Genomic DNA, 288358 nt, shown 5'->3' with positions numbered 1-288358 from the left:
ACTTGTGATCAGAGAGAAGATGGATCAAAGCAGTCAATAGCTGTGTGAATGACACGGATGTTGATAGAGGAAAGAATGTAGCACTCAGGGATGCTTTTGAATCAACGAGGCTGTACACTACTGCTGTGACTTTGGCAGGAGAATATTCTCTTCTAAACTTATAAGGACTTTCCTCCTATAGTAGTCCATGTCTCCAAATAAGCATCAGCTGCTTTCTAACAGGCACTTTCTCTTATGCCTGATCTTTCTTGTTTTATCCACGTGGAAGAAACAGAAGAGGATTGGACTACTACCCACTGGTTGGTACATCTGTATGATTCTACTGGTTTGTGCTGATCTCTAATATTTTACAGTCAGTCACTTCCCTGTGGCAGATTTCATAGATCCCTGTTCCTGATTTCACATTTAGTTATCTTCCTATAGCCCAGAGTACCTCGTGAGGGCAGAAGATTATTTTTAAATGTAATTACCTTTGAAAGGGTGATGGGGCAAAGGGTCTTGGATCCAGGCTTGCTCAGCTGTTTGAGCTCTTGCTGTTTATGGATAGATCAATAATAATCAGAAGGACACTGCATGTAAAATATAATCATCTTTGTGATTATATCTTTTATATCCCTCTTGAAATCTAGGCAAAAGGCAGCCTCTTAACTGTGCTCAGTGCTTTCTACAACTCCATGACGGACCAGAAAATAGCACCAAAATGTGGTGTGTCAAATGCAGCTCCCTTGGGAGGGTCAGTGTGACTACTCCATTATGTGCCCTGACCTTCATTGCCTGAAGGACGAGGAGTTTTGTTCTTGAATCTGTTTCTTTCAACCCCTGCCTTCCTATTTTGATATACAAGTTCCATAAACATCTGTTTAAATAACTAGCATGTATTGTTTTATTGCACTTGCTGTGATGTGCAGGGAGAAGATACATCTTTAACACATCATTAGAAGTACATGAATTAAACTATAGCCCTTCAAGGTAAGAAATATGGTTTGATGAATAATATCTTCAGATTTAGAAAAATTGGAATCCAATTCCAAGTTTGCCATAGATTTTATGTGTAATATTAGGATGAACCACTTAACAGTTAAGACTTCACCTGATAAAATGGTGGTATGAGTTAAGTTGATGCTCCCAAACTGCTTGGGAATGCACACAGCATGTTGCCTCTATGTGAAGTAGCCCTGACTGAAAAACTTCCACCCCAAAATCTACAGAGGCACATTGTTTACTGTGCCACAGTGCCAGTACTGTGAGCTTTTCCATGTTGGACCTTACTTTTGGGAACGTGTAGCATTAGTTCAACGAGGCAGTGGACCATAAAGAAAGTAGGTCACAGCTACTGGGATGGATAACAGGGATACTTCTTGGAGTCCAAGTTTCTGAGCTGGGTGTCTAAAGCCTTGAGGGTTTTAAACAAGTTTGTAGCCAAAGAAATTCCACATATGCACTGGGGTTGTTTTCACTGCAGTACCCCAGACTGGCATGCAAAAACAGTGTCAATTCATGCTTACAGGTTTACTGAATTACTGTCTTTATTCAAAGTGTTCTCTTCTAGCCTTTAGCCTCTTCTCATTTTTCTTCTCTTCTGTTTTCACCTCAGTTTATATGTGCTCTATTTTCCTTCCCTTTCTCCTTTTCCTTTCACTGGTCTCTAAGTAGGAGATGGAACAGGTTAGGTTGTTTAGATTTGGACCAATTTTTTAATAGCTGATGTTCAGTTCTATTAAAGTAGGCAAAACTTATTACAACTGAGAAGCTGAAGCATCTTTAAATCAGCTGACACACAGGTTATTGTTATAAGAACTGCATCTGTGGTTGATATCCTGCTAAGTGATGCAATTATTCCACATGACGTTGCTGGGAAAATTGGAGTGCAAAGCACACCCACCATAAGGCATTGTGCAGTATAGAACCATTTTGAAATATGTACCACACTAAAAGTCTAACATCTAAAGAGAAAAAGAGATTCAGTCCATGGAGTCCAAATGAGAGGAAAGTCTCCATAAGAAAATTGTAAAAAAAAGTAGTAAGTGTGAAGCAAATAAAATATTTTTTTGGTTGTGACCCTTATAAGAAACCATCATGCTTACTGCATTACAATTGAATAAAATGAGAAGCTGGGTTATTGTCTGAATGATAAATCTTTTGTGAGGCGTTGAAGTTCACTGCAGATTATTCCTGTGTTTTCCCTCACATAACTGTGCTATGATTTTATGAGTTGCAAGCAAAATGTGCACCTCAAGTCACGCACTCTTAAAAAAACCAGCAATATAATCTATTTAGAGAAGGCCTGAAGCATTTTCAGAACAAGTGCATCATTTTTAAAGTTTTTCCATGGGGAATTACTTCTAAAAATATGTATCTTTTGGGATTTGTACCAGGATATTTCTTAATTAATGCTGACATGCCCCCTATAACACCATAAGCTCCCTCAAAGGGCAGGAAAAGAGAATCGGTCTCCCTTAATCACCAAGTATAAACCAAATAAATTTAGCAGCTACCTCATGCTATTGAGGCAACAAATTGATACATTCAGAGTTCCCTAATGACTTAAATGCATAAAAACTAACAGGAAAAAATAGTGCTGCATGTTGTCAGGATGAAACCTCAACTTTTTCTTTTGGGGCGCTTTTTAGAGCTACCTACTGGCTCAGGAAGCTGCAAATGGAGAGTAATCAAAGGTTGCCTAGTCAGTCAGTGGGATCATTCGTGTCACAGAAGCAGCTAAAGTGACTTTCAGGTGTAGTGAAGGAGGCCTTCAAGGAATCAGGATAGGGGGCAAGTCCTGCATGTATTTAATATTTACAATAGCGTTTTAAAAGCATGAGTTACCTTGCTCTTTTGGACATTTTAAAAATAATGACTAAAACCCAAGGACTTCCACAAGGAATTGATGTAGAGTACCCATCCAGGGTGCTATAAGTCATCTTCAACTTTGCCCAACTCCCCTGAACAGCCAATCTCTGTTAAATCAAGTATAACATGCAATTTTGGTCTATATTAGTATTTTTCTTCTTTTTATCCCCATCCATTGATTTGTGTTGAGTTCTTCAGGTATGAATAAACTCACTACTTAAAAGAAGTTTCCTAGCATGATTCTATATTTTTATACACTGGTAGTATGACAGCTTTGTAGAGTCCCAGTGGGCACTGAGGTTACATTGCGCTATTTGCTTTATAAATTTTTAAAAGAGAAAAAGCCACTCCAGATTGTCCCTTGCTATTAAAACTGTACTTGGCTATGAGAGGGATGAAACATAACCATGTGCTTTACACGTAATATATCAAAGCTATCCATCAACACCAGCTCACTTGAATCTTGTCTAAGTTTGAAGTCTTGTGTTTTGCAGAAAAGGGCTTGAAACCAGATGAGTTTTATGACAAATGTTTCTCACAATGTGAGATGCAATCCTTGTGGATTTATTTATATTTTTATCCTGGAGAACGTTTAGATTCTTACAGGAATGGGAACTCATTTCCAACTGACTTTATTTAAAATTATGAGGCCTGTATCTGCGTAGGGTTCAATGACCCTTGCACCAGGGTTTTAGTACAGAAAGAGACACTTAAAATCACTGTTAAATTACACACAGGCCTTCACACTTGCACATGCTAGAAGAAAAGAAATTTGTTTTGTGCTTTTACTTTTGTGATTATTTTCTAGTGGAAATAATGAAAATTTAAAGTAATAAAAGAATTGATGTTCTTTATCTATACAGAGACACATAAATTTTTTTTAAATCAGTGTGGCTATATTCATCCAAGATTTAATCTAGTGATTTGAGCTAAACAATGTATTTTAAAATTTTAGTTATCCAGTGCTTCAGCAAAGAGATAAGGGGGGATGAACAAGAGCCTTGTTCTGCTGCAATCTCTAACTTTTGCAGTTCAAATTTATCAATCTGTTATATTGTTATAAGTACAGACTCCGACACCATAATCTTCCTCTGTACACATTTGATTCTTCGACTTTTGTCTTACCAGCCTTTAGGAGTTGTCTAAATAGCAGAGTTTTTTTCAGGTGCATTTAAACTTACTTTGGAACAGACTTGAAAGACATTTAATGCTTTATCCACAGGAAAAATTCTATCTAATTTATGGTTTCCGTTTCAAAACTCTTCTAAATCCCTGTTTAGTTTTCTGCTCACCCTAGAGCCAGCTAAGGTTCACAGCTGCTAGATTGTTGCCCAATAAAGTTCCTAAATATGTATTGTTAAAAAGTATTTAAGTAAGATTGCACAATAGGTTGATTTCATGTCTGGGGCTTGAATTTTGGAAGTTTGACTTCTAGTTTTCTTATTCAACCACTGTGTCTACTGTTTCACGTATAAATATTTTATATATATGTGAGGGAACAATACATAATAAAGACAGACCAAAAGAGTATTTTAAAGTTCTTTACCAAAAAAGAACCCTTCTCAACACTGAAAAAGATCTTTTGTTGCTTTCTTGCTCTGAAGAGGAAACAACTTGATTTTTTTTAAAAAAATTGTTCCTTATATAAAGATAACATACAGATCTTCTTACTCAAGATTTTTAGGAACTTTTAAAACTTTCTCAAAATATTGTTATGACAGACATCCCTGATGTCAAAAGCTGCACCATCACCAGAGTAATTTGAATAAAAACAACTGATATCACTGAATGCATACTTTTGTAGTATATATATAAAGGCTCCTGGGCTCTGATTAAACAGCAGCTGCTCTACAACAGACCCAAAATCAGCTGGATCACCTTTACAATCATATCTTGACTTGTTTTAGCAGACAAGTACAACAATCCCCCACAAAAACAGTGCAGCAAGATAAATGAACCATGCTTGCAAAACACCTACATCTAATATTATGCTTAAAAGTTCTTCAGGTAGGACAGAATAGTTAGTGCTATTCACTATTTATGGGCTTATTTACAAGTTATCCAGTCTAACAAACTCAGTTGCTTATTTTTCTGGAGTCTCCCTGCATGATCTTCAGAGCTATGATTGTCTAATCATTTTGTATATTCACTTTCCTAAAAATTTAATCTCATACTCTATACTTTTATTTCATAAACTCTGTGTTCACTGCAGTTATATCTCATTTTTCATTTGAGTACATATATTTTTTGACTGAACAACCTTGTTACCTGATATCACCAAACAGACCAAACTCTCCCCAAGAGGGAAGAGTGTCTCTGTTCTGGGAATTGCAAGCAGCAGTCTTAGTCAGGAATTCCCATTTCTTTAAGGGTTTTTATTCTTTTTAATTTTTCCCTTTTTTTTTTTTTTTTAATTTAAGAAAACCCTATGTAAATGCACTTCAGTAAACAAATAATCTTACAATCCCCCAAAAGTCCCAGGGTTTATGCTACTGTTTCATATCACACGAGGGTGTTAGGCCTACTGCCAGTGTTAATCCATTCCATATTAGAAACCTAAAACCTCTCAGATGTATTAGGCAGCCTACCAACACTCAGCCGTTGTGTGCTGGAATTTGGCTTAATTCCTGATTTCATCCCTTTGCACTTCTTCAGTGGGGAGAAGTCTGGGGTTCTTAAGAACTTGTCATTGGTACCTGCTGAGATTTTTGGTGACAGTGGAGTTTCACTAAAGCTGTTACTGGAGCCATATTCTTTGCCATCCAAACTGTAGCGGTCACTACTGAAAAACTGAAGGTCTCATGCCACAGAGTCAGAACATGCTATATATGCCAGCATATACCACAGTTATTTCCTTTCCTAAGCCTGTGGAAATAGACACAAATGATAATTGTTAGCAAATGTTGTATGCTGTCCTATTTCCAGAGAGGTTTGCATAATTAATGAGCAGTCCAGCACCTGTTTGCTTTTTTTAATCAATCTATCTTTATGAGGCTTTGAAAATGATGTTGCAACGCCACAAACATACAAAGCAAGCAATGATTTTTGTTTTCTGGATTTCAGAGACTCCAGGGGAAAAGTAGTGTCTACTGATTTATATAGATGAAGAGAACATCCCATTTTAAAATGGGTGATAACAAACAAACATTAGCCAGTCCCTAGCCTGATAACCCTGTTTACCATGTTCCTGCTTTAAATTGTATCATGATATCATGGTCCTAAATTGTGAGGACACAAAAAGAATCCATTCCAATGGCTAGATGCAATTTCGGGGCTTTTTTTCCCCTTAAATTCTCTTCACGCCAGAGGTGAATATAAGCTAACAAAATTACTTCACCCTCTACATCATCAGCCAAACAACTTGAAGAGCAGTTGCCATTTTTAGATAATTAATACTCTAAGTCAATTCATGTTTGTTTTTATCTGGGTGTCCATTACGCAGTCTGTTGCTGTTATCCAACACAACAGCTGGGTATAATTTATTTCTGGCTTATCTGGCAGCTTACAGGCATAGATTTTAAACTTACATATTCTTCAAATGTGTTGAAAAAGAGTTACCATGAAAGTACCCCCTTTCAGCAGAGAGTTCTGTTTTGTCTGAGTTGTGTTGGACATTTCACCCCTTTTCTTATTCAATCTAAATGCCTGTATAATTTGTAGGACAGCAAAATTCCATCAGATGATATTCCCAGTATTTACCCAGCTAGCAGTTTAATAGGATAGAGCTGAGATTTTGGGAACACGAATAAGTGTGCTTAAGAAAGGGATTTGGCTGACACAGGTGTAGACCCGTAAACCACAAAGTCACAAGTGTGACTTTAGTTAGGTCAACATGAGGAAACACCGTCAGATGCTGTTCTGCTCAGAGGAATTAAAGATTGGGCTGAGAAGTGGCAAACGGGGAGCTGACTGGGGAATAGATATCAAAGTCTGCTAAGACCTTCTGCAAATCTGTTCTGAAGATGTTGTGCTATAAGTGGAAGGCACAGCAAAGCTCTTGGACAGCCTTGACAGCGGCGCCACTTGAAGAGGAGCGTGTCAGGAGTGATGAAAAGCAAGTGCTTCATATTTGTGGTCATACACCTTATCCCACGTGAGTGTGCTCCAAGTTTCTGTACATCCTACCAGTGACCAATGGCATAGATCCATCTGCATGATGCCATTAACAGCTTCAAAACACATGGAATCCAACATCCTCTTCTGGTTGGCCCATCCGTGTCTGACAGGATGTGCAGCACTGCTGGCCAGAAAGCCTGATTGACATTTGATGATTTGGGGGCCAAGGCTCAAAAGGCAAAGAGGAAGACTGGCCCAAAATTTCTACTCAGGAATGCCAAAAAGATCTGTCTCAGTCAAGAGAAAAGTTAATTTGAAATAAATACTGTGTATTTATGAATATTATTAAACAAATATACCAAACTATTAGTAAAGCTCATTTTTCAAAAGAAACTTATGTGCATGGAATGCAAAATGTTTGTATTTAAAAGTTGCTGTAGAAGATTTTTGTTTTGTAAAACACATTTCTTAAAGAAAAGAACATGGCATATAAACACAAACATACATACACACACATCTGCACACACATACTTCCCAAACCCATGAGATGTCTGTTTGAAAGATGTCAGTTCTTTCAGTGACTTAAAGTTTCTTCAAGGCAGAAAACTATGGAAGATACAGCATAGCTGAACATCTGTCTTGTCATGTAGGCAGATATTAGGATTAAATTAACTAGAAATGAATAGAATGATATATGACAGGGTGCAGATGTCCCAGCCACAGTGTGATAATTTCATTGCAAAACTATGTAATGAATTCCATACATTACAGAAACACAAATATACCACTTTAGGTAATTGTGATGAAAAGGTATAATATGGAATGGATAAACAGATGGTGTACCCAAAGGCATTTTTCCTTTACTGTTGCTCTCTAGTCATTTTGAAATTACTTTATTTGGTTTACTGTACATCTATTATTACATCCTTTTTCTTCTTTCTATTTTTTTTGCTTCTTAGCTCTCCTGAATCTGGATTCCATGAGGAGCTTTAAGGACCATTTTGCATGTCTGCTCTTGATAGATTGGTTAGCTCCTATTTTCTTCTGTAAACTGTACATAACTGTGCTGCATCTAAAGCCAACATTTCCGTGACTTCAGCACAAATTGGATTGATTCTGGTAGCCTTTTAGCTTCACATATTTTCTAAATTGGCACATGCTGCATCTGTGCTACTTGAATTAGCAGTACAGTTCATATTTTACCCCAGATTATTGGCAAATTTTCCTTTATTACCTGCAAATGGGTACTTTGGATAGTGTGAGAGATTCAGTTGAGGCCTAAACATTTCCAACTGGTATATTAAAATGTGATTACATGAAGATATATTTTATGATATGATTATTTGACCATCCCGAAAAATAAAACCTCTTTTTACATCTGTCAACAGGTGCTTTTAAGTGCTACAAATAGTTAAATCTGCAGCATGGCTTTCAATCACTGGCCTCATTTGGAGCATATAGCCAGCTCTTGAGTTTTTTAATGTTCAAAGATGAACTTCAGGGAGATCAGTAACTGAGGTGCTCAGTGTAGAAACTTAAAATCTATTAACTGCACCCATATTTGCCTGTGCTTGTAGGCTGGACTGAGGCCCATTTGAAAACACAAAATTTTAGTTCTGCTGTTAACTGCAGATTAATTAGCTCATGGCTCATCAACCCAAAAAGTAATATAAAAATATTTTCAAATGCAGTTGAGGTTAGGAAAAAACCCATCTGAAATAAATTATTATATCTTTGTTGCTTTTATCATCTTGATTCATATTCCAGTATCACAGCAATAGTATCTGAAGCATTGGTGTTCACCTGCAATAAAGAGATTTTGAGGTTATCAACAGCTTCAGTTTCAATTCAGCATTTAATCACCTGCCAAGGATGTTTATTGCCACATATTCTCCAATCCCATGGATTTTCTCTCTTAATTATTAACCATGTCTCTAATTTTAGATCTATATTTTAAGAGAAAAATCTTTAGTAATTGAAACAAAACAGGCAAGTGTTGTCAGCTGATTTCTATCTTAAAGCAAATCAGTAACTAAATATGGCATCATTTTTATTACCACCAGTACAAACACATGCAAGCACCCTACATATTTCAATCATTTCTGCAGTGGTTGGTTTTATTGCTGGGTTTAATCGCTTTAATTCAATGCAGTTTATATAGTGGTTTGATGGAGGTGCTAGTACCAAGTTCCAGTTCCAGTACATTAAAATGTTAACACACTGGTTACTAAATTTTTACTTCATACCTGCTTGTTTCAGTTTCAGATTCAATGTTACTATTTTCTATTTCTTAAACTTTCAAAGGAAGGGAATCTATTTAGAAGCATATGTTTTTAAATATGGAGATAGCACAGTTCATTTTCTCATGATGAAAGCATATTTTAGATAATCATTTTTTCCAAACAGATGCCCAGTTTATCTCACTTAAATCAACTGTTTCTGACTGGACCAGTTCCTGGATGAGTTAATTGAGCATGGCTAAGCCCAAAATGCTGGACTAATCCAAGGAAATAGGAAGAGGTGATGACTATGAAGATTCTCAGCTTTCAGTAAAGGTGTTTAGTTGTTTACTTATATTCTCACAACAGAAGGAATGTAACAAACTCAGCCCACTGGAAATAATTCTGGATAATCTCACTCCATTACTTTCAGTGAAATTGAGTCTGCTCACTCTACCCTTGTGAACCAACATATCAGGGAAAAAAGAAGGTAATAGCTCATTCAGGCAGTACAAAATAAGTGACAGAAGGAAAGGCAGACTGAAAGCTGTATGTCTTTAGTTTTTAATTTATATTAGTAGTCCACCATTAATATATTAGCTTCTCAATAGCTACACTGAGCACAGGAAATCAGTGTAATGCTGTCAGTGTTGTTGGCAACGTTGTTCATTAGTAACAGGCTGTCTTGCACACATCACAGCTGTTCATTCATGCTCACTTTTCAGACTTGGAAATTGTAGTTTGGTGAATACTGACATCTTGTTTGATCCCCCCCCCCCCCTCCAACCCCTGCACCTCCCATGGAATCCTATTCTGAGAAACACATACTAAAAGAAAATCAGATTCTTGAATGTCTTTGCTATAAAGAGGCTAACTTTCTATTCTAGGTGCTTTGTATAAACTTACTTATCATTTTCTGTAATACAGTTCATAGGCAGACAGCCCATGGGACCAGGCACAGAAACCTATCATCACTGTAGCATGAAGCTGAATATCAGGAAAAAGGTTCCTCGCCCAAAAGGTGGTTGGACACTGAAACAGGGTCCCCAGGGAAGTGGTCACAGCACCAGCCTGACAGAGTTTAAGTGTTTGGACAATGCTCTCAGGCACCTGGTGTGACTCTTGGGATGTCCTGTGCAGGGCCATGAGCTGACTCCATGATCCTGATGGGTCCCATCCAGCTGAGCATATTCTATGATTCTATGATAAAAAATTATCAAGATGGCCTCTAGATCCAAGGGTCAGAATTTTATGGGTCAGAAACATCATTATGAATATTTTGTCTAATTATTAATTTTGAATTTGTATAGTTATACTAATTTTGATAAGTATAACTGAGATGATAATAACTGAGGCAGTTACCAGTTGTTCAGTGTTTCTGAAGTCTTTCTTCACATCAATTTGGCCTTAACCTGAAACCATGGCAAAATGTTTCTTGTTCCAGATCTTTTGCCAGATTATCACTTACCAGAATCCTGAACAGCTATTCACCTTCAAACTGATAATCTCAGGTGAAATTACCTAGTGTCATTACTGATGTGGCATAATGATGCAGCTGTAATTAATTGGCACAGCATCAGGGAAGAATTTGGTTCCTCTCTCTAATGCAACAACCAGGTAAAGACTTTTGCATCCATTCTGATGCCAGTGAACAAAATGGGATGATGACAAACTGCTAGCTGTTTTAACAGATTCAAACACATTTATGACCTTTGAATGGATCCTTTTGCTCTCCTGACAGAGGGCACAGTATCTGCTAGATGGCATGTAATGTTCTTCCTAGGCCTCTTCCCTATTGGCTTTGGATTTGAAGCACAGTCATGGAGAGATTTGCCTGAAAAGTTCACACCTTTTCTGTGCAGTAGCAGGCCAGTGGTCAAAAACTTCACTTAGGCTATGGGAACCAAGAAATGTGCTCAAGGAACCTGATAGCTACTATAGGTACAACTTAATATACCTGAAGTTATAATTCTACCTCTCTCTCATTTTTCCATCTGTCGAAGGGTGAGCATTCCAACCCTTTGAAATGTTAATTTTCAGTTCAAAACAACTCCAGCAAACCTTGGATTTTTCTTCTAGAAAATAAAAATTACTTAAAGGATACCAGTCTACTACTTGTAGGCAAGTTTTAAGAGGCAATGAGGTTTGTTTGCTTAGAACAGAATTTCTCAAAACCTTTCACATATATTTCACAGGCCTACTACAGAGTGAGTGCTTCCACTGTGGAATGGTTCTGCTGATAAAAATGTATTGCCTGTAGCAAACACTCCTTGCAGGATGGCTTTGAATTTCACAGAAATGGTATTCTTCTTTCTACTAACCTCCGTTTGTAATTTCTTACATTTCAACAGGTTCTTTTTTCCAAACCACTGTTGATAAGTGCTTATTAGAAAAGCAGAAACAAAAATCCTTAACACCTCAATCTGACCCCAAGCCGTCCCCCTCAGCAAAAAAATTAACCCTACAATCATTTTCCAGTACTTTGTTAAGCAGATGTGCAAGTAATAGGCTTACAGTTGACACAGTCTGTTTTTTTAAACAAGGCAGCTCTACTGGAGAAGGAATCAGGAAATCACTGGCATAGAGGAGGAAGAAAAAAAAATAGCCAGGGAGTCATTCTGTGATGGCTTCTTGGGTCATATGAGGTTATCAACCAAACAAGTTAAGGGGATCATACCCTGCATGAAAAACAGACAAGAGTATGCTTAAGAATAAGCAAATGCAAACCCCATTTTTTTCCTGTTTGTTATTGTTTGTGAACACTGAAACACTTGAGCAGACTTCTGAGGCTATTAATAAAAATCTAGAAGAAATCTAGAGATTTTGGGTTTTAATTTTACCTATTTCCCATGTGGCTATTTGCTGTCAGTACTTACTTTTCTGATGATAATTAACATGAGCTGCAAAGTGGATTTGTGACCATGAATGAGACTGGCACAGCTAGGCCTTTAAAAGTGAACTTCTTTCTGACTATTCATAAATATGTTATGTTAGCTTTTCTGTCTATTTATTCTTGTTGTGGATGTCTTAAACAAGGGTCTTCACCCTAATAACCATTTTGACTTATAAATTCAAAAAAACTGGGCAGCAACCACCAAAATCATGGAATATTTCGTTTTTATCATAGTGAGGTGTGTTCAAGAATCAAGACCCAGGACATACACTACTGACTGCAATATATTATGACTGATTACAGAAGAACACAAAATCTTTTTGCTATTCTGAGGCAAATGGAGTACTACTTACCACATTTCTTAATTTCTTCTCTCTCTTTCCTCCTCCCTCACCACTTCTAGAAAGCCAGCAATAGACATTTCAGTGAAAATGTGAGATATCTTTCATGAATTTTAACCTGAAAGCTGGGTTTCAATGCATCTACAGTCACCAGGGCCTGTTAGCTGAAGCAAGGCTATACAAAGTGCTAATGTCTAATATTTGTAAGCTCTGTTGAGTTTGTGTCTCATCTGAGGCATTGTTGCATAAAATGCATTTTGTGTTTTGAAAAAAAAAGAGAAGATGACTACAGTCTTTTTAATGCAGATGAGGGGGACCATAGGGAATATTGTGATTTCCTAGATTTCTGATAAGAATTCTTCTCAACATATGTGCTGGAATACATTTCTATAAGTCTTTATTCATTTATTTATCATGCTGCAATTCTCTATAATGGAAAATACTTATTCTATAGTGACATCACTGCTCATATGGAGAACTAATCACAGATTAAATTTAAATAATTTATATGTAAAATTAATTTTCCTAATGGTATAGGAGTTCAATTAGCTATACAGCAGCTTTACTGCTTTTCTGAAGCCCTTACTCTGCTGAAAAAAACCCGGAAAAACAAATGCAAAACAGCAGTGAACACAATCTGAGCTTTGGGTAAGGACATTTTCCACATTCAGGATATGCTCTTGGTGTAGGAGCCCTAGTTTGGAGTGCAGAATTGTGTTGCAGTAGGTGTGTTTTATCTTTTCTGGGTACCGAGCCTGACAGAGGCATAAAAGATCAGAAGCTCATGCATTAGGTAATTAGGCCTGATCCACACTGGTGTTCTCAAAAATAGTCCTTCAGCTCAGTTTTGGGAGACATGGATGAGGATATTAGGATCAGAATCTGAGCTATGTGTGTACAGCAGCCTTCATGTTGTGTCTTTGGTGAAAGGCCTGGCATGCTTCTGGGCACTTCAGAAATAGTAATCTGTGCTGAGATGTGTCAGCTGAGAGAGTGCCTGTGTGCACTCAGAGTTTGTGTGTGGCTGAATAAAGTGGGAAGAATGGCTGGTGCCAAAGGACAGCAATTCCTAGAGGACAAGGGAGGAACTGGAGGAAAGCCGTTCCCAAACTTGTGCTACTCCTCTCTTCTGAGTGTGGCACTTGACAGCACTGCCTGCTGGGATTTCAGCCTGGAAACCTTGATGTCAGTGATGAACTCCGTAAAATGTGCAGGCTTTAATGAATGAAAGAGTGGGTTGGACTAGTGGGGTTATCATAGGTTCAGTGATCAAAATATTACTGTAAAAATATTGATATCCTATTGCTGTTAAATTTAACCTCTCTCTGAGATTAAATGAAGGTCTTTGTTAATTGTGCAAACTGGTATTCACAGTTTACTGAAAAAAAATCGATGAGGTCCAACATGCTAGGAGATGGATTTCTTTTAAAACACTGTGTTGGAAACAAAAGCTTTTTTACTGTAGTGAATTATATGTATCTAATAAACCACCACTGCTTTTGTAACTTAGGAATATAGCTGCCCTTCCTGGGACATGGCTACTTTTATTGGAGAGTCCACTTGAATTCTTCACCTTTTTTGACCTTCAGCTTAAAAAGTTGAAACAACTACTTCTCCCAGAAATCATAAAATCCCTACAAATACATTAGGGAATGGGATAATGATTAAATTGAAAGTAGAACTCTAGACTTTGGGGGTAGCAAATGAGTACTTATAGAAAAAACAACCTACAAAAAATGCCCCCTCCAAACCCCACGGTCTTGAAAAGGTGTAGATTTGCATACCATTCTTTTCTCTTTAATGTTGTGGCACAATCTTACTGTAATGATTCTGTGGAATGAAGACAGGGAAGAGATGACATAAAGGCTCTTCTCCCTGTATTAGAAGTCCAGTGCTTAGCCATTCATATTATATTACCAGGACAGAATAGGAACCCCCCCTAACCTTTAACTTTTTTTTTCTTTTTTTTTAGCTCAGTGGGGCTGAGATTTTTTTCTGAAAGTACAAAATCTTTACATCAACAGGCCGTTGACTTGCAGGTGGCTGAGCAGAAATTCTTCTCTAAGTAAAGGACAAAAATGGAGGGTATAGTGGGACAACAGCACAGTTACCATGAACTTGAGATGTCCTTTTCATATTACACTAATATTCTTAAAATATGGTTTGTTCTGTTTGCCTTTCTCCATAATCAGGGACTGATGAAATCTGATCAAACCTTCATACTGCTCCATCAACACACATTCCCAGGCTAAGGGAATGAAGGGAACAGCCTACCTTGTACACCTTCACATTTCCCTCACTTAGTCAGAATCAGCTATATAGGAACTTTTCGACTCTTGAAAGATAAGGAGACAACAGAAGCCCAGACATAATTAGATGATACATTAAATTAGATAATAATTTACAATAAGAGGAAAAGGAAATAGATGAAAGGAACACAATGCTTTTCTGCAGGAAGATGGCAATAAAGAACAAAAAGGTAATACAAACAGTAACATCCAGAAGGTAAATGTGGTAGTCAGTAAAACGTCCCCTTTAGAGCAATGAAACTGAGAAGAAAGAAAATGTCAAAAACCCCTGTAGGAGTGGAGCATGGAAGCTGGACAGAGAGGAACAGTGCAAAGAGAGGTTGTGTAGATTAACTCTCCAGTGATCCTGTAAATTCTGAACATGGGAATGAGTTACCTGGTTCCCTCCTTTCTGTTTTTTTTTTTTTTTTTCCTCTTTTTTTTCTCTGAACAGATTTTAGGTTAGCAGAATTTTTACAGAGACATGAAGGCAAGACTCACCCTGTTTCCAACGTCCCCTGAGTCCCCAAGAAAATCTGTGTTTCTACATTTCCAATTTGCAGGCTCTTTTTGGCTCTGCAGATCTATTCCTGTGCAGCAGGAGCTGGCTATAAGCTCTCTCCAGGGCATCAGGAACTGGAAGCCCTTGCTGCTCTTACACGACCCTATCAGGATCCTGCTCAGGCTTCAAAGAACCACCATCACCACTGCTAGCTTTTCTCCTGAGAGCAAAGAAAGGAATCCAGGAATAGAGGCCTAAAAATCAGCTTAAGAAGGTGTCACCTTGTCCACCCTACCAGGGACAACAGTTTTCCCATGCCAACCCTGGAAGTGAAGAGGGCAGTAGAGATAAGAAAACTACCAAAAATAAAAGAATAAAAGGTTCTCTTTTTTTTTTTTTTTTTTTTTTTTTTTTGCGTGTGTGTGTGTGTGTGTGTTTGTGATGGATTATATTAGGGAAGGTGAGAAAAAGACTGTATTAATTATGATGAAAACAACAATATAATGTACTGCAGTACACCGAAGTACATGCATGAAGCAGTGAGGAAAAACATTCATTTTATTCCATAAATACCCTAAAATATTTCCTGCATTGAGATGAGGTGCTTCTTTTTCCACCAAAAGTTATGTAAAATCATGCAACCTGTTGCAGATGACTTTCTTCTGCCCTTGGGCTAAGTCACACACTTTCTCTTTGAACAGCATTCAGATCTCATTCCCTAGAATGTGCATAATGTGCAAACAAGCTGAGGCAAAGGCTGTTCTGGTTTTGGCTCATTATAGGCGTGTGTGGATGTATAAATATATACATTTTATATTAGACACATAAAGACATACAGTAGTGCAAACACCAATGTTGGAAGGCACAATAAGAAAGTTTTTAAGGGGGGCAGGGAGGGATTCTAAGAAGCACGTTGTTAATGCAGGTGTCATTCAACAGGTCACTGCAAACCACCTAGCATGCAAATAAAAGATGGTGATTTGGTACATAATCCTGTTTGCCTGGCAAAATGTCAGTTTGTGACACAGCACCATAAAAATGAGGAATGAAATTAAATGCAATGTTGAGAATTTTGTTGTTAAAAGAATAGTAACAACAGCTTTAAAGTAAGTGAGGTGTTTTTTTTATTTTCCCCACTGTGCATGACAAAATTCATTTCAGGAATAATTCTGATATCAATTATTTCACTAGGAAAACTCAGAAGCAGCATCAGCTTCTGCAGAATAAAAGTAAGCTAGATCCTTAACTAAAAGAATGCAGATGACCAAAGTATAATTTTTATATGAACATGTATGAGTGCATGGGTATAAAAAAGAAATACATGTACATAGCCTATAGTCAGGGAGAGTCACAGACACACACAAACATCCCATGTGCATGCAATATGTAAGTGAACCTGTCAGGTAGCACACACTCATTAGCCATGTTTAAACATAAATGACATTTCCTATGAGACATTTCACTAACTGCAAGTATACTCATTTTTTAAATGTCCATCTATTATATTACACTAGCCATGAGGATTCTGCTAAAAGTTGTAGACAGACCATTGCAAGGTAAAATGTTCTTCATGTTGCCTCCATTACAAATGTCTTTGTTCCTGGAAGAGCTGCCAAGATATTAGACAAGCCCAAAGGAAATTGCTCAGATGTGATCTTTAGATAGGGACATACAGAGTTCCTATGTTATGTTTCTTTAAAAAAAAAAAAAGAAACCATTTTAGATTCCACACTTTGAAAATTCATAACCCATTTAGGAGATTGTGGAATAAAAAAATATATACATATCAGAAAAAAATTTGTATTTGGATACTGGTCTTCACTGGGATTTGGTTTACTTTTACTCTGTGTTTCCTGGTGGATAAGTAAGAGAAAAACACTAGCAGCCCAGAAGCACCAGCAGCTGCAGCAACAAAAAGGTCATGAAAAGTAAGTGCTATGCAAATAAAGGAAATAAAACAAACAGATCATTTAAAGCATAAAGGAAATAAAAGAAACAGCCATAAATCAACATGCTTGAGAAAGAAAATTAAAATAAAGGGCAGTTTGAAACAAATCAAAATGTCATCAAAATAAAAAATGGCAAAACTATAAAGAACTAATAAAATAAACAGTAATTGGAAGAAATTGCAAATAAAAATAAAATCGAACTAACAGGAGCAACAGGTGGCTGCTCATGTTACACTAAAGACTGAGTGAATGCAAAAGCTTTAGGATTTCTCCAAAAGCTAGGAATGGTGTTGGACCAGTGGGCCTAGCTTGTGAGACCATAAGAAGTAATCATCCCATCTTAAAGTTTCATTCCAAACATGTTTGAATTTTCTGACTGGATGCAAAGTTGATTCCTGTTTCCCCCACTTCTTGATAGGCCACACAATTAAAAAGAAGCAAATCAATCCCCCCACATCCCTCAATCCCAAAGCCAAAAGTATTGAGTCAAACACCTCAGAAGCCAACAAGAAGCTAAAGTTCTACGTCTGTCTTTTGTGAGTGAAGTTGGATTTCAAGTCTGGACACAAACTGGGCTGCTGGAGTTGCCCTGCTCATGCTATCGAGTGCGATCAAGGAGTTGAGTTTAGTTCAGCTGCTTCTATGAAGCTGTGGAGGGCAAGATGGGACACGGAGAGCAGATAGGATGAGACAGCCCCAAGATGAGAACATAACCACCAGGAGGTGTGCATGCACAGAAGAAAATAACCAACTAATAAATGACTGAATAGGTCACTTCTAACTAGACCTCCTAAAGGAGAAAATCAACAAATTAATGTGCTATGTCTCTTTTATTAGTTGTGTCAAATGAATGACATAGAAGCAGTTGTGGTCAAAGTGTTTGAAATAAGTTTAAATTGATAATAGGCCAAAGAAAGGGCCTTATCTGTGCAGGACAAAGGTGGAGCAGAGGAGATGCTGGTGTGATATATTCCTCTGTAATAGCCTAAATCAAAGGGCAGCCTTCCCAAAACTTGTGGAGTTGGGATTGATGTCCTGTCACCACCAGTGTGAGCAGCTGCGCTCTGCCTGCCCAGAGTTTCCCTGGCACCTCGCTCCAGCTGGGCCTGCTGCCACGGCCACCTCTCGTGCCTGGCAGGCTGCAGGGCTGTATTTGTGGTGGTGAGGGACTCTGAGAGGTGCATCCTGCACTGATGTTTGTCACCCACTTCCATGGGCCGTGCGACACCTGCTCTGAGAGCTGAGCAGGCAGTCCAACCCCTCCGTGCTACTGTAAAGAATCAAGCAAAAGAGGCTCAGGACTGCAGTTGCAAGAAGCTGTAGATAAGGAGTAATTTCCTAACCACAGTAATAGATGAATAAAGTAGCTGAACAGTATACGTTCATCAAGCCTACTAGAAACCTAACACCATGCTTCAGTGGTTTATTTTGCCTTTTTTTTTTTTTTGGTTCTAATATATCTGTTCTTAAATGGCCCCTAAACCCACGCTGTGCAGTAATTTATACAAATATTCACAGGCAACTCTACACTCAGTATATATAATTTTATTGTTTTGACTTAAAAGTCACAGGACTGAATTAAAAATGCATGGGTGGCACTTTGCCATACTGCACCTAGAGAACAAGAGGCTGTCAGCCTGAGCTCTGTGCCAACAGGTTGCTGTGTACTAGACTAAACTGAACAGCAATAAGTCTACACAGCAGAGCTTTGCTGAAAGATGTGATCACACCTCCTAATGTGACTCCATGGCTCTGTTACTTACAGCTAAATTACATTATTATGACTTCATTGTTGAATCCCAATTCTCCTAATTATAGCCTAGAGATCTATTATTTGATTTTGTAACACCAAGTGCTTCTTTTCTAAATCATGTAATCTCTTGTAGCTTATTAATGTCAGGTTTGTGCACACGCAGGGACTTGGTTGTTTGCCAGGGAGAATCAAATTTTCAAATTTTCACTGTGTTATGTTGCAGGGGTTTGCTTGTTACAATCTAATTATATTGGCACTGAAAGCAAATTTATATTATAAAGCACTTTAACTCTTTCACGGAAACGTATTTGCATATGTAAGTGTCTCGCCATTGGTTTATTAGCTTTTTCATTGGGAAATTTTTATGGGATTGTGTGGAAAAGAATAATAATTCTGAAACCATTAACTATTTATTTTCCTTTGAAAATGTGAAGGTTTTAATTTAAAGTGATGCTCATTGTAATGAACCTGTGAGTGAAATGCGAGTAGGTGCCACACATGGAACTGGCTTTAAGATCTGTAATGACAAAAGCGGAAAAATTGAAATTTATTGTTTTATTAAATTGCATAAATTCTAAAATGCCATTTTAAATTGAGACTGTATTTCCCCAGTACAAAACTCTCTGACAGGTGGCTTGTATTTTAATTACATAATTCCCAATAATGATATTTGGTTACAGGTAGACTATTTGATAGTAAGAGTAAGCTTTAAATCTTTTAAGTCCCAATAATATGCCTGTCATTAGATTCTGCTGAATTCAATGGAAGTTTAAGTGACTCATGATCTTCCAGACTCAGGGAGTGAACAAGAGTGAAATAAAAGACTGCAATTCTCAGTGACTATGCTCCCCTTGTACAAGAGTTGGGGCCATGAGCGGATTTTAAAGCTCTGTTTAAATGACCTGGTTTTGTAATGCTTTTTCAGGACTGTGAGGGCTGTGCCCTGCTCTGCTGCTTCCATAACATAAAAAAAAGGCTGCTGGCTCGCTTTCCACCTCTTCTGGTGTAGCTGTGAGTAGCTCCTGAGAGGAATGGGTCTGCACCACCCCACTTGTCTGGCTGCTGCCAGCCAACAGACTTCCACTTCTCTTGCATGAGGTCAAATAACTCTGGCTGCAACATAAGTCATACAACTGCCAGCTTGGTCATTTTTATTGTTTTTTTTTTTTTTTTTATTTCCCCCTGCCCTCCTCCCATCACTTTCAATTAGATCACTCATTTGGAGTGAATTGCTGGGCAGTCAGGCTGTGCAGCTTAGTCCAATACAAGAGAACAGGCAGAGCCTGCAGCTGGGGCAGATGGAGAGAGGCAAGAGCAGGGCTGCTGCTCCCAGCAAGAGCTACACTGGGTTAGGTAGAATATGGAACTGTACCCCAACCTGTACTCTGTCTGCCTGTCTCTTCCAGCTAGCTACCCTATAATGCCCAGCCTCCCTTCCCTGCTTCTGACACTCAGCATTTGGCTGGTTCTGCATTAAATTTCCACAATACAGGGCAAAATGTTCTGCAGGGAATAATTCTGCCTAGTATGTGATATCTCTATCTCTGCCATCAGAGAAGAAAGAGAAAGGATCAGCATTCAGGAACAAGCCTAGGACGAAGCAGCTTGGGGAAGATTTTGTCATTCAGCATATAAGAGGCTTAATAGAATGGGGCACAACCTCTGCTGCTGCAGTCAGGCAGAGGTTCGCATACTGATATGGATATGGGATTATGATGGAGAAAACATATGTAGACACAGTTGCCAGTAGAAGTAAATGGATTGCACATTTTGCTGCCAACCTAACAAACTCTGCCCCTGTTGTCCAATGTATAGGTAGGCCTAGAGGTTTAGTCCACAGATTTCAATAGAACTTTTCCCACTGGCTTCAGTGGGCTCTGTTTCTGCTCCAGGTAGCTAATGAGTGTGGCAACCTACAGAGCATTCTTTGATGAATATCAGTACATACTGACTATAGTATGTGAAATAGGGATGATATGTTTCTCAGAGAATACTGCATAAATGTTCTGTTTCTCTTGTACAGGGAAAAGGCCACCCTCCATTTTCTTTTTTCCAGATGCACATTGAAAGATACTGAGCTGAAAACTTTGCTAACAAGCTCATCCTCCTGTCATTTGAAGAAGATCCCTGTCTTTACTTCTGTGCTCCTTGTTAGATTTTCCATTTATTTCTCCAGTCCACGGCCACCAGACCAAATAGCAGTTGACATCTGTTTATGCAGTTAGTGCTCCTTACTGAATCAAGTCCAATGTCAGTTCTACTCAGTGAATAATAAAGTGTAGCTTTCAATGCCTATTAAAACCACCCCATTGGTGGGCTTCCCTGCTGAAGAAATGTGTAAACTCTACAGCCAGATTTAATGGGTTGGTTTATATGTGGATCCCCTTACACTGCATGTCAGTATTTTTAATATTTACAAGGATTATCATCTCCATTATAAGCAAGCATTTGGAAAGAGAAGGGCAGGAACAACAACCATTCCTGTATAGTTAAGGTGGCTTTTCTCTATATTTTGATTCTGCAAAAACGTCCAGGATCACCAGCAAAATTGGTACCAGTCAGGTGAATAGTAAGAATAAAAAGACATTTCCATGAGACAGTAAGATTCCAAAGGGAAAACAGTTATCAAGACACAGTGGAACAAATGGGTGTCTGATGCATTTAAATTCAAGTGTTAAATTTGATACAGTTTCAAGAACTTTAATCTCTTTGAGCTGTTCCCTGTAAAATTCAGGCCTCACGTAAAAGTTCATCTTTAAATGAAAATTGCAATTAGAATTGCAATTCAAGTGACATAGACATCTTTTGAGTTTCCCCACACAGCAAGTTTATGCATATACACAGACCCATATTACTAAGCAATATAAGCACTATAAAATTTAAAAGAGCAACTCTTGTGTCTTCTGTGGTGCAAGTATCAGATATTGGACCAAGGAAAGCGTCAGTCCAAGATAAAGAAGCGATGAAAAGCAATTACACAGCAAATTAACCTTCCATATGGTTTAGTAAGAAATACTGATATGTAACGCAATTTGCAGCAAATCATTGATCAAATGTATGGATACATCTCAGGGTCCCTCTTACTGTGCTATTAAAGCAGCATATTTAATAGCTTTATTTAGCTGTCTAACAAGAAGGTGAACTTCTGACTCAAAAGAAGCCTCAGAGCTTACATTTTCCTTGTGGTAGATCCATAGAATTATGATCAAATAATGGATTGTGGTATTTCTTGATTACACAGTTAGGGAGCAATCACCTGCCATGTTTGCTTATCTAGTTTATTTTCCCAATCAAGCCACACTGTAATTGAAGACTTTCTTTCAAAGTCAGTGCAACTGCTGGAGAAATTGCCACGACAATTTTGATTCTGAACTTTATATCAATCTCACTAGCTGCTCCCGTGGCAGTTTTCTTTTGCTACAAATACTAATGTATATTCTTCTTTTGGATTTTGTTTCATTGCAGTTGATACTGTAGAGCTTTGTACTTGGTCTTGCACTTCTTTTTTTTGGCGAGCTGTGTATGTACATCCTGGCCTAAACACATACACTGATACACTTCATTTTATTGGAAGCAGCACAGATAGATGATACAACTTGCTGGTGAATCTGCAGATGTTTGACAAACTTTGGAATAGAAGCAAGGTCTCCTAAGCCCTAAAACTGGGGTTTCACTGTTGCCCTTCTTACCATTTATAAATATGTAGTTAATTTCTATCCATTAGTATTTTGTCCCAAAACTGTGCTGTTTCAGCTGGAATTAATGCATGTGTACTTGCGTATTTTTTTTTCCTGTGAATATATTTAATACATAATCAATTATTAAATAAGGGGGGTGTGAAGAAATTGAACCAAAAGGAGTCACCCATACAAATACAATTTTTGTTGGCTGCATGACTCATTAGTGAACCTTACTCAGTGCTCCTATTGTGCTGAGTGCCTTATAATGAAACACACAGGGTTAATGGCTGCAGTGCAGTGGGTTTAAGTGAAACCACAGCAGGTGTGTGCCTTAACGAGGTGTTAATGGGGAGACAGGTGCATGTAAATACAGAGCAGGAGGGCACAGGAACGGCCAGGAGAGAGGGCAGAGCAGTGTGACCACAAAGTGCTCCGAGAGCAGTTACAGAGTTAAGCACTAATTGTCCCAGGGTCTTTGATACTGGCAAGTCACACTTAAAAGACTTCATATCTGTAGTAAAACATTCTGTGTTGTCACCCCTTCCATGGAAGAGGCTGGCACTAGGAAAACTCCAAAGACAACTCTTGTTTCTTTATGCGTTTGGCTAAATGACCTTTCCTAGGAAATACTGTGGAAAGTTTTCCCCAGATTAATCACTGGTCCCTAATGTGGTGCATGGGCTTGGCACACAGGCATGCATAAGGGGGGTCATATCTCCACCTGCCTTGTACAGAAAACATTTCATTACATTCCCTTCTAGGAAAAAAACCAGATATTGATAGCAAGGGCCCCAAACTGATGGGTGAAGTACCAATAAGAAAGGCTAAAACTAAGCAGATAAACTACAGGTCTTAAAGTAAGAACTGTTTCACATGTTCTCAAATGATAAGAAACAGCATTTTTGGAGTGGATAACAGTTGAAAATGTAGGCAGTAATTGTCAGGGGTGGCCATACTCCAAGCATCCCCAGTGGGCACATCCCAGAAAAGCACTTGCCTGAACTTAAAATGTTGAAACCCTCATTCCGCAAATTGAATTGTTAGTCTTTGCTTCTAAAACTGTCTGTGACCTCAGTTATTCCTACCCTGGGAGACAAGCCTCCTTTTATCTTTTTATTTGACTTTGCAAACAATAGTAAAACAAGGTTACTGTTGATGGTATCTGACATGTTACCAACTAAAGGAGGAATAATTCACATGTCAAAATCCTCTGAGCTGACACTGCCACAGAGATCAGTATTTTTCTCTTGGCTAACTTCTAATGGTGGAGTCTATTATTAAACCCCTTTTTCAACCCTGAAGATAGAAGCTTCTTTTTCAACAACAAAACAAAAAGTAGAGACCTGATTCTGGGAACTAACAGTCCCAAGAAGTATGTTTTCTTAATACTGTGAAATGTCATCTTGTTGCCTGTTATACTCTGTTTGTGGTAGACATTAGCAATGTTTGGGAGAAATCAAAATAAATTCCTTTGGAGGATTCACAATGAACATAATCCTTAGCAAGAAAATGTTTTTATTAGGACTTAACTTACTGTTTGTTACTTTTTGACAGTTTCATCTCCCTCTTAGCTGTGAAACAGGAGTATAGGATAAGTCAGCTCCAAATGTCATACTCATGGTATTTCTTTAGGCTCCTGACATAAGCAGCATTGGCTCAGATTACTCAATTACCTGCTGGCACTCTGAAGGTGCCTAAAGAAATAGTGTGAATATATTGCTAGAATTTGCATTAAATGTGAATGGGTAGTAAAAAAAATCTGGATTCTTTGACCTCTTTGTGGTTTGTATTAAAAAAAATCTAACTAGGATCTCTTGTGCTAGAACAGCTGCATGCTTTAAAAATGCTCCTAAAATTTATTTACTTTCTAAAATGCCTTTATTTATAACTTTTCATGGTTGAAAATTAAAATAGTCTATTTCTATTAAATTACACTGAAAAAATTAAACAAGAGAAACAGAAAGTTTAAGGACACTGCTTGAGTCTCATGGAAGAAGGAAAAATATGCTAACCTCTGAAGATTGCTTGTTACTCTTTAAGGTAATCTTTTGAGCTGTCCATTTTTTTCAGTTTGTAAGGCAAGCTGACAGGCACTTTGGACAACTTATCATGACACTGTGAGCCATAAATGTGATGCAGTGCTTCATAAATGTGACAAAATACTTCCAAAACAACTGTTGACTTTTAAAGGCATCCTACTTCTCTAAAAAGAGGATATTTACTCTAAGTGCAGTTTGTCGGGATTCTCAGCTAATTTGATACCTACACATCTTTAATATGTTTGTGAATTCAGAATATATTCATAATTGTAAGTATCTATGAGATTACTGTATTTTAAACCAGGCTTGACAGCACAATAGAATCCAATAAAAGAAAGCATTGGTTGTACAAGGGATGCTTGAAAAGAAAGACAACTTGAATGCAAATAAGACACAAACATAATTGACAAAGAAACTGAAACTGCATGTGTATTTCTGTACTTCATCCTCTCTACGTCATCATCACAGGAACCAAACATAAAAATACTACTGTTATAATAAGAGGGGTTCTAATGAAAACTGAGGCGTAGAGGAGTTAAGGTAGAACAAAGAGGCTTCTCATCAGAGGGATACATTAATAATCTATAAAAGATGATACATACTTAAATTTTCCTAACTGCTTAAAACTCTACCCCACTGTTGGTGTTACATAAAGAAATTTTGTTGAAATAAAATACACTTTCAGCTTGATGGTCATCTGTAAATTCAGAGTGTGTTTCTCAGCAGATTGAAAAAAATTTCAGCTGTGTCCAGCTTTACACTGGAAGAGATTAAGTGATATTTACAAGATTTAAATCCAAACAACCTAATGGCCTCAACAAAACCTTCCCACTGTTATGGTCATGATATACCAGATGACCCACAGGTAATATTAGTACATGAAACTTTTTAATGTGAGAACAAGTTAAAGCCAAATTAAACTGTGCCTGATTATAGAAATGTATTCACCACTACAGCTAAAACCAAAAGTGTACCCACAACCTTATATATATATATATATATATGTTTTCCAGGTCCAGTCCAAAGTAAGACTTTGCACCTTGTTAAAACCCTTGGCAGGTGGAAAGGGCAGTTACACTGTACATTAGATTGGTTCACTTCTATGTATCTTCAGCTACCATCACAGGGAGAATTCAGGAATGGCAATACCTGCCTCTTGAAGCACTACTGAAAGTTGGTTTATGGATAATTTTTAGCCAAGCTTGGTTAAGAAGTTGTCGTTCCCCTCTCCACTCCATGTTTCCTCACCACATTACTGTGGTACTGTGTCTGAGGCAGCTGAACCAGAGCAGCCTGAACTTATCCATCTTCATAAAACCTTTGGTTCTTCCAGTGATTTCCAGAAGCAACCATCAGAACAAGCAGAGAAAGAGATTAAGGCCTTAAGCCACACTCCATATCAATGCCAGGGCTTTTACCTTTGACAACAACTCTGTTCCCGAAACTGTCTGCCATGACAATCCAGGAAATTCATCCGAACACGTTGATTTGTCAGTCTAGCTAGGAACTTTTCAAACAAGGCTTGAAATAAGGTGATGATAAAAACCCATCTTTTGCTAAAAACATGATCCTGGAGGTCAATGGAATTACAAAAGATACAAAAAGGGCTATAGTAGTAGGGAAGGCAAAAGGGAGTGGAGATGAGTTTGATTACCCAGCCATCCGTGGCAAAAAGGCAAGGCAGAAGCAGGTCACTTTGGCATGTAGTATAGACATCAGAAAGCGGAGAGAAAAGTTCCAGATGTGACAGAAAACCAAAAGAGTTCATGGCATGCAAGAAAACAGGTGGTGGGAATAACGGGAGCTGGACAGTCAACCACCTGAGGGATCTGGTAGATAGATTCTTATAAATTGTATGAAAAATAGGATTTTGGAGAAAGTGGCGGTTACGCCACTGAATATTAAAGGCACACTTGCCACCTGTCTCAATTGAGAGAAAAAAAGAAATTTAAAAAAGCAATATAAAAGCTTCAAGATCTTCATGGTATAAGTCAAAAGAAAGTAAAAGACTAACAAAATAGAAACAGGGTTGACTAAAGATGTGTACAAAGAAATAGACTGACATGTAAGGTTTAGATAAAAAAAGTTGGAGCACAAAATGACTTGTAAGTATCAAAACAAATAAGAGGTGATTAGGATAGAAAATGTTGACTCATGATTAATGAAGATAGAAAAAAGGAAATATCCAATACTGAACAAAAAAAAAAAGGAAATTAGGTGTCATAGAATAGACTAAGGTGTTTTCTGCCCTTTTAAATTCATTCTTCCTCAAAAAGTTTAGCTGCAAAGCTAGATTTTTCATTTTACTATATAGAGATGTGTAGTCTGCAATGTGAAACATGTGAGTTAACAAGTGTTCAGAGGAGTTAGATGCATTGCAGGCCCTGATGGAACATTCACATTAAAGTTATTCTAAAGCAAGTCAGGGTAATCTCTAAACCAGAAATTACTGTTTTCAAGAATTTGGAAAGCTGGGGGAAGTCCCTCATAACTGGAGAAATGGAAACCATCTTTAAAAGAGAGGGGAAAAGGACTTTTGAGCAGACTAGCTTTCAGAAAGGCACCTGTCTCAAAAGGCCAGGAAAACAAAACATTTCCTAAGGTAAATACACAGAAATCAATGTTCGGTTCTGAAAGTCGCCCTTTGACATTACTGGATAGACAACAATTTTCTCTTGGTACTTTCACAGATGCAATTGGATTGGCATGGTAGCATTTGCAAGACTGGTGACCAGAAGGATTGAAGAAACTTGAGGTGTATTCCACTATTGCAGGATTGAGTCTTCAGCTTGAAGAGCTTGGTCATGGGGGCAGATCTAGGAGTTTGGGATTACAGTACGGGAATGTCTTTTCATTGGGGGATCTGATTCAAGCTGGCACACCACAATTAACTGCAAGTCTCAGATGGTTTTTATTTTTACATATTTATTTTTCCCTGCCACAAGATACAAACTAGAATGTTTAGTTAGAAAAACATGTTTAATTGTACTCTGCATAAACTCCCATTTAGAAAGAAAATGTTTTTCAAATAAAGTTCTTTAAATGTTTTGTGCAACATCTGGATTTTTTTCTGTATAAAGGATCTGAAAGGAATTTAGAATCCCAGACTCCTTGTGGTTCTCACATCTTCATAAAAAGGCAGATACTAGAATGTGCTTGCTGCTGGGAACTGACACTTCACAGTTAATAAGGAAGGAAAACCTCTCCTACTAAGTACAGGTTTGATCCTGTAGTGCCTAGGAGTTTTGCCTGAGGGTCTTTCTGAAGAGGACTGGGAATTGTATGCAAGATGAGGAAGAGAGTTTTAAAAGATTGTTTCCTCCTGTTATCCCCTGGTGCAGGGGCTGAGCCCCTTCGTCCTGGCATGGCCTGTGTCACAATGTGCACATAGAACATCCCCACTGGGTGGTGGAGACAGGAGGGTGTCCTCCTGCAGTCACCATCCAGACAGGTGCAGCACAGAGGAGAAGCTCATACACACAACAATAATGCAGATTGTGTTCTCCAGACTATTTAGATATATGCAGTATGATTTAGTCTCCTAATTTTATCACAGCTCCTAAAATTTATTTATTGCTTCCCTGGAAGATCTGGAAGGCATATGATGATATAAAATCTTAACCTTTGTTAAAAAAAAAAGGGAAAGTATGTTCTAAACTCTTAGACTTCCAAAGAAGATATGTAAAGCGCAAACTCTAAGGGTTCAAAAAAAAAGGCAAGAACTAATAGTTTTTGTTATTTCTTCTAGTACTTTGGAGTTAACCTCACCCTTTTTATGGGCTAGATCAACTAGAATATTGTCTTGGGCTTTCAATCTGTGCTCTACTCTTATTCTCTGTGGTTTAAAAATCACAGTTGCTTTGAAGATATATGAATTCTAGTCCAGGGCTACAGAAGAATATAGTTTCAACAGTTTTCAGGAATACCTAAAAATGTAGGTGCCTATATCCCTTAGAATATCAGTGGTAGCCAAGCATTTAACTCTTCTAAGCTCTTTTGCAAATCTTACCTGAAATCTCTGTTATAGTTAAGTGTTTTGCCTGTTGAGCTGAAGGACTAGAATCGGCTCTTGCACAGTATGTTTCTTATAATTACTCACAATGGGAGACTGCACTGACAGCCAACTCTGGGAGGTATTTCTGAGTCTCTGATTTCTAACATTCTTCACTTTCTCACCCTATGGTATGAACAGACTGCCTTATATTGCTGACAATTTATGTTTTCCTTCTATCACCCACCTACATAACATCTATGTTGAGCATTTACGTTTACACTAATAGCCCCTGAGAATCAATTACCATAAGAAGATCTGTTTCTTTACACTTCAACTGATGAATCAGTCATAGGTTAGAACAAGAGGAGGTAAAAAGCCAGCATGTCTGCACAGATTTTCGAAAAACCCTTTACTTAAAAATACTCTGGATACAGAATTTTTTTTTCCTTGTCATGTGCATGCTCAATATTATTTTACCAGCCTTAAAATCTGCTTTCATAAATGAATTGAACAAAAAAGCACTCAGGATTAAGTGTATATTTTATACACTCCACTACTGTATAGTATCCCCATGCAGCAGAACTCAGGCTGTTTAGTTGGCACTCCCTGGTGGAAGGAAGCATGATAGCAAACCGAGCTTAACTTCAGGCCTGATCTTGTAAATATGGCACTACGAGGAGGACAGGAAAAAACCTTCTGATATCCCACCCACCTGTGGCTACTTACCAGCCCCGGATAGAGTTCTTCCATGGAGATTTTGTCTGTTCCTCACACATACAGAGGGATTTGAGGGTCTGTTTATAACTTTCCACCTCTTTCTAAAAAGCTCTTAGTGACAAAGCTCTGCAACAATGAGTCCTTTCTACATTTCCCAAAGTTTTTTCTGAAGTGTGGCACCATCACCTGTAAGAGAATGTGATGTCTGTCCAGATTTGTCTCTCACAGACCAAGGTAAAATGGCTTAAAGGACCTTACTCAGATTTCTAGAATAGATCTCAGATGGCCAAAATTGCCCAAAAACTGAACATTTTTTTTTCCTTTTCAAATGTTGTTTAGAAATGCCTTCTCTTTCTCATTGCTGACCAAACTGTCAGCAATACTCATTATTAGAAGATGCAATTATATCCCATCAGGTTCCTGGCATTTGTGCACATTTCCAGAATTATCCATACTCTGGCCATAACAGTCTGAGTTGCAAAGCAGTCTAAACACAGAAATCTCAGGGGGAACCTCCTGGCCACAGGCACCTGCCCAGTGGCCTTTCTCTACTACATTTAATTTCCTACAACAAAGGCAATCCAAGCCCCAGGTTTTGTCACCTAAGTGATACCTTCCCACAAGAAAATGTACAGATGTACACATCACATCCTCCTGGGAGCAAATAGCCTTCATTCAGAAAGTAATGAGAGGAACCTGGATATTCATTGACAGTGTGACCCTTTTAACCAAATACTGCCTTTCTAATCTGTGATTGTATAGGTACAATGGCAAAAGAGGCTCTGGATGAACAAACATAGATGCCAGGAAATACTGGCAAAATGCTTCCCAAGCACAGGCAAAATTAGCAAAAATCATATGTTAATGCAATTTAAATGCCAATCTCAAAGCTCTCAAGATCTTCCTAATTCTGAAGTTCACAGTGAGGAATTTATAAAACTATCAAAGGAATCCCTTTTTTTGGATCAAATCCATTTCAATTTCATTAAATATCCTGAAAAAAAAATATTTTGCAAAAGACAAATATTTTTAAAGTTAATGCAAGGCAATGCAATTGATATGTATAATTTCCATCTGAGAAGTATAAAAACCATATGACTGCTGTTCATAGTTACGGTCTCACAGCAATTTCCCAATTATAGCTCCTTGTTTAAGAAGTGAAAAGACTTTATTTTCAAACCACTTGTCTCTTATACATTAGTATCAGTATTAAAAATGTAAAAGAAAAGTTTCATGGTCAACTTTTAGCCTCAGTTTCATGGCCAACTTTTAGCCTTAGTTTCATGTATACAAGCCTCATATACTGACAATGTATAGAAGACATATAAATCAAACCTCCCTTTGCAATGCAACCACAGTTAAAAAGAATTTGAGAAATATCTGAGTCACCAAAGTCCGTAACATCTTTGACTTAAAGCACTTGCAAGGCACATCTGCTAAGAGAGGAGATTGCCTTTTTACATAAACACTTTTTTTGGAGTGGAACCATGATGCAAATAACTCCAAATAAAGCAGGGAGACAACCTAACATGAATTAATGTCTTGCAGAGCCAAAAGTTTACGACAGCAGGACCCAAACTACAACTATAAGCAGGGTTTCAGGCAGCACCATGCACAACACGGAGGCAGTGGGGTGTGGCTGGTTTGTTACTTAAGAGCCTGCAATGCACAGAGTCATCTCCGCTTCCTGCCAGCTTTCTGGTATTGATGGAGTGTTCTGGGCAGCAGGACTGGGATTCTGCTTAGGTACTCCTGGGAAAGGTACATCTCTGCAGTTGTCATGCCCCATTAAGGGAACTCTATTTTATTCCTAAATCAGTCAGAAGAGGTGGAATGCTGGGGTCCCATACTGTGATTTAGCAAGATGTTATCCTTCTCTTTACTGCTAAGTAGAACTGCATTTCAGCTGCAAACACTCAAAGAAACCCCTATTGTCTTTTTGCCTGTTAACTCAATTTTCAAGAGAAAAAGCTTTCAATATTTGTGTTTTCACAACAAGCAAACAATTATATACCTGCCTTTGTCTGGTACTAACGACAGTCTTAATTAATTCCAGGCAAATATCAGCTATGTCTCCCTTGTAAGGATTTTGGCCTCCACAAGTGGCTGTTTTCTCTTACATTTCATGGGCAAGGTCCAAAGTGCATAGAGTCAATTGGACTTGGTCAAGTGTGTTTTGGCTGGGGTCCTGCACACACAGGTTATTTGGCATTCATTGTTAGGAAAATAACACCTCTGCTGTCATTCCTGTAATCCATCTCCCCTCCATAAAATTATACATTAATCTTTCCAGTGCTAATTTGCAGGAACCTTCCACCTTTTTCTTATGGTGCATGGAATTAGCCTCCCATTTACGTTTGCTTAGTGCTCACACATGGCCATGGTTCAGTTTACATCCTCCTGGTAACATGTTTCACTGGGGTAACCTGAACGAGCATCTGAGCCTTGACTTTTCTCATTCCTGTGCAGTTTGATCTCCCCAAAATTGTGCTTTGTTATGATGATATATTTGCAGTGCAGGTTTACTTTCCTTTGCTCACAACACCCAAACATGTCTCAGGTAAACCAACAAAATTTAGTCCTCAGGGTTGCTAATTCCACAGTTTTTCACAAACTGCAGGAAATTTCACATTGGTCCTCTTGTTACTTCTTCACCATTTTGTCGATAACCATGCTTGAAGTAATGCAGGATATTTTAAAGTAATATAAACAAATGGGAAAATGACACTACATCAGTCTAAATGCTGTTCAGGAATGGTACAGAACAAATAGGGAAAATATCATATATGTAAATCATTTGTGAAATCAAGTTAAAATTAATGACAAACAAAATTGAGTTCCCTTTGTGGTTGATTTCCATTTAGCTGCACCCAACAATAAAATAGTTATCAAAGAAAGCTACCAAATTAGATTTTAATTCAAAACATTTCCAGAAAACAGTTCCCAAATCTCAATTGATATCTCTCCAACAACCTCCTAATTGCAGCAAGTTGGTGGTAAAGGGAAAAAAAAAAAACCTGCTTTAAATGAAAAAGATGTATTCCGTCTGCTGGAGCATGCAGTATCCTTTCCTTAATTATTCCCAGGATTTCCCCTATACATGAGCTTCCTCTGCAGATTGTATATAGAGAGATAGATATGCCTGTGTTGTCTGTGTGTGTGCACACATGCACACGGATGTGTGCTGAGGGAAAGAGACAGGAAACATTGTTTCAAAATCTGAGGAATTTATCCAGTGTTCTACTGGTTTTTTTCATGAAGTGTGCTATTGGGCAAAGACCACAGCGTTCAGAGCTGGGGAATTCCTTCCGTTTAGTTTTATCTAGTGGTGTGCCTTCTTGAAAGGATCTTTAGAATAACCAGGAATTTGGAATCACCTATAATGAGACTCTCCAGAGCCTGTCTGATCTTTCCCTATCCTAACACAGAGTAAAATACGTCACCTTACCCAGGAAGTGAAGCAAAAGTTCATTCTTCCTCTCTTTACTTGCCTGACATAGACAGACCCATCCCATGATTCTGCCTCCATCTAACATGAGGCCATATTCTTCTGAAACCCCTCAGTCTGGTCCTTGCCGTTTTGCTCTTTGCACAATTGAAACCTGTTGACAGCCCTCTGCAAAGTCCTAAAAACTGAGAAAGATGACACTGAGACATCTAAAGCCTGACCTGCCTGGCAAGAATATCCTCCATGGGACAAGAGATGGAAAAACTTTATAATATTCTTTATGCTTTAAGCAGAAACTTCCAAGCAGATGATTAGTGATGTCTCTGAGACATGCAAAATCAACACTACAGCATCTGGGAAGAACTAGAGATATCTGGTCACCTTCCACACTGAAAGGTCAGAGTGCCTTTTTTTATTACAGGTCAATGAGCAACAGACAATATCTTACCTCGCTTGCCTGCTTGGAAACCACGGAACCCTCTAAAAATATTGAACCCTTCTGAGCTGGAGTTTTAAACATCATCTAGGATTTGGAAATATGGTTATAGTCCACAGTCCAGTCCTCATAGCATACTGGCATTGCACTGCTAGGGAAGATGGATAAGCAAACTGAGGATGAGGCAAAGGTAAGAGGACAGTTCCGAGCATCCTTTGCAAGGAAGGACTAGATGAAACAATCAGCATGCAAGGAGCATAACAGATATTTATTAGCTGATGATGTCATAAAAGCAGATTTTTTCACGCAGTCCGTGAATGCTTTCAAACGTAATCTCAATAGTACAAGGTAATGTACCTCCTGAAATTCCTTTCACAATGAAATTTTAAATCTGATAGTAGCCCTAGAGGAAATGGTGCCATTTATGTTCTTGGAGATGAAGGTCTAGGAGATGAAGGTCTCATTGGTTCCCCCCAAGCTGTTAGGGTTAAAAGACAAGCATATTGGGGTAGATTACGATCTAAAAGATCTTGTTTTAGGATGGGGCATATTCAAGGCTCTTCTCACAGGCAGCTAGCAATGGCACATGAACGAGCTTCACCAGAGGAGGTTCAGGTTGAAGATCAGGAAGAATTCCTGCATGGAAAGGGTAGTTAAGCAGTGGAATTGGCTGCCCAGGGAGGTGGTGGCATCACCAACCCTGGAAGTGTTCAAGAAACAGCTAGATGTGACACTTAGTGCCATGGTCTATTTGACAAGGTGGTGATTGACCAAAAGTTGGACTTGATGATCTTTGAGGTCTTTTCCAATCGTAATGATCCTGTGATCCCGTGTTTGGTGTATAAGTGGGTTTCAAGGATCCTACTGTGATTGGTTGCTACATAACACATCTGAAAGAACAGCTGAGGGACATCTGAGGTACTATGCATCTGTAGATGAAAGAATTACCTGAAAACTATAGCAGTAAAAAACCAAACTTGGGACATGTTCTCTTTATCACAATATACCTGCTCTACCTTCATAATAAACTCAACCAGTGTGAAAATACCTTGATTTTCTCAAAAAAGCATTCATGAAGAGTCTGGCACCCTCAGTACACTTTACATTAACTCTTGCAATTTTGAAAAACTCAGTTTTGGTATAAATGCTTGTGTCTGTAAGATGCCATCTCTGGTTTTTTTTTTGCTTGCTTTGCCAATTTAATTTTATTTTCCCTGTTTAGGAAATGTCTCTTTAAATACAGAACAATTTCTGATAATGTGAAAGGAATTTTTATAGACTGTTTTTTCATTTGTTTAGTGGGCAGAAAAAAAAGAAAAAAAAAAAAGAAAAAAGACAGGAAAGAAGATACTCGGTGTCTCCAGCAGAGTAATGGAATGTAATCAAAAATTGTCAGCGTAATCTCTGGCACATCCAATTTAATCATTATATCCATTTAAAGAAGTACTAACACGGTTTTGTGTTATGTCCCTGACTTTTTGCAACCTTTACTTGGTCAAATCCACCCACAAAAAAGCATGGATGACTTCCCTTCCATGTAAAGATAAGTTGAGCAAGCATCAAAGCAATGCCTTTTAACTACAAAGGCTGTTTTAACAAGGAATCCTACTTTCCCCCCATTCTAGAGCTAAGGCCAGCAATATTTGGTTATAGATTCAAATATTCATGCAGTTCTAGATTATTTGACTTCAAGTGTTTTGATCAGAAGTGCCTTTGGTGTTCCAATGAATGTGATAAATAAGGAGCCCTGCTCAAGTGTTAATTCTCAGCAGAAACTAAACTTGCCAGCTATTGTCACAGCCACACATAAAACAAATGAGAGGTGGAGCTGCCTCTAATAAATATTTTCTGTCTTTCATCAGAGAAGTGTGGTCTGAATAATAGCTCTGACAAAGACCAGCATGTCTAAGATCAAAACTGCAACACATACCAACAGGCCAGAGGGGAAAATATCTCATCTAAAGACCAAACAGAAAAATCCCTTGTAGCTGTGATTATCAGACAGCCAGAGAACTGCTCTCTGGAAGGTTATTGAGGCTCATTGTCCCACCCCCCTACTATTACACTCTCTCTACAAGAAAGACACGGAAGTCACACACCAGTACCCACAGACATCCGCAAATATTGACTTCATTAAAATCATATTGTGCTTTTTTTCTCTCCATTTTTTTATCTGTAGGAAAGTGTCCTCTCCGGATGTTTTCTTCCCCTATTTCCCTTTTTAAGATGCTGAGGACTCTGCCTCATTCTTCCTGTGGGTAACTGAAAAAAAAAACCCACAAAAAAGGTCATCATTCGATCCCCGCTTTGTCTCTTACTATAATAAAATGATCTTCCTCTATATCACATATTTATATGCTTGACATCTATGCTTGACATTTAGTAATAAAACTGAAGTCATAATCTGCTTTCAGTTAAAAGAGTCATCTTGAAACCCTTTGGTATTCTTGTCAAAAATAATAATTGCTCATTGTCAACATTAACCTCCTTGAGCCTGCAGATCCATCATTCCCATTGCTCGACTTAACAAGCATTACTGCCTTCAAAAATCTGCTGCTGAGGTAATGGATGGAACACTGTGGCTGTTACATCTTACTAGATGTTCTTATAGTAGTACTTCATGGTAACATTATCTGGGAATAGTTCAAAACAAGTTACAGTAAAAAAATAGGGGTTTTGATAGAATTATAATAATTCACAAAAATCCACATTTATTAGGCAGTGCCACACATTTTATTAATAATAAAACCCACGCAGGTTTGTTCTCTTAATTTTTTTTTAACCAAAAAGTGAACTTGTTGTACCAGATAAAGTATTTATGCCAAATAGGATAGCACTTGAGATAATAATTTCAGTGTTTTCCACAAAACTTTTCTTGTTCAGTATGCTTTAGGTAATAATCTCTCCACCTGAATATTTTAGGATGGCCAAGCTAAGCAAGGAAAGTTGGAGACAGTATGAAATTATTAAAATCAGTTTAGAAGTAAAAAATACTTAAATTAACCCCAAATTTTCTAAGCTAATCGAAATCTAGCTAGATGCCAATTTGAATAAGTAAGAAAGTAGAATACTCCTCAAGGCCAAAATTCTGCCCATTTAAAGAAAAACCCAAAGAGTTGTGAATGCTTTCTCTACAAAACAATCCAAAAAGACAGTAATTCTGTGGGGAAAAAGACCCAAAAACCCCAAAGAAACAAACAATAAAAACCCCCAACCCCTGACTAATATTGCTTATCAAATTTCAATCCAAGAATTACAGTACAACTAATTATCTTCTTCTTGACTCCATTTCCTCTGTACTGAGTAAAGTGAAGGGAAAATTTCCTACTTCTGTCCAGGCATTTTCTTTAGGACCTAAGAAGTAACTGACTATAAGAAAAATGCTTTTCTTATAATCGTTTAAGACTCTGTGACTTGCCTTGCTACCTATTTCAAACACAGTTTGAAACATAGTCCTAGTTATATTAGCAGAACTACGTGTAAAAACAGTTATCAGGGCTGTGTAAGATAAGAGATCACAATGTAACTGGTACCACATAATACTAATCCTAAATGCATTTTTAATTCTATAGTGTAATTAGTCTAAAAATATTTTTGCTTAGAACAGACATATGAAATTCATAATGAAAATCACAATACTCATCGATAGTTGCTGACCCATAGTAAATGTTAAAGTATGAGAATTTGATAGGGATGAACATGTGAAAGGAAAGACTGTGTGTAATGATGCTAATAGTGCTTCTGGTGTTATAAAATATCACTTTAGACTTGTTTTTTTTCTAATGGAGAGGTGCCAGGGCAGTGAAATTGTAATTTTTGTTGATGACAGTGGCGAAAACTTGAAGACATCCCGAATGTATCAATACTGGTCAAAGACATGGTCTGAGATTTTATTCAGTCACTGAATGCAACAATAACTTTTTAACAATATCTGGTGGCTTTACCACACAATTGTCATTTCACTAATTTTCAGTCTGTTTGAAAATGAAAGGGAAATGTCCCTAATAAGGTCTCTCCATAAAAATGAACCACCATGAAGCCAATATTGCAAAGGCAACCATCTAATGTCAGTTGTGTTGTTACAACTAAAGGCATCAGCTAGCCAAAAAAATTATATTAAAATAATATGTGAAGGGAATCAGTTCAGTTTGACAACTGACACCCAAGTATACAGTTTTAGTCTCGCTTTACTAGAAGTCTAACATATTCACTAAAAGAGGTTGTTTGGTCAAAAGAAATCAGGCATAAATTTATGCTGATTGAGAAAGAAAGGGCCACATCTGTTAGATTCTCCTCCTCCTCCCAATGTCCTGCCCTCTTAACACTGGTTGGGATGTCAAACTTTTCCATTTCACATACAGCAGAGCCATGCAGATGTACAGCACATCCATTTACAGGCACAACTCCCCAAGGTGTTGACCCTCCTATGTTCCTTTTTTTTGATGTGGAAGACAACCAGAAGTGTTGACAGCCTGGACACACTCATCAGGGGTTGCTACTGCTGAGAGGAATGCTGCTCAGTGTGCATGTTCCTGTTATTCTAGATCTCAAATGCCACCTCCTATGCTGCACTGGAGGAATCAGTGTAGTGCAGAGGGTATGTGATCACAAAGTACCACTGTCTCTAAAGTCAGTTTACAGCCTAAAATGGCTTCAGAGACCTTTGTGGAAGGTCAGTTATGATTTTTTCATTTTTTTGAGGAAGGAAAATGCTTATCTCGTTAAACTCACATTCACATTCCAAACATCACAGAAAGGCAATTGCAGCGGCCAGGTCCATGTAAACTTTTCTCTGTTTCAGAGGTGGGCTACATAAATGGTTTTAATGTAGTGTGCCCTGTTTTTTTAATGTTCTGTTTGCTTAGAAGTGGACAGACTAGACACTGTCTTCAAAGGGAACTTCAGAATCACAAAATACCCTGGCAAAAATCAAGACTTGTGCTCAGTCTAGCCAACGGCAATGTGCCCCCAAAAAAACTCAAAGAAAGCTGTATTCAGCTACAAAAAACACATTCAATTCACTTCACAGAGCGTTTAGTGTTGATTTGGTTAGTGCAAATGTGATATTTGCGTCAGATTCTTGTGTCTTTAGAGTAGGTAAGAAAAAGGTCAGCCAGGAATGATTTCCTTACTTTTTTTTAAGAGGGGCTGTCTGTATGCAGAGCATCGCTTGTAAAAATAACAGACAAAAATGTTGGCTGATGAGATGATATAAAGACTATCCAAATATATTCTCTCTCATGTTAAATCTTCAGTAATTGCATTAGCAATGAACACCTTCTGTTTCCACACCAACTTACTTCAGCTCCAAAATGGTGCCCATGTAATAACTTGTGTCTGAATCTGGTAAGGCTTTCTCCTGAATTCTGATCCAAAACCCCATAGAACCGTGGAGTCTCACTCTCTCCAACCACCATGGCATATGAATACGGTCTCACGTTTTTCCTGCTGTTGCTGTGCACTATCTGTCATGCCTGCTCCTTCCCACTCTCCAAACCCCTGTGAAAGGTTCATTCCTTTGCTCAAGAGAATCCTTTGTATTGAACTTGCTCTGAACTTTGTTAAAGTGACTGAGTGAGGTTTTTGAGGTGTGCTGCTGTGCTACAATCTCCTTTTGTTTTATTCCCCTATTGTCCTTGCATTTTCTTTTAAGTACTGAAAGACTTGTGCTGGGAGCAGAATTGAACAAAAGCCTAAGTTTTATTATATTTCCTCTCTCTTTTCCAAGTTACTAATAGGTGAGATTGGAGAGGCACTAAACATGAAACTGCTCATTACTCTCACAATGATGGCTTTGCAGCTCACCTCTGTGCTGGTTTTGGCTGGGGCAGAGTTAATTTTCCTCATTGTAGCTAGTACAGGGCTGTTTCAGATTTGCACTGAAAACAGGGTTTATAATATGAAGTTTTCATTCTTGCTGAGCATCATTTACACAGATGCAAAATATTTTTTGCCTCTCATACCACCATCCCACCAGCGAGGAGGTTGAGGGTACACAAGAAATTGGGAAGAGACAGAGCTGGGACAGCTGACGGAGGGATATCCCATAGCACATGGCATCATGCTCAGCACGTAAAGCTGGGGGAAGAAGGATGAAGGGAGGATGTTCAGAGTGATGTTGTTTGTCTTCCCAAGTCACTGTTACATGTGATGGGGCCCTGCTTTCCTGGAGATGGCTGAACACCTGCCTGCCCATGGGACGTGGTGAGTTAATTCCTTCTTTTGCTTTGCTAGAGTGTGCAGTTTTTCTTTACATATTAAACTGTCTTTATGTCAACCCACAATTTTTGTAGCTTTTACCCTTCCAATTCTCTCCACCATCCCACTGAGGGAGTGGCTGCATGGGGCTCAGTTGCCAGCTGGGGTTAGGTCATGATGTGTCATCAGAAAGACTGAATTACAAGTGGCTTAAAATGGGAGCCCACCAGTCCAAATAACAGATTCACTTATTACCTACTTAATACTGGGCTAATCTTGCAGGTATTTGACAAAACATGATCACAAACAGGTCTGCATATGTGAAGAGGCCAAAAACACCCAAGGACCAAGACACCAGTAATAAGAATTTGTTGCAAACATTGCCAATTTATATACCTGCATCATAAGTTATCAGTTTTCACCCAAAGTTAACACACACTGAAGGGTTTTATAAATGCTACAGATATCTATCTTTACCAAAGACGTTCCTGGTGTTAAAATAATTCTCGTAAACTCTACAAAGTGTCTGATTCCAATGACATTTAGAGGAATTATAAAAACATTTTTACTTTGCTGATATTTGAGAGTTTCACATTAACTTGTTAATTTTAAAACTTCATCTACGACCACTGGCTACATTACATATTGCAAAAGCCACTTTATATCAGTCAGATCCATTATCCAATGGGGTTCTGATTTTATTAGTTTATCCTTCACCTGTGACAAAAACCTTATGCTTTGATTTGGTAAAAAGAATGTAATTCCAGTAAAGAAAAAATGTCTTCCTTACTAAGAAACTTCTGAACACAGAGAAAAAGAACTATCAGAAGGACAGGTATCTATAATTATTCCTGGCTATCAAAAATGAGGAGTGTCTGAGTAGTGCGATCATAGATTTGCAAATCTTCCTACTTCCAAAATACTACTTTATATTATATCTTTGCAGTACTGTGCTTTCTTATTCAAGTTCCACAGGTTTAACTGAGGACAAGTTAACATACATCATTACCTGCATGAGGAAACTATAGATGAAGAGTTTTGTGCACTGACTACTTCCACAGCTTATGCAGGTCACTGAGGAGTATCAGACTAATCACAAAAGTAATTTCACTGGTGATAGCTTACACATGCAAGAAGACTTGAGGCTCAGAGATGCAGTTTTTTGCCCTGCTGAGTTACCAAGCATCAATAAAAAACCTACGCAAATTACCTGGTTTTACTTTGCTACAAGCTAAAGTATGCATTCTACTGTGAGGTATTTAGTTAAACTGCAGCACCTTGGTTGTCTCTGGATGTATTTACCTTAGCAACTTGTAGGTTAAAAGTAGTTTATAGAAGTTTATAAGACAACTGGTGAGAAATACTTAATCAAACTTATTTTAAATAGGAAAAAATAGCTTTTTTTTTGCAATATCATTACTAGAATACAAGTTTCTCAAGACACTTCAGGGAAGAGCTATGAAATATTTAGCAATATTTATAACAAATAAAAATTATTTGTTAATTGCAACCATCTTCTCCAATATTTTAGGGATTTTTTTTTTTCCAAGCAAAATGACTACCAAGATTTTACCAATTTGGTTTTTTTTTAAAAAACAAATCTTTCCACAGACAGAGGATGTTCCCTATCTATTTTAGCTCTCATCACAGAAGACAGTAGACAACTCCATACCATTTCTTCTTTGCCTTTCACAGCTTGAAGCTTTATATTTAAGGCAGAGAATTAGATTGAACTCAGCTGTCACAAGGCTGTTCTCTGATTGTGGCTGGAAGAGGACCTAGTTGTGTCTTTGGGGGGAGTTAGGGTAGGGGATCACACAGCACAGGGGCAAATCTCTAGCTGGCATTAACTGATGTCATTCCACTGAAGTCCCTGCTTCTGTGCTGATCCAGGATGTCTGTGGCTCTGAGCTAGTGCCCAGAAAGATGTGCTCCAGTCTCTGTCACTACTGGGCAACTCTTCCTGAAATTTAGGACTGGAAATAACTATGGCAATTTGGATTCCACTTTGTGAGAGCTGTTGGCACATGCCAACTTTCTAATGGCAGAGGAAGAAAGAAGCACCATCAGCACACTCTGCTCATGCTGCTTCTGTTTGTGATGCTGACACTTGATGTCCTAAAAGCTGTTGCCATCGTGCCCTTCCCTGTTGATGCCACTGCACATCCTTAGGATAAAAGCCAAACAACACTTTGTACTCTCCTGCTGAGATAATTTTAACCCCTATACTCCCTCAAAATACAGAAACACTGATTCAGGCTGAGACACAATTTCTGTAGAACTTCCAGCTTACTTAAAACAATCACTCTAAAGGCATGGAAAGGATTCACACGATATCATAGGATGAGTAGTCATATTAATTCACAGTATATTAGCTGAAAAGCTCTTGTTCTGTAGTGACAAAAACATTGATTTTCAATTAAGTTGTTGAATGTATTATCTCATCTTCTCAAAATACTTCCTTTTTTGTGTTGCCTGCCTTGTTTCCTGACTTTCTAGTTACAACAGTATATTCACCTGCTTGCACTAGACATAACAGTACTTTCCATACTACAGGCTTTTTCTTTTTTAAAATTTTTTTTTTTAGAGGAAATAAACTGAAAAAGTCAAGGGTTTGGCTTTGTAAAACCTCATCAATAGGATTTTGGGGTTTTCCAAACAAAGCTGGAACACAGAATTCATGCTGAGGTGCTTTTTCTGATTGACTCACTGAAACTGGGACTAGTGGGTGTAATTGTAATGTTCATCTTCTGACCATCTCCAATATTTCTCAATACACAGCATTTGTGCATCTTTCAGCCTCTCTGTATATTTTAACCACCTCTGTTTGTTACTTTGTTTTCCCTATGACTATTTCTTATTTTTCCCTGTGTTGTCTTTTATCTTCCCAAAAGATTTAAATGAAGCTTCATAATATTTTCTAAGTTTAAAAAATATCTGTTTGGCCATAACAACAGGAGATATAATTTTTTCAAGACCTTATTTTCTCAACTAGGAGCTTTGGAAGAAAACAGGTTAGGCTTTGAGTTTGCTTGGAGACCTTGAAGTGGAAATAGAGTATCTGAAGACTCTGAATCTACTTTGAAATTTCTTTTTTGAAATAAGCCATCTTATCATGTTAGGGGACCTCTGTGAATAGATCACAAAAGTACTGTCAAAAGGTTTAGTGGACAAATGCAGTTCTAAAATATGGGCGTAAGCATGGCCATTCAGTTAAAATTATTTTGATATTTGGGTTGGGTTTTGATTGGCTGGTTGTGTTTGTTTGTTTGGGTTTTCCACGTTTGTTTTTTTTTCCCCTCATTCTTAAAACATGAAGTAATTGTTTTTCCATAAGATGCATCATCTTTGAAACACTGACTTACAACTTGTTTCTCATTACACTGGTCAGTAAACATCAGGATAAACTCAGTATATTTTTCATGAAGTAAATATTTCTAAACTGCAGTTCATTATTAGTGTATAATCTTTGTCAGTACAAAAAAAAGAGTAAATATTCTTTTGGTTGATGTGTTTTTCAGACAAATTCTTAAAGTGCTGCTTTTGAAACATGCTACACTGGCCTATGAACGCCAATATAGAGATTTGAAACCAATGAAATTAATAGCAAGAACAGGATTTGGTCTGAGTCCCATCCATACTAGAATCGAAACACTGAGGAAAGTGTACTTTTAAAAAGCTCAGTTATTTTAATTATTGAAACATTTCAGCAAAAGCATTGAACAGATACTTTGAATATGTAATTGAACTTAATGCCCCAAATAAAAAAGAAAGGCACTGGGGCTGTTAACATCAAAGCTTGCACTCACAATCTAGGCCTTGCAACTGATAAGCTCCTTCTGGAAGAAAAAAAAAGAAAAAAAGGAAAAAAAAGGGGGGAAAAAGGGAAAAAATCTGCATATTTCAGTGTCACTTCAGTAAAACTGACATGATAAAAGCAAATATGTGAAGAAAGAAAAAGCAAAGTGGGGTCAGGTTCCAGCTTCCAGCAATACTGTAGCATAAAAAGTCTTAAGTAATGAACTTCATTAAAAAGTAAATTAAGTGTTTCTTAGGCAGCTACAAATGAGACTTTTTTTCTATAGATTCTACTGAAATGTTGATACCACAGTATCAAAGCAAATAAGCAACAGATACATAGAAAGCAATTCTGTTCAGATAGATGTTTCTATGCTGCTGCAAAGCACTGATGGTTAATGTAAAAGCCATTTTTTTCCTGGAAGATGATGTACATTGATTTTGGGGTTAATAAAAGAATTAATTTTCATGATAATCCACAGAGGGACTCTACTAGCCAAGTGATATGTTAAGAATGACTAAAAAGTATTACCTTAAAAATCAGTAATGTAACTAGAAAAATTTTGAGAGCAATTTTTATATTAGACATATGAGGCAAATCTTCCAGGCCCTAAACTCTTTCCAGAGATGCTGAGGGCTTTCCCATTCCTAATATTTCTGTGGAAGGAAATAGTACTTGTCTTCCAACATAAAACTTTTCATATAAGTACAAGCATATGTTATAAACTACAGGCAAACACATACACATTTCCTCTTAAATATTTTCAATACACAGCTAGATGGATTCATCAACCTTGGATATGACCTGCATTCAAAATATTGTTACTAGCTCAAGTAAACTTAACTAAAAGACACATACACATCCAGGATAAAGGAAAATTCTCGTCTTACTTCAGTAGAGCAGCAAAAAACATTCTCAAACCAGACTTCTAAATAATAATTCCCTCTCAAACTATTGGCTTGGCATTATAGGACTTGCTGCTGCTTTGCAAAATCCCAGATAAAGAAATGAGCAGGAATTATTTTACTTTTTAAAATGAAAGAGAAAAATTGAAAGATATATATACTAAAATACACATATTTCAGTAAATATCTGCTCACCTGAGTCAACCTTGAGAGCACAAACCAGAGTACTTTAGTGAGATTTTTTTTACATAAAAATTAATAAAGTCTGATTATTTGCCTTTTTTTTCAAAATTATCTTTTTAATTCTTTCAAGATGACTTTTTTCCTTTTCAAGCCATTTCAATCCTGTTTATAGGACTAGAAGTCAAGAATACAAAAAGCATGCAACTTTCTGAAATAGGGATATATATATATACACAGAGAAAACCAGTTTTCATTCCTTCAATAACACCCATTACCCACAAAATGAACAATTGCCAAGGTATACAAATATCTCTAAAAGGTTGACTTCGTGTGGTCAAAGAACCATGTATTCTTTCAGGGGGTAGGATCTGAAGAATCCTATTAATAAATCATGAATACACAACCTCCTTTATCCTTATTTCTGAAAAAAAGTCAGCTTAACACATGACCACAGTGTCTGGATGACTGTACTGAATTTCACTTCCACTTGCTCCAAATGCAGCAACTATTCTAATATATTTCTTCATGGAAAGCACACAGACAATAATGTGCTTTTTCACAGTTCCAGTTATGACATAAACATTGCATTTATCTTTTAATTTCTGATAGTCTATGCTAATATATCTCAAATTAGCTAAAATAATTATTTAATGGATATTGTATTTTTAGATGTATTTAATATATTTAACAGAAGTAAGTCTCTGTACCTTGGCTTGACCAGTAGCATTGACAGCAACATCAGTATGTAATGTGTTTAAAATAATACTATATAATTACTAAGTAATATTGATTACTAATTTTTTTCAAAAATAAAAGACCACATTTCTATTCTTTCTCAGAATGAGAAAAAATAAAAAAAAATCCCCCCAAAAACTGAATCTAATTTCTTTCTAAAAAGGCAGTTTCTAGGTTTGCAGATAGTTTAATTGCAATTCAACCCTTACCAAGAAACAACTTGCTGTTCATCCACAGTAGTAATTCTCTACATAGTACTTCACACAGCAATATACTAGAACATCTACCTAACTTAAGTACATGCTTAATCAATTTTCTGGGCAAGACACAGGTCTGTTCACATGTTGCATTTAACTGAAATTCATTGCTTAGCAAGTGTATTTCATTCTCCATCATTTTGTGGAGGTCTAAGGTTATCCTTGACAGTAAATACTCTTTTATTTCTTACAAGTTATTAATTGATCATAGAATCGACATTACTTGAGCTGTGAGCTAGTCTGAGGACAAATACACAATCTCTTTGTATATATACACACACTACATATATATGTTATTATATTATACATTATTATTGAAGGCTTCAGAGTGACCTAATTGCAGCCTTCCAATACCTGAAGGGAGCCTATAAGAAGAAGGGAAAGAGACTGTTTACAAGAGCAGGCAGTGACAGTGCAAAGGAGATGGCTTCAAACTGAAAGAGGGCAGGGGTTTGGATTAGATATTAGGAAAAAATTCTTTACTGTGAGGGTGGTGAGGCACTGGAACAAGTTGCTCAGAGAAGCTGTGGATGCCTCATCCCTGGCAGTGCTCAAGGCCAGGCTGGATGGGGCTCTGAGAAGCCTGGTCTAGTGGAAGGTGTTCCTGCCTATGGCAGAGGTGTTGGAACTGGATGATTTTTAAGGTTCCTTCCAACTCAGGCCATTCTACGATGATGATTCTATGATTTACACTTATTTACATTTTATACATTTAGTACATGCTTTATATATCAGATGAAAGTATAATCATGCTCCATTCCAGTCAAAGTTTTGCCAAAGACTACAGGAGTGTCATGGCAGTGATGAAGCAAGTTCCCTATGTTTAAAATGAACTTCTGAATATACCAGATATACATAACTTTTTTTTTTAAAAAGGACTCATTCAATTGATAGTACAGTCAATCCCCATTACTGATTCAAAAGCAGTTTCAAGTGTATTATATCTATGTCTGAATGTTTGTGCCAGGTTCTTTGAACTTTCAATCATAATTCACATATCCTATAAACACTTTTCAAAGTCTTTGTATTCTCTCATGTCGTGTGAAAGACCTTGTGAAACAGAGAAAATAACTATTTCTCACAATATACAGTAGATTACAGGAAGCACATTGGGGAAAATTTAAAAAAATAATCATTTTGAGTATACAATCTTTTTTCAGATAGATTTTTTCTTTTGGAAGTAGATCAAAGTAAACAAGAAAATTCTACAGCTTTCTAAATTTAGATTCTTAGTATACCATAAATCTTTTCCAATTCACCAATACATAAATATGGTTGAAATCCAATTATTTTTAATGTTTGTGCCAACTGGCATATGACAAAAACGTTCATGATCAGAACCTGATCCAATTTTTATGAACTTCACAGAGGGCTGGAGTACTTTCTACATATGTAGTGCAGAAAAAAGAATATAATTTTAGGCATAAATGCCTACCTATTAGAAAATATGTAGCAGCTTGTAATAATCCAACTGTCTAAATATGTAATGTAGCAGATGTGTACACTTCATGCTACAAACCAGACATGCAGCATACACACAGGTGGAAAAGGCATGGTGTGGCTGTGCTGGTGACCAGGGAAGAGTGATCCCAAAGGGTTCTGCAACAACAGCACTGACCAGACATTCAAAAGATCCTATGCATTTGTAGAGGCAGTAATGGCAATGAAGCATTATTGTCTGGAATGCTGAAAAAGAGAAAATGGACAAGGCTCAGCCTTATAGGCGGGTCTGACCTGCAGTATCCTTGCACTGCAGAGGGGCAGAACCCTTCTGCAAGGTCAGATATTCATGCTCTTGTTTCCAGGCCAGAGACACCTTCCCTCCAAGTGGCACTGCTCTGGGTTATGTCAGCTGAGCACAGAAGCACAGGTGAAACCCTCAGCAAAGCTACAAAAGCTCCCTGAGACCAGGCATTTCACATCTCCTGCAGAGCCAGTCCACCCACAGCTCCCCTCTAAGTGTTCTTACAATTAAGGCACAATAAAAGATGCTGACATGCTGTGTAAGCATTGTTCCTGACTCTAGTTATCCCAATTATTTTTTATGTTTTCCTCTTAAATGAGAAAGACATCAGGTGGTAACTCAAACACTGAGATAGCTATTTATGTTTTAGAACAAACAGTTTAAACAGTATTATATACAGATGTCTAAATATTTTGAAAGTATCTGTTTATGGAAGTAAAATGGAACTACCTGTTTAAATTTAGAGAATTTTATTTAAAATCTGCATGTAGAACTGAAATTGCTTGTTAGTTGATATACAGTGGCAAATGAGGCTTATTTGCAGAGTATATGAAGTGCTTGGATTTCTGTTTGAATCGGGAAAAGCAATACATTTGAATTTTCATTAGACTGCTCCATTTTTACAAAAATGATTCATTGTATAAAAACAGTAGTAAGTGGCTTACTCTCTGTCTTTGTCAACAGACAACTGGCAAATTGCTGGCTGCATAATATTTCTGTTAGACTACTTGTGTATGGAAATCTGACTGCTTTGCAAGCAATTTAATCAGCAGTGTAAATAACCTGTGTAAAATAACCAACAGCACAAATGCCTTTAAATAATCAAGGCTCTTTAATGTACATAAAATAGGCTTTTGTACCTACAATAGACTCGATCTTTATAACCATAGATCGTTCTCACCTATTTTACCACATTGTGCTCTGCAGTAATCAATGTATATAGAACCTTGATTCTCAAACCTGCTCTTTAGTAGGTGGAATTTTTCACCCGCAGAGAATTGTGTCCACAATCTCACACTACTAATAAATTGCCAGAAGAAAATAAGATAGGATTGCAGATGTAAAAGCTGGGAGCTTGGACTGAAAATTGGACTGTATGACTGCATAAATAAAAATCTATCTACAATAACAAAAAAAACCCGGGCAATTTGCTAATGTTCTTGGGAGACATCTCCCATTTTTCTTGGGCAATGAAAGTTCCCTGGGCTTTACAACGTGATAGAAGTTGTTCAGATGTTTTATGCAGTATAATGTATTTCCAAGTTTTCCTATTTTAATGTCTATCTATATACAAATGCTGAATATGAGCATGATTTGCTTAATTACACAAACACATGAGTATTTCTCTATGTTCCCTGCCAGATGACATCACACAGCGAGAGGAAAAAGAGCTGGAAGACAGTAGTAGGCAGGTAGGAAAAACCCCTTAGGATACAATGTTAACATAAAACTACAGCAAGATACCAAATTAAAATGGGTGCAAATATAATTATTACCCACTTAGGGGTATCTTCAGACTCTCAGAATAATCTTATATCTGAAAATCAAGCTGTTGTGCTCATTTTGCTTTAAACTTTCCTTACCTGCACATTTCTATCATGTGCATTTTAAGATATCTTTTCAAATTTAAGAAAAAGTATTTTTATCTTTTAATTTTTTAACACAACAAAAATGGTATGCAAGGATAACCTTATTCAGTCTTGCACTTTGCAAAGAGTCAGAAACAGCTTTTGTTAAAAAGGAAATAATTGAAGGTCAATGGGTTTAACAGAAGAAGCTTGCAAGGAAATTAACCTCAGTTTTAGGCAACCTGAGCAATAGAATATATTAAGATGTATGAAGGAGCTAAAAATATTTATGACCAGTTATATGAAGTTAAAAGTTAGGCATTACATGAGACTAAAAGTGTTTACAAAACAGCTTAACATCCTAATGTATAACATGGTCAAGTACGTATTTTCAAAATGTTGAAATACACCATTTCATCTTTAACCAACCTACTTCTTGTACCTTTTCATTCTATCTTCATCACACTTTCTCTTTCCAAGCACCTGCAATAAGTAGTCTGTACCCAAGTCAGGAGCCAGACATCAGTCAGATATAAATTTGGGGAGCAGCTGAAGTTCTTTCAAAGGCAGTATTTTGGAAATGGAGATTCATTAAAGATACTGACTGATAAGATCATCCCATTGCATTTCTCTTTTTCCAGTAGTTTTGATGTTTCGTCTGTTCTACACACACAGACAAACAGGAATTTAATGCCTTAATTCTCTGAGGAGAGTGAGGTCCTCAGATGAACTGGAATTCATCTTATCTCTTCTCAGATGTCCTTTGGACACGCCCATTCCTCCACTAAACTGTCTGGATTGTGCCTATATCAGCAGAGAGATATCGGCCATCCAAGGGTAGAGATCACCTCACCTATTTTCAGTGTTCCCTTGGATGAAATTAATCACTCCCTGGAAGGACTCGTTTTTCTCCACAGACTAAAGAATGCATCAGAACACATGCAAATATCCGATGGATGACAGATGTTAGGATGTTGTAATATCTTAAAATTAGATTAGATTTTTATCCATGTTACATGACCATCCTCTGCAACCTGTAGTGGAAACTGCACCAGTGGTAACCCTCGGAAAACAAATCAGTGTAGCCATAAAGGATTAATGTGTCATCCCCTCACACTGGACACTGTCTCCTTTCACAAGTAGCTCCTTTATGGAAATGGAAATTCTCTAAGTGTCACACACTATTGCAGTGGGAAAAGGGTAGTGTTTCAGTTGGCCTCAGAAAGAAATGATGTAAACAAGAGACAAAGTGTCTTTTATTTTTTTAAGACCTCTGTTCTTGCTTAAAAACCCCCACATTTAACCTGAAATGACTATATAAGAAAGGCTTATTTGATTTTTGAATCTGTGCTAGATTATTTGGCTTGAATACATATTTTACTACAATCGTTACTGGTGCAGCACTTGGAAAGGGTTACTATTTAAACACAAGCAGGTAATTTGGAACTCTGTGCTTAATATGTAGTAGTTATCACTTTTACTACTTTCCAAAATTTACAGCTTCAACCTAAGCCCAGGAAAAAAGTAGTGAAGGAAAAGGTTGCTTTAAATTGACTCTATCTGAGAGTAACATTGGAGTTCCTTTGTTTTCCTGGTGATGTGGCCTGATTTATGTGGTCTTTCAACATAAAAAGAGCCTGCTGTTGAGAAATATGGCAGTTTAAAAAACTGTTAATTTTGTGTTACATTTTAGGTAGCTGCATCCCCTTCTGACATTTCTACTAAAAGCTCTAATTAGTGACAAATTCCTGTGTATCCTACTGAAACTTCTGCAGGGTTCAGAGATATGAAGTTCATTGTGATGTTTGTTTAAAAACCCAAACCACTGAAAAGTTTACAGGTGGAGCTTACCAAGCTGCAGCAGAAGGTATGTGTATTCTAAATAAAACAGAATCTTCTCCTGTGTGTCAGCTGAGGCCTAGCATCAGGCTTATCCTACCTAGTCTGCAAGAGATGAGGACCTTGCTGAGAATACCCAATGTGATATGTGTTGTTTGCATGCTTAAAAAGACTAGAGAGGATGGTGGAAGAGAGCCTTAGATTGGTTAAGAGGATGAAATAAATCTGATCTTTTCCTTCACAAATTCTTCCAAGAAAGAATGAGATTTACCCTTATTCCACCACAAAGTTTCTGTTCAGCCTCTATTCCACGCCTATCCCTTGCATAAATATTTTCAGTGGATAAACAATTTAGGCAGCAATCTACTACTGAAGGGTCGAGAGTGCACAGCAGCTACATTTTTTTCTGACCAGTGACAAATAATTTAGAGCTCAGTTAAGAGTAATAAAATTCCTCTTAAGATGAGTTGTTCTGTTTTTTGCCCATTATTGGAGAATGGTAAAAGCTATGCCTTATTGCTTTGCAGGTTTCATGGGTTTGCATAATAAAACACAATATTACAATAAAACATAGAAATAAACAACATTTAAAACACAGTCTACACCCCAGTGTAACAGACTGCTCCTGACTGCAACAGGAGTATTTTTTTATCATTATTAATATTTGAATTTTACCTGAATACTAGGCTAAAAACATTTTGATTTGAAAAACTAGATATCAGCTTCCTGAATTTAATAAACCATATTGTATCCATATTTTTTTTTCAAATCCTTCCTACAAGACTTTTACTAGAACTGGACAGTTTATTTTTTTCACATCTCATATTAACTGCTTATGACAGCTTATTTACAGCTGTTTTCTCCATCAACTCAGTTCTTCACAGACCAAATTTAAAGCCTGTTTTACTTTTAATTTTGATGTTTTCTGGGTTTGTCTCCTCTCCACCTCTCAAAAGTTGAATAACAGGCTTAAAAGTTTTCACTATAGAATCAGAGAATATTTCGAGTTGAAAGGGATCTATGAGGATCATCAAGTTCAACTCCCTGCTCCTCACAGGACTACCTAAAATTAAACCACATGACCAAGAGGATTATCCATGCACTCCTTGGACTCTGGCTGGCTTGGGGTCATGACCCCTCCCTGGGGATCCTGCTCCAGTGACTGACCACCTTCTTAGTGAAGAGGCTTTTTCTAATGTCCAGTGTGAACTTCCCCTGATGCAGCTTCATACCAAACTTCATACCAAGGGTTTGGAGTATCTAATTATTGAAATAAGGATATCTGGAAAAATCTGCATGTGGTGAGAGAAGCTAGGCAGTCTTTTTGAACAGAGCTTTAGCTATTACTCTCTTTATATATGAGCAGAAGAAATAGGTAAAGGGTTTTTTATGAGATCTGCAAAAGCTGTTCTAATCCAGGGTCATTTAGGACTTCTCCCGATTTCCAGCTACCAGGGAGTTTTATGAGGCGATCTGGCGATCTGCATCAAACATCTGTTCAGGCAGTTTCACTGTGCAGAATAAGCAGATCCTATGCAGAACACATGTCATGAGTAGCTTTTTTGACTCATGTCAGTAAGGAGAAGATTTGTTTAAGAAGGAAGAAACTAATATTTTCACGTCGTCTCAAATCTTGTTGAGAGAAAAAAGAGGATACGTCTGTTTCAGAACTGGAGATAACCACAAAAAAATTCTGATGGAGAAGACTGGGATCATGATGTCATCAGACCATCAGCCTCTTGTCTCCCTCATGACCTCATTCAGAATGGAGAACATATAAACTAAAATGGCATAAATATGGTGTGTTTCCAGTGACTTGTAAATAAACCCAAACATTGTGAGGTACCTCAAAGGGTGAGGATTACGTGGTTTTGGGAATCCTGAATAAACTGAACATGAATGCATGTGTCCTTACTACACTCCATTTTTAAAGATGCTCCAGATAGAATAGGATCTGTATGTGACATATGGCTCTCTGACTGCTTTCCAATTCTTTCTATTCAGCCTTTGGGCAAAATATTAAAAGGGGTACCAGAAGTCTTCCACACCAGCAGACAGTGTACTGTAGTCAACAGTCAGTAGGAACGACTGTCCTTGTTCTCATTGTTTCAGGCTTCAACATCTGGTTTAAATATTAGAAAAGGTACCAAATGACTGCCATAAGTTTTGTGAAGTATCCTAAAAATTCAACTGTAAAGCAGCTGTGAAAGTCAGATGCTACATTTACTTAACTGAGTAGCCTGGACAACGCCATAATTTGACAAAGGCTTTGTGACAGTGGTTATGGAACTGAAATGCTTTCACAGGCAGAACAAAGTCTTTTCAAGTGTGTTTTCTGGCCTCCATCTTTACAAGAGTCTACACATATTTCAAAGCAAATGAATGCATCCTCAGATCAGACAGACTGAGCATCTTGTGTACAAGTACAGCTGAAAAGGTTGGTCTAGTCAAGTGATTTTTCTCAGCTTTGGAGTTCCACCAGTTTTCATAGGGCCACAAATCCCTAGAGAGCAAACAGACACCTGAGAATATGCTCATTTTTTTCTCAGGGATCTCCCCAGGATAGCTGACAGTGTCCAGAGACCGCTCCTCTCTCTGCTGGTAACCTCCAATGTGAACAAATACCTGCCAAAGTGCAAGATTACCCAGAGCTATATTATACCCTAATAACTTCTAAATGAATGTAAGTGGAGTTGAGTTGTAGAAAAAGCACCACTTGGTACACAGACTCATACTAATGTAGTATGTGTGCATACACAGAACTGTGAATTCAATTGGCAATTGAGACTTTTAGATGGAAAAAAACAAGATTCTGAAATATATCATTCTTCCTCTACAAGAATATACAAAAACAAACCAGTAATATCTACAGAAAGAGCAGAAGAGATAAGTGTAGCAACATACAGTACATAAAATGGGTGTATAGTTTGCTATGGTGCATTAGGATACCCCAAAACCAAATTTTAGATATTCCATATGTGGGAAGGGGGGAAACAATTAAAAAAAAAAAATTGCCACAATTGTATTACAATTGAAGTCAATACTTCTTACCAACTGAAAAACAGATGCAGTATTCCATCTCACAGACTTTAAATTGCATTTTTCATGTCTGATTATCAAGAAACTTGAATAGCAGCAAAATAGTACAGTATACCTAGTCTGGGTTTGTTGGTTTTTTTTCCTCTCAAGCTCTACAGAGGGTCAGGTACACACATCACTAATGTAGCAAGAACATCTAAATAACCAGATAACTGAGGCAGTATGGAGAGCAGCTCTCCATCCTTTCATCCCTGTAGACAGTATTTGTCCCTTTGATCCCTGAGCAGATCAAACAAAACCCACTAATCAATTATTTCCTTTTTTGTCTTTCAGATGCTGCCACAGGCCTTCAAATACTGATGGCTAAGTACTTCAGGAATATTTTATTTGTTTACTTTTATAAAACAAATATTTACCACAAAGGAATATTTTTTTCATCTTATTATTTTTCCCACCATCCAAAGCCATAAATGAAAACATTCATATGAAAATATTTTTGAAAGCTTTTTAGTATTAATTTTTCTAAATATAAATTTTGGAAACATATTGGAAACTTGTGAGAAAGCGGATTTCTCACACTGAAATTTTTCAAAACCGGTGATGTTTGGACTTGACAGCAACTTCACTCTCACTAGCAAATGTCTAGAGGGTTAGGCTTGAATGGACTATTTGAGGGGCAGCAGAGGAGAAAACATGCTTCTGTAACACAAATGTTTAACAAGAGCATGTGGAATAGCTATTTGCCTTCATGAAAATGAGAATAAAAATTAGTGACTTCATCTGCCCACTTTTCTGTGGCCTTTAAAGATTCTAAGGGGCTGACTGAGGGGACAGTCCATCACATGGCTGCTGTCTATGCTGTGGTTTCTTACACATGCTATGAGTCCACCTCAGTGCATCAGTCCTCTTCAGATACTGACACTGCAGTACAGCTCCTCAGCCTAATCTACACCACCTTACTAAAACTCAGATATGTCTATTACAATTCTTACTGCCTCATGTTTGTTTGTTTTTGATTGGTGCTGCAGCTATACCAACAAAACAAAGGTTACTCTTCAACTACTAAATCAGAAAATGCTGACCTGAAATGTTCAGTCCTGAGAAGTCCCATATGACTTTTAGCACTGCCAATATCTCAGTAACCTTAAGCTTAAAAGCTTTATTGGTAATTAAAGATAATAAATGCTTAAAACTTGACATAACATCCCATTTTGTTCTGTTGGAAGTTTGTGAGAATAGAAAACATAATTTCTTTAGCCTTTGAATAACAGAGATCACAAAGAAAGAAGAAAACTCGATTAAGGAGGAAGAGCAGCTGAGTTACTGCCTTGTAGTTTTCAGAGTGAAAAAGGATGGGAGAGGTCTGGCCAAAGGGGAGGAACTCCAAGCTGGAAGTACAACAGTGGACCTGGGATGACAATGACCTGATAGCTAAAGAGGTTACTCACCACGTGAATGATGAGAGAAGGTTGGAAGTTGTTGTAGGTGGGTGTCACGGAAACACTAATTAAAGATGAAAGGGAAAAGGTACACAACAAAATGTATCAAGCTCAAAAAACATATGAGGGGAAATGGTGACTTTTAAAATGGTGGAAGGAAGAAGAAAAGAGATGGGATGCACTGGAATAGCAGAATGAAAAAAGAAATGTAGACGCACAGTATATTTTTAGCAAAGATGCTTTTATCCCACAAGAATGGGGATTACTGTTATTACCTAACACATCTTTGGAAAATTTTCCATTAGGCTTCTAATTTTTCGATTTCTTTGAAACACTTTTAAAGTGTGAGTAGATTATTTAGCAAGTAATTTTTACCCTAATAAATCCAATCTCAGCTATTTTCCATAGACATATTTCTAAAAATTCTGCCCACATCGATATGATAACAAGGGAATAGCAAAAACAATTATTCATTGTGAATAGGGTAACTAAACTTTTCAAAGCAAGCACAGAAGAGGACCTGCAGATATCATTGTTTAACTCCTAGGTTTTTGAATTATCAAAGAATGGAAAGTAAGTACCAGGGTGGAATTAATTGAACTGTAAAATTCTTTAGGTTAAGAAGGCCCTATGGAGGCCATCTAGTCTAATCACCTGCTCAAGGGAGGGTTGAGTTCAAAGGTAAATCAGATTTCTCAGGACTCTTGAAGCCAAGTTTTGAAAAATTCCATTTCAATCAATCTATGAGTAATACAGAATAGTGCAAAGGCCCCAATATAAGAGGAATCTTGTGATGCATGGTAGTGACAGCTCCATGCATGAGAACAAGCCAGCACCTGGAAGGAAATTATGAGAAATTGGGAAATGATTTGATTATGTCTTTTCTAATGAGGGAGAAAGGGATTGCATAAATTAGACAGAATTGTATCACATGGAGATTAAAGGAATTAAGAATTTAAGAAAACTCAGATGAGACACTGAGTGCATTGCCCTGACACTATGCTACAACTTTATAATTTCATATGAGTAAAGAGAGAGGCAGCAATATAGGTCATGGACATAGCTGTCTATCTGGCTAGTGCAGAAATTCCTGCCATTAGAAAAAGAGCCCAACTAATCCTTTGATGAAGAACTACTGGGTCTACTTGGACCAGCAGTTTCCTGATTCATTTGGACTAAGCTCTTCAAAATGTCTGCAGGCTTCAGTAGGCACCTCTCACTCTGATAAAGGTTTTTGCCTAAAACACATTTTGATATCATGGTGTCATCACACAGCTCCCAGAGCCAGAATCCACGCTGAGATATCCATGTCCTGCGAGGGTGTAGGCTAATTAGTTAGAGCCAGAGTTGTGAAGATAGTGAACAGTTTGACTGGGTGAAGGGAGAAATAAATTCTCTTGGTGGAACATAGGGAAGAAGGCATACTGCTTCTAATAGGAAGGCAGGAGATTTTCAGTGGCAAGGAAAAAACCCCAACAAACAGACTACAGAATTTCCACACATTTCAATTAAAGAAGCACTTAATCTCATCTATTGACATTTGTCCATTAAATTGCAACATAGGTATTGTGTATTTTCACTTTCCAGACAGATGGGCTGAATCTAAAAGACAAATAAAAGTGAGAATAAAAAAAAAAATGAGGGAGATACAAGACTCTAGTGAAATATTTGGATGATTATCGTGTCTTATTGTATTAGTAATTGATCATATTTCCTTCTGTGTTTTAAAAATTCAGCTGTCATCCCTATAGGGGCAAGAAGTACCTTTAACTGTGCGTTTGTGGCAGGATTTTGTCACCAAACACATGAAAATATTGCATATTCTCAGCATTGCTGCTCTTCTGTCTAAACCAAACCCAATTTCTGCTGTAAACATGTGACATTTATGAGAGTTCTTAGTTATTAGCTATGTCTTTAACAAATACTTCCTATAAAATAATTCCATCATATCATCTACCTGAAAGATTAATAAACTTCACAATGCTTGGGAGCATTTGCTGTTTTCCACATTGTTTATATATATTCTCAATCTCTCTCTATGAATCAGAAAAGTAAATCTTTTCTTCTTCTTCTTCCCTTGCTTCTCTCCCTGCAGTTATTTAGAAGTCCAGTTCATATATTGTGTCCTACTTTGATGAGAAAGAAATACTATTGATATTTTTTATTTCAGTTTGATAAAAAGCATGTTTGTTTTCGCTCATAGATTTAAAGCCCCAAAATGGACCAGTACCGTAAATAAAACATGCAATCTCATTTTAAAAATTTATTACAAGGAATTTTGTTTATGATTTCATGTTCTCCAGTAATAATTAATTGGAGGTCTTCACTGGTCCCCACAGACTAACTATCATTCAAAATGCACTAAAGGATGATCAACACACAGCAGCATATCTTCAGCAGTGAAAGTAACCATATGTATTTTTACCAGTTTAACATAAATTCAAAAACAAGTCATTTTACAATGTGTGTTTGGCAAACACTGTCCAAAAAATAGAAAATTTTCCATTTTCAAGAGTTTGAAGATTTTTTACTGATGTTACAAGGATTACTAAATACTTGAATGAGAATGCTTTGCACTTTTACATGACTTTCAGCGGAGCCTTTGGAAAAGCTTTAAAACTGAGTTGATTAATTAACAATAATTATGCTCAATGACATATTGAAAGGAATTCGTTTGTTACTCTACATGATTTTGACTACATTTAAAGCAACAATACAATAAATGCAAAACCAGCAACACAGCAATTTTATGTCCACTGAACAAAGAAGAAATTTATCCAGAAAATGTATGGCCACCATGTTCTTCATCCCTCGCATGAAATCTCAAATTCTTAGGGCAAGGATGGACTTGGTAGCACATGCCAATGAAAGAAAAATGCTCTTCTAATGCAGGGAGACCTTATTACCCTCTCTTACTGCAGAACAGTTCCTGCATGAAAGTTAGGAAGCCTAAAACACACACTGAGGACTATTCTGCACTTACAAATCAGACCTCACTTCGATTTTCACATATTCCAGATGTGGTTTTTACTAACAATTTGAATATACTAGAGAAAAATAGAACACAAAAGGTATCTTAGCATCCTGAGTCTCTCTTTTCCAAAGTGAATTATTTATTGATGGAAACAATCCTTTCATCAACCTGTATTTCTAGCTTTTCATAGCTCCTCTTTATGCAAATTCTTGAATTTTCCTAATCAATTGTATATTTCCCTACATGTTTTTTACATCTTAAATATTTTCTTTGTTATCTGGTCTAAAACTTATTTTGGAAATGTTAATTTTTTTGGTTTTGTTGTTGTTGAAATTTCTGTGTTCTCTTTCATAGTCTTTCTGAAGTTTTCCTCATTTTTCAGTTTATGTTGAAGTGCATGAACCAGTCACAGCATGCCTGGTCAGCTTGTCCCACCAAGAATATATTGGAATGAAGAAATGTTAAGTATTATTCTCTCTTCTTCACTGCTAAAGCTGAACTTATATTTATGTTTTAAAATATTCAAACCCTTAGGCAGACCAGTGCTTTAACAAAATAAAATTCTTCCTAATCAATTCTATTTTCACTAATTTCACAGATGTACATTCTGACTGAAGACTCAAGAACAGTGGAGGTGGGAAGGCACCTCCATATTCATCCTGCTCAGAGCAGGTCAATTCTTTTTTGAACATCTCCATGGACAGAGACCCCACAACCCCTCTGGGTAACCTGTGCAGGTGTGTGACCAATCTCATAGCTCAAAACAAAAAATTCCAACTAACTCTGGTCAACCAAACAAAAGTCTTGTGTTGAATTTCCTCTGTTTCAGGAAAGATGAACAAAGGAAAACATATCCCACCTTTTTTTTTTTCCTCCTTTGCCTCTGATGAGGAACATTTGCTGCACACTAGTCCTTAATGTTATGCCAATTCCTATATAAAGCAAGAAGAATATTTCAGCAACATCGTTCTCTGCCTAGTGCTACTGAGATTGAGTCATGACCTAAAGAACTACAAAGAGAACATATGATTATATCAAACAGAGTCATCTGAGTGTGAAGTATTTGTATTTTCATAGTACATACTGTGTATTTCACTAAAGGGTCAGAGAGTTCTTGCAACAATTAAATGGTGTATTCTTAAGATCAGCGTTTCACTTCTGTAACTAGTTTGTATGACTGACTAAAGCAAAGGTTCAGCACTTCACTAGGATAAGGATTTGACCTGCTGACAAGAAAGAAAATGAGATGAAAAATAACAAAACATAGGACACCAGTCTAAAAAGCTCTTTGAAATAGCCTTAATTAGCTCACTGAAGCCTGTGCTGTACACCATAGAGCTCTTAATGACTGCCTTGTGGAGCAAACTCCTACAATTTATTCAGGTTAGCCACAGTTTTAAACACATGGTATTTATTTAGCTAAGATTAACTGTATTTTGCAGAAGTGCCAACATTAGGAAAATGTATTTTTCCTGATGAAATAATCTATGATCCCATTCCTGTTTTGTTGCTGCTTATTCAACCTTGTTTTCAACAATAGAAAGAAGCTTCCATTATTGGTTGGCTTAACCCCGCAAGGTACGTAACCCTAAGTGTTTTTAAGGGTGGGAGCTGCTCAGTGATTCTAATGAGACAGCTGCTTAGTTCAGTACTATGGAATTTAATCCAAGAGCAGAAATGTAAATTTCTAGCAGTGTCTTGAATATGCAGCAGCCTTGACCTCCTCTCTCAGGGCATCATGTTCCATTCCTTCCTTACCCTTTACATTTATATAGTTTTAAAGGTAAGCTTTTGGTTGCTAGTGCTAATTGAGAAATTAGCCTCTGCTCATCAGTATTATCCCTCTAGAGCAAGATGCAGTATAATGTATTTGTATATCCTATGGCTGTTACACATCCATGTTGTTCCTGCAGGACCTGTGTAGCATGAATTCGAGCTGTGGGTTTATGAGCAAAGCTGTCATCTTCACGTGCCAGGCCTGTCATTTTCAAATTTATCAATCCCTTTTAATATCAAACCTTTTCTCACCATGCTTCTAAACCATGCTGCTCATTAAACAGAAGCAGAAAACTGAGTCATTGACAAATCTATAATTTATTATAAAAAAAATTAAATATTTGATATGTTATGTAACTTACTAGCTAATTTAGTGATTATCTTACAAGATATACAACAGTTGATTTTTACCACACATATACATTTAGAAATTAAACCAAATCCTGTAAAACTGAAGGAGGGTCTGCATGGAGTATATCAACTCTGCACAGCAACAGATTTTGCTCATTAATGACTAATTACACTCCATTTTAAGAACTGGAATAATTTAATTATTTAAGAATCTTGCAATACATTCACTACAAAGCAGTGATATTCGTAATTCCAATTTTGTATTATCTTTGAAGTTTATGCAGTTAGAAAAAAAAGATATTACAGTGAAATAAATGAAAATATGTTGGTAAGAAGACTCCACTCACCCTAATCTTGCCTCTAACCCTTCCTTTCCCCCATCCTAAAAGCATTTTCTTTCATTAATTTTATTTAGCCCCTTGCTGCCTGACAAGCAGTGAATGTCCAACAAGAAGCTCTGGGAATGTAGACATACATCATGTAGTCTGTTTATTCACAGGGAATTAATAGAATGCTCTATAAAGTTCATTTAAAAATGCATGCAAGACAATGTGAACACTCTTCAGTTTTGCTGTGCAAATGTAGGCAAACCCAGTTTTATTAGTCACATTTGCCTTTTTAAATTTATGATCTTTGTCTTTTAAGCTTGCCATGGATTTTCAGAATCTTTCTATTTCTTGTTTGTACGTATCTTACCTGATAAATGATACAGCATTCAAGTGTCAGGCAAGCTGGCTGAAGACCTCTGTAGGCTATTTTGTGGTCAGAAAAAAGCCATATTATTCTGGAACATCAGATGTCCAAAATGCACTGTTCTGGAGACTGACAATGTGGCTAGCATTTTATACAATATTAATCTAAAAGTATTGACAGAGCGGCAGCCATTCATTTACATTTCAAAATGTTAACCACATAATTGTACAGGAGGGACTCCTAAGGGCATCTTTCCATTTAAGAGTGTTGCTGGATTTTGATGCTTCTAATGGAAGTCATGCAGGTCACAAACCCATAAAATATGGTTTGGTGTTTTTTAAGTTCAGAGGTAGGTCCACACACTGCAGAGCAGGTTAGCTGCACATTGCTCCCAGTTCAATAGAAATTTCACTAACTATAGAGCAGAGGTCTACATACTTTTAACCTAAGCATCCATTTTTATGATTTTTTAGTCAGAGATGCTTTTGCTGGTATCTTCAAAAAGCCCTGACCAGCAACTACCAGACACTAGACATGAAAATTTGCCTGCATTCCTAATTGATTTTTACCTGTCTTGCCAGAATTTTTTCCTTTCCTAGAAAGGTCACCAGATATAAGGGCAAAATACAGTTCCATACTGATTTTCCTACTTAGCCACCTTTCCCACAGCAGAACTGCTACTGACATATAGCATCACTTGGTCACTAACACCTTTGGCCATATACACCAGCAGTGGCACATTGAGCCCTTTTTTAACTTTCATTGGTCATGACAGCTGCTATAAGAACAAAGAAATGCTATTTCATTCTGAAGGACAGCCAGCATGAATATGCTGTGGCAATAGTTACCTTCTTACCATATAGGCTTCACAAAGCCATATGCTCTTTTTAAACCCAGGTAGCTCCACTGATTATGTGGGCTCTTACTAAAGTCACAGCCAAAACTTTCTGCAATTTGAATTCGAAAACAAAATAGACAAGCACAGACTGGGTGATAGAGATGAAAATGTTTTAGTGATTTGCCAGTGATGATGGCCATAAAGGTGTTCAGAAATCAAATGCAATAAGTAAACAGATCTCTGTAAAAAAGGCCTGTCAATTCTGCTTTTCCACATGTGCCTCTTCTTGCTTCTCATTCCCATATTGAAACAAAATACCCTCTTAGATCTTTTACTCCTTTTCTTAGGTCCTTTACGCTCTGTTTTTAAATGACCCTTCTCTAAAATAATGTCTATTATAAAAAACTTTAAATACTGTCTTTTTAAGTTATATCACTTAAATACCTTTAAAAAGAAAATACTTACTGCACTTTACAGATACATTCGGCTTTTCTGCCAATCCCTTACTATCAAATCCTTTTACAGTTCTTTATTGTGAAACCAACTATAGTGTTACATTGTCTGTCCTTACACACATTACTGCTGGATAAAGCCCTTGGTTCCCCAGACTAAATCTGTGCTGTTCCCTGCCCTGTTTTCTCAATGCTATCTCATTGCAGCAGCTCACATTGAAAGCGTGCTATTCCCACACCCACCAACACAGCTCTTGGGACAAGAACTGCACCATTGATACAGTGTGCATTCTTTTCCATAGGTTCCCACCAGCATGTTGCTAACAATTTCCTGGGCCTTATCAAAAAAAAAAAAAAAAGAAAAAAAAGAAAAAAAAAGAAGGAAAGAAGCAGAAAAAAGCCTTTGAAAAGTGAAAACAAAGAATCAGACTCTATTGTTGTTCTACTTTCACTGCCCTAATCTGTTTTCCATCATACTACATGTAGAGACTACAAACGTCACCTGACACAGATACCCCAATCAACAATTTACCATGGACAGTCATTGTTTGGTATCTGTAATCTTTCAACCCAGTATTTGTGGTTTTCAAATCGTTCTTTTCAGTCCCTTTCAGCAACCTGAATTGAGTTGAACCTCATCCCCCTGGCTCCCCCAAAAGAACCTTTTGCCTGTCAGCAGGAGTAACAACTGAGTCAGTTGCAAACTTTGGACTTGATTCATGCAGGCGCAACATACAGATCACATGGGTTTGCTACGGAAATGACTCTGAAACAAAGTGTGGAGCATGCCACTTTGATTAAGTGTACAACTGGGATCCCTTACTTCTCAGTGTGAGCCCTTTCCCCTGAGCAAAACTAAGGGCTTTTCAATCACACAAGAAAAATACTTGTAAATGGGCGGGGGAGTGGGAGGAGGAAGTAGGATGGGGGAAAGGATGGTGTTGGCTCTATTGCAGAAAATTATTATTTTTTTTAAAAGTGGGGATCTTTCTTCTCTTTTCCTCTGCCCCCCTCCATCCCTGAAAAAATCCCTGTTAAAAGCAAGCTCACCCCAGGGGATATTTTGTGGTTCAGCCATCCTTCACAAGCCTTAATTTCATTATTCAGTACATCAGACAACTCAGATCAGAAATGATATAAGGCAGTAATAACATGCACAATAGTGCCTCAAGAAACACTGGTCTTTTTTTCTGTAAAAAAAGTGGCAGGTAATGTGCTTAAGACCAAGGACCCTCCAGTTCAATTCCTGAGACTGACACAGACATGCTATGCAAAGAGCAAATTTAACTGCACTCCCTCAGCCTACATGTATTCATCCACAAAGCTAACAACACATAACAACTTGTTTATCCTTTTTTTATGATGGTTATCTAATATCTCACTGCTGTGAGACAAAGCCACTGTGATAATGTGCTTATCCCTAAACAGACTGAAGGGAAAGATGAAAAGTTTAGATGAGGATGCTCAGAGTTTCAAACTTCATCATTGAAATTCTAGATGCTGTAACTCTCAACATTTTTAACAGAACTGCATCTATATAATAGGGAAAAAAACCCCCAAAACCTTCTGTTAATTTTAGTTTTACAATTAAAACTAAAATGTTATTGAATTATAGGGTTTTTTCTAACAGCAATGGAATTTGGGAATACATGAATTCTAGTACAAGCCATATACTTTTCTTCCTTGGATTGTGTGGGGAAATCTTCCTCAGGAAATTTTTGAAGACAGAAAAGATTAAAAACTGAGTGTCTATTAACAAGTCAGTTTTGTCATATTTTGGGTGTTTTTCCACTCAAATACAGGTGTGTGCCCACACAGCCTGAAAAGCATGAATAACACTTGAACCATCATTTTACAGGAGGTTTGCTTAATCTATTTGCTGCTCATTGTTAATGCTTTTTAATGTTTTTAAACAATCACTGAAGTTATGGATTTGTTTTTAAGAGAATTTGTTCTCTTTGTTCAGAAGGATGAAATATTTGGGAAAGATGCTTAAGCTCCCACTGCCAACTTATTAACTTTGTCTTTATTTTCCCTCTCTTTGACAGCATTCAAATTTCTGGGAAGGAATTTTACATCTGAAGGTCAAACAGCACCACTGTCAAAAGGGAATGGAAGATAGGGTAAATGGGGGGAAGCACGGGAAATTAAGTCTCTTTAGCCCTCTCCCCATTAAACACTAAACTTTCAAGAAAGAGAAGAGAAAACAGAAATGACATATGCAGCTATGGACTGCTTTTGCCATAGAGACTAAAAGGTGATAAAAGAAAAATATTTATATTTCTGTGGCAGAAATCTTATCAGAGAATTGTAAAAGTATTAAGTAGGCATATAAAACATGGCATTATTATACTAGTAATATAAGGCTTGTAAGAAGCCTTCTACAGTACTTTTATATCCCATTGCCAGTAACTGAATCATATAAGTCAGTTGATCAAAAAGCCAAAAATTTAATCTGACAGTATTTTCTTGTGCAATTTTTTCCCTCCCTTAATTATTTTCACCAGAGGAGATACAATACTTTAAATTTTAATCTAAATATGTGATTCATAAAAAAGGCAAAAAAATGGCACGCTTGGCAGTTCACATAACAGTTGTGCACATCCGTGTGCTAAGCCACAGTTAAGGGTGCTTGTGTGTGTGTGCATTTATGTGTGAGCTGGAGCAAGTGACAGGAGAGGGCTTTGTGGGCTAAGGCTCTTGGGGAAGAAACCCTTTTGCCAGGCTTTGTTCTGTGTGCCTCCTAAGCAAGACATCTCTCCGAGTGGCAGAGCACTGACACCTGTGTCTTGCTGCTGGGCCTCACGTGCCCTGTGCCCCTGAGCAGCCCTGGCCCAGAGACTCTGCAGGTGTGCAGAATTCTGCAAAGTGTTCAAGCAGAGCCCCCTGAGACCTTCCAAAGGGAGGAGTGCAAGCCAGAGGCCAGCTGAGTGATGCTCACCCTAAGAGGATGGGACCTGCTATGCCTGTTTGACAGCCAAATGCTGAGATGCTGCTGACTGCTTTTGCCAGGTTGATTTGACATTTTTCTGCTTCCAGTGCTTTCTGAGCTTTTTGTGAAACTACTTTCTGTTTCTGCGCTTTCTCTAATGCCACAATTTCTTTCTGGAAGAATTTTTAAAATCCACCTCTTCAGTACTACTTGCTGATCCTGCTCCTGTTTGAGATGCAACTTTCAGCTTGCATGTTTCTTTTAGTCAGTTCTGTGAATACCATTTGTTAGGTGAATCTTTCTCTTTACAGATAGAGTTATTTTCCTTCCAACACTGGAGAATACAATGGGGGGAAAGATCTTATTTCTTGTAACAAAGTATTTTTAGAAAAAACCTCCAGTTTAAGAAATGGTAAAGACTTACTACTAAACAAATATTTTTAATATTCCAGACTATCTGAATAGAGAAAAAAGCAAACCACACTCAGTTATGAAGAATGCTAACTGTCCTCTATGCCATATTTGACTGATACTATAGTTTAAAAGTAAAACCTAGATCCAAATAACTTAAAAACATTTCAGATTACTTAACTGAAGGCTAGAAAATAGACATACAGTGTAAACATATTAAAAGGCTAAGAGAAACTGAAGTGCAAAGGATTACAACTGAATGCAAAGTTAAGTTCTTGCATTGAAAATGCAAATAAAAAAGTGTGTATTACAGTTCCTGCACTTAAGGTGACATGTGACAAGACTATACATCTACAACAGGTACTTTGAGCCCATGAGTTAAACTACTTTAGAAATTACTGCAGCATGCCTCTCAGCTTCCAGTTGTTTTATGTGAAGAGAATACCCTTTCTCAGTGCTCCACCTGGTATGGCACATAGCCCTGGAATACCAGGCAAAGATACTTGTCGCTCCTTGACTCCCTGTACCTGTGTTTTCACAAGTAGCTGTATCAGCCCCAGAGGCTCTACTCTCACTTCCACACAGGCAGGTTTGGGTTTAAGATGCACATAACCAAAACTGTCACTCAAAACCCTGTATGCAAACATTGCTATGGTCGCCAAGGCGGGCAACTCAGAGAGCAGAAAGTAGAAACTGGGACCAGCGCTGTGTAATTAATTCATCAGTGACACAGATGGGACTGAGTGTGCTCAGCAAATTTACAGAGGACTCCAGGCTGAGCAGCTGACACACCTGAGGGAGAGGACGTCATTCAGAGGCACCTGAACAACGTCAGGAAGTGAACCCTTGGGAACCTCATGAGGTTCAAAAATAGCCAAGTAAAAGGTCTGGCACCTGGGTCAGGACAATCCTTGGTATCAAGACAAGCTGAGAGCAGCCCTGCAGAGAAGGACTTGGGATACTGGTGGATGAAAAGCTGGACATCCGTTGGCAAAGTGCACTCATAGCCCAAAAAGCCAAGTGTGTCCTGGGCTGCATCCAGAGCACCGTGGGCAGCAGGGGAGGGAGGGAATTCTGCCCCTCTGCTCTGCTCTGGTGAGACCCCACCTGCAGTGCTGCATCCAGCTCTGGGGTCCCAGCACAGGAAGGGCATGGAGCTGTTGGGGTGAGTCCAGAGGAGGCCACCAAGATGATGCAGCATCTCTCATCTGAAGAAAGGCAGAGAGTGTTGGGATTGTTCAGCCTGAAGACGTAAGAGCTCCGAGGTGACCTTATTGTGGTCTCCCAGTTCCTGAAGAGGACTTATAAGAAATATGGGGACAGACTTTTGGGTAGGGCCTGTTGTGACAGGACGGGGTTAGCAGTTTTAAACTGAAAGACGGAAGATTCAGGTAAGATACAAGGAAGAAATGTTTTACTCTGAGTATCGTGTAAAAAGGAAACAGGTTGTCCAGAGAAATGGTAGATGCCTCATCTCTGGAAACATTCAAGGCCGGGTTGGACCTCAGATGGGACTCTGGGCAACCTGCTCTATTTGAAAATGATTCTCATCTTGCGGGGTTTGGACTAGAAGACGTTTAAAGCTCCCTTGCAACCCAAACTATCTGTGATTCTGTGAAAGGTGTTGAATGAATGCACCCTTTTCCACACATGCTATGTCATTAGCTCACAACCATCATCATTCACTTTCTATTTTCTTGTCTCCTTTTAACCAGCATCCCTCATCTTTTTTACCCCTTTCCCCTCCTAATTTTTTTCTTTTTTTGAGAATCTCTGTTTTCTAGATAAGGCAAATAAAAGTGGGAGGGAGATTAGGTTTTTATTAAAAAAATATTTTTTCTCAACACTAAAGAATTCCTTAGATACTAAAGTACTAGATTTATGGTAAATAATGATACATCAATTTAAGTGTTCTATAAATTGATGAAATGGCACGACACTGAACTTTCTGGTTCAAGTTCATCTCTGGTATAACTCTACTTGATCCAAAATAGAGTTTCCAGAATGAAAATGACACTCTAAGCTTGATTAATTTTAAGCACCGTGTGCTTAAACAGATACATTTTTGTTTCATAAGCCTTTTCTGAACAGAATTCTTTAGCAGACTCTGAGAAGCTTAAATACGAGCAAGATGACAACTTTTTATGTCTAACAGCAGTAGCTATAGCAGGACATCAACTTCTGTACAGAGGAGGAATTTAAAAATTAAAATACATTGGTATTTGTTACTGTCATAAATGCTGTTGAACTACCCAGTATTTAAATTAATAATTTAAGTGTTTGCCTAATGAACTGGACTTGATTACATTAAGACATTCTCAATTTATTCTGACAGATCATCTTCTGAATTAGAATACAGAACCAAAATGGTTTATGGATTCCTGGCCAAAGTGTTTACTGACTGAATATTTCTTCAACAATTAAAAATAGCCCTGTTCTATAGCAAAAATGCTTAAAAGGCAATGAGTGAGAGAGTCAGAAAAAATAGAACAAAATAGGAAGCAAGGGTAGCAAATCCTCCTCTTAGCCATCCTGTCAGCTGGAAATTGGCAACTACAGTAAGTAGAAACTAGAAGTAACAAGTAGTGGAAGAGACATGCTACCTCTGGCAACTATTAAAAGTGAGTTAAGAGGTTAGAATTGTTCGATATATAAGCTGCTATAATATCAGTCAGGAAGACAACTGGAAGTTTTGAAGAAAGACAAAAGAATAAGCCACAGACCTCTGTCAGATTACAGGAAATCAATGCACAATTTTGCCTCAAACCAACAATTTAGTAAGACGTATTGAGCCTCAGAACTACAGACAGTTTAAAAAAAAAAATTACTGTGCTAGCTCGACCTGTTATTCTCTGCACTGGATCAGGCTTTTGAGGTGCTTTAAGTATTGGACTGGACCTCTGAGATTTCGTTTCACTTCAGAGCAGTTTAGTGACCTCGTTTGGGTCTTTGATTTTATGAGCAATTAAAAACTTCCACTAGTCCGAGTTAAATTTTCATACCATATGTTAACGCTTCTTTCTATCTCCTTCTCTTATTCGCGCCACAGTTTATTTTTGGGCACTCTCTGTTCTTTGGACAATCAAATTACTCTTTTTGATTTACCCAGTTAAACATCAAATGTGTATAACAGAATTGAGTTGAGGAACTATTACAAGAAAAGAGACAATTACTCATCAGTCGTATCAGTGTCAGGAATGAGCAAGCCACAGCCATGATGGTAGCTAACAAGATAAGTGTACACAGTTTTGATTTTCTTGAAAATTGTTTTTTAAATTATTTTCTATTTGTTCTAGATTCAGGAAGGGGAGTTAGAGATGTTTTATGGAAAAACAAAACAGTGCATAGAGAAAATAATTACATTACTAGAAGACACTTTCATCTCCTTGATTTAATATTATCCTTTTACCAAGCTTAAAATTTAAGAACTGTCTTTCAGAGGGAGCAGAGTCCTTATACCTCTGTTCAGTATTTCACAAAAGTGTGTTACTCTTTATATTATGTCAATAAGGTGAATCCTCATTAATTTTCATTGTCCTTTGTCTAATTTTGGGGAGGAGGAAAAGAAAGAAAAAACAAAAATTACACCCCTACCTTATTCTTCAAGAATTTTTAGAAGAAAGGGAAAACTGGTGCTAATATTAAGCCACAACTGCCTTTCCAGTACCAGACAAGTAGCCATGTATTCACATACACATTTAAAAACTGAGATCGCGTAGGGAGGTGGGGAAGTATGCTGGAGAACTTTCTGTTCAAGAACATGCCACCTCCTACTCACATTTTCTACATCATTCATCATGCCCAACTCCAAGCTTATTGAAGGTTTGCAAAAAAATGAAGCTGTTCTCATAGTTAATAATTTTCTCAGATATTTTCCTCTGCAGATTTCCACTGCGATGGAATTCAGTCAGAGCACTTCTCTGTCAATGCCATGCTGTTAATGTGGATAACTATCTATCAGCATCTGCTAAACCAGCCTTGGCAACTCATCTCCTAAAGCTGACGTGTTTCACTACTGAGAGTCACACTAACAGCCAGTTCATGGAGAAAGTGATTAGGCCAAATTCAGCCATGGTCTCATTTTATCTCACCAGGGAACCTGACACATGGCGTCTTATCTCTGGCAGACCAAGAAAGAACAGCAGAGAGGCTTTGAGAGAGATATTTGGGTACTCAGAATTCTGTGGAGAATTCTACACATGTCAGAGTAGAAGAGCTTCAAAGCATAAAAGGTGCAATATGTTTGTGACTTGCAGGAGGCCAGTTCAGAACTTTTAGCCTCTAGGCACTCCCTTACCACTGCTAGGACATTCTCAGACTTTAACTCTTTCTGCTTGTTTGTTTGGGCACAGGCAAATTAAGTCATACCTGGCCTTCAAGTGCAATCTGGACCGGATGTACACCTAATGCTCACTGACACAACAAGCAAAATTCATGTGTCCTGAAGAGTTTTTATCTGCACTCTTCTGTACAAGCATAAAGGTGCTGGCAGGTTAGCAATGAATAGAACAAAAAAATCCCAGTTCCCTAGTTTATTTGTTTACCTTAATCTACTAAAAATATGTATAAATCAATTGCATTTTTTTTTTTTCAAAATAACTAAACCACATTGTATTCGAGAACATTGCTTTTTCCCCCCTATTTTTCTCATTTTTTTAATATCTGAATTTCGTCCTTGATTCCTTGACTTATAGTCAAAAGTACTATACTGTTCCTTCTATATTCCCCCCTATATTATAAAAATTTGGAGATATTTGTGGCATTGCCCGTGAAAGATTGAGGAACTCCCAGACACCTAAACATAGTAACTTCCCGATTTCAAAAAGTTATAAACAATTAGTTACAGCAAGAATATTCATTGAAGGATTTATAATGCAGAAACACTGGTCGTTAAATCATATGGATAGAAATTAAATGTACAATACTGAAAGGTAAACAATTATACAAAGAAGAGGAACACCAAATTTGATCAGACAACAAGAATTCAATATTTCTGAAAGAATAAGAAAAGCCATAAACATCAACACAGAAAATGGAAAATCTGGATATATTTCAAAGAGAACTTTGACATATCTTGGGAAATACTCTTCAAGATTTATCACAACTGTTATTCAGTTTCCTAGAGAGCAGCACAATATATGATGGATCTTAACACAAAACAATATCAAAGAACAGGACATAACATATAAAAGCAATCAAAGTTATCAATGCATGATTTCAAGCTTAAAGTAACCAAATTTCATTGGCAGTATTCACATTGCTAGCATAAAACTAGATAATGCAGAAGTAAATCAAGAAATTATTCAACCATGGCTTAACAGGGGCTGTAATTTCCTTTTAGTTTTAATGCGAAATGGGTCTTTTTGTGAAGTTATTGATACTTGGGGTCTAACTTTGGAACTTTAACTAAAGGCACAATGAAGTGTGTCTATTTCTTGCATCTTTTCAAAATGGTAATTTTTTTTTTAACACTCTGTAAGCATTTCATCATTATCAGCTTTGTCAAAGCACGACTCTTATTTTTAATTTTACTGAAATTTAGCTGATGGGTAGCATGATGAGATTACAATAATTTTACTGCTACCGAGCCAATGGCAAAACTCCTACTAACTTTGAGTCATCATTTTTCCTCTGTTTCTGTGGATTTGCTTATATTATTTTTTTGTATAAACTATGAACTCACACAAAAGATAATATCCATTAATGGATTATGTTTATGATTAGAAAGTTAACATTAAACACAACCATATAACTTAACTTAATGTTCTCTTACTACTTAACCTTGTGAAGCATTGGGAGGCAGACTTTGGCCACAAAATCATACACAGTTTCAGAGGGAGTTTTACTTCAGCTAGTCCAGGTCCAGCAATATGCATGACCAGGGTTTTCAAAACACTGGGCACTCAACAGCTTCCAGCTGCATGGTTTGAAAACTTGGAGATTAAAACAGGAAACAAATTAAAACAAGAACTCCTAATTATTGGTCACTTCAAAGTATCTGAGATGTGAATTAGTGGATGCCTTGCACTTCTAAAAGTCTTGGTTGGTCTACTTGGAGCACAAAATACAGTGGTGAAAATGTGAAAATTGGCAGTGCTGACCAAGCACTTTCTATATAAATCTGCTAAGCCAGGTTTTCAGATAAGCAAGAAACAGGAATCAATAATAAATGAGACTTAGAATGTTCTTCTTGGACAGACTTTTTCATCCAATTTCACATTCTGTATACCTTCAAGCTCCCATATTTCAGGTGTGCAAAGAATGTAAAATCAGATCTCTGTTGTAAACTTCACAAGTCATCCTCCCACACAATCAACCTATTGATACCCTGTTAATATTCCACACTAGCAACATTGTGCCCAAATCCTCTCCCATCCCACTGTTTTCCATTTCATTAATTACAAAGCTATTTTCAAGAGCCAGTGCAATATTGAAAATTAATATAAACAATTTCCAAAGGAATACAGATAAAACTGAACTGGCAGTCTTCTTTTTCTTTTTGTAAATGGTGTTCACCACATTATCCTAACTTGCAGAGCTGCCCTGCAGAACCTTCTCCTGAGTTTAAACCTTCAGTACAGTTTTCTTACGTAGACTCAGCTTCACACTTATTTACAGGAAAGTGTGCTGTATTTCCATCTTCATTTGACTCCATTATCAGTTTAATTTATTTTCATAATGCTTTGCCAAAGCTACTATTTAAACACGACAATTTAGAAATTCTGTTTGACAGTTCCTTTCTGTTTGATATATGCATAACTCAAAAGCATAAAAGGCTTGGCCATTTTTAAGCTTCCCTTAAAAATGTGATGACATCTAGACTGTATATTCTTGTATATTCTCCACTACCCACTGCCACCTACTGCAGAATTAGGAGCAATGCAAATAGACCTACTTTTGAAAAACTCTGAAGTTGAATTGTAAATATAAACTTAAATGCTTAGCGTATAATCTATGCAGATATATGCAGCGATATATATGCATTATGGACTATTTTAGACCTGAACTCAGTAGAATAGTTAGAATAACAAATGGTTAAGCTGTGTTAGCTTAAATCTAAAAGCTAAATTGTTTGTCTGAACAGGTGTCACTTTTTTCCACACATGATTAGTTGTACTGTTTCTAAAACATTTGTGTAAATCATTGGGTTTTGTTTTATGTTTATTTTTCAATTTAAAAATCCTTTGAAGTAGTCGACCTTTTTGTGCTTCTTTGGGGTTTAATGCATTTGATCTCTAAAATGCAATTGCAAATATGAAACCATCCCAGCTAAGATAGAGGGCTTGTAAAACTGCTTCAGCCCCATCTTTTCATCACGTGAATTACTTCCTAGGACTTAATGCCAAATGCCATAGGTTATGTAAGCATATATGTCATTTTAGGCTTATTTTTCATATCAAAGAAACAAAAATCAAATTTACTGAGCGTTAAACAGACAGCAATTTAAAATGCAATTTTTCTTTGTCAATATTCCAATGATAAGCTTTTAGAAGCATAGCAATGAATTTTAACACATTTATCTGTGGTAGTAATGTAAGCTTATTTTCCTTGTAAATTTTTTTTTTGAATACATTATATTAAATTGGAATTATGTGGCAAAATGGATCTCCCTCGTCCTCAAACCTACAAGTTGTGCTACACACTGCGATTTTTTACTCTTCAAAACCATGAAAAATTAATTGATTTCCCAGTCAGTGATTTTCTATAAGGGGTGGGTTTTTCCAGGTACAAAGACACAACAGAGTACTTTTCCATTTCTGGTCTTCATGTTGGAATACACATCAGTTCTGTGTTTCTGCAAAATTGTTTTTTGTTTTTAACTACTTTTCCAGTGTAAAAATTTTAAGGGAGATTTTATCTTGCACATTTAAGAAAATTATATGCTCAGACATAACACTGGCAGAGTAATTGTCAATCACATAAAGAATATCTGCATTAAAGCTGCTGCTTCTGTTTAACGCCTACATGACTACATCACCAGTACCTTGGGTAAGAAATAACTGTAGACCAAAAATTCTTAACTATAAATTGGTACTAAAAATTCATTTAACATAGAAGAAAAAATATTTGTTTGCGTCCAGAACCTAATAGATTTTTAAATACTGCTTGAAGGAACGAAAGGAGATATGTTATAAAAACCTTTCTTAAGGCAATTTCATATTTGCTATTATTATAGATTCCTGTAGGTTAAAAAGTAATAAAAAAATTTAATATATTATTATCTATAATTTTTTAAAGATTTTAAACCCAATATCTATTGATTCTTGTTGCAGTTTCCTCTTGGTCAAAATTTTTATTTGAAAAGAAGGAAAAGAGGTGGCTCTAAACATAAAATTTTCTTTTATTCAACAGTACAGAACTAGTAAAGACTACTTAATAGATTTGAGCAGTGTTAGACTACACTAACTTGAAAGAAACAAGAACATGTACACTAAATCTTAATCCCACTGGGCTCAATGAAAACTTTCCTCTTAACATCAAAGAAATCAGGATTTGGCCTTTATGTCAACATTAACCCCTGTACCTCAGCTCTCCCACTGGACTTGGCACAAAGCAATACATCTGCTGAATGCATGTGGTAACACTATATGTTTTTGTGCTTCACACATCAGAAAACTGTAAGGATTATGCATGAGGATGGATTATTTTGTTTTTACTGAATGCATCAAATAGGTTTTTTTAATATTTTTGACTATTAGTTTATTGTAATTTTCACAAAACTTCATGTGAAGCAACATGAACACAATACTGAGTCTAAATTTACAGAAATACGTGAGCACCATTCTCATGGGGCATCCACAACTTCCCTGGGCAACCTGTTCCAGTGCTTCACCACCCTCACTGTAAAGAATTTCTTCCTGACACCTAATCTAATCTAATTCCACCACTCTTTTCATGAAATGTGACCCAAATGGCCAGAATTTAAGACTGTCTTCCTCCTTTTCCCCTTTCCATTCCTTCAGACATTTGTCTCAATCCAGAAGCTAAGATTTAATCTCTGGAGACTTTGGCCTGTTCCCACCCACCTGTCAGGCTTTTAATTGCATCCATTTGATTCTATTACACAGCACTTTGGTAACTAAATAACTTCAATATGAGGACTTTTGTAGGGGCAGATGAGGGAAGAATTCTTACCCTCACCCTGTGAATGGGTACCTTCCTTCCTGTGGATCACTTTCTGCCTGGTTACCCTCAGTAAAACCTGACATGACTAATTTTTTTTCCCAGTTGTTGCCATAGACTATACCCAGTATTTTATGCATCCTGAGTAGTCAGAATTAGTAGTTGTGAAGAACAGAAAACTAAAGAACACCTTTATAAATGGGGATCAAGGGCTCTTTCTCCCTTTCTTTTTAAAGCTGCACATTCCAGTACCTAAATGGGGCCTACTGGAAAGGCAGGGAGAGACCCTTTATAAGGGAGTGCAGCAATAGAACAAGGACTAATGGTTTTAAACTGAAAGAGGGTAATTTGGGTTAAAATTTAGGCAGAAACTTTTTATTGTGAGGGTGCTGAGGCACCAGCACAGGTTGCCCAGGGAAGCTGTGTGTGTCCCGTCCCTGGAAGTGTTCAAAGACAGGTTGGATGAAACTCTGAGCAACCTGGTTTAGTGAAAGGTGTCCCTGCCTGTTACAGGGGGATTGGAATGAGATGAGCTGCAACACTGTTCTTTTGAGGGCCTCTTTTTCAATTCACAAAAGTTATAATCCCAGTTTATCTTCTAACATGGAGTTTTCAGAAAAGGAAAACCACACAGTAGTCAATGCCTTCCTTCTCCCCTATGCTTGTCTTGTGTACTTGCCTATCTGGGACTCACACAAAATAAAAGCTGCCCTGCCCTTTGGGGTTAGATAACATCTCGCATCTCACTGAATGGTAAACTGAGTAGCTAAATTCAGGTGCTCTTGATTGGCAAATGGAGTTTAAGATTGGGTTGTCCTCAGTTTCCACAAAGCTTCCAGAAAGACAAACAACAGTTTCATCAAAAAGCTGCGGGGTTCTGTTTTCTCTTCTACCCTTGTAAAAAAATAAAACATTTTATTGAACAGTAATACTTGAAAATATATATGTGTATATACATAGTAAATGTCCTATATTTTGCAGTGCTATTTTTGATGAAAAAAGCTTTAGTAGTCCTAGTTTTTAACTTCAGATATCTTATTTTGAAAATCTCATTTTACAATGTATCCTTTCTTTGGTTTGTTTTTTTTCTCCTCTGCAGGCTACTGTAACCCAGAAAATACAATTTAAAGAGGCGACATTTTTTCATATTGTGCAATTAAGAAATTATATTTTAAAAGTATACACCACATAATTATAAAATGCATTGGTAGGAAACAGACACTCCTCATTTTTTTGTGTTTCACTTATTTAAAGATTGACTGTAGCATGGTTGGCTGTATTATTACACATGTGTTTAGACTTTCTAGTGCTGCCATAATTTTCTTCTGACTTTCCACAAACCCATGTAACCGTATTGATCACTGGGGATCACATTTCAGCTCTGTCCTTTCTTCTCTGTACACCTCCACCACAGACTTAATCAGAGTAACTGAATTGAACAGATAACAACTTGGTTTCAGAAAGTGCAAACTGAACACAGTATTTCAGATTCCTCATGCCCAGATCATATCCCAGGGAAAATATCAAGAACAACTCTGAGTCAAGGTAGAAATAGTAACAGCAGTCTGTTACAACCTGGCCAATCCTCTGTGATAAGGATAAAGATTTCTCAGGAGCTAAATAGAAGAATCTTTTTTCCTACTGGTTATTAATTGCCTTCTTCAAGCAATATAGGAAGCTTTCTATATGACATCCTATCCTTTTTTTAATCAATGAAGAGAAAATTTTTATGCATAAGTTACTTTTCCAGTGTGTAGTTGAATATCAGATACAGACTGGAAACAAGGTTAGAAAAAGACAATTAATATGACCATGGAAGGTGAGAGCTATAAGAAAATAAAAAATACAAAGCAAACCACAAAACCCCTTAATCACACCTGAGTTTGACTTCTGTCCTAGTCTCTGCCATGCTGCTGTGGATCTAAACTGCATATATTTTCAGACTTAATCTAATTGTCTACAAAAATTCTAATATTACATCCTGGAGTTCTGCTTTTTTAAAAGAAGATTTTCTCAACAGCCCATGTTAATAATACAGCTTACTTTTTCCCCTGTGCAATACTTGAGTTTATCAGATAAAATCAAAACCGTTGACTATGGAAATACTGAAAGATGCATTTCATAACCTAGCAACAATTTATTCCCACTAACATCTCTCAGCAAGTAAACGTGAAGTTGAATGTAGCAGCTTGGCAAAAAAAAGATCAGAGGCATTAAAAAGGCATAAGCATACAGCTTAGTTGAGAAAAATCAGAAAATTTCTAAAAACTCTTGTATCTGCTTTTCATTCTCCAGTGAACAGAGAAACACATACATGCACGGAAGATCATCTTTACTCCCAGGTCTCCTGCCTCTCCTACAATCCATAATCCTAGTCACCTGCTCACCAAGTACTTAAAATGTAGGTATTCAGGATATATCAGTGAGCATCCTGGCTGGATCACGAATCCTGAATGTGTGCATTGCTGAGACCTGAGTTCATGCAAAGTATTTCTAATCTCAGATGGACTCATCAGGTGATAATCTTTTAACAGATGTGAGGCTATTTCCCTCAGCTAAAGAAAGATAAATCTAGATTTATCTAGTTGTGGTGGACAGCTCTAAAAGGAGATAGCTATAGAATTAACAACAGCAGCAATCAAAACTTGCAACTGTTCTAGCCTTTCCTTTGCATATATATTTACTAGAAGACATACCTGAAGGACATGGAATGTTTTTTAAAAAAAAAACAACTTGTCCTCTCAGGTGAAAGAGAGAGAGAACTGAAACCAGTTCATGGCTTGCAATCATCATTCATCCTGGAATAAAAATGCATGTTTTCTGGTTGGCAGTACTTTGTAGTTCAAAATTCAAGAATACTATAGATAGAGCTGACAATGAAGTAAATGTTTTATGACAACTGGAATCTACAATACTTAAAGTGTATATATGGTTGCAACTTACTGAAAAAGTGCATTACATTAAAAACCTTACACAGTTCATAGTAAAACACATAATCAGATGGTCCAGCAAATAACATGGATCTCATCAACAAGGATATTGTGCACTTGGCTTGCCAATTGATCTTTCCTAGAGGCAGGTTCAAGCAAACTTGCTTGATTTCACATTGTTAGTCTTAATTACAACCTGAAATGCAGGACACAGTTAAGGGGGGAAATGAGTGGGGGGGGTTGAGGGGAGAACAGGACTCATATCTTCAGTGTTTGGATTGATTTGTAGTGCAAAGATACAAATCTCTTGGTACCTTTGCAAAGGATTTTTTGCCACTTTCAATCTTGTAGCATGCATATCAGGAGACTCTGAGAAGCCAGCCAGCAGGATGAGGTTCTGGGGTAATTACAGGTCAGGAATCTGTGGCAGCCCTAACAGCTGGCTGTTGATTAAAGATGAAACTCAAGCCCTGTACAGAGGGCCTGAAAAAAGAACTGTACAAGACTTCAAACAGTGCTTGAGCCTTGAACAATGTAACTGCACATTTGTAAAGCCAAGGACTACAACAGCAGTCTCTTGTAGAGCAAACCAATCATTCCTTGCACTTCTTGCACTTATGGGCAACTAAAGGTCTGAACTTGATCATGACACTCAAATTCTCTTTTTGTTTAGTAAATGCAAAATAAAAAATATTTTCTAAGACAGAATGTTTGATCAAATGATGAATTTGAGATGATGTTTTGCAGAAATTTTCCAACAGAGAAATAAGAAATTTACTGTGTTTTTTCTCCCCTCACCCTGTGTTAATATTACAGCACTTAGCTATCTTGGCATCTAGATAGAAGAACCTAGCACCCTGTTTTCTAATCTGTTCATCCAGGTGTCATTTTCTCTTTGAAATATATGTTCAAGTTCTTCAATGCAGAAAAAGAAGAAGAAAAAATGTAAACACTTCCTACTACTTTCAGATAGTACAGCAGGAGCTGGAAGTGATAAATGATACCCAGAGTATGGAGTGCTGTACATGCAGGTACCATGATGAGCAACTCACAGCCTTTACAAACATCATTCACAAAGGGCAATAACTCACTGACAATAAAAAAGTAAATCCACAAAAGAGACAGAAGTAGGTTTTCTACTCTACTCTACTGCCTTTTCTGTGAGGTCATCGTGCCTCTTTATGTATCTGCCCACAGGCAACAATGGAATTGAAAGAGGATACAAAAATTATGGATTACATGTAGTGATGATCTCCATCTGCAAATCAAAGTACCGGTTCCTTTGTAACAGCTTTCAGAAAGGACCTTTCCAGTAAGGTTTTATATTCTATCAAACCAGATGAGAACCAACCAGAAATACAGTATAAGTGACAGTATGTACTGAAGCATATTCTATACACTGATTTTAGAATACATACAGGAGACATTTTAATTTGCATGCTCTTTTGTAACAGATTTGGGAATCACTGTACATACACAGTAACAGCAAGGTATGGAGGCACTTCACTGGCCCAGGGATAAAACCATGCATTTGTAACTGATGGACACAAGAACATTCTGCTGAAAACTATATATATTAATGTTTTATGTGCATGGAGTCTGAGAAAGAGGGATAAAACACTACATTAGTGCTATAGATTAGCTTGACAAGACAGATGATCCCATTGTGCTCACATTAAGTGAATATGAAGTTCACTGAATGTTAACACAAGAGAAGGAATTATTTTCTGTAGAGACTGCACAGATAAATCCTGGTCAAAGTATTATTACCCATGCATGTGAAAGCAATCTCTTGAAATGATATGCAAGTTGTATTTTCAATTTTCTTTATTTTTTTTTTCTGACATTGATCTTATTAACTAGTGTTTAAAGTCTACTTTTAAAGGCATTTTTGTAGTAGCACAGTAAGTAAGTAAGACCAGGGCAGTGACTGTCCTCCTGTACTCTCCACTGGTGAGGCCACACCTCAAGTGCTGTGTCCAGTTTTGGGCCTCTCACTATAGGAAAGACATTGAGAGGCTGGAGCAAGTCAAGAGAAGGGCAATGGAGCTGGTGAAGGGTTTGGAGAGTGAGTCAATGAGAAGCAGCTGAGGGAGCTGGGGGTGTTTGCTCCAGAAAAAAGGAGTTCCAGGGGTGACCTTATCACTCTCTACAGCTGCCTGAAAGGAGGATGAAGCAAGGTGTGGCTTGGAAGTGTGGCTTATTGTCATCCCCTTTGGATACTGAGAACTCTTCAGCCATGTATGCTTATTTTTAATTTTTCTAGTGCACACAATCCAGTGAAATTACACATGATTGTGGAGCTAGGAATGAGCTATTTTTGTGGTCATATATCTACTCTTTACTAATACTTTCTTTTGGTATTTTAATAACACAACATGGAAAGTAATTACCACATAACCTTAGAAACAACAAGTATTTCAAAAGAAAATAACATTCTTCCTGAAATAGTCTTCCCATTATTCTAACTAGAAGCTAGCATAAAATGCTTCAGACTTAGATGGTAAAGCTGTATAGGAAAAGAATCATAACTTTTCAGTGTTTTGGCTAACTTGATAACCAAAACAAACCAAACAAAAACCCAAACAACCCTGAACTTGTTCAAGACCTGTCACTCCAGCTGGATGCATAAATTTATGGACCCCAATGGGATTCATCCCAGAGGACTGAAAGAGCTGGCAGATGTCCTTGTGTGACCTGTCTCCATTAATTTTCACCAGTCTTGGGAGTCTGAAGTCATCCCAGTCAACTGGAAGCTGGATAATGTTTTCCCAGTTTTCAGTAAGATTAAGAAGGAAGACCTTGATAATTGCAGGCCTGTCTGTGCCTGGTAAAATTTTGGAGAAAGTTATTCCAGGAGTTATGTGAGAGACAATGCAGTCAATGATGAAAGCCAACATGTTCATGAGGGGAAAGTCCTGCTTAATCAAATTAATTTCCTTTTATGACCAGGTCATCCATCTAGTTGACCAAGGGAAGTCAGTAGATGTGGTGGGTTTGGATTTCAATAAAGCTTTTGATGCTGTGTCTCAGAGTAACCTTCTGGACAAAATGTCTAGCACTCAGCTAGGCAACTCCAAAATATGTTGGGTGAACGATTGTCTGACACGTCAGACTCAAAATGTTTTAGTAAGTAGGATTATGTCAGGCTGGCAGATAGTCAGTGGGATTCCCCCAGGCTCAATTTCAGGGCTAGGGATCTTGAATGCTTTAATAAGTGGTCCGGACGCAGGAACTGAACTGTACATAAGTGAGTACAGCAACGACACAAAGCAGGAGAAGCTGTGTCTCAACCCCTGAGAGCAGAAAGAGGCCTCACAAAGAGATCTGGATAGAGAGCTGGGCAATCACTAACCATAAGAAATTTAACCAGGGCAAGATCTAGATTCTCTACCCAAGGTTGTAAAGACACAGCCAGGCTCTTTTGTGTGGTGTCTAGCGACAGGGCAAGAGGCAAAGGGCACCCACTGAAGCATAAGAGCTTCCATCTGAACATCACAAAACAATTCTTTACTGTGAGGATGACTGAGCACCAGAACAAGTTTTCAGTAGAGATTGTGGAGTCTCCACCCCTGGAGATATTAGAAAACCATCTGTACACAGTCCTGGGCAGAGTGCTCTAGGTGGGCCTGTTTGAGCAGCGGGGTTGGACAAGGAAAACTCCAGAAGTCCCTTTCAACCTCAACCATTCTGTGATTCTGTGACTGAGTGAGAACAGAAATGGAAACTACTGTTGTCGTTCTAGTAGAATTATACAGTGAAAATTAAAATCACCAAGCTCATAAAAATGCACAGATTTTTCTTTGAGGTATTATAGTGAAAATATAATGCAAGGTCCAATGAAAAACTTAAGTGTATAATCAAAGATGATCTCTGAGATGAAGAATAAGTCTGTTCAGATCTTCAGCAACATGTTATAGATGTGATATTGGGAAAAACACTTAATATTTTAATCTCTTCTTGCTGTTTCTTATGGGCAAAATATAGACCAGTCATTGAGAGCAATTAGAATCGATTTTGCATTAGTAAATACTTATACTACATATACTTGGAGTATTTAAACAGAAATAGTGTAATATCCCTTTTGACAATTTTGAAACAAAGTTAAAATTAATATATATGAAATTATCAAGTAGTACAGTGAAGAACACCACCAAAAAGCTAGAGACAGGTCAGAGTAAAGTGCATTTCTCCTTGTACACTGGAATATACTACTCATTTTATGTTTAGTTTAGGTTCAGAGTGTAGCATCACAGTTGGCTGTACTGGTATAAAAGGAAAATAAATAGAACAAGTGGTTGATAATGGAAGTTGCTTAAACTGTGACTCTTGACAAAGAAGCTGTGTTCAAGAAACTACAGCTCAAGGTCTGAATCACTGTCTGGTAGTACCTAATTCTCTTCTTTGACTGTGCTTACATCAAATATGATTAAACTCTTAAACTATATGTAGTTTAACACTTAAAGTAGTCATGGCTTAGGTTCTTAGTGCTTTCATTAAGAATAAGCTAAGTGGTACTTGATGAAGTTCTAGGGTTTGTCTGGAACAGCATTCTGTGGGCTGTGTCTGCTCATGTTTCTCTAGCAGAAACACGTACCATTCAGGACAGAAAGCAGGAAAGCTGTGACATTCTTTCATATCTCCAGATGTCTGCTACGTGTATCAGAAAGGCTTATTTCTATGGATAATTCAGGTACAATGGATACTAAATATTAGCTAACAAAAATTAATATTGCTTAAAGGGGAAATGCCACTCAGATTACTAGAAGAGCTTTCCAAGAACCTTAGTCACAAACATGAGCAATTCCTCCAGAAAATGGGGCTGGAGACCCTTCTCCTTGCTTGTGTCATGTAACCAGGATGAAAATGTGATGCATGCCTGTAACTCCCTTCCTTGGATATGACTTAACAAGCCATGCAAAGACAAACCAGGCAGAAGCTAAAACGGTTTCAGAACAGAGGGGAAGGAAATCAGCTGCCATAACCTTTTTATCTACAGCTATTTCTCATGCTCCCCAGCAGCTATGGGAAGGGAGCAGACAAGGTCTTAAGTTTCACATGGGTCAGTTGCATTTTCCATAACAAAATCTTCAGAATAATAAAAAAAAAATCGTGGAAAATAACAGATAAATAGTACCTAACTTGATATATGAAAGTATATGCAAATGAACAGATTATAGATTTATACTGGACAAAGGCTAAAAAAGGGAAAGATAAATGATCTGACCATCGTAATTGCTATATACAAGGAGAAAAGAGGATATTGTGCAAACAAAATCATGCCTGTGATTGAGACTTTCATTTATTTATGAAAAAATATCACTACAATATGGTTTTAAAATAAATTCATCTTTTTAAGTCAACTGCTTGAAATTAATTGATGTCTGCAATTCAAAAGTTATCTAATCCCGCCTGCATTCTGTAGGAGATAGCCTTATTTCAGTGATGGAATCTGATTTATGTGACAGGTTCAAATGCAGCCCTGATACCTCAGCCCTTAACCTGACCCTGCTGTTGCTTTGTCAGGGAGGCACTGCTTAACACTTCATAAGGGAGCTTTGTCCACCTGAGATAGTTTATCAGCCCAAAAAAAAGCTCACATACTTACCTGGAAACACACCTTATTCTTTCACAGGCATGTCAACATCTGTGCTGAAGAGGTGACAACCTAGCTACCCTCTAATTCCCTGACTGCTCCACAGAACAGAATACCTAGTGTTTGTCACAATTGCCTGCTGTCATTCCTGGCATTACACAAAATTTAAGGGAAAATTAAATGTATAGATAACCTAAGAAATTGATGCTTAACACTTTAGTGACAATAAGAAGTGCAGATTACCAGCAGACGTACTATGAAGTGAGACAAGGCTGAGATAGTGTATTTGTATCAGGAGTTCCTGTTGTATTTCATATTAAGAAAAGGAAATGTATCTTAATCCAAATAATCCCTCTTAGAACTGTAGGCTGCTGCATTTCCTCTGTTGTATGGCAGGGAGGCTCTCTGCAACAAAAGATCCGAGTGACAACCCAACATTGAGAACTCCCTGTTGCTGTATTAATACAGAATTTTCCTCCACAGTTCAGCTAAGCAAAGTTCAGTCTTTCCTTTCCAATACGTTTTGAGAGTGCCTGTAGAAATATTCTGTTATCAATTCAGCTCAATTAAGTTGAATTTGCACAGGGTCCAAAGATTTGCTGTTGTCCCATAACTATTAATCCAGTTGTGTTAGCAGTAATGCTTTCAGAGGATGCTGCCATCGTGCCCCTATGCAGTAGTGCAACAAGAAATTATACTGGCAGGTGATCCAAAGCCATTTTCATAAAATGACCAAAAATTCCAAAAGCACTTCAATGACCTGGGTAATATCTGCAGTGCTACTCTATGAGATATGTTAGGCCTTGTTGAAATCTGCCTCAACGAGACTCCAATCTGTAATGATAGAAATGATAGCCTAGAGCTAGGTCATTATTCCCACTGTATCAAACAGTGCCTGCTTAAATATGTAGTCACAAAGTATGTTTTTATGTCATTTAGAGTCCAAACTATCTTCAGTCTCTAGATGTAGTTAAAGACCTAATGGACTGGATCCTTTCAGGATCTAGTCATTCCATTAAATGCCCAGTGACAATTAGGCACATAGAGATAAGAAGTAGAAAGATAAGAATTGAGTGTTTGGAGCTATCCGATAGAAAATAGAACTGCATAGAGCACTTTTTCCTAACTTTCTCTGTTTTCTAGGATTTCAGTATCAAACTCAGAGACTGATACCTATATTCAGAAATTAGATTACTCCTGTTGATAAAGAGGTGGTTGGGTTAGTTTCCCTAATTCATAGTAATTCTACTGTGTGTTTGTGTTGTGGGTTTTGTTGTTGTTGTTTAGTTTTGGGGTTAAGAGAGTTATTATTCAACGTGAATTACAGAAGTAATTTACAGACAGAGGGCTGGAATTGCAGTCACCTATCTCTCACCCCTTGCATTAGTCTCTGAACTATGATGCCTTTCTGCCCTTCCTCTCTTTCCCACTGAATTAAGAGTTCATTCCTGCAAAGCGATTCTTGTCCATAAGGAAAGGAAAATGCTGCCATCCACAAACTGCCCTGACATAAGAAGTAGGAGACGAAGTCTCAAAGAGCTTCTGTTAGAAAAGAGAATTGTTGCCCACTTTCTGAGCAAGTATTCTAAACATTAAGCACTGCTGTAAAAAAGGAGGGCAACATCAGCATCACTGCATTCACTTTAAAAGGAAGGAGCAAGATTGGATCAATTCACTGAAAGAATGCCTGGAGTCACCTATTTTCAGCAAAGATGAAGTCTGTGATTCCCAAGGGAACAGAGATCGGCTGTAAGCCCGACTTGGGTCTTAAAAAGTACATTTTATTTGACATTCCCCATTTAGACTCCATAGTTATAATTTATACCATTAGTTGTTTCTTAATCCATGGGATATAATTTATAACATAGGTTGTTTCTTTATTCATGTGTTTCCATCATGATATGCCAGCCTTTCTCATCCAGTGTGGGAATACAAGCAAACTGCTATTCTCAACACATATTTGTGACTTTGGTCAAAGTCAGGGTATTTTGTTTCCTTTAAGATGCCATCAGTAATCAGTCTTAAAAAAAGTTAAAACAAAAATTTCCATGGCTTTCAGTATTAATGTTAAAACAACAACTGAGGATAAAGAAGCAGCAGCTTTTAAAATTAAAATATAAAAGTCATCTGCATAAATAGGGACAGTTGATGCTGCTGTGAGAATCCACTGATTCTGGTGGAGACACCTGAAAAAAAAATAGGTGCAAAACGTTCATCTTATCTGAATTATGTTTCATTAAACACCAAACCTATTTCAACCTTCCCGGTCACTCTGGTAGAGAATTGATGATGGTCTGTGCTTAATTACAGAATATTGTCTGACATAAACTGAAATCAAACCTTTGTATGTCTCTGTTAACTAATGAGATAGAGCAGATACATTTACTTCCCTCTCTTGATTTTAGTCAGATGTTGGAATGAATTTTTAAAGCAACCGCTAAAGTAAATAAAAGTGAAGAGTTGACTGATAAGGCCAACACTGAAAGAATCCTCTGGGAATACCAGCAACAGAGTGGGTGGAACATCACTTACAATTCTGACCCATATTTGGTATAATAGCTAATCTTTTTCCTCTGAAAAACTCAGCTCTCATCCGTCTACCATGAATTTAATTGAGAAAGGAAAGGAATTGGGTACAAATAACCTTATGAAATAGAGATCTCCAGATAGAGACACTCACCTGTCAGTTCTGGCAGGGGTTACTTTAGTGTCTATTAGTGATTGCTTTTTCTAATTGCAAATTGTTTCAAATATGTCTTGAGATAAAGAAGTGCTAGAACACAAGCATGTGTCATGTGTCAAAGCTGCTGTGCTCTGTCTGAAATTCACTGAAATTAACTCGTGGCTTAACTGCTTCATAATACCAGCATTTCCCTCTTTCTGAGCAAAAGTGAATGCTCTGCACAGCAGAACATACTCTCCTATTATGAGCTTTCTTTTATACTCTGAGGTTTATGTCACTGCTTAAGATTTGAGCACTCTGCACCTTTCCCTATCTTTATCCAACAGAAGTTAATAGAAACAACTCTGTTACAAAGTTTTGAAGGCTTAAAGAAACGCTGCAGGAAACAAGTATTTTATGAAAAAAAGAAACTGGCGACAGTTTTCTTTCCAAAAACATCTGATAGAAAACGTGTTTATCAGCCCTAGTGTGTATTTATAAGCTAAAATAATTAAAATACAATATCAATTAAAGAAACAGATGTAGATGTGGGAAAGGACTGTGGCATATGTTTAGAATCATGTGAGCATGTTCCTATTTGTGAAAGATACTCTGTCAACATTTTTTCAAATGTAAAGCCAGCATTTCAACCACAATTATTAAATGTGGCTACAGTCAGAAAAAGTTACTAGGCAAAAGTCTTATTCAGTAGATCTGTTCTCCATTTGTAGTCAGTCCAAATGTACTCACTTAAGTGATAAAAATAGTTACCATTTTTTACTCCTGTTAGTTCTGTACAGCCAAATACAGCTAAAAGGAAGTGAGCTGTATTCTATTTTAACTCCTGCACCACCACCAGATGATATAGATGTCGGATCTGTATTATTGATGATGCCATACAAGCCAGAAAGCACACAGCTTGACTGTGCAGGAAGACATGATGCAGAGGATGTGGTTTAATTAGGCAATGGCTTTATTAACTCATCTGGCAGCATTACCCAGCAATATGTCATACAGAGTAGGTCATCGCTCTTTCACTGATTGTTCCAACCTATTTTGAAGGTTGCTGTCAACTTTCCCTCCTTCCAGACTAATTCCAGCTGTTGCTGGGGCCTCATCATCTCCTCATCTGTACCCTCAAGGGTGCTACCTGCGTGGCCCACTGTGACCTTTAAACAGGTACACAGAGCTTCCAAACCACTGGTCTTGATCCAGGTGTGTTAAGGAGTAAGGTTTGTTTTTTCTTGCCCCTAGACCTCATGGGAAGCAGCAAACAGCACATCACATACAAAAGGTCACAGAAAGGAAACCCTCAGTAATTCTCTATCTCAAGAACTAAATATGCTTTCCCACTGGTAGCATGTTGGAAATGTCCTTACCCATAGATTTCAAACAACGCTTTTAGATTTCACTTTGCAAAGGGGCACTATGAAATAGGTTTAGTTTCTCTATGTGAAGGTGAATGAACATTAGCACAGGTTGCCAGGGAGGCTGTGAAGTCTCCATCCTTGGGGATATGCAAAAGTTGTCTGGATATGATTGGAGCAGAGGGTAGGGCAAGATGACCTTCAGATTTCTCTTCCAGCCTCAATTCCTCTGTAATTCTGAGTGCAAACATGAATTGGGCGTTAAGTGGCAAAATATATACATTGCCTCACAGACAAGCTGCCATTCCCAATTTCAATTTTAGGCTTTCCCCAGCATCTGAGAAACTCAAAATTCACACATTATCATAGCAGTTAGAATTCCTGAGGAATTATCAACCTTTTGGATGGATAATGAAATGCAATTGGCAACGGCATGAGAATCTTTAGGTACAATAACCAGCTGGATGGAAGTAATTTGATGGATTAAGAAAAAACAAGCAAACATTCACACAGAAAATCAGAAATCAGATTTTATGACAACCAACTTTATGTCTTAACCTCATCTATTATGCCTGGAAATTTTTTTCTCCCTCTCTACTGACTATTTGTATATATGTGTGTGTGTGTGTGTGTGTGTGTGTGTGTGTGTGTGTGTATATATATGTATATAAATAGTTCAGTCCATTTTTTGATATCCATAGGAAAATATTGCAGGCACTATGGTTTTGGTATTTGAAACTGGTATTTAGAAGCCAGCTTCATATGCAGCACTGCTGCTTCCCTCATGACACATAAAAAAACCACAGTAACTACAATATGTTTCCACATGCTTAGATGGTTTGTGTTTAACTTGCTGTATTTTCAATGAGGTACATTTAAAAGAAGAGGATGCCTGGCACCCCATGCATAATTTTGATGAATAGACAAAACATTTTCATCTGAAGTATGCTCACTTTATTAAAAAGAGTAATCTAATCTTAGCCTTTATTCTGTTAAATCAGTCATGTGTGACCCATTACTAACCCACTAACATGGAATGTAACTCGAGAGCCAAAGAATTATTCCCACCATATTGCTTATCAGAGAACTGAAAAATAGGTATATACTATATTTTCTTGTTTAATCATTCCCATTGGTGATTTATTGGCAAAGACACTACATTTGTGCATCTCAGCCTCACTCTTCATCTGTTAATTCTAATTATCTTCTATGTTTGCATCTTTCACATGCCCTGTTTGTGTACATACACACAAAGCCAGCACACCACCAAAGAAGTATAAAAAATTATTTAGTGACTACCCAAGCAAAAAAGTCTGACACTGGAGAAATGCCTGGCACTGTTTTCAGGAACAAATATGAGAATCAAACACACCTTTTTTTCTTTTCCAGTCAATTATCTTGAATTACTGGACAATTTTCCTGAGGTCCACTGAAGTTCCTAGAAGGGCTTGAAAATGGGTGCCAGATTTCTGAGTTTATGTTCCAAGAGGAAAAAAAAAATCCTACTCTTGCTGAAGACAGCAGTCACACTCACTTCTTTGCAGTTTAGAAAGTGCTTTGAGACAGCCTTAGAAGAGATGTATAGGAACAGCTTATTACACTTACAACAGGGAACTGTATGGTTTAGATCTCTGGAAATCATAAAACTGCTACTGTATATCAGGCTTTCTCCAGGGAATTTATTGACCTAATATCTGGCAAAAGGGCAAAAATATTTTCCATGAGACAAATATTCAAAACTAGCATTTTGGAATGTGCTTTTAAGACAGTAGAAGAGTGATGTTCTAAAGAACAGCTAGAACAAAACTGAGTGAAAGGTACAAGCTGCTGTCGGGGTCTTGGCTTTTTCTTTTCTTTTTTAAATTTCAAAACATAATTTAGACATTTACCACTGCTTCCTTCACCTTCTCCTTCTCTCAAACAGAAAAATCTGAAATTTTGGTTGCTTCAGGAATGACCTTAGAAGTTGCTTTTGAACAGAGAGACGTAGGAATCTTCATACAATATAAAATTTAGGTCAAATTACTCTATGGGTTTCTGATGAAGAGATACCATAGATCTTTTTCTCAAAAAGAAAAAAAAATTCAAACAAAAAACCTCCAATACAACAACAAAACCAAGCTGTAAAAATGCTCATTTTAATACTAAGTATCCAACTCACATGAAGGAAAAAAAGACAGTAAGACAATAAAAATTATTTTACTAAACAATGAATATGAATAGAAAATATTTTCCAAATGCAACAGAAATGCTTCTGCCTGAATGAGATTGCTTTAAAAGACTAGCTAGAGAAATGTTATTCCAACTCAGTAAAGCTTAAGCTATGCAAGAACCTAAGGTAGCAATCATGCATCTCTAAGAATGCCACTACACAGTAGAAGTAAAATAAACAGGATGAACAGGTTTCCAGGGTTCTTATAAAGAGAGGTGCATTACAACTTGTAGTGGAATCTTTTTAGCTGTTCTAATCATTAGAGCTATAAGAGACCCTGCTATTTATTCAAAACAACTTAAAGCAACTCTAAAGGTCCCAGGGTGATGTTTTCACTTCTAATTTTCATAAAATGTTGATAAGAGTGGAATCAAACTAGTTAGTTATCAGTCTTGATGTTGGCATAATGTGACTGGAAATGTACAATTTGTAATTACTTGAAAGGAAACAAATTACCTTTAAGAGGAAAACCATAGGTAGAAATTGCAGAAATTAGATGTGTTAGGCTGCTCTTAAAAAAAAAAGAAAGAGTACCTGTTATTTAACTTGCATTCTGTGAGAAAGAATATGTATGCAAACCAAGGACAAGTATGTACTAGTAGAAGCATGGAGTTGATGGCTGAGCAGACACTTTTTATCTGTCATTTCCATGAAATACGCTACCAGCAAGTGACTTTTATTCACACGATTTATTCCATGTCTGGGTTCTTAGAAACATAATAGCAGATGGAAGAATTGCCTAATGTTAAAATTTCCTTTAAAACCCTTCAAAAATCAGAACTTTGGAGTTTAGACTTTTAAATAAAGCTCATACAAACATCTCATGCAAAACCTGAGGTCACAGATAATTAAGCAGATGCTTAATTTTAAGCATATTTTCAGTCCCACCTAATCAGTACAGTTAACTTTTAAAGACACATTCTGATGGGTTTGAGATCCTATGCAAGCACTAGGCTAAGTGGAAATGGATACTAAGGAAGATCACAAATCTCCAACTGTAGCTGGACTTAAATTTGTCATGAAAACAGACAAGCATTTTTCTGGTTCAGGAGAAACACAGAATTTTGTACAATGGTTGTTGGAAAAGCAAATTTTGTTCTTGGTTGTTGGAAAAGCAAGTTTTCCTTAATTTTCTCTTCTACCACTACTGTCTGCCTAGCAGTCTTAAGATGGGCACTTAGAGTATGTTTCTTGAAGGGAATCATCCTGGTTATTGTGTTTTATGTTAGCAGAGAACCTAAACAAGGAATCACTTAAAGTAGATTCGTCAGTCACTGTACATCTCTAGACTCCCAAATCCAGAAAGAACCACACTGATTGTTTCCTCTGAAATTTTTATAAATAAACCATAGAATTTTCCCCAGATGTGGAATTAAAGCAAATAATTCTAAAAATGTAAACAAAAGAGTCAGAAGAGATGAAATCTAATCATCCTGAGCCAGGATTTTTTTAATAACTGCTCATCTTTCCCAAGGAACACATTATTAAGAGCAGTAAAATTATGGCTGGAGGACAATTCCTCTGTAAAGTATGGTGGCTGCAAATGGAACTGAACATGTTGAGGAGACTGTGCAACAACAAGATCACTTCATGAATTTTTACTGGATGATAAAAGGGAGGGACTGTTCCAAAACACAGCAGTTGTGTTCTAGCCATAACCACCCCAGTCCAGCCTCACGCTGCTGAGCACAGACACTTTTCACAGTGTGGAATAGGATGGAAATTATGTCACATTGCTCACCTCCCTGTGACAGACTCCTCGCTATGATACTCTGTTTTCCATCAGACATTTCATCTTTTAAATGCGAAATATGGCCCTTTGCTTTCCCTAAGCCAAAGACTATGACTCAAGAGTAATTTGAACTGCGAAACCACCTCCTTTCCATCTCATTCTTTGCTTATTGATTGGAAAACTAGGTAACTTCAAATCTAAAAAATTAATTAAAAAAATAACCACAGCAACATCATAACCCCAGGACACCTAACAGCAGTCCTTTTTCAGTCTAAAAACACAACTGTCCTACCTTTTATCTCTCTGAGTGACAAAGGGACAAAAATACTGCATTACACTTCCCTTCTTGGTGCCTATATTTCTTCTGTATATGAGGTCTGACCCCAGACTTCCTCACAATGGCATTGAGTGAAATAAAGCACCACTGATCTTGCAATCTCAAAAGCCAAAATTCTAACGAGTGATCATCACCAAGCAATATAATGTTCTGAGACAGGAAATCTGAAGCTAAATTTCCTTAACCCATGGCCTGTACCTAAACTACAGGGAAATCCTCCTTATCAAGACATAAAAAGGTTTAGTTAGGCGATAATAATGGCCTACTCACAGCAAAACTCATTTGCCTGTGCAATATGTCACTGAAATGATCTCATGATGGAGCAGAAATTCTTGCTGCTTATACTTATTCCACAGATAAATCTTGACTACCAGGGTAAAAACCCCTTCAGACACAAATTCAAATCCTTAAAATATCACAGTCCCACTTCAATATCTTCACAATGAAACATACATACACTAAATACTTATATTTACAGGTGGAATGAATTCTACTGATGGAAAAAAGACAAAGAAAATACCTTTCACCAATACCAGACTTGTCCATTAGATTTTGTCAGCCTTCAAGATAGATCTCTTTTTAGGAAAATGGCTGCTGCTATGTGAAGTTGCTGAAGTGAATTTTCTATCTAGTCTGGGTGATACCAAGCTATTTATTTTTCCTACTTTCTCATGACAAGGCAGGTTCCTCTGTAATGACCATGACAAGATTAGCCCCACTTTAACCACTTCCTATTGTTTCTGAATATGGGAATGTTTAACAACTCATAGACTCTGTTGACTGAAAATTGGCACAGGGGAAACAATGTTGTAACCCATCAAATGTAATCAGCTGCTAATTGAAAGGAAGTGGAACTCTAAAATTGTATATCACCTTCCACTGAGTCAGTATAACAAAGGCTATTTATGGGTTCTGTGACCCAGAAGCACTTCACAGACTCCAAGCTGTCCTCAAGGGTGGACATCAGTAGCTGTTTGGTAGCAGAGGATACCACAAGTATTTCTGGAAGAAGCATATAGTTTTACTTGGCAAATAATTTTACCTTCTGAGAAGAACAATCACAGGAAACAGACATATCAGAATGGATGCAATTGTCCTGAACTCCAGACAAAAAGAATAGGCCTAATAGGTCTTAATAAGAAAATGTCACTATAACTTAAGTTTCCAAAAGTTATTCTCTATGTCCAAAATAATTTCTCTTAGTAGAAGATCAACCTTAATATTCTTAATATCAAGAGACAGGACAGCTTCAGAGCACTCCATCAGCTCCACTTCTCCATTGTTTGCGCATATACTGAAAGCTGTCTCCAGTCAATATGTGAAAACCATACTGCATGCCAATAGCTGGAGCAATATATAATTTGTTTTTTTCTTAAACTACTCTGCTTTCTTTAGTTAGATTTGAAGAAACACACTTCTCAGAAATCTCTGAAAAACTCTTTTATGACAATCATGTACCTTTAACATTCATCACCCTAAGTACCAAAAGACAGTAGTAACATCTGAACCATTGGATCCTTTTTCTTCATTTTTCACTTGATTCATGGCTGTTTATGTAGACCAACTTCCATTCACAAGTGAAATGTTACCAGCCATCATGTTAAAAACAACAAATTTTCATGAAGCAATATAGTCTGTTCCTCAGTTTATGAAGAACATTATCATTTCTATTTTTTACAAGGAAAAAAACAGAAAAAAAAACCCCTAATTCAGAGAGTCCTTCGGTCTGTATTTCTCTACTTAGAATAAATATGACATGTAGAAATAGCAACAATGATGCTATTGCAGATGTTCTGTCCTATATCAGGTCTTGGAACCAGAGACACTTTGTGTGGAATATGTGCATGTTGCTATGTGTATGTGCTAAACACATATGACGTCCTCAGACGAGAATGTGATGTGAAAACTGTTGTGGGAACAAAACCAAAACTTTATGCAATTAAGCTGCAATGAAAACTACAATAAATTATAGCCTGAATTAGAGGAATTACTCATGGTGTCTTAGTATTAAAAGTAACAAAAACATTTCCAACTTTGAAGAAAGAGTAGATTTTGAAAAGGCTGTTGTATCAACTCTAGAATGCAGGGATGCTGCTGGTTTGACGAGAAAGTTTTATGTGGCAAGTAAGGAAAGGGATCCTCAGACACCCCAACCTACTCAAGCACCTTTCTACTTTAACTTAATTAAATATTTTCAAAAAGTGTTCAGGAGATTTATTTTCACTCCTTCAAAGAACATATGTGTAGAAACTTCAGAGGTTGCCACAAAATTAGATTTTCATCCTTTGGTCAGATCAACCCATAATTTCTTGCCTGAATCCTTTTCGGTGGTAATTGAAAACAAAAATGCTAATGATTACATGCAAATGTCTTTTTTTACACTGTTGGCAGTTTAAAGGAAGAAAAGTTAGGGGTGTATTGCTGCTAACCAAAATTCATATGCTGTGTTAACTTTTACTGCTTGACTTCCTGAATTTTTTAGCAGGGGAAACTTCTTGAGACAGTGCCCATAACCACACCATTTCTGAATGAGTGAGATTCATATATGAGTAGCTTTCTTGAGTGAAAATGAAGGCTGGCATTTTGAAAAAAGAGCTGCTGTCTTTGTGAACAAGAGAAGACACAGATAAATATTCAGAACTGGATTTCATAGGTATTTCAGTAGAAGAAGGATCCATGCAAAGTTGAATCTATAGAGAGGTGAACAGTAGTGTGGCCTTCTCTCTGATGAACACAATAAAATTTACATCATGGTTTGATGACAGGGAGTTCAGTAGCAATGCTGGTTTAAAACCTCGAGGCTTTTTTCCTGCCTCTTGGCAAAGTTTTCTGTCAGTCGCATTGTGTTGACAACTCATGGAGCTGTGCTGTGAATATTTCATAGAACCTGAAAAAACCACCCTTTCCCTCTTTCTTTTTTCCCCAGATTTTTTTTTAGCTCATAAGTTATGCACTCTGACTTCCTGCAGGAGACAGAAAATGGGAAGTCTTCACTGTAGTATCCTCAATCCCCAATGGACTTTTAGTTATGAGACTGACACAGACAACATCCCCTCTGCCATTTCATACAATGTCAGCCTGAAGAAACAGGATGATAATAGCAGACTACATCTCAGGAAGCACAATCCTGAGAGCAGGCATTGCCACACCTCCAAGCAAAACATGACACCTACTTTAGCAAGCACATATTGCCCCATAGTCTGTCCACAGAAGATACTATGGCCAGACTTTTCCATCTCCTGCAACTCTTTCAAAGCAGGAGGGAAAGAATACTTTCAGCCAACCCCAGACAACAAAAGGGGATGGAATGAGATGAACCACCTAAGGAACATCAGGAACTCCTTTGAAGAGTCCACTAGAACAGGAGAAGGTAAAGATTCAAACAACACTACAAGTTTCTGACAGAAGAGGTATAAAGGCCCTGGTTGCACTCTTAAATCTTACCAGCACCACCTCTCTTATTGCATGTACTCATCTGTAAGCAGTTCTTGAGGAAGTTGTTTTGCCATATGTACAACAATTTTTGCGAGCAACAGGTGAGAGGGGACCCTCTCAGACCTAAGTGTTCTAGGAAAACATATCCCTTTAGGTTTACATCAGAAAGTGAAATGTAAGAGAGGGCTGTGTGAAGAATAAGGGTAGAATTGTACTGCATTCTAGTGATTCAAGTAGGAACCTTTTTGACCTTGTTATCAAGATCATTCCCAGGAACAGTGTCTTAACCCAACCAAAACACAGATACAACTGTATAAATTACCTTGATTATGATTTAAATTATAATGGAAGATTAATGGTAATTTAAGTGGGGGTCTCTGCACAGGGTGCTAAAAAAGTGTATTCTGGCCTGAAAAAATGGAAGTATCATGCTGTTGGAAGACTGTTTAAATAAGCAATGAATCTTCAAAGCAGTAAAAATAAAGCATTTATAGACCTTTAATGAAGATGATTGTGGTAGACTTACAAAACTGTTATATTAGAGATTGATATAAATCTGTTCCATTCTTCTCTACAGCTTCTGTATGAAATAGTCATATAAGAATGATCCATAAGTATTCGCAGCTAAACGATCAGATGAGGTTAACCTTAAGCGTGCACTCCCCTTTTGTGTTTGCTTCCCTTTTCCTCAGAGGGTCAATAGAAAGCGGAATAAAGATTTCTAAACTGTCAGAACCACCAACTCTTGGGCTACTGGCTGCAGTTTTACTTGAAAAAAAAAATGGAAGCCACTTTGCAAGAGAGCATCATCGCTATAGAAAGTTTTCTTTTAATTAAAAGGGACTGGTAGCAACTTTGAAGGACAGCTAAGGACAAAATTTTCCATCAGGAAAACACTACTTATTGGCATGCACTGGCAAAACAAAAATGCCCATGTACTGATGCCATGAAGATTTTTTGCCTTTTCTTTTATACCCCTGTTATACCTTTTTTGCAACTTCTGTATTCTTAGTGTTTTTTGCATACATTCTTGGACTTGTTTGTCAAGCTGAGAGATTAAACATTTTAGAAACTTCACAGTTAGGGATCAGTGTGCCCCAGACCCCAAGGTCCTCTCCAGAACACATTCTGTAAACCAAGATAGAACCATCCAGGGGAAGGCTCCTTGGGGAGAGGGGCTCACTTGAGCCTCTCATTGGGGAATCTTTGATAGATCTGCTAATTAGTAACACCTATAATGTTATACCCAATCTTTTGGGGTGGGCATTTCAGCGGAGTGCATCTCGGTGCATACGACCTGGATGTGTGCACCTAAGGATCCTTAAAATAAATACCAAGGTAAAATCCCTTTTCCCCTTCTAACTGTGTTTGACTCTTGATTTTAAGACCAGGAAAAAGCATCAGTACAAAGAGGGGCAATTATTACATATTTCAGAGGGAGGGGTTAATTTTATTTCCATGTTTAAGATACAAGAAATTTTTACTTTAAAAGTGTGAACCAAAACATCCATTTACTGAGAACACAACAGAAAGGTCTAAAAAAGTACAAAAAAGGATCAATTTCTAATTTAATTTGTAGTAATTAATACTATATCTTTTACACCACAAATCCATTGTTCTATAATCAGGAAGAGAACACTAATTATGTTGTAGATATTCTTCTTCATATCTAAAAGACAGGAGCTTTGCCTTTAAATTAAAAAGTCAGCTCACTGATAAGGGAACAGTGAGCAGGACTTCCCAGATATAGCTGAATGAAGTCATATTGAAGGAGGAACAAAAAGAAACAGTCTACTTCATAGGACCATTTGCAGGAAATAACGTGATATATTCTAGGAGATTTATTGCTTATGCAAAAAGACACATTTGTTAAATATGAATATGTTAATCTTAATAGCTTCCATTTTTCTTAGGCTCTCCTATTTTCAAAAGATTCTGACTAAGAAAAGGACGGAAGATTTGTTATAATGAAAGTGGCCTAGCTCATAAATGCCTTAATTAAAGGAATATGATCAACTTAGAACAGTTTGTACATAGATATATAATAGATTATTTTATCTGTTATCCTAAGCAGCATTTTTGTAAATATAAATTAAAGGTTTTCATGGGAAACCACAGTGTATGTATTTTGTTTACTTTGTACATTTGACAGCTGTTTGGTTTAAACTAATTTCACCAGATACTCTCTGTGTAGCACTGCACAAGTGTGCTCTCCATTTCTCATCTTTTGGTAGAGCTTTCAGAAAGTAACAATGAGAGAACCTTTTTTTCACTAGAAAAATTACCATAAATCAGCAAAAAGTGCCACACAGGCTAAAAGGAAGAGAGAGTACCTGCAAGTTCTTTTAACAAAGTTGACAGTATTCTTTTCATGTCACAGTAAATTTCAACTGAGATAATTAAACTGTTATTTTTAATGCTTCCAGCCAGTGTATGAGAAAAATACCGACTAGACTGCTAGCCTGAAGAATAGTGTCCAGAAGCATTTTGTTACCCTTGACCTTGTCTGAAAGCTCGGTTTCCAGAGACCCCTTGTCCTCTGAGAACTTCCTAGTAAAAATGCATTAACAATGAGTTCTGCTCTGTATCATCCTGCAACACCACTAGTCTTGCACAGAAATGAAAACAAAAATGCTTACTTGCATAAACCACAATGCCATTTTCTTTTTGTTCCCATGGTCTTTGGTCTTGGTTTAATACTCTTATCAAAAGAACATTGGAATGTTACCAGTTTTTCTTGAAATAAGCAATATGGCCTCTTAAAAGGAAATGAAAGGCTGTCCACTTCTCCCTTGATTTAGCAATTTATTCAAAATCTCCTTTTTTTTCTTTTTTTTTTTTTAATATTGAGTAGCCTACTAAAATCATAACTGACAAATCAAAAAGGTAGGGCTGAGGGTATTAGTGATAGTTCACCACAGGTAAATTTGGCCCAAGCACTTCTCTCCTGTTCTGGTATTTGCAAGAATACATTCCAAATAAAAGCTCTCTGCAGCCTTGTGCATAAACTACAATCATTTCCACTTATCTACGAGTCTGATCCAGAGCATCTGCTTTGCTGCCATGTGGGCCTCTCCCCGCGTTAATGCCATTTGTGTGACTTGATCAATATTGAGAGACAGAAGATCATTCTTTCCCTGCATCCATGTCTGTGAAGTCTAACTGGAACTATTCTGGATTCTGCTGTCATGGAAGTTGAGGATATAGTTGGACTTTTCCCTGCCCTCAGAGGCCATTGCAGTGTAGCACTTACACCATACTGTCTGATAGGGCAGGTTTTTCTGACCTATATTTTAGCAGTAAGACATGACAGGTAGTGCATTTTCTGAGGATTATTATGTGCCTTGGGTAGTGTGCTGACGCAAGAAGCTGAAGACTTTCCTTTAAGTGTCTTTTTGTTATTATGAAATGGAATTTTTAAATCAAAAGGGAGAGAAAGGCCATTATTGACATGGCCATGGCATCATTGACTGCCAGTCAGGAAGCTCTGACTATGTTCAGACTTCTAAAGCCATTCCATAAACACAACCAGAGGAGAATTTCACCTTAAACTTTGTATGAATACTGTAGTGAGAATTGGCAATGGACTCTATGCCCAATTTTTCTTCAAATATTTTCAATGAATCTGGATACAACTACAGCAAGGCTTTAATAACTTTTCCTTTAATAGTGTGAAGCGGTCAGAGTTTTAGTATGATTAAGAAAGAGCTACCTCTGCATGCAAAGCTTGATCTTTAATCCCCAGGAGAGCTAGTACTAAATACAGGATAATGGGAAGAAGAGAATTTGAATGTAACAAATTCACTAATCAAATTGGAACCTGGAATACAATAATACTAATTACTTTCTCAGATCTCTGCCCAGGGGACACAATAGCCTAAATTTACCCTAAAATACTGGAGTTTTTTAAATGTCATTTTCTTATTTTGTTAGGTTTTCTTATTTGCAGTGTGAAATTAGACAGAATTTAGAATACAAAATTCCCTCCAATTGGGTTTTCAAGCTAATATATACCCCCCTGCACATCTCCTGTCACTCCCCAATCCTTTATTATGAAAGGTCAAACAAAACTTCTCCCTCTGGTTTACGACATATAATTTTACCATCAAGATAACCTAAAATTAAGCTTGTAGTCTGCAACCTCATTTAACCAAAATAAATTATCCTACAGTGAGCTAGCATTTCCATCAGAGTTCTACAGCCACTCTGCAGGATTTGGCCCACCACAGAGTGAGGTCACCATGACCGCTGGCCACAAACATTCCAGGAGTTCAGCATCCACAGAAACCAGCTTCACTGGGGGAGAAAAATGCTGTTTTCTTACAGTTGGTAGCACTGGCTTTCATTTGAAACTTTCCATGAAACCTGCCCAGAGGATGGATGTGTGACATCCTGCCACCAAACTCAGGTTAGAACAGCTTTACCAAAGGAGGGCTTTCATTTCCTACAATGTGTGATCAAGGAGTGCTCTCCTAAAAGTGCTGTAGAATGTGAGAACGGAGAACAAGTTGGAACCCTTCAACCAGGTGCACACTTTCCTCGAGGAGTACTGCTCTACAAAGAAAGTCAGCAAGTACAGTGCTGCCAGTAAAGCATGAATAAGAGAGCGAGAGAAAGGGCTGAAATTCTAGTAACATCTTTCGAAATACAATTTCTGTTTATCTGTAGATAGGCCAGAATTCCTGGTAATTTTCAGCTGTCAGGGTTTAGGACAGAAATTGTTTCTTAATCTCTCATAACAACATCCCAACATTCTCTGGAGTCTTAGGAGTTTTTGTTTGGTTTTGTTTTCAAAAGAAGGAAATTGAAGTGAAAAAGAATATCTGGATTTCTATATGGATCTAAAATACATTTATCATTTCTGAAGTTTTGTCATTAAATGAACTTACAACAATCAAAACAAAAAACTAAGCAAGTTGAACATGGACTCTGGTATTACTTGCAGCATATTCACATATTTGCAGTGCTCCAACAGACTTCTATTATGCTGTTATATCTTAAATAAAATTGATTACAACAGAGCTTTCAAACTAAAGTTATGTCACACCAGAAGTTATGTCTTATCTTTTTCTTAACCTCCTTAGATCTGCCTCTGTTGACTGTCTTATTGAACTGAAGCTTGCACATGAACCTAAGATGATTCATCTTAAAACAAAGAGTTGCAGGACTAATTATAGGTCTACAAGTATTTTAAGCGAAGAAATAGCAGATATCATGAGAATTTGTGTGAGATGAAGAAAGCAACATGAAATAACCAGTAAAAAATGGTAACACATAAGCAAGAAAAATATTAGGTGGTATACAAGGAGAGTTTTCTGGGCTTCTCATTTCTTCCTACAGAAAAGTACAAAATTCCCAGGGCCCAGAAGGATCACATTCATAGTATTTTATTTTCCATCCATCTTTGATCAGATATTGTCAAGTTTAGTTTGCTCTTTGCAAACCAAAGGGAGCAATCAAAAATATTCTCCTCTCCCTGTTTTGTGGAGAATAGTGGGTTTCAGGTTCAGTCTAAGCTGCCAAACACCAGGCCTTGGCATTTTAGCTCCAGACACACAATGCACAGTGTTGAGCATCTATTAACATGAGTTACCATTCATCCATGTAAGGATTTACTTTACAGAAGTAAATTTTACATATTTTCAAAACAAAATTTCTTCAGCTTGAATAGAGATTTAAAGGCATTACCATAACACATATTACTCATACAAAGTAAGAGCCTTAATAGTTTTCAGTGCAACACCCACACTGCTTCAGAATTCAGTAACAAATGGGTTTTAATCTAATTTTTTAATGGTCCATTAATGACGGAGGCATCTTTTATCTAAATTTTGTTCCTTAAGAGAATATATTACCTTTAGATAAGACAATGTGATGAAGAATCTATTTTTCAGGCTTTTTACTTGGATGGGAACCAGTGTGTTCCTATAGAAGAGTGTTGAATAATCATGTGCAAAATAGGACCACCCAACATCTGTCTATGTTCACTTGGAAGTCAGTTTTATATTCCTCTGCTAAAGGACTCGCAGGAAATTTATACTGAATACATGGGTGGGGTGGGATAGAATCCTTCCTCTTTGCTTAATCACATTCAGGGAAAAGCGATGATCCATTTTGTCTGGTTCGCTCCATTACTCTTTCTAAAATTAACTCACATCTGACATTATAACATATGTTAAATATTATGTAAGTGGTCTGTTCTATATTTGGTTTATTCAGTCATAAATCCTGGCATGCACGCACACACACACAAAATAGTGTTGTGAAAAAAAAAAAAGAAAGAACCCACACCAAAAACCCCCACAACCTTGTGCAGACAAAATGAAATTGGTAAAAGTTGGATTATTCCTCCCAAGTTCATCAAGGAGCTGTAATAAACCACTGACAGGAAAACTCACAAGACATTATCCAGCAGGGAAAACATTTTGCAGGTGGATATGTTCTTTTACCTCGTAGAAATGGAATTTTCACAGTCCAAGAGAGCTTAAGAGCTACAGTTATTGATGCTGAAATAGGCTCCAGTCTGGCAAGACCAAGGTGTGTCTGTGAGCATGTAAAGGCCAACACATAATGGCCACAACAACGAGTTAGGAGCTCCCTCCTCGCCTTTTTTACTGTTGTTATTTTCTACTGGTTTGCCAAGAGTATAAAGATATCTCTATAACTGGAAAAGTAAGGGTTTGGCTGGTAGTAAACTTTGGTTTTCTGAACCAGTCTTTCAGCTTTCCCAGCACATTTCCCTGAAAGTTGTGCACAGTTAATATAAAATTTCCAGCACGGTCTTATATCAGTATTACTAGTTTCATTTGATTTAGCATGGCTTAAATAAAATAGAGACACTAAATTATACATAGGACACCATTTGTGTTCCAAGGCCATTGACTTTTCCTTCTAACCAGTGTTTTGAACTATTTAAGAGCTGGAGGATTTCATGCCACAAATGCCTGAAAAGCTGTAATGAACTTAGTGTCAGCTACAGAAATGCTTTGACAGAAAGAGGTAACACAAAAAGTCCATCTTCCCTTCTGCTCCTTAAATACCATTTTCTGAAAATAGCTCGAAAGAACAGGCTTACAGGGGTGGCCCTCGAAGGGCAGACACAGACAGCTACAGCAGAGCTGGCAGCAACACACAGGTTAAGGTTGTACAGAAACTTCCATCAGCTGACAGCAAGGTGCCTAAATATCTTCAGCAGAGGACTTAGATTGTCCAGTTCCTTTGTTTCAGGAGTTGCCAGGGGCAAGAACAACTCAGAAAGTGAGACATTGTCTAGCACTCAGCTCTGAACCAAGTGCCAATTACACAGGACCACCTGCTATCCAGCTCTTCTCCCAGCAGCCCCAAAAGCCTTTCTCGGGAAGGTGTGCCTGGCATCTCCTCATAAAGCTCCAGAAAACAGTGCAGTCTTTCTTTGATATGGGTGCCAGCTCATATGGCTCCAGATTCAAGTACTTTTCCTGTGCTTTCTGATGGTATGGAGGACTGATCTAACTCCTTCCAACTCAGGAAAACATTGTCTGGACATTTCAGCAACCAGGACAGAATATACAGAACTGTCAAAGAAACTTTAGCAAGTAATTAACAAGCTGTGAATCACCAGGAAGGATATTTCTGTAATTAATTAGTTCCTCCTATCACAAGCTCTGAACTGAAAGAGCTGTTCTTAAAATGTGAACAAAACCACAGGTAAATAAGTTTTTTATGTAGTGAAAGTTATCCAAATCTACATTTTCATCTCCCTTATATCAAATTATTTCATAGCTATAATTATCTCCTAATTACATGTTTATTTTTGAATAGAAGTAAGTCCAAGCCACATATAATTACTTCTCCTCTTGGTCACTGGTGCTGCAAAAAACAACTTTATAGCATTTAAAGCCACAAAGAAATTTTCATATGCCAAGGTTCACAGTGAGAGACACCAAAGCACAGTTGCAAAAGAGCACCAAAAGACTTACTCTGACCCACATAACAAAGCAGGACATTGTGAGAGCCTGATTATATTCAGCACCAATTCAGGACTGAATGGATGGTTCATATTCTAAAGTGATTCTATCATGTTGAACTACTGGAAAAATATTGGCAAACAGTGCCACCATTGTTTGGAATGAGAAATATTTTGCTTTTTTCTTACTTCAATATGACAGACAATGGCCTAACATGACAGCCCTGAGCAGCAGAGATCACATTTTAGCCAGCAAAGGCTGCAGGAATGAGAATTAAGCACGTAGTAGCCTGGTTTATCTTTCTTGACAGGCAGTTGTGCCTTCTAGAAATGTTAGTCCCTCACTAATATATGAGACACTTCAGATACAGTGTGTGTAGAGCTCCCAATTCTGGTGTAGCTGTTTTTTATGAATTGACATTACCTAAGCTATCATACAAGAGGAAAAGCTACTCTTTAATCCCTGCTAAAAGATAGTTTTCCATTATCTTGTTACCCAAAATCAGCCAGAGCCTCTTGCACGGGCCTGTTTTCTTGAGTATGTGGAAAGCTGACAATTATTATTAACTGACCTAATACTAATACTCTGTTGCTGCCTAGTGGGCTGAGTCACACAGAAGGGAGCTAATTATCATAGGAGAGAGAAGAGAGATTAAAGAGATAATATTGAAAAAACAACCTTGAAGAGCCATAGCCTGAAAGAACAAGATAGGTAAATACCTAGAGAAAGACAAAAGTAATGGAGAATTCTGCTTTGACTTAAAAATAAGATTGTTACCATTAAGCAATCTGCTATAGCATCTTATGAACAAATTTCATAATATCAAAGAGGCTCTACATTCCAGCTTCACATATAAAAATATCTGTTACAGCAACATAGCTCACTGTGGAAGAAAAAAAAAGAGCAAAACCCTCATAAACTTGTAAATTAAAATGACAGAGTAAATTATTTCTTTCAAATCCCTGCAAAGTATATTTAATGCACAATTTGAAATCACAGGAGGCATAAAAAAATGAATATTTGCGGTATGGAACAAGTGAAAGGAACAAAATTAAGCCTGGGTGGGTAGCCTAAGTAGGGTGGAGTGACAATGATGAAGAATTATACAAGGAAGAAGGGACCTCACTAGGTCCCTAAATAGTTCACATCCAGATGCTTCAATATTTACATTTATTTCAAATGTATAGAAGGTTTTTAAGGAAAATGTAGTTTTTATTGAAGGAGTGGGATGGAGAGAGCAGGAAAAGGAGTAGAAGCAGTCATTGGGTGGATGCCACCTCAACCAAGCATTTAGACTTTGTTCCGTTTCATTGCAATTACCCCTCTCCACCCTGGCCCCAGCTGACAGACACACATGAACACACAGACAACATACAACACGCACAGGAGGCTGTAAAAAAGCTGCTGGCACAGGTGTCATTCCAAAACATGCAGAAGGACCTTACTAACAGCACTGTGAGCAAGCCAGCTGTGCTGAGGAGTAAAATCACCTTTTTGCCAGCTGTTAAATCAACAAAGCTTCTCTAGCCCAAGCAAAATGAAATCACAATCAAAAAATAAAACCAAAAAGCAGCATTACAGATTAATCTGCTCCAGGGTTTCAGCTAAACCATCCTTCTACTGTTTTCAGTCAATTTCTCATTTATCAGCTACTTACTTTAAGACACGGTGTGCCTTGAAGCTCTTTGTTTAAGGCTTTGGCTACACAAAAACTGTATTCCCTATTGATTCTGATGTAACAAAAAGGTGTAAACCCCTTCTTCCTCAATGTATAGACACACTTCCTCTGCACATATACTTTTATCAGTCTAGCTTCATGCCAAATAGGAACAAATGCCTGTCAGTGACATATCTACATTCTTAGACATGAATTATTACATTTGGTATCACCAAAACGAATCAAACCTGAAACATCCTACTGTAACCCTAACTAGCTATACCAGAATACAATGTATACAGACCACCTTAAAGCAGATAAAATTATGTGTATGAAGATATGTATCCTAAAACCAACAAAGTGTCATTTTCCAGGAAATGTTTAGTTAAAAATGAGGAAATAATGAATTTCTGCTAGAAAATAATACAGGAAAACAGTAACACCCTTTGTAACAAGTCTTTTTACAGAACTCTCCTTCAAAGGAATAATTTAATAATAAAAAGTTAAAACACAGCTCTAGAGACCAATAATCACACTGGTAATGAAATACTCAGGAAGAGGTAAATTTCACAGACCCACACCCAGAAGAAGAAATTATCCAACATTAGCAATGTGCTACTTGTATACCATGTCCCTCAAAAGTCTAATCTCCTGAATAGATGCAATTGACTGACAACAGCTCAATGCTACCTTCAGATGAAGTCCATCAGTTCAGGAATATATGCAAGCCACATTTTTCTATTTCTCAGTAATAATTTCTAAGTAATTATGATGTTCTTGGCAGATTTCATTTTTTTACTTACATTGGATTCTTGGAGTATTGGATTCCTATAGCACAGTACAGCACAAAAATCTGTTCACGTTTGATCTCCCGTTCACTTGTACAGCAGAGGTTTGCTGAAAGCAGGATCAAAGATTACTCAACTTTTTTTCTTTTCCTGTTTTCCCTGATGACAATTCCACACCAGCCTGTTTTTTTTGGGTTTTTTTGGGTTTTTTTTGTTGGGCAGCAAATTATTTTGTACTAGTCAACACCTGATCTGAATTTGTGAAGCTAATTAGCAAAATGTCTACAGGTGTAGAGCAAACTAAGCAACACACGTTTTAATTTTCCAAGAATGTTAAAATTCAGGTAAACTCCCAAGAAATGAAGCTCTCAAAGGCAAATGAATGCTATTAATCTGAATTCCACTGTTTTGTGTTGGTTTAATTAAAAAAGGCTTCATCTGACGTGGCTATAGTTTGCACTAGTTGTGCACTGTTTTTCCCTACTAATATGCAAAATACGTAGGTTAAATGAAGTTAGTGAATAAGCAGTCACTTTACTGTGATATAGTCTTTACTTTTACATGCTTGTTCACTCATAATTAAAGTGCAGAAAAATGGATTTATTGTTTCAATACAAAACAAAATATTGAAAACTGATTTGGTTTTGGTTCTCTTGCAACAAAATCTGGTGATTAGAGATGGCCATTAGGTGAGAAAGCAGCTTTTACAGATATAATGCAAGTATAAACAAGTACTGAAAACAGACTCAGGAAATCTGTACTGTAGATGGATCTAAGAATACATTTCTAAAAGGAAATAGCTAGTAAAGCAAAATAAATTTTATTGTCTCTTTCAAGTTTAATACCTACAGATCCTTACTAAGCTTTAAAATTGTGACATTTGGTAGCTTGCATTTTTGATATGTTCCAGTGAATGGTACAGTCTTGTAACAGGAGCATATCTTGTTCAATTCTACTACTACAATATGATATGTTAAAATGGAAGAGAGATGGGGGAAAAAAAAGTGGATAAAATGTAAATTACATAAAATAATAAATCAAAGACCTAAAGTCTGACATTTAGATTTCTGGTGGTCCATATGTTTTACATATTATGAAACCATCCCCATAAACAATTCTTGCTAAAGAATACAATTCACATTCTTCCTAAACCATCCTATCTCATTTGTTTACAGTTTTCTTCTCAACAGCTTCATTAAATTGAAGACAGCATGAGCAAGTTGAAACAATTCATAAAGAAAAAAAGATCTCTATTAAATAGTGTCAACATCAAAGGCAACAATAAGTAATCTCCTGCAAAGGGAAGGCTGTGAAAGCATCTTTTGAGCTGGTTAAAAACTGGCAATTATCAATTTCATTTTGACATGAATGAGAGGGAGGAATGTTCTGTACATGCTTTAATCTTCTAACATATATTTTATAACAAAAAAAATTCAAAACACCTTAAGATATATTTGGTGAATATTTAACTAAGTCGGTACTAGCACAAACAAGTTTGCACCACTGAAAGCATTATGCCTAATGCCTTTGCTTTATCCTTTAGTTTTTATAGGGTGCTATTGGTTTTGTTAGCAGAAAATGGTCTAGTATGTATTTAGAAAAAAATACGTCAGTTGGGAAGAGGCTATTCCTGCATGAAAATAATACAGCATGCAGCTTTCTCCAGAGCTGGGTCTGAGGGGCTGCTGCAAAAGACAGTGACAGGGAAGAGAAGCATCTATGCTCTGCCAGTGGCAGACTCCTTTCAGAGGAGCTCCAGCAATCAAGGAAAATGGAATGAGATAAAGAAGACGAGGAAGTCTTCACTGGGGGTTCAGGAGAGCAGCACTTGGGTCCCTTGGCCCTTCAAAGAGTGAAAGCACCATTTCAGAAAGCAGCAGCCTTTTGCACAAGTGCAGGTTTATCACAGTGTGCACGGCCAAGGGGCTGGTTCACATCACAAAGAGAAAACACTCTTGTACCACCTTTCCCAGTCACTGTAAGGCCCACTGCTCTACAGAGTTTAATAAAATAGTCATGAAATTTCTGATATAACTGTAACTTATACTCCATCATTCACAGGATATTATTGAGGCAGATCTATCCCGCCCACAAACCAGCTGATCCAAATTTTTGTCATCTTCTAATCTTTGACAATTATAATAGTATGAAAGACACAGGGAAATACAAATGACTTTCTTTTTTTTTTCACTTAGTTCTAATCTCTATTTTATAATCATATTCTATTTTCTTTTCATTTTTTTCTTATTTACAGAAGAAGAACATTCCAAAACAAATATGTTGACTGTAGTTATCTAGAGGACTTTCGTATTTCAAGAATGTTATATTAAAATTGTGGTCAAATAAGTTAAATGTTTGTAAATTTAATACCGAACAAAATAACTGTAAATAACAAAACTATTTCTTTCCAATTGGAAGGTGTTAAAGACTCCAGTATGCATTGTTCATCTTTTCCAAGTTTAACATATGTTTTGCCTGCTTTCTAATCATCTTAAGGGAGATTAATAGTAATGGTACCAGTGTGATTCTATTTCCTCTGCAGATTCGTGTTCATACAATACAGAAGGCTTTCCTAGCAAAAGTGTTTCAGTAAAGCTGATGGGATGGGATGAAAAAATCAAAAAATACCTTAGACAAATTTAGCCTATTGGAAGTTTAAGAGGAGAGAATCTACTGTGGAAGTGAAAAAAACATGGTGGTCAGCTCTCAGTCAGATCTGGAAAGATTCATTTAGAACAACCCTTTTGAAGAGCTTGTGTGTCTAAAAGGTGCTCTCTTATCTTCAGGCTTTCTCAGGTAATTTAATAAAGGGTATTTTCTTTTCCCACAAGCCTCATTAAGGAAGGCTGCCACATAAGCCTTGCACCCCAGTCATGGCCTACGCAGAAATATCCTAAACCTCACCACGATTTTCATCTGACATTAAAAATGGATAGGATTACTTCAGTTAGAAAACACAATTGGCACAGCAGAGCTCCTTGCAGAGAATAGCCACCTTTTTATTTTTTAAATATAAATATATAAATGATATTGCTTTTCAAAAACCTCAGAATTTTGACTTTATTATGCTACATTCATATAGGACTAAAATAGTTTAGATGCTCTTTGATTAGTGATGTGAAGTTTGCAAGGATCCTTACAACAACTGAGAAGATCCTCTCCATTTCTTTTTCTGAATCTGGAAAGCCATGCTCGTAGAAGAAAAAGCACAAAACAGCCACTTAGCTAAGCTATTTTCAGAAAGGCAGCTTATGTTCTCATAATTTGTGTGTATACATCCCACACATTGTATTGGGAGGTCAATCTGAGTCAAAAGTTGCTCCATTATATGAACTTAATTTGCATTAAAAAAGTGATTTTATTCGAGTCAAATTTGTGATCACTGTGTGATCTAGGTCAAGAATCAGTAGCCACTCAAAATTTTCTTATAAACACATTAACTTTTCAACCATTTTGTCTTTAACTCCCTCTATATAATTACCTCCTCCTTATTTCTATGCACACTAATTGATTCTCTAAGGATCCACATTTCTATTTTATCACATAGGCAGGATAAAATAGAAAAATACAACAAATCCTTAGTTTTTCCTAGATCTCTCTTTGCTTCCTACAGTATTCAGGGCTACTGTTTTCACAGCACAAAGTACCATTTGTAGATATTATTATTACTACCATTTATGGATCTGTAAATGTAGGCCTTCTGTTCTCCAAGTTTAGCTGCTTGTCTATCAGGAGTGAATTGTTTTAGGAAAAATGTTAAAGAAAGTAAAAATGTGCAGCAGTAGTCACAACATATGGTGGAAATAACAAAAGTTGGCAGGCTCAAAGTAAATAGTGATTTTTTTTTTTTTGAGTGGTAGCTACCAGACTGAGAGAGGTATTGCCTTTGTAGATTTCTCATTAAAAAATTGGATCCTATATGTAACAAACTTTATCAGTGCCCTCTACCACTCGTTACAAACTCGACACTAAAGTCACTTTCTACACCTCATCACTTTCCTTTGTAATCATTTAAGGAAGTGTAGAGCTTTCTATCCCAGTTATACTGATGCAGATGCTTAGGGTAGGTGGCTGTAAAGTTGTGGAAAATACTTTTTTCACTGTCACCTGACCTGTTCCAGACTACAAGGGAAAAATGGGTTCAAATGAGAAAAAGATGAGAATATAGCTCTAAATACCCTTAGTTTGAATAAAAAGCCATTCAAAGATGGAGGAAACCCTGTTGCAGTATTTCTGTTTAGTACAGTACAGCAGAAGCACTGCAGACTCTTCCATGCTGCCTGGCCAACATGTCTGTTTCTCACTTAGGAGACTAGGAAAGTTCCATCTCTTGGGCTATTTAATCCTCAGCGTCTTTGCCAAGATCGCCAGCAAAGATATCAATTATCACATCACAAAAAGAGAGTGAACAACCATCCTGCAGAAGCTGGCATAAAACCATCAACTCTTTTCACATACCTCTTCATAGCTATCAGATGGTAGTAGGTTTGAGTTGATACTGAATAAAATATTTCAAGAGCTCAATTTTTGAAGAAAAAGAAACGAAAACTTAGTTAACAATGATGTCACAAGGTCTTACTAGAAGTCCATTCCATGACATTATGCAAAGCTCTGATGGCTCCCATATTTAGACATATCAGTTTCTCTTCTCAGTGCAGTATCCCAGTCCTTCCCATTAATTTCTAGGTGGGAGCCCAGTGGGTCAGTGCCAGGAAGCACGCTAATGCTTGTTCACCGGAATCCAGAGTGCTGGCGAACATTTCGCTGAAACTCTACTTAAGGGTCTCAAGTGTATTTCAGCACACTCAGGGTATTAGAGCTTTATATCATTTGAAAGAATCCTTTATTTTTAGTGCTAAATCAACAAAGCTGTTAGTGTCATTTTCAGTCAGACTGTCATCTACTGGGAATTCAAAATTACACTCAGCTGCAAACTATTGACACTCCTCTTAACAAAAAAATGTTTTTAATAAATCTTTACATTAGCCTATGAGATAAAAAAATCTTTACCATGAAATATACAAGTGTATAAGTGTTTTATGAAAGTTTTATTAACTTTACAAAAGAAGAATTGGCAGTGAACCATGAACATCCTGTACTCCTAACACGTGGTTATAAATTACATGTTCTTTCCAATAACATCTGAAAAAGAGACTGTAATTTAAATTTCAAAACCACTTGGCATACCTACTATATAGTGCTGACATGAAGTAAAGGGAGGATCTGGAGAGACTCAAACAAAGAGTGAAAATATAAAGACATCCTTAGCTAAAAAGCTGCTGATGAATACAATTCCTTTCCAGCTGGACAGGGATCAAGTACTTGCTTGTCATATCATTCAATGCACTGTTCAATCAGGGATTCTTCCTTTCAACAAAAAGAAAACTTAAGTGCTGCTAATCATCCCTTGTAGAACTTTATCTTGCAGATACCTTCTTTATGTCAGGATTTCTCAATGACCATTGCCAACAGTAGAAGGATCAAAGTTGTTATTAAACAAAAATGCCTTCACTGATGGGGAAAAGCTATCTTCTGTTCTCACACACAAGATTTTCAGCTACTAGCAGCTTAATGATATTTGGTGTGAAGTAAAAAAATCCGTATGAAGACTCTGAGGAAAATCTATAGAAAACATTTTACTTCCCATTTCCAGATGACAACTGCTCAATATAACCTATTTATTTTGATTTCCTGTAGGAAGATATATTCCACTACATCCGTTTCAGGATGTACTTTAAAATGATAACACATTCAAACCTGACTTTTTTGGATAGACCTACAGTTTGTCTTGCCACATAGCAAACCATTCTCTCATATGGTATGCCATTTTTAAGTCCTAGAAATGCATTTAATAACAGACAATGCATATGCTTACAAGAAATGTAAATTTTTTTGCAAGCAGGCTGTATAAGTAATTTCATGCAACTCATCCTCACAGTGCTGTCTGGATAAAACTGGTTTTTCTGCCTCCCAGCAGTACATGAAAAGCCAGAGAGAAGCTCACTGCCAGTTGGTTTAGTGGCTTGAATGGAACGCAAGCCTAGAGAGAGAAAGCCAAGCCGCAAATAATCATGTAACATCAAGATTCCTTAAGACCAGTCCTTAGCACAAAGCAAACACAAGAGCACTCTTGAGAAGAGCAAGAGATAAATTAAAAAGCCCAAAGGGAAAAAAAAATTAAATAAGTTTAAGATTTAAAAAAAAACCCACCCCACTACTGCCAAGATCACCAACATTTTCTAACAGCATACTCACCAATTCTGCTGAAATATTGGTAATTCCCAGTTACAGATTTACTTTTGTTAGAGAAGGGTAAAAACGTCAAAACAGTGAGAAAAAGGACTTCATTTAAAAACCTTTAAACAGATTGGGCAGGCAACTCTAACTTACTGCAGCCCCATCAGTACAGTGATGTAGTATGTTCTTAGAACCATGAAACATCCAGTCTGACATATGAGAAAGTACCAGACCACAGGACAAGTTATTGGATAATTTGGGTCAGGTAGAAAAAAAATTACAGAAAGAAAATTAGTATTACCTCTGAAGACTGTGTTGCAAAAAGTGATCAGTAAGTAGTAAAACCAGTACAACTTTCTATGGTAGATCAAAAACATTATGCTGGGAGCTGTAACAAAATTCTAATTCATAGCAAAGATTCACAACAATCAAGATAGCAGCTACAGAAAAAGCCTGGACAGCAACTGAAAATACAGGGAAATTTTTTCAAATTCTATATGAGAGACCTGACGTTTTGAGTCCTGAAAGTAGTCGATGTTTATATGCATCACTTATTTTAAAGAAGAAAAAAAATAGCTCAATTTCAAACCACAGTTTTAGAAATGTGTGTTAATCAAAGAGTTGAGGAAGGCAGCATTTTGGTCATTAATGTTTTGTTCAACATTAGGACTGGAGCAGTTTTGCAAAGCTATCAAGATGGCAGATTTTCATTTGTGCAAAAATGCTTGGGAAAGTGGGCTCCTCTCAGATCACTCACATTAAAGGATGGCTTAGGGGACAAATATTAAGATGTTATTCACAAAAAATGATTTAGTAACAGAAACAGTTTCTCTGACGCCTTAACTGAATTATAGGGCCAACAGAAACAAATGGGATGTTAATGCCATTTTGATATAATACAGTGACATGAATTGGAACAATAACTGAAATAATATATGCAGATATTAGTCAAATAAAATACTTTGTAATTCAGGAACACTTCAAATACCTAGCTAAAAGAGGAGAAAAATGTTGCAATTTTCTCAGAATACAATTCCTCTACCTTGCTGGCTGCAGTAGTACTGCATTTTCCACCAGAGCACCCAGTCATTTTGCTTGTTAAGTATTGGTTTTTTCCTAGACCACGTATGCTTCTGTGTTGAGCATTCATTGCAAGCTTAATTTTGAATTACTGTTAGAATAATGTATTTTATTAATGTTAGACGGCCTATTCATACAGCACTGGAACAATGATGTAAGATTTTAAAAAATATTTCCTAATTTATCTAATTTATATTAAAATGACACTCAATCTCTATTAAAAAAGTGATATTTCTTGATTTCCTAAAAAGATCAGTCCTATATTTCTCTCATTCCCAATACATCCAATTAATTTAATATTTTCTTATATAGTCATCATGCCTGAGGACATGGTTTGATGATGCAAACCTGATGGAAACAATACCAGCTGAAATGGTTCCTATGCAGCAGTTTTATGCAACCATTCCACTTCTGAGCTGTGGTGCTTAAACTCTTTTTGGAACTGTTCTGAGGTAGATCAGTTAGAGTCAGGTTACAAAAAGAAGAAAAAACAAAGGGCTGTGGTAACTGAGGAGAAAGAGGAACTACTCAAGCTAGAAGATTGAATCATGGCTTTGCCATGACTACCATTGTGCCTTTCCCTTTTTAAATCTGTCAAGAACTGCACTGAAACAATCAACATGGACACACTAGTGAGTGTGTCAAGCTTCCATTAGAGAGCTTCCATATTTAGTCTCTACTAGGCTTCAAGGGAACAATTTGCAATTGCTTTAAGATGACAGAACATGTTGAGCTTAATCTTTATTACTGTTATGTTTAATATTTTATTTACTCTCTGTTAATTTATGAAAGAAACAGGAAAATGCTAAATACATAAATAAAAGGGAACAAATAATAAAAATAATCCAATACTTTAAATCTTTGCAACAAAAGGGTTGGGATATTAGGAAATTATCTGGCCTTGATTGAAGACCTTGGAACCTTCGACCAAATAAATTAATTTTTTCCAGTTCTGAATAAGTGATGCTTGCTACAAAGTAGAACTTGCCCTTCTATGAAATGTGTTAAAGGAAAATATCATGCATATAGCAAGAATGTTGGATTTCAAGGCCATGATGTTAATCATAGCAGATCACAGTGCTATGGCAGAGACAAAAATAAAAGCAGCATAGACAAGGAGAAACATGTACTGTGATTTAAAATAGAACTCCCACGCTTACAACAGGATGAGACTGATGTATTAGACACAAAGAACTTCTGGTAAGTGACCTCTAACACTTATTATATAAAGCACTGTATACAGACTGTTAAAATATGTATCAACTTAATATGAGAAACAGTCCCTTTTTAAAAATCTGTAGCAGAATGACTAACAATAGCTCAAAAATATTCATGATACTGTGAACAAGTTACAACCAGGAAAGGGAAAGCAGAGAAGCATTACCCATGACTTAGCAGCCTGACTAATCATTCTAGAACTGAAAAATTGCAATAATAAAAAATAAATGATTGCAATATCTTTATTAAATTTTAATTTAGGTGTACTTTGAAAGATATAGACTATAACTACTTCTACAAGTGATAAATAAACTAAATCTCTGCTTGGTCACATGAAAATTACCTTGCAAAACAAAATGAGAAAAGTAAAACTAGTTGTAATTTTTTTAAAAAAAAGGAATTATATGGAAAATGAAGGGTGAAAAAATGCAAACACTAGAAGGTCTCTATGATCTTTGGTTTCAAATTCCTTGTCTTCACAAGGAATAGCACAGCTCCTCTTAGCTATTCTACCAGAAAAAATAATAAGTAAATGACAATGGTTTAATAGTTCTACTTATGAAAAAGGGGTTATTACAAAGTTTAGAACTAAGATGAGCTAGACATTTTCTTCCTCTGAAAATAATCCTGTCAGCATATCAGATTTATGACTCCTCCCTTCCTTAGGCTCAGCTATTTCACATGTGAGCAGAAAGAATGAAAATTATGTGAGACACACAAGAATCCCTTTCCTGTCTTGATCAGATTATTTAAAATGACTGCAAATCTGAAGGAGAAGAAAACATGGCACAGCATATCCATGGATACAGAAAACACAAAGGATTTACAGTACCACAAGTTAACTTCCTAAAAATGGCTAATTAATATTTTTGAGCAATAGCTAAGACCCCTGGTTGAAAATTCCTCTTCACCCAAACTCTCAGCAAAATTATTGCTATAACTTAATGGAAATCTTCAAGGTGAGATTCTTTCTGATCTCCTACTTTGATTTTTAAATATTTCTTTCTATCTCCCTTCAGAGCAAATGTGTCCTGGACTTCACTATACAAATGGCAGCAATCATACACTAAATAATTTAAATTTGTTATAATTTTTTTTTAATGGATTCTAATAGTATAACTATTTTGGACTTGAAAACTTTACGACTGTGGCCATTTGCCAAGCTGTAACAAAGTACTGACTTGTGGAAAATCATTGTTTCCAAATCTTTCAAGGAAAGATGAAAAATAACTTGATAGTTTAAAACTTGGCAACATCAGTGTTCCAAAAGGAAAGTAGGTAATGAGGAGAGGAAAAAAAAAAGCAGCTACAGCTGTTCTAGGTGGCCTGAAAAAGCTGCTGCATAAAAATGCAATCAAATGTTCTGGAAACTGTTCACAATTGTTCTGCAAGGAAGTTAATGATGCTTTCCTAAACCCCTGCCTTCTCTCTCAGTGTAAGATGACAGTAGAGCTCATAACAATTCCTTGTAGGAAACTGGTCAGCACATCCTGTATCAGTGAATACTTTATAGCCCTCTGTGATATTACTGATACAAGAACCTGTCCTATTTCCATCTGCTTCTTATCACTAAATATGAACATTTTAATAAAAATTATTACCTCTCTTCCTAAATGGATTCAGATTTGAACATCTATGAGCTGAATAAAAAAAGAATATATTAAGAGAAGGCTTTCTTATGATAGGTACTCAAGAGTCTGTGCCCAAAACCTTTAAAACACCTTTCATATTCACCTTTGCCTGTCAATAAGTGCTGGGTGATCTCTTTGAGGACATTACAATAGCAACAAATATCACCAACCAATAGTAACAACATCACCAGCCAAGGCTCTACTACCAGAGTAAATTGCAGAACTGAAGATTTGCCACTCCCGACCATTGCAACATGAAATAATCAAAATTACTTTCAGGAGTTCAGTTTTGCCTCCAAGGTACTTTTTATTTATGATGACAGAGTCACACACAAAAATTTCTAACATCTATTAAACATCTGACTTTTATTAAATACTTTCAAACAAATATGAGATTTGATAAAGTTTTGAATAAACAAGAATTTTTTTTCCAAACATTAAGTGAGAATAGTTTTTAATTTAGAAAGAAAACAGTAATATGGCAATTGAAACCTCCTCTGAGCAGTCAACAGTTTCAGGCTTTTTTTGTCTACTTTACAATCTATCAAAACAGCCCCTTTTACTATTTTTTTTCCACATCTCTCCAGCTGTACCTAGCAAAGTTAGTGCTCCTTATGAACTTCAACATTCATGGCAGCTGTCAGGTTATTTCTTCCCTGTTCTTTCCATTTTTATGCATTTTCTGGAAAGATACTACTTTCCAGAACATCAGCATTTGATATTATTTATTTTTATAACCTTCTACCTCACCCTTATTTTCTCTCTCTGTTTATTCAAATCTCCCCACCTATTCTTTCCTGAGTGTCTCTTCATATGTGAGAGAGGACACTGATTCCAGCGCTGTGTAAATATGTTTTTATTTACACAGTGGGAGTGCACAGGCCCTAGACACCTGTCATATCAAAGGAGCAGCATTTGTCAGCAATAAACGAAAACTTTCACATAATTCCACTCTTTTCCTTGCAGAAGAGGACAAAGGCAGTGGGGAAATGAGGTAAAAAACCCTACCCTAGACAAAACGTAACTGATATAGCTGACTTCAAAAGTAGTGTGAGAATATTTTAAAGCATTACAAAATATTCTGGAAGCGTATAGGTAGTTGAGAATGTTAGTGAGAACACAGTAATCTTGGAATAAAATTCTGTTCTCCCACATTCTGACTGGAGTAATTTTATCTCAGATGTGTTTTGCATAAGATGTGGAGTATGTTTTAATCAGCAAAGTATTTTTTCTGGGTTTTTTTTTAATCATAAAAAATAAAATACAAAAATTAAATATTCTCTACTGTAAAACAACTAGAAGTATATATGAATAACAGTATCAGTTACTCTTCTCCTTAAATTCCGTTACTTTAACAACTTTATGCCATTTAATCAAGAACATCACACAACTACTTAATTTTATTCTAGATCGCATTAATGCAGTTGATTTTGCCATCGCCTTAATTTATGAGTCATTTTAACCACATCAGCAGACCCATGCTGTGAATCATAATTTGTAACCTTTATTCTGGTTCCAGTTACAAACAGCAGAAAAACAGCCAGTAGCTTTCATATGAGTTACTTACTAGTAGAGTGGAACTTCTATTTTTGGAGAAAAAATGTCCAGTTAGAAAAACATTTCTTCCAAGGAAAAATATTTGCTATTAAAAGGCCTGGAATGGAAACAAAAATGTTTCATCTTGCTTCCCATTATTATCTGGATACATACTAAGTTCAGAGCCTAGATAACACTGCCGGTGATTTAAGCTAGGGAAAATTAATGTTCTTCATCTTGTTTATGTCTCCTGCTAGCACAACACTGTTCTGCACTTGGCAGTGTCATAAGAGGCAAATATGCAGGGCAAGATGAGTCTAAAGTCCAGCTATTACTACTGCAAGACCAGGACACAGAGAGGAGAAGGTTCAAAAATAGAGAGAACAGTGAATCAAAGCTAAGGAGAATTTTATGTAAGATGTAGTAAATAATTAGCATTTACAGCTGCATAAGGAGTCTGGTACTAGTAGATATTAATAAAATGAAACATTCTGGTTTTATATTAATTTCTCCTTGTAAATGTCTGTTCTTTTTTCGTAACATGGTTGCATTGTTTAGGTGGTTTTGATTAAACATTTTCTCTCTATGTATAAAATAATTCCTCTTTTTTTTTAATTTCAATATACAAAAGCAATATATTTGCATGTGGTCGAATTTTGAAGATGTATCGTGTTTCAATAAAATCACAAGTTTGAATACAGCTGATCATGTATGAATATTTACTGAAGATAAAGAATTTTGAATAGAATGATTCAGCAAGGTAAAACTGAATAGGCAAACCAATACCTTAAAAATATAAGAGATATTTTAAAATAAAAATAAACCAAGTTTAGATATGCAAACATACCAGCATGAAAAATGTTTTATGCATTCAGTAGTGTGAAATTAACATTTTGTTTGTGACAAATTACATTTATAATTTAAAGCCACTTGCTTAGAAACCACAAGGAATACTGACAGTTCAATAGAGTGGCCACTGTTACCAATCTGCATCCACCAAGTGCTGCTGCTTCTCCTTTTCTTGCAAAAAAAAATTTTTCATTTCCTTTTGCTAACTTACTAATGCATTTCCCTAACAAGGCAGAGTTACATGGTTAGGAAGAAAAAATCAAGGTACACAAATATAATATTTTTTCCCATGTTTTTATGACGATTGCAGCAGAATCCTTGAGGGGAATAGAAAAGGAGAGAAGGGTAATATGTAAAATAAATATTGCAATGAATGACAGGACTTCACTATTTCATGTAGCAAGAGAACCTCCATATGCTTCTGAGTATTTTCTAGGGAAGCCTACAGTATATCCTCCTGATAAAAACTCATTTCTTCAGCAAGTTAAACAGAAACTCTCAAATTCTTCTGGAAGTCTGCTCTAGTGGCCTCTAGGAAAAATGCTCTCCTCAATTTTCCTCAGCTACAATACAGGACTTTCACCAGCTCCATAAGAAGAAAAGACTATTTTTCTGAATACTTTGATTATGGTATTTTCTAAGAGAAAAGTAAAAATTTAAGATGAAAATACAGGATGAGAAGAAACTCCTTTTCTTCACCCTAACTAGAAACCAGGTCTCCAGTGGTGAAAAATCACCTTCTGTTTCCCTCCCAGTATTTCAAACTTACAAGCAACCCAGTTGAGGAATGCAGGGAGGTAAAAGAAGACATAAAAATGTTGAAAGCAAAACACACACTTTTACTTCTGTTGCAAGCTTTAATTCCTATAGATAGTATTTCCAAAGCCTGCTGGCCATGGAAGTTGACATATGCTGTGTTCTGCAGATGTAGCTGCAGTAACACAGCTGGATATAATGCTCTGTGCATCTGGTGCACAGATGTTTGATTGTGTCCTTGGTAGTTAGCCAGATTTTGAAGGATCCATTTAGTTCTTGGAGAGAAATTGAAAGAACAAGAGAACAGTCCACTGGTAGTAATAATACTCAACATTTCTCTTAACTGCCTTAGCCACTCTCACTTTCCCTATTAAGCTGAGTCATGGTAGTTTTCTATTACCTTTTCTGAATTCAGGATCTAGAAGCGAAAAATTAGTTGGAATTGAGCAGGCAAAAAAATCAAAACTCCACTTGAAGTTCTTTGCTACCCCAGAACTCTTACATTCAGCCTATTTTCAGGAAGAACTCCATCCAAACCTCCTTGGAGACAATAGGGGGAAAAACAATTAATGAGCTTTGGAATCCTCCTGAAAAAGTGGAAAATGACTACTTAATCTGAGCAGTTTCAGCGCTATTATCACTGCTCGGTTCTGTCAGAAAGAATTTATCCTTCTTTAAATTACATGCTCATTTTACCCTGCATAAATTACCTACATTTTACCAATGTTGTCTTCAAGATGTTTCAGACTTTGGTTTTGTGTTGGTTTTGGCTGCAGATGATCCTTGAGCTTTTCAGTGAGCTATATGCAGCATTCCAGAAATATGTATAGCAGCATTAGGATATAAGGTACATGTTTGCTCCTGCTAATAAAATCTCTGATTCTCTTCCTCTCACCAGAACTGAGGATCATGTAAAAATGTAACAAATCAGGAATTAAAACACAGACTTTAAAAAGACACACCTGACTTTCTGGGAACACTTTTTGTGCTTTGGATCATCCATTTTTCAACAAGACCCCTTTATCCATGTGATGACGTTGCCACCGCAATAGCAACCACAAGTTCAATTATTAAATAGTTACAATGGCAATTGACAGAATGGCATAATTGTGTGAATATAAGCTTAAAAAAATTATGAGCAGTGATGTGAAATGAGGTGTAAAATCAAAACAAAGTATTTTCATCAGGAAAAAGAAACCAACAATTACTTACTTGGACTTTTCATACTAATAATATTGGCAGAACTAAGATATTTCTCTTTTAGGAAATTTTTGTTTCAATAAAAATATAATTTTGGATGAAAAATTATCAGAAGAAACATTTTAAACTAGCTTTTATTAATGTAACTGATCCCATAAGCAATATTAGGATCATTAAGAACATAACAATTACCTTGCTCTTACCAAATTTCTTCAAGCTTCTGCCAGCTCCCTGTCTCACACTTCATGGTGTCGACCTAGAAAGACAGTAAAAAAAAATTCCCATTGCATAACAAGTGTCACTGGGAATTCCATGCCTTCGTTGCCCATCCTGGAAGCTGTTTCCATTGCTGGCTACTGAGCTACATTAGCTGCAAGAAGGGGAGAAATTTTGTGTTTGGAGCAGTACAGCTCGTATACCCAACCTGTCCTTTTCCTACTTCCTGACCTGTCTGCTGAGACAGAAACCAGATAGCTGAGTGGGAGAAGGTTTGTTGAGAAATGAATCCTGAGTTAAAAATTGTGACTTGGCACTCAGGCACGTGAAATGTATAATTTTTGAAATTCATTCAGCCCTCAGACTTTAAGAGCAGCTGAAGAACATTGCAGTGGTGGCTTTTGTCCATAAATAAAGTTACACATTTAACAGTTGGGAAAGCATGCTAAGTGAATGCTAAACATTCAAGGGGAGAGGGAATTTTTACAGAGGGGAATCTTTTACCTTCTTTCCTGAGAACATAAGACTCTGGTCAGAAGCTTAGAATTTATTAGAGTATTATCTGAAACCTGAAGCTATATATTCTGACAAGAACTCTTCTCTTTTCACAACAAAATCAATACAAAAATTCAACTTTTTCTTCTCTGAAGTTCCATGCTTAGATTGCATCATCTAATTCAAAGTATCTACAGTCCAAACCAAGAAATACAACAGATAAATCTGAGTGATGACAAGAAAGCAGCAGTAGCACATCAGCAACTTAAACATTGCCCAAATTTTACTCAATGCATTTGAAATGCTGGAAACTGAAATGTTTTATATATTTCCCATTTATTTATTTCCCAGAGTGAGATCTGGTCCCATTGAAGCCAATTTGAAACACAGCATTGTTTTAACTGGAAAAAAAAAATTCCCTGCATTAGAAATATAATTCAGTTCCCTCATGGCATAAAATTCCAGAAAATTTGGATTTGTTTACACATTTGTCTCTTTTTTTCTTTTATTTTTTAAAATTCATGTAAATAATTTCAGGAATAAGGAAATAAATTACCTTTCAAAAATTTAAAAAAAGTTCCACAGGTGAGTGAAAAGTAGGAAAATGGAAGCTGGGAGAGTCTTTCCTTTTTTGCTCCCCTCATTTTCTCATTTTTCTTCTAAATTCTTATTTTAAAGAACTAACTAAAAATAGACATAGATGCATAGAAAATTGAAGATTCTGTAGAAACAGGAGGTCACTAAGGTTGTCAACAGGACAGATTAAAACAGTTTCTCTACTATATAAGAGTATAAATAATTTCTCAGTTTGAAAAAGAGACGAGAAAGTTTTATAGAAACAAGAATTAAGAGGAGAAAGTGAAGAGGGAACAATTATCTTCTCTTTCACAAAATACAAGAATGAAGGAACAACCCAGAAAGTAACCAAGTGGCAGATTTAAAATAAGTCAGGGTACATTTCCATGTGGTACATTAGCATGCTGCAAAACTCATTGCCATGGCATGTTATCGAGATCAAAAGGATAAACACATGTAAAAAAGAGATTGGAGAAGTTCATGGAGGATAATTCTGCTGATAAATCAGGCAGGAATTGTTGGTCAGGGCATTCCTGTATCACTGCTTGCTGCAGCTGAGATGCTATAGCAACAAAAGGATGCCTCCACAGTGGCCCTTTATCTTAAATATTTTGTAGGTGTCTACTATTGACCATGCTTAGACACTTAAGAATAATGGTTACCCAGACATGAACCTAATCTCTTAAACCAGCAGATTATGGGCATATTTTTATTATTGCTGTTTCCTCAAATAGATGGAAAAGAGAGCCTCTGCTTTTAGCCATAGCAAATTAATACAAGGATGGCAATCCAAAATGAAAGGAGATGCCACTTGGAGTATTTATTCCATTTATATGCATACATCTATAGAACACAACATATATAAAACTTTAAGTAAGTTTTTCTCCCTCCAAAATCTGTTCAATTACACTAAAATGAGAAACAGCACGCTCCTCTTTTGAGCCTTTGGAGCCCTCCAAATCATTTGAGAGCTGTTCTTTTAAAGATATGGGAAACCTACCAAAATACCAGATGTTTAATCAATACTCTTAACATTTTGGAAGTCTAGAGTGTGGAAAGGAAATGTCAATTGAATCGCTCTGGAAAATCGGATCTTTTGATTTTCACAGTCTGCAATGCACAATATTGACAGTGAGAAAAAGTTGGCTTCTTTTTCAAAAATACAAATCTGTGAGCAAAACTTTCTCCATCTTCATTCCATAAATATATTTGCTTTAAAAAACCCAACACAATAAACAAACAAGATCTTGAGGAGTTTCTTTGGAGATTTTGCCTGCATCTTATAAAATTTGAAATACTCAATCTCTTATTTCTTAGGTGGACACTTGCTTAAAAAGGAATGTATTTTCAACTTCTGAGGGTTAACAACCTTGACTTTTTGGACTTATATATCTTTACAGAAATATAAAAATATCTGTAGAGAATTATGCAAAATATAAATCATGGCAGATAATTTTATATATATATACATATATATATGAAAATGTTTTTTAAATTAAGTTCAAGAAATCTCATTTTATGTTAATGCATAAACCAGATATGTAGTTAATACTAAACAGCAGTCTCATTTAACCATTAGCATTGCAATTTTTTATGTTGAAGACAAGAGGATTCTATCTCACAGATTTTAATTTTAATTAAAAATGCTTTAATTTTTTTTTTTTTTATGATGGACTTTATCTCCAGGACATCCTCTTATGCTTACTAATAAATGCCAAATAGCAGTTTCTGACTTCAAATAGGTCAGAATATGTCTTTTGCTATTTCAGAGTATGCTTTTTACAGAAACATCTCTATATCAAGAATTTAATTCAAGTGTTTCTCCACTCTCTAAAAAAGAGCCCTGTCATGAGCATATGTATTCTTCTACCTAATACTGAAGCATCATTACTTCAGTCATTTGATATTTTCTTCTTCCATTGACAGCATGCCAAATGATATCATGCTAGACTTGCATGAAGCACTAGAAATATCTTTGTTACATCTACATTTAATGAATGTAGAATGGGAAGGAGAAAATCTTATTCAACACATCAAACAAACGGCCAGAAACTGAGATAGAAATGGAGAGAACAGGTTCAATGTGTTGCCTTGTTGCGCCTTTTTAACTTGTTTGATACTCTGGTTGACTCATCTTTTCAATGCATAATCACAGTTTGAAGACCTCTCCATAATTACCTTAACAGGATAAAAGCTAGCAATGTTGGTACTGGGGTTCTTTGCTAGCATCCCCTAAACAACCTGACAGCTGTCTCAAATTTCCTGTTTTTATTAGAAGCATGTTTGGTAGAATCCCTAGAGGCTGATACAAGTCTAACACAAAAAAGTATGACAACTCTTTACTTATATATTTCATGTTTGCTTAAGAAAGAAAACCAGACCCACCAAAAAAAAAAATATTTTCTCCAGTAATTTTAAGCTGTATTGTGGTTCTTACTATTTATTTGGTTGTTTTTTTTTTTCTTTAAGAAACAAACCTTGACATTGTTTAAAACATCAGCTTAATCTAGAACTAGAGGGATTTCATCCAGAGGGACCTGGATGACCTCAAGAAATGGGCCCATGAGAATCTCATGAGGTTTAACAAGACCAAGTGCAAGGTATGCAATCTTACAGTCCAAATCACAGGAGGTTTCTCAAGCTATGAAGATATAGATTACATGACATGATTAATAGGCAAAAGAAAGTACACTCCATGGTCCTCTGATTAGAAAGGTCATACTGTAAGGCAGGGGAAGCAGTACAGTTCCTGCTCCCCAAAATATCTGAGTATTTCATACTAACCATTATGGAAACAACAGGTGGACATTCATCCACCTTATATTCCAGAGTATTATCCCAACTGCCAGATCATAAATTTCATTCTTGTTTACTTTTTCTCTTGAATGAACATTTAATTATTTCATGGTAGCAGAACATATTCCTGCCTTATAAACTGCTACTTAGAACTCTCACATGGGAGAGACAAAAGTGAAGGAGCCAAACTCCATCAGGAAGTAGTGTATGCATCACTGCACCACACACACCTTGTGTTGTTAGTGCCTGTACAACCGAGTGCTTCCCAAAATTAAAAATGAGCTATTCACAGGTATTAATGCTGGACTAAAGGGAAAAAATAAAGAAAGAAATAACATCATTGCTATAATACTTTCTCTCTAAGATATATCATCCCTAAAATGGGAAACTTTAAGAAACCACTTCTAAAAGAAACATCAAGAATAGACTGAGTCACAGCCATCTCAGGTAGAATCTGCAGATCTAACAGAAATCAGGAGAAACCGTACACTAAAAGTTCAAGTTTTCTGAAACTAAACTGGCAGCTCCACTTGAAAACATATACTTCTTTATATATAATTATCATCAGAAATACGAGATTTCAGATTCATGACAGATGGTCTTAGTTTTTGTCTGTCAGCATGATCAAAATCATTAATGGTAAAGTTTTCACCACCTTAGATTTTGCTCAAGCCCAGACCTGAAAATAACCTTTTCTTGGAACAGAATGATGGGAAATCATCTACCTTAACTATAACTTGATTCTCTACAGAAACTACAGTCCTAGGCCTACTCAAAGGTGAAGAACACACTCATAATGTCCAATTAGGAGAAGAAAATAAAGAAGATAGAATACTGAAAAATGCTGACACCCAATCTCAGTTTATGTTAGATGTACTGACTGAAATCAACTAAAATCCATGAATATCAAATATAAGCTCATGAACCTTAAGCTTGATTTTAGAACTGCAGGTCTGTAAATCCTGGTACTATTTTTTAATTCTTGTCCCTGATTTAACATTATTAGTCCTTTAAAAAGAAAAAAAACCCAAACCACATGAAAAACAAAATACAGCAATCATTCTAAACAACACCACTCCAACATTAGCCACCTCTAAAGAATAGAAAACCTTGTTGCTTTATCGAGGGGCTATTTAGACCTGCAGGAAACTACACAGGGCTTTGTTTGAAACAGCCCCATTCCCAGTCATTATCCTGTCCCCCAACCACAATTCCAGACATGACGGATGTAAGATTAGAGTGAAAAGCAAGAACAGAATCTTGATGTTTACTGTGGACTTTAGCTTCAGTCTCCTTGCTTGAATTAAAACAGGTGTCAATCCACACCTCAACCTCTGCTTGCTCCAACCTTAACTATATTCCAAGCCTAAACTTAGTGGAGGAAACCCACTACTTCCAGAAAAAGTACTGGCTTCTCTTACAAGACCTTCTGAATTTTACTATGAATCTCGGTTCTGTGCCCTTGCTCTGCTTGTCTAAGATCCTAACCCTAACGGAAAGATGCTCCCTGAATACAAAATAGGCACCCACAAATGCCTGAAAAATAAGCACAGCTACACAGGGTATCACTCACTTTACAGCATCTTCCAAAATTCAACTACAGTTCCAGCTGGAAGACTCTTGGGGTCCAGAAGGCCAAATCTCATCATTAATCTTAGCATTTCCCAAGAGAATTCTGCTCAGAACTCGCATTAGCCACTCCAAGCTCATGAGAAAGTTTTTGCCTGAAATCAACAGCAGACTGTGCTTTGTATCCTGAGTTTGCCTCACTCTAGCACAGGCTACAGCAGAACCCCAAGAGGGAAAAGGCACTGTTCACATCTACTGACAACTGCTCTCAGTTCTCTTCAGCAGAGCTGCCAAACTACACAAATTACATTGGTTCTACAGCCTTTCCTCTCTTAAAACCAGACTTCCCTAAAGAGTGTGAACACCATGATGCCTGCAACTTAAAAAATGGGGTTTCATATCAATTGATAACCATTTGCACTTTATGGTTCTGGATGTTGCTGAAGTCATCAACAGTACACACGGGACACAAACTTGCTGAGATCCAAAGCCACGCTTGACTGAAAAACCTACGGGTTCCAGGCTTTGAAAACTAAAGGAGAAAAGTTATATCAGTTGATGCAACTACCTCAGTTTGATTTTAAAAAATGAGAAATATGCCTCCCTACATTCCTGACTCTCCCCACTCTCATGGTCATCCCCTAGCCCCCAAAGATATAAAGCTCTTTGAATTCATCACTGCATGGTAATTAAGAATCAGACATGCATATCTGTCAATGTCAAGGCCTCAGTTTAAATCACAGAACCCTTCAAATTACTGTAGTAATCCAGAGGTGTGATCATTCTGCTAACATAAAGTCTGCCCAGAATAACAGTCCAGGGGACCGAAAATGTTAAAATAAGTTATCCCAGTCTTGCTACCTGCACGGAGTCATCCTCAAGGACTGCTGAAGTGAGGAATGAGCCCATGTTCTGCACTTCCAAAACTGCTTCACAATAATCCTTACTCTTAGCTGCAGTAGTCACATACTTAGTCGATGTATCCCTCTTCTTAATTAGACATTCAAACCCACTCCAATCACCTTCAGTACAATTTGCCACTTTCTCTGGAATAGAACCCCAAATCCCATCCTCAATTACAAAGATGTGATAGAGGGATATCTTTGGCACTTAATGTTCAGGAGATGCTGAGTCTTAAAAGATCAGAAACACCATTAGAAAGGAATGAACTGAATTTTATGAATATTTTCAAGGGCATGTTTACCCTGACCTCTTTGTTTCTTGGGAAGAGAGCCTATTCTGACCTCTTGCCAGTTTTTTTCAAGGATACTTGACACTTTACATTTGTATTAGAGAACTGTAAATGTATTTCACATTTATTAGAGAATCCAGGGGTTTTAGGCCCTTTTGCCAAAGGACTATGAGTTTGCCCAGAAGAAAACTCATAATCAGTTTTTACAATTGATTATAAAGATGTTTCAGTTAATTGGCATGTCTGAAAAAATTCTTGTATCATGCAAATTTGTTCAGCCCTTCCCACTGTGCAGCTACTACAGCCAAGACTAAAGAGAATCAAAGCAGTCTACCAGAATGAGCTGTGTGTTCTGATACCAAAATTCAACATATTATGATACTACTTTAATAACCCAACACAGACAATCTAATAAGTCAAGACTGGCAGAAATACACAACAAAAACTTCCCCACAGTGACACTGACATCCCTAGGTTTAAACAGACTCATCAGACACAGGATGACAAAAGTGTTATGCAAGATTTACAGACGGAATGTGTAAACGCAGAAAGAGGCTTATTCAGGTCCATGTACTAAGTTAGCGGCCAAATCTGAAAGTAAATACAAATTTCTTCCCTCTATGTTTATAGGATATCTAATCTAATTTGACTTAAATAATCTAATGTCCTTTTGTTTTCAAAGTCAGATTTGGGTGCCTATAAGTTGAGTGAGGCTGTAGCTAATATGGGAACTTGGAATTATGAGTGAAAATTTCTCCTTTTATTTTTCTTTATTGGGAGTCAAATTCTGCTAGCATTGAGCAGAGAGAGTTCAGAAAACACTCCTCAGCTCCTACTGGGCTTTGCCTCACCATAATGGAGGGGAGGAGGCAAACCATAGTTCTATTCTCCGAGGGGACATTGTAGCTGTCATCTGGAACTTCATAACCGAAACTGAGCACAGACACAGGACTGCATTCCTCCCTTATGCTTCTGGGAGGCCATGGCTAACAGCATCCCTTCCCCAGAGGAGGTGGGAATTTGCCACTTCGGCAATGAAGAAAAGGAGATATGTGTGCTTGGCTTTGCTTTCAGCAGAGAAGTGGCACCTGATGGCTCAGAGGCAATTAAGAACCTCTCTCAAACGTGACTCTTGGCTGCAACTCAGCAGCTGTTCAAAGAGTAGAACAGAGCTGAATGAAGTGGACAAACTTACCTCTCACCATGGGAGCCATGCAGGTAAAAGCTGTAACGAGAGCTTAGGTAATCTGAATACTTGATAAGTTAGAGTACAAACTCTGGCTCTCTGCTGGGTTTAGCAGAGGACATAAAGTTTAAATCTCAGATCAGTACCCTAACCAAAACACCTGTTTCCTGTGGCAGCAATACTTTGTTTTATGGTACCCTGACAACCAATCCTCACGAGAACTCAACATGCCAACTTCATTGTAAACTTGATGAATCAAAGATGTTCAGCACCCTACAGGACCTATGATTGGTAAGAAAGATTTAGACTGTCTTCTTGTTATCATGACAGACAAGACACGACAAAAATCACAAGGAGAAAACAGACTCTCAGTCATCCAGTAATTATATAGCAACTGCAAGGCCATTTAGTTACTGTGGGATAAGCAATAGAATGCTTAATAATTTAACCAATTACCATTCATTATAATAGCCAGGTTGGCATTTGATGATCCACCGGGGTCTTACCTGCCTCTCCACATACCCAGCATTTAGTGTTGCCATAGTAATGTTGGTCACACCTCTCCAGTTCAACTTCTGTCAGTCTTCAGTATAAGTTCCTATTTCTAGAATGATCAAGAAGAGTATTACAAAAGAAGTACAAATTATAGAAAGCACTGCTGAAGGCCATTTTTATGGCACCTTTGAATTCTGACAGGTGTGCTATTGCCTCATCCATGGGTCCAAAATTTGTTTCCAACGTGCTATGCTTATTTGACTGATATATTTAAGACATAAATGTGAAGGTACAGCTCCACTGGCCACAAGACTGAAATCTACAGCACTTACACAGTGGTGCATTAAAATGACAGAACAAAGTCTTCATCACATTTTTTACTGGCTAACCTAAGCATAATGATAGTTTTCCTTTTTTTTTTTTTTTCTAGTGGTTGTGTTTTTTTCTAGTGATTACAGTCACATCTGGTGGATAAATACCTACTGCTGTTCTCCTATAGAAAACAGCAGTTAAATAACATTCAGAAATCTTAGAGTGCATCTGTTAAACCTAAAACAATATGGCAGTGTCTTGCTTTGGACTTATTGGGTTTTGGTTTTTTGCTCTTTTTTTATTTGTGTTGGGGTTTTTTGTTATCTGTTTGTTGGTTTGGTTTTTCTAATTATTTTTAGGTATACAAGCACAAAAAAAAAGGAAACATGAAGTATTTATACCCAGATTCACTGAGTCTTTCCATTGTCTTTGATAGACTTAGTGTGGCATTTTCACTCAAGAAGAGGCTTGTAAGAGATAGAAATTATTTCACTGCTCTAACTTCTTATTAAAAAAGGGAAAGGCTGCCCATCCTTCCTTATAATCCTATTTACATTCTCAAATCTAGTTTTCAGTCTCATCCCTTCTGTTGTAATCATTTGAGCTTAAAAAGCCTGAAATCCTGGACAACATTACCTCGGGAAAATTTGTGTCTGGTCACTGACTTAGTTATCCTGGCTCAGTTGTAGTTCAAGGTCTGTTACAAACCTGAAACCCAGGGCAAATGCATGAAAAAAATGTACAGAGGCTGAGTTGACCTGGTCCTAACTTTATCAAAGAAGTTGATTCAGGGCTTTTATTCAAGCCATGTGAAAGGTGTGAAAATAAAGGAATTCATTCTTTCATTTCACTTTAACATTTTAGGTAAAGTTTAAAGAAAATGGGAGTCTCTGAATCCACAGAAAATGAAACTAAAATAAGCAACCAGAAAATAAAATCACTAACATGACATGTTAAAGAGTATATTTTACTCTTTTAGTCATTCTAAAGAATACCTTTTCAGATTATTCCCTAGACCATGGTGTTGCAAGAGTCAGAAGGGACAACAAAATTCTGTTAACATGTCAAGGTGAAACAAGAAGCCTGCTACATTAAGTTCATGCAATCCCTCTGGTTTTTATGCATTGCATAGAATCCTGCCTACAAAATTTAGAGCAGCAACTAGTGTGGAAACTCAGGACTGATAATACATAAAGAGCTAAATCTGGGAAAAAAAGGCAATTTAAAAAGGGATTAGGGAATGTGAAAAGAGAGATGGGAAATAAAATGTTTAAAATATAGACAAGTGCAGGATCTCTCTCCCACAAACTTCTTTTGGCTTAAGAGATGCTAGCAGGTGGCAGATATGTGACTGTGTGGTTGTCAGTCAGACCAGAACTTTTCCTAGAGTTCCTTAAATGAAGCATCTCTCGGAGGAACCATACAAAGTAATTATGGTAGGTACTTAAGCAAATGGACTGTTAATAACTAGATAGAGGTGATAAGCCTCCCAGGCCAGCTGGAGACCTGTTAGTGAAAAAGAGAAAGGAAATGAAGAGTAGAATCTGTTTTATTAGGGGAAAGGATTCTGTAAAATATTATCTGATCTAATTTGTACAAAAATAAAATTAAAAAAAAAAAAACCACTAAAAAACACCAGCAACTTGTCATCAACAAATGATATCATTGATGCTGAAATCTGCTGCCTATCTTCAATCTCCTGCTTCTTAATTGCTGGCTGAAATAATTTATGACTGATTTGTTTTTTTATCCTAGAAGAATTTATTTCTTTTTTTTTTTTGAAGTTGATGAATGGCATGACTTTCAAAATTTCTTCTATTCTCTATATTATATCCCTAGACTCTGAGGAATTACAATTGCTATCAAAGTATATTTACCCAATATACCTTGTGATGGTTTCTCTAATGATCCATAAGTTTTCAGATGAGGCTTTGAAACGTGGAAGTACTGGGAAACTTTTCCAGTGTAGTCCTTAACAGCAGTGGAGAGAAGAAATGGAAAGTGCAATGAGATCCAGGTTCACATGTAGAAACAGCAGATATTAGAAATATATTACTGCACTGCCAGGACAACTCTAATGAGCTACAGAAGGGACACAAGAATCTCCAGGGCTGGGTTACTATATAGAAACCAAATTACTTATAACAATATAATTTCTTATTAGTATATGTTACTCTAGAAAATCTGAATGAGATTTTTGTGTCTCAGCTTCTATTAAATCAGACTGAGAGGATCTGGTGACCAAAAAATAACCTCTTCAACTGCAAGCTACTTCAGAATTACAACAAGCAAGCCTTGTCGCAAGATCCTTGGGTAGTGAGATCTTTTCTTGTGTTATCCTTTCTTCCCTTCTCTTTCTTTTCCTTATTTATACTTTTTCCTAAGTGCCACTTTTATGCTTTTATATTGCTATATTGCTATAGATAATAACAACCAAAATAGCTACATAGCTGCTTTCCACTGTAACCAAATTGTTCTGAAATAAATCTTACGTATATATATATATTTACAAACACCATCATTCAGTGTCTTTTCCCTCTAATCTGCCCCAAGGGTCAATTAACAAGAACCTGGGTTACTGTGGCCTTTGTAGGAGTGGGTGGTAACAGACTGTCATCTCAACTACTTCTTAATTCATGGTGGCAGACCTAGCAGAGCACCTCATCTAGCCAGCCTTCCCAAAGACATATATTCAAAAAAAATCATCTTGTGCATTACTCAGTATTTTTTTACTTTCTGTCTTCCTTTGAAAAGCATTAAGAAGAAAAGCACCTCCTTTTTTAAAGAAGTGATTTTCTCAAAACAGACAGTGCTCATCTCATGTATCATACTTTTTTTCCCTTCAATATTTTCAACAATATAAACCTCTGGGTTTCCAGGGAAATATTTCATGAAGAAACCTTATTCTTTGTTTTTATTTGCATGTTGAATTGCAAGTGTATTATTTTACTTCTCCCTTTGAGGTTAGTACAAGACCAGAATCTTCAGTGGGGCTGATGAGCAGCACAATAATACGTATTTTTGTCTTTCCCTTCCCTCAGGATCTTGATCTAAATGAAACTGCAGCTAGAAAATATTTGAAAATGACAGGATATCAGTTGTGAAAAAAACTCTCATTGTTTTTACACATCCCAAAGTAGAAATGAGTACACAGAGATATATAAATATATATACAGAATGGTCATTGAGGTTTAATGAATTTGCTTGAGCCAAACTTGACTTGGTGCATGTTATTCATTCTGTAATGACCATTAAGAAGACTCAGGCATAAGCAGGCACTGGCAAGAAAAAGGATCAGATTGAAGGCATCTAAATAACGATGTTCCAATTCCAAATACATTCATTCACATGAAATTGTCATTTAAGCACTGATCTTAAAAATAATGCACCTCAGTTTAGACTGTACAAGTTCTGTCAGATGATCTGGAATGCTTAAAATTTATGTCCACTACATTTCAAGGTAAGCATCATTACCAACACCATTTTAATTAAAGGCTTTTAGTCAGATTCTTGAGTCAGACTTATGACAATAGGAATTTAAAGTTTTTAACTTTGACTCTAAGCACACCTTTTCTATGTCTTTCATACCTTTTCTATACCTTTCTTATTTTGCCTGTTCTAGTATGTCCTGTTTTCTAACACTTACATGGAGAAAATTTTCAAGAAATACAAGTTATCTATCTCAGATTTTAGCTCTCCAAACAATAGGCCATAGGAAAAAAAAAAAAAACAAACCTGGAGAAAAACCTCAGTAAATATTTTTGACTAATGTATACACTCAAAAACTTTGTGACCTTTCTGTCCTCCTCAGACCCTGGGGATAGATATAAACCTGAAAGGAGAAGAGGAAAACAGACAGTTTGTTCCCAAAAGTTCCCAAGAAATCACCTTTTTACAAGCTGTTTCTTCAGCTTTTGCAGTGGGCTGAAATAACATAGACTTTGCACTGCATTAATATTTCTGGAGATCAGTGCTTCTGACACTGCCTTGGCAAACTATCTTTACCCAGTCTGTGTTTTCTGATGTAAAACCAAGTAGCTGTGTGTGGGAAAACTTACTGTCAGATGTTCTAGAATTGTTCTTCCAGAGTATTGTGGATCACTTAGTAAAGTAAAAGCCTGAAAATGCTAGATAATTTCAGAGGCTCAGCACTGGTCTGCTAATATGCCAGGAAGAATAAGCAATTATGATTTTCATCTAAGCAACATATGCTGTTTGCTGTCCTGTTCTGAACAGCTGTAGGTTAGATGCTGTTAAGATTAGGCCCCTTCTCTCCTCCATATTTCAAAATTCAAATTAAACTAAAATAACAGCACCTGCTGAACAAAAACACTATTTCAAAATGTGTACTTGCACACAATTACTATGAAGAGGCTGGCCACCATTGTTACCAGTCTATTCTTTCTGAATGGAAATGGCAGAGAAGTTTTCGATGCAGCTGCAGCTCTTCAATTGTATAACTAGTGCTGGCCCCAAGCCAACCCTCAAGAACTCAAGTGGCACCAAAAGATACTATATTGATTTGCAATCGAACATAATAGGCCATCAGCTTAATTATTACTGAAGTGACAAGGTTCTGGATATTTCATATTTATATTTCTGAGGCCTGTGAAAGATGAATGTAAATCTTTTAAATGCCTACATTTGCATATCTTCAGAAGGGTTGAGTGCTCTTACGGTATTCATAGCCTGTGAAAGACCTAAAGGACTGGCTATTCAACTCAGGTTGCTAGATCACACAGTCACTTACTTGCATAAGGAAACAGGGCTATAAAATGAAACACATTCCTGCAGAAAAATATCCCCAGATCTCTTGTGGACACCAAAAAAAAGGTATGCTGATCACTGATACCATCCTCATGGACATTTTCTTTCCCCTCTTACCTTTGGAAAAAGAATGCTTGGGCACAAGAGACTGAATTGGCATCATCTACCACTGTCATCTCCCAAAATACCTATTGAACAGAGTTATTTCTTCCCACTGACTCTCACCTCAGCTTTATGACAGAAGGTCTGCAAACAGTACTCAACATTTGGAAGAACTGTTTGTTAGGGGAATGCAGGAACATTTACTGTCTAGACAGTGAGACGAAGACCCAGGGTTTCAACTCTGTCATCTCTACCACACTAGGTCATTAGCTAGCCAGCTCCTAATGATATGCTTCTGTTTGTCAGGTGTACACATTTTTTTTGCACTCAGATCCTATAACTCTACCCACTTAGAATCATTTAGACAGACTGTTTTAATCATACAAAGAATCACTTCTATTTTAATAACCTTAAATCCATTTCTTCACATGCCCTGTATCTCTCATCTTCCATGCAGGTTGCGCCATTGCAAGGTCACAATTTTTACTAAGCACATATATACACCAAGCAACGTTTTCTCTTATACTCCTAGTCTCTGAACTGCAGTTGTCCTCAAAAGTTTTCTCTTTTGCTTACCACTGGCATTTGTCATAAATTCCTTTTTTGTATGTGGATTCCTTATATCATATGTGGATATCTGAAAAAGAAAATAATTGTTTCTCCTGTTCTCAGGAAGTTAAACAAGACATAAGTGAAAACATAGTTACAAATATGACAACACTCATTTCTGGATTTGTACAGTGGAGGAAAAGATTTGTTGCCATGGTCATACTCTGTCTCCTGCTAGTAACATTATTCCCAAAGAGTTCAGGTTTATATGCTCAAGTATCAATGCCCTCTACTGGAGGAAGTATGCCTGAACTCCTTACATTGAAAATCTATTCCAGTGCTATCCATTTGGTGACTTTTAATCACCACTGAGAGAGAAGGCCAACAGATGGCTGGGATAGAGGTTGTCACTGTAGATCTACTGGATCCTATAAAACAATAACTTCATTAAACTTCATATTAAAGAAGTCCAGGACTTAATGCTTTCAACAACAACAACAAGAAGACAGAAATAAGTTTGTTAAACAGAAATGGAACAAGTTTGCAGGAAAATGTTTTTCTTCATTGTCTGCTGATATGCTCAAACACAACACCCAGACTCCTCCTCACCAAAAAAAAAACCCTAACAACACTCCCCCTCCCCTTGCCAAAGCCCCAAAACTTTAATCTGCAACCTCAAGGTTTTCCAAAACAGCCAATGACTGCGCTCTTTAGGAATTCAGTTATGACACTTCAATACTATTTGCAAAAGTAAACCAATTTGCACATTTCCACTTGGCTCTTAATGTAAACACAAACAATTTCATAACTGAAATCCCATTTCAAAAAAAAAAAAAAAAAAAAAAGGAAAACTAAAAACACCAGACCGGGATTCAGCTTTGCCATGAGCAGGTGTTAACTTATGTAAAATTCCTGGCTCAATGTCTATGATGGATTTGGGAAAACAGAATGAATTTTAGTCATATTCCTGTAGCATAGAGTTTTCTTCTGTTTATTTTTTCCTTCCGTTTCTAGTGTACATAGATGCTGTCTGATTGCTCCATCTTAACAGTATTACAGGAAAGGCAGCTCCCACCACACCTGCAATCACTGTTCGTTATCAAAGGGATTTAAACCAAAGGAAACTGAATTCTCCAATGTGAGGCAAGCAAACAACATTAGATGAACCACTTTGTGTTCACACAAAAATGCCTAAATGCAAACTAAGCATTCTTGTGAACATGTGCTGAGAAAGAGTGAGCCAGAGAGAGGATTAGTTTAAAAATTTGAAAATTAGTTTGAAAATTGGGCCATTGTCTAGCCCACACAGTTACAACTTAGTAAATGTTAAGTACTATATGAAGTGAGTGTCTCTTCTCCATCTCCTGGAAACAGTACTGTGTTTCTGTCTCAAAGAGCACAGACATATTGTGTGTGCTCACAAGAGAATTCAGTGAGATCAAAACCCACTAATTTTGGTCAGGATTGGGGTGTATTGCTAGAAAAACCTGGGGGACTTTGTGTTTTCATTGCTAATAGATGTAATGACTTAGGTAGAAATGTACCTGTGAATGCATTGACAGAGGGGAACAACACAATTTTTTCTCAATTATCTTGAAAGTAGAATATGATTTCCTAACCAGAAACATTACATTTTTTTTCTGTCATTTTCCTGTCAAAACCAGGATAATAATGAAAAAAAAACCCAGTCAGATATAGTGCTTTGGAATGTGAGATCTTTTGATGATGATTTTTTAGCCATACATATGAAAGACACTAGAAGGGAAGGAAGAACACAGAGAGGCCAGGAGAAAGGGAACACACAAGACATAGAACTAGTGAGGAAAAAAAGGCTTTCCCAGTTTGGAGGCAATTTCCTGCAATTTCATTTGGACAGCCACTTGCCACAGTACTAAGTATTTGAACACTGATGCCAAGAAGGCTGCAAGGAACAGACTTCCAGGGATTCAAAGGGTCAGTCAGACCTAGCTCTCAGGCCTGAGAATGCTCCTGTGTGATGGTAGAAGTGGTCAGCAAGGAATCAATCATTTCTGACTTCTGCCAGTGCAATCCCTGCAAAGTGTCCCAGGCTAAAACCAGACTGATAACAAATCACAGGCTTTGTAGTCATGTGAAGGGAAAAGAGCTGTACAGCAACCACCTGCACAGGCAATTTTGCAAAGAAAGGATGTGAAGATGAAAATTGGGCTGTTGTTACCAAGTAGCTGAGAATCCAGCTGAGGTTTTTGTTGTTGTTAAAAGGAACAACAAAAGCTCACTTAAAACACGGAAAACAACGAACTATCCAGAAAATAAGAAATCAATATGCTTTCTATACTATAGGGCCAAAAAGTTTCTGTATAATGTGACATATGGCTACTTTCTAATTACAGAAAACTTTCTGGGAGTAGCACAGAATATTTGCTCTCTCTCTTTAAAACAAAGAAAAAAAACCCCACCACACTCCCTTATTAGACTTGTAAGTAAATAAAAGGGTGTTTCTTTAAATAATTCATCCCTTCATACCTACACAGAGTGATCACTAAGAGATTTAGATTTTCTCCAATTTTATTCAGAGTGATAAATAACAGCTGAGAAATACATACAGCTCAGTATAGACTGCAAAAGTAATGTAATCTGTTATGGAGTTAAACACTGTTAGGACATCAAAATATCCCAATCAGTTTTGGGATTTAGGATTAAAATCTTCAGATTTCAAGCATGCAATAAGACTTAAAGGTAGAACTTTCAAAGAAATTGAAAGCCAAATATTGAAAAACAAAAAAATGGTTAATGAAATATTTAAATATTTTATTATAAAATCCAAAACTGAATGAACCATCACAAAGTGCTGATACCTCCCCCTGTCTCCTCAAGATATAGGCTGGGGTCTGAAACAATCTCTTCATGTTGCTGAGCAGTTGCTCCCAGGAGTGATTTCACTAAGTCTGTGCAATTTACTTGGGACAGGGGCTCTACAGTGAACACAAATCTTCACAAACTGACTCTAAAATAGCCTGGGAGAGCCCCCAAATTACTTTAAAACAAATTCGGTATCAATCTGACCTGTACCATGAAATCCAGGACAACAGATTTCTTCTTGGACCTCTAGATTTTATATTACAGAAGGTTTTTTTCCCTAAGTCTTCTTTCTTATTGTGTAAAACAAAGGTATCTCGTAGGAGGAGAAAACATTTTAAATTCAAAAATAAAAATATCTTTATCATATGCTGTAGAAGTATTTATGAAATTAGTTGATACTTTAAGTTAAAATTATATAATTAATATTAATCCCACTATATTTCTTCTGTGGGATTTTTCTGAAGACTTACAGAATAATCATGTACAATTTTTTCTCTGCATGAGCACATGCTACAGGCAGGAAACAAAATTTGAGTCAGAGTTCTATTCATTCGAGTGCAAAACTCCACAGTCTTCCATCCTGGATTCTCCAGGATTTATTTTCCTGACAGGTATCTACAAAATATGGTGTGTGGCTTCCTATGGCTGCTCCTCCAAAGTGACTTCAAGAAGCACAAATTATGTAACTCCCAGCAGCACTAAATTTCCTGGATTTTTGAAAGGATAACATGAATAAACTTTTTGCTGTGTTTTTTTCCTCTTTTACAGAGTTGGACTAGATAGTCTGAGCATATGGGAGGTGGGATGTGAAGATGGACACAGAGGCATCCAGCACCCTCCCATACACACAGTATCAGTCCAAAACATATGCCTGGACTCCCCTCCTATCCCTACCACTGACTTCCTGAACTACTGTTTTTCCTCCTCCTTTTCTAAGTTGTTTGAGGCTTGTGTCCACAAGGCACTTAGCACAGCAGAAACCTAGCTACCACTGAGATTTAAGTGCAGCTGGAATGTTAATATTGAAAAGAGGAACAGACCACAGAGGCAAAATTATTGGGCAGCAAAACCAGCCAAGCCTAGTGCTCACCAGTAAAGGAGGGATCTCCTCTGCTATGGAGGCAGACAGGCTCAGAGACTGTATATTTCTCAGAATCAAATAGCAAAGTACTTTGAAGTTTTTTCTTTCCCATGAGTACAAGAAATAAAGGAGTGGTACATTTACAAAGCAAGTAAATCTTAAAAGAGAAACTTCTGTTATTCCTTCATTATTAGAATTAACCTCTTCTGTTTAAATTTATTAATGAAGTACATAAAATTGGTTGTCATGAATTTTCTTTCCTTCAGCACCCCAGACTTATTGATCTTAGATTCATTCCAAAATACTGCTGACCAAAATAGGAACTCAAACTAAATCATTGATTAAGAAATATGTACTTAGAAGAATAGTAAATATTGCATATACTGGAGTCTCTGAAATCAGAATAGCTGCAGCAAATATTTTCCTCTGAGAACAAAAATTGGTTTTGCCCTTGAAGTTGAAATTTTTCTTCAGTCTTTACAGACTTTCCAGACTCACACAATGGCTGAGGTTGGAAGGGAGCTCGGGAGGTCATTTTGTTCAGCTGTCTTGCTCAGGCAGACCCACCTAAGAATCAGCTGCCCAGGACTTTATCCAGATTATTTTTTAATATCTGCAAGGATGGAGGAGACTCCATAAAGTTTCTGGGAAACCTAGATCAGCGGTCAGTGAGCCCCACAGTGGAAAAAAGCATTTCCTGGTGTTCAGATGAAATCTCCCATGTTTTAGTTTATGCCCATTACCTCTTGGCCTGACACTGGGCACCACTGAAAAGAGTCTGGCTATGCCTTTTTTATACATTCAGGTATTTACATACATCAACAAGCATATAAAACTTCTCAAAATATATATAAGCACAAAAGCCTTCCCTTCTCCAGGCTGCACGATCTGTCAGCTTTTCCTTGGATGAGGGGTGTTCCAGTCCATTATCTTATTTGGCTTTGGCCATTAGGAAGCATCTCCAACTCTCTTTTGTACTGGGAAGTCCAGAGCTGGACATTATTCCAGGTGCAGCCTCACTTGTGTAGGAAGAGGGGAAGAATCACCTCTGTTGATCTGCTGGCAAGATTCCTCCTAATGCATCCCAGGATAGCATCTGCCACAAGAGCACGCTCTTGACTCTAAACAGGACCAGTGCAGATTAGTTTGCTCATTCCCTAGCTTATGGTGCCACTCATGGTCATTTGTCCTACCCTATTTCCCTTGCTGAGTGTAAAATCTACCACAGGTTTGATTTATCTACATTCCCTCTCCCTTCCTTTTTAATCTAAACTTTTGTTTACATGGAAATTTTTTACCCTCATGTATCAAATGCAACCACATTCTTAGGCCCCACATTAGGGATGAGGGCAGCCACAAATCTTGAAAAGTATTAGAGACTATAGAAACATATATCGAGTATAAATAAATAAATAAATAAATGTAAAGTATTATACCATATTATATATGATGTAAATGTGAGTGGACAGGAATTAATACCTTGGATAAGGTTCCCTTTGATTAGTATCTTATATAATAACTGTCATCACTGCACAGTGGAAGCAAAAATTAGGACGAGTAATCCTTCCATTAATTCTGTTGCACAGGTTTAAACTACTAAGTGGTAAAGAGCTAAAAATTATAGAACATAATGCCTTAGTCACAACCATACCAGTGAAAAAAAGGAAAAAAAAAAAAACACCTTACATTTTCTGATTGTTCATATAGAATATGTTAATTCTGTCCTCTTAACTCTAAAGCTTCTGGAACTGGTATCAGCTTTCATCAAACAGCCTAAAGAAACAAATATTATACATCCCCACACAGGCCAGACAAGTATTTTTGGCATTTTGCCCCTTAGGATCAAAGCAAATGAAGCCCAGACCCATCTCATATGTTGAACTGAATGAAACTAAGGACGAAATTAACCAGCATTATAATATATGGATGTGTGTGAAAATGAGTGAGGAACTGATTGGACATTACCTTCCTTGTTCTTTCATCCTGTGTAAACCTGGATCTTCTCAGTGAATGAAGAAAGTCAGGATATATGACATAAGAATGGAAGTAACTGCTCCTCCAGGATAAAGTGTAATTTGGCAATAGGAACTAATTTTCCACACTTTTAATCTTTCCTGAGGGAAAAAGGGATAATAGATTTTCTTTAACTGCCCTCTCAAGTATTGTACTGAAGACTGAAATTACCACTGAGTCTTTAAAATATGTACTTAATATCCTGAGAAATGCGTCTACAGAGAGATGCTAATAGAGAATTATATGTATATAACTACACACACTTATTTTATATCTGGTTCATAACACTATTAAACTTCATATAAAGATGGTATCTGAGTTATGACCATTGAAAAAACAATGACACATGATATCTTTTCTTCTCCTAAATCAGGCAGAAAAATGTACCTGAGGAGGACAGCTGAAGGAATTCATGCACAGTAACAGAGTTTCCTTTTAAAATTTTTTTTAACGAATACATACATTATCTACAAAAAGACCAAAAAAGTACAATGATAACAGTTTATTTTCCATCAACTCTGCCTGTTACTGGGAGTCTTCCATTTTGATAAAAGTATTCTGAATCAAATATGTGTGCAGGGAAGGTGTCAGGTTTCTTTTGATATGCTGAGCATTCCTGCCCATCCCAATTCATGAATAGAATTATTCAACCCACTTGACATTTTATTTTGAATCACAGCTTCATGAAAATATGTTGATTAAATGAGTTGAAAATTCACATGTTTCTCAATATTCTCAAAAGATTTCCTCAGGTATGATATCCCAGAAGGACTCTGCTTTAAGATGTCTTGGAGCAAATGGAGGACCAAATTGTTCTGGGCCTGATGGGGTGAAATAGCACACACTGAGCAGGTCCATGTATGCAGCAGCTAGGTTTCTACTACTGGAAGCAAATACTTAAAATTTAGATAAAGCCAACTTATCTTCTCTACAGTAAAATAAACAGGAAATAAATAAAATTAAGTTTAATATGTGCATAAATATTTAGAAAGCAAATGCAACCTAAAGAAGAGACATGCTGCATGTCCTATATTCTGTTTCAAATAAAGCATTGTCTTTATCTTTCTTCTAATCCCCAAATTAGGAACATACAGACTCATTAAAAATATCTTGGAGATGGAGACTCTGTATGTGTAATGTGCTCTAGTTTTAATGATTCCTACTAATTTTTAAGTCTTAAGAGTTCAACTAGTATTAGTCTACAAACCCACACTCCAAATGAAAAAAAGTTAATGTGTATGGGGTTAGACAGAAAAACAGAGGTGGCAAAAACAGTTCTATCAGGCCACCCCACAGTGCCTCCCTGCCATCTAAAACACACCATTCCCCACACTGACCTTTTCAGGAGGCTCCAGGGCATGTACATAGAGCCCCAGGAGAATGGGATCACCCACCACATGATGGAATTTATTACCAACCTAAGAAAAAGTTTTATTCAAGTGGCAATCTTGACTGAAGGCAACAGGATTTTAAAAAAATGGAGATTTCAGACTTCTCCAAGCAGGACATTCCTAAAGGGCAAGTACTGTTGGAAAGAAGAGCAACGGTAAAGGTGGCCAAGCAAGCATCAAACAGGCAACCCTAAATACTGCAAGGTGGCAGCACAACAGAGTGCAATGACTGATCTGGAGTCTGCCTGCCTCTAGAGCATATGGAGGGGTGGAATCCCATTGCAGAAGTTTAGAGAAGGTTAATTCACAACACTTTTCCTTTCCTTTCCTCAGCCTGACTAAAAGACCAATTTATTCAATGAGGGTGTCCTCATCTCTGTCTCCTGATGTGTTGTTGGGTTTTGTATGCTCCTTATGATCCTCAAAATGTTTTTTTCTCTGCTGCTGTTTTTCTTATCTGCTTTTTGTTTAACAAGCTACAGAAAAAATGCAAAGATACCCATGTTATGACTAAAATTGCAAGCTTAGTTTTGCAGCAAACATACAAATGCTTAAGATTCAATTTACTGAACCTTCTACAAACAATTTCATGCCTCATTTTCCAGCTCTAAGTTGCTACAATGGATATCTTCACAAAAAAAAAAAAAAAAAGAAGTAAAGCTCCAGTGTTAAGTATTCATTATATACACTCTCCTTCTAAATTTCTTTGACCATCACAATATTTCTTTGATGTGCCAGCATTTTTACATTTCAAAGACTAAGATAACAATGTGATTTTAAGAAGTCTGGAGGGGAATAAAAACAGAATACACATCTATAGTGTGCAGGAAAGCAACTGCTTTTTCTAAGATTGTTCCTGTCAATTGTCTTGTCTTAGTTTTAATTAATTTTGGAAGGTTTTTTGGTTATGTCTTTTTAAATGGAGCAAAACAGACCATGGAAATCCCTGTTATTAACAGTGAAAGAGCATTGTTCTTGCAAATCAACAATTGCCTTTTTATTTATTTTTTATTTTAATTCACTGGAATGGTGACACTATGAAGCAATTCTCTCACTTCACTTTGAATCCTCCACAAGCACAAGAATTAAAAGAGCTCTTGTCGCTCAAGGGAGCCTCCTTTTTACTGCACAATTCACAAATGGACTTTACACAGCTGGACTGAAGACCCCAAGCGAAGAAAGAAACTGGGAATTGGAAAGATGTGGAAATTAATGGTGTTCAAAGAAATACATATTTGGGCACTGTGTAGAAATGCACTTGCATACATGCAGCTTTTGTTGTATATTTTCTGTTTTGCTTAAAAATTAGGATTTCTAAAAATAGATACGTCAGTTTTCTGTATTCATATGCAAGTCATTTGTGTGGCTGATTTCCATATAATTGTAGTGAAACATAAAATTAAATTAGAAAAAATATGCCAAAGTAAGTATTTTTTCATTTGTCAACACCTTGCTACCTGCTCATTCTACTTCTACATGCTTCCAGCTCTGAAATCTGCTAGTGAAGAATAAAGTGTACAAAGTTTATGGAAGGCCATATAAAACACATTTATCCAGATACAGTGAGGCACATGGCTCAGCTGGTAAGAGAATCTCTCTCTCTAATTTTATACCCACAGACTTAATGCATTCTACTTTCTCCATAATTGAGAAGTCCACAGAACCAAACTGCAGCAATTCCATGCCTGGAAACTGCAGAACAGGGTCCGACATTTTTAGAATATTTTGAGACATACATAGATTTACTCCCTCAGATCTTGAGAAATCTGAGCTGAAGACATCTTGCTTTGTCTGCCAGAACTACATCATAACTACTTCTTGTTGAAGCTTGTTCTTTTAAAATGTCTATTTCCATTCCCTTGCAATTTTAGAAAAAAAGAAATTTCTTCCAGGTTGTCATGTTTCATCTTAACAATTTTCAGTAAAGTCTCTCAAATATAAGGAGGGTTTTTTACAGTATGCTGGGTGCAGGGGAGTGGGTGGCAGGATGGAGAACAAATATTCCTCTCAGAACTATGTGACCCTTTTCTGATAACCAAAATATTCAAGAATGGTTTTAATCCCACCTCTTTTCATTGTCTTATCTAATGTAGCTTTCTGAAAACAAACAAAAAAATCACTGGAGCCTGAACAATGCATTTTGCAGAAGGAATATAGTTTTAGGCTCTTCCTTGTAGCTGTCCCCTTTACAGAGATAAACCAAATGCTAATCTTCTCTTACTCATAAAAACATACAGTGCACATACTTTGAAAAAAGAATGCACAAAACTATTATAGACAAAATCACAGAGACAGTAAAATTACAAAAAGCAGGGACTGAATATTTCTACTGACTTCTTTGGGAAAAATGTGTGAGTGACAGGGACAAAATCATCAGAATTTATCAGGACCAAAATCTGGTCTTTATTATACATAGTGTTTATTACTTGGGGGAACTTAAAATACACTTAAAACCACTCAAAGTTGTTAGAAGTAATTTTTTTTAAAAGTATGAACATATAAAGTCTAAAATAACTATCAAAGTATGTGTAATTTTTGAATCTTCAGCCTACAAGTCAGCATATGTTAATTGTTGCTTGATTTTAACAAATGTTGGACTTGAGGGGTTGTGGCCTTTAATGTCAGAAATATTTTACATTTTGAGGAAGAAATCCAGAAGATAAAGTATTAACAGTATCAGAAGAGTTGATCTATAAAATACAAGTTTATAATTTTGATCCCTTATTTGAGCTACAATTGTTTACTTGGATAACTTGTATTAGAAGAAGGCATGAATTAGCAAAACATAATTTCTCTGTATTTCTAGGTGTATATTCCTCAGCTAGGTAGCTCTACTGGATAGATACCTGCCTATATATTCAAAGACTTTCAATACAGTAAAACAGTTTCTGTCTTCAGCCTTCAATTCAAATAAGCACTTTAATAATAGATTAAAAAAGTTAGGGGAAATATTCAGGAGATCAATGAAAGTTTTATCATGACAAAACAAACTTAGAAAAAAAACCCTGCAGAGTAAGTTTGTAACTCAAAACAATAAACCAAGAGAATGGCTTATGTCAACAATGTTGTGTTTCAAATGCAAATGATCCCTCCTTCAAAAGAGTTTCATGACAGTTCTCTATAGCGGATTCGTCCCTTTCCACATTCGTTTTTTTCCATAACCTCCATAACCACCATTGTTAAGGACAGGGGGACAATGTTGAACTCCTGGATTTCTGAACTCTGATGAAGATAATATGGATGCATCTATTCGTGGACAGAGTTATGCCTAGTAATGAACTATATCTGATGAAAAGGACATTTTCCTCTTTTTTTTTTTTTTTTTTTTTTTTTTTTTTTTTCCTGAGCATATTGATATATTACCTATTGGGTTAAAAAAGCCCAGCTCCTATACTCTGAGTAGAAATATGGACTCATTTGGTTCAAGCTGAGAGCTTTTTTTATTACTTTTATATGACTTTATATAAAAAGGGTTTGTGACCTGCCAAAGCAATTACAAGATGACAGAAGATGAGACAAGACTCCACTCATTAACCTTAATAGCTTTCAAGCCAAAACAAAATAAAAAGTCATGTCTTTGTATTTAAAATTGCTTGCCAGTATTGTGATGCAGTAACTTTACTGTCTCTGGCACATCGCTGCATCTTTTTTACAATTTTATATTTATTTCACATTAACCATTTTTGGCTGAAAGCTTTTGTTTAACTATTACTTATGGCATTTTTCTGAATTCCCTGGTGTGGCACTATGTAAACATAAAGTAATACACAGCTGGTTGCCTTGGCAGCAGGTGTAAGAAAAACACAGGCATAATAGGAATAAATACTAGGAATAAACCAATAGGAGGAGTCCTGATTTCTTGGTTTGGTCATCATCCTCCCAATTAACAATGGGCAAGAGAGATTTAATAACAAATGCTGTTTTGAAGCTCAAAATTTACAGTCCTTAAAAGCAACACCAAACCATCCTGGCCCTCCTGAGCAACAAACTACCTTGAAAAGTATGGTATAAGGAACAACACATGCCTCATTTCCAACTCCAGACAAGTATTCCACCTCCAAAGAAGTGGAGAACTACACATTCGGCCCTCTCTTTGATCCATCCCGCTCCATAACTCATACTGGCCATAGATCCTGGCACAGAGCTGGCAGGAGATACTGAAGGCTAGAAAATCCTGACCAGTTTAAATGAAAATTCTGAAGTTAAATCCTTTTAACCTCTACTGCTTTCCCAACAGGTGTCTTACAATTTAAGGGAGTTGCACCGTGAACCCCTTTATTGTTGATCTTTCAGATGACAGGTTTCTTGAAGAAGGACCAAAACTCTCAAACTTATACTCCAAATACATAAATTCGTACAGAAAAAAAATATAAAGTATTGGCATTCTCTACTCCATACAATATATCTGTAAGATTGTTTGGGAAATCTTTGTATGGATATAATGATTCTGTTTGACTGCAAATTCTATTTTGTTTAAAACCTTCGTCTTTGTATTGACTAAAGCACCTACAAGATGCATTGTAGAAGAGACAAGAGAAGTGCTGTAAAGTAAAAAATCTATTTTATATGCACAATGAGCACATGCATACCAGGTTACTGCAGATGCTGTGGCAGAGGCAGGATTTCTTTGCTACTTGGAATATTTTGGAGCAAACCCTGCAGGTGTTTCTGTCTAGCTGTTTCCTGTGCATCTCCATGTACGGACATTATTCAACTGGCTTTACCTGAGAATGATGGCTCAAAATGGGAATCTCAGTGTTGCTCTAGCAATGATTCAGGAAAATAAATCCCCAGAAAGTACTATCCCTTCATCAAAGCTATGTGTCATCCTTGAACCTACTTGTAATATTGTAATTCAAGAAACTTGAATTTTGGTCATCAAAAGGGAGAGTTCACGTGGAAATTTTAAATACCCATAATTCATAATGACATTAACAATATCAACAATAATAACAAAGCCACATATGAGAAAAGGACATTATAGGGATCTGTTCTGGAGCTCACAGTAACTGTCTGGTTGGTGAGGTGGTTGTCCTTTTTAGTAAAAGTATAGAGAATCTTTTTACTCTGAACTGGCAGTAAATACCTATATTGCCTTTCATCTGATAAAAGCCAACAAATATACAAATCCTACTGGCTACTGTTATGAGCAGGAAACACTTAGGACTTCAAGATGACTACAGATTTAGAATTCTCTTCTTCTTGCAATAGCAGGTTATCAATTTGAGGTACAAACACCATTGTTAAGTAGCATTTAATGATCACTGCCTTTATGATATAAGCAAGGCTGCATTTCCCACATATAGCCAAACTACTGACAGCTGATCAGCACTGGGCACCTGGTTCTGTTAAGAAATGCAAAATAGCACCAAGCTTAAAAGTCCTATCCCAGATTTCTGACTCACAAAACCTCCTTCCCTATCTCCTCCAACATGCACAAGTGACAATGAGGATGATGTTCAGAGCCTTAAAACAAGGTCCCCTTTTAACCTCTGTCTGTCCATATGTGCCTTATCATTCCATGTATCAACACTGTTAGCACACTCTTTCTGTATATGTGATGGAAAAGGCTTCAGGAGACAAAGTTTGAAATGCCTGAAGTTTCCTAATCATATCACTGGCACATTATCTCCAGTCAGCTTGTCAATTATACTGTAAATAAGTTTTTATATGATATTTTTTATATTAACAAATTTAAATGGGAGAGATTTAATAAACATTGTGGATTCATTCTTTGGAATCCTGAGCAAGAGCCTGCACTGAGCTGTGCTGTCAGTGCTGAAATATGGGTTAGAATTATTGATGTATTCTTAGCCTATTTTTGGGTTTTGTGCAGAACCCACTGATGTTTCCTTCTCCTGTCCTGAAAGAAATGGTCTGTTTGATATCAACAGATAAATACCACAAACACTTAAAAAAAAAAGTGTGCAGTATATTGGAATTGTAAATTTGCTGACACAAGACAGAGAATCCCTCTCAGTGGAGTTTAGTTCACAACTTTATAAGTGCTTTTTAAAAATATATGCAGATCCTCAAAAATGCAGTTTTATTTTCTTTTCAGGAATTTAAATCTATTCTTCCAACTACACAAAATTAATTTAAATTAATATTTTTCCCATTTTTATTAATTTTTTTGACCTATCATTGTTTTTTCTCATTTCACTTAGGCTCTTGGTACATAAATCCATTCTAAATGTTTTCACAGCTGCTCAGAAGGTGTTGATTCTCAGTGTCAACTCATTCACTCAACATAATCATTCCCTTTTAATCAAACAGTTAACAGGAGACCAACAGCTATCATTCTACTGATGGGGTCCAATAGCTGGGAGAGGTGACAGTGGTGTAATTACCAGGCCTGACATACTTTGTGCACTTTTTCCCACCTTTTTAGGCAGATGAGGCCGTACTGTGCAATGTCAACAATCAAAATGGAAATGCAGGCAGTGTGAAGACCCGGGTGAGTAATTACCAGGGGCTGCAGACCTGTGACTACTCCCAGTGTGGCAGGGCTGACAAGGTGCAGATTGTTTTTTATCCCCTAGTGTGAATCTGGCTGTCTTGCTGTTGATAGATCCAGGTGGTGGTATTAATTAATACACCAGCAGGAGTTAGTTCAGCTCTTGACAATGCATTTTCCTTACTAGGGAGAAAAGAGAAGGCAGCAATCTGTTGCTGAGAAAAAAAGTCATTCTTTTTGACTTCTTTCTATAAAGATTGAAAACTAAAGTACGTTTTGAGAAGTAAGTTATCATCAGAGGTTACTTACTGTATTTCTGTCTTTGGAAGTTGGATGTAAGAAGGGCTGCATAATTTAATGACATTTCACTCAGAATTTATTCCATTTAGGTTGTTCATATAAGAAATGTTCAACTGATTGTTGAGTGTTCCAGTATGGTATGTAGACATCAAGCCTGTCTCATTCTGTTTAAATTTTTTGGACCTCTGAACTTTACATCATCAGTTCCTGCCATTTGACCTGCAAATAAATTCTGGGGAAAATATCCCAATTGAATGTCAATTAACTGAAATGCAGACCCAGATTGTGAGTGCAGTTATCACTCTGCATGTCATCTAAATGTACAGTCACAGCTGTCAATATGCTAATCACCTGTAAATTATCAGTGATACTATTACCTAGACCATTTGATATGTTACATTTAAAATTTAAATTTGAATATATGTAACAATATATGCTCCACTTGGATGACAAACTCTTTTAGCAAGGCTATTTTTTGTGGTGAAAATATCCAAATCCTGTTTTCACCAGTGACTTACCATTTTTTTTCAGGTGTCTAATAAATCAAATGTATTTTATGGCATGGGCACATGCAATCCCCATCTTTAGCTGGGGTAAGTGAAGGGGCAAAAACTTGGGTCCTCAGCTACTTAACACACTCTTATGTGTGTTATGTCTCTTTCCCCTCTGCTCCAACAATTGATTTCTCCTGAGAATACCAGTTTCAGCCAATATGACTCAAGATGACAGAACCTTTTTTTTAAGCTATTTCAAATACATTCCTTTATTTTTTACTTCAGTGGGTTGGTAATGCCAGCAAGACAATAACTCATGGTGATGACGACCGTCAGGACTATGGATTAGGTGAAGTTAAAAAGAAAATATAGGTATGATCTTAAATGTACAAAGTTGTTTTGAAAACTAGCTATGAATTCACTGTGTGCTTCTTAGAAATTTACAGTTTAAGTAATAACTACTCATGTGGACATATTTTGTTAATAACACACTTGCAGAATAAAGTATGGAATTTAAAAACTCTTTTTATTCACATGTGAATAATTTGTTTACATTCAAATTTCAGTGTCCAAGTCAACAGCTTCAAAAGTATAGGGAAAAACAAATGCTTGAAATGTAAAAGTTTCAAAATATTACATACAGATCAATATGTATACACCTGAAAATGCATGCCTTAAATGGTCTTTATAAGAACTCACAAAGAATCCCCTAAAATGCATATACCCAAGTGCCATTATCCAAAACTGATATACAAATTTATTGCTGCTATGTCACACATACAAACCCAATTTTATTGAAGCAACACCCAGTATTAAACTTCACCCCTCAAAATTTTGCACCCTATTGAAAAGAAATAATAATGTTAAAGAAAAGCTAATCCTGTGATCTTTTCACATTTGGCTGCAGATGTTATGCCATATTCAAGGGAAATATTTGCCTGTCTTCCTTCTTACTTGCTCAGATAGTTACTGGGCTAGACACACTGCAGTCTCCTGGAATAAAATACCGTGTTTAATTGACTGCCTGACACTCAGGATTGAACTGCTGAGACAAGTCTGCACATGCAGTAGTCAGAAGCAATTTTGAAAATAGACTCTACCAAATAGCAGAAAAGCAACATAAAACAACAAAAGCTGGTAATCACTACTGAGAACTTCTGGTGATGGATATGAAAGCATACTGGAGAAAATGCAAATGAAATCTATGCAGGAATGCAAAGAAAGAAAAATAATTTTACACCTTCAGGCTGTAATAAGATCTCTGATTGTTGGTATCACACCTGTAGACCTCTGAACCAGTATGGTAGAAATACAGGGGCATGAATCATTTGCTGCAATAAACAGCTTGCTGACTGATGAGAAACAAAGTAATTTGTACCTTCTATTTAAAACTTAAGTAAGATGAAAGGCAATTAGGCACCCTCTGCTGTGAGGTGGCAGTGCAGTTCCTTCTGTGATGCTGAGTGCCCACAGCTTCATGGATTTCAATGGGAAAACTGCATCTGTATGATTATTATCAAAAATATTCCTGAAATACATTTTTGTGGCATCTTGAAAACCTAGAATACAACTATGTTTTATCACTGATCTTATTGACTCTAATTTGTTTCCCAAGTTTAGAGTAAAAAGGCACTTAAGGAGATTAATTTTCTTACATGTTAGAAACAAGAGATGTATATTTCCACTTAGATTCCTCCCTCTAGTGATACTTTGGGCTTAATTAAATCCACACATCAGTTTTATACAGACCTGTGAACAAATGTAACCTATTCCATAGCTTTTCAGACTTAGCCCTACCTTGGGGTAAATTACAGCAGTAGTAGCTGCTTTAAATTCTGGTTGAATATTCAAACTGTTGATATAACAACAACAACTATGAGAAATTGACTAAACATTTGAGGTATCAGCTTTCCTGGGTGCTATTTGTGCACAGTGAGCTATGTTCAGCCCTCCTCAGTCTTCCTGTGCCCTTAGTAAGTCTTATTAAATAAGAGTATGATCATCAGAAAAAGTTAATAAGTGGACTGAGTGCAACTTTTTGCCAGCCAACAAGACAGAGTGGCGACCTCTGCTCCACACCTCAGTCACCGTTCTCCTGTCCTGTGCATTCCACAATAAATGTGAAATAATTCAAGCTATGTAATCTCACGGTGAAAGAGGCAGAGCTACTCTATACTCTATAGAGCTACTCTATACTCTATATATACTCTATATACTCTACACAGTCAAAGAGGCAGAGCTACTCCTATAGTACCTATACTCTATAGGTACTATAGGAGTACCAAGTGACAAGGATATATAAGCAGACATTAATTTAGGATACCTAATGCTTGTTAGTCAGCAGAAACTTATCCTTCTGACACAACTAAACAGGTGACAGAATCTGATAATATTCCTCAGGAGCTTTAAAATACCATATTTAAAACATTATTCCGTGGTTTTCATTCATTTCTCCTTTCCATTTTTTTCTGTGTTTTTCAGTACACCGTTTTGGGTTTTTTTCTGTACATATATACATACCTACTTGAAAGCCTACCTTGGCAGTACTTCCAAAGCTACTGTCTCCATGAAATGCATCCCAGAAGTAGGGAAATGCATCTTTAAAAAGCCTGACAATTTTGTTTCTGTGGTTTACACCCTTCATGGTTACTTTCAACTGTCTGGTTTACAAAGTAAAAATCAATATGAAAAATATAATATTTATAACAAGCAATGACTTCCATTTGATTTAAAGGCTCGTTTGGGGATGGTAAATGTATTTGTCTGTACCAGATGACTTATCATAAGAATTAGCTAATTTTCTTCTGAAACCAAAACAATGCATTTTGCAGCTCAGTTAAAACAGCTGCTTGTTTGGACACAGTCAAATCTTTCACTTAGTGGTTCAGCTACACATTTTCCAAGCCCTAATGCTGATTTCCACCCCCTCCCCCCCACATACACACTTGAATTCCAAATTTTTCAAAGTTTAGATTTCATCCCATTTGTCAAATTTCTCAGTATCTTTAGGACCTTGAGAGTCTCTTGAAACGTGGAAGAGCTTAATTTTGGCCAATGTTAATATTTTTCAGATGAGAGAGTGAAAACATTGCTGTGGCAGGTTAAGCTAGAAAACTGGAATTTGAAGTCAGAAGAGTAATTTAATTCCAAGGTTTCGGATCAAGCAAACCAGAACCACAAAGAACAAATTTCCAATTCTGCCTATAATAGAAGTATTATTTTCTTGGGAAAGGCATAGGGCATGGCTATGAGTTAGGGAACCCTGCCTAACTGGCATCTGATAAAGATCACAGCCATAATCTTCATAATCAGAAATATCTACTGAGAGGAAAATGACAATGGTTTCGTTATTAAAGACAAGAACTGAGGACTTTGAATGAAAATATTCCAGTGATCTTTGAAAGAGTTTTAGGAGATCAAGACAGTACCACTTTTGTTTCTGCTTATGCCACTGCCCCCTTGTTCTGCTTTTTAAAAACAATTTTAGAGTTAAGGCTATGGCATTGACCAGAGAATGGGCAGGATTTAATTGTTTAAAGGTGGTGTTCACCTAGGGTGCAAGAAACAAAACAAAAGCCCCCAACATTCTCACAATTATTTAACTGTGTGGATCTCTTAACTAAAAGAAATGCACCTTTCTCCTGTTTTAAACATGGACACGGTTTCTGTTGCCTATACAATATTTGAATGTGGTTTGGAACCAGAAACAAGGCCTAACTGAGTATTAAAATAGAGCAAGTATCGTCTGAGGTTCTAATAAATCTGGACAGGATACCTAGAAAATTCATTTTCTCCTACTACTCTTACAATAGTGATGTGGTTGTGCTGATATAAGTAGATGATTGGTCAGATAGATATGGGACAACAAAGACTTTTTCATAAAAACCACAGAAACTGCTCTAAGACCCTTAAGTAAGAACATCATGGTTTCCTTTGCACTTTGTCCCAGCAGACTTCCTGTTCTTGCTAGAACAGTGTGGAATGACTTCTGAGAAGCCTCCTCACCTCAGCTTGCAGTCTGCGGAGTGCAAGCACTGCCTTAAGAGGCCAAAGGTGTGGATTGAAGAATATCAGACTGCAAAAGTAATCTCACTCCAATTTTCTATGCATTATATTAGAATATCTAAATCTCTAATAGAAAAAATTTTGGACAAAGATGGACAGAGATAACCACTAAAGTCTATAAGGGTTTAAAGTTCAAAAGACTTTAAAGACTTTAAAAAATAAAAAACACCTAATAGACTTTAAAAACTAAAAGACACTAAGTGTCTAAAGTATGGGAACTTGTATAATTTAATTTATACAAATCTTAGTTGTTATAGTTTTACATTTTCTTTTCTGCATCTATGAATCTGTAGGCAAGATTCTGATATCCTTTTTGAAAATTTGGTGCAGAATAAACCCATATTCATCTTTGAACAGGGGACAATCTCCTTCCCACAAAACTCTTTTTGCTGCATCACTATTCGTATCAGTTATAAAACTGGGAGAAATCACAATTTATTAAATCTCCTCTGAAATCTGTATTTGAAAAAAACTCTTCCAGTCTTCACACCAACCTTTATGATGTGTCAAGTACGGGCGGCAAACATGAAAGACAAAACCAAGTTTAAAGCATTGTCTTAATGCTGGAAGAAGAAATTGTCAATGCTAAAAGTATTTTGATTGCACTTTCATTTATTTATATGGTCTTATATGTGCATTAATAATGCATTTTTAACAGAGGAAAAAATCAAATTATTCATTAAGAATCTATGAATGTGTATCATACAATTCTGTAAAACTGTGATTGATTCACTTTCAAGCAAACCTGTCAAAATGAAATACTCTGCCTGGCCTAGTGCACAGATTTCACCCACACTTTATGGATTTTCTTGAGCCCTTGTCTCCATGCTTTGTTATTCATCTATTTGAAATTCTTCTGAATAGCCATCATCATGAGACCATTATGATTTGTTAATAATCAATTGACAGTGAAAAGGGGAAGGTAAGTAGTCAGTCTATGCTTAAACATGTTCACTGGACCCACCATTTCTTTCCCTGCCCCACAGTGAATTTACACAAAAATACTGTTTCTCTTCCTTGTAAATTAACAGCTAAATCACTCATATGTGTTAGTATAGTCACACAACAATAAAACATCTCCTTTGAATGTTTTCAGATAAATGATTTTTACATTTTTAGATATCCTTTACCAAGGTATCATTTTCCTATTAATTGGGTTTAATTTCTTCAAATATAACACAGAATTGCCCAACAAAATTGAGAAATCATACTTAGACTCATGGCCCCTCCCCCATTATATTATACACCACATATTGAAAGACAAGAAACTTGAACATTATCCTGCAAGCTCAAATCACCTTTCCCTGTAAAGGAAAATAGAACACAATAACAGTTGTACACGAAGACATTACTAGTCTCTTTTAATTATATGCTAATTAATGACTCCCTGGCTTTAATCATATCAGTCTGGTAATACTATTTATGCCACACAGAATAATGATCTACTTTATAAGAAATCAACGTGATACATGTTGACATAGGAACACATCCAGCCATAATTCACTCTGTGTAAATATTCCCACCCAATTCTGTGCAATTTGGAGAAGACGCACTAACTTCGCTGATGAGCATGGAAAGAGAGAAGAGGAAGGAAAGGACAGAAGGAGTCAGAGAAAAGTATATAATTATTTCCCAGAATACCAGCACTCTCACACTTCGTATAACACATACCCATCAATATATTTTGCATTTAAATGATGGTAATAACTTTATAGTTATAGTTCATCCACGCTAACAGAGTTGAAAGACAGAGATTCATATATTAAATTTTTATGAAAGGCGTTCAGGTACTACAAGAGAAATCTTATATGTTAGATAACTGGTTATAGATGAAGATGATTTTGAAATTATTCCATTGGAGAGGTGGTAATATTTCAAAATGGTCACAGAGTGTTAGATATGAAATCCACCAAATTGGCCTTTGCATGTTAAGTGCCCTGATTTTGCATGATAAGATGTTAAATATCCTAGTTTTACATTTTGCATATCAAGGGTTTTAATTGCCAGATTAGTCTTTACATAATTAAAATGCCCATCAAACTAGTTAAAGTTATAAAGTTAATTCTCAGAACCACTTAATCACACAGTTCCTAGTTAAAAATCCCTGTTGATAAAATATTCCCAAATTTAATCCCTTCCTTAAGCCTCAAACTTCCAAATGTCGTTTCCTGCACATACTCAAGTTATCCAAGTTAATTAGTATATTTTAAAAAGATTCTTAAAGTGTTTATGGTTCAGTTTTAAAAGTTCCTTAAAATGTTTGTTGCTTGATCTGTTTTAAAAGTTCTTTGAAGTGTTTGTATTGCAGTTTAATGCTTCTGTTAACTGTCCTTAAGTTCTGCAAGTTTCTAAAGCCCAGCTCCAAGAAGCAGACTTTTAACAGTCAAGGGCTATTTTTAGTCCCCTGTCCATCACCCTGCAGCTCAGCTCCATGGCACCATGAATGTCAATGAGGACATTTTCCTGCCTTTCAAGCACCCTGGACAAGGAGCTATCCATGGGCAGGGTCAGATGGCCTCACTTCGAGACTCCACCAATCGTTCCAGACCATGGGGGCTGGACTGTGGGCGGACCTGGGCGGAGCATGGACGCTATAAAACTCAGTGCACAGCACTGGAGCTTGCTTTTTGCCTCAGGTTAGCTGGGGGTGAAGCTGGTGACTGAGGTCTCTATCTCCCAGGGAGACCATTTTAATTATCTAACTTTGGACTAGCCAAAGTTAACCCAGCGTTGCAGGCTTCCTGCACCGGGGCCTTGTTCCAGTTAGGCCTAAAGATCTCTAATCGCTGCGGACCCGGGTATCAAGATTTTTACTGGGGTTTCTTTACTTGTGGATTTTCCTGGACTAGATTATTTTACCTTTAATTATTTTTTTTTTAAATTATTCTTTTAATAAAACAGATGTTAATTTTTAATTAACATCAAGAGTGGTCTCATTGTTGACACAGAGTGTTTCAGCTGTACTGAGAGCCTAAAAACTCAGCATATCAAGAGAAAGTAGATGGATATAAAGTAATTTTCACTCTGAAATAGCCTATGGGTATCTTAGTTGAAGATCTGCTTTCTAAAAATACCAAAATGACCAATGATTGCTCCTCCAGATACAGTTTTAAGGGAAAAAACCAAATCAGGTATTAAATAAAACTCTCCTCTAAACCTAGAACTGCAAGCCCTTCTGAGTTCTCTTCTAGGTTTCTTTCATTTTATCAAGATATCTAGAATACTCTGCCAATTAAATCTCTGTCTACTAAGCTTGAAAAAAACCACACAAGAAACCAAAATCAACAAAAATACCACCCACACAAACCAAAAAACAAGCAAGCAACATATATTGTGTTCTTCATTGGGTTCAAACAACAGGAAATATTCCTGCCACAGCTACACGCAAGCGAGCTCTGAAGAATTAAAGTTTTGCCTCCTAAAGACATTGGTGCTTTTATATAATTACAGCGCAGTACACACAGTGTTTCGCATCTGCTGTTGTCAGGTTAGCTCTTATTATATTATACTATGTAACTTAATGTACCTTAATATACAAAGTGCACTGAGTGATACATTTTAAAACTGTGTGTAATTTTAGTTGACAGCATAGAGCAGGCTTCACAGAGAGAAAAAAAACATTTTTCTTTCCTAGTTATGATCCTGGACAAACTGCTACCTTTGGAAGTGCCACTGCCATAAATTTTTGGCTATTGGATACCCTTTTTTTTATTCATTTGTCAATGCAAAGGAGCCTAGACTATCTCCATTACCAGGAAAATTTAGTACTTTGCACAGAATCAATTGCCATGCAAGTGAATGGACAGTCAACCTCTCACATATAATTTGCTTCTTAGCCAAAAATCTGTTAAGTGTTTTGTGGTTTTTCAAAATTAAAAGTAATCATGAACAGCTATATAAAATATACTCCACATACTGAAATATTTTAAAGACAATATTGTAAGAAAAGAGTGATATGTGTGAGTCACTGTTTTTAATTTCCCTTTCAGCTGAAACAGAGAACATAACTGGACCATAGGAACACATATTTTTAGACAGACAACTGACTTATGTAGATACACTATATACATTCCCAACAATTTTACCACGGTTAAAAGGTATTTATATTCTGATGTGGCTAAAATTGAACATGTCAACACTAATGCATTTTTCTAGGAGAACCACTACTTTCACCATAATTTCCATGGAAAATTTGTGTGCACATGCAGTAATAGAGACATTTATAACATCAAAAGGATTCAATTTTCTTTTCAATCATACTACAGTATGAATAGCTTTTCCTATTGAATTTAACAATAAGGCACATTACCACAGTCTAAAGGACGGGGTACTTCTGCTTGCTCATATGAAAGTATGTCAAACAATATATATCTCCCAATAGTTCTAGGTTAACTGCTCCTTTATATAGGTTTGTTTCTAATATATTTGTGTCAGCAGATTTTTTTTCGTATTATTATTATTTAAATTTGTAAGAAGAGCAGCATTTCAAACTCTGTTTAACTCTCCCCAGTATTAAGAATATTTAATATTATTTAAATGTGTGGAGGGCCTTTGTACAAAACAAATTACTTTTCATTAAAAAATCAACTGGAAATACACACCTAGTTGTATAGATTTGGATTTGTAACACTTATAATTGTTGTACCCACTCACGGGCATCATTGTCTCTGTCACACATGAGAGAGAAAGGGAAGGTTTTATCTGAGAACTGTTGTCTCAATCCTGCATGCCTTGAGTAGGGCAAGAAAGAGAATAAAACCCAAATTGAGCCAGAATACAGATTTTTTGAACTCCACATTTATTTTGCTGTCATGAAAGAGGATTCTTTCAGAGCCTTTAAGTCAGTGAAATCACCCAGACTTGTGGGAGTCCAACTCTGAGAGTCTGAACAGCCACACATTTCATTGTATTGTACATTTCATAGTTTTAAGAAAAAAAGACAAATCCATAGAAGACACCAATTTTCTTTATTAATCAATAATAATAACTGATATGTTTAAAGATTCATATTTAAGCATATTTATTTTATAGCCCATATGAGAGGGAAGATGTGACAGGACTGTAAATCTCTTTGGAAGAACTCCTCTTCTCATACAAGTGTGCGTCATGCCTAGAAAGTGACTGGCATTGTCAAACTTGGGAGCTAAGGAAGACATCTTATTAAAATAGTATCTGTCTCTGTGGAGATCCACCGAGTGTTCACATGTAATCAGACATCACACCTGTCTCCATTTTGTACTATTAGTTCACTCACTTCTGAGTAAAAAACTGACCTATGCTAGTTTTCCTCCTTCCTCTTGCTGCTTTATTCTTTATTAGGGCTGAGTACTGCTCTAATGAGATTAAAATGAGCAAACTGCCGAAAGTCTGTGGCTTTGAAAATCTCAAATTCCATTCAGTCATTTAGACAAATATTCATCTTTGTGAACCACGGGATTTTGTGGAAATTTCTTTTTCTTGCATGTTTAAAATAATTTTTCAGAAATCCTGCTTCAGTAGTTTTTCAGACTCCCATTATTATAAAATTGCAACATTTGACACAAATTGCTTAGCCAAAACCAACCAAGTTCCCTTTTGGCTAACCGAGTATTTAAGATTCTCACCGAGTCGTTTGGCCTGTATCAGAAACTTCAATTCTAGCTATAACTGCATTCTTTCAGTTTCCTACTTGAGCAAGTGTGGATTGAGACAATGGTGAACTGGGCCTTTGAATCTGGAGCCCTACCAGACCATAGAGATCTCTTGCAGCTACTTTTTGTCATAGAAAAACAGTTTGAGCAAAAACTTAACACTGCATTTCTCCATTCTCACTGGCCATTTGTTACCACCATCATACTCTACTGTCCTTGCAGTTCCCACATTACAGTATCCACATTCCTTCATTCCTCTCTCTTCATATATTTCAGGATGTCATTACAGCAAGCTTTGCATCTCCAACCACTCACACCATTAGAAGGAAGCATTGCAGTAACACGGTGTGGACACATCTGGGACTGGTCTCAGTAGCCCTTAGACTTTTGGCCACTCACTGCAGTGGGAGAAAGCTGGGGACTGAACTCAGTGGAACTCAGATGAATTACTCACCTGGAGTTCCTAATTTTAATGCCTGTTCAGCTGTTTTCTGTTTCACGTTCATATTTGTTATTCAAATGAATAACTTAGATCCTGATTACTTAAAAAGCAACCAAACCTTGCAGCACAAACATTTCATGCTTTCAGTTCTGACAGTTAATTAAATTATTTAGGAAAACAAAACAAACAAAACCAAACCAACAAACAAACACACACACACACTGCCCAAAACCCCAAAAGAATAAAAGTACAGTAAATTCCTTTCTGTAAACAAAGGTAAGCAACAAATATTTATTAAACATTCAACCCTAAGGCAAACGCTCATGGAATAGAACATAAACATCACACTATTTTTTGTGTTCTTGGAAGACTTGCTCTCTGAAGGTTTCTGTGGGGAAGGATCTGCTTTTGAGATCACAGCACACAGATGGAATAATTCTCTTCATGGTTGAGAGATTATCTGTCATTTCCCTGAGATTTTAGTATGTGGGGACATTAGATTCATAAACCAAGAAAGGCAACCAACAATCTACCACTACAAGTGCAAAAATTCCTAAAGATGACAGAAGGCACATTTCCTAAGGGCAGGGAGAGTAAAAGTGTAAAAACATCAGAGACAAGGGACCAACAAAAGGCACATGCCTCATGAGTTTCTACAGCTCAGCAATCCTTCTTCCTTCCACCCAGTTGCAATGAGTACCTAATACAGCAAAGAAATCATTCTCAGTCCTGAATGCATCAGAATTCAAGAGAAACAACTGAAGGAAAAGCTAAGGCCACAACCTCTAATGAGAATTTTAGTCTCTTGGGTATCACAGGTTCTTTAACTTCATCAGGCTAGCCTGAATTCATAAAGCATATAACTTGTGTTGGAATCACTCTGGAATCACTCTTACCTTGCGTGCTTCTCATTGCCAGACTACACTAACATGATTTTATCCATTTTTTTTAACTTGCTTTTGCAAGGCGGGCTGAGAAGGAAGAAAGAAAGAAGCTAAAAATCTGTGCAGTGCTTTGCATATTTTTATGGTTTTATTTGTTTGTTTTCCAACACTAGATCTCCAAAAAGTGTCCTTTATCTTAAGATCTTTTCTTTGTAGGCACTTCAGTTCTCCTGCTCTTTGGTATTCACAAGATCCAGCCATAATCTGGCCCTTTACAATGAACCATATAATAAAAATCACATGTTTATCAAATTGTCATAGAAGCAGATTATTTTCATGTTTCTGTGACTGCTGAGTCAGATTAGAACCTGACAACATTCAATGCACATCCAAGCACAAGACATGGGTGTATAATATGCACAGCCTAAAAGTGGAAGTTGTCTGAAAAATGAGATCAAATCTCCTTGTTAACCCATAGGTAAATTATATTTATCACTCAAGAGTTGTGTTAACTTCCTTAAGCAGAAATACATTCACTAAAAACAATATTTGGAACAGGTCAAATTGTATCTTCATTCAATTTTAATAGCAGTAGAAAACCCAAGCATTCCTCCCCAGCACACTAACTCAACAAACTAACTCCCTACAACTTTGTGGCAGGGATGTCTGTTTATCATTCAGGAAAGGTATAAAAGCAGGGATTAGTAAAGTAAAATGAAGTGTATAGTCAAGATTATATTGTTGTCTAGCCACTGGTGAATAAACACATGTCATTAAAAATTTAGACATTACATGAAATATTAGGAATTAATTTAATGATAGAAATAATGTCAAAGGAGTGCACAGCAAAAGACAAACTAAATAACTGAAAACCCTCAACAACCAGAATAAAATATAATAGATTTCACATGGAAAACAAGTACTTATCAATCATTCACAAAGAGGAAAACTTTGGGGGAAAAAAACAAAAAATGGGACACTGGAATTCACATTTTGAATATCTGTTTTTTTTGGGTTTTTTGATAGATTCAAGAGGACTCTTATTTTCCATAATAAAAAAGAAAATGAGTAACGCAATTCTGAACTTTAGTGAACAGCTATTACTTATAATGCTAATTTGTGACAAAGCTCTAAACAATCTCACATTTAACTCAGAGTATATGGTACTATTTTTGCACAGAATGAGCACCGTAACTCCCTTCAAATTTCCTCTGGGACCTCAGCTTCCCAAATGTGCTATGTTGCATTGTAACAAGTACTAAATTGAGGTAAACAAAGTGTTTCACACAAGCTGGATCTGGTACATGAGCTTTAGACTTGGAGTTCAGCATCCTGACAGCTATCCTGATTGCAATGCACATTCTTCCTTCTGAAGTCTGTTGAGACTCAAAACACAAAAAATTTGCTGTGGATTTTTTCTTTTTTTTTTTTTTTTTTTTTAAATATATATATCTATATATATATAGCAACTTTTAATAACCAGTTTCTCCTGCCATTTGGAAGAGTGAAATTATATAATTAGTATTATTGTTGTTACATTTCTACCTTTGTGATATGTAGAAACTCAATGATTAAAGGGGATGAACAACCTTCAAAATGTGGATTAAATGGTATTCAATTCTTGTAAAGGTGTAGGCACCTTTACAGATGTTCACAGATTATTGCTTAGGTAAACACCATAGCAGACAATCTGTATTTTTTAAAAAATACTTTTTTCTAAAGCTGCACTAAAAAGAGCCAGTAGTTAAAAGTTTTGTTAAAACTAAACAAGACAGTAGCATTTTTCTTGGCCTGTGTTCCTTTTCTTTGCAAATATTGATTATCCACATTACGGACTGAAAGACACTTTTTATCATCTTTAAAACAAAATTAATTTTTCTTTTGATTTTTATATGGCAGACAACAATTCAATTTGAAAGGAAAGGAGTTTATATTTCAGTCACCGGGTTCAGAGAGATGCTACACATTATGTGACTCCTTCTCTCATTTATTGCTGGAACAACCACGAAAATTACATCATCTTCTAAAACTATCCTTGCTTTTATCAACCCTAAGGCTGGTCAAACAACTTTTGCCAGGATGATTCTCCAAAAAATTCTTCTATTATTTGAGGAAAAAGAAAGAGACCAATAAGGTATTCTGATCATCCGTGAAGCACAGCATGTTCATGACTGTTGAATTCAGTAGCAAAAACAATGATATTTACATTTAAGTCCCTGAACAAAAGGGTTGCAGGCTTGAGGCTTATGGTGTCTTAAGAGAGAACACTGGAAAATACTCTCTAAGTGAGCTTTTAAATAATTCAAAATCTCATTGCCAAGGATTGAATTCTTTTGTTTTATCACTTCATTGTACAAAATTAAGCATAAAAACAATTCTCACAAAATCCCAAATCTGAACTCCATTGTTTTTTATGTACAAGTCCCATTAAATAGCAAAGGAGGGAAAAGAGAGCAATGGGGAGGAGAATGGAATGCACACAGTCTATGCCCTATCTACAAACAATTGCATTCGCTTCACATGGAATAGTTGGTGCAGAAATATTCAGGAAGTGACAGTAGAAGATACAGCTAGATGAGGTCCACTGAGCAAATCTATAGCTCCTTTATTTGTGACAAAATGATGATGCTTTTAAGGAGAGTCTGCATATCTGTTTCCTGACAAAGAATAAGAGTCTAGAGCATATATATAGGGAGATAAAGAAAAGATAGGGAGGAAAGAAAAGAACTGTTCAGTCCAGCTCCCATGGAAATGCTCATTGAAGAGCTATTTGGGAAAGACTATGCTTCAAAAAATTTGGATCCTCTGAGAAAATAGATTTAGCCTAGGGAGAATTTGCAGCAGTCAAAATGCTGTAGTTTTTCTTCAGTTGAAATAAAATAGCTTCTTTTCTCAGAGAGTTCAGAAGGAACCATATTTATCCCCAACTGAACCATTTGTTCTCTCTCCCAAACCAGCACTCTCCTATAAGGATTACAGAGATTATGGAAGTAAAAGAAGGGATGGGGAAAGGGGAGAGGGCCAGTAGTGAAAATACATCTATAAACTTAGATCATGCCCCACTGAAAATTGGAGCAGGGATATATTCTAGTATGTGAAGCGCTTTCTTGTTTGACTTATGTGAATGTAGAGTTATAACAAGAAATAGAATAAAATGTAAAATTCTTTAAACATGTAAAGCACAATTTCCTTTTCCACAGGAGAGTCATCTTTTGGAAAATGAGAAGGAATTAATAAGAAAAATTACAGTTGAATGAAGCGAGAGGGTTGAGAGACTTTTTAAATTCATTTTGAAAGTCCCACTGCAGAGAAATCAGAAAGCTCTTTATTTTTAATTTGGAGGTTCTTACAGCCTAATCCTCGCAAAGGCCGGTTGCTCGCTGCTGACTCGGCGAGTTTCCCCTTCCTACTGCTTGTGGAGAGTGATCAATGAATTGACAAATGCCACTGACTGCCGAGTCAGCCCTGCAGAGGTTTGCCTGAGGGAAATTTGCACACTGAAGAGTCAAAGCCAGAAAAACAGAAATAAAACCCACTGAGACAGAGTTCTCTGTGCAGGAGGAGGCAAAGAACGGAACTTGAAGGCAAGGAAGGACACAACGGGGGCAAATGGGTGGGTGGGACAATGCAAGGCGTTTTATTGTCTATAATTTATGGACTGCTAAAACTATTGAAGCATATGATGGCTGGGTTCAGCACTGAGAGAGATTAAGAGGATGAAGGGACAGATCACAGTATAAAGGGAAAAATTGCTTGCTTGTGAACTTCTCTGCACAAAGGACTTTGTAAGACAAAGGATGTAACAGATGCTCCTCCTGCCAATAGCCTTTACAGGTTCATAAGCTGGTAGGAGCAAATCAGAGTTCAGACTTCCAAGTGCTGACATCTAACTCGAGCCCAAGAGTCTCTAATAATTGAGTGAAATGAGTCCAGTTTCATCCTAGAACTTTGTGCTGATGAACTGAATTTATTTGTCATTTAGGTAGGAGAGATGTTTTCACACCAAGATTACTAGACACTATGACAGCAAAAAAGAAAGATCATTAGGATATCAATGCTATATTACAATTTGCAGCATACACCAACAAAATTAACAAAACTTGCCTTTTGGCGCTTCTGTTTCAGGGAGCCTTTCTCCTCTTAAATTTCATTTAGTCATGTAATACTCTGGTTCTCTTCTCCTGTGTTCCTTAAAATGTATCCTGCCACATATGTGGGACAAATATAAGTGCCTCTCTAGTGTTTGTCATGTACTTTTTACTCCACTTCTTTTCATATTTTCCTTGCAGTGGGGTTTCTGTAAGAAGCACCTGCCCAAACTTTTATTAGCGGTACCCTTTCTTCTAGTTTTTACAGCAACTTGTTCTAGTGTTTGAGAGTTCTCCTTACCTCTCATTAGGAATTCACAAGTCTGAAACCTCATTTAAAACTTATCCAGTGTATGTAATTCCCTATTACATAAGGAAATTTTCAAACATCCTATCAAGTCCAAAAGAAGAACTCCTCCACTACTTTCAAAAAATCTTCCTGGGGGAGTAAAGTCCCCTCTCTCCTTAAAGCTGAGTATTTTGTTCTGCAGAGAGGTAACTGAACTAGAAACAGTGAAGATCACAGGTCTGAGTCAACCATATTTTTCCTTTTAAGAGTGATCTCACCTTTTCCTGAGAAAGGACAGAGCAGCAATCAGAAGAGTTGGAAAGATGTCTGCTGCAATTTTAAATTAATTTTACTCCGACCATAGAAACACAGAATGTCCTGAATTGGAAGGGACTCAAGGATCATCAAAGTCCAACTCCTGGCCCTGCACAGGACACCCCAAGAATCACACCTTGTGAATTTTTAAAAAGCCAATCCCTTGAAGCTTGTGTTGGACCTGCTTTCGCTTTATTATTCAACAGTTGGCCTGTATATTACAAAGAAGCTTTACAAAGAAAATTACAGGCACTGTTTTTCTAAAATTTTTTTTTCCAGGTCAAATACATTTTTAAAAGTTAAGTTTTAGAAATTGCTGGAAGATCCTGATTATATTTTAAAGTTTAAAATATTTTTGACTCTGGTAACAAACACCAAAAGAAACATAGAATAGTTGAAGATAGTTGAAACAGAATAGAAGTTTGAATATTTATTTTATAAAATAACCACCCATCTACCTATAAAATTTAATCTGTTTCTGCCACTGTTCGAGCCAGGAAAAAATGGAAAATAATGTGAGTGACAGTCATAACAATCTGCTCTTCGAAAGTACATGGATTACAATAAAGGAACACAGAATTTAGTCAGATTGTAACAGAGGTAGCAAATGAAGGTCTGTGCTGTGGCAATATGTTGGAATGGTAACATAGTCAAAAGACTGTCATCAAAATGAAAATGTGGCAGCCAACAAAATATAAAATAACATAATGTGATTTTGTAATGGCCTATTCCAACACCCATTTATGGTAGCTGGTTTTAAGACTTATTGTTCAGTCTCTGCTTTTTTCCCCCAATACCACGGGTGCAGCTGAGAAAATTCTACTTTTAGAGTGGCTTTATCATCAACAATTTATTAAAAAAACAAAATAAAACAAAACAAACCCAAACGATAAAGATCATAACAACAAGGACAAGCATTTGGGATATTATAACATAATTTTTAGAAAGATAAAAAAGCAATGTTAAGAATTTTCCAAGTGAGGAATATGTAGACTCTTCCCCTTGCTAGCTATGCTCTTTTTTTCTTTAAACCTGTGATGCATGCTAAAATTGTAAAACGTGGTGAAATCACAAAATATAATGAATGAAATTATCTGCCTCAGAAAAATCTCAGGCTTCAAAGTAAGGATTGCAAACCAAAAAACCACAAAACCCAACAAGATTTTTCATCACTCTTAAACCCCCTATGTTCAGAGTCCATGGCCAATGGCAAGGTAACCAAGGAGATGATTTCCTCAAGTGATCTGTTCCTCAAATTCTACTCCACTATGAGGAAGAGAGTTATGTCTCATACTCATTTTTTTCATCCTTCCTTTCAGAAGAAAAGAAAGCAAAATATTCAGAACTGGAGTACTTGGAGATTTTTCACTAGAGCAAAAAAATGTAACCAGCATTTACATAGCTCATTATGGCCTTTTATAAACGCCTGTTTTCCCTCCCACAGTATTGAAGAGATTATAATGGCCACAATTTGTGTGAGAAATGAAAAGTCTAGATGTTTTATAGAAAAATCTTCATCCCTTCTTTTCTTGTTTGTGCAGATAGCTTTGGTTCACAAGAGTTGGGTTATTAAAAGTCTTCTAAAATCCTCAAAATCAAGAAAAAAATCCAGAACTTATGCTGAAAATTGCATGAAGAAATATGTGTATTAAGCAGTATCTCCAGCAATGTCGAACCATAGTACTTGATTTTATTAGTTTTCAATCTCAGGTTGATAGGTTTCTGATTAATGAAGCATTTGTTCTGCATCACAAAACAAGTGAAGAATACCCTTCTTATGCCAATGACTTGCATCCAAGAGTTAATTACTACGTGACCTTCAATCATGCTCTTGTTTTAGGACTAGAAGCACCTATTTTTAGTGTGAATAAAGTTTAAAAGTGAAAGCATGTGTCTTTGAAATAATACCGTGGCATACTGTGTAGTCACATATTCCCCTACATTTAATGGTCTGATTCTAAAAATTAAATCACAAAGCTTTGTCATAACTCTAACATACAAACACGACTGATTTATAAAACACTGAGAACATATCTAAACTCCACATGAGTTTAAAGCATGGTTCTTCTGGACAGTTTTTCTGTAACTACAATAGTCAAAGAGAGTAATATAAAACAAACTAATCACACATAGGCTTTTGTTGCTACAGAGAAGCCTGAGTGTAAGTACTGTGGTTAAGGAAGATGGATTAAGTTTCTGCTGCATGCTGTCAGGTTTTGATTGCAAATTCTGACCTCTGATAAGCCAAAGTCAGTCTTAAAATAAATTTAAAAAATTAAAAGGAAAAAAAGGGGGGGAAAAAAAGGGGGGGGAAAAAGGGGGGGAAAAAAAGGGGGGGAAAAAAAGGGGGGGAAAAAAAGGGGGGGAAAAAGGGGAAAAAGGGAAAAAAGGGGAAAAAAAGGGGAAAAAAAGGGGAAAAAAAGGGGAAAAAAGGGGAAAAAAAGGGGAAAAAAAGGGGAAAAAAAGGGGAAAAAAAGGGGAAAAAAAGGGGAAAAAAGGGAAAAAAAGGGGGGAAAAAAGGGGGAAAAAAGGGGAAAAAAGGGAAAAAAAGGGAAAAAAAGGGGGAAAAAGAGGGAAAAAGGGGAAAAAGGGAAAAAAAGGGGAAAAAAGGGGAAAAAAGGGAAAAAAGGGGGAAAAAAGGGGGGAAAAAGGGGGAAAAAAGGGGGAAAAAAGGGGGAAAAAAGGGGGAAAAAGGGAAAAGAAGGGGGAAAAAAAAGAAAATTAAGGAGGAAAAAAAAGTCCATCATGTGCAATGTTTCCATGGAACTCTGTCAGCACTATAGGTATCCTTCCTAGGAATACAAAACAACACTCTGAATCTGTTTTGCTGAAAAAAAAGGCTACAGTTTCCTAGAATAAACAGCAAGGAATATTCTCACTAAAGGCCTGTCTCTAAAGATACTTGAATGCTGCTCTAGAACTAGGAACAGACACACCAGCAAGCTGGATCAGACCTGTGGTTCACCTAGGCTCCACTTTCAACATTATAAAATTCTCTCTAGTTCAAAACCAAGCAAACTAAAGAAATCTTTCATTGACTCCCAGTACAAGGCCCTTTGAAAAATATTTCCCAGAATTTGAAATACCACAGTTGATAGGATTTCTAAAACAGCTCATTCCTAATGGAACTTGAGACATAAACAACACTGTTTTGCAATCTGTCACAGCATTCTCTCCTGTGACTGCTGCAGCACATCTCAGCTGACGATTCCGGAGAACATTCAGGAAACAGGGAATCTTCTTTTTGAAGAACAATGACACAAAATACAAAACATACGGCAGGTTTAGTAGAGCCATATTCTCATAGATACTCTCACTAGCATTTAATAGAGTTCTGAAGTAATAATGCTATCTCAGGACAAATAATATGGGAAATAAATATCAAAACAGTTTTTGTTTCCTAGTACTAGTCACAGTATTTTCCCACTCACTTATTTTCATTTCCACTTAGTCCCTCCTGGCTTATCTTTCCATAACATGGTTAACACTATGTATGAACTTTTCTTATAGTTTGGGTGAATGTCTGTCAATTGCAGAAACTTCACTACCAGTGCAGAAACCTCCTTTTCTTACTAGGGAACAGCAAAATGGATTAGAAACCAAGTGTATGTATATATCTATATCTATGTGTGAGAGTGTGTGTGTGTGTGTTGTTATCACCTATCCAGCCCCATCATCTCAGCTATAGGGTCAAGAACAGATGGAAAGGTCAGGGAGTAGAGGACACTTGGGAATGCAGGGAAATACAACTTCACTGCATCCTTTGGACTTCTGTCACCTGGATCCAGGCAACAGTCTCCTTTCCACCCTTAATCTTGGCCATTACTAGCACTTAGAGAAATTTGCAGGAAGTTGCAAACTGAGGCAGTGTCACAGTGTTAAGCTTCAATACAAAAAACTAATAAGTAAAACCAGGTTGTTTCATAGAATCATAGAATTGTCTGGTTTAGTAGGGACCTTAAAGATCATCCAGTTCCAGCCTCCTGCCATGGGCAGGGACACCTTTCACCAGACCAGGTTGCTCAGAGCTCCATCCAGCCTGGCCTTGAACATTGCCGGGGTTGGAGCATCCACAACTTCTCTGGGCAACCACTTCCAATGTCTCACCACCCTCACAATTAAGGATTTTTTCCTAATATCTAATCTAAGCCTACTCTCTTTCACTTTGAAGCCATCACATCAGAAATATCCTGTCACTACATGCTCTTATAAAGAGTCCCTTTCTAGCAATCCTGTTGGCTCCCTTCCAGTCCTGGAAGGAAAAAAACCTGGAAAACTGCATGGAAGTCAGTGACCCTCGTGCCCCTGGGTCATCACAGGACCCTGCCTGAGACACTGCTGGGAATTCAGCCAGGGAGCTGCTCTCTAGGGAGCAGGAGCAATAGGACTGAGGCTGTCTTGGATCAATCCCCCTCCCACACCAGCTCCTCACAGGACCCCCAGCCTACACACCAGGCTCCAGGGTAAAACCTGTCCCTGGGAGAAGGATTCTGTGCCTTTGCTCTGCAACTTTGTTATTGTACAGTGGGAAAGCTTGGATAAAGGTACTGTGTTTTAATGGCGCTTACAGCAATTTTCAATCTAACATGCAGAAGTTACTGTCTCTCTTATTTAGAAACTCATCCAGGAAACAGTCTTCAAACAAATGAAGATATAGAAATTAGTTTGGGGAAAAATATGGTGTTAATTTAATATGTGTCCCCCATATTTTTAGGTTTTGAAAATAAGGTCACACTTTCATTGTTCCTACAAATACAAGTTGCTTTCCAGACAATTTGAGCATCACACCTCTGAGTTTGCCTTCTCTTTCAAGTACATTCCACAGTAACAACTATTTTTCTGTTCATACTCTGACATACTCTGGGCTTGTTAACAGTTATTTTTGGGGGGTTTTGAGAGTGCCAAAAGCAGGTACAAGTCCCAAAGAACAAATAATTTAAAAAACGGGAGCAAGCACCATGCCACAAAGTCCACAAGTAGAACAGAATGAATGGCACGAACAAAGTGCAATTCAAGTGTCCACTCTTCCTTATTCAAAATCACAGCTTTGACTCCCTTTGTCACTCTTGTTTGGTTCACTGTCATCATCCCTGCAAGAGTTTGGCAACCAGAATCTGACAGAAAGTGACAGTAATGCAGTCATCCTTTGCTTTTCTTTCAGCGGCAGCTGTCAGAAGCGATACCACATTAAGCCAAAGTACCAGTCATCATGAACCTTTTCCAACATTAAAATTTAAGAATATACCTTTGGAGAGTTTAAAGTAAGTTAGGATTGTCATTTCATGATAGATACAGAGATAGATGGATAAAGGAATGGATGAGTAAGACAGACAACAAGTGTTACAGCATTATATGAAGAGGCCATTTTGAAAACCCAATTTACGTGTTCTTGTTGTACAAATTCCAGAAATAATAGGAATATTGCACAGAATAACATTCCAGGTATCATTTGCTGACTACATTAATAATATTAAGGAACTTCCTCAGCTTAGATAATGGATTAAAAACTCCACCATTCTCTTATAAGCTTTGCTACACTATTTCTTTTTCTCTGACACCTCTGGGTATTTTTCATTTTAGTCCCATCCTGTCCAGGCCAGTTTATCTTTCATATATAGTCTGAATCTATAAACATGCCCACTAGTAGAAACACAGATTTTTTTGAAATGTTAGGTGGTTGTAGGAAAAGTCCACCTGAAAAGAGCTACTAAAATGCACAGTATAAGGAAAAAGTCAATGGAGGTTAAAAAATAAAAAATCAAAAATTGCTTCCAGGTGTAAAAAATATTTGGGTTTTTTTTTTCAGGGATTCCTATCTAACAGTGTTGAAGAAAATGCTAACCCAATTTAATCCTAGATAAGATAAAGCACTAAATAATAATAATAATAATAATAATAATAATAATAATAATAATAATAGTAATAATGAAATCTGAAACAAATCCTGTCTGCAACTCTCATAACACCACAGCAGAATCCCAACACTTCACTAAACACACAAATATGACTCAGTAAAATCTTATTACTTACTACCATATAGTTAGAATAGAGTAAGTGCCACAGAATTATGAATATATGGGTGAAAAATGGCTGTGCCCTACTAGGTGCTGTAGGTGGGCTCCCCTGGAGGCAATTTATAGCTGAGAGGCTGAAGCTTTTTGATATTTCTGTCCTGAACTCCATTATGTTTCCCCAAATATATATATATTTCTTTCCAAAACAGCTCTCATCATATTAGGGTTTAAAGACAATTAGTAAGTAAGCAAGAAGAGTGGAATGTGTAAAGAGGAGGGAAGAGGCAGAGCCAAAGACTTTCCACATCTGAAATATTGCAAAGACGAGAGGGATAAACCATTCTCCATGGTCCTTGCACATAAAACAAGTGTCACTAAGTATAAATTGCAGCAAAAAGGATTTAGATTAGCCATTGGTGAAAAGCTTTCTGGCAATAGGACAAACAGAGACTGCAGTAGCTGGAAACTTAAAATGTGGGGCAGCCTAGCAAATACACAGCCCAGTTGGGGTGGGGCATGCCAGCTAAGCTAAAGGACCTCCTGAAACCCTTCCAGCTTGGTTGTCTCTGAATTTTTTAAGTTCCTATAGGATTGCCTCAATGATAGCAATTTTAGGAGCAATTTATTCTGAAGAATGAAAATACTGTACCCCTGTATAAAAGTTTGGAGCTCCATTTTGAGAGAGGCAAGCAAGACATGCTCATGAAAAAATGACAGTTTCATACTGAAGAAATACTCTGGTGAGAAAGAATTAGGCATCAATTTAAATAAAATTTTTGGTGAGACTAATTTGGATAGAGTTGGAACTACATTTGAACTACCCAGAAATAATTTCTCATACATACCAATATTCCCTATGAATGGCTCAGCTGACACTTGTAGAAACAGCTATTAGCACAATATAAATAGCACCACTTTATGCATTTTACACAATGCTCTGCATTCCAGCTTCTAGAAATTTCCTACATTTTCTGGATGGCTATCTTTGTTTCTACATACTTTCACTCTGCCTAGTCCTTGAAACCTATTATAGCAATATCTTTTAATAGAGGCAGCATAGAAGCAAAATGCACTTTTAAAAGGAAAAAATACTTAAAGCTATATATCTATATATAGAGTTACCTGAGATGTTTGTTTTTTAAAGAAATATATTTTGATGGTGGATGACCTACTTCTAAAAGCTCCAGCATTTAAGCTCCAACAGAATTTCCTTTTTTCTAACCTTTAGTCTGTTCTATTAAAAGTACAGTTTTGTGCTGTGGTGTACTCTACAGTATCCATGCATATCAAGAAATGGTGACAAGATATAGAGGGACAGCAAGACTATTAAATATCCATCATGCCACTCTGGATCAGGCTTAATGCAATCAGAAACACATGACTACATCAACTTATCTCCTTTGATCAAATGTGATTAAGTAAGTCATTAATTTTCAAGACAAATAAAAAATGCAAGATCATTTTATTATAAATGTAAATGCCTGTCTTCTTAAATGATTTTTCTAAAGGAAGCCCTTCTAATACAGAACTTTGTATACTTCAGAGAACAGTTGTTTTAACATTGGTTTTAATTTTAATGAAACATTATGTATTTGTATGCATGTCTTCTTTCCTTTTTTCTCACACTGCTCATGTTGTCAAGCAAAATTTGTGCATCAGCTTGATCAAGATAATTTCATTATACCATTGTTACCATTATGACTTGGGCAATTAGTAGTTTATAAGAATAAATTTATAGCAATCAGTGATTGAGGCACATTTGCAGTAGTCAGGGTGTAATAAAGCCCAATCAATTTCTTTCATTTAATATGTAGGCTGTGACCCCAGTTTTGATGAGAACTCTTAGCTATTTCATCTTTAAATAAAAAAGAATGTCTGCAAGCAATTATAGTGGTGTGTTAATTGGATATTCCTTTTTATCTTTTATACTACAGAATGCATTGCTAACGAAATCCTTGTTTTCTCTCTCATTCCCTTTCTCTCTTCTTCTCTGTAATGAACTGATATTGACTTGGTGTATTTTGCTAAGACAATGGGCCAGATTTTGATTTTCAGTAGCACTGGTGTAAATCTGGAGTGACTTCTCTAAATTAGATAGAATTACTGAGATATCTATGCACACAACTGAAACCAAACCCCACTCCTCTTTTCTCAGTTTTTGTTGCCAGTAACACAGGACCTGATTCAGAGCTGAGTGCCACTGCAAGCTCTCATCAGCCACTGTCTTGTATCTGAGCTGAAGTATCGACTAGAGTGCAGTATTCAAAGGGATGATTCCTAAGCTTAAAGCATTGGGAAGGCTTAGTCTTTGCCTAAGGTACTTTACTGCATTAATTCCATGCTGATTTAAGGTACGTGATGATAGATGAAAGTAATACTCACTACAGGAAGAAATGAGACTCCAACCCAGATTTAATCAGCATTACAAGGCCTAAGTTGTACATGTTTCATGTTCCATGAAATCACCCATTGACCTGTACAGGTCCATCATTTGGGTAACAAGTTCCTACACAGGACAAATCGAGTTTAGATAAAAGGTTTTGGGGGTGCAGTGTGCACACATTGGAACAGTTAACCAAGAATTTTCTTCATACTTAGTTTCCCTGTAGCACTTTTTTAACACAATGCAAAATATGAGCATTTCCTTCAGTATATGTTAGTATTTTGAAGATTCCCCACACACAACAAAGAAAATCACTTTTTTTTTTTTTTTTTTTTCTTAATCTCTTCTGGGACTTCTAGCATTTCTGCAATAGAATTCTGTAATAATTAAATAACCCTTGCATTTTATACTTTAGCAGGGGTATAACTTACCTTGGAAACATTCTTATATTTTACATACCAATAATTGGGCAAGAAAGACATTTTACAAGCAACAAAAACATTACCATTCTTCAGTGGTAAATTTTCATGTCTTGTGACACTTCAGGTGAAATAATTTGTGTAAAATTTCTCATTTGTACCAGAACACCATCAAAACAATTTTAGCCTCACCTGATCCTATTTAGGTGTCCCCTGATCTATTCAAATATTTCACTCCAGTTCTGTGATTTATCAATGCGTGTGATAGTTTACTACCTTCAAGATTTATTTCTAACATAGTTCTTTTTATTTGACATTTTCTGAGGCTGGGGCAATGGAATCCTGAAATCTTTAGTCCTTAATTGAGCAAAAATCCCACTGAAATTAAAAGGAATCTTACTTGTATGTAAACTCAGTGAAGACTGAAGGGTTATACACTGCTTTATGCTTCAGAAAGCTTAACCCACCCCAAATATATTTGAACTTATTATGGGGAGAAAGGTTATTAAAATACAGAAATAGAGAGATCCTCAAAACCTTAAGGAAGATAATACTAGTAACATGTCTCAGACAAATGGAAAGCCAGCAAAAAACCAGGCAGAAATGCCTGGTCAATGTATGTATATATATATAAAAAAAAAAAATATATATATATATATAAAATATATTTATATATATATATATATATATATACATACTTATATATCTCTATATGGTTGGAGATACTGTGACAAATAACGTTCGATATCTTTAACTTACCTGTTAATTTTGTTGTGTTTCTTAGTTATTCACAGTCTCAGAAGCATGGAGGAGGGTGAGACAGAAGGAAAAGATCTCTTTTGAATGATGGCAATGGACGCAGTTAAGGAAGAAGTTCAGCTCTCAATTCTGACATGGATTTCCTCCTAGTCTTTTATAAAATTGCTTATTTGACCCAAGCCTCAGTTTCTCTTCTGTAAAATAGCACTTCCTAAACAAACATTTAATGTTTTCCTTGTTCACATTATTTTTGCAACTACAGCCCTGAATAAAAAAAATATATATCAATATCATTTTGAATGGTTAAAAATATAAAGAACTGTAAATGCATCATATTGTTAATGAGAAAAATGGTAATCTTTTCAAATTGTGGTAGCTTCTTTCTATTTTTCCAAAACAATGATAGATTTTGGCACCAAAGCTTGCACTGGCTTTAGGATGGGTTTAGTTGCTACCCTTTTTTAATTCCCTGTCTAACATTTCATTTTCATTACCTTTTTACATGCCTGTAACCCGTTAACCAATAACACCAATACATAAGCATTGAGATCCAGACATAATAACAAACCAACAAATTCCAAACTAAAAAAGCATGAATTTTTTTTCACTGAGTTTTTTCTGGCTAATACCCTGGCGAGCTGTCAGCTCCTTACCAAAGCCACTATCACTCCCTCTCCTCAGCTGTACAGGGGAGGGAAAATACAATGAAAAGCTCATGAATTGAGATAGAGACAGCGAGAGATCAATCACCAGTTATTGTCATGGGCAAAGCAGGCTCCACTTGGGGAAATGAAATTAATCTATTACCATTTAAATTAGAGTATGATAATGAGCAATAAAACCACATATTGATAACACCTAGGCTCCACCTCTCCATTCTTTCTGGCCTTAACTTTACTCCCAATTTCTACCTCCTTTCCCCACAGGAGCGCAGGGGGATGGAAAATTGGGGCTGCAGTGAGTTCATCACATGTTGCCAGGAGCCTGCATGGGCTTTCCATGGGATCACAGCCTCCTTCAAGGTATGCACCTGCTCTAGCTTGAGGTCCTCCATGGGCTCCAGGAGAATCTTGTCTCTGGCACCTGGAGCATCTCCTCCCCTCCTTCTGCACTGACCTTGGTGCCTACAGGGCTGTTCCTCTCACATATTCTCACTCCTCTCTTCTCTGGCTGCAATTGCTGCTGCACAGTAACTTTTTCTCCTTCTTAAATATATTATCCCAAAATCCAGAGGAAAGCACATGTGCCCTCATGCCCTCAAGCCCTCACATACATCCAAGGAAAAATATGCATTTGTAACCATGCCACTCTCCCCCTGACAAACAGCAGACTCCTGGACAAATCATGGAAACTACAGAAACTTCCCTAACTTCTGAACATGAAAGAGGCTTATGATTAAAAAAAAATAAAAATGAGGAGCACCAAACAGTTATTCTGGTGACTTTGATAAACTGTAAAAGATATTTTTCAACATCAATGATACTATTTATTAATTCTGTTGAACTGAAAAATATCTAAGATATACTTTTTGTGTAGAACTTGCCTAGTGACATGTGATCACAAGTATGAAGTAAGTAGTCAAATACCCCAGAGGGTTTACAGAAGACAACAAATGTTTCAGAAGGTGTGCTGACTTTGCAGGTTTTTTGATACCACATTCTGCTTCAAGGCAATACTGGCAATTGAAGGAAAATATTAGTCTTTTCTTCCCTGTGGGTAAAGCATTGCAATTTAATCATACCCTCTTCTATCACATGCAAAAAAAAAAAAAAATAATCTGATGACAACAACTTTGCATCACATGTAGCAAAAAATACTGGCAGTGAAAAGCAAAAATTATTGGTTTTCTACTTAAGATGTTAACTCAGTGGATTATTTCTAGAGAAACCAAAGAGGATAGTATGAAAATTCCTTGGCTTGTATCAGAATTTTGCATTAGCATATGGATTTGGAAATGTGTTTAAAAATTGAGTTTAAATAATATCTTCTCTTGGTGTTATCCAGTTGCCAGAGTTTATTGATTTGGATGAAACTTGTTAGCAAGATGGGGGGCAAAAAACAGTCTTCTTGTTGTCACAGTTGTTTTGTGCAGCTATTGATGTGATAAAACAATTTCATTTGTGGAATACTGTAAAGCAGCAGCTGCCTAATGGAAAAGAAATACTTTAAGAAATTGCATGCATAAAAGCTTCTAGGTGTTTAAACCTCTGGTCAAATGAGACAATTTATAATGTTAACAAACTTAATTCCAGAACAAGTTGTATCACAATTGGACCTGTCACTATTCTACAAGTAACTGTCCCTTATGATTCATTATGACCCACCCTGCTTGACATGTGGACTGAGTGCAAACAGAGTGTGGAGAGTGATTCGGGAGAGGGGAGATAACAGAGATAAATCTAAATTCATTCTGGAAGCAGTCACACTCAATGACATATTCACTGACTTCTTCAACAGCTCATTTGATAATGTTCTTTCTGCACTATTCATTTTTCTGAAAGATGAAAGCTGGCTGAAGATCTCATCTGCTCACTGATGCAGGGAGAAGATTTGAAATTAGCACAAAAATAAAAAAAGGGAGGGGTGGGGTGGTGTGGAAAGCAAGCACTTTCTGATTAACAGTTTCTTGGTCCTGACAGGAAAGGCTAAACACCCTGCCTTTTCAGGTCACCTTTAATTAGATATGCATTATAATTCTACAATATGTCAATGGGCTGACTCTGCCTGGCAGAATTGTGCTTGGAGAAGGGGGAATACATTAATCACAATAATTAATTGCTTGAAGAATGGAAACATTGTTTTCTGTCTCAGCTTGTAACATGATACATATTTGTATAAATTTTTTATTACTGTTCTACACAAGGCTCAATCCAGCAGGTTAATAACATGATTGTAACAAGAGTGCAAGAAGGGCGAGTAATTCTTGGCCTTTTATAAATTCCTGGTTTGAGTTTCCTTTTTTTATTTTAAACTAAGGAAGTAAGGGGAGGAGGAGACAATGCTAATTGCATTAGCCAGCCAGAATGTTATATAGTTCATTACTGGAAATGAGAATTAAAACACCAGCTAACTGCTTTTCTCCACTGGTACTGAAAATATACTACACCTGCTTCTGCTGATTTGCCCAACTTGTTAATTATCCAGAAAAATCTGGGTCAGTATTTTATGACCAAATTAGTTACCAGCTAAAGATTACAACTGGCTTGCCAACAGGAAATTAAGAAGTGTCATATTAAGTGGGGGCAAAAATAAAAATATGATACTTGTAGGTTATTTTGGGGATTTGTTTTTAGAAAAAGCTTTAAAAGGATGCTTTCTATTAGATCTCTTTTAATTTTGCCCAGAGAACTTAAAATGCCTGTCAACATTTCAGAACTGTCAAGAAAGTTTACCAATCAGTTCAGAGGAGTTCCTGCTGCTTTGCATGAGCACTGACAGGCACAAAAATGTGTACCTGTAACCACACAACCACTGCATCAGCACTGCTGTATCTGCTCTTGAGCAGGGAACACAGAAACAAACTTCTGCAAGCACAGTCCTCCACTCTCTTTTATCTACTTCACTGCAAATATGCATGTGAACGTGCACAGTTTTGTGCATTCTTGTCTATACCATCAGCAGCAAAAAAACAAAACAAAACAAAAAAAACCCCACCAAAACAAATCAAAAGCAAAAGTGGCAGAGCCACAGAGAGTTACATCCTTACAGACACACGGCTCCCAACTCTTGGATTAGTCAAAGAATCATTTGCTTGTTCAGCACTCCATTGTCTAGGCCACCCTTCAGATGCTGTCTTGGCCTGCCCTTACTGGTCATAGGACTCATTTGTTTTCCCCAGTAACATTAAAAATTTTTCCTGAATTAATTAATCAATCCTTTCCCCATCCAATAATGCTTTTTATTTTCCAGATTCATAATTTCTCTTACAAAACACCCATTTTTCTCCCATCCATAACAGATGGGAAAAGACGGGGGAGAAGATGGGTGTGTGAAGGGAATTCAGTGAATTATATGGCCACATGTACCTGGCGACCCTGCTTCTTATTTAAATCAGGAAAGAGGAAAAACAATATAAACAACTACAATTATATTCACAAATCTTTTTGATGTTTCCTAAATGTGTTGAACTCCCCTGGAAAATAAAAAGAGGATTTGCAAAAATTGCAGGTATGTTTTGAGAGGCTTCCAAAACATTTGTCATTAATATGGCAGTCTGCATTTGTGTTCCTCTTCCAGTTTAGATTGTTTTCTCTTTGAAATTATGATAGAAAAAGATATAGCATAGTATCTTTAATACTAGTACTCTTCCTTTATCTGCAAAGCAAAGATCAAATAAATAGCCCTCAGAATAAGCACTATTAAAGGTAGAAAGAAATTGGTACATTAGATCTTTAGATAGAATAAGTAAGTACACAAGTAAAAAGTAAAACCTTTTGTCAACCTTATACTAGAAAAATACCATAAAATGCCAGAACATGATCCACAAATTTCCACCCCTCCAGAAAGACACATATTTATGTACAAAAAGAATGAGAAATTAGAGTATTTTTCTATTAAAAAAAATAAGAAAATGAAGTTTCAATTACGTTCTAGATAAGCCCAAAATGTCATAAACCAGCCATTCTTAGAGAACGGAATGTGGTTTTATTTTTCCCCTCAAAACAAATAGCAATATTACACAAGACCAGTACAGACTGATAATCAGCAATGGCTCTGCACAAGATGTAAACTGAACAGTGAGACTGCCAGTCACTTAAGTCTTTTTTATTGGTGCAACACATTTCTAGCCGTATTAAATAATTTGTTCCTTTCCCAAATTTAGGCCTTTCCTTTCTACGTTGTCTACCAGCTGGCGTTCTCTCACTTTACACATGGAACATGAGCCTTAAATATTGTCAAATGAACTGCTCCTGTTATGCTTTCGTTTTTATGGGTATAATGAACTTGCAACACAGTGGAGATTCAGAATCAGAAGTCGGTAGATACTTCAGAAGTCGTGACATATTCCAAAGGGAATCACTGTGAATATTTTTCATATGTGACTGTGAGACTGAATCTGCTTTAGTTCAGTCTCCTATGTGTTGTCTAGAAGGCTGGGAAAGTTTTTCTGATGTAATGGAACAGCAAAATATCTAAACAAAAATTCTATTGCAGCAGTTACTCGTTTCAGAAAGGAAAGCTGTGTAAAAGTGAGGACGTTTGTTAAAAGGAAAGCTTATTAAAATGAGAAGTGAAAAACAACAGTTTTAAGGTTTTCAGGAAATCTATTTTATTTAGGTACCATCATCATGGAGGTTTAAGGGAAAAATGGAAATTCATCAGAGTCTTACAGCTACAGAAATTTCCAGAATGGTCAAACACAGGAAAATAGGAAAGAATGCATGTAAGCTACAAGAATTGTTACTAGAATTATTTCAAATTCCTCTCAAACAAAATAATTTTAAATATCCTTCATGACCTATATATGAGAAGTGCAATAAGCATAAGTTAAGAAATATTAGGTCAGAGGAAGAGAATGAAAAAAACTATTTGTACCAAAATGCAAAAGGAAGGATCTGGAGAAGGTGTCGTAGAGGAGACTTTCTTACAAGGGATGCAGCAGAGGATTGTCTGATACTGAAGAGCCAGTCAGAGGGATAATGGGAAAAATCATGAAATGAACAATAGCAAGTTGTCCTGAACAGGCAGAGTTCACCCAAGAGGTCTAAAGAAATACAAGTCTGAATTTCATGTATTTTAGACATTAACATGAATCAGACCAGATAACAAAGAAATGGAATGTAATAAAGGTGAAGTAAATTCTCCGTAAAAAGTTCCAGGAGATTCTAAGAAGCTAAAGAGCAGTAAATCCGACTTCTACAACAGACATGTTGGTGGAAACATAGTAAAGAGTAGAACAGGAAGAGAAGCAGGTAAATAAGATGTAGTGGGAAACAATCCAGACATTTTTGTAGATCAAGTCAAGCCTCACAAATCTTTTTGTTTTTTGAAGGAGTCAATGAATGCATTAATAGGAGTAGTCCAGTTCATATATACTCTACATCTGAATTCGTAACAACCTTCTGGCAAAGGTGCTCACCAAAGGCTCTGTTTCAAATCTGTTTCTGAAGAAGAAAACATTATGGGAAGAATCTACATTTCAGAGATTGGGAAAGACAGAAATTAACAGTCAGATTTCCCAAGGTACAAGAGTTAACAGCGGAATCCTATGGTAATGTGTGTTTCCCCAGTGTATTCCTGAAAGATCTGGAAAGATCTGGGACTGAGAAGTCAGATATTTTTTGATAGCAAATAATTACTCAAAATAGAGCAACTAAAAAACCACAAACTAACAAACCAAAAAAACTAAACAAAAAAACAGTGAGAGAAAGAAACAAGTGATAGCAAAGAGTTGCACAAGTATCTCACGATATGGACTGATTGCATGATAGACTTCCTAATAAAATTTAATTTGATAAATTCAAAGTGAGACATACAGTAGATACAAAGAGGGGGAAAAAAATCTTAATTATGTCTACCTTGTGATGGATGTTAATTTACCTATAACCTGTCAGGAAAGAGATCTTGAAGTCATTACACATCTTGCAACGCTACTTCTATGAAAATGTCAGCTCTGCTTAGCATCAGCTAAAAAGACAAATAGAATATTAGGAATTATTTGGAAAGTATTAAGAGCTTAGGAGAGGAAGCCTTATTGCTATTAAAGAAATCCATGACATTCATGTAATTGTGGGTACTCCATCTCAAGAAGGATACAGAAGAACTAAACATGATGTAGAAAGGATTATCAGAGATCAAAAATTATTTCCATTTGAAAAAAAATTAAATGGACTAGCTTGCAAGGAAATGGCTCAGAGGGAATACTATAGACACATGTAAGTATGAATGATATGCAGAAAAGAATTGGAAACTATCATTCAATAAGGAATTGACAAGTATCCCATGGAATTTTCTGCTGCAAATTTCAAACAAACATAGGTTAGCACTTTTTTTAATGTAATATGTAATTAAACTGTGAAACTCATCACCGAAGGATACTGAAAAATGAAATGCTATTGAAAAGCTGTTAGGAAAATTCTTGAAAGGAGCATTTATTAAAGGGTATCAAACAAAAAGATACACTCGCAATACTGAGCTGCTCTGCAGATTGCCAGAAGCTGAGAGGAAAAACGTGGGAAGTTATCACTTGCACTTCCTCTCTCCTTAGAGGCACCTCTACCAGGAGACCTTCCCTCTTCTTCGTATGGATAATGCCAAAACTTGGAAGGAATGGAGGAGATGGAAGAAAAGACGCACTTCCCACAAGCACTTTTTCACTGACATATTTGCTTCCTGAAGCCATGACTGTCCACCAGAACAGCAATTTACAATAAGACTGAAGGGTTATCTTAGGTATGTCATAAAAAGCCAAGGACTAATAACCACCCATTAAACTTCATTCCTTATCTTTGCTCGTGTTGGTAAGTTATTGATGTAGTAATTAGGGATAGTACTGCCACGTTATGACCTAAGCATATATTCATGAAAGTGTATGGAAGACAAAACATGAAGAAAAAAAAATAGTCATAATCTAAAGTTGCCATATTATATTCAGATTCTGTGCTAGTAAAACTGTTCTAGTGATTCTGGAATTTACCAATTTCATTTACCTGAAAGAGTTACAAGCAGAAAAAGGGATACAAATATCTTTTGACATACCCAGTTATAAGTTTCCCAGGTGAAGTGAGCTTGGAAAAAAGGTGGGAAAGCAAAGGAGATAGTAACAATAGCACTACTTTATCTAACATAATTTTACTTAAACATTCTCAATATAACCTGGGATTCGAGCCATGGTTTTTAAAATGGAATTAAAACTCATTCACTCCTCTTCCTCCATTAATTCCTAGAAAAATTATAAATATGAATGTAAATCAAATGTGTAAAGCCTTTTCTTCCATGCCTCAGATAGACTGTATATTCTTCACTGACTGGAATGCTCAATTTTATACATATATCAATATACATTAATTATCTCCAAAGAAGTCTCCTATCTTTAAAACAGGAAGGAAAGCTTTGAGGATTGTTCCATGAGGTATTGAACTATTAGTTTTGTCATCTACAGCTGATGTGTCAAAAAATAATTCTATTCAAATGAAGAGTCAGCCAAGCTTCATATTAGGCTTGGGCATACGTTTATAAATCATAGCAGGAACTCAGGCTAACAAAGAACTATATTTCTTTATTCCCTTCTGGATGATAAGTCATTTCTACAAAACAAAGGGTAAGTAGAAAGTCTGTAATGAACTCAACAGAGAAAAAACGTCAGGAATATATAGTGCTGAAAACTCATGTTTTCTTCTTGACACTATGCAACCCAGCAAACTTCCTTGCTCAGAAGGCTTAAAACTGCAGGAAACCTGCTGGGTTTAAAAACAAACATGAAATTTTACAATTTGTATCCATGCACCAAAATACAGTGCATATTTTATTTTATTTTAAATCTATATATATAACTTTTCAGGAAGGTTCAAGAACATAAAGTGTTGTGACCAGTAGGCCAAAATTCCTTTAGCCTAGGCTCATGGATGCAGGCAGCAAACTTCTGACACTTTGGAAACTTGGACACTTGAGCACATCTGTGGAAAAGCAGCACCTGGCACATCCAAGGGGGTTCTTAGAGAGCACACCATCCTTATAAACTCTATCTATCCAGCTGTCATGGTCCCCTAAAAATTTTCTTCACAATGCAAACAGCTGAAGATGTCTTTTTAGAAAAGTAAATCATCTGCATGAAACAAATAAAGAATATTTATTCTTTATATAGCTGATAGGTTTTGTTTATAGATGAATCTTTCAGTAGGTGTGTTATTTCTTAAAATCTCTAAACACCGCAAGGTAATGCTGTTAAAAGAGGGTTATAGATTTGATGCTGCTTAAACATTTACAACAAGTCAGTAGGATGGACTGCAAAGTGCTAAACAAAATTTAAAAAGGTGTCTAAGTACAGTTTTCAGAGTGCTTAAAGGCGTTAGGGACCAAAGTCCCAGTAGAGATAACTTTTTAATTGCTATTCCCTACAAAAATAATAACCATCAGAGAGAAGTATCAGCACAGGGCACTAGGACCAAAAATGGAAAACAAAAGTATCTGAAAAGAATTGCTCCCTGCTGAGCTTTATAATTGTCAGCCCTCAATACTACACAGCTTCTCCTAGCATTTATGGTAAAATATTTAGAAACTAAGTTTGTCTTTAAATAATATTTTCAATATATAGTTTCTATGAAGTTCTTTCACACTTTTTCACCAGGCAGGAGTTTCAGAAGTTTTTTAACCAATGGTGAAAATTTCACTCCCTTTAAGAGAACAATGTAAATAAAAATAAATAAAAATCTGACTTGCATATTAAGAAAAGTAATTGAGCCACTTCCTGCTAAATTAGAGAGAAGCAACTCTGTGACTAAAATTTTCTTTTTTTCTGATTTAAGCTTTCCTACACCAAAGTTACCAAAGAGTGCTAGCTTTGCAATACCTTTCAGTCTTTTTTTTCATTCTGAAGATATTTCTATCATGATTCTGTGTAAGAGAATGTGTACCTTAGAATATGTCGTTGCATTTTTAAGTCCTGTGCACATAACAAAAGTGAATCTTTCTTCTTAGTTTAGAGAATTTCAAAGAAAAATCATCATTAATTTGAGTAAATAGCAGACATTTTTCATATGTGCTGTTTCTTATTTGTAGCATACCTCAAGTGTTGTTTGTACAGAAACCTATGAAAAACAAAAATCCAGTCTCAGTGCAATGGGCCTTTATTATTAGTCACTTTTGGCCAAGAGTAAAGGAATTGCCAGATAATGAGAGATACCAGAAGACAGACAGAGATAGTTCTGCAGTTTTCTAGTTCTGTCAGTCAAAACCAAAAATAGCTGCCATACACATTTATTAAGCCATATATGAAGCTTAATGAAGTAGAAATGAAGTCCAAAAATTGTTTATTTCTATTACAGTTTCAGAATTTTGGAAAGAAAAAGCAGGCTTTAAAGATCACATTTCTGCAGTATATACTTTCCCCTATTTCCATACATTTTACCTTTCTAATCTGTGAAGTACAAGAGAAAAAAAATTCCAATTTCCATGTTGCTCAGTGCTACTGATGCTGCTGCTATGGAAACTACCCTTCATGTGCCAGAAATGAAGACATACTGTTGATGTACAGTTACTGCAATGCAAAGCAGCATTACTTTTTAATTTTTCCATTAAAAGTCTAATATAAATGCCTAAAACATTGCTTCAATGCATTATGCATTCTTCTACTTCTAGTGAACTCCATAACACTTTTGACTACAGAAGGTTGTAAGAGATTTCCATGGAGCTGTCAGCTCATTGTCTGAGGCATACAAAAGAACATTGTGTAGTGGAAGTTGGAAAACATAGGACTCTATAATAACCTGCTTGTTTATAAAACTGAAATGATGACATTTATCTAATAACTCCTCTAGCTGGAATCTGTGTATCCTTGAAAAGTAAAGTAAGGAATAATAAATGTCAAATAGATATCTGGCCTAGCATGAAGCTCAAGCGTAAAGAGAAAGGGACTCCTTCTCCCCCAGCTTATATTTTGGGCTTGGACTTCTTTTTTTCCTCTTCTTTAAAGGTTGCTGTTCATGAGTCTCCTGTAACTTTTAACCAATTTTGTTTTTCTCTCTCTAATTCATGCTACAATAAAATTATGAGAATGAGTGGGCCCTCATCTATCAGCTGTGCAGACTCAACTGAGAAATGCTTCAATTATTAACATGCCCATATTCTACCACAATTTTAACTGTTTAGATCTGAAGTCATGCTTTTGTTCTGTTTCCATGCAACATCTTCTTAAACCATTACCACAACCTACAGTTGTCTCTTCTGAATTTCTCTATTGAATTTCTACACCAAAATTAAATAGAAATAATAATAAAAGGAAAAGAGCACCCCAATGGGCCACAATCAGTCTCATTTATTCAGGAACAGTTGAAATGTTAAATAAACTTATAACACAGGGACAAGCAATGAAAAAGAATTCCCATAGTGATTTAAACCACAGGTATTTCTGCTTTCTTCATGCTCATGAAGAAAAAAATTCTTCACTATTTTCAGATAGTTTGAAGAAAAGAGATAGAAATTTGAATAGCAATAATTCATATTTTAATAAAAAATCCAAAAATTTTAAATTTTTAATGGTTCTAAAGAAGTCCAAATTCAGGCTTGTGGGTGTGCTTTTATAAACGCTCACAATTGCACTGGTGAAGGACTGTGTGCTCCCCACCCCTGAACAATTAACTCAGTAAAACCAAAGGATAAACATCCAAAAATGACAGGCATGGAACTGGGGCTACTGGCTCATCAGCACCTAAGTGTTATAACGTCCAAACAGCTTCTGTAACTTAAACTCCAAAAATGGCATCGTGATGAAATCCTCTGACCTGTGAATAGCAGAGACTGATTTTAACACAGGAGCAGAGGCAGGAAAAAATGACAAGAATGCTGAGTTACATGAATGGTACCATTGCAAACTGCAACTCACGTGCTGGAGTTGGAGACAGGACATCAGAGAGCAGGTGTTGTCCATAACATGAAGTTAAATGAGCTGGGAAGGACAGAAAGAACTTAAGAGTTCTTGTTCTCAAGAGCACTCCCCCCACAACACCCTCCAGTATTTTGAGTTACTTACATTCTAACAGTAACACGTGTGAATGAAAAACGGGATTTTGCTCAGAGATGAGCTGGAAGGTAACAGAGCTTCCCTAACCCAAATCACACAAAGCAAAATCATTCCTGTGCCTGGTCTTTTGCTCTCTTCAGTGGGTTAGCAGCCTTTGCCTTTATCCTTCTCCTGAAGACATGTGGAAGTGTTGAAGGTTTAGCAAACATGAACCTCCTTTTCCACTCTTCACCAGCATATTTTTGCCAGGCTTTTCTAAGTTTAGACCCATTGTACAAAACATAGAAGCTTTTAAAAATTTGAGTACATCATTCTACAGAGCTTATGAGGAAACAGAAGCAAGGAATTTTTCAAGAGTGTCAATGAGAATACATTTTCCTTGCACTGGAGTGAAGAAATTGCCAGCATCACATCAAGATCCAGTTTTCTCAGTCTCATCTAACAACCCAAAAGGATGAAGGTATCTAAACTACAGTCTAACCCATGTTAAGTAGAGTGCAAAACTTCATTAATACTTGGAGCACTTTAAATCAATATTTAGACATTTAATTATTTTGTTCATTTTACCTGAATACATTAGTAAAGCCTGATAGAACTATTAGGGCTCCCTGTGATTAACACACTTGAATCAGCAAAAGGTGGCAATTAGATAAAAATCGACTTGCTTTTCTGGTCTATCATAAAATTTGCATAATTTATCAATTATTTTATCATTTTGGATATATACAAAAATGTTTTTCTGCTTTTTAATTGTAAGCTATATTCTACATATTTTAAATCTCCCTGCCTTATGAATATTTTGAGTAAAATATAAAAATATTTTTGGTTGTGTCAAATCTGTAAAATTTTTGCTTCTTCTTTCACCAAAAGGTGCTCATGTATCAAAGATCATTAAGTGTGACTTGTGATTTTCTCATCAAAAATATATTTGCAGATTATAGAGTAAATTAGAGCTTTTGGGAGCATAATTATTCTTCTAGCAGCTCAAAATATTTAGCTAACTCCACACTCTGTCAGATAATGAGAATTTCCTCTGTACATAATTTTAGTGCTTTTTACAAAGCTAAAGCCATACCAAGGGTTTCTGCTGTATAAATACAAATTATCCAGTAGATCTCAACACATAGATATGACTGGAAGTTTACTTCAGATGATTTTGGGTCAGAACAATGTAACTTTGGTTTGAACTTTAATATCAAAATATTGAATGTACAGTCAGAAGGGAGTCCATCATAATCCCAATGTAGTTACTCTCTTTATTCTCTTTCTGTAAGTATTTATTTCAGTTCAGTCTGGTTTTTTGGAGCTATTGCTGAAAATATGCTGTTTAATTGCCTGAAAGAATAAGAAAAGCTACAGGAAGTTATGCAGTGAGTTCCAGTCATGGAAACACCTTTCTCTTTCAGTTTCTAAGATCCATACTGAGCTTACAACACAGGGGAAAATGAGCCATACTCTATGAAGAATATCACAAAGAGGAGAGGAGGATAAAAGATACAATCACTCCATCCTTCCCACTAATTTACTCATGATTTTCCAGAAATGCATGTCAGGACATACTGATTCACTGAGGTGGAGACAGGAGAAAGGAAACCTGGTATTTTCAGTCCAAATCTATGTAATTTTGACAGTGAAAACTTCCTTTAGCTTATATACCAGCAGTATATACCAGACCCCCACAAAGAGAAAGTTCTCTCACTAGTTCCACAGTTGGTGGTTTAATGGCATAGGATTTTTTATCATGCTACTGGACCAACAAACTTCTATGGGCACAACTGTGTGGTCTAATACTTTACATTTGGTCAAAAAATCTTGTCCTCTTGGGCTCTGTCCCATTTTGGAAGTTCTGTTGCTTGGGATTAAATTTTGCCCCATTCAAAAAAATATGTGAAATTGGACTTTGTAGCCCACACAGCTATGAAAGCAATATATGTCTGACTTGTCCATTAGTAAATATCTTCAGCTGTTGGAAAGATTATTATCACAGTGCCATGGCTATATCTGGGATCTGTATCTGTGGTTTTGGCAGTAGGCTGATATTTGCTGGCTCTGTAAGAAAGGGTGACAATGTATGCATGAGACTATGCTATCAACCTGAAATGGAGTTAAATATTCATAGGTAAAGTAAAAAAAAAGAGGAATGTTAGAACAACTGATATAAAAATGTGAAACTTTTTAATCTGGTCAGAACATAATAATGTGATTCTCAAAGAGAAAGAGAAACCTTCCAAGGGGTATAGAAGTTAAACATAGAAAAAGATCTATAATACCCCCAAAGTAGTAAATATATGAATAGATTTCAATGAAAGATCTGCGGCTAAATTAAGTAGGATCATACAAACATACAAACATTATCAGAACTCTAAGAAACCTCACTTGAAGAAGACAGAAGTGACCTTTTCATTTTCATGACACTTTTACAAGGCTTGGGTAAGATGGAAGCAACTCAGCTTCAAAAATGTTCTCAAAGTTATGTCCTAAATACTTCCAAGGAATAATGATATATACACTTGTCTTTTCTGGTAGATGTAAGAGCTGTTCCAGGAGGTCAGGGAAGAAGTTCAGTAATTTTAAACATTAATACATTGTCTCTGAAATTAACATACCAGGAAAACAAACAAACAAAAAAAAACCCAACCAAAGACAAACAAACAAAAAAAAAGCCCCCAAAAAACCCAAACAACAAAACAAAAACTAAAGAAGCAAAAACAAACAACAAAAAACCAAACCAAAACAAAATCACTTTAAAAAAACTGTGTTGTAAGGAAATCTGTTATAGTTTGGTCTTTGTGAATTTTTTATTTATGTAAAATAAAACAATTTTTGGATATGCATCACAGTATTAACTGTGCAAGTAGAGATGCACACTTTCAGTAGCAGCTTTTTATAAAGAAATAAGTTTACCACTGTATTAAACTAGGAAACTGAGGCTGAAATAGGTCATCACCTCTCCCATAATTATGCCTGAAGTCCTGTTAAATGTGACAACATGAGAATTTAACAGCTGCTTTCTGGTTACCAAAAGTTATTAGGGTTTTGATTTTTTTTTTCTTTTAATAAAGAAAAAAAACCACAAAAATTCTTAAACATATTCTGTATGTAGAGAAAAGTATCATCCTGATGATGATTAATTGATGCTATGGACGAGAAAGCATCTAAAGCTCAGAGGACTATGGTGGTGAAACTACAGTTCATTTAAAAAATAAATAAATAATGAGACTTCATTAGCTTACACTGAACTGGAGAAACTTAAAAGTCTTCTCTAAGTTAAAAGCTGTAACAAAGAAAGCAAAGGAAGCTAAGAAACAAAGGAGCAAAGGAAATAGAAGAATGTCTTGCGAAATTAAGCAGTGGGGTTTTTTTCCTTCTCCCCGTCTTTGACAACGGAGGAAGTCAATGAAAATGATAGACTGATGTTCAAGAAATATAACTTGATTATTCTAGCAGCAGTGAAAGGGAAATGCTGCAAATAATTCATCAGAATACCAGAGAATCAAAAAGATGTAAAAAAAAGAAAAAAGAAAAAAGAAAAAAAGCCCATGACAATATACTGTATATTCTGGCATGATAAGTTGCTTCACACAGCAGAGAATTTATCCAAGCTGTATGCTACATCTCATTAAAGGAGCAACCACCAAAAGTAACTTCTGATTTGCTATGTGCTGCTCAATCTATCAAAACCCAACCTCTTCATACTTGTAATGCTGCCACTAAGAAAAGCGTTGAAACATGTCACCTTATTTTGAAATACCTTATCGCAAAATAATGTATTCCACATTACAAAGTACTTTGTTTACTGAACGACAGTGTGTTAACTACACTCAGCATAAAATGCTGCAGTAAACAGGGTTATCTTCCACTGATTTTTAGTGCACAGTGATGGGTGTATGCTAGCCCAATGCTTCTTATCTGACATGGCAGATAAATTGACAAAAATCTTTTGAGGAATAAGACACAATAGTGCAACTTTACTAGGTTTAAGAAATGAGAGAAGGAGAGGAGCTGTACAAACAGATTAATTATAGTATCCACTCTTTCACACAGTCCTACATTTTATTTTCTATTTCCATATGCAAAAGATGAAAGGAAAAAACAACATTTTGTTTACCCAGTTGGTAATGCTTATTTCCTGGAAATAGAGGATGACACGTCAAGCGACTGCTACTGAACTGTGTGGCCTTATAGAAATTTAGATAAAAGTTAGCACAAAACTGTTCAATGGGAAAGTTATTCCTATTCTGAAATTCTCAGAACTGCAGAAAGTCATAAAACTTATATTACCAAATTAGGAATTTAAAAAATAAAGAGACATAATCATATGAACTTATAAACAGTGTGAAATGGAAAGCAGCACATTAACAGAGGTCTCAGAGGTGTCCAAGCCTTAAAGGTTCACAGCTACAGCCTTTCCTTTTTCATTAAAAAAAATATATATGTATATAATAAAAATCATTACCTCAGTCAAGAGTCATGTTTATGCTGCCATCAGAGATGTGACTGCTTCTTGGGAAAGCAGAGCAGGTATGCTAACTTAGCTTATTTGGGTGGCTGATAACAGCACAGCTAACAGCCCCAGAAGCCATGAGGCTGAATGATTATCTAGGTAGTACACCTGTGGCAGGTTGTTACCGTGGTTTCAAGGTGTTTGGCATCTGAACCAGCTAGCCTACATCTACATGACCTAGGCCAGAGGTTCATAATTATGATTTCGTTAGTTCCCTCATCAAATTTTTGCCTCTAGTCTTGTGGTCTTAAAACAAGCCCCACCGCTCATCAAGATTTGTTATACTGTTTAAAAAGGAGCAAGCCACAGATAAGATGCAATTTAGGAAGAAATTTTTAATAACCTCTCAGCTGTTAATTGCTGCTTCCCAAAAGAGACCAGAGACAAGAGTGTATGTGTATGAATGTTCCTCCTCCCCTCCATTCCCGGGAAAAAGCTGACACACGTCCCAGCTGGTTAGTTGCCATTGCCAAGAACATCAAAGAGGAAATGCACTTGCACAAACAGCTTAGATGACACCAGACAGCTGGGGTTTGGCTCTTCCTTTTCCTTCCATTTCTGGTAGCTGTACTTACCTCCAAGGAACAGAACTCAGAAGGAGAGCTACAACTGAGTTTTGTTTCGTTTGGTCTCTTAGCATCAATCCACATCCCTATTTTCCCAAAAGGCAGCTAGGGTTAGACAGGTATCTTCCACCCACTGTTTGTGCCTGACAAAAAGTCTGTTGACTTGGCAAACTAAAATAAGGTTTAACACATAATATAAATGCTTCTCTGATTGTATAAAGCATGTTTTTGACTGGAGCAGAAATAATCTTTAAAAAGTTATGGTGCAGTAGTGACTTTCAGATTAGATTTAGGTTGCATTTTGTTGCATTTAGAAAACTAAGCCTCCCAACAAGAAATCAATTTTTCCCTTCCAACCATGTTTCTCGCGATAAAGATGAGGGACCTGTCCTCTTTTAAAATAACCTTGCATTCCTGTAACTTCTACCATTCCTTCTCCTCCTGTCAGAGTTTGCTTTCACTAAACGACCTGTTCACAGTACCTAAAAGTTTCTCTCGCCCAGTTCTAGCCCATATTTTAGTCTTTTTCATCTAGTTGAACCTGTTCTTACCAATGTCTCTGATGACCTTTCCATAGCCAAAATTCATCCTAGTTTTGACTTGCCAGACATTCTCCAATAGCTCTATGATTTACTTTGAACAACAGAATTCCAAGAGTCTATGTCAAAAAGATATCACACATGCAGAACAAGTAACTTTTGACCACAATTCTGAGTGACATTTCAGACAGTGGAAAATGCTCAACATATCCAAGGGGACTTTTAATCCTCCCCATAAGCACTTTTCAATATATGCTCCATGGATCACTGTGATCACTCCAGACAGCCAGGACAGGTCTCCAGTTTCACATTTTGGTAGGTCCACCTCGATAACTAGTGCCTAAATATTTCACAGTTTTTTTCTACTACACCATGAAGAAAGTAATCTCTAATTCATCTTTTCAGGTAAAATGATTGCTTTCTTTGGTCTTGACTGCTAGGATATGACTTCCACAAATTTGGCTGCTACTCTTTTTAATGTCTTAAACAAAAAACATGTCTTCCTTCATCAAGGGAGCTGTAGAAGTGGCTACAAATGTTATGCCAGTATATCTGTGCTTAAATTAGATCATCTTCAGCATCTTCCATCTCACTACCAGTTTGCCCTTCTCTACTATGGCAAAGATGAGCTATTTATTCTCGTATTCATAAAGACACCATTGACATCTCTGATTGAGTACAAGGCTGACTGTTCTCTTGTTACCTCCCATCACTTAAATCTTTAGAGTATCTTTATCCTTTTCTGGATTAGAATAGCAGCAACACTTTAAACTGTGACAGTCATTTCTAGAGTGCTCATCTGAAATGCAGGCAGATGTCCCAGAGAACACATTTGCAAAATGATTAGCTCTGGAAGATTTGAGCTGCAAAAATGTCTGGTATATGATTTGGAGCTCTTTGCATTACAGAGACAGCCAAAACTCTGGGATCAAACAATGTCATATAGAGACAGAGGAAAAAAAAAAGGGTTAGTTTAGTTCTGAAACTTGAAAAACATCCATAAACAAAGGAAAACAATTCAAAATTACCAACATAACAAACATTTTCAGAAGCAGAAGCTGGTAGTAGAGTTGATAAAGTATGAAAATGAAGAAAGAGAGATTTGTGATAAATCATGAACAGAGATGAACCGTAAGAGGTAACTGGCAAAAACGTGTTAAGTACGAAAGGACATTGATAATATGGGCCAAAGCAGTGTGAAATACTGGAAAGGAGAAGCCAGGCTGAAAAAAAGCCCAGCTAGAACACTGTCAAGTGGGAAATCAGTTCTTCAGGAAAATATGGTATGTTTTAAAAAAACAGGAGTATCAGGCAGACTGACAATCAAAGTGCAGAGGAATCATATGAAAACTTTTGAATGAGGAACCAAAGAGTGATGATTTGAAGGAGTTAAAGAAGAAAATTGGAAAGTAATTGACAGGGTTAGAAGTGCACCATCCATTAATGAATACTTTTAGAATTTTACAAATAAGTCTTCTTTCCTTCCTTTTCAGGTTTCACCACTCCTCTGCAGACAGAAAAGAAATATCCTGGAACCAAGCAGGTATGTGCAGATTTCTGTGTTGCTCTGTGCCAATCAACAGTCCAATGTTCCCACAAGGAAACTTGACCTATCATAGACAAGGGTTCTTGCCTGACAAGAATATGGTTTCACAAAGACAAGAGATGTCACTAACTTAGACTGTCAAATTGTCTGAAAACTGAAGCAGACCTTTTCTTTCACAGTATGTTTGCAGACTGAGATTCTAAGAACTTTTCTACTAAACTGCTTGATTATTAATGGGCAGTACCTTAAACTTTGCACGCACGCTAAGTATTTTTACATTACACTGAGTTTCAGTAAGTTTCTATAAAATATGTTGTTCTGCTCAATAATAATAGTTCTACATTCTATGCTTCAAAACTGTCTTTATTTTCTTAAAAATAACAGCAACTACAATTGCCTTTTCCTGGTAAACTGATCTGTAACAAAAGTAAACCATATAAACATATCAAGAATTCACCACTTGTTATAATATATTTAACTCACAATATATAACACAGCATTTTTTTTAAGAAGCAGTGTCTTTAACTCATATCCTTTATTGCAGCATAAGGCATTCTTTGCAGATTTTCATTAAAAAATAAGGCTTAATAATAGATGATATTACACCATTAGAAAACATAGGGAAGGTGAGAATTATATTGTTATTAATATATGTAGCAAAACTACCCATTTCATGGAATCATAGAATCTCCTAGGTTGGAAAAGGCCTCTAAGACTATCAGTCCAGCTTTTGGTAGCAATCAAGACCATTGGCTAAAATCCAGTTTGTAACCCAAAGATATTTAGCTAGTTGTCACGTCCGTGTTGTAAGGAAGGAAAAAAAAAAAAAAAAAAAAGAAAGAAATTTGTCTACAACTGAAATCCTTTTTCCCAGGAACCCCAAGGGAAAAAGATAGTGCATTGTTTCTTAGAACATGGCTTTTAAAATTCACTATGACTGCTGTATATTATGATTGGCTCAGGCATTTGAGCCAGCATACAATGAATACAGTTGTAATTTTTGCAGTCACAGAGCAATGAATGTTCCATGTTATTTTGCTTGTTGCCTATATGTAGAGAGCAATTTGTATGGAGAACATTACTGTATCTGTCATGTTCCATCTGAAAGCACTGATGCAGAACTGCTTGGAGACAGCAACACTGTAGTTTTGATGCTCATGGCAGAAGAGATTTAGATACCATGAAAAGCTAATGGTGTTAACTAAAGAATTCTTCAATTCACTTCAGCAGAAAGGGAACATTTAAAGGAGGATTAGTTTTAGAATAAATGACAAAAATTCAACACATTGAAATTGTGCAAAGTGCATATTGTAGCAATTATGGAGACTTTTTGATACAGTACTGACGAGCCAAATTATGGCTGTGGTGTATATTACTCTACAGCATAGACAACTGCCTTTACATGGGATGACTTCTTATTTTAAGGGCTGCTACAAAATTATCTTTGTGCTTTAAACAAGCATACTGCAACTGTGCACAGAAATAAGCACCTGGAAAAACTCCCAGTTCCTTTTTTAGCCCATGCACTTCTTACTCATCCTAAAAGATTTATCTTCTCAATTTCTCCTCTGAGCTGGGCAACAGGGGTAAAACTGAATTAATTTTGCCACCTCTTGTTTGGGCTGGAGAGAAATGACTGCAATGAGGAGCAATGATTCTGCTATCATGAAGTCTATATGGACTGGGCAAGAAGTTATGTTAACCCTGTGCTGGAAAAGATGGTCTGAAGGGGTCTGCTATCAAAAGTGTTTTAAAAGATGATAAAGAAAATATGGAAGGAATTTTCTGCTCTGTCCTGCACTGACAGGAAGCCTGACCTTGGACAGTGAGGGCTAGGTAGGAGTGAAGTGCCAGGCATACACAGGACTGTCCCTGTTGTGTCCCAGTAACCTGGATTCTCTCATCACAGCAGTTCCAGGAAGGAAAGAAATTTTGACTCTGTGTTGACTAGGACTGTCATCAATTTACGAATAAGTACTGCCTAAGAACAAAGGGTTAATTAAGGACTTGAAACTGAAATATCCCATCTCTTAACAAAGCCATCTTAAGGTGATATTCCTAATCTGCTTTTCTTTTAAAGGATAATAAAATTTGACATGCAGTTATTATGATATATATGTGCATGCATGTAGACATGAACATACACATAAAGTTAGCCAAACTCCAGAGAATCAGAATGAACAGAATAAGGGAATAAAGTGCAATAACTCTTACCATGAGAGTACTCTCTCAGTCCTACATTTGAAATACTGATGAGGATATTTTCTCCCAGATATATCAACTATTTCCCATAAAGTAAAGCTATTCTCTTTCAAATATCATCATGGGGTTATATGTGTCTCCTATTCACTTGCAGCTCAAATTTACTTGGTTTACAAGTGAAAAACTTGTCTGCTTCTATGATTTGGCAGCAGCAAATCTCAAGCTGGGACTCCAAAACCAATCTGTTTTTTTTTTTTTCTTTCTTTCTTTTTTTCTTCAGTTGTCATTTTGTTCCTTCGAATTCTTCTCTTCTTTTTGTGACATTCATCTTTAAGACAGTCAACAATGATTCAGATTCTGTACTAGGACCAGGATTTTTATTTATACAGTATAATTCTCAGGTTATTATTCCACATACTCCATGGTGAATAACAATATACTCACACAAATAAATAGGATCTGGTTTAGATGGTTCCTATTGTGGCAATTACTATCTTAAGTACTTGCAGATAAGAATAGCTGCCTACTTTTTACTCCTAGTTTTTCTTCTACAGCTCCTATATTTATTCCAGGGTTCCCAGTAAGACTCCTAAAAATTAGCTGTCTCCAAAATTTTCTTTTTACTCTTCTTCTAATTACGTGATAAAATTGCAACATCTTTGGAGAGACGTTACATTCATTTTTTATGTCCATATAAACCTAACACAAAGGAACTGTGATCTTTGTTTGAAACATGTAAATAACAAGGCAACAGAAAAGAAATATAAGTACATCTAGAGGATTTTATGTTTTTTGGCAAAAAAGAAGATGGAGAAAAATAATGTGCAAATGTGCTGTGCTGCAGTTGCTTCAAGTAATTAGATGGTTCTGTGAACGGTGCCTTTGAATAAAAACAAACAGGAATTTTTTATATCATCTGTCTGATTTTTGTGACAAATTATCTCCTTGCAAACATTTTTGAGTATTTATTCAGGATGCTCTATGTTGATTAATATTTTTCATTCCATTTGTGTAAAAATATCAGTTAATATTTCATACTTTCTTCTGCTTCTTTACTTCTTTGAACTTATTTTTAGATATTTGCCTATTCTCTTATGTGTCTTATCAAATAATTGCATTCAGAAATCAAACCTTGTGAACTTCAGCAGAAAACTATGTTCAACCCAATTATACTTTCTGTAAAAATACTCCTTTCTGAAGAGATTTTTTGCAGGTAATTTTAACCACAAAACACCACCAATGATTGCAGTCTGCTACTGCCAACTACAATGACATGAAAAAATTCCAAAAGTCCGTATTAAATCAATTTAAGAAAGGCACCCAGGAGGGTTTAAAAGGCACCCACCAGGGGTTGACTAGCACTTTAGGTACTATAGTTGAGTAGGGAGCATTTAAATCTATTTTCTTTTGACCTATAAAGACTTCTAAGTGAAGAAAAAAAAAACTTTTCAACAGGTACAATCTTTATACATTAATTTTCTGATGCACCAAGTCTTTCCAGGGGACATGAGGGCAAATGTTTCAAGTTAATGGAGGACATACTGTGGTGATTTGTATCATCTGACACACACTGAGGACAAGTAGCCATACAATAACATTTCCTAGGACCTGCTCTAGTTAGGCAAAAATATTCAATTTATCTCTTTTGAAATCCATCACAAAGATGTACAGCACAGATAAATAGCCATGCTAACAGACAAGCTGGCATAGAAACATCTGCACCGAAAACTGTTCCATTTAATAGTAATTTGTCAAGATAATTGTGTCAAATGTGGTATAACCACAGATGAAGTCAGCATTAAAAAGACTTCAATCTTTGTTATCAGAGTATTAGCAGGCCATAGACATTTATTACTTTTATTTCTGAGGTGGAAGAGAACCTTTCTGTTTTGTCCTATCCTATTTTAGCATTCCCCTTGAAATTAATGATAAAACTATCAAATACAGTGCTCAGAATTCTTTAGAAGAGAAATTGCACTATTTAGGCTAACATAAAGGAAACACTGAAGAACCAAAAATTCCATCAAGTAAAGAGCATATTCAAGTAAAGAAAACTCTCCAGGTTTGTTCATTTATTACCATCTGAAAGCAGATTTAGGAAGCATCAGGGGTGTGCCTGGAACTTTCAGCTAGTCACATACCAGGAAGGAGGGTTGATAGGTACAGTAACAGTGCTGTGCAATAAGTGGCAACTGCTCACAGTGATCCTTGCCAGGGAGCATCCCTGTACCCAGCCACACACAGTGATCTCCAGACCCATTGGCATCATTTGCCAGGAGCCAAAGTGAGTGCACCTCACTTCAGCCTAACCTCTATGACTTGTCCCCTGCACTTCAGCATTTTACTGTAGTGATTTGATTTGATAGCAAGATGCAAATATTTCAGTGTTTTGTCTTAAATGGGACCAGAAACAAAGAAACTGGTGAATCTTTTTAAATGTTTGCTTGCACTTAACCTGATTTTTCAGTGTATAATTAAAATTTTACGGCTACAAGTTTCATAATAAACATTTCTCACAGCCTGTACTGGAATGTAAATCACATCTAATAATTAAGTCTGAATTTTGCAGTAAAAAAAACGCTACATCCTTCCGAAACTGAATTACTCAAGAAGCTAATATCAGGTCATTACCCACACATTTTTAAGCAAATCGTTAACTTCTACAGTGCATGTACTGATGCTCAAACTTTGTGATTGCTCTGTGCATTTATTAGACTGTAAATTTTATTCCTCATAGCATAAAAATTATGGTGAAGTTTTTACAAACTTGAAGGAGCTATGTCTGTTTCTGTGATGTCTGGATGGTTCTAAAAATTTTGGTTTTTTCTTTCTATTCCATAATTGCTGTTTCATTTCAGTAAGTGATACTAGAAGTGGAGCAGTTGGGAGAAAGGGGGAATGTAGAACAATAAGGAAGATATTTTTAAAATTGTTTTACTGGGCAAAATTAATTTGGTCAGACAGTATTGGCCCATACCAACAACTGGAAATTGTGCTAACCAGAGTTTGCTGCGTTTGCCTGGTACTGCAATGCCTTTTTCAGGACTCATCAAGCTGGCAGAATTAAACTGGACAGAGTATAGGAATACAACTTGTAGGAAACAACCCTGCCAGGGAAAAGGAGGTAAACGGTGTCTTGCATTTCTCTGTCAAATGATTATGAATAAGCAGTACATCCTCTCTAGAGAAGCTCCTGGTGCATGTATTTAAAAGCTTCACTGAACTTTTTCTACATCTGCAAATAAATCATGCTGACATATTTCTCATATTTTTCTGTTACCTTTATCTAGATGTATTACCAGATATAGGTGAGTAATGTATCCCTTAATAAATATTCATTCTGACAAACAACACAAAAGCTCTCACAAACACTCATGATAAAATAATGCTGATCAGTGCCACCTTTCACTTCAGGAGACCTCTGCATTCCATAGCAGGACATTCAAAGCAGTACATAGTCACCAAAAAAATAATGGAAGTGCCACTTAGGTAATTTGGAAAAAGGTGGTTAAACTTTACACTGGCTTCAGCAGAGAGTTTACTTTAACTTTCTGTCACTGAAATGTGACCTAATGAATATGCTAACTTGAGTTCTTCATCACACACACACACAACACACACAAAGCACTATTCTTTCTCCTCAGCTGGACAAGGCAGGAAAAACCCAAACTTCTAGAATTACAGCAGAAAGCCCAAGGCACAAGTGTTTCTTGAGCCATATCTGGGTAGTGTAGGTCTGGCTGGTGAAGCCTTGCTCTCACTCAGAGCTCCCTGCCCTGCTGCAGCCTGATATATGACGAGCCTGTCAGTCAACACCTCTGCACAGTCAGCTCCCCAGCATGCTCCCCAAAAGGCTGTCTGAAACAAATGGAAACTCAAACTAACTCTGGAACCAGATGAACCTGAAGAGCCCAGCTCAAGAGCACAAACAGGGAACAATATGAATTGCCAGATTTTTTGAATAATAGCAAAATTGAAAATGCCTTGGGTACATCCAAGCACAGCTGCAATAGCTAACTTATTAATGTCTTTTCATTGGCAGCCACATCTAAACAATCTGCCAAAGAAACTTTAACAGCTTCTCTTGTCATAAATGATTCAGCTGAAAGATATACAACCTTATAAGCCAGGTGGTGAGATGTAAAAGAGGCTAGATCCTGCATAGGATATTTGGGGGTTTTCCTGGGGGGTTTTTTCAGGCTGTGTAGAGAAACCCATATCACTGGTTGATGTAAATAACTCCTAAGGGCCTTGAAGGTATGTATATTAATATCAGGAAAGATATTTGTTTCAGACTGACTTGCAGAACTTTTGTTAAAGAACTATCCATAGGACTAAAAGTATCAGAGAAATTTGGTGCATATGAGTGAAATGAATATTTTAACTAGGTGTGTTATTTAGCCCATATGGAAAAGACACCTTCCAATGTCCAACAAGAGCTTTGAAAATGCCAAAAATTGCATTACTAGAGTTATAATCCCATCCTTCTTTAAGCATACAGGTCCAAAAAAAGAAGACAAAGATTCTTTCTGTCTTTTTCTACCACCAATTTCACTAAAATTACAATGAGACAAAGAAAGTTATAAATGAGGTAACAGCAGCACTGCAATTAAACTTGTAGCCACTGACAAATGCAAAACAACAACAATTTGTACCTGATTTTAATTTTAGTTATTACCAGCCCTTGGTAACTCTTAGATGTTATTGTTTAGAAATATTTTATATCTTGCAGGATATCCAAATAAGACACTATTTTTCAGTGCCCAGCAATGACTCCCTCAGGCCCTCTTCTTGCCTTCTTGCTAAGTATCAGTGGTATCTTCCAGATTCATCCTGCCTCATCAGATGAGTCAAGACAAGACACTGGCCAGTCCTTCTTCCTTGGTGAGTAAGTAACATCAAGGGCATGATTGAAGGGAAGTAGCTGGGAATAAATTAGCCTGGATTTGTTGTGATGTTTTTATTCTTCTCTAAATGAGCACAACTTTTATTGCCAAAGGACATAAAAAGACAATTAGAAAAAACCCAGTAAATAAGTCACTGACCAAGTGACTTGCAAAAGCAAGGTTCTATAAAATTGTAAGGTATGGGGAGAAGCAAGGATCAACATGGCTACTTAACTTTTCATTCCTATTCTTAGTATAATGCAAAATAGAACAGAAATAATGGTTTTAATCATGTCTCTCCCAGTCTGGCCAAATTTAGAAATACATCCTCTGGGAGAAGGCGGGTTACAAACCACCCCTCCCCCACCAGGTTCGGGAAAAAAGAAACTTTTTCCTCGAAGGAAAGTGAAAGAGATAAAAACTATTTATTTAACAAACACACAGGAAAAGGGATAATGATGCTAAATAATGAAACCTCTCACTCTGCTGAGAGAAACCTGGGAAAATTTCGGTGTCCTTCCATAAATCTCTCTCTCCCCTCCTTGGAGGTGGGACGAGGTGGTGGGCCCACCTCCAGGGCCAAGGCCTCAGTGGAAATTCCTCCCGAGGTATTCTGATGTTGGAACAGTCCAGCAGAGATAAAAAAAGGAAAAAACAAAATCCCAGGAAAATAAAAGTTCAACTTTCTGTCTCTTTCCCCAGAGAAAAAGAAAGCCGAAAACTGGCTGGAAAGCAAGCTGCTTCCTCCCTCTCTTGCTGCTGTAGAAGCAGCCCAGTTTTATCTCTGTGTCATTGGAACATGAAAACAAACTGCTTTGAGAAAGTACCCTTTTCTCTCTCCCCTCTCAGGCTCAGTTTAAAGGCATAGAAAGTCATATATACTAATTTCTGGGCATAGTGCAGCAATAGGGAATACAAGAAGTCACCCCAAGACAATGGCTTGCCAACAATTTGCTCATACTTTTAGCATGCATATAGGTGATTATAATATCTATAAGTAAATGAAATATCAGGTTGTTACTTTATAAATGAACTAGAAGAAAAGCAGTGGTATAGAATTTTATTCCTTCTGTTTTTCCTCTGCATTTGATAAGAAGTCTATGCCCATTAACCTTACTGTACTGGGTTTGCATGACCAGGTTTTGGTAACAAGGGGGCTACAGGGGTGGCTTCTGTGAGAAGCTGCCAGAAGCTTCCACCCTGTCCAGCAGAGTCAATCCCAGCTGGCTCCAAGACAGACCAAGGCTGAACCAATCAGAAATGGTGGTAACACCTCTGTGAAGAGATATTCAAGGAAAAGAAAATATTATTGCACAGATATAATTGTTGGGTGGGAAGAGCAGAGTGAGAATATGTGAGAGGAGCAGCTCTGCAGACACCAAAGGCAGCACAGGAGGAGGGACAAGGAGGTGTTCCAGTCACCAGAGCTGAGATTCCCCTGAAGCCCGTGGGGGACTGCACTCTGGAGCAGGTGGATGCCTGAAGGAGGCTGTGACCCTGTGGGAAGCCTGTGCTGGAGCAGGCTCCTGGCAGGGACCTGCAGACCCATGGAGAAAGGAGCCCACAGTGGGGCAGGTTTCCTGGTAGGACTTGTGACCATGTGGGGGACCCACACTGTAGAAGCCGGTTCTTGAAGGACAGCACCCCCTGGTCATTGCGGCAGTTCACGGAGAGCTGTTGCCTGTGGGATGGACTCATGTTTGAGAAGTTGATGGAGAACTGTCTCCCATGGGATGGAGCCCATGCTGGAACATGGGAAGGAGTCCTCTTGCTGTGAGAAGCAGCAGAAAGAACATGTGATGAACTGATCATTACCCCAATTCCCTGTCTCCCTGCACCACTGGAGGAGGAAGTAAATCTGGGAAGAAGAGATGGGTGTGGAGAAGGTGTTTTTCAGAATTATTTTACTTCTCATTATCCTGTTTTGATTATTACTGGATTTAGTAATAAATTTATTTAATATCTCCAATTTGAGTCTGTTTTGCCTGTGAGTGATCTCTCCCAGACCTTAACTCATGAACACTGATCATATTTTCTGTCCCCTGTCCAGCTAGGGGCTGATAGAGTGGCTTTGGTGGGTGTCTGGCATCTAGCCAGGACCAGCCCACTAACCTTACTCATGCTTAGTGACAGCTATCCATATTTTGGACTCTCAGGGAACATTGCCAGCCTGCATTACAGCCTGTCCATGTGCTTGGAAGCAGCAGGATGTGAGTGCTCTGTGGCTGCATCCAGCCTGTAGTGTAAAGCCGTACAGTGGATGAAGTCCCAGGGGGATTGTGAAGGACACAGAGACCTTTCCCTGTCCACGTACTTTTTCTTTGTCCTACACTGAGGACCAAACCACTGCAGAAACATTTTTTCCCCAGGTGTCTTCTGCAAACACTGGTTTCATTCAGAAAAAGATGTGCAAGGAAGCACTGGAAAACTGTAAGTTTGATAGATCAGGAAGAATCAGAGCAGCCATTCACATATGTTACCTTTTCCTACAAATTCTTTTATATTTTCAAGTCTTTTAATCTTAAAGCAAACACACACTAGACATTAAAGATAAGTTTACTTTGGCTAAGTTTTTTCCTAAGGTCTTAAGATATTACAGTAATAAAATGCACAGTTTGTTTTCCAGCAGTATATGGAGGGCAAGAACACATTTTGTAATACATCACAGGCATCTTAAATCAACGTGACACATTTAAGTTAATTCAGTTCCTTCTATCAGCACAATATCACTAGCTCTGGGTTGCTCTTATTAGCCATTTCCCTATTTCCCGCTTTTGATCCCCAGGGAAAAATTAACAAACCAGTTTGTTTAAACTCTTCTTGAAATATTAGCTCTCCTGTTAACCCAAGTGACTCTGAAAATTCATTTGGAAAATAGAAAACATAGCATACATCTGGATGACTATACACTATTGTAACACACACATATTAGCTACTCCTTCTGTATTGCTTAAGGGACCAAGAATACATTTATCTTTTATGGAAAATTCTACCTAGCACTAGAAGTAGCAAAAAATAAATGCACTGAACATCATGTAATTCCCAAGGCAAACATTAATCAATTATGAGAAATATTATGATACAGGTATTTCAGCTCTCTTTTCCTTGTGGGACTCATAAGGTAAATAATCTAAGCCATTGGATTGATTGTAGAAAGCATTTAAACCTATGATGTCAAGATATTTATGATTTGTGCAGCCAGATATTAATTTGCCAATACTTTTAACTCATGTGATTAGCTTTTTGCTATCTACACAGAGGTTGAAATGATGGTACCTTTTAAAACTGAAGCTGTTTCAGTGAGTAATGTAGAAATGGTATTCTACTGACTGAGTGTTGCACCAGGACTGTAACTTATCCACAGCTAGACAGCACTATTTTCTTAGTTTGTGCAGACATTTCAAACATTTTTCTACATAGAGAACATTCCAAAGAGAGCATCTATTGATACCATAAGCATCCAAATATAAATTACTTTTGTCCTAATTACATACTGAAAATTTCAGTCAGGAAATTCCACTAATGCCATCTAAAGCTCTTTTCCCCAATAACATTTTTACAGGTTTTGATTTAGATTTATTTTCCCATATACTTAAGTGATCTTTCCCAGGGGAAATATTTTGTCTATATTTAAAAAAATATTAATTTTTTGACATTTAGAAAGGTTTAGTCTGAAATATCTAAGCATATGCTATCATGTCAAACTTTTTTCAGTTATCTTGGAAACTTTACACCCATAAAGATTAATCATACTCAAAATTTTCCAGTATAGCACAAGATGCAGAAATCTAAATAGCAGGGATGTTTCAAATAGCATTCAATGAAAAGCAGCTGTCCTTAAATGAGCTATATGTAAATATAGAAAATTAATTTAATATTTTGATTCTTGCTATATGGCGTAAAATATTGTAGGCATAATAAAAGTTAGGCACAACTGAAAAATACACACAGAGGGGAAAATTTCATTTTCAAAAACACAGCCTTTTTTCTACATTTTCTTCATATAATGAAAAGTTCTGAAACATTAAATGTTTAATTTGGTTTTGCTCCAAATCAGAAAAAAAAAAACATTAAAATGTTTTGTAATGCAAAGTAGATATCTCTTGCTTTTATCCACTCCACTCATTAACTTTTGTCAAATCAGTGCTATTCATTATGGGTGAGTTTCTTTGTGAAATAGAAAATAAAACTAAAAAGTCCATAACTCCAATCCTCAAGTTGTTCAATTGCTCAATTTTGTGAAGAACCAGTACTTTTTTTTTCCTTCTGGTTTTGTTCTTATCTTAGTTTTAGACATCTGGCTGGTTTCTGTTTCCCAGTGGGCATTTTCTTTAATGTATGGGATTTACAACATAGAAAAGAGACTTCACCAAGTATCCAAGCACCAACATTAGGTGTGATTAACTCCTATTCAAACACAGCATCTTAGCTCATAGTTAATTTTGAAAATAAAAAGCAGTTTTTATTCCTGGCGACCACTCCTTATTTCTACTCTCTTTCCCCTGCACTTTCAGGACAGCCATTTTAACACCTCAAAGAGAGGTCATTTTGGTAATCATCCACTTCAACAGCTGACTCACTTGGAGTGACTTGCCTGGGTACATCTTCCTTTCTAAAACACTTTTCACCTTTCACTTTCCCAATTTTGATCCAACTTGCGTGAGATTTTTCCCACATGCAGCATGACATGAAAATTCTGTTTGAAATCTGTAAAATGAGCATGAAGTAGAGCCAAAAACAGCTCTGCATTTACAGAATATTAGTGCATCTGAACAGGACACTGTTAGCAGTAAAAGGTGAAAATGAGAATTTGATTATGGACAACTTAAGATGAACCTTATTCTACTTATACAACTAGAAATATAAGACTAACCCAAACTAAATTTAGATCACAAAGATGCTTGGTTTTGTAACCGTTTAACCTTTCATATTGATTTTATAAAAACCAAGAGATCTAAATGACATTCACACATTTCCAGCTTTGTTTACATGGTAATCTTCATATGCAGAAGGACAAGTGCACATGAGAACGTATAGCTGAAATGCATAACAGATTTTTAGCCTTTTCCTCCTTCAGGAACTGCACAGAGTTGTGATTAAAGCTGTAATTAAAACATGTAGCTTTCAAAGGCAACATGTATGCTCAAGAGTCTGTGTGTGCTGTGCTTTACATGCTTACACAAAACCAATTTAACAGCAAAGATTGGAATTTTAGGTGTTGACACCATCCAAATGTTACCAAACTTTGTCACTGAACTGTGACCCACACTGGATAAGTGAGGCAGCAAGAAAAAGACATGGAGTAGAAGTACCTTGTTGTGGAGTAACATTTGAAATTTGTGTTTCCCACTTGTCCCACCCACAGAACTCTACTTTTCTGAGTATGGATCCAATTTGCAGTATCCCTTTCTATTGGGCTGCTAGGAGTATTTAAATCCTAATGAAAATGTATTTATGAAAATATTGAATGAACTATAAAAAAAACCCAGATCTTGGGCAATCACTGCCCAAATGTTCAATATTGCTACTTCAGGCAACATTATTACCTTATAATAAGGTCTCCTGTTTCCTAAGTATGACTAATATACCTGAATTCCTAGACATGAGACCTTGTGTTCAGCTGTGTTAAACACACACACAGGCCAAATGAACTCACTTAGCAAGAGCACTCAGACTAGATTGTAAAGCAGATTTATCTGTGCTATGATTTAATATTCCATTTCATTCAGCTGCCAGCTTCACAAGGATTTTTTTCTTCTCATCCTTGATACAAACCACGAAATCAGGATTCACCTTTTCCCCACAGGAAACAAATTTAAGCAATGACAATCCATCCTTGGATTTTTCAGACCTACTAGACAGTCTGAATCTATTTAAGACTTCCTGAACTCCAAACAAACAAACAAACAAACAAGCAGGATTAATATGCTTTTCAGAATTTTGTACTGTAATACTTTATTAGGAACCGTACAGCATCCCACTGCCTAACATTAATTAAATTATATCATTTTTTAATTACATACTGACTGGACCCCAAATGCCCAAGTGCAACACGGGGCTACTTTGTTAATTGATACCTATTTAATTTTATTTCTATGATTCCTGCTTCACTGTTATCTGAATAATGTCTTTTTACATCTTGACTTTTTTTCACCAACCCTTTGCCTTTTTGTTTACTCAAGTTTGGTCTTCTCTTCCTAATATTTCTGCTACTGAATATGCTTCATTCAGACTGCCTTTTCAACCTCTCATATATTTCACACTGATTTTATTCTTGCTGTTTCAGAGAAGCAACCCTCTGGCACTCACAGACTGTTAATAGTCCACAAACTAAATATTTTATATATAAGGAAAATCTACAGCTACAAAAGTTCAGTTCCTAATGCAATGTTTCTGTTTGCACTTCAACTCTTGTTGTCAATGGCAAGACCAAAGTAACACTGAAGTATCAATAAAGCAGTCAATTTTTAAAAAAACAGTAGTGGAAAAGTAGAATTGCACTAGCAACAGTCCTGGTGTTGTTAATGTCTGGTCTTAGGTTTTTATTATAATTTTGAGACCTTATGGATTTGGGATTTTTTAACATAAATTCCTTATATACCCCAAAGGAAATTAGAGAAACAGTAATAATACCTGAGTAGGCAATGTGACTACAATTTACAAATTAAGATCCAGTATTTTCCTCTTTACCACAATTTCTTATTTAAAAACAAAACAAAACTTATCTCAGAACTCTAAGCAAGGAAAAGCCTCCAGTGCTGTATTCTGAAGCTTTATCTGTGAAGTTTTATTTTGATCACTTCCTGTCAATTTTTCTTTCTTTCACAAAGAAGAGCTAATCATCGAAAAACAAAACAAACAAACCCAAAACCAAACCAAAAAAAAAAAAAAGGCAAACCAAAAAAAAACCCCAAACCCAAAAAAACCACAAAAGTAAAAACAATTTAAAAAAATCAAAGTACACCAAGAAGCAGCAGTTCAAACCACACAAAGATCTTTACTGTGAGGGTGCTGAGGCACGGGTTGCCCAGAGAAGTTGTGAATGCCCCGTCCCTGGAAATGTTTAAGGCCAGGTTGGATGGAGCTCTGAGCAACCTGGTCTGGTGAAAGGTGTCCCTGCTCGTTGCAGGGTGGCTTGGAACAAGATGATCTTTAATGTTCCTTCCACCCAAGCCATTCTATGATTCTGCGTTCTTGTAGGCTGACAAAATCAGGCAACACTGCAAAGCTGAGCTGTCAAAGAATAGTCTCAGCCAGGAAAAATTTCAAACTGGTGCTATTAAATACAAAATAAAAGAACCTGAAACAAATTCCCAAGCTAGGCTGAAAACCTAAGTCCTATAAATACTATACCTATGTTAAATTTCATACTGATTACCTGTGGTTGGCCAGTAGATCAAAGAGGAAAAAAATATTTTACAACAAAATAATTATTAAAAAGCGTTACTGTGTTTTCTCATGTGAAGACTCTGTGTCTTCTGTTACAAACATACCTACACTACAGATATGAAAGGTCCATTTAACTCGTAAGGACCAGGCAGACTATAAACAAGTGTAGAACTTGGCTGAGTGATTGTAATTACTTCATGAAGCAGAAGTGAATTTGAAGCAAATGCCTGAAAGCCACATTATATATGTCAGTTATCAAAATTGATACAAATATTGAAAAGGTAGACTGACTGTAATGTAAGAGTGATAAGAAACTCACCCTGTGCCTGGCTATAGAATGAAGACACTGATCTTACCTTTTACTCTTTATGCTGTTAGATATATTGAGTCGGGGAATTCACATTGTTCATTGGAAGTCTAACTGCATTTTTTAAAAACCAAATTATCCATACACACTCAATAAAAAAGTACTGTAAGTTATAATATCAAACCAGGGCCTGATCCTCTATTAGCCATAAAGAAGAGGAAAAGTAAAATGTACCTGTGAATAGCAATCATGCTTTGCTAGGTGCCACTAAAATTAACCCCAAAGTTTTTTATATTTTAACTGCTACATGAAAGAAAATCTTTCTACTTAATTGACCACTGTACACCTCAAATTTATGTTTTGACAGAGAGAATATAAAGCAGAGGTAAAATAAGATGTTCAGCAACTACACTGAAATTTTATCAAAATTTTTGGATTGAAGCTATTTTCTAAGGCAGAGCACAATGAATATTCCTTATGTTCTGCAGCCAGCCATAAAAAAATCAATGTCTCTTACACACCTCTTATCTTCTGATGATCTCGTTCATCAGTTTACTTTAGAGATACTTTTGAACCCACAATTTGCTAGCTGGTTTGAAATTTTTCGTAATGAGTTCTCCGTCCCCAGTTCAAAGTAAATCCGCATTCAGGATTAGGGAGGGAATGATTTGACTACTGTGTGCCCGAGGTAATTATTTCCTTTCTAAAAGTTTAACCTTGCACTTTCAATTTAACGTTATTTAGATTAAATCATCAGCTTTAAATATATGGATATCACAACCAGCCAAACCATGCAGAGTATAGCTTCAGCACTGAAAACTCTTGCTGTACTTGATTAGTCTTCTAGATGCATGGATCTCCTGTGTGACAAAAGAGGCTATTTGACATTATACAGGGGGTTAAAGACCTTTATCAGGAGCAACTGAGAAATGATGGGGAAGGGTTGCAGTGTTCTGCCACTGGAGAATATTAATACAATGAGTCACCTGGCTATTGCATAATCCTCTGTGTTGGCCATTCAATGCAAAATTAGTAAAATCTTAGCGTTTGTCCCACCTGTGGGGTTCTCTCACGTCAGCTAACATGCTGTAAGATGATGTAATCAAAGACACATAAAACTGCCTTTTCTCAGCGCCACACTGGTGCAGAGAGAGCATTTTGACCACTACAGCACGTTCATACTCAAAAGTGGGGAGAAAAGAGTAGTAGGGTAGGCATAACCAACTGCCTGCTTATTCCTGAGGCACAATAGGAGGCATACATTTCTTCTGTGATAAAATATCAATGAGCCATGTTATCCTGCATGTAGAGTCAGATAAAACACTGTAACAACTTTTCAGGAGGTATTCACTGAAAACCTAAAGAAGAATTCATTTCAGATAATCTCACGCTGCTTTTGTGTTCCCTCCCCTTAATCATTAGAGTGGTTTTCCCTAATTTAAATGGGACATCACAGGAAAATGTTAAAAGCCTTGGATGCTTGTGTACCTGCATGTCACCGTACATGAAAGGGAACTTAAGGGAGGAAAAAATCCTCACTAATAACCCAACACAGAGGTAAATTGAAAGAATCATGCCAAGATCTGACTTCACAGCAGTAAGACAATGCATCTCATCATTTAATGAGAACAAAATGAGAGAATATTGAACTCTTGACCCAACTAATGTTTTGAAGTGTAGGAAAACTTCAGAGAGATGTCTGAGGCAAGAAATACATGGGCCACAAGTGGTAGAGTTTCATATTAGTCTCCAATTTCATTCTTAAAATCACATGCCAATTCTTCCTACTACTGCTTTCTGCTTGTGAAAGATTGTTTTATGCAGAGTAACTTAGGCTTTTTCAATACAAGTGTGATAGCTACAAGAGTCAATGAGAAGAAATGTGAGCAGCTCAAAGCAATGCAGAGTGAAAATAGTTACATCCTGGTCCAGTATCATTTCAGACACCACTAGAGAGGTAGGGAGGATGGCTGAGCAGCAGCATCAGTTTTATGAGAATATTTGAATCTGTGTCCTGCTGCTGTCATAGAGTACATCATACATCAGCCTCATGTAAATCTGGAATACACAAAACAGGTCCAAGCTCACCAATCACTTTTGGTAATACAGACTCTAAGTTTAGGAAACTGACCACTTGTGATGACTTTTAATTCATATTAATTTGACCATGATCTGGCATCTATGGCTAAAGAACATACCACTGATAGAAAACAAGTGAGCATATGACTGAAAATTTGCAGAATTGTTTTCATGATATTAATGCTGCCTCAAAATATCATACTTATATAACGAATCAATTCAGAAATAAATCAGTTTGCTTAATTGAAATGGCAAATTCTGGTCTAATAGCGCACAAGTGCTGCTCTACAGTCAAGAAAGAGGAAGGACACAAAACATGAAAAACAACTTGCTTTCCAACGTTGCCACAGTCTGAAATTCTACCAACTTACTTGCTCAGTTAGAAATGGGGAATGATCCCCTCACGACTTTGAATGGTACAACCTCAGTGGAACTGCAAGGGCCCATCGGGTTTACCCTGCGGCAGAAATTATGATACTGAACCTGCCAGATGTACACATTACTTAGCTAAAGTATAAAGTTAAGCAGAGTATATAAATCTCTGCTGACTCAAAAGCCAGCACACTGTATTCCTTGGCATTCCCCGTGTTCCACAGGGACTACAGAATTAGATTTTCTCATCAGCAACTGCTGTCAGTTGTTTTAAGCAATACACAGAGCATGCAGTAATGAAAGAAAAAAAGAGAATTCTGCTTTTTTTAGGTTATTGCATTGATAAAATTGTCTGTTCAAGTACTGGATTATGATAAAGTCAAAGAAAGAACCTATTCTGATTACAGAGCAAGTTTGTATGGCTTGCAGCCACTCTGCTGCCTAATTTTATAGGAGGGTTAGCTGTTATCTACATAGCAGAGACTGTTCTATTGCAGTTAGATGCCACCCAGAATCCAAGCCTCCTTTCGTGTTTCCAGCCAGCACTTCCAACTCTAGCATTGTTCCATGTGATGAACACACTGTAAACGCTCAGTTATCTGCACCCAGTTCCATAAAATACTTAAGAAAGAGTTTTGACCACAGCAGAAATATTATGTCTCATAAGCTAAGCATTTATTTATGCCCAGAGCTGGACCTTCAGCTGAGTCTTGAAAGACAAGTAATTTCAATGTTCTCACACAGTACAGCTGAGTTGACATTCTCAGCCATCCCAGTTAATCTTTTTTTTTTTTTTAATTCTTGGTACATCCCTGAAGAGAACTTAATTTAATTACAGAAGGAGGAACTGGCACAATTTAAAGATTTCCTGATACAATTTAAAGTTTTATAGGTCGGTTTTGGTTTTCTGTTGTTTTGTTTTTTTGGGGCAGTTATTTTACACTTATACATATTAGTTAAACTTAGGAGGTAAATCAGAGTATAAACCACAATTTTCTTAAAATACTACTCAAAACCTGACAATACATTTTGTTCAAAAATATATGGATATAAATGATTGAGCTCAGTTTTCTCCTGTGAAGTCAATTTTGCTATTATGAGGTTTACTGTTAACTTCAGGAACAGCAAGAACATGCTCCTTTATGTATAAGTGATACCAATGAGGTTTGCCATCATAGGATCACACACAAAAATAGTTGTGGAACACATTAAATAATGCAGTAGTAACACTACCGTATATTGATTTGGGCTAAAGAATTTTTTTTTGGGGGGGAGGGAGGAAAGACTATCTTAAAAGATGCAATTAAACTAGAAAAACAGTATGATATGGGTTCTAAAATTATATACTTTGCCATTCAATTTTCTAAATGTAAGCCCAAATGCTTTGTCTTCGGGCTTAATTTTAGCTCCATTCTACTGCAGGTAAGTCTTCTGCAAATTCTAGCCTGAGGGTATACTTTTTTTTCCTTTGTGTTTAATGCTGTTTGAAGCTGCCTGAGTGGAACTTGTGAAATTCCCAGCATCACAAGAGAGGTTTGTGTTTTCCATTTAACCCCTGAGTTCTAACTTCAGTTCACAAATTGTCTGAGCAATATGCTACATGCAGCACTTTCCACATGCTGATACAGATGCTGGGCTCCATTCACATGAAAGCAGAACATGTTTATTTAAATATTGACTCCACTTAGGCATCAATATTTTTGCTTTAAAAGCTGTATCTGAATGTTGTGGAAAGTGAGGAGGATCTAGATAAAAGTCGCAGTACTTTTTTTCAGTAAGAACATAAGTTTAATGTGAGTAAGAAAACAGATCAACAAAGAACACACCAACAATCATAGGAAGGAAAGATTTAAATTACATGGGTAGTTATCTGGCAAAGACTACAGTGGTTTATTTTTATAGACAAAGTAAAAGCCTTATATAAACAGAAGAGGAACTGAATGTACTAGCTTTAAGGCTTTATTCAAAGAACTTACACCTGAAGTTAATATATTTTTAGAACTGATAAAACAAATGTAATTTAGAGTGCTCAGTGTGCTAAATCTACTTGGCATGCTCTACAGCTTCCTCTTTGCTGCTGTAAGATTCGCTGCCTATAGCTTTTGGCAGTCCCAATAGAGCCAGCTCTTTCCACTAACAAAATACAAAATGCAAAATTAATAAAAGGACCCTTTGAAACTGACAAAAGTGCCTCAGGCAAACTATCTGCCCAGCAGCTGGTTAAAATTTAATCAGTTATTTTTTTCCAGTCCTGTATATCTTTTGTATGGAGCTCCCCAGACCAAGTGTGGTCAAAGTTTGTTAAAAAGGAAGAATAGATAAGTCTCTCTCTTTCAATAAATTAGCAGCAAAGCTAGTTAATTTCTGGTTTTTATTGACAAATTGAGCTAAATATTTTAGTTTCCCCAAAAGCATCTAAAATATCTATTGACAGATTTTATCTAAATATAAGAAAATTATTGCAGAAAGCCTAATTTGGGTTGTGGTGAAACTGTGATGCTTTTTACCATGTACTATTGCTTTAAATCTTTAAATAATTTTTGTGGAGGTGGGTTTTAGCAGTCATGCTGATTTTAAGCATTAACACTATCTTTTACAGATGAGGAATATAGATTCACTGAGTAGTCAGATGCAAAATATAGGGTTGCTCTTCAGTTCATTTAGTTTTCATACTTAAAGACTGTTTCCAAGCATTCAAGTGAAAAGGAGGCATTTTCATGAACCACAGAGTACTTTAAGAGTGGACTTGCATATGTAGATCAGGTTCCTTTCTGGTATCAGTCCCATCTTTGAAATCTGAGGTTAGACCTTCAAAAGTAACTACATGCAAAAAGTGTTTTTCATAGTTTAGGTAAACTTTAATTCCAGGGATATATTTCCACACACTAGACTGAGCATATAAAAATTTACCTCTGATTGAATATAACTTTCAGCTGCAAAAATTGTAGCAGATGGCATTTTTTAAGAACTCCCAATAAGCTCACACACTCTATTAGCATATGCTTTATCATAACACCCAGGAACTGTAGGCTTAGAAAAGGACTCCGTTGCATTTCATTTATTATGGTCACACCATGAGTGTGGAAGTTTCCCCAGAATACTTGAAGTAGAAAGACAGAAAAGATGTTCTAGGAAGCAAATAAGTGAGCATGAGAAGCATGAGGATATTTATTACATGTATTTACTTATCAGCAAAAGGATGAACTTTAAAGATTAATTTCGGCGATGAGAGATGGGTTTTTTTCTAAATTCGGTACCATTAACACACATAACAAACTAGGTGTAAGACAAAAGATAAATCTTGTTTATTTAATACATTTTTGCTTGCATTGCTATTAAGTCTACCCAAAACATGGATTTCATGGTAATTTTACTTTGATATACCACCTGCTGGCAAAGCATGCATGGACTTTTATTAACAATTCATAGTATCATGGTGGTGTCAAGTCATATTTACAGAGCAGAGTAAGGAAGTTTATTGTGATTTATAATGCCAGTGTAAAAATGATTCCATGAAACCTAATGTCCAACAACCACTCTGTATCTGTGTGGTGACATCCCTCTGCATCCCTGCTGGCCTCCCTTGATTCTCAGGTGCCCACATCTGAGTACAAAGTACAGTCCAATGATTATCTGCTGCCAGGATCAGTCACTTCTACCTAATATCTTGTGTGCATTTGCATTCTGCAATGCCTTATTTTTCCCAAATTTTCATTTACAGAAATGAAAAATGTATAAGAACACTCAAGTCTTTCAAAATAGCTGAACAAGTTGGTGTTCAGTATATTACTGGTACAGACAGCTCCCTTATTAAAGTCCTCTCACTAGTATATGTTTATCCTAATGTTCTTGCAGTGGCAACTAATGAGTTGCTGCAGTAACATTGTGCTATATAAGACACTGCCTCAGGCTCTGCAACAAGCCCAGAAGGCCCAAGGCAGGCCCCAAATACACCGACACATAAACAGATTCAGCTGCAGGTGGAAATGCTTTCAAGCTATTTACCTTGAGCAGATCATATGTCTTTCCCTAAATAACCAAGATAATATGGCCAATAAAACCTCCAAGCAGAGCCTACTTACAGGCAAGGATTTTGACAAATGATTTTCTTCATAATCTTAATGTCTATTCTTTATTGATATGGCTCTCTACTTACTTTTAATAAAACCAAATGTCATTAATTGCAAATTGCAAAGTTCTCTCTTCATTCTTTAAATCTAACAATGTGAAAATAAGGATATGAATACTAAAGCATTGTAAGGAGAGTTGTATAAATCCATGTTTAACTGACAGAAATAAACAAAAACTGCAAACTCTACATTTTAGTTGAATATTCACTGGGAGAAATAAATTCCTTTTATCACAACAATTCAGTTATGTTTATCCATCCTGGTACACTCTGTTTTTTCATACTCTGACGTTACTCACTCTTCCATTACTATCCCATTATTAATAAAACAAAATGGTGTTGCATTACCAGCCAGCATCCACCTCTGTAATGTATAACTTCTAATGCTCATGAAGGCTTGATGATATCTAAGTGAGGAGAAACTCTGGGCCTTCTGTGGTGCCACAAATGGATATCCAGAATTCCATACCCTGTTTGTGCTTAGCTCAAGAAACTGTGCTGGCAGCTCTGCTATGAACACCTACCTCCACCTCTGCTTAGGTTCAGTCACAGCACTGCTATTTTATGTATCCTACAGACTGAGGGGCTGCTCACAGCAAATTTTCCTTGCAGCTTCTGTAGCTCAGTCAGGTGTACTGTGGAACAATCACAACCAAAAACTGCATAAGAAAGAAACGACGTCTTTGACGTAAACATGAGATGAGTGGGCATGTGTACACAAGGTTACTTTAGGACAAATTCCATCCTTTGATATCTCATGAAATCCACAGCCTAAAAGTGACCTCATCAGCATACAGAAAGAACAGCTGTATAAATTATTCTTAGGAGACAGCAAAAGGGACATCCTCCTTATAGATCAGCATTTGGAAAATTCGTCTGACATGCAAAGTATCCTGGTTCAAATGCCTTGGCAGGTTCTGAGGACACTTGTCTGGATAGCCATTAGGAGATGAAAGAAATAAGTTCGTTTCCCTCTCTGTATAATTATGTGAAGTATAACAAGTTATGAAGTAGTGAATGAGAGAATTCCCAACTAGAAAATCCTTTTTCAGATTAACTGCTAGTGAGAGATCTTGCACAGGGAGTGCTCTTGAGATAAAAGGAAGAAGCATCATGTTCCTCTCACATTTGCACTGTGCAAGCCCCAGGTCTGTATGAGCCTTGAATAAATCCTTACCTTAATTGGACCCCTCAGGAAAGACAGGTAGAGGATCACTTTACTGTGAATTGTAATAGGATCTGTGAAAAGATCTATAAGAGATGTTGGCAGTCTTTATGTGTTCTTGATGGCCCACAGAGACACAGCTAACTATTGCAGTTCAGCATTCTATACTTCTACCAAAGAATGCCTGACCTGCCAAATTGTCTTCCCTACTGCACTCAGACTGTCCAGAGTGGATTCCTTCTTTTTATGTATATTACTAATACTTAGGACATGCCTAAGGGTATTGTAACTTTGCTTAAAAAAAAACCCCCTTTACAAACCTAGCTATCTGTTCAGAACTCTCAAGAGTTAGGTAAATTTTTGCATCACCTAAAACCAGACATGCCAGGGAGAGGAACTGCCTTTGTTGTGTTTCCAAGGACCTACACTCCAATTTCAACACTTCAGTAAAGTGCATCTGTCACGTGATCTCTTCTGTACTTACTACAGAAAATGACTTCCTTGGTTCTTGTAGGATATGAGCAGGGCTGCTGAAATGAGCTGCAGTGAAAAGAGCACAGCAAGACCACAGTTTCATCTCCATGAGTAACACAAACCCAAACTCATATGAATAATTCTAGCTAATAAGATGAAGATAATGAAGAAGACGTCAGATAATCTGCTCAGAAGTAGCAAAACACATTCACCTTCTAAAATGTCATTCCCCTTCTCTTTCTTTTACATTCGGAGGACTGGGAAGGGACTTTGTGCATTTTATGAGAATCTAAACAGGAATTCACTTCTGATTATTATCAAAGAATTGTCACTGACTCTTACAAAACATGTGGGAAACCTTCCAAAGTAATCAAGACTCAGTAATTATTTGGCACACAATGATATCGCTCTTTAAACTAATAAAAAGTACCTATATGAAAGCTGAAGTTAATAATAATAGACATATAGACAAACAGCACTAAGTACTTATATACCCAATAATACATAATACTTATATACTTAATATAAGAGTAACTCAGCCACAAGACAGTAAAAAAAATCCAGTTTTACCCACTATCCATTTTATTCTTTATCCAAGATCATCAGGCCTGAGGGGTAAAAGACATTCACCTAAGAGCTGAACAGACTGAGAAAAAATTGTTAAAATCCTTAAAACAGTAGCAATAGCCTTGATGACTGAATTATTCTGCAATATACTAGAAATGTTTAAAACCTGGTGGCAAACTGTCTCTCAGATCACTAGGTTTAATGGTAAGATAATTAAGATAAAGAGTGTTCGATTACCAAGTACAATTAATCTGATCTGTGATTAATTTGAGGAAGGTGGAGATTTGAGCGACACACATGAAATATACAAAATGAGTATGTTAGGATATATGAGATTAGGAAGAGAAATGTGCAATAAAGGACTTTCAGAAGAATAAAACCAAGGACAAAATATAGGCATATTGTTCTAGAAGTAAGTTAAATATACTGGAGGATCAATTACAAGCTAGATCAAAACTGAAAGCTCAATTCTGATCTTTTCAGGTCTCTGGAGAGTGCAAGGAGCACAGGCCAAGACTCAGTCTACTATCCTGAAGTCAGTAATCTCCTACTTGTTACGCATTGGCGATGGAATACCCTGAAATCAGAGGCATGATTTTCCTAGGCGCTTTTACAGGAACAGCTAACAAAAAGGCAGTAATCCTCACATTGTTAGTTTTTATGAAGATTCATTTCATTCATTTATTTTTTTATCCTTGGCATCTGTTAGTTTGTATGAAAATTCATTTCTCATTTACAAAGAGTCAGCTTCTATCACCATTAACATAGAGTTGAAGCTGTTTTCTTGGTAGTGCTATTAAAAGTAGTAGGGAGGTATGTAAGGGGCAGCAGTCACTCTGGATTTAAGTGACAACATCTGAAATTACAGGGAGAGAGGATTTTAGACTCACATTAACCATCACCATTAATTAAGGACATACTGTAAAGATGTGTCTGAACTCAGTTCTTAATGTAAACAGTTTGCTAATCCAATTGAGTCCTGTGAACAAACCCACTACATAGAAGAAATAGTACATGTTCCATAGTTACACCCTCTTTGCTATCTCACTTGTATTGTATTTATAAATAGCTGAGACACATGTATTAATATATCAGCTAAAATTAGCAATACAGAAATTTAAATGCAGGGAGCATTTAAATAAAAATCAAAGAATATAAAATAGCCTTAATCTTTATACTGTAGCAACTCTATCCAAGCTCGTCTCGGTAGGCATCGTGACATTGCCTAACAGTTGTGTAGAGCACACACAGCCAGCTACTGGAGCTTTTATTTTGCCAGAAACCACAGACATTTGTTTTTATTAGCATATCTGAGGTATACTAACTTTGTGCCTGTAGTGTGAAAAAGACAGGTATTTAAGTAACCATCTAAAAGTATAATTATGGACAATTTGCATATCTTTCATGGTTCTTTCTTTTGTAAAAGGGTGCAGCAACAGAAATCGCATGAATTTCTATCCATTGCTCTGCTTTCTGATAGTAGGGTTTAAATTATCAAATTGAAAGGGGACTTGTGGGTCTTTCAATTATATTCAGAGGGGAAAAAAAAGAGGATCAGGGCAGTTTGGTTCTGTGTATAGCTTATATCCAACTAACACTTCTGAAAGACCTTCATTCACAAAGGTTCCCCGTCTGTAAATTTACGTGGAGAAATACTTTCTTCCCATTTTCCTGTCCAAATTCCACCAATTTTCCACTTCTGAATATATTTTCTGCTCCCTAAAGAAATTTGGTCTATCACACCTTGATTAAAACATAAAACTGAACTACAGACAGTGGGATGTAGGGAGCACAGTGGCTTTCCCAGAATACTGACTTGTGGCCCAGTCTGTTGTGCTTTCTGGAGAGCCTGTCCTAAGAAAAACTATCTGGATCTACTCTTCACATGTAGCCAAATGTCAGGATGAATCATTTTCCTTGAAAGAATAAATTCCAAAGGCAATGTCTAGGCATTGGGAGTGACTACAAGACCTTTAGCTGTGGTACATGTTCTACCATGGTTTTGAGTGAGTATGATATATGTGACAGTTTGAGAATAGGAAAGTAAACTTTTGAGACCATCAAAGTAGAGTTTTGGAAAATGCCTAATATTTTCAACAACAGCTCAGCAATCACTTGAGAAAAAAATCCATATGAAAGTTTAAAAAGTGTATTATATGATTAACAGACCACTGGCTGACAGTGCAAGAGTAACAATTTTCCTGTCTGAAAATTGCACTACAAAAATCTGCATGAATATATTAACCTATTAAATCACATTTCAAAATGAACAATTTTGGTAGAGATATAATGAAAATGAAAAAAAAAAAAAAAGATTTCTTTCTAGAGCTGAATGGTAGTAATTTTCAAAATAAACATTAATATAACTGCAAAGTATTAAGTCAGAAATTAAAGCCAATTGAAAGATACTGAGAGGGGATGGTACAAGAATTTCCCATTGAAAATTCTGGATGTGTATTGCTCAAAACTGAAATTTCTCCTTTCCTTTCGTTTTTTTTTTTTTGTTTTTTTTTTTTTTGGTTGGCTGTTGTTGCTGCTGTTAAGTTGTGTTTTTTTTCCTTTTTTATTTCAATGACTGAACCAGTATTATTCACTGGAATCTGTTGGATACCTAATGTGAGTGGCTTCCAAAGCATTTCATGCTTTCTACAGCACACCTTAAAGCTTCTGAGAACATTATTAGTATGTAATTTGGAGTTTTTTCTTTTATCTGCAAGATTAAAAGTTATTAGTTCAAACAGGTGTGTTTGAGTTGATTAATTTCTTCATTTATCTTTCATTCTAGATGCTCAACAAAATCGAGATTTGAGATAAAGTTATGAAATGGAATGCAGTGTATGTAAATGTTACAGGATTTGATGGACCACTTACAGTTCTTCATGGCTAGACATTTATTTTGTCCTACCTGGTTCATGTTTCTCTCCAGCATAATATACATGACTTGAAAGCCAAAAATCACCTTTTTTATTAAAAAGCCTAAGACAGTCACAAATACATTGCCCTGTGAAAGTTTTATCATGTCATAGACCAAGTTTCAGTGCCAAGAACAATGCAAAATTTTCCCCGGATGGATATTCTCCTTACTGTCTATCAAATAATGAATAGGGAAGACAAAAAAAGCATCTCAACTTGAATTAGATATTAAATACCTGCTCTATTATTTTTCTGGTGTTTCGACTACTGAAATCCTTAACACCAAAAAAAAAAAAAAAAAGAAATATTTTAAAATTAGGAAACTATCTGTCAGTTTTCAGAGGAATCCAAGACCCTATGGGTGCACATACTGAGAACTGCCCTAATGAAGTGTGGCTTTTGTTTCTCTCAAAGATGATAAATTAACAAGTACAATTCAAACACATTAGTTAGAAGTTTTAAGTACACTCTATGAGAAGCTTTTAAAGAAAGAGGTATTGCTGCAGTGCACACACAAAGATGTTCTGATCTCCTTATGCATTCTTCCATTGATGGGATTACAGGCTGGTTTTAACACCACCACAAGCAGCTGATATTATCACACGTGAATTACAAAACAGATGGCTCTTCCTCCACCTAAAATTAGTGAAGCACCAGAAGGGTTATCAGAAACAATCTAGCCTTCCTCCTGACCCCCAAATCTTAGTCAGCTTCCTGTCCAAATGAGGCAGGTCAACACGTGTTCCAATCTCCAGGAGCTGACCCCCCGCCCATGTGCACCTAAACAAACTGATGTTTGAGTGAAAAGGTGAAAACCCCATTTGAAAACTCATTTTGTCTTCCAGTTTAGACTGTCTGTGCCTCAGACATCGATGACTGAAATTCCAAAACAAATTTAGAAACATAATCTACCTTATTACCTTCTGTTTCAAAAAGCATACTGCTACAGTGGCTGTGCTGTGCAGATCTGGTATATTCTGAGTTATAGACAAGAAAATCTGGAAATCTTAAAGCTCAAGAAAACCTTGTTTCCTTGGCTAGGACCTTTTATGATTTCAAAATGCCTACACTGCAGCTACTAAAAGGTTGTCCTAATTTCACCCAAATTATTAGAAATATTTGATGAGTCCTATGGAAAGCAATGAGTTTTTTAAATGCAGAATCAGGAGGACATCAGTGCTATGCAGCTTTTGATAAAACCTTCTCTGATAGGACTGGAGCTACAATATATGACTTTTGCCCACAGTCTGATGTTACTAAGTGTAAGGAAGGGCCTCAGAACATAAACTAATTATATTTCACTCAACCTTTTAAAATTCAGGCACCAGTTTTACAGATAATTATACTGAGGTACAGTAAGAACAACTGTCAAGTGTGGCAGAGAAGGATACACTAAAAGGAGAGGGGATTAGAATATAGTAGAAGTTTAACCATATGAGCTTCTTCAGAAGTCACTTCTGACATGTAATACCTGAAGATTTTGCTCTGGATTTATGTCTATAAACTGCATGATTAGTTGGCCATTTAGAGAGGCAGAGAAGACATAAAATGTACATCAAACTGTACTTAGACCAAATAAGGAACAACACAGTGGATATGGCAAGCCTTTCCAAGAAAATAACAAATGGCTATAACCTCCCATGATATGGCTGCAATATTTTAAGTGTTTTTTCTGTCCTAAAAATAAAACCTCGTCTCCTCTGATCAAAACAAGTATATGTTTTATATTGTATATACACATTTACAATATTTAAAACGTAATTATATTTATATTAAAGAAGGCACTTTACAAAATGTAAGCATCATTTTTAATAGATTTCAGTGATTTGTAAACCCCAGTTTCACTATGGGTACTTTCCTATGGGATCTCTTGTTTTTCCTCTAGTCTTTGAATCTTTTAAAGCCTCTCTCATTATTTTTGTTGTCTGAAGTTGGGCAATAATGTTACTGTGATTAATTAAGCAAAAAGACATGGAAATGGGGGTGTGGTAATCATCAGATAATAAAGCCCTCTGGGTCTTGCAATGCATGAGGTGCAGCCAGGACCCTTTATCCCCAGAGGTCTGATTATCTCCAGGAAAACTACACCTCCCTGTACTTGCTGTATGGCTATTATGAGATATCTTTACATTTTATAGATAAAGTAAATTACTTTAATCACTGAAAATTGCCAGTGTTGTGAGGTTTCAGCTGTGAGGTTCACAGAGCTTAATCTGCCCATTTCAAGTCTGAAATAACCAATAATTGTTCTAATAAAAGCATCAGTAAATCATTATTTAAATGCTGGGATCATCCCCTCAGAGTGGCAAAGGCACCTTCTGTATGTTTGATGACATGGGGTGCTCGTTTAACCATAACCCTGGAAGTGCAAGCCATAAGGGAAATACTCTACCAGGGCTATTTAGTGTGTGTAATCAATGTTTTGTAAGAGCATCAAATTATTTTCTGTCATTCTGCAAAGTCCTAGGTCAGCAAACAATAACATCTGCCCAACATCTGAAAATCTCTTTGGAAAAATTCCAAATGTCTTCAATTTGTCACTCTTCCAATCAAGCATTTTTCAGAAAATCTTCAGTGGCTTTTGTTCAAAGGCAAAATATATTTTCCCATTCCTAAATCATTGGAACGCACAAGAAGCATGTTTACTAATTGCAAATATGATGGGGATGTCAGTGACAACTCTATCCTGCCCTCCACATGCTCTGGAATTGTGAACACAGGGCTTTGGCAGACGCCACAGTCAATCAAAAGATGTATCGTCCTTACTGCTGCCAGCCCTGGGATTGTGATAGTCTCACATTTCCTTTCCATGGAGGAGCACAGAAGCAGAAATTTCAGAATTACATCCCAACTGATGAAACAGTCGCTGACTGACAAAAATATCACCTTTCAGGAAGAGTATTTCAAAACAAAAATTACTTACACTGGTACATTATCCTCACCTGTCACCTTACAGTAATATATTTAAGATACATTAACTATTTGGAAAGATTTGCAAGCTCTTACACAGGGCTATGGATTTTCAGCAGAGGCTTTCAATAACCTAATACACTACAAGAAAAGCACTATAGGATACAGACATACAGCTAAAAAGCACTCCTGATTATGTGACTATTCAGAAAGATGATCTATGTCTGAACTGTATAAACAGATGAATTTAAAGAAATCCAAGGCCTTTTTTGAAGTGCAATGTTCACATACACATACAAGCTGAAGACCAGTCACCCAGGAAAGTAACTTGTTATATTTCTTGGACTAATGTACAACACAGTTTCCACTGGCATGTCAAACTGGAGAGGTTTTACCTGGAGACAGAAAACAATATTCTTAGGAGAGATGAAAACACAGAACTAGGAGGCAGAGGGATATTGGTCCTAATGCCGTTTATCCTACTTTTTTAAAGAAATGCTAAAAAGTTGACACATTTCTCATGACAGGAAAGTAATTTTATTTCAGAAGGAAAATGTGTGCTATCAGTAATTCTCTGGAGAAATCTGAGATTATTGTGCCAGAGGCAATTAACCCTGACTAATAAAAACTTCTAGCAGCCTCAAATGACAACCTGATAGAAGAGCAGATATTTCCAAGGGAAAATAGTGACTTGCAAACAAGATATCTTTTTCTTCTGTTCTGGCTTTCAACCCAAGCTTTTAAGCTTCCTGCAGTAATTTGTTTACCAAGTTGACTAATGAGAAGAATTAATCAGAAGACTTTTCTTAGGAGAAATATGACCAGTAATATGAGCAAGAATTGTATGATACAGAAGACCCATGTCATCTGCTTCTGGGAGAATTCCAAATTGAAAGATTGAATCTGGTTACAAATACAGTGTAGGAGATGAGGAGGAATGCCCTGTGGAAGCTGCATTTAAAAAAAAAAAAAAAAACTAATTGGCAAAAAAATAAATGAGAATATCAGTCCTAGGAATGAAGATGAGATCAAGTTTAAGGCTAGACTTGTTCACTCCTTAAGTATAACTCATATAAAGATGGAGCTGGTGAAGTCAGTGAAAGGACTGATGTGAGAAAATCACGTGAAAATGAGGAAAACTGAAAGATTCTGCCTTCTGATAACTAATTCATTAGTGTTGAAAATCTATTGCATTTTTGAGATTCAAAGGTAAATGTTAAAATCTCAGTACTGTGTCCTTATTTCATCTGGGATAGAGTTACTTTTCTTCCCAGTGTCTGGTACAGTGCTGAGTTTTGGATTTAGGATGAGAATAATGTTGATAACACACTGATGGTTTAGTTCTTACAGTCAAGACTTTTCAGCTTTTACCAGTGAGGAGGTTGGGGGGCACAAGGAGCTGTGAGGGGGCCCAGCTGGGACAGCAAGACTGGCCAAAGTGATATTCCATATGGTGTCACAGTCAGTGTACAGCCTAGCAGGAAAGCTGGTTGGGGGCTGCTGCTCAGGGACTGCCAGGTGAGTGGTGAGAGATTGCACGGTGCATTGCTTGGGTTTGATGTTCTAATCAAACTCAAAACATTTCCAAATGAAACAGATGAAGTAGCTCCAAAATTTTTAGCTACAAAAAGTTTATGATGCATCCCATTGGTTAATGCAGTTTCAAAAACTAACTTTTGTCTTATAATTCAGGAAGACAGAGTGAACAAAAGATAACAAAACAACTATGCTGAGAATTAAAATGTGGGCTCTTAAGAGCTGTCATTGAAGCACTGCTTTATTGAATTTTAAAGCAGAAATCAAAGTTTTGGTTAAGTAGCTCTCTTAGAAAACAAGGCACAGTGCTCTCCAAAGTTATCTATGCCAGAACTGTGCATGTGGTACATTATGCATCCAGTTACTTTCTTATGCAAAGGAAGCAAAAGCATGGAGTTAAATTCACCATACTTCAGTATTTGTCAGGGTATTCTGAATTTTTTTCTGAACAACCAAATAAACCTAAGTGTAAAAAAAATTTGGAAAACATACTAAAAGGAGGAATTGGAAACTGGCATGCTACATAGCATGGAGTAATTTTTAACAAATATATATGTTATGGTTGAATACAGCATAATCAAAGCTGTTCCTGAGAATGTTGGTCAGTATGTTCTGCTACTCACAGTACCAGAGCTTAAAGCACATGTGCATTTGAAAAAACCCTTCCAAACAGTTCCAGACACATGGTATACTTAGAGTAAAAATAAAAACCTAAGACCAGAAAAAGTCTTGATTATCTAGGAATGGAAATATTACAACGTCTGACCCCAGAGTCTTGGGTTCCAACACTGAAACTGGTTCACAGTGAGCAAACTGGGATAACTCACAGGAGCAGCTCCCTCTTGCCTGTGCTTGCTGAGGAGAATGGCAATGTTTAGGTTTAATACTTATGTTAGAAAAGGATTCACGTAGACACTGGATATCAGGTAAGCTCCTCGTCTAATACGGAAATTGAACTCATGTAACATTCATGCAGAAATATTTTACGTAGCTACAGTAAATATGATCAAAGCCTTTAATTGTAAAACAGGCTGAAGCTTCTTGTGAAGAATTTCGGGTAATAAGCAAATATGAAAGCCAACTTGGGGGTTACCTAAAAGGGTGAACAGCCTTTGAGGTACCAAACTTAAAGCCTCTTGTGCTTCAAAATCTATAATATTTAGAAATAAAACAGAGATCTTTGAAGGCATAAAAATCCTGAGGCTTCAAGAATATCTTATTTAGGCTGGAGAATATATTACATAAAATGGGAGAGGGCATTATGAACACATCCTAACAAGGAACACAGAGTAATGTCTCAACATGCTTTTTGTTCAAACTTTATAGGAAATTAGATTAATAATGCATGAGTTGCTTTATGCTAAGGTTACTGGCTCACCCACCCCCTCATTTATTTTCCTTTGGAAAGCATTCTACTTTTACATACAAAATTAGATTTTTCCCATTTTATTCGACATGGCTAGGGCAGATATAGAGCTCTCAAAAGCAATTAGATAAAGTCACTTTTATCGAGCTATGTAGAGCACTTCTGCTCTTATGGGTATTCTTTTTCTTACTGCAAAAAGTAGACAACCTAAAGAGTAGCACACCTAAATCATACAACTTTTTACAGCATCACCAGTTCATTCAAAGATGCTGTTAAAGTAACATATGGTAAGTTGTGATATTTACCAGATCTAGGGAAAACCAGTACGTGTTTGGAAACAAACCTCATGCTTGCTGTGAGGAAAAAGAACAAGATCTGGTCTAGAGAACATTTCCATCATTCTCCCATTCCTTCTTTGTGGAAAGAGGATCAAGCTTATATGGGGATCAGTTTTTCAGCTAAGAGTTGGGTAGGAAAACTTTCACTTTGTTTTTTTTCTCAAGAGAAACAGGTTGCAATAAAACACACTGTCCTTAAAGTCACCATACCTCCCCCTCCTCTGCTTGTCAATGAGAAGATTAAACTCTTTGGAGTCCATACATCTTGTCTCATGAAACACAAGACATTTTTGGTATTTCTTCCCTTTAAGGGCAATTAGAGGTAGTAGGTGAGATAAAGGCAATTACTTCTAGCAGAGTACAACTGTGTGTACAACAATGACTTGAGAGCAGTGACTCATGGAATATCAGAAAGTCAAACATACACTGTGATATTTCTTTAAATGAAATATCATCATCAAAAGAAAGCTGTGAAACTGCTGCCATCATTTTCGAAATATAAATAGGGGAGAAGAGAGCAAAAGGGAAGAAAGATTTCTCCCATAGAATCACAAACCTCATTAACAGAACAAGAACAGATAACCTTTTTGTTGATAAATTCCCACAATCGTAAAGTCACACAACTGCAGGGAGGAAAAGGACCTCAGTAGATCACATTGTCAAGACCATGATCTGAGATAGAGCCATTTGTACTTAAATAAACATTTACCAGGGAAAGCTGACAGTTCTTTAAAATCTCCAGTTGAATTTTTTTCCTTTTGGAAAACAGTTATTTACCTGCTTAGGTATAAGTACAGTGAGATTTTTTTTTTTTTTTTCCTAAATGGAGACATTCTCTTCCTACAAACTAAGCCAATTTCCTCTTGTCCTTCACCTGACAGGTACAGAGAGCAATTCAGGAGACTCCTGATAACTGTTTAGACACTGAAAAGCTACTGTCAAGATTCCTCTGTTTTTCTAAAGCAGAAAACTGAAACACTTCTTTCAGCTGTTGATTTGAGCTTTAAATTTGGTGTTTTATCTAAAGACTGTGCTTTATCAAAAGACTCAAAACAGGTAAATATAGTATAAATAAATATATCCTGAAAGAAGTTATATATATATATATATATAAAAATAGTCAAAGGACTTCTCACTTTATCATTACAGCCACTGTGAACTTTTTCATTGCCTTCACTAGGAAGAGCATTAATCTAAAGAAAGGAAACAGAGTGCAAATCCAGGATGATCTTCATGAAAAACAGCACATGGGAAAATTCTGGACAAATCTATTTTTGCAAGACACACCCTTTCCTTAACTTCAGGGAGAAGTTGCATGTAGGAGATAAGCAGGATTTGACTGTAAAATAACTCACTAACTACATACACTGATATTTTAAGAGGTCATTATCTGGCACACAGGCAATATTAATAAAAAAATACATAATTCAGTTTTCCTTTGCTTGTAATTAATAATTTCATTGCCAAAGTTCTCACAAATTGAGAGAGCTAGCAACAAGAATCATTTTCTGTGATTATAAAAGTTAATTTCCAATACATTATGTATATCATTCTTTAAATGTCACATCCAAATGCATTTTTAGTGACTGATCTTAATTTTGCATATGCTTTTAAAGTCGTATTCATTAAAAAGTAATCTCAGTAAATTGACGTCAGGACCATATTTCATTTCGTCAATCAAATTCCTGAAATATTTTGAGACAAATTCTTGCACATCACTAACTATACCTGGGAAATGATTGTTTCACTCTCACTTAAACTACACCCTGAAACATCAAAAAAAGATTAGACACTTGCTAGGGAGAGATCCTTAACTTACAGTAAAAATGGAGAATGATACCACACTGCACTTAGTTTTTTAAGCTGCATTTGCTGGAGCCTGAATTGCAGATGAAGTTCCTCATCAGCTGGGGACAGCCACAACAGCCCACAACTGGGGACAGGAGCAGGTTTTCAGGACCTGGTTATTTTTTTGTGAGCAACCAAAACTGAATGGCCTTCTCTGCATATACATAAACATTTCTAATTAGTTTCTGATTTCAAATTAGACTAAAAATTCAATGAAGAGCAGGTTTTGCTTTAATTTACTGTGAATTTCATAATGTAATAACATCAGAAGAGTTAATGTACAGCTCTATTAATTGAAAGTAGAGCTTCAGGGGGTGATGGAGCTCTTTGGTTCTTTTCCTCATTTCTTCGTAGGGAATGAACTTTGAATTTTATATTTTCAGGTCCTGTAGATTTGTGACACAAAACACTTTTTCCTCATTCTTGTCACAACATGATTAGGGAAAAAAGGCTTTTTTTTGGTGGCTTTCTCTTTTTTTTACATATAATGACTCAGATCAGCTAGTCAGTCTGAGTACCCTTACAGTGTCACAGCTTTCAGGCTGACATTTATGTTCATTTTAATATTTCCTTCTGGCTAATAAAGAAAATTGCCAAATAAAGTACTCATATAAAATGTGTATCTGAGTTGGTTGTGCAGAGAGATGTGAAAAACCAAAATGCAGGAGAAAGGGAAAAAAACCAAACAAAAACTGAATCACATTTTAAACAGTTTCCCAAGATTTGGAGGAATCCTGGCAATCTTTTTTAGATAGATTGAATGATACTAAAGGTTGTTTTCCCTACTGGTGTTGTATCTCAGTAAATGAAGAGAGATAAGCGGTAATTCTTTGTTCTATGCACCACAATAATTCATAAAAAGAGATGGGACTAAGAAGCACCATATTCATTTCACGTACATCATAAAGAGGTATCACGGGAGGTACACTGAGATGCACAGCCCAATCTTGATTGCACTGTGAGGGATTTTCAGTGGTTGGGATCACAGTAGAGCACTTAATTCAGGAGAGGAATTCAGGTTCCCTCTTTCAAAAAAAAAAAAAAAAAAAAAATCACACCCACAAATTAACCCCTTCTCCCCACCCTGCAAATACAAAGACACCCTCTCCTACAAAAACATCTAAAAATTTGTATAAACCCTCAGAATTTGCATGAAATCTGTCCATACCCATGTCATTTCCTCTAAATACAGAAGAGGGTCACGAAACCTGGCTGCTAAAATTTCTACCTACCATACAAACAGAGGAGAAGGGGCCTAAGAAAGAGGAAAGCACCATACTGGCCATGGGATAAAATTAAGGTACTTTACTCCTGTATCCCAAACTCTATACAAGAGTTCTACAGTTATAAAACCCTATAGAAGTTTTCCAGATAATTATTTGGCCTCATCTGAATCACAGAAGAATCTGATAGTGGGGCTCAGTGTTTTGGGCTCAGTTTTGTTTCTTGGTTTTATTAAAAGCCACATTCTGGGAAAAACACTGTAACATACTGGAAAAGTTTAGCAGATTTTAATTTTCCTCCAAGGAGGAAAGCATTAAATTCTACGAACCTACCTAACTACATTTTGTACCAAAGATATATGATTCCTTAGGAAATCCTCCTGACTGAGGCAGAAAAAGAATACTCTAAAAATTAGATTTGTTGACTGTTAACACCCTATTTTATATTCAATTTTCTTTTGTCACATTCCAAGGAAGCAATTATTTTTGCATGTACAGACACAATGTTTTTTCTGAAAGGTACAGTTTCATATCTTTGTCCATCCCTTTTGATTTGTTGCCTCAGTGTCAATATACGGTGTCTGTGCCAGCATTTTAATACTCAAAAAGGAGTATTTGCTCCACAGAATACAAATGTTAGTTCAAAGAAAATCTTTGCCTGCATTTATGCTTCGAGAAGACAGATTTTAAAATCCTGGAAACCTGCTTAAATTTGGCTTGCTGACAGTATCTGCCCAGTTATGCCCAGTTATCTTTAGCTCCTGAAGGCCAGCAACACAGAAAAACCACCATCCTGTGCTTCAGATTAGTAACATGTGAACCTTGAAAAAACCCAAAGAAAACAGCAACATACTAAACACAACTTGCCATTTGGTAGATCATCTAAAGTATAAAAAATTTAGACTAAATTGATGTAAAGTCCCAGGTACTGGAGCCACCTCGAAGTGCCCAGAGCTTTCTGTTCTGGCTGGAATTCATTACAGAAGTGCTATTGGCCGGTGTATATAGAAATAAAGTAAGAATATTTTTGCAACTCAACTTTTTTTGTCTCATCAACTGTTATTAATTTTTATTGAGACACAGCCACAGTCAATTTTTACTATTGGAGTGGTAGTCTGCTAGCAAGCAGTACGGTTCCCCTCATCAGTTTTGTTTGCTCAAGATGTTTATGGTTTTTTTTGTTTGCAAACACAGCAATGTTAACAGAATTTTCCCATCTTCTGTGCCTAGCTTTTGAAGCCAGAAAGAACTGTTCTATGAGCATGGATGAAAACACTTTTTTGCTGTTTCTGTGGGACCACAATTTCTTCATATTGGCTACACTAAGAAATTTGAAAGAAATACTTCTATTTTCAGCTGAAATCCACTATTTCTTTATATAATAAATTTTCTGAACTAAAAAAAAACATTAATAAAATAAGAGGAATTATTGCAGACTGGAAAGTGCTCTTTAACTCTTCACAAAGGAGAATAACAGCTGTGAATATCAAGCAGAACTCACTCATTGAAAATGCCCCATAATTTAGAGAGTTTACAGTAAAAAGTGCTGGGGGAGGGGTGTGTGCAGGGGCAGGGGGAGACCACGTGAACATTGACCAAATCCAGAAAATGTTTTAGCTTTCTGCAGCATCTTTGGATTCTGTTTATATCACCACCTTTAAGAAAGGCTTTGTTCGAAGGGCTTCATAAGTGAACACTATGGGTCAGTGCTTTTTAGTTTTAACATGTGAATAACAGGTCCCTGCATCATCACACATCCCTGCAATGTACCCGTGCTGAAAACACACAGGATTTGTGTTCTTAACCCTGTGATTTGAGAACAATAACTGTTAATGTAACTCAGTTAACTGTATTGCTTTTAATTGAAGATTATCTTGATTACAGCCAAAGGGCACTATTAATACTCTGAAGAAATGACTAAGACTTTAGCATTTGAATGTTGTAGAGAAAATAGAACTAATTAGCACTAATTTAATTCTAAGATTAAAGAAAATTCATTTTTTAAATTTTTAATTTAAGATAAACTATTTTACTCAGAACAAAGAAAGAATAATAAGTACTTTTTCCAACTGAAAGGCATTTTTTACTTTTGCATTATTTCATTAATATGGGAATATGGGAATCATGACCCCATTAAAGATCAAATAATAAGCATTTAATTATTGACAGCAAATAAATTTTTAATAAAGATACAAGGGTTTTGCTGTATTAAAGAAAGAAAACAAAGTACCTCTGACCCAGAAATTCTTAGAGGATCTCACACCACTATATAATCTATAACCTAATTTTAAAAGGATAGGTTCACAAAGGGACATGTCATTTTTCTTTCTTCTGTTCCAGAGAATGAGGTACTGTAAGTATAATGTCTGTGAAAATGCTCCCCAGAAGTACCCCGGTTCTATCTTAATCATGCACTTAACCTAAATAATACATTGAATATGTCATAACCAGGAGGACAGTCATGATAAAAAGTGATTTAACCCCTTTTTACTCTACAAAATAATACTTTCTTTTCTTTACCTTGGGACTAGTTGTCATTTATAATTTCTGACCAAGGGAGACATAATGGATTTACAATGAAACCCTGATGCTTTTCCAAGGAACATGAAGATGCAGAAAATAAGCACCCATTACATTAGCAGACAAAAAGATGTTTTCATTGGAACTCTGAGCCTCATCCTGATGCTGGCAAATAAATGGACTGTTTGCAGGTTCTGAAAGCATAGTTTCTGGGTGATCACTTTTCTACAAGGTAAAAATAAAATGAACTTTTTCTGAACCTTCTGATGCATCACATAACTAAAAGATTCAACATGACTTTTTTCAGCTTTGCATTCATATTCAGAAGGGGCCCAAATCCAAGAGCCCCAATCCAACCAGTCATTACCAAATATTCAAATTATTTTCCTAAAATTAATAGAAATACCTACATGACAAGAAAAAAAGGAAGAAAAAAAGAGAGATGGATTTGGGAACTTATTACCGTGAGAAACTCTCTAACTTTTTTTCCCAAATTACTTCTTTTGCCACCTGTAAGTCGCATCAAAATATAACATCAAGGAGGGGGGAAAAAAACCTTAAAAATGTAAAGAGTAGAAGGAAAAAAAAGGAGCTGTCAGGAGACAAAATATTTACTAAATTATGGAATCTATTTAGTCTTTTCATAGTTTAAATGAAATAGCATATTCTTGACAGATGAGCAAATTTCAAAAGATTCTATGCTGAGAATCAGTTTGAATAACCCACGTACTAGCTGAGTTTCACGAATTTGCAAAAGTGGGTTGAAGTTCTCCCATGCACTGCTTTTCTTCAGGTTCCCCAGATTTTCAGAAGCAATATAATATATAAATAGGGAGAACTGAATCACATGAACATTTGAAAAAATACCTCCTCGACAATTCAATCTGTTAGTTTATGAAGATGATGATCTGAGATATTAGGAGGAAATATCTTACTTTGAGGGTGGTGAGACACTGGAACATCTTGCTCAGAGACGTTGCAGACTCTCCATCTCTGGAAGTGTTTGAGGCCAAGGTTGGATGGGGCTCTGAGCCACCTGGCTAGTGGAAGGTGTCCAAGGCCATGGCAGGGGGTTAGAATGAGATGAACTTTATGGTCCCTTCCAACCCAGGTCATTCCATGATTCTGTGATCTAGGAATTCCCTTAGTTGTCCCATCCCCACAGTGCTGGTAGGAAACTGGCAGCAGTCATGTGCATGTAGCACCATGGAAATACTCTGGATTTTGTGTCTAGCACTTAGATGATAACAGTAGGAAATAATAGCCCTCATCAGTCAGCATTTCACAAACAAAGTTAAAAAATCTGCAAAAGAAAGTGCTTTTTGTACAACGCATTTCTCATACAACCTTTGGCATGTACACTGGTCAGATTTACAACAGTATGGCCTGCACAGACTTGCTCTCAGCAACATAAACACCAGAATGGTGGAGCCACCAATACCATTTTCAAGGATATCCAGAGTGTTCGCAAGTAAAAGCAAACATTTTGGAAGGAATTTGACTGACTGGCTGAAAAAGACAGAAAATTGGAAAGAGTTTATCCTTAGTCTCCCTGTTGTAGAATTATGTCCCAGTTCTTGTGAAACATCTGGTGCAGGCCACTGCAGTCCGCTCAAGGACAGGGTAATTGCTACCCTCTGATTTAGACCAAGCCTGAAGGATCATTTAAAGATACTTTTTAGGGTGAGTTTTCCAATCTCTTAGACCAGGCAAACTGCAAGTTGGCAACATCTGCTTTACTGGGAACAAAATCAAGTCCCTAGCAATCACATTTGAAAACACTTTGCAATGAAAATTTCAGACTAGCATTGTTATCGTCTCCCAGTGTTGCAAAAATCACTTTGATTTTCATGTTTCTTCTAATACAGTATGGATTTTTGTAGTGTGAAATACAGTGTATGATGCCTTTGGCTGGTTTGTCTTTGATGCAAATGCAGTCTGTGCATATTTACAATAACAAGATTGTTCTGCAGGCAGCTCCTTGGCCTGTTTGCCAGGGAATGCACATTGGGAAAGCACCTCCAGTACTAAGGCTCCCCAGTAATGTTAAAATTAAGGTACAGCATGGATCCAAAGTAAAGCAGCATTAAACTGAGCACCATTGAATGACTTCAGGCTACTTAAAGCAAGTATTCAAAGACAATGTATTTGGGGAGAAGTCCAAGTTTACCCAGACATGCATATGGAGTACAACAAAAGTTTTCACCTGCAAAACATTATAAGAAATTTTCATTCATTTCATAATAACACCGATGGGAAGCACCACTACCTGAAGCCTGTGCAGAACATGACCTGTCTGCTGCCAAAAACCAGAGAGAAAACATAGTAAGGATCAAAATACAGCTCTAAGACCCTCAAAGTGGTGAGTTGTTTCACATGCAGACACATTGGCAGGTTATGGGAATAATGGCAAACTGAAAGTTTCCATGTTTGATGACAAGCTAACAGCCCTACAAATGAATGAACTTGGAGAACTCAATTTTTCAAAATAAGCACGGCAGATGTTTTAGCATTAATGGAACATTTAAGATTCCTTTCCCCCAAAAGGAGGTGAACACTCAAAAATACTGACCCAAAGTCATATCTAGTGCTAACCAGTGGAGGACTTCACTCTGCAGTAGATCAGATAGCATTTACTCTAAGAATAATGACTAGAGAGGCATCAGTCATAGAGGTAGACAGATACACTTGTCTACCCTAGCGTTGACAAAAAAAGAAGACAATTTATCTGTATTTATTTCTTACAAGTGGGGCAAAATTCAGTGAAGCAAAAAATACCAGTCCTGGTCCAAGGTATATTTGCTTTCTCCTCACAGTTTTATGTAGATTCTTGCCTCCTGGTCACATTTTGCCAGCCACATTAGCTTCTCAAAATCATTTACTGAATCTAGATTAATTTTAAATACAAACAAGGCCCTCTTTTGATTAGCTGTGAAAGTTTCTCAACAATGTAAGAGGTCATCTAGAAAACATAGCTGCCAACTTTATCACCAGTTTCATGCTACATGCCATCCATTTACAAGTACTTACCAATGCAAACAAGGGCAGTCCATTCCTCGGACACTTCCACATCACAGCTTTTGGGGATGAACAATACACAACTAACTGTTCAGGCTCAACTGAATTTCCCAACTTGATGGAGAAGGCAAGAAACATCAAAAACACCTCGTGTGGGATGCGAGAAAAAGCAGTGTGCCCTCTCTGCCCTTAACCAGCCTCTGACACAGGTCTTTCCAGTACAGCCTTGTTATTGAATAACCTGACTAAAAAATAAGTTTTTGCCAATAGCTAGATGAACTTTGAATGAAAATGGGAACTTTGGAAGTGATATTGTCAGTAAGTTTTGCATATTTCTTAAGGTTAACAGACCATTTTTTTAAAAAAGAATCTTGCTAAATTCTGTAATTCAGTGGCACCTTTTATCAAGGAATTCTGCCAGGGAACAGAGTTGAAAATATTTTTTTTCTGTTTTGAGTTTTCATTCTTTCCATTCTGTTGAGTATTTTCTTTTTTTAGTATTAAGAAAAAGAGGGAATAGTTTTCCTTCTCTACCTTCTCTATAACATTCATTTCTTCTGATCCCTTTATCATATCTCTTCTTATCCAATCTCCTCTGAAATAAAAAGACTTAGTATTTTCCATCTCTTTTCATATTACCCTTGTTCCATAACTCCAATTATTCTTGTTTTCCCTTTCAACAACCTGTTTATTTCTTCCATATCTTTTTGAAGCTACAGTGCAAGAATAAATATTCAGTTCTACTAGAAAAAAAAAACCCAAGCAGTTTTTACTTGAAGGTATTAGACTAGGGGTTTCTTTTATCATCATCCTATTCTTTACACAAGCTAACGTACTCTATTCCCTGTGAGCAAAATTCTTCAACAAGTCCACTGCCTTCCAATGCTGCCCTTCAAGAAACCATATAAACCATTTTTTTATTGCACTTCAAGCGTTTTTCACTTAAAATGACCATAATCACAGAGTAAGTAGTCAACTAGAGCAAGGAAAAAGCTTGATCAATGTTCTCGTCAAACAAGAAATTTCTATTGGTTTATAGGCTGGAGTTGGAAGCACCAAAACCAAACTTTTGTCATAGTCCTATGAATAACTTCAGGGTGGCTTTTTATCAGTATTTCAAGGAGCCTGTAAGTGTCAGCCACAAATAAACCTTGCTTTTTCAAGAAGGCTGATATCGAGTTGGTTTGGGGCAGAGTAGAAGACACTCAGAGTTTTCTTTAAAAACAAAGGAATGACTATTTAAGAATGTTAATCTAATAACATGCACCCCTTACTTCTGCCTGATGGTTTAATTATTAGTAACACATTTCAGTTCATTAGGGACCTATTGTGCTGCTGTTGGCAAAACAGAAATGTCACTGCACGTTAAATAATTAAAAGCAGTAAAACAAACATTATCTTTTCAGTCCTGGACTTATAAATTGCTATTATGCATGCAAACCTTTAATCAATATTAAATAGATATTTAATCAATATCTATTTTGTTTTAGGGAATAATGAATATAAACTCTTTCCTGCCACTCTAATTATGATTTGATAACTTCCCAATTCTTCCTGCAGTAACTATAGATATTTCATTTCATTTTGGTTTTACTATAGAGTGGAAATATGAGCAACAGTTTGTTGCAACTCATCCAACAAGTTATGCAGCAGCATGTTTCCCCAAGCTAATCACTAATTTTTTCCCCTTTTCTGGAGTGTCAAATATTTCTGTCTGACCAAAACATGCAGTCCTTACTCAGCAGATTTGTGTGTGCCACGTCTTTGTCCTGCAGCACAGGAACTGGTTCACATTCAGTCCCAAGCAAATTAGAAACTTGGAAATTTTCAGGGAGAAGCTGCAAAGGTTATTGAATGGTCTTATGTTGCTTATGTGAAATAGAGTAATGGTCTTTCTGGGCCCAAGTCCCAAACATTTTGAAACTATTAATCCCTATTCATTAGCAGTGGAGCCCTAGTGATAGGGTAACTCTGTGCACTCAGTTCTTAGTTCCTACAGCCAAAATTTTTACACCATTTACCATGTATTTTATCACCAACAATTACCTTACTCAGCTCTGGTACAACAAAGACAGAACAAAGGTACAGTCTGACTCAGAAAACTTTGCTAACAGGCAGAATATTTTAGACTGGAATAATCACAGGAGAGATTATTTTGTAACTGAATATCATCATTCTGATTTTTCATCTTTTTAGTTCTATTACATTATGGCAGTCCTGTCAAGAAGTTTTGCCAGCCTCAGTCAGAAACAGAGAGAGAGTATAATGAAAAATAAAATGCAGAGTACACCTAACTTTTAAAAATGATTACTGTTGACATGAAAGAAATGCCAAGTGGAGGATAATGCCTCTGCTGCTGACTTTGTCACAACTTGGGAGAAACTTTAAGAACCATTAAGAGAGTCACTTTCCTATTGCAATTTCAAAACAGAGCTGGGCATGTGTAGGCTGGATTTGGAAAGGAAGCAAACCGTTAAATCATCATGTAGGTATTTCTAATGCCATACTGGCAATGACCATATTTTAAAGTCAGAGCTAAAATACCACCTACCTATTTCCTCACAACTGCCTTTCACCAAATCAGGCAGAAAGCTGCCATCCAACAGCTAATGCCTGTGCAGAATAATTCCTCAAATCCTTGGAAGGAGTAGGCTTACATTAGCCTGAGGAGCACCTGCCTTACCAGTTGGGTCTTGTTGTAGCTGTGTACAGAAAGCTCTTATAATTCAATTGCCTTTCAGCAAAGGGCAGGTTAATTGTGATAAGAAAAGGCAGCTGTGATCACAGGGACACAGCAGCATAAGCATAGGAAGAGAAAAAGGCTTTTCAGATACTAATATGAGGGCTATCAAGTGCCCGACCTGACTTGAACAGCTCTCTCCAGGAGAGTTTAGTGGCAGAGGATAACAAAGAAAAACCAGAAAAATGTTAGATCTGTGGAGGAAAATGCAGTCAACCTGCATTTTTTGTTCAAACACTGGTTTGAGAACAAAGTAATTTAATACAGCAGAGTGACAAAAATTATTTCTTTAAATAATCCATTGCAAACTGGTATTGACAGCTGCTTTGTGCTTCTTTTCTTTTTCGTCTAGTAGGTCTCTTACAACTGCGATTTCTGAATTTCTATTTCCTGTTCAGCAGACCCAAAATACCTTTTACCTGAAAGCATACTTGAATATGACAAAAACTGGTAACACACCACTACAAACTCCCCACTCCTGGCCTTAGCTGACTGCCTGTTAAAGTGCCTTTTGTTGGGCAGTACCTAAGACTAACCAGTTTTGCATTGCCTGTACCTCCAGTTTAGTTTGCACACAAGGATTATGTGTATAATGATTACAGCAGGTGGACATAGGAAGACGAATGTTTCATATTAAAAGGGAAAAACTCAACTGAAGCCTAAAACCAAATGCCAATAGGTACATTTATTTTCTTCAAGAAAAAAAAGTCAGAAAGAAGCCAAAGGAAAACAACCTAGCATGCACTAAAGAGCCCATCAAACTTGAGAGAGTGCTGGCACTCACACAATGTTGATTGAGGCATAGCAATAGTATAGGTCCCTAACTGTGGCAAAGAAAAACTAACTCATTTCTCATGCCTGGTTTTCAACATGCAACTTAAACTGGCAGATCTCTTTTCCATTTTGCATAACTTTTCAGTGGATGATAAACCCATCTCCAAGCACTTTGTCTTCAAGGCAAAGCTGGCTTTTTTTTGTTTACTTCCACGTAGGTACACAGGCCCACAGCACAGACAGCCAAGGCTCCCAGACACTACCAGGGAGCAAACGGGACATTTCAAAAGCAACAAACAGGAAATGGGAAACAAGAAACACCGTGGGGAAGAGACAGAATAAATGGGCTCCCTCATGCAGGACCCTAAATGAAAATGAACAGTGGCTTAAACAGGTGGGAAATAGGCAAAGGGAAGGGAAAAATGAGACTGAAATTGTGCGTCAGCTCCCAAAATGTCACCAAGCAGTAATTGAAACTAGCAGAGAGCGAATTATGGAGGGTGGAAAAAAAAAATAAAGTGTTACATAGACTTTTCACCATTTCTTCAACATCTTGGTCTCATATGTTCTTCTGGGCTGGTGCAATCTGCATATTTGCAATCTGAATGAGATATTTTTAGAAGACCAACCGGGTTGCTATCTGCAGAGTAAACATCAGTTGGGGTCCAAGATCTAAGCCAAAGCAATTCATTCACTGCTCACTTGACAGAACACCATAATGCCAACAGGAGAATCTTTTCCTCCTATTTGTCATGTGGGAGCTTTAAGGTTTTTTTTAGGCAATCTTCTCTTTCATATGCTCCAGCTGGTAGTTCATTTCTTCCTTGTCCCCTCCACTCCCTAGACACAACCACACTATGTCCCCAGGTACATCTTATTCCCCACAAATTCCTCAGTGTGCCTTTGCTGATCATAATGGATCCTTGAGCAAAGTGGTTCTGTGCTTATAGATATTTGCATTTTCAACATGTTTGGTTTAGTGATGAAATAAGAAAAGAGCAATGGAAAAAAGAGAAGAGAATTTTAAAAAAGACGTGAATTAACTTCTCAGCAGGAATAAAACCAACTACAGATCCAAATGCATTTTCAGACGTAAGTAATTTCAAAGGAAAGTTAAAGGAGATTAGTATATGGGGAATTTTATCCATATATGTGTATGTATGTGCATACTTATATATAGACATATATTACTAAGGCTAGAAAATTCAAAGTATAAAACAATATTTGAAATTCTTTCAAGTTCAAGAAATGAAAAACTCACTCTCAGGTACCTAAGAAACCTCAGATTATTCTGTCTGCTTACTAAAAAGGAACCACGCAGATTTGAAAAGCACCTCGTCGGCACACAATAAAAGACCTGCTTTGGGATACTTTTGTGCACACCCTTACTTAAAAATTTCACTTCCAACTTTTAGTCAATGAAAGCTGCTTATGGTATCATCTCCTCTTCTTTATTTAGTGATGTCATTATAGGTATAAATGGAGACTCCACAGCTATATTTCCTGAATATACACAGCTTTAAATGTTTCTGGCGGTATCTGGGATACGGAACACACCTACAGACAATAAAGAGTTCCCATTTAATTAAGGAGCTATTCTTAAGGTTACACACAGTCAAATCTCCCTAAGCATCTTACAGAAACAGTGTTCACAGCTGCTTTTTAACCCCACTCTTCATCAGGCCTTAACTAAAGCCGTAGTTAAGATATAGAGAACAATACAGCAAAAGTCCCAAGAGCAAAGCACATCTCACTGAATATCTCTTCATGGACAGCTGATCCAAACTGGTAATATAATTAAGCAGTGAACAACGTCACAAATGAGTGCAAGTAAAGCAGCACGTGCACAGAAAAAAAAAAAGTCTGGAAGGCTAAGTTAGACATGAGCCTATGTTAAAACTACTTCAACATCAGGGTTTTATTCTGTGCCAGAAGTTCTGGCACTGCTCTGTAGCTTCAAACGGCATGTTCCTACTGTCTCTTAAATAGCTAGGTAAACTATTGAACTGTTTGAGGGGCAAAGTAGAATATTAACTCCAATTAGCACTAATGGGAGATGTATGTTCATTCAGCTACATATGCTGCTAAAAATGTACTTCTTGGCCCACAGCTTTAAAGTAAGAAAAAATACCATTCTTAAAGGCAAAAAGGTTATCATTTCAGATATTTTCACTGAGTGAAAATAAAAGAATATTATAGTGCAGATGTTACAGGCAGCATAAACTGCTACTTAAAGACAAATCAGGCAAGCAGCAAAAAATCTGAACACCAAATAATCAGTGATGTGTCAGGTCCCTTACAGCAATATATAAAACAAATCAAGGCATTTGCGTGGATAGAATATAGTGGACATAACTCACAGCTAAATCCTGCAACTCGCAGCTAGAAGTTATTTCAAAATTTTCCGACTGCTCTGTGTCATCTAAGCCACAGTGTCACTCTAAAGAGAGAATCTGAAACCATCTGTGTTTGTTAATATGGCCTTAAGTGTTAAATTTGCTGTTGCTGTCTTGAGCTATGTCAAGACTGTTTAAATAAAAGCTGTGACTTGCTAAATCCTGTCCCTACTAATTAAAACCATGGGTTTGAAGCATGTTGCTTAATACATTCCCTTTACTCACTGTTCACTGTTGATACACTTACTAAAGAATTGCACAATACAGGACACATATTCAGGGCTGCAAATGCAACAAAAAAAGAATTGAGAATGTGAATTTGAGGGAGTTCTCAGAGTACAGAAAAAATCCAATGTACTGCTGTGATTAAAGAAAGGAGCAGCTTTGTAAGATGGAAAAAATTCCCTGATTTGTAAAGAATTTTTTTTTTAATGGATAGCATTCATATATAAGTCAGATCAATGCAGGTTATCATCTGAGACAGATGTTTTATAAGAAATTGTTTTCAGTGTCAGAAGACTGACAAAACAACTATAATTTAAAAAAAAAAAAAAAATTGAACTCTATTCCAAGAGGAATTCAAGCAATTTATTAAGTAAGGCACAAAACAGCTACTTAATGTGACAGATCTTTTCTTCTAATTGGGGTTTGAGATAATCCAGAAAGAGCACTGTGTGCTCCCTTCAATCTTAGGTGGGCACATTGTCACTTGATTCTTTTATTTATGGGCTCGTTGCAGTTACAACTAGTTTACTATGTTGAGAAAATGTTTTTCTAAATGTTTTCAAAGGGATCTTATGACTTTTAGTGCAACTGGTGCAAGATACAATCCATGGAGGGGATCCTGCACATACAGCTCATGTACAAGAACCTTCCAAGCATTGATTAGGTTTAAATCTGGAGGAAAACTTCTTCATTCTGATTCCTCTCCATCCATCAGTCAGTTTTCTGATGCAGCTGTAGTAAATTACAGCTGTCAAAATATTATCTATCAGTTATTGAAGAATGCCTAATGATTGTGCATCAGAGTAAAGCTTTTTAAGTCAAAAGAGATAAAAAACATATTCTGGTACTGTCAGAGTACACAGCACTTTGACAGAAACCACATATAACATGCAGACATAACGTGCAGAATGGAAACAAATATACTGGGTTTATACTCACCTGAGCCAGGAACTTCTTAATGTTAGAATTTTTCACCTTCCCAGAGGCAATGGATTCTTGGCTCATCCAAAATACCTGAGACAATTATCAGTCACAATCCATGTCCCTGAAGGTTTTTCTTTAGCAAGAAGCAGCTTGTGCAACCAAGTCACATTCTACTTCTGTAGCAAATATTAGGAATAGAAGTAATGCTTCACACCTTCACAAAAACATGGGATAATGGTTATAACAGGGCTATTGGCAGGGGCCCAGGCTCTCCTTGGGTTGCTGTTGTAATGTCTAAGCAATGTCTTTCACCCGTCTCTCTCTCTATTTTCTTTTCTATGCTGTCTTAGCTATTTGTAATTGCAGACTTTTAAAGTCAGTGATAGGTTTGTATTGTGAGATGGTCTAAATGCATGAGGACCTAGCCATAGGCTCAGCTGCAAAATAAATGAGTGGCAAACAGCATTTAGTGAGAGTAACCAAGCTGTGAAATAAGAACAGTATCCTCCAGTCTGTGACATTAAGGTCATAATAACATTTCTCCATCTAAAAGTTGACATGAGGAAGCTCACTGTTGCCACTGAATGGGTAAAGGGATTGCAGGAACCTAGACTTCATTACCAGCCATCCTTAAAAAGGGAAAAAAAATGGGAAAAAAGGAAGACTTTGTAAACTTAGAAAAATTCTCATTTAGAGAAGACCTAAATTCACTCTGAATTTGATGGAGTTACTTCAGCTTTACAGTCATGTGATCAAAAGTAAGTTACAAACTGTAGTTCAGTCTGAGCTTGCTCAGCCTGATATCCCCATCCATCAGGGCAACACAGAGGCTTTAACCCAAAACCTGATCTGATCTTTTCAATGCCATGTCTATGCCATCTTTTCAGTGCCATGTCTATTACATTCCACATTCCATTAAATTCAATCAATACTTCAGTAAATAATGAAAGGCAATCATGCTTCTTATTCGTGGCCTCTTAAGGAACTTGGTACTGTACTGATGACATCCTCACAGCTTTCGGAAGAAACCTCTAAAGTAATTATTTGCAGACAAACTGGACAATTTATATATATATTTTTTTTTTAAATGAGGTAATTTCTGAGATAGTAAGCCATTTAAGAGCCAGAGTTCTATCATAACAACCCTAATGTGTACTTTGTTTCTTGTGCTGAACTCAGGAGCACTGTGCCTGCCTATGCATCCAATGCTACTGGAATTACATCTCCTTGCAACAGCATTAAATTGGAGCTCATGTAACCATGATAATCTAAACATTGCTAAAAAAGTCAGGCTACTCACAAGGGGAGGAGCACATCTCTATGCTAAGACATAGATCTTCTATAGTTTATTTATCATTAACAGAAAGTGCTTTATAGCACTGCATAGAGGTTGCCATAAAACAACGTTTTAAGGCTCTCTCAACCATATTTCAGCCATAAATGTCCTATAGATACAGGAAGGAAAACTACCAAGGTTCAATATTATCATCTTTATTACAGATGACCTCACTATTGTGATCTCCATAAAGAAAAAATATTAAACCATTAAAATAGTCTGAATCCTAAATTAATACAGGTTTACTACTCATATCTAGATCTAAATGGCCTTACTTGCAGAGTAATTATTTTTCTAAGAAAATTTTGTTGACAGCCTCATTAACAGTGATCAGACCAGAATAAATGTTACCTCTTCTACTAAAAATGTGACTTCTCTGGCAGAGTATCCCATATATTAGTACACAACCATCAACGATTCAGTTCTCAGTGAAGTTTTATAATGAATGCCACATTAAAAACCAAGACACAAATTAATGAAAATTCAGTCATTGCACTATGTGTTACAAAGCTTAAACAGCTGAAACAGCTATCCTGTTCAATCCAGAGATTTCTGTTCCCCTTATACACTACTTCTCACTAGTCCCATTTGTCAGTATGGTTCCACAACACAAAAATATTGTTACAAGCTCTACTATTGCAGCTCATAACGATTCTTATAAAAATCCAAAGGAGGCAGTAGAAAGAATAACATTACTTATTGTTTCATGATTTTTTAAAATGAGATGCATATGTTTGATGCCAAAATGTGTTTCTGCTTAACTCACAGCTCTGTACATCCTAAATCTGAAAAACCCCAAGGCAATTTCTAATGCCTTGTGTCAGAGTATGGCAATAGCAACAGTTCCCATTTCTTAGCCCATTCTACTGCACTATTCTACTGGATCTTCACAGAATTTTTCCAATTTTCTGGAATATTCTCAGATAAACATCACATGATTTATAAAGATGGTCAGTTTTACTTGAACACAGCAGATTTAAGTCATTAAACTTGCTTTCTTACGTTGGAAATAATTCTGTCTGCAAAAGTCATATTTCACTACAAAGCAGTGTTGCTCTGAATATGGATTCCCATCAGAGAGTGCCTTAGAAAGAATTCTCTCATATTTTCTGTGGAAAGCTCATTTTCCCCTGTTTAGATAATAACGATTGCAGCAAATTAGAGAAAAAAAAATGCTGGTTGGGGGCTTTTCTTTTAAAACCGTGAAAACATCATCTTACCCATTTAATTATTTCTGCTAATAATTTTTTTCCCTTTTTTAGTGCTCTGGAAGGTACACATAGAATTAACTATAGAGTACTGCTGGAGGAGACACATGGCTACAAGTCACTGTGTGTTGCACCACAGTAGAACTGTGAATACTGTTCTGCAGACAGCAACACATCTCTGTTTATCTTGGCAATCAGCTTGCAGGAATTTGCTTAAAAACAGAACTCTAGATCTCACTGCTGTAACAGGCCCTAGGTTATTATTTCCTCTTCTTTTGGCTGTTACTTTTTCTCAAATGGGTAACAGAGAAATCAATTACAGAAACTTTCATTCTTGGGCATGAAAGAGGTCCTTAGAGAGATATGCAAGCTTTGGCGACAGTAGATTCTTATTATTCAAGTTGATACTGCTTTTGTACATTGTGCTCATCACAGTTCAATGGTACCTGACAAAACTAATGCCAGTTTTCATCCAGAACCAGCTTGTGATGTTAAATAAGAAACTCTGTGTGTGAACGTGCTTTTAAGCACTACAGTGCACCAAAGAATGAGCTGTTTTCTGCTAACATTGAGCCACTAATGATTTTAATGAGAGTGCCTTCTGGATTCATATTTTTTTCATAAAATACATCACACTAAAACAAAATCAATGAGAAACATTAATTAGGGCCTTTTTAGACGCCTTCTGTGGTGTTGTTTTTCTTTTGAGAAGCACCAGATGAAGAATGCTGTGCTTTATTTAAGCTAAGTTGTTTGACATTTAGATGAGAGAAAAAAGAGAAAAATACTAACAAACACAGGAACAATTTTTGACAGCTCTTTGTCATGCAAGAGAGAAAAAAGGGGACCGACTGTGAGATACTACTTTGAAGCCCTGGAAATTTGTAATGAAAAATTTAAGATACAAGAGAGGAAGAAAGATGAGCTATTCATTTGGTTCTGCATATATTAACACTTGTAATTCAAACTAAAGGTTTGCTATGTGTTTTCATAATTTTGACTCTAATAAATATCTTGGAGAATTGCTTTGATATTCTAAGATCACGCGTGTAGCTTGCATCCATTAAGAAAAATGGGGAACAATCATCATCAGCCCTCTTGGCGCTAATGAGAAGGTCATTGCTCTTTAATTATCACAGACATGAAACTGAAATATTTCAAAGGGTTTGTGGAATACAGTGGCTATGGGCAAAGCTGTGTATCTGTTTATAAGTCTGTCTGTCCCAGAGCAAGTCAAGTAGAATGTGCATCTTCCATTCTGTAGCCTTTCTGCTTTTGTGTATATTAAATTTGCAAGTTTGTATCACTGTTTCTTGCACATTAGATTAATCTGGGAAATTTAGACCAGCTATTAGCAGGGGCTGAGTAGGAGGGAGGAGGGCAGAGAGAGGCGGAGAAAAAGGGGTAGAGATGTGAGAATAGTAAAATGTTCCTCATCAGGAGGTATTGTGAAATAAGTACCAGTGTGTAGTGTGACCTTATTTCCCACAGTAGGGGTGTTATGAAGAAATAGAAACGGTGAGGTGTTGCAGGAAAATATTAGCAAATTAAAATTTTGTGTCTGGCATTGGTTGTGATCTCACTCATATTTCCATCCTTGCAGAAGAAGTGACTACAAGGGGTACAGATAGAGGCAAACCAAGAGCTGAATTTTAAAAAAAAGTGACTTTTTTCTAGTTGGTTCTAAATTCCCCAAAACAATTTCCTCCTACTCTGGTACAGAACTAAATAAATCATTCCCTCACTCCTAATGTTTTTACACCAAACATATTATATGGATCCATTAGCTTAAAATTAAATTATTTCTGGATTAAATAGAATATTTTAATTTCAGTAATAGGTGAGCACATTTGTCTTTCATGTGAGTGAAAGGCTGAATAGTAGAAAGAGAAATTTTCTTTCTATGAGGGAGAGAGGAAGGAGGAAGATCCAGTTTTGCATACAATTTCCATTTTGTTTTATACAATTTGGAATACTACTGCTGAACAGCTATCTTCTCTCTTTTTGCTCAATTTTCACCTTTGGGAGCAGTCACATTCCCAAAGGCACTCTCAAAATATGTGTGGGAAGGAGAGGGGTGGGAAAAGAAAGCATTCAAAACACCAGCAATCAAAAATTGGTCTCCTCTAGATGCTTTATTTTAATAGAGAGTTATGGCAAAAATGCAAATTTAGCTTCTAAATCTAAAATTCACAAATATTTCTCATAATTAAGAGTTTCTATTCACCAGCTTTGGAAGACTGATACTGAGTTTACAATACAAACTGACTTAGAGAGTTTGGATCTCTAAATATTCATTGCTAGAATCTGATGTGAACATTTCAACAAGAATAATAGAGCAGCAAATCTTTATGACAGATGAAAAGTTTACCTTCCTGCAGCAACCTTCATCCTGAAAGGCAGCTTAGGTGGAATTACATTAGGCAAGGAGGAAATTATTTTCCAAATTATTTCCGATAGAGATTCCAACTAATTCTCTTCATAGAATTTCACCTTTTTGGGGAAATTCAAAGTTCCTTTCCTCCAGCTGCCAGATGTCGGGCCAGAAAAACGTCCAGAGAATTTCAGTGAAATTCCAAGAGGAAAAAGCACCACCTTATATTTTTAAGTCTTTTATAATACTTTAGATGCAGAAAGCAAGAAAGGAACTCAAGTCCAAAAGGACCGTGTGCTAAGCCAGTGTAGAGTGGTAGCTAAACAAATTTTATCTGCTCATCTCGTAATGCAAACAAAAAACCCTGAAAACTGGTTGATACCCTGAAACCAGGTAAAGTGGGCTAATCCCCAAAGGAGGCACGTCACCAAGTGAGTGATTCTGACTAAAAAGGTAAGATTGCCCTATTAAAAAACAATGTAAACATTTTCATAGGACCTTTCCCTTGAGATCTACATACATAACTCTGTAATAAAAAGATCAGACTGCCTTTTTCAAAGAAGGACTTGAGTAATCATTTCCAGAGGAACTAAAGTGACTTGATGTGGTCGAAGCTAAAGCAGAGCTGATGCCTGAACGGAGATATGCATCTGAATGCTCAGATCAGGAAATGTTTTCTGACCTTTCTCCTTCCCACTCTCCTAAGAACCTGCTTTCTACAGTAATTTGTTGCACTAGCCAGATGGTGATCAGAGTGCACCTCCCACAAGCACTGCAGATGCAGTCAAGGTTCCCCTCTGACCAGACTTCACTGCACCAGAAAAATGGAGTTAAACAGAAGCCGTACTGACAGTGTCAGCTCACTCCCACAGCTGGACACCAGCTGATCTGGTGATTGCAGTGACCCCTTCATTAGCCTGGAGAGCCCAGTGCTTTCTCTTTTCCCCATTACCATCAAACCTTCAATTCAAGAGGAACACAGAAGCTGTGGTATCTCATCAGAGTGTCATTATCTGGTACTCCCATGACTGGTATTTATAACTCTGTTAATTCTCACCTGCCCTTCTAACTGGGACATTTTAAAAAGAACCAGAGGAAAAACACTCCATTTAGTCAGTGGATAAAATCTTCAGTGTTATGTTAGAAAAAAGCCTGGCCCTCTATGTGTAGGAGTACTGGCTGTGAGAGGCACTCAAATGAGACCATTTCCTAATGATCTTGTTCATGAGGAAAGAGGGACATTAGCTGGATTTCAGGATTCCATGTGAGAAATCTACTGTCCAAACTGGATTGACAGAAACACTATGTTGGGCTTTACTTTCTCTCTGTACCTCTGTAAAGATCATGGGGGAACTTGCAAATACAGTCAGGGAGGGTGAGCACGAGACTGGAATCTTCTAAATACATTAGAAATAGAAAAATTATTTTCCAGAATTATGAAAAAAAGTCAAAAGCAAGTAATTTAGCTCTTGTAATCCTTGGACTCTCTCTCTCTTTTGCACAGGCTTAGGGAGAATGGCAGCATGCAGGTTCAAGCTGCTATCACGAAACACGTAAATAGGAAGTGCTCACACCTGGATAGAGCCAATTTTCATCTGTAAATCAAGCAGCACAAAAAGCACCAGGGAGCAAGTTTCCTGTTTCAAAGTATTATGCTGCTAGAAATATTTAGCATATTCCCAAATACTTCTCATTTACAGTTTTTTCTATCCTTAAAACACAAAACAAAAGCATAAATTCTCATTACTACGTTTCGTTTATATATGTCTCTAGCTTTATACAGTTCAATATCCAGAAATGTAGCTACAGAAATAGATATTAATATAATTTATCCAAACAATTCTTAATTAAACTGCCTTCTTTCTTTATTTTGACTTAATTGTATCTTTGGCATCTTAAATCGTTTGCCAAATGAGTTTTTTTGTCTTGATCATTAAGATATAAAGTAAATTGAACTAGTCCTAAAACCGTTCCTTGTGGCACTTCCTTTTTTCCCTACCTTCTTGTGTCCTGAAGTGACTTAATTCACAATTACTTTTTTGCCTTTGGTATCAATGCACTTTAAAAAAAAAAAGTCAGTTTGTGTAGTAGATCCCTTCACAATATTTCTAAAATTTGCATGTAATTAGAAAAGCCCTTTGTGCAGCACTGTATCAAAACACTGAGCAAGGAAATGCAAACAGAAGAATGCTAACAGCATTACAGGATGAAAGATTATACAGCAATTTTTAACGGGGGAAGCTGCATGAGCTTTTGGCAGCCAGCGGGGGGGAATTTGTTGTTATTTCAATCTCTTAACAATGGAAATGCCACACACTGAACAAATAGCTTCCTACTCAAGTTTTGTAAGGCCTCAAAGCTCCTCTCTCCTGCCACTCATTACAAGCTCTTCTTTCTTCTTCTTCACCCCTGTATCGCACACAACCCTAAAAGCAACGTCTACCATGGAAAAGAATACTCTACTTCCTAAGCATTTGCCCTTTTTTTTTTTGTGCAGTCCCCATTTCATTGTTCTTAAGAGCACAGAGGATGAAACAGAGAGGTGGCTGCTCAGTTCATCTCCATTGCTCTCACAAGAGCCAAGTATCTTGGTAGAGACACAAATGCAAGGCACAGCATTCTCCCAGAACTGAACTAGTAGAAGAAGAAAACAGACAGAAGAATATCACAGATCTAGAGAAATTGAAATAACCTGGAAGCACACAGAACTGCACAGAAAAAGTGCAGCTTTAATAGGGCTCTGATTAAGTGTATCTGAAAATCCAAGCAATGAGATCTAATCTGCCCTCTGGGAATAGCTTTACACATTGGAGGCAGAGGTTGTTCTACAGTTACCCACTCAGGGTTAACTGGTGTCTCAAGTAGACAAACACACTAGTTAAAGAAATTCAGCTCTTACTCCATAGGTATCGTGAAAAAAACTGCACACACTTATTTAGAAATAGAAACGCTGTGAAAGTTCATGAAAATAAGACTGCTGGAGCTGTAAGGCAATGGAAAACCTGGGCATGAGGCAATGAATTCCTAGGCCAATGGGGGCCTAAGGGGCCAAACCCCAAACCCTGCACCTATTAATTTCATGCCATTGACTTCAACAGGGCCATATCCAATAATGATGAGTGATACTCCTGGTGTGGTTGTTTTTATGTTGTGTTAATACAGTGTTAAGCCAGTTGTTTAAAACTGCTTTGCACTAATTAAGTAATGGCAGTTACTGTTACATGTGTTTATTAGTAAAAAATAGTAAAGGACTGTTGCTTTTCTGTTCTTTATATGTGGCCTTAGGGACTTCACCTTTTGTAGTCCCCAAAGTCCCCTCTCATTACTGGACTAAACTTGCCAATAAAATACTACAGGGGATAAAGGAGTTTATTTTTTTTTTCAGTGGGGTGGGAGTTCAGCTGAACCTGAATATCACCAGAATGGCAGGTGCTTATTTCTTGGAATGGGAGAGGCAATCCTTACAGGGAGGGCTTTCTGTGCCACTCTCCCCTACCCTTAGTGCTGCAGCATCACTGTGACACAAGAGGTGTGTAGGTGGATGCTGCAGTTTTCCTCCTGCTTTGTTTCTCTTCAAGAACAGTAAAAAGGGCTGGAGTCAGCTGTGACTTATTAAATTAATTGTCAGAAGTCTGTAACAGAAAAAGTATGGGGCTTTCCTAAGGCAACACTCTCAAGTGTTCACAAAGGTCACAACACCAAAATCCAAATCCACTTTTGGGCAAAACAAGCCTGGTTTTCCACTACCACATACCTTATATATTTCTTTAACAGAAATGCGAGGTTGGCAACACAAAAAAGCTCTACATTCAACAGTCTGATATTTGCTCACTAGACAAGAGAATATATGGAAAATCTGCCTGAAATCCCAGCTGAATGGAATGATGGCTGTTCAAAGCATGTCTTATGACAACTGCATCATAAAAAAAAAGGAACCACAACTTGTGCCCTGCAAAGGATAAATATATAAATTACCATGAAACATTCAAGGATCCGTAAATGGAATTACTCCATTTTTCGGTTAAGAAAGGAAGTTCACTTTTCTTTTTTCCAACTTCTTGCAATTACTAAGGAGTATAAAGTTGAAGTTCTACCCCAAGTAGGTAGCCTATAACTAAGACAGCATAATCAATACAATTATCACATGTCAAAAGGAATGTTCCTGAAACTTACATTTATATTTCACATCATCTTTCACTTTACATATAAATGTCTGCTATCACTCCAGCTTTAACATATCTTGCCATAAGAAGAACTTCAGAAAGTTTAGAATAAAAGTCTGTCAAATATGGGGTTTGCCCAAAAGTAGCCTTTTCAGCAAGCTAAGTAACATGCCACAGTTACAAGTCACTAAGATGGTTTTTCTGGTCAAGACCAGCTTTCAGCAAATCACTGTGCCATAGTACTAAGGCTCCAGTATTTTAAAGACACTTTTGTCATATGTTTTAGCTGAAATGCTGCAAATAAGTAAATCCTCTGCATGTCTGACTTAGAAAACAGTTTAACAAGAATCTTCAAGACTACTGCCTCCTGAATTTTTTTTCTTCTCAACTCCTTATTTGAAGCATATTTTTAATTATGCATCATTGCCCACACATAAATTCATTTATGTATATTAATTTTTGCTCCACTTAGCAGAGTGGTCACTTAATTAAATGTCTTCAGTTGTTTTAATGAAAAGAAAAAAAAAAAGGATTTAACAGAATGTGTAACACTGTACATTTAAACATACTATTTGTTGCCTTTATTTCAGTCCATTTGTAACACTGATACTAGGACATTTGTGGAACCGATATTAAAAAGTAATATACTTTTCTAAAGCCCCCAGACTGTTTAGCAGATTTTTAAATTGAAATCAAAATTATACAGATTTTTCATTCTGATAATTTTACCAATTCACTAATTCTTTAATCTTTACAGGTCATTGAACAGCTTCACATTAATGAGATGTAGTTAAGAACAAATTTTACAGTTTTTTCTCTCTTTTTTTTTGAAAAATGTTGCATATCGTTTGCAAATTAGAAAGAACTTGTTCCATTTATGGTACATTTATTTAAAATAATCGAATGCATGAGAGCCAGCTGAACACTGTGTGCAATGATGCTTTAAAACAAATTACCATTTATTTATAAGGAAGAAATAGACTTTTAAAAAGCTCACAGACTGCATTTCGTTATTAATGGTGTTCTCCATGCAAAACTGATTTCTTTCAATAAGATACAGAAACAAGAGAAAAACTCAAAGCAGGAAAGAAAGCTTTTCTTGGGGACATGTACACTTTACACATTAGAAATTTCTAAATTATAACCAAAAATTGATGGCACCTGAGGTACATGTATGAGGAATTTCAGTGGCAACTTCTCTGCACCTGCTAGAGAGTCTCAAACACAGTAGACAATGTATTTAGGAAGTCAAATTACCTATATCAGCATGCAAAAAACTTCACTTTCTTCCAGTGAGCCCAATGCATTCAAGAAACACTATAACATCAGATGCCTGAAAGGATCAATATTTCAAAATTATTGTAGACTGTAATTTCATGCTGTGGAAACAGTTGAAGGTAATTACTTCGGCTCAAGTATGTTAAATTACTATTATTCTATTATAAATTGAATAGACTCTTTATCTTTTTAAACATCAAGTTAACCACCATGGGTTTCCTGGGCCAGGTCTGATGCACAGACACACATGCACAGCACTCATGAAAGTCAGCACTCAGTGCTGGCTGAGAGGTCCATTGTTATTCACTCCAGAAAAATCAGCTTCCTGAAGATTAATGTTACATGTCTTAGCTGAATATTTTAGCTGCTCTTCAACCATTCTCTAAGGCTTGCTTGTAAAAGCCTGCAAATTGTGCATTTGACTCCCTCTGGAAGTCAAATGAAAAGCATTTCAGACTGTTCATAAACTATTTCATTACAGAAGATCAGCAGCCAGAAAAAAAAATATATATATATATTTTGAGGGGTAGGTACCAAGGTTATCTTCTTTTTTTAAGAAAGAGTGACTGAAAACTTTAATTCCATAAGTCTCTATTATAATATCAGCTTGCTCATTCACTTACACTTTAGCTCCCTCTTTCATGTCCTATTAGCTAGAATGTGACCTGTAGCTTCATAACTCAAGATAAAGGAGTACCATAATTTCTTAGTCAATTTTAACAGAAGTAGAAATGGAAACCAAAACCTCTGTTAAATCAGTTTCTGAAAAAACTCAGAAAATATTTTAGTTCCAAAAATATATTAGCTCTTTGACAATAATGACTATGCACCTGATAATTCCAGAAAACTTCTTCATACAGGGGGATGACACACAAAGCCTAGAACTAATGTCACTAATGAGATTGCTGTTAACAGTCAGCAATATCAGTGCCTGACTGCAAATTCCTATCTGGCCAGTGATCTGACAACAATTCCAAATGGCTCATTAGTGATTTTCACTTCAGGAGGTGCTTTGTAGAAACCTGAACTAATTCCCCTTCTTTCATTGAAACAGCTATTTGCATGAATCCTGAAATGCAAAAATTTAAGTTTCTCTGTAGCTGCCAGCTATTGTCATTGATGAGGAGATGCGAAGGCTTCTAATAAGCTTCCTTGCAAAATTTCTCAGCAAAGAAAAACACAAAGAAAGTTTCAGTTCCTGGGGCCTGTTTCCAGCTCTGCAATGAGTCCCTCCAATGACCTTGCTTTCCAGCTATTCTGATTTTTGCCTCTTGCAGCCTTGGGGAGTAACATGGTCTCTGCATAAGTTCTGCTTATTTTAACATTGTCTTCCCACAGTGAAGAGCCACTGAGATGGGGTTGCTTCTCTGTCCCTTTATTCCCTATCTTACTCCCAAATGGAGCAAGAAGAAGGTGCACAGGGTTAACTCGTTGACTTCAGCAGGCCAGGCTCCAGGTCAGATGTTGACATAGCAGTGTGCAATGGAGACCTGCTCTGACAGCAGAGCTCAGGATTCAGGCTAGACCATTGGGAACAATGTCTATCCTTCCCTTTATCACTCCTGTTTGCTTCCATTTCTCTAGACATGGGAAGAGGGCAAAGAAATTTCAGAGCTCTGCACAAGGAAAAACAAGATAAATACTGAATTCATGGGGATAAAAATGAACATGCTTGAAATAAAAAAATTTCATCTCTTACTTCTAAGAATTTGAAGCTAGACTTGCCATACGCTGTTGGAATTCAGCTGACAAACATTCTAATCCCCAGGGATTTGTCCTGGCAAAATTACATTCTACAACAAGTCAATAGGACCTTCTGCTGAAGTCTTTGACTTGGAAGCAGAATTTTGCAATACTCCCCATCTGTGAACTAATGATCATACCAATGTTGTACCTTTACAAGCTAGATGTGTGTCTTAGGATGAAGGAAATCAATTAGGGAAGATGCTTCAGATCATAAAGGCACAAAATATTTATAACCCCTCACAATTACAGAAAACTATATCTTTGTAATAGTACCAAACAAGTCTTTATGTTTTTTCATGCATCTTTTGAGCTCTCCAAGCTACATCTGAATAAAAGTATCCCACATGATGTCCACTTCTTATCATAGCACATTTTTCCTTAAGTGGTCTCTCCATTTCTCTCTCTCTCTTGGCCATGTTCTCAGGGTACTTCTGTACTCAAGGACATTCAGAACAACAAATCTTTCTCTTCAATTTTCAGTCTTCTTAACCTGACCAGAAACAGGTTCTGATTTTTGGGAGCTATGTGGTCCAGCACATCCATTCACTCAGTTTTGCCTACAAGAGCAACACTCTGGAGCAACATGAAAAGCAACCACTACAAGATCAGCAGGTAGATGAGAAAAGATATTTTTTGAAGTTTCATAATAAAAATTGAAGAGACCTGTATTCAAGTAAGAATGAGGAGTCACTGACAGGAGCCTAGGATGAGTATATTGTAGTGACCATAGCATCTAGCAAACAGTTAGTTACACCACAGAAAAAAAGGTGTGAGAAAGGGATTTTCCTGCAACAGGATATCTGACAAAATAGTTCAAACTGCTCAATACAAATAATCTATAGAAAAAATTAATCCATCAGGGGCCTCTTACATTACAAATGTATATGCATGCACATATACAGCACAAAAAATGCACTAATTTTCAGATCAGATCTGCATTTTAAAGCTTACAACTTACTGTAACATTCTCCATTTGGAGACGCTGCTACTAGTGACGTGAAAATGGATATGAAACAGAAGCACACAATAATTTAATTTGGAAGAGAGCTCAGAAAGGCTTGTGGTCCAAGCATACCACTAAATGCAGGGGCAGAGATAAAGTTAGAGACAATTTCAAAAATTACAACAAGTTTGTCTTGCTCAGTCATGTTTTGACCGTCTCTGCAGAGCTTTCACTGCCTCTCTGGGCTCCTGCACCAATGTTCAACCACCTTCAGTGTGAAAATTCCCTAATATCAAAACAGGATTTCGTATGTTTTACCCTGTGTTCATTGCCCCCCCACACACCTTTTTTTTTTTTCTGTAGACATTAAAGGAGTGTGTTCTATCTTGTTTATAAAATTATTAAGCAGTTGGAGTCAGCAATATGATGCACCGTCTCTTCCTCAGATTGAACCAGCTGTCAAGACACTCCTTGCACCTCATGTGCTTCAGCCTCTACAATGGTTTTGCAGAACTCTGCTGGACCTGCCTTTCTGCTACTGTCTCCCAGCAAGCCCCACACTTGGAGACAGCATTTAAAATACTCTTCCCTTTCGTCAGAGGGAACATGCACCTCCTTCAGCCTTTTGTCAGCTCTCTTGCTGATACAGGAGTAGTTTGCTGACCTTCCTGACACAAGTGCACACGGCTGACTCAGATTTGATTTGTCATGGGCCAAGGCCCCAAGTTCTTTCCCACAGAAGTGCATCCCCAACAGCCTGCAATCCCAGGTGCAGGACTCTGTATTAAGCTACGTTGAACTTCATGAGGTTCCTGTTGCCCCAGTTCTCCCGCAAGGCAAGGTAGCTCTGGATTGCTGGACTTGCCTCCCAACACAGTGTCACCCATGAACTGAGTGCAGGTGCACTCCATCTCACATCCAGCATAGTAACAAAAGACATTAAAGCTTGACCCAAGAATTGACTCTTAAAAAATGCCAGCAGCTGGACCCTGAATGGACAACCCTTTAAGCATGTTGGTGCAGCCAGTTTCCCACCCACCTCAGAGCCCACCCAGGCAGTTCACATCTCAACAAAACATAATAAAATTTAAAACTTTTTTTTTTTTTTAGTATAATTTGGAATTCTTTCAAGTAGACAGAAACAGATTTGCCAACCTGAGAAGTAGGGACTAAGCTACGCCTATCAAGGAGGCTGGGAGCCTTGGCTCTCCCAGGGGAGAGCCTATTCTTGTGCCAGATGTGCTGCCAGGAGCAGGTGCAGCTGCCACCTGCCAGCCATAACCACAGAGAACCTCATGTTCTTAACTTCTCTGGCAATATCAGCCAGACAGAGCCTTTTGGGGCCACCTGCCAGTGATGGGGTGGCAGCAGGGCCATTTGGTACCCACGCAACTTCTTGCACTGTGGCAGTAGCCAGCCTAGATGCTATTCCTGGTTCAACTTTCCAGCCAAGCAGTCTGTAGCTATAATGTGCAAACTTCAGGCATGTCAAACAAGTTCTTAAAATTTGCCAACATAAGTAAGCATTAAAATTGTGATGTGCATGACTCTGTGGTTTTCTTTAAGCATACATATATAGATATAAATCCTTATTTACATTATTTTCCAGGTAAAATAATGGCAGTGTCTTCTCATGGTTTAAGAGGAACATACCACTTTACCAAATGCTTAAATAACTGAAGTACTTGCATGTATTGATCCTTCCTTTATTCCCTACAGATATTAGTTATTGCAGTGTTTTGGGCAAATGAAAAAATGGGTTTCCAGTCATTTGCCATTGAAAGCTTACAGTCTACCTTCTAGGACTCATATTAGTGCCTTTTTTCTAAGGAAAATCATTAGAGATCTTCCACGTCTCTGTTGTGAAATCTGTGTGCTTCTGCTTCACTTCTCAATCCAATTTAATGTGTCCATCTGTACTGGTTTAGCAGTTGGTATCTTTACCAAACACAGGAAAAAAAATAAGAGTAATATATGCTACTTGGTTTTAAACTAAGTTTAAGAGAGGAATAAAAATACATTTTCTTCAAAGCTCAAAAGACCCCTTCATAACCATTCTTGGCAGATCACAGAAGATGGGATCTAGACATCCTCTAAATCAGAGGTTGCAGATGCCATCTTTATTTCTCAAGTGACTAAATCAGACGTAATAACTCAGATGAAACAAGAAAAAGATACCTTCCTTGCCCCAACAAACCTATTATCGTGAGGGCTGTGAATACATGTTCAATGTTCTGTGTGAGAGAATGAACAGCAAAAGCTTTCAGAATTTAGTCAGCTGTAAATGCATACTGTTCCTTGAACTTAAGATGTAAGCTCCCCTGAAAGTTGGCCTTTTAAAAAGTTGGAGAACTATATTTGAAAAATGAAGGTATAGCACATAAAAATTTGCCATATTTTTAGAGCAAATACAAAAATTAATACATCATAATCTTGTTAAATTTATATTTTCAGTATCCTTCTAGTTATACTAATTCAGTGTTTAAGGATGATCTGTCAATGCTTTAAATTCTGTATATTTCAAAAAACAAACATTGATTGGTCCCAGTTTTAACAGTTATCCTGAATTTCAGTATATTTGCTATTTCTTCCAGAATGACATACTTTGAAAGCAGCATTCATTTCAAAAATAACAAAAACACAAAACTTTAACTTCATGGTAAGAGAGAAATGCTGGAAAGCATTAACTAAATACACAGATAAAATTTCGAGAATATATTCCAATTGAAATAAACTGCCTTCCCACAGTAGTTATTCCAAAGCAAAATGGGGTTTGTTTCATGATAGAGCAGCCACACAGAGACAGCAATTAGGAAATGGCATGCCACTTCACATTTTTTGCAGAACATCTTCAGTTCTTTATACTCATGTAGATTGGACCTAGGCCTTCCAGACGACACCTGGAAATAATGGAGAAACCTGTCTAGATGCAAAGGGGTTTTTCGTTTTTTCCCCCTATCAAGATTTCTTGGAGGTGGAGGGCAATTTTGGCCAGATCTAAGTTTAGGAATTTTGGCCGTTTCCTAGGCTGGCAATCAGGTTGCATGTCAAGGATAGCTGCTGTCCTTGAACCTATTTCTACTTTTTCTTTTCAGTCCTACAAGAGTCCCAGCATGGACACTGGGGTGGATCAGGACATATGGTCCTCCTCACTGCAGCAAGACCACTGCTGCCCTCATCCTTTCCATCTGCACGGAATCAGCGAGTCCAGCACCTCAGGGTCCCTGCCCAGCCTCTCTCTTTCTCATAGCAGGACTCACCCTGCACAGTAATTTTTGTTCCCTGCCCCTGAGCATTCCTGACCTAAAGCTGAGCACTGTTCTCCACGTGCAAATCCCGACTGTTCTGGGAAGTACCTTACTAGGGAGTTTTGCAAGGGGGAACTTTTACAACAGGACCCTAGGACTCCTTCTGTCTTAGTGTGTATAACATGTGAATTACTGTACTTGCCTCACTGAGGGTAAATAATGCAGCTCTTTCTGAAGCAAAACATACCCTAGGTCAAGTTTTCCCTCCTTAGTTACACTGGCAGCCTGGAGCACATGGAAACAGGCCAGAGTCAAAGTGGACAGTAATAAAGTCAATGGCATTTTATCAGATACCATAGCTAGGGGCAGAATATGATCCAACGTGTACATTTTGAATAGAATTCTTTTAGAAAGCACTTCAGAGAAATACAACAAAACCAGTTTGTTTTCCTTGATAATATTCAGTCCATGCAGTACAACTCACAAGAGACCAATAAATGATTGTTACTGGAAACTTTGAAAAATCATTGCAAAAGAAAACATTTATACAGGTTTATGGAGGCTTCTGAAGTATGGCTGATATGTTCAGGTCCAAAAGGGCTGTAAAGTATCAGGATATTACATAGAGTAATGCTGATGGTCTTTATTTACATTGAATGCAGTTTAGGTTGCTTTTTGCATATAGGAAAGGTTAATTTTACCCTGAACGATGTTTTGATTCCACTCTAGTGAATTTCTTATAGAAACACTAAAGATTACTTGGATTAATAACAAGACTAATAAAGATAGTCCCCACTTTATAACACAAAGATAAACATATGTATTTGTAATGGGAAAATGCATTTTATGGAAAAGATATAAAATTTAGATCTTGGCAGTCAGGTTCAGAGAAAATCAAAGTAGCCCTGAATGGTCACCCAAAACTGGTTTTAGCCCCTATATTTGTTTATAGCAGAAGTATTTTTCTTAGGTCATTTCTGGTTTAAACTTGCTACTGAAGATATTTAGATATACTTAATACTTAGGGTAGGGCTACAGCAAGATTTTAATCATATTATGATACATCTCAGTGCAGATCTTCAGCCATATTTGAGCCAAGTTTGCTTAAGTTCATAAACCTTTTGGTAAAAATTGGGTCAACTCTAAAATGAACTCTGATTTATGGCACTGCATTTAAAAAGGAAGCATCTTGTTATCTTCAGAAAGTTCAAAATTTAAACAACAGTCTCAATATTATAAATCAATGGGATGCCCTGTTATGAAATAAGTTTTTATGCTCTGTCTATCCAACTTTGAAAAGAGCACAGAGAGAGACACGGGTCGATGACAGGACTAAAAACCAGGCAACAGCCAAGATTGCAGTCCTAAAAATACATCTGCAGAAGGAAAGCTTGAAATATTAGGACTTTTTTTGAGAGGAAATACAGGGGGAAGAGGAAGGGAACATGCCAGAGCTACTGCACTGAACACACAGTCTGAGGGATTTCAGATGTTCCCATATCCCCTATCAATATATGAGAATAAAGATTGCAAAAATACTCCTCCTAAAGTCTAACACTCCTTTAAAACTGTAATTTCAAGTTTCTCTTTTTAATTTTTTTTAACATATTATAAACAACCTGTAGACTTCATTGCTATAATGAAAAGCCTTAGTTGGTTAGGGAAAATACAAGTGATCACATTGAAAATCTCAATAATATAAACCACGATGTTTAGGACAAAAACTGATTGGCTAAAGAGGTTAACCTGATTCAAGACAAAACAAAACTCACCTCTTGGACAGGCTGTGCTTTGTACCAAATAGTACCACTACTATTACTAATGTAGATTTGCCCATTATTAATTCAGCATTTTTATTTCCCCACTAGGCTACTAAACTTACAATTGTTTTAATTTAAGTTTTAGTTGTTAATTTTTATTGCCAAAGGATTGCTCCGAGGTCAATAATCTGCAAAGATTGTATGTGCTCTTCAGCACACAGCTTTCCAAGAGAGAGGCCTTGCAGAACTGGAGAAGGCACTTCATTCATGGTTACTAGAGATATCTCCTTGCTTTGGAGCTATCAATAACCTCTTCAAAAATAAAGATATCATCAGATAATTCAGATTGTTCTAGTAATAATTGATCTTTATCACTGCATACCACCAGAGCAGTCTGGATACCGTTTAGGAGCTTCACTAAAGTATTTGCATAAATCATCATCCTGGAGCCCCTCTAGGCATTTGTTGGGTTTGAAGTATCTAAGATGCAAAAAATCCTCTTTGACTAATAGACAAGAGACAGCAACTGACACCAATCAATGTCTGTAACTGAATCAGATGCAACAGATTTCTCCAGAAGCCTGGGCAAATATAATCTGGGGACGTGGAGAGAAATCAGGAATGGCACTGAGAACATGAAAGAGAAGTAAGAATATGGTTGCTGAAAATATTAGAAGGGAGTATGAAATATATGCGTGAATGCCAGAATAGTATGGATTACCAAGAGGAGGCCAGAGGAGATCAGAATTCACTTTCTGTGCTCAAAGAAGCTTTTCTTCTTTCTTCTACATCTTCCTCTGATGTATCAGAGATTGACCACAACTACAAAGAATGTCTTAGGTAAAGGTGGACAGTTCCTAGACAACACAGAATACTAATTTTTCTAGACACGTAGCTCAAGGTATAAAAACCAATAAATTGAAAGCCTCTGCTATTTAGAGAGTCACATTAGATCATCAAACCATTTATCTTCTCCTGATTCTAGATGTTAATCATGTGCATTAGATACTTTCCTCTCTGTTTCATTCTCTGTGGCTGTGACACATCGTATATTGGGAATGGAGAATGGGGGCACTCAGAGCAGTAGCAGCAAGAAACATTAAGGATTTGAATTCCATCTTGCACCAACATACTTCCATTGCCTTGAGTACTCTTGCAATGTAAGAGCTCATATACCTCAGGTTTAAGTATGAAGGTTAGAGCATTCAGATTTACCAAATATGGACCTAGAGCAGGTATCCTGCATGGTACTTAATGTTTGTGGCGATCTTTCACAAAACCTTGGGTTGCTGTTATTTCTGTAAAAGACATTGCCTCCAGGTGCACAAAGCCCACAAAACATTTTTACATTCCTCCCAACACAACGAGGGTCTGCAACAGTCTGAGCTGCAAAAACACTTAGGGATTTTTTTTTTTTTTTTTTTTTTTGAGACCTGTATACCTGGGTACCTCATAAACCATTTGATTAGAAGAAGGTTGGACACTATACTGGGAGATAGCGCAGACATCAACATGCTGTAGGATCATCCCTCCACTACAGAAGGGAGGCTCAGCTCACTGTCCCAGGACACCTCTGGGGAAACGAAGAGCACCAAGATGTTCTTGCTGTCACTAGACTTTGAACTGCCAGGCCAGGCCAGGCCATGGCATTTTTTCAAACATTACTAAATCAGTTCACTTCTGTACAGCAGATTATCGAGGGAGTTGAATGAGGCCACTGACTGCAAGTGCTGAGCTTTGACTTGAAAGACTTTTTCTCTCCACCTGGCCTACCACAGTCTGTACAGCCCCAGGGGGGAAGCCTCTCCTGAGGAGCAGGTTCTGGATGGCTCAAATGAGCCACTCACTGCAGTTTCCACGTGGCAGAAGAGTCAGCTCAGTTGGACAACTTGGAATTTGCAGAAATGGCTCAGATTGAGACATACCCAACAACTAAGCTCCCCTTCTGTACATGAAGCCAGTAATGTGTCAAACCTCACATGTCTTGTGGGAGCAAGGGAAGGCACTCAAAAGATATTTTTTGGGGAGGAGAGAAAAAAAGAAAATGCAGCTACTTCTGTGATCAGCTTCAGATGACAAAGTTATTGTCACAAGAAGAAAAAAAGCTAGGGAATTATTTCTCTTCAAAATCTTAAATTTAGATGAACCTTGACGTTTCTAGGTGAGAAACCAAAGTCTAGCTCCAGGTAATAGCATATATGCTATGTATGTCACCAATGAAATATATACAACAACTAAGACACATTAGTTAAGAAAGGCCCATTAGTCATTTGTGTGTTTACAACACAGTTCGTGCTGCTTGAACATAGTTCCCCTGACTTGATGAAGTATATACAGAACACCATTGTGATTTTTCTGCAGAACACTAGCTGGTATCGAGGAAATGCAAATACCACATCGTGCTGCAAGATCCAGATTCACAGAGTACTGTGGTAGCTGAATTGTTTGGAAAGACATATGGCATCCCAAGTGTAACAGATAGTTGAATCTCAAGGGGGAACCATTGTTCATTCATCTGGACCAAGTGACATTCTTTATGCAAGAATAATTCCTGATTAAAGGGTGAGTTTTAATGGAAACTAATTAGGCAACCTCTTTAGCCTGGGCATAATGATCAAATGAGCTGTCACACAGTACCTGATACAATGATCTCACTTGGTACAAGATTTTATTCCTTAGCAATTACACTCCCACGTTGCACTGCATGTGTTTATTGCCTGGAGCACACATGTCAAATTAAAGAGCAGCTTATGCACCTGATATTTAATTATTGCCTAGCACTACAGACAACCGGGAAATGTCAAAGCGAGCAGTCCTGCACTGGAGCAACTAAAACGGATATCTTCTCTGGCAAAGAAAAAAATAGAGATAAAATATGTATGGACGATTCAGTTGTCTTACAATTCACAGTTACAAAAAATGGCCTCCCAAATCTTAAATAATTTACCGTCGTGCTCAATGCAGAGAATACTCCCTGAGCAGAAGGGTACGTGAAACAGGTTCATCAGCTCACACGATTATTTGTATTAGAGGCATTTTTGCATGATTAGAGTGTTTACCAAGAATATGTTGAAATTTGAGCTGGCTTATATCAACTTCAAATACCAAAGGGATCATTTATTTATTCAGGTATGGACTAATTCACAGGTGTTAAAAGAAACATTCATTTCTACAACTCTGTTATCCTGCAGTTAACTTAAAATCATCCTTAGCTTACTGGAAATTTTCCTAAATTCCTTCATAGTCAAATCACCTCCTTAATCCTAGGTGTAATAAAGCTGAAATGAAAAGCCAGCAATACTAAAAGAGATGTAAGCAAAAGGTTTCCAGCAAATTGAGACAAGCTAATCTAAAAGAAAGTTTTATGGCTCCAACAGAGGCGCTGACAATAAGGTGAGGAAAAATCCATACCGCCCCAAGTTTTGAGTACAATTTTTAATATAGAAAAAATGTGCACAATATGAGAGAGTTTCTCTTAGTCATTGACCTGTAATGGAACACCCAAATAGAGATACGATGGTATCCTGTGGCTAAGAAAGTTGTGTGTGTGTGTGTGTCTTGGACCATTCTACTCCAAATAAAGGAATCTAATTACCCGTAGTCTTAATTGCACAGTCTAATACTAAAAAGGCTTAATAAGAGTGCTTTTGTATTTACAAAACTGCACAGCTTGTGAAAGAACCCTCAAAACATTTGGCAGGAATCCCAGCCGAGGTATGACTGACTGGAACCTCTAATGACTACAACATGTAAACAAGTGTTTTGTTTCGACTGATAATCATTAACTTCCAGTGTCAGACTTATCCCACAAGGTTTTGTTCACTCCTTCACCAGGCTGCTTTACAAAGGCAGCTGGTGCTAAGGGAAAGGGCAAGGGGGGGAGGCGGAAAGTGCAGAGTGCTATACAGTGTTGTCACTCTTAAACTAAAGTGGCAGTAGGCAAATGAAAGGGTCATGAGGTAAATGCTTCTAACAAGGAGCAAGCTGCTGTGGTAATTCCCATCATTCTTTGATGGTCCCTCTTACTGTGTGACTTAGTGACATAACGTGCTAGACCTCCTGGTTATTTTATTTTTTAATGAAGAAAGGTAATTTGAAACAGAGCCCCTCTGAATTATTGTTTCATGCCACTGTAGCTTTCAAAATTAAACATGCGCCAAAAGGAAAAAAAAAAGAAAATGGAAATTTGGGTTCTCTTTCTACTGTACTACTGGAACAATCTGCCTCTAAGTACTGCATTAAAATAAAAGACAGAGGAGCAGTTGAATACAAGTCCTATAAGGACAAATATGGTTGCATACATACCAGAAGGGAAGCATGTCAGAAATGACACAAACTGCCCTGGCTAGCTAAGCAACAGTCACTTTAGAAGTGAATTTCAGATGTACAGATCCTCAGCTAGACCAGCTCTGCTAAAATGCAGACACCATGGAGAAGCCTACCCGGATTCCTCATCATGCATTTACTTTATTATTAAAGCACTTCCCATTCAAATAATTTTATGTAAAAAACACTGACGAAGTTGTAAAAAATTAAGCCCATTATGTATAGCATTTAGTAAAACTTTGCAGTCTATAAACAAAACACTGAATAGCCCGTATTTACATTCTCAACCCTTTCATAGCCCGAGCAGTGCAGCTAATTTGGTAGTTTTTTAACCACACGGCTGTAGATAGCCAGTGGTTTCCAAAACAGCAGGAGTAGCTTTCAGTCTGCCGATCTAATACTTCTGTGGCTACCTGTGAGTAAAAGGTCATTTGTAACATCCATTTAACCATCGATACCACAGAGACTCCTTTCAAAGGTTTACACTTATTTCATGTCCTGCTAGGACGTTGCCTGTGAAACAAGCATTTCCTGCTCAGCTTCAGCAGAGCACGGCGGAGCGGGCTGCGCACGGCTCTCGCCACTGCACGAAGGAATTTATGCGTGCAACTCTCCAGCAGCTCTGATATACAACCCCCGCAGAATCAGGTAGGAGCTGTGAAGCAAACCCGGCTAAATTTATTTAAAAAACACTTGGCAAAGCAAGTTTGCAATTGTTTAATTTTCATTATAACTGCTGCCTCATGAGATAATGAGCCCTCATAACAGTGTTTTACATAAAAGCACATTATGCCTTTACGCAGCACACACAAATGGCCAGTGATTATTAACAATGTTAGAACCAAGGCAGCAGAAAGGCATAGATTTAGATGCCATAAAAGCTGCAAATGACTGTTACATTGTTTTAAGGAAACATCTTTAAAAGGCTCTTACAAATAGAGAAAAAGAAATATTTGTTACGTGAAATAGAAATTTATGATGAAATGTCAATCAAATTTGACTTCACAACAAGCATTAGGCACAAGAAGCAGCTAAGCTCATCACTGCTGCCACTAGTACTTTCAGTTTTAGGATTAGAGACAAAACGCTCCATAAATAATTTTTGATTTTACTTTTGGCTTGAATTTTTTTCCCTTGCCATTCCAGGATTTCAGTGTTTTGGAATGCTTTAAGAAAACATTCTCACAAAGTAAAACTTCAGAGAGTCCAAATCTGCACATTTGCCACTGATTTACAGTCAGGGGGAAAAAAAAAAAGGTCCAACATTTAAATGAAAGTCTACTAAAGAGTAAAAGGTCTAGACAGGATAATCACTATCTAAATTATTACAAATATTTTAGAGGCTTTTAGCCTCAAAATGTCACTCACAACATCATCTTGGATACAAGTGGGTCTTATTCCCATTCACTGAGGGGAAAATTAGTGTGGTAAAAAGTCTGATTGACAAAGGATGAATGTTTGGCTGTTGTTGGTTATTTACATCAATTCTCCAAAGTTATTCACACAAATTTGAAATTATTCAACTCAGTAGGCTCTGTTTAGGTTAGTTCTATTTTTAAATTAGAATGAAAGAAGAATCGTGGGGTGGGGTCTTAGGGGCATTTTTTTATTTGCTTTGGGTTTGGATTTTTTGGGGGGGTGGTTTTGCCCGTTTGTTTGTGTTCTTGAAGTTACCACTAACTAGAAAAGAATACAGCATCGTCTAGGATTTCTCAGAAGAATTACAGTGTTTTTCTCCATGTAACTCCAAAGCTCTACAAATGCATGTAAGTTAAATCATTTTTAATTTTAGCTTGTTCTGTTGCGAGGCCACATGCTGCATTTCATTTCATACATTAACAAAAGGTGTTCAAGAGCAAATGAGTTGTGAATGTCAATGTTTTCCCCACTAAAGATATGCTTCTATAAATATAAACCTTCAAACCTTCAACCTCTTTATTAAATGTGAATGTAAACAGAAATGTGAAATCAAGTATTTTAGACTTGATCGATGTAATCTATTGCCAATAATATTCTTTTTTTCATTTCCAACTATTATTATTTTATCTTACACAGACAGTAGCTTTTTCAAATGTGATATTCAATAAATATTTGTACATCCCTCTCACTAACCACAGGCCTAATTTCTTCTCCTCAGTTATTATAAACCAAATACTTTAGAAACTGATTTAGATAGCTCAAAGAATAAATTGGTATGTCTGTATAATTCATATAATATAGATTTTTGAACCAGATAGACAGGAGATATTTCAAACATGACTCTAAAATATTAATATTTCATTGCTTTCATTGGGCACTCAATTGTGAGCTGAGTTTAAGGCAATAAATTAGCCTTCCTTAAACGTTCATTAGATAGATATTGTTTCTCTAAAGTTGGAAATCTATCATTTGTCTCCAGTCACCTTTAACATTTAGCAGGTCTGTAATAAAAACACACACAAGCAACAGAAGCCTGAACATTAGCAGAGATGCTAAGAGGGCTATTAATTAAGCCACGTTAGTACAATGTGATCAAAAACAAGGCATCAGTATCCTTAGGGCAAAAACACATTTCAGGTCAAACTTTACACGCATGCACGCACATACACGTGCATGCATATATATATATATATATATATATATATGTACACACACACAAACAAGCACACTAAAAGATGTATACACCAGACAGACCCTTCCTTTATGATAAGTATAAGAAAAAAATGCATCAAAGTAACTATTTGCACTGGCTGCTTCATTTATTTGCACTGTGAATTATTTGGGATCAGATTTTAAAGCTCGTTTGGTTTTTGATCTGTTCAAAGCCCAAACCATTGTCTCATACTGTATATACCGATGGCCTGGCACCACCCGATGGCAGCCACCAGAAATGCACGTGGAAGTTCTTCCAGATGCGAGGAGAGAAATTAGCAACACCTATAATATATTAGGGAAAAGAAGCAGTGGGTATTTTCTCAAAAATAATCAACAGGTATTTATTCAAAACTAGCTGTCTTCTCTTAAACGCGTTTTAAACTGGTTCAACGAGTGTGATTCTTGCAAAGAATTTAGTGCTGTCCAAAATCCATTGCAGAGCAAATTGGTTAGTGAATGCTGTATTTGTATTTTTAAAAATACCATTAAATAATCACAGTTCTTATGATATAAAGGCTCATAACCAGATGGCAATTACTGTTAGGCCTTCTGTGACAGGAAAGTTGAGCTAGTGTTTCTAACTGCAGAGTAAAGGGTAAAAGTTAATAAATTGTAGCAACTAGGGAAAGAGAAATAGGTGGCTTCAAAGCAGACAAGGAAAAAAAGGCTTTAGTGATTTCTTAGCCACAGCAAGTGTTATTCAATCCTTACTTGGTCCATGATATACATTATGGATCATTTAAAAGGAAAAAAAACACCAATCCCCCTCCCCCTGCAAAAAAGCCCTATGCACCCCCTCCTCAATCAAATGTAAGGGGGTAAACAATTCCCATGGCTCCTCCATTCATCAGACAGGATAACAAACATTACTGCAGTATCAGGAAAGCTGGCCATTCCCAAAGAAGAGGTAAAGTCACAACTTCACCCCCAGACATCTTACTCAGTCACAGCCTTTGTGCAACTCCAAATTAGATTTCCAGCACACAGAATTACAACAAAATGAAAAGGTAATAAAAGCAGCCCAAAAAGCTTGTTCAAAAATCCTTGGAAACAACTCAGGGTCTTTTTCTCAGAAAAGCTTCTACTTGATATTGCAAGTTTAACTCTAAGCTGTTTTATGCTCTGGTGCATAGTTTGTTCTTCATTGCCTTCCTTATGAAGCTTGAGCTTTATCAAGTGTGAAAATAATTTCCTGCTGCTCCCAGAAAACAGTAAAAGAGAGCAAACAGCATTTAGAGTTATACTTTTTTGTTGTTTTGTTTAAACAAACACATAGGAAACTTGAAAAGGATGAACTGGTAAGGCATATTCTTTAATTGACAGATTGCTTTACTGTAGGCTTTGCATGAAACTGACTGTAACAAGCATCTCTAAATTTAAGATCTTCTGGATCTCACAAACTTGACCACAACTCCCCATAAGGAGAGTGTTTTGCAGCAGAATTCAGAAAACCACAAAACACCTTGTGCTTATGAGAGAAGCATTTGTATTTCTAGAAAAGCTTCCTAAGGAAAAAATCAGTTTTCTTCAACAGAAAAAGACACAAACAATGCTCCAGAATGAGCAGACCTTACTACATGTCCTTTATAGATAGAACAGAGGTGCAAAGGGATCTAATACTTCCTCTGGATGAAATGGCATGTCTGAAGCATCTTGTGTCTTACTCACAGAAACATCCTGTCTCTCTTTTCTTTATTCTCTAGGTAATAACCATACAAATGACAGAGTTTCATAGGATTCACTGAGAAAAATGGAAAAGACACAGAATATATTCTTCCTATGGTGGATTTTAACTCAGAAGACATTACTTGTCAGAAATTCCACAGCTTCAAAAGGAAAAGAAAACTAAACAGCAACAGCAAAGCTTGCAGCACTAAATATAATAGTACAATTTATATGTTATTTTCACAAGGATAAGCTGTTTTCTAAGGACAAGACAAAATAATCAACTCTATAGAAGCAGCTTGAGTAGTCTAAATATGTCCCAGTTAAAATTTTTAATGAAGCTGCAGAGTGAATGCAAATCTACAAGTCCCAGAGCTGGTGTAGCACCACGTAATTTCTAAGTAGCAGTGCCTGAGAAGTCCCCTAGCAGCACACTGCAGTTCCTGCTAAGGAACTGAGTACCCTTGTAACACATTAGTGGTCTACACAGCAGCATTCAATCAGTCCCTTTAATCCGTGGAGTGCCTTTTTTACTTTGTGAGGAATCTAACTCTACTGGGGGCGTTTGAACTGGAGGCCTTGGGATCCAAAACCAGCAGCATTACCAACGCCAGTGAAGGCAAACCTCCAGTACCTTTTAGCAGGAGTCTTGAGAGACCTGTAAAAACAGTGAGAGTCTCTCCCTTGCAGGGATACCAGTTATAAAGGATAAACCATTCAGCCAGGTTTAACAGAAACAAATGGGGGAAGGGGGAGTGGAGAAAATCCCACACAGGGAAAAGGGATGCTAAATTATAGAGGAACAGTAGCACATATGTTGTATTCATTCCAGGTCAGAGTTCACAAGGATTTAAATCCTGGCAGGGCCTGACTGCTTTCAGCTACCATCGGGCCAAATCCTCCTGTCTTTCATGTTTCCTTAAAAAACAGCAAAACTGCCAGGGACTACCGAATTATTTTTCCCCACTTAGAAGAATAGCCAGAGTGCTAAAATGAGAGGAGAACATGACAGAACTATTCTGGCTTACTGACAGAGGTTTCTTGGCGCATCTTCTCCCCCTTAAAGAAGCAGGAAAGTCAGATGCATAACAGAACAAGCCAACAGGAGAACAAACATTTCTCATAAAAACTCGAGGCAAAAGATGACTTGTTTCCCTGCTTGATGGGAGGACAACTTCCCCGGCTGCTGGAAGAATTGGAGAGCTTGTACACTCCTTCCCTAGAAAGAGCTGTCCCTTCCCCCACCTTCCTGCTGCTGTCCTGTTCCAGGTGAGATCAGCAGCTCTGAACTCCAGCACACCGGGCTGACGGGAAAGCTGAAAGGCTTTCCTGGGGTTTTTGGCTCACGACCTCTAACTTTCTGGGATGATGCCAAAGTACAGCTCTTTCTGTGCGTGTTGGCTCAGCAGCCCTAACAGGGTGAACTAGAGCCCAGGCCTCTAAAGGACAATTACTCATTTATGCACAATGAACCTACAAGCTCATAACAACCAGGACAAATACAGCACTTCAGGGTCAGACCCTGGTTTTGGGTAAACACGAGGCTAGTAACACAGAGTGCATGTCATTTAGATGGTTTTGAGCAAGTCCACAAAAAGCATGTGCTTGCACAGAGAAGGGAACCTTACCCCCACTTGACATAACACAGCAAATGTGGCTCTGTTTCTGCACGGAATTTGTTGCATCAAAAGGGAGAAATTTTCACTACCAGCCAGAGCTCTCCAAGAGACACCCTGGTCCAGAGAACAGAGTTCATGCACTGACAGACAACCTGATGGCTCCTCGAAACCCCTCTGAAAAAGCTACACAATAAATAGGGAGCACTTGGACCCAACATTTATGTAGTAATATAAAATATTAACTCCAGCCAGAGTGTACAGCCTTTGCCAAAGCTTGATTGGTGTTAGGTGATTTTGGCACAGTTGCTTACAAAGATTTCAATGGAAACCTGGGTGACTGAAAATCAAATGTAAAAAAATATTATGTAGTCTAGAATCTACCTTCAAATCCTTGTGCAGCAGAAGAGGTCAACCAGATAGCTGCTATTCTAAAGCCAAGGATAAATATTTAAAAGCAGCTTGAAAGCTTTAAATAAAGAAAATAGTGATACAGAAGATACCATGGAACCTCACCTGGCTAGCAGCTTATTCTGCAAAGCAAAACCAAAAAAGGAAGAAAACATCAGTGGACATGGGAAACCAAGCAAAAAAATATGTAGCTGTCATTTCAGTTAATTTCTGTGTTCGTTATTCATTAAGTCTTTTGTCTACATCTACTGATAAAAGGCTTTAATCTCTGTACTTCAATTCCAAAACTCTATGAATGACAATTTAAGGCATTTTATTTACCCCATATTTTTAAAGATGTGGTAATTAAAATAATCTGTTTTACACTTATTAAAAATAAATTATTGCATATTTTAATGTTTTTCCTCCCTGCAACTTTTTCTTAATTAGTTATTTAAACTGCGTTGAAAATCCCAAGCCAATACATTTCAATATTCATTTTTCTATTTTAATTTTTCAAACAAGAAGAAAAGTTTCCCTCTTTAAGCTGAAAATTCAATTTAAAAAGCAGATTAAATACTCATTGGTGTTATTTTACATCGTTCACAGAGAGCTTTTTTTCCTTCAATATTTATTAATGACGACATTCTTGCATGTACACATTATCTTACATCTATTAGCATCTTTCATCTGAAAGGAACTTGGAGAGCTCTAACAAACAGACACTTTTGTAACTACGATGAGGGACTCATTCACTATTCGAACCCAAACCTCCCTGGAAGAGAAATCCTTCAACTGTTTAAAAGTCCACAGCAACGCTGTGAAAAGAAGCAAAGAGCACCTTAGTGAAAATCAGCAGAATTTAGTGCAACATAGACCCATTCCCTCTTGCTCCCATGGAATCTTACCATAAAATTCATAAGGTAAATAAATCAACCATCGAGGCTGACTGGCAAAGTGTAATTACTTCTGTTGGACCCTAAGATATCAGGCCTTTTATCCCTAAATAAAGGATTAGTAACCTGCATGTTCCCAAATCAGAAGTGGCTACCCATACTTTAGATAATTTAGTAGCACCTACCTTCAATCATGTTGCTGTTTTAATCGCTGAAGAGCAGTGGACTACTTCAGTATTAACAAACAATTACCAAAAAAATAACCAAAATCTGGGTGCCATATCAGCCAAGACCCTCAGCAGATGTCAGCAGGTTCTAGGTGTATGCCATGGCCACAGAGCAATGCTAGAGAGGAGGCTTCACAAGGATACACATACAAATGTACGTGGTTTAAATTTAATTGTAATTACAGACTTTGTGAAAACAGAGCTTCAGGGGAAGACAGAGGCTTAATTTCAGCTCGGTTGGAACCGAAGCAATCATTACACAGTGGGGAATGGTACAAAGAATGAACTCAGTAAGCTTATGCAAAACATGACTGAGTTTAAAGGGTTCCTCTACACTTTAAAAAATAAAATAACTTTGCTCTTTGACTTTCTGTGTTTTTGCACCAAGACATAGCATAAACTAACTTCTTCCAGAGTGAGACACACTGTGTTTGGCTGGGATAGAGTTAATTTTCTTACACCTCTAGGCACAAATGTTGAATGTGTCATGTGTTTTCTACAATGTAAAAATACATGTTTCCCATAATTTCTGATTTTCTAACTAATGTGCTGTTAGATGAGTCACTGTGTCATTTTGTTCCCATGATATTGGTGGTGACTGAAATACTTCTAGTTTGGCCAGCCTGTTTCTAGGCTTTCAGGTAGATGCCCAGGACAAATTTGCAGGAGGGGGAGGTGGGTGATGTTTGTTTAGGGGTGGTTTTATGTTGCTGTTTGGTTTTGATTCTGATTTGGTTTGGGTTTTTGCCCCTTCACCTATTCCAGTATGTTTCCTTGTGCAGACGGGTGTTTTATTCATGTAGAAGGTAAGGAGGTGAAATATGAAAACACTGCCTTGGCACAGGGTGTTTCCCAACAGCCAGCATCATTATTATTGCCTGCACTGTCTAATGCGTCCCTAATAAATATTGTCTTGCTCTTTCATGCTAATCATGTCATTTAGTGGGCAGTGTACACCACTCTCTCTTCAGCTCTCTTAATCTCTTTAGTGTTTGAGTGGTACAGTATCTTTCCATGTAGAACTCAGTTTAATTCAGGGCAAGATGCCACAACTAAAGATGAAACTTTTACTAACTGCTGCAAAGAACATTCCAGAGATATGTAAATTCAAATTCTTTATGTTCCAATGTCTCCTTCCCAATTTTCATAGAATTGTTTAGGTTGGAAAAGACCCTTAAGCATTGAGTCCAACCACTAACTCCGCACTGCCGAGGCCACCATTAAAGCAGGCCCCCACGTGCCAAATCTGCATGACTTTTAAATACCTTGAGAGATGGTGACCAGGGTCAGAAAGAAGCAGCAATTTTCTCAAGCTCACTTTAGAAAGGAGAAGCAGAGAGAATCCAGTACTTGCTCACACATGTATCTATAGCAATGGAAACTCCATGTCAGACTGGTATTCTACATTTCAAATTGGAAAAATGGAGCTACACAGCTATGAATTCCTTGCTAGGAGTGAAGAGGTTTCTAGTCTAACCTCCCAGAAACAACTGCTATCACCTACCATGTCCTGATTAAGTATTCACAGCAATCCTCTTTGCTCATGCTCTGAGCACACAGAGTAGATATCTTTCCTGATACCCAGGGCTAAGGGTTAAAGGGCACAGCAAAAGAACCCTGGTTAAGTTTTGTCCAACTCGGGATGCATTATTCCATATAAGTACACATTACACTAAACTGGAACAAGAGAGGAAATAAGAGATTTATAAATTTATTATATTGCCCAATAAGAGGACATCAGCCTTATTTCCTTTCAAAAATACATCAGGTTCTTCTTCTTTCCTGGGGGTTTCCTTTCTCTATAGTTCAAGTGGGATGGCCAAGCCACAGGGAAATGACAGAGCACGTTGCATCCACAAAAAATCTTAAAACCGAACAGCGTGCCCAAACCAATGATTATTTTACTTTATATATTCAATGTGTTATTCCTGCTTTTGGGCCCAAATTAACCCCCTAAAATTATGTAAATTTCTATCTCAAATTTATTACTTTGTAAAAGTATTGTACCTAAAATATCTGGATTAGAACTGGACCAAAAGTTTCAGTCTAATGCTGAAGGTGTGGATTTTAAAGTTTTAATATCTGCACTGTGACCAACTGTCCACTAGAGTAATTCTGTAAATTGAAAGCTCTGAATAAGAGCAGAGATCTGCAGATTCCATTGCCAAATCAAAGCCAAGTATATCTACTGTCATCATAATGTCTTTATTCACAAAAAGGGGGACACATATGTGCACATAGATATTCTATGCGCTGCCTGCAAATTCTCTTTCTATAGGAATTACATTGTTGCAAAGCAGAGCTAGGAAAGCTCTACACTAAGGCTACATCCCTGTGGAAATACGGCATGAAAAGGCTTTTTATTTTTAAAGATAAATTAATTTTTTTTGTATAATTGAGTCACAGTTTTCATGTAGCACTCAGCCTAGGGATGTCTGCAGGAGAAAAGAACAATATCTTACTAAATCCCTTTTAGGATCATTAAATTTAGATCACAAAACTCTCACAGGCATGCAATTCCAAACATGTCACAGAAACAAAAGGAACAACAAAAAATGACAAGCTTCTCTTACATTATTTTCCTTCTTTACAATGATGTTTAAGGTAGCAAAGTGTTAATGAATTCAGTACAATGTATCATGCATTGTGTTAGAACTTTTATATTGTTGAAAAATTGTCATATTTGGCTAGGCAGCTGCATGGAGAAAAAAGCTCTGACAATATCTAATTGAGTCTATTTTTACTGTCTTTCAGATAACATTGTTAGAATTATGTACTGTACATATTTCTTATTTTTAGTTTCATACTCCCTCCCCCCTCTTCACAGCCCTTCTCTGCAACACTATTTTATTACTGCTGATATAAATCCAGGTCATTACCACAAAAGAAGAGTAAGTCCTATTCTGTAATGTTGAAATGGGGCTACAAGCTGTTATGTAAATCACTATTAATAACAGAGTATTCAGGACATGTGCCTCTTAAAGGCTGGTCCTTCTTTAGAACACTGACTGGGACACAAAAGCCTCAAGCTCCGTCTCCTACTTTATCATATGCTTCCTGGGCATTTCTGAGCTAAACATCTCGTATCTCACTTGCTCTTTTCTGTAAAATGGGAATAGCAGGATATTTCCTTTGGTTTTTTCTACCTTTGGAAACGAACGGTGCTTCAATGCAAAGCCTGCCTCTTCTGTGGATAGATCATGTCAAGTGCAACTGCTCCAACTCATACACAAAATTTCTGGTATTGCCATGGGATACTTCCAGCACAACTTTTCATCTCTCACCCTTACTCAACCAACCTATTCACTTGTGATTTTTCATGAGTTTCCCAAGCCCCCACAGCCTTGTAGGAAAATCAGGTAGGTAAGTTATGCACACAGAGAGAGCAATTTTCTCCAAGGATAGAAAAATAATGTCTTGTGCCTCATCCTTTGCAGTAGCCTGGTTAAGAATGTTGCACGACACTAAGAAGGACTGTCAGAAAGTCTTTTTAAAAGGAGATGAATTGCCTGGGGAAGCACACACCAAGCAGCACCACCACTGATGAAGTCCAGGACGAGAAAGTTACTCCTCTGCACAGCAAGCCAAGAGGACTAGATCTTCAACCTCTGCAAATGGAACTACTATGCCCTGCTTCCATGCAGGGGAACAGCTCACCAAAGATAAAGCAAGCCAGCCGGAGGAAATAGCCTCGGGTTTCCACACAGAAATGCATGTATTTAAAAATACTACTATTGAGGTGAAATCACTTAAAAATATCCCACCATTTAAAAACAACATAAAACTTCACACCAATATCATCCTATCCCCCACAACTGTTGTTTAAATATTGTTTTATACCCAAGGGCTCAAGAAACAGACTTCTGGGGACAAAACCCTTTATGAAAATTTTAAACAGCTGTGACCCAAGAGAGCATTTTGTTATGTGTACACTAGGGACACTATCAATAACTGGGCTTCACTGGGCTTTGGAGGAAAACATTTTACTGAGAAGAAACAGAATTATTTCAGGGACAAGGTACAGGAGAAGGTAGTAAGTAAACAGGACTTTCAAGATGGGAAAGAAAACCACGTCACCAAAAAAACCCCAAAACCTAAAACAACAGAAAGCCACTTCTCAGCTTCTTTGGTTAACTCCTACTAGCACCACCAAGATTTTTCCCCAAAAGTAGTGGAAAATTATCTCCTCTTGAACTCTGAATAACATACATTCATGTGGGTAAAATGAAACACTAAGCAAGAAGTCAAAATTCCAGAAACTGAAACTAGTACATTTAGTAGAAAAACTAAACTTTTCCTTTCTTTTACTTTTTTCCTCCCAACAAAAGAAACATTGCATTTAGAGTGAGAAGCAAGATACCATTTTCCAGAGAACTGACAAAGTAAAATACAAATTCTCTGTACCTTTTCCTTGTCCCTTACCTTCCAATACCATCTCTATAAAAACACATTTTATCATTTTTCTGCATGACACCTCACATTCTCATGATAGGAATCTAATACTGAGACATTGTTGTGAGTGATTCAAGCTTGTGTAAGCTTTTAGGTGCCCACGGAGACACTGATTACTAGAGAAACAGGAGTTTAAAAAAAAAGGAATGAAAATAGAACTTGGAAAGCATGGCAGTCTCAGGGAAGAATAGTTGGGATCTAATGAGGAGCTGTACCTGTGAAACCTAATAGCCAGAACAGAATTAGCCATTCAGGGTGACTTACTCAAAATATTCTCAGAGCAGGTTTAACAGCAGAAGTGCTCCATACCAATATAAGTGCAGCTGTAGATACAAGTAACAAATGCATGAGTTAGTAGGACCTGCTCCTCTGTTACAGATGCCCAGAGGCTATGGACAGACATCCAGGATATGAAAATGGATACACCGTATAATCAAGACCATAATGCCCACGGCATTCACTTCCATTTAGCCTGCAGGCTTCTGAAAGTACAGGGAAAAGTCTGGTCGGTTATGGGAACTGGCATTACGTATGTATTGCCAAAGAGAGCAAAATTCTCTAATATGATAACACCACTTTTCATTTTTCATGAGTTTCCTGATTTACAGTGCATAACATACTGGTTTGAACAGATGGATTTAGGAATCAATTGTCTTGTGTGCAAACTCGTCTGTTATTAAAAAAAGGAATCGGTATAATTTTCACATGTGGGTCTACACAAAGACTCAAATGGAATGTCACCAACTTTGTAGGCTGAACTATAATAACTTTAATAAAGACTCTGCCCATGTACCTCTGCCAGTTCCCACCAGAGGTGAGGACTGGGTCTCTCATGAAAAGTTCTTTAAAAAAACCTAATTAAATCTGCTTGACTACTACCACTCACTGTCTAGAGTTACTATGTGACTGCATATAAAATAGCAACTGCTAATGACAAAAACCCAGAAATACTTAGTAAAGGAGGCTTCCACTTTCTGAATGCAAGATGAGCTGTAGCTTCATAATGATTGCTATGACATTTATTATTAATAGTATATTTTTGGAAATAAATGGCTATGCTGAGGCATTTTTTGTGCAACATTCCATCTAACCCTTACCTGTCTACTGTTCATACTCAAGTTTTCAGTTTAACATGGGAAAAGAAGCATAAGATGGTCATTTTCTGTTCAGTTCCAAGCCAGACACAGGATAATCATATGTATGAACCTCCTACACAAACACAGAATATGAGAGTGCTATATCAGCTCCTGGCCTCATAGGCGTATACTTCATGTAAAGTCTTCCAGAAGGGGTTAAATCTCCATCTTGGAAACAGCACCTTTGATCCATAGGGCTCATGGGAGGCACTTCTAGTCTCCCACTGCTCTGATAGTTTTGTTCCTGATTTTCAACCTGAATGTACTCATGGGCAACTCATCCCATTTGTTCCTGAGTGTTCAGTGTTCTTGCATCTTCACTTCCTCTATCTAGTCTGCTTCCTTCTGCTGTTAAATTTTTCTCCCTCTCTCTTCTTTCCTTCCTGTTTCCCTGCTGTCCTTGAGAGTTTCTTGGGTAAATTACTGTTTGCAAGGACCTACTTGACAACAAATTATTCATTTCCATTTTGCACAATTATGCAAGTAATTTATTTAAGGATCCTGTTGAATGTGTATACATATAACACACACAATTGTTACTAGTTACTGAATTATCAAACAGCTCAACATGACACAAGTCAAAACAGAGACTTTATTTTTGTGTCAGTAAGAACACTCACACTCTCTAAGGCAAGAAAATATTTTTTAGGTCTTAGTTCTGTTTATGGCAAAGTCTGTTTTCAGGGTGGTTTCCTACCATAGTGGAGTCACAGAAGCAAGAGTCTTCTCTGAATTATCTCTGCTTCTGGCAATTGTCAAAGAAAATACATTGAACTAAACACAACATTAATTTGTCCCAGCATGTGTCATGCAAGCAGCTCTTACTGCAGTTGCAATATTGGGCCAATGTTCAGGTTTTTGAATAGGTTCCTGACATAAGTGTCAGTCCCACACCATCCTTCATTTTGAGAATTACCTTTAATAAAATTAGCAGAGACTGACTGTACATTCTTCTCTAAATACTGAAAAATCATTACAAGGAAACAAGAACATTCATAAAGTGGCAAAAGTTCAAAGAAGCATCTATAAGAGGATGTAACCATATCTCTATTGTGTTCCTGCTTGTAATCCAGGCAGCTAACTGGTAGGACATGAAAGATGTACTAGAAAGTAAACTCAACTTTAAAACATCAGAAGCGAAGTTGAACTTCATTAGCCAGTGTACAAGCCATCTTGAAAATATGGAGAAATTAAGCCTTGTGCATGGTTTGAGGCTTTTTGAAATTTACACCCTTAATATTTAAAATTATGCAATTGCTGCAAGGCCTCCCTCTGTCTCTTTTGGAAAGTCTAAAACAAAACTTTCATTAAAGGAGACTGCAAGCTTGTCTGTGGAGCCAAATAATTTCCTCATATCCCATTTAAGAAAAATCTTATTTTACAGGTCAGCTCTGCTTACCACACATGCCCATTTTGTAAGGGCTATAACTCATGCCAGCTAGACTAGCAGATGGGATGCAATAGAATAAAGAGATTATCCTGGTAATTTGGGAGAAAGGAGTTAATTTGGCAGCTCCATCTGATTAGAAGAATGTGTCTTTTCGATTTTGAGACTGACCTCATTTCTCCCATTACAGTAGCTTTTCCTTTTTTTGTTCTTCCTTCAGTTCTTCCTCTCTTGTCATGTACTACTCTTCTTCTGACTCTGTATACTCTGTATTGTCCACCTTCTTCCTTGACATGTGCTGTCTCACTGGAGATCCACCTCATTTCCTGCTCTTCTCTCTGTTCAAAGCAATTCCCACACTAGTCCTTGTTCCAGAAGCATCTCATTCCCACCATTTAGGGAAAGGTTTCCAGCCTGATAACCACCTTTCATCACACACACAGAACAAAGCACCCCTCTGGGTTTCACTCCGACCCTCCCCACACCAAGTCTCTGGATATTCCCAGCACTGGGTGTCCCAGACATTGTGAAAATATCAGAAAGACTTTTGGTCCTAGAGGCCAGGTCCTTCTCTTCCAGGAAGGAGAGCAAGTATGTCACTGCTGCTTTGATTCACCACAGATTCCTCAGACATGGAGCCAGAAACACATTCCTGCTGTGTTCTTCAGCCAGAGGTCTTACAGCCCACATAAGGGGGTCCCAAATCAACCTGCTCATTAGGAGTTCTGGAGTGTGTTTATTAAAAACTAGGACTTTTTTCCATGGAGGATAGCCCAAGAAAGAGAAGGAAAAACCAACACCTTTCCATTGAACACCAAGTTCTGCTCCACTGAACTGAGAACAGATTTCAGTCTCAGGCCATCTTGTTTGAAGTCCCCAGAGATCACTGACCAAATGCAGACTACAACTGTTTTACCATTCTCTCTTCTCATATCCCCTCTTGTCACCAGGAGATACTCTGTGTACTGGAGCTTACACAGAATAAAACCCATCTATGCTCTACTTCTGTGTCTGCATCCAGATAGGGTGGCTTTTGTCCTTTTGTGCTGCTCAAAAAGCAGAGAATCTTCCCCATTTATTGATTTCTAGAACCCTAAAGGTTTTGAAATAATGCCTTTGCCTTTCAGGCCAGAAGGGTTGGAAGTCACGGCATAGGAAACTGGCAACAAAGAAAATGTTTTTTGAAAGCATTCACTCAGAGATTCAGAATTGATCTGCGGAGTGCGTTCCACTTGTGCTTGCTTTTCACAACCATTAGAGCAAGAAAGCTCTTTTTGCACTCATGCCCTGCCAGAGGGGTGGGAGGCTGCAGATCATGGCCTCGTGGACTGTGCACACCCCGGCTTGTCGGGCAGCCTGGCAGAGTTGGTGCCACTGCACAGAAAGGAGCCAAGGCCTGGGTAGAAACCCACCCTGGTTAAAGGGAAAAAGCATCAAAAATATCAGGTATTAGGGAATTTCTATAAATCAAGACCATACTCTGTCAGGTAAGAAAAAAGGAGGAAAAGGCAGTTGAATATTTTCTTACATCACTTATTGGTGTATACCTGGTAATTCAAACAAAAAATTACAGCATGGAAATGTGTATCTGCCCCAAGGCAAGTAAGGGAAGAGCCATCTGTTTAACCTTTAATCAAGGCCAGCTCAAATTGCTCTATCATGTCTACAGCCATGCAATGAACCACAGAAAAGACATTATTGCAGAAAATAAGTTATTTATCTCAGTGATCTCCTGTAAACTTCACATTTTCTGTGTAATCTGAGAAGACTGCCAAAATGCTGTTTATTTATTTCCTAACACAGAGGGTGCTTCAACGGACTTTCCAAAAGCAAAAGTAAAAACCAAGCAAGCAACTCTTTTTCTGTCACAGAGCAGACAACTTCCTCACTGCTGGAATGCAAGACCCCAAACTTCCTTGACATATCTCCTGCACATTGAGACAAAACAGTACAGGAAGGAATAGCTGTTTGACCTCTCTCTCTACTGACAATAAGCACAACAAACATATGGGATGTATCTCTGTGGTGAGAAGAGCAGGCAAATTCTTAATTTATTTAATGTTATCAGAGGCTGGAAGTATTCTGTGACTTAAAGGTCCCCTAAAAACTCGGGCTTTTGTGAAGAGATTATTTTGTCACCATGGAAAGAAATGCATTCAGAGATCCATTGCCCTGAGACTTAGTGGCAGTGTGGGGTTACAACCATCTTCAGGAAATTAGAATCAAAAGGAACTCAAAAGCACATCTTCTCAGAATCCATTTCACTACTTGAGTACTTTTAGAGAAAAAGAAAAAAAGCACGCATACTTTAATTTTTTAAAAAATAGATGTTTCTCTAACCAGTAGTCCAAGACTCCATGGCAGGAATATTTGACAGCACAGTCTCTCATCTTTCTTCTGCCATCTTTATACCATGCCCACATCAGAGACTTTCACCCTTCACAGCTGCCATTCTTTTTCAGTAACCAATACTGAAAATATAAGATTTTAATAAAAATAAAATATGTAATATTGTAACAAACAAAAATCAAACAATAAAAATCACTGGAAAGACCCACTAAAGATTTGGACATATGAAATTCCATTGCAGCAACCAATTCAGAGGCACCTGATCTTCAAGGTAGAATCCATAACCCTCAATTATACCTCTGGGTAATGACTAAGGAAAGTCAATTTTCTCAAAAAGACAATCTTCAAACTAACTGTCCTCTGTGCTGGGAGCTGCTAAAGCCATGGAAGGGTGTTTGCTAACATTCTGCAGCTATTCCAGTGTAAGGTCCCAGGAGAAGGGTCGAGGTTTCCATCCATCAGGGATCCCCATTGCAGATGGGCTGATGACCCATCATCATCCTTTCCTGGTCCCAAACAGGTATCATGACCGTCTGCATCAGAGTGTGTGAAACCTGTGTATTCTGCTGCGTAATTTGTCACACTGAGTCAGTTCAAATCTCCTGTAGTGTTTCTGAACATGCTGCACAGATTTTTACCATCCCATTCACACTGTTACTTGGGGTTCTTCTTTAAGGTTGTTCCCTTTGTTGGCCTAAGAAACTGTAACATGACAAAGAGCAAAAAGTAATTTCAAACATATCAATTTCTATGTTTGCATCTACTCACAAAGCTGCTTATTTTTACTGAAAAAGAAGTCATCATTAAAATTCCATGGAACAACCACAGTATCTATATCTTTAATGGAATTTCAGAAGATGGGCTGTTTCTCAGGAGAGCCATTCTTAGGCCTAGACTGTGTTATCAGCTCTAGGAAAACAAACCGGAAACCAGTTAAACAAACCTGAGTTTATGATTTCTTCCTGACAAGTTGTGACTGCTCAGAAAGATCTTTTTAATGCTTTGGTGCTACCACCATAATGAAATATCACAGATGTTCACTCAGATCTACAGCAACACAAGGATAATTTTCACCATGTCAAAAATACAATATTGTACTTCCTACTCATCTTCTGGCCACAGCATGACCACAAAAGAAAAAGAAGAGAGTGAAAAGGAAAAAAACCCCAACATTGTGGGAACTGTCTCCTCAGGAAAAGGCTGGAACTTCAAGTCTTGGCACTATTTATGCATGCTATGATTTCTTATGCACAGTCTCTATAGCATGAAAAAGCCTACATCAAATATGACCATCTTCTGAAGATTCTGTGTGGGTTTCAAAAAATCGCTTTGCACATTCCGGTGCTAGTAGGTACCCACACTGAGTTATGAATAACTCCCAACATGTCTCAAAGCCAGCAAGCCTCTGGCACTACTTCAGGATATTTCTGGCAAGAGAGAGTTTTCCTACAACCATCATATTAGACTCAGGTAACGTTTTGGAAAAGGATATTCTACCTACTGAGCAACCTTTTTTTTTTTTTTTTTTTAAGAATGGGTCACCCAAAGCACTCTTCTTTATGTATAAAGATATGCAAATAGACTTTTAATCCTGGTTTCCCCAGAAAACAAGGCTGATGCAATCACATTTGTTTATCTGTTTTTCACCAAAGCTTCCCACATCAGCACATTTGCAAGTAGAACTAGTATCAAAGACATGTTGAGTGAAAACAGGCTGTCAATAGAAGGAAAAGTTCCAGGCTGGGCACGTGCACTTACTGGTCCCTAGAAAAGTTTACACTGGGGAGACCAAAATAGTTTTCTCCTGTTGAAAAAAATTGGATGATAACCCTAGGGTAAAGACAGGAGATCCTTCCAAGCCATGGGAAAATGTCAGATTTCACTATCAAGCTTTATATGCGCTTCCACTGAAAGCTGTCCACAATAGTTCTTATACTCCTGCAACTCTTTGCTTTTACCTTTTACGGTGTTCTTTGTATCAACGTAGCTCAACAACATTAGAGCTCAGAAATAGCCTGTTCTTGGTGTCCTTGTGCACATCTGTGCACTTTCAAAGCTACTCCATTGGTTTTGTGTTCCCATTTGGAAAGAGAATTTGCACCGGATACACCAAGAAGCAATCTGGGCAGCCAGGTCCTGTGCATCAACCTCATCCATTACACAGGCCTCTAGGAGAGAGCCCACATCTTCTAGTTCCTTTATGCACACACATTTTCTGAAGATTTATTTTTATAAACCGTATCCCAGTGACACTATAAGTGGACAACACTCTCAGGCACAGAGTGTGATTTTTGGGGAGTCTTGTGCAGGGCCACAAGTTGAGCTCAAACATCCTGATGGGTCCCTTCCAGCACAACATATTCTAGGGTTCTATGACCCTTCTTCTTTCTCAGTCAAAGTGGTAAAATCAGTATGACTTAACTTCCAAAAAGCAAGGACCAACACCAGTTTTTTGCAGCATGGAGGAGAAAGAATCTAGAGCTTTAATTCACTCTTAAATCTAGTTTAGAGCTCTGAAAATATATCTATATTTGCACTGTGTTCCCATTTTGCAGATAAGTGATAAAAACTCAGTTTTCTTCATGCTTTCAGCTGATGGTAGGCAGATTTTACATGGTTTTCTTCATCTGATTCTTACTTTAAATATATATATATATATATCCAGGAATGAATGAGAGCATTAGCCTCCACACATTCTGTACTTTATGCTATTTACTACTGGATAGCCCTGGAATATTTGCAGCTGGCTGTACTGTGTTTTGTACAATGTAGCTCTTTATCGTGTTTTTTATCAAAGAGCTGTGGTTTAGCACAGAATGAGGCAGAGCTGCATTGAAGCTGTAATGTGGTTCAGGTTACCAGATTGCATTTTGATGATTTGGTATTAAAGTTCTCAACACACACACAAAAAAATCAACATTTAAGAAATGCAAGTGAGAAAAGCTCTAAAGAGAGACTGAATAAACTATACCATTATGGAGATTTTGCCTCACTTTCTATATTAAAACAAGTAGCTTTGAATCAATACAAGCGAATCTCCCTATTATTTTCTTTCTGAGGCAAATCTTACACTAAACTTTTGCTAGCAGAAAGTCAGGGGTGTGAGGACATGGGATTTGCAACCAGCACAGCTGTGCTGGCAAAAGGCCCTAACATAGATGTGGTTTTACCGGCAAAATTGAACTTTTGCCAGCATAGCTAATTTCTCTCTTGGGAGTTAGTTTTGCCAGTACAGCTGCGTCCAGACTTGGGATCACTGGCGTTAGAGACATTTACAGAGCTGCCATCACTGACTTCCAAGGGCAGGCACACTCTCAGTCTCAGCAGAGCAGTGGTTTGTCAACACATGTGCACCTTGGGCTGACATTGCAACCATGGCCACCTAGCAAGGAAACAACCAACCAAACAAAAGAGTTACCTGGCTCCTCCAGTGCTGCTTCCAGGATCCTGAAGCTCACTCCTTTTTTTTTTTCTCCCTTTCTTTCTTGTCCTGACTGCTTGCTGTAGGGGTAGCACAGAACACTAAGCTAAATTTAGAAGGAAAGTTAAATTATCTTATTACATTCCCTCTCTCTGGCCACCTCAAGCACATCACCTTCTCCCCACTGCCTTTACTCTCCAGGAAGTCTTTGTGCTTCTGAGCTCAGCTCTGATTTCAGCTGATGCCTGTGCTAATAATTGCTATCAGCTGCAGTTCCATCACCTAGTTATGGTCTTTGCACAGCTGCCTCTTTCTCATCCTAAAGGACTTCTGCAGCATGGTGTTTCTGATGTGCTGCTGAAAGTGCTGATCCACTACCACCTACATCCCCTTATTCAGCTTTTCTGTCTTTCTCAAGCATTATTGCTTCCAGCTTGTAGTCCTCTTTCAAACTGCGATCTCTCCTTTTTCTGTGGGAAACAAATTTGACTCCTGCACTAGATATCAGGCAGGACTGCACCCCCTGCACATTTAAGACAGTTTTCTGCTCTAGTCAGAGTGCAACTTTTGTAGCTGGATGATACAGAACACAATTTTCCCCCTGTGCCTCTTCATCACTAATAATCCGAAGTTGTTCCACATCAGTATCTGCAGAACAGTATTTTGATTTCTTAATAACTCCTCCTCCTTGACCTTCAGTTAAAAAACCCCAGCATGGTACTATTCCTGCTGGTAAGGGAGAAAGACCAATCATAAAGTAAGGGATTATTTTAAATCAAAACAAGTAAAAAAAAAAAAAAGTAGGAATATTCTGTTTTCTACCACTTCTAAAAGCAGACTCCAGTGAAAATGGGAAACTGTCTTAAACAGTGATTTCAGCACCTCAAGAACTTGGAAGCAGGAAAACAATGACACTGTAAAAATATTGAATGCTTTTCCTTAAAATATTATTTTTAATGCTTCTATATATAGATGATTTAAACAACCACAAAATACATTACTTTTAAAAGACTGTTGTGTTCTTTCTTGTGATTTAAACTGATCCATCTGAATCTGTCATTTAACTTGAACTTTTGATAATCAGCTCACTGTGAAATTATAATTCCTAGCATCCTTTGAGGATGCCTGCTTTTAGGTTTGGTTTCATATACAAATACACAGGCAGCAAGTAAATTCCAGCAGGGCATTTTGCTCTGTGCCAGCCACCAGCACCTCCAAAGAAGCTCCCATACTCAGCAGCTTTAGGGGTGCTCTGTGAACATGCCCAAGAGGTTGCTTTGTTAAAGTCTCTCAGCACAGCAAACTAATGCCTTGGTTACTGATGTCCTCAAACAAATGCTACAAGTTGTATGGAGAAAGAATAAAAGTCTTGAGTGATATTTGAAAAATAGAATTTATGTATATCAAGTGTTAATAAATGGCGATTCAGAAAAAAATTTTTTTTCCTCCTACCCCAGATGCATTATTGTAGGTAATTTACAAAATTGTTCCTTAAGAGGGAAAATTAAATGCCAGAAAAATCCCACCAGAAGATAAGGAATTCAGTTCTGATGCCAAGGACCTTGCATCCTTTTTGGCACAGGGGTATAGAGATGACGGAATAGGGCTTGCCCTGACCATGCAAGTTTTATCACCATGACTAGGATAATCTCCCAGGAGATGAGTGATGTGTTTACACATCAGCTGGATATGAAGTGGCAAAGAGAGCCAGCCTCTCAGTAATGCTACACTTACCCTGAAGGCAGCTGGATGTACCACTCTGCAATGGGGATCCCTGATGGATGGAAACCTCGACCCTTCTCCTGGGACCTTACACTGGAATAGCTGCAGAATGTTAGCAAACACCCTTCCATGGCTTTAGCAGCTCCCAGCACAGATGACAGTTAGTTTGAAGATTGTCTTTTTGAGAAAATTGACTTTCCTTAGTCATTACCCAGAGGTATAATTGAGGGTTATGGATTCTACCTTGAAGATCAGGTGCCTCTGAATTGGTTGCTGCAATGGAATTTCATATGTCCAAATCTTTAGTGGGTCTTTCCCAGTGATTGTTATTGTTTGATTTTTGTTTATTACAATACTCATATATTACATCTGCCTCTTTCAAACTGCTGACACATAACCTTGACCTTAGCTTTGCCTTTCTGCAGCATTTTGTCAGCAAATCCCCAAAGTTGTTTAATAGCCAAACAAAATAAGTAAACAAGCACAAGAAGTAAACCTGCAATGCTTCCAATTATTTGCTATTTATTATTGGCATTGAAAAACTTTTATTCATTTTGGAGGTTATTAACTAATTTGCTAAACACACCAATAGCTACTTGGGTTTCGATGAGGCTTCTACCAGTTTTAAGTATTACAGCAAGCACACAAGACTACCACACTGCACAGATGAATCTGGCCTTTAAAATGTAAATTTATTTTCCTCTACCTTTATTTTCTGAGTACACACAAAATGGAGTTAGAACAAAGCCAGTTGCCCTATTTGATCTTTTTTTTTTTTAAATGCTAACGAGCAGTGATTATGTAGCTAAGACTTAAAAACCAAGGGAAGCCATCCAAAAAATCTATCAGGAAAAACACTATGTGCTACGTGTATCCTGCCCTCCACACCCTGGAGCTCTTACAGCAAAAGGTGATGCTGTGTTTCCTTTAGCCCCAGGAAAAGGGTGGTACTTGCCTGGGGCACTGAGAGAGCAAGAGAGGATCAACTTGGGAATCCTCCACCCTGAGTTCTCCAGGCTACTGGCCTGGGCTGGGTTGTGAACAGCTTGGCTTTATCACACTTTCTTTTCTCCAGATTTAGTGAAGATGCACAACTGCTACCAAGTAACAGTTATTGAGTGTTTTAAATGCTTTCAATTACGCATTGTCAAAACCATTTGAGGAAATGAAGCATATGCTACTGTTGTGTGATTTGGTTTGTTTTGTTGGGTTTGGTTTTTTTTTTTAGGGAACTAGTTTTCATTTCTATTAAGTGCAAGGAAATTAAGGCACTGAATTATCAATTCTTAGAAAAACATCTCTAACTAAAGAAAGGATACTGCATGTCCAGAGAAGATATTCTGCCTTCTCGGGGAGCAAAATGAAAAGTTGAATTCTAGCCTCAAGTTCAGCAGTGGAATGCAATAGGCACATCATTTTATGTTTTTTGGCCATGTGAAAATGCACACTTAATTACATACAGCTTATCACATGGAACAGGTAAGGACAGAACTGTAGTTCAGACCAACAAATACCAACAGATTTTTTGATACATCTAGGATTTTTAGATGCATTTGGGAGCGATTCTCACACACAGACACCCTCCAGAGTAGCCATATATTCCCTGAGTACCCTAAAAGTACAGGCTGCAGATTCAATTTCTCCTGAGCTTTGCATTTCTCAGCTATTGTCAATTTGCATCACAAGCATAAAGTTATTTAATATACAAAAGCTTTAATGCTCTTTCCACATCATATAACAACACACGTTTATCTGAGTGCTAAATAAAAGCTTTCAGAACTTTAAAGTGACTTTATGAATTGTATGTACCATAAAATAAACATTAGAGTATAATAATATTCTGTAATTTGGAAAACAGCAACAGAAACCAGTAGAAGACAAAAGAACAAATGCTTGAATAATCGGCTGCATGTCAGAAACATTAAATTAATTTATGCAATAATGCAAGCACAGTGATGTTAAGGTAATATGGAGGACATAAATTATACATTATTATTGTCAGTTCTAGCACTTATCTTAGTGGTATGTCAAAATAAATCCTGATATGTTAATATTTATAGAAATGAACAACAAGTGTTACAGCTCAGGGATTCATCTGTGATATTTTTATAAATAATTTGCATTCGCATATATGGGTGTCATTGTCTTTTCTGTAATTTGAGAGGTAAGCATCATGCAATTCATTTCTAATGCATTTTACATTACCATGAAAGCACATTATGCTTCCTCCACTAACGCTTTTCAAATAGATGGCCTGCAATGATTTAGAGATTGCACAAAACAACTCAGCAAATGGGTGACAATTTACCTGCGAGATCTGCAGTAACAATGGGTTACAGTGAGAAAAGTGCACAATTTGCTAACAATAGATTGTCTCCGCAGCATAAATACCTCCCAAAGTTCTTGCAGTGACTCATTTGTTAGGGATTAATATCTCCAAAGGATATATCTTTCCATTCTTTATATTTTCACACAAGTTGGGGGAATAATTCACCCTCCTCCCCATAAAATATGAGAATCTGTATTTAGCCCCTTTTATCATGCCCATTTTCATCCAACAGATCAGTTTCTGGATGGAGGTAACTGGACACAACTTGACCTGGCATTTGAAGCTGACAGGAGAAGTTTCCAGAAAAAAATGCACGGGAAGATTCCCCCCTGCATTAAGTACAGTCCCATTTGCTGCTACCTCAGAAGCAAGAGGCATACATTCTTCCCTCAGCAAGAGACCATAATTCCTCCCTTGAGTAAGGATGGGTTAGGGGTTTTGGCCCTGGGCCATGTCTTCTGGGTTTTGGGAACCACGCTTTGGACAAAAAAAGGTAGCTGTAGAGTTCATATACTGCTGAGTCTACAAGTAAGGCTACTGTTTCTAATTACCCAGGATCGTTTTGGTGTTTTCCAGAAAAGAAGTGTGAAAATACTTATACTCCCTGATTCAGCAGTAAAAGACTTATTCTGAGCCTTATGTTTGTGTTCTGCTTATGGATGGACCACCACGTCAAAATGATTTTGCTAAGTCAGATGATCTCGTCTTTTCCCAATTGTCTCACACACAGCTGAAGTTTGTTGCCCCAAAGATCATCTGTCAAGATTTTCAGTATGGAAAAGTTTAAATTCAGAAACTCCACAACTCCTCAGTACCAACCCTTATGCTCCATCCTATCTTCTGAAAGAGCTCATTTGCAAAAACAGCTTCATGTCTTTCTTTCTGTTTCCCTCTCAAGATATTTCCAGG

At 37.0% G+C, this 288358-nt stretch overlaps 1 long non-coding RNA gene across 8 annotated transcripts; it reads right to left on the bottom strand.

The window, feature by feature from the left end:
* Positions 1-58699: 58699 nt before the first annotated feature.
* LOC138111305 (uncharacterized) lies at positions 58700-283646 on the bottom strand. Of its 8 annotated transcripts, none has more exons than XR_011151323.1 (6): positions 283573-283646; positions 283396-283478; positions 130314-130398; positions 128127-128224; positions 119783-119846; positions 117638-118808 (listed from the first exon to the last, which is right to left on the bottom strand). It is a non-coding gene; the product is annotated as an uncharacterized lncRNA (long non-coding RNA). The 8 variants fall into 8 exon arrangements; XR_011151329.1 differs by lacking the exons at positions 283396-283478; positions 283573-283646 and adding exons at positions 139733-139881; positions 189844-189949; XR_011151326.1 differs by lacking the exons at positions 283396-283478; positions 283573-283646 and adding exons at positions 133873-133933; positions 189844-189949.
* Between the last annotated feature and the right edge of the window lie 4712 nt (positions 283647-288358).

The sequence above is a fragment of the Aphelocoma coerulescens genome, chromosome 5, assembly GCF_041296385.1.
Source record: "Aphelocoma coerulescens isolate FSJ_1873_10779 chromosome 5, UR_Acoe_1.0, whole genome shotgun sequence".
In the NCBI taxonomy this organism is placed as follows: domain Eukaryota; kingdom Metazoa; phylum Chordata; class Aves; order Passeriformes; family Corvidae; genus Aphelocoma; species Aphelocoma coerulescens.
This window is presented reverse-complemented; position numbering and strand designations above follow the sequence as displayed.